Source organism: Amphibalanus amphitrite, unplaced genomic scaffold (genome assembly GCF_019059575.1).
Source record: "Amphibalanus amphitrite isolate SeventyFive unplaced genomic scaffold, NRLGWU_Aamphi_draft 000520F_arrow, whole genome shotgun sequence".
Classification (NCBI taxonomy): Eukaryota; Metazoa; Arthropoda; class Thecostraca; order Balanomorpha; family Balanidae; genus Amphibalanus; species Amphibalanus amphitrite.
Window position 1 is genome coordinate 182,408 of NW_024882014.1, and position 287,093 is coordinate 469,500.

The 287,093-nt window shown below is 50.9% G+C and overlaps 8 protein-coding genes across 32 annotated transcripts; 4 read left to right on the forward strand and 4 right to left on the reverse strand.

Moving 5' to 3' along the window:
• The first annotated feature begins 21,955 nt into the window (after positions 1 to 21,955).
• Positions 21,956 to 42,516, forward strand: LOC122393173 (tudor and KH domain-containing protein homolog). 3 transcript variants are annotated; one of them, XM_043388928.1, is made up of 11 exons: positions 21,956 to 22,000; positions 24,498 to 24,653; positions 25,088 to 25,262; positions 26,009 to 26,139; positions 28,334 to 28,439; positions 28,969 to 29,138; positions 35,306 to 35,419; positions 36,701 to 36,799; positions 37,497 to 37,735; positions 38,655 to 38,808; positions 40,718 to 42,516. In XM_043388928.1, the coding sequence occupies exons 2-11, from the start codon at positions 24,570 to 24,572 to the stop codon at positions 40,817 to 40,819; spliced, it is 1,374 nt and encodes a 457-aa protein (XP_043244863.1). In that variant the 5' UTR covers positions 21,956 to 22,000; positions 24,498 to 24,569; the 3' UTR covers positions 40,820 to 42,516. The 3 variants fall into 3 exon arrangements, with proteins under 3 accessions (XP_043244863.1, XP_043244864.1, XP_043244865.1); XM_043388929.1 differs by lacking the exon at positions 21,956 to 22,000 and adding an exon at positions 22,008 to 22,024; XM_043388930.1 differs by lacking the exon at positions 21,956 to 22,000 and adding an exon at positions 23,181 to 23,192.
• A 3,703-nt stretch (positions 42,517 to 46,219) lies between these two features.
• LOC122393174 (thimet oligopeptidase-like) lies at positions 46,220 to 64,382 on the reverse strand. Of its 3 annotated transcripts, none has more exons than XM_043388932.1 (7): positions 64,010 to 64,382; positions 60,802 to 60,959; positions 57,014 to 57,205; positions 55,517 to 55,648; positions 53,289 to 53,486; positions 50,925 to 51,694; positions 46,220 to 47,410 (listed from the first exon to the last, which is right to left on the reverse strand). In XM_043388932.1, exons 2-7 carry the CDS (start codon positions 60,937 to 60,939, stop codon positions 46,840 to 46,842), a joined length of 2,001 nt encoding a protein of 666 aa, XP_043244867.1. In that variant the 5' UTR covers positions 60,940 to 60,959; positions 64,010 to 64,382; the 3' UTR covers positions 46,220 to 46,839. The 3 variants fall into 3 exon arrangements, with proteins under 3 accessions (XP_043244867.1, XP_043244868.1, XP_043244869.1); XM_043388933.1 differs by lacking the exon at positions 64,010 to 64,382 and adding an exon at positions 63,531 to 63,645; XM_043388934.1 differs by lacking the exon at positions 64,010 to 64,382 and adding an exon at positions 63,428 to 63,627.
• Positions 64,383 to 69,184: 4,802 nt separating this feature from the next.
• On the reverse strand, positions 69,185 to 100,198 carry LOC122393176 (histone deacetylase complex subunit SAP18-like). 9 transcript variants are annotated; one of them, XM_043388943.1, is made up of 6 exons: positions 99,838 to 100,198; positions 98,344 to 98,576; positions 83,051 to 83,194; positions 81,876 to 81,982; positions 70,089 to 70,295; positions 69,185 to 69,768 (listed from the first exon to the last, which is right to left on the reverse strand). In XM_043388943.1, the coding sequence occupies exons 3-6, from the start codon at positions 83,123 to 83,125 to the stop codon at positions 69,678 to 69,680; spliced, it is 480 nt and encodes a 159-aa protein (XP_043244878.1). In that variant the 5' UTR covers positions 83,126 to 83,194; positions 98,344 to 98,576; positions 99,838 to 100,198; the 3' UTR covers positions 69,185 to 69,677. The 9 variants fall into 9 exon arrangements, with proteins under 9 accessions (XP_043244878.1, XP_043244877.1, XP_043244882.1 ...); XM_043388942.1 differs by having other exon boundaries at positions 98,344 to 100,198; XM_043388947.1 differs by lacking the exons at positions 98,344 to 98,576; positions 99,838 to 100,198 and adding an exon at positions 95,217 to 95,231.
• Positions 84,399 to 105,769, forward strand: LOC122393175 (valine--tRNA ligase-like). Of its 6 annotated transcripts, none has more exons than XM_043388935.1 (20): positions 84,399 to 84,517; positions 84,826 to 85,014; positions 85,657 to 85,827; positions 86,105 to 86,229; positions 86,569 to 86,733; positions 87,057 to 87,258; positions 88,604 to 88,794; positions 89,077 to 89,299; positions 89,961 to 90,106; positions 90,362 to 90,569; positions 90,829 to 91,005; positions 91,812 to 91,933; positions 92,119 to 92,227; positions 92,468 to 92,618; positions 93,776 to 93,921; positions 94,589 to 94,774; positions 101,079 to 101,237; positions 101,578 to 101,784; positions 104,841 to 105,125; positions 105,474 to 105,769. In XM_043388935.1, exons 2-20 carry the CDS (start codon positions 84,829 to 84,831, stop codon positions 105,687 to 105,689), a joined length of 3,375 nt encoding a protein of 1,124 aa, XP_043244870.1. In that variant the 5' UTR covers positions 84,399 to 84,517; positions 84,826 to 84,828; the 3' UTR covers positions 105,690 to 105,769. The 6 variants fall into 6 exon arrangements, with proteins under 6 accessions (XP_043244870.1, XP_043244873.1, XP_043244875.1 ...); XM_043388937.1 differs by lacking the exon at positions 84,399 to 84,517 and adding an exon at positions 84,550 to 84,629; XM_043388936.1 differs by lacking the exon at positions 84,399 to 84,517 and adding an exon at positions 84,621 to 84,642.
• A 233-nt stretch (positions 105,770 to 106,002) lies between these two features.
• Positions 106,003 to 160,406, reverse strand: LOC122393166 (roquin-1-like). 4 transcript variants are annotated; one of them, XM_043388909.1, is made up of 17 exons: positions 160,396 to 160,406; positions 159,775 to 160,022; positions 158,411 to 158,597; positions 154,172 to 154,417; positions 153,238 to 153,413; positions 122,718 to 122,924; positions 118,478 to 118,604; positions 117,610 to 117,844; positions 117,148 to 117,314; positions 113,670 to 113,889; positions 113,140 to 113,284; positions 112,439 to 112,770; positions 111,929 to 112,155; positions 110,626 to 110,870; positions 109,078 to 109,224; positions 108,402 to 108,719; positions 106,003 to 107,956 (listed from the first exon to the last, which is right to left on the reverse strand). In XM_043388909.1, the coding sequence occupies exons 2-17, from the start codon at positions 159,931 to 159,933 to the stop codon at positions 107,891 to 107,893; spliced, it is 3,204 nt and encodes a 1,067-aa protein (XP_043244844.1). In that variant the 5' UTR covers positions 159,934 to 160,022; positions 160,396 to 160,406; the 3' UTR covers positions 106,003 to 107,890. The 4 variants fall into 4 exon arrangements, with proteins under 4 accessions (XP_043244844.1, XP_043244843.1, XP_043244846.1 ...); XM_043388908.1 differs by having other exon boundaries at positions 109,078 to 109,233; XM_043388911.1 differs by lacking the exon at positions 108,402 to 108,719.
• Positions 160,407 to 164,054: 3,648 nt separating this feature from the next.
• Positions 164,055 to 173,325, forward strand: LOC122393167 (ras-related protein Rab-14). 3 transcript variants are annotated; one of them, XM_043388914.1, is made up of 6 exons: positions 164,055 to 164,564; positions 166,207 to 166,333; positions 166,703 to 166,829; positions 169,682 to 169,799; positions 171,971 to 172,089; positions 172,221 to 173,325. In XM_043388914.1, the coding sequence occupies exons 2-6, from the start codon at positions 166,228 to 166,230 to the stop codon at positions 172,402 to 172,404; spliced, it is 654 nt and encodes a 217-aa protein (XP_043244849.1). In that variant the 5' UTR covers positions 164,055 to 164,564; positions 166,207 to 166,227; the 3' UTR covers positions 172,405 to 173,325. The 3 variants fall into 3 exon arrangements, with proteins under 3 accessions (XP_043244849.1, XP_043244848.1, XP_043244850.1); XM_043388913.1 differs by having other exon boundaries at positions 164,073 to 164,148; XM_043388915.1 differs by having other exon boundaries at positions 164,081 to 164,340.
• Positions 173,326 to 173,660: 335 nt separating this feature from the next.
• LOC122393171 (zinc finger protein 2 homolog) lies at positions 173,661 to 181,875 on the forward strand. The gene is made up of 2 exons (XM_043388926.1): positions 173,661 to 173,787; positions 178,206 to 181,875. The coding sequence occupies exon 2, from the start codon at positions 178,223 to 178,225 to the stop codon at positions 180,332 to 180,334; it is 2,112 nt and encodes a 703-aa protein (XP_043244861.1). The 5' UTR covers positions 173,661 to 173,787; positions 178,206 to 178,222; the 3' UTR covers positions 180,335 to 181,875.
• Positions 181,876 to 187,495: 5,620 nt separating this feature from the next.
• LOC122393168 (small conductance calcium-activated potassium channel protein-like) lies at positions 187,496 to 283,867 on the reverse strand. Of its 3 annotated transcripts, none has more exons than XM_043388916.1 (11): positions 283,215 to 283,867; positions 265,160 to 265,168; positions 246,159 to 246,340; positions 245,237 to 245,366; positions 226,131 to 226,226; positions 218,640 to 219,067; positions 217,214 to 217,349; positions 202,578 to 202,688; positions 197,852 to 197,979; positions 196,138 to 196,207; positions 187,496 to 189,142 (listed from the first exon to the last, which is right to left on the reverse strand). In XM_043388916.1, the coding sequence occupies exons 1-11, from the start codon at positions 283,770 to 283,772 to the stop codon at positions 188,762 to 188,764; spliced, it is 2,229 nt and encodes a 742-aa protein (XP_043244851.1). In that variant the 5' UTR covers positions 283,773 to 283,867; the 3' UTR covers positions 187,496 to 188,761. The 3 variants fall into 3 exon arrangements, with proteins under 3 accessions (XP_043244851.1, XP_043244852.1, XP_043244853.1); XM_043388917.1 differs by lacking the exon at positions 217,214 to 217,349 and adding an exon at positions 217,413 to 217,548; XM_043388918.1 differs by lacking the exons at positions 265,160 to 265,168; positions 283,215 to 283,867 and adding exons at positions 247,940 to 248,002; positions 253,545 to 254,572.
• Positions 283,868 to 287,093: the final 3,226 nt, after the last annotated feature.

A 287,093-nucleotide genomic window follows, 5' to 3' on the forward strand; every position in this document is an offset into this window, starting at 1 on the left:
CTGAGAAAGTGATACTGTATCTTTTCTACTCTATCAAAGTGCGATTTTGCCGCACCACCCCATATGACACAACAATATTCTAATATCGCACGAACATTTCCATAGAAGGCGGTCAAAATTGACTTCCAGTTTACTATGCCAATTTTTGATTCAGACTGCATCGCCCTCATAAGAATGCCGTTCATTTTGTTTGCCCTAGACACAATAAAGTCAACATGATTACAAAACGTGAGTCGTCTGTCTAAAACCACCCCCAAGTCCCTAATTGTGTGCACGATTTCCAGGCGAGTGTCACCAATCATGTATTGACAAGTAAGGGGGTCACTTTTTAAGGTAATACAGAACTGCTTGCACTTGGAGGGATTCAATTTCAATTTCCAAGTTTTCGACCAATTATAAAGTCTCCTAATATCCCCTTGTAGCCGTGCAGTATCTGTCAAATCTGAAATCTCTGAGTACACCTTGATGTCATCCGCAAACATTAAGCATTTTGTTTGAACACACAATGGATAATCGTTAACGAAAAGAGCGAAAAGCAATGGCGAAATTACACTACCTTCCGGTGTACCAGAGAGAACGTCCTGCCACGAGGAGCACTTACCGTTCACAACGACTCTTTGTTTTCTATCCGACAGAAAGGATCTAAACCAGCTCAGAGCCAGCCCGTTGATACAATAGGATTTATTAAGCTTATGAATGAGAAGCTGGTGGTTAACGCTTTGGAATGCCGATTGAAAATCTGTGTATATCACGTCAGTTTGTCTGCCATTCGCAATAGAATCCCAGGCAGTGCTTAGCATACAAGCCAAATTCGTTTCGCAAGATCGCCCAGGTAAAAACCCGTGCTGGTTCTCAGAAAGAGCAGGTTTCACGTGAGCAAATAACTGGTCTCGAACGACTATTTCAAGCACTTTACCAAACAAAGGGGTCACTGATACCGCCCTATAATTTGTAGGGTTTCTCTTGTTTCCACTCTTAAAAACAGGAATAATATTAGCTTCCTTCCATCTAGCTGGGTAAAGGCCCTGTTTTAAAGAGAGCCTACAAATTATAGTGATAGGAACAACCAGTTGATTAGCACATTCTCTTATGATACGCGCACTTATATTATCCGGCCCGGAGGCCTTATGCACATTCAAGTTGTCCAAAATCAAACCGATGGAGGAAGAGGAAACTTCAAAGTCTGTCATTGCAGGCAAATCAAAATCGTGTGCCGGTGGTAAATGTTCCACATACGGATTCGAGAACTTATCTGCAAATGCTCTATTAAATAACTCGGCACGCTTAACATCATCCGATACTTCGCCAGTTTTGTCCTGCAGAGATGGAAGGCGACCTTTATAACTCTTAACGCATTTCAAAAATGACCAAAAGCGCTTTGGATTACTACTGAAATCCCCAGTTATTTTCTGGAGATATTCCAAATATTTCTCACATGCCTTCTTTTTAAAAATTCTACGGCAATCCCTGAACTCGTTTATGTTACCCTGGCTCCTAACTCTTTTCATTGCATGAAAAGCCCTCTCCTTTTTCAACAGTAGTTTGCGGACATCAGAATCAAACCATGGGGGGTATTGACGTTTCAGGGTTATTTTAATCCCCGTACCCTATAAAATCTTCATTTTTGGAGCTATCGGAAAATTTCGGCCACCACTGTGTTCGTCTCATCGAGAAGCAGTAGCACATTTGAAAAAATCCGAGGTCAAGGTCATAGGTCAAGGTCAAGGTCACTTTAAACGTTAATTTTAGTCCCCGTACCCTATAAAATCTTCATTTTTGGAGGTATCGAAAAATTTCGGCCATCACTGTGTTCGTCTCATCGAGAAGCAGTAGCACATTAAAAAACACCGAGGTCAAAAATCACGGGGACTAAAATTAACGTTTAAAGTGACCTTGACCTTGACCTATGACCTTGACCTCGGATTTTTTCGAATGTGCTACTGCTTCTCGATGAGACGAACACAGTGGTGGCCGAAATTTTCCGATAGCTCCAAAAATGAAGATTTTATAGGGTACGGCGAAATTTAAAGTGACCTTGACCTTGACCTATGACCTTGACCTCGGATTTTTTTGAACGTGCTACTGCTTCTCGATTAGACGAACACACTGGTGGTCGAATTTTTCAAATCGGACCATAAACAAAGATTCTACAGGGTACGCAGTATTTTGACCTCTCAAGGTCAAACGGTTTGACCTAGGGAAAAAAGGTCACCATTTTGGAACTCAGCGTGCCATAAGATATCTGTATGCCAATTTTGAGCGAAATCATTACTCGAATTTGAATCCGAATTTTAACCCTCGCCGGCACAGGCCATTTTGAGTCCTTCGACGGCACAAGGGGGGGTTGGTTGGTACGACCCCCCCCCCCTCGCGTTTGGCCCCTGATCGAGCTAGAGCTTCGCGGAAAAACGAGCGTGTTGCCCCTCACGAGAGGAAGCCGATGATACCCAATTTTAAGGTCCTAGGTCATTGGGTGACCTTCCAGGTCAGGTCAATGACCCGAAAATCGGGAAAATCGGGACCTGTTAGAAAGTCGTAAAGTGTGGCTGCTATGTGGTTTTCCGGGGTGCTGATCACGAATATCGTGTTAGTTTTGATCAGAGATGATGTCTTTAAGCATTTAGACCAGGTCGGGTCAGGTCAGGTCAGGTCAACCGGTAGGGGTTGTGACGGTATTCGTAATACGTGTCAACCGCCTCGGACAGCTTCGTAACATGTTACGAAGGCACCAAAACTACTTCGTAAATGTTCAAATGGTTGCTAAATTCGAATTCAGCTCCAAAAACCAGCCTAGAAACATGTAAAACTCGAAAAAGTGAACCGAGGTCACCCGAGGTCACCAAAGGTCAATGACCTGACCTGACCTTCAGATGACCTTGACACCCACCCTAATGCATGGGAGCAACATCAAATCACATGTTTGAACGTTTGAAACCACGAAAAGCTTGCAAACGCGCGGCTAATGCGAGCCGACATGCGCCGAACCGCGATTTCGGCCAAACATGGTCACAGAAAAGAGGTCACAGGTCAAAGGTCATTGGGGTCAGGGTCATGAAATTTTCAGGGTAGGTGTAAAATTAATCAATGCGAGGGTACGGAAAGTTTCGTCGCGATCAGCCGCTTTTTACGCGAGTTATTCGCGAAAAACCTTAGCGGGGGGTTGCATCAACCCCCCACCCCCCTGTGCCGGCGAGGGTTAACGTTTAAAGTGACCTTGACCTTGATCTATGACCTTGACCTCGGATTTTTTTAATGTGCTACTGCTTCTCGATGAGACGAACACAGTGGTGGCCGAAATTTTCCGATAGCTCCAAAAATGAAGATTTTATAGGGTACGGGGACTAAAATTAACGTTTAAAGTGACCTTGACCTTGACCTATGACCTTGACCTCGGATTTTTTCGAATGTGCTACTGTTTCTTGATGAGACGAACACAGTGGTGGCCGAAATTTTCCGATAGCTCCAAAAATGAAGATTTTATAGGGTACGGGGTCTAAAATTAACGTTTAAAGTGACCTTGACCTTGACCTAAGACCTTGACCTCGGATTTTTTTTTTTTTTTTAATGTGCTACTGCTTCTCGATGAGACGAACACAGTGGTGGCCGCAATTTTCCGATAGCTCCAAAAATGAAGATTTTATAGGGTACGGGGACTAAAATTAACGTTTAAAGTGACCTTGACCTTGACCTATGACCTTGACCTCGGATTTTTTGAATGTGCTATTGCTTCTCGATGAGACGAACACAGTGGTGGCCGAAATTTTCCGATAGCTCCAAAAATGAAGATTTTATAGGGTACGGGGACTAAAATTAACGTTTAAAGTGACCTTGACCTTGACCTATGACCTTGACCTCGGATTTTTTTGAATTTGCTACTGCTTCTCGATGAGACGAACACAGTGGTCACTGGTGGCCGAAATTTTCCGAGAGCTCCAAAAATGAAGATTTTATAGGGTACGGGGACTAAAACTAACGTTTAAAGTGACCTTGACCTTGACCTATGACCTTGACCTCGGATTTTTTGAATGTGCTACTGCTTCTCGATGAGACGAACACAGTGGTGGCCGAAATTTTCCGATAGCTCCAAAAATGAAGATTTTATAGGGTACGGGACTAAAATTAACGTTTAAAGTGACCTTGGACCTTGACCTATGACCTTGACCTCGGATTTTTTCGAATGTGCTATTGCTTCTCGATGAGACGAACAGAGTGGTGGCCGAAATTTTCCGATAGCTCCAAAAATGAAGATTTTATAGGGTACGGGGACTAAAATTAACGTTTAAAGTGACCTTGACCTTGACCTATGACCTTGACCTCGGATTTTTTTTTTGAATGTGCTACTGCTTCTCGGTGAGACGAACACAGTGGTTGCCGAAATTTTCCGATAGCTCCAAAAATGAAGATTTTATAGGGTACGGGGACTAAAATTAACGTTTAAAGTGAGCTTGACCTTGACCTATGACCTTGACCTCGGATTTTTTCGAATACTGCTTCTCGATGAGACGAACACAGTGGTGGCCGAAATTTTCCGATAGCTCCAAAAATGAAGATTTTATAGGGTACGGGGACTAAAATTAACGTTTAAAGTGACCTTGACCTTGACCTATGACCTTGACCTCGGATTTTTTCGAATATGCTACTGCTTCTCGATGAGACGAACACAGTGGTGGCCGAAATTTTCCGATAGCTCCAAACATGAAGATTTTATTACGGAGCGAGCGAAGCGAGCGTAGTCTTTCCTTAGATTAACGGAAATTTCTGAGTATGAGCGGCCGGCCGGCCGGCCGGCCGGCCGTGGTCACGCTTTTGCGAGGCTTATATCTCAGCAACCACTTGACCGATTTACATGCGGTAAATTTTGTAGGGTAGCTTCATTTCTTCTACCAAGTATTGCACTATTCCCGATGCATGTGGGTGACCCCTTATGCACGTGCCACGTGCAAAACCAAGAGGTGTCACTTTTGTAATTGTTGCAATATCTCGGTAACTACTGGGCCGATTGCGCTGAGAGTTGGCATGTAGGTAGGCACCCACTAGGCAATGCATATCCATGTGCCAGAGTTGGGGTGCTGCTGCACGTGCGCACGTGCAGGGGTCGTTTCCAGATCTCGAGAACGGCTGGACCGATTGCGCTCAAATTTGGTACACGGTTACGGAGCAGTTAGTAGGGTGCCGTGCACAAGTCAGTTGGGACCCATTTTGCACGTGCGCACGTGCAGGGTGCCGCTTCCAGATCTCGAGAACGGCTGGGCCGATTGTGCTCAAATTTGGCACATCGCTAGAGACCGGTTAGTAAGGTGCCGTGCACAAGTCAGTTGGAGGTACCCCCTCGCAATTTCGCACGTGCAAGGCCCACCCTCTCGCTCGCTCCGTTAGTCGCCACAAAAGGCGTTATACTGGTAGGGTACGGGGACCAAAATTAACGTTTAAAGTGACCTTGACCTTGACCTATGACCTTGACCTCGGATTGTTTTGATTGTGCTACTGCTTCTCGATGAGACGAACACAGTGACGGCCGAAATTTTCCGATAGCTCCAAAAATGAAGATTTTATAGGGTACGGGGCCTAAAATTAGCGTTTAAAGTGACCTTGACCCTGACCTATGACCTTGACCTCGGATTTTTTTTGAATGTGCTACTGCTTCTCGATGAGACGAACACAGTGGTGGCCGAAATTTTCCGATAGCTCCAAAAATGAAGATTTTATAGTGTACGGGGCTAAAATTAACGTTTAAAGTGACCTTGACCTTGACCTATAACCTTGACCTCAGATTTTTTTGAATGTGCTATTGCTTCTCGATGAGACGAACACACTGGTGGTCGAATTTTTCAAATCGGACCATAAACAAAGATTCTACAGGGTACGCAGTATTTTGACCTCTCAAGGTCAAACGGTTTGACCTAGGAAAAAAGGTCACCATTTTCGAACTCAGCGTGCCATGGGCTATCTGTATGCCAATTTTGAGCGAAATCATTACTCGAATTTGAATCCGAATACGAATACGACGCTAACTTTATGGACATCCTAATGTCTGAAAGTTGAAACTGACAAGCTCATTGAAGATGAGGTCCCAAAGTCAACTAAAAAAAAGACGGTGTCGGAAAGTAATGTTTTACTGCGTTTTACTGCGAATACCAACGAACATATCTTTAGACGGTCAAATGACTGAAACGTCTTCTAGACGTTTTAACAAACTGTTCAACGTCTACTGTTCAACTGTTCAATATAGTCTATATATAGTCATATATATATATATAGTCATATATATAGTCAACTGTCTATATAGTCTGTTCCATATCAAGCTTGCGCGCGGAGTTTCTTCGGCAGATAGCTCCTCCACTCAATAATTTGCGCATTTGAATGTAAGAGCTGTATTTGAGCTGTAGCCTGTATATACATACAGCAATTACGCACTGCTTTCAGCAGGACACTTCGGCCGCAAGCTTGAAGTGGAACAGAGTATAGCAACCTATCGTCTAGACTGAAATATGTCGCATTTTTTTTTTATATAAAATGTATTTTTCCCTTCAAGCGCCCGAAAGATATCGGCGGTACGGGATAAAATTATTAACCCTTGAACGCCTAGGGGGGGGGGGGGTTGTATCAACCCCCCCTGAGGTTTTTTCAAAGTGCACGCTAAACGGCTTGTCGTAGCGGGCTGAAATTTTCAATACCCTCTGGGGCAGCCTTTGCGCATCTTTTGCCGAAAAAAAAATTGATCGGGTCATGTCAGGTCACGGAGTTATGACGTCATAAGAGGTACAGCCTCCGGCCGACAGTTACCAAACGTGTGCGCCGAATCCCTAGGTTTTCTGCCGGTGATACCCACATTGTTTGATGGATCATGATGAAACTTCCCATGCATGTTGGGGCAAGCATTGGCTATCGTGTGGTGCAAGAAAATTGACCGGGTCAGGTCAGGTCACGGAGTTATGACGTCATAAGAGGTACAGCCTCCGGCCGGATTTTCACGAAGTGTGTACCGAGTCCCGAGGTTTTCTGCTGATGCTATCCACATTGCAGCGGATATCCACATATCTTTTCTGAGTCGTTACCTACAGTATTTATAGCGGAGCAGTGGTCAACAGCCGACGAATCGGGACAAACACCGGAGGGTGATGTGACACCATATCACTCATCAGCAATAGGCCTCTTACTTTTATTGGGTAAATACACCAAAAACACCATATATGATGCAGAATTGAGTGGGGAATACGTTGTTGAAGGTTTGAAGCTAATATCTCTCACCGTTTTGCCGCAATCGTTGCGCAAAATTGAAAAAGTTTGATTTTTTCGGAAAATTTGACCTTTGACCGGTCATAAGTAGGTCAAATGTTGACATAGGACCAAAAAATATACCACCAATCGCGAGATCTCGTTGAGAGCAATCCGTTGGTTTTTTCCGCTAAGCTCTACGACCTTCCGTTTCGAAACGCCAGGGGGGGTCGTAACAACCCCCCCCTGGTCGTTCGTGTTATGAGAAATGGCCTGGTCGTGCGAGGGTTAAACCGCTCGTACGTAGAAAAATATTTTAAACGCCCCACCATATGTGTTCTACCTACTCGCGGTTTAATATGTAGGCATGAATATTTATATATATTAAACCACGAGTAGGTAGAACAAATCTTTTAACCCGCGCCCCGTCGGAGTCTGCCGAACAACGCGCCCTGTTGGGGGGGGGGGCGTTTTGCCCTCCCCCCCCCCGCGCTAAGATCTCGAGAACCACGCAGCATAGCGGCAAGCAGCAAACGGTGTTGGATAGCCCCAACGGGGAACTACCTGGTGGCCAAATTTCATTGACCTCGGTCAAACCGATGACGTCACAGGTAGGTCAGGTCAAATGTCGAATTTTCACAGTTTACAGGTATTTCAAGAAATGCGTTGTAAAATCGAGTAAAATGCATTTCATTGAAAATCATCGATGGGGAGTTGTTCGTCAAACACATATTTTGCTATTTAAGGTCTATTTGGTTATCCCGGGATCAGCTCACAGAGGTCAGGTCACTGAGGGTCACATTCACAATATGAAAATATCATGTGATGCATGTTTTATGGTCCATTTTACATGCCAAAGGTGATCATTAGGGTTGTTCAAAAAACCGATTTTTGGAAAAGTATATGGGCTCATGGCTCATGTGGTGCGGTATTCTTTTCTGAGTCCAATGATACCCTTTTTTTTCGAAAAGTATTACTGCTAGGTGCTGCTCAAACGGCTTAAAGAGGACCATGTTACGCCCGCCGACCGGCCGGTGTCAATAAGGGCGAGAACTCGACGCCGCGCGCCGGCGACAGCGCCTTATCGGCACCGCGCGCCACGGCATCTGCCGGGCGGCCGGCTGGGCAGTGGGAAGTTACAAGCGCGTGGTCTTATTGCACACGATCGGGGTGAGCTATCCCATGTTTTTGGGGCGGAAAGTTTCAGTGCAGCATCGGTGCGGCTGCTGCGGTGGTCTGTGTCGATGGTACAGAAAATAACTCAAACAGAGCTCAGAAAAGACTGAACGATTCCGGATAGTTGCCACGAAACAATCCGTTTCAAGAATACAGCTGCCTTCTTAACGTAATGTATCACTTGTTAATTCTTCAAAAGGCAAGCTCTGAGCAATAACAGACTTCTTTGCATTGCTGTTGACAATTTAAGTTGCTTTTGGACGGTGGCTCGCAGCTCCAATATGCTGCCGCGTAACTCTATTCCAACGACGAAACGGCAACTTAGCGAGAATCGAAAATTTAACGAAGTAGGTAGGGGAAGGAGGGTGAATTGCGCCACCTTAAGGAAAAACGCTAATTGTAAGAAAACCGCTGGAGATATAAACATGCACTGGTAACCACTTCAAAGAGGAACTCATTAGCTACGATTTAAGAGCCTCCCGATCAATTAAGAATGTTTCGTTTGCTTCCGACAGCTGCTTTTCAGAAACATGCAAAAGGGCGCATTTACCAACAACTGCTGTAAATTGCGCCAGGGGGATGGCGCAATTAGAATCAAATTGCGCCCTATACTTAAACATGGCTAAGCGAATGAGACGGAATGCATACCTACACCCCGGCAGTGTAATGTCATTGCGGCTTACTTAAACATTTATAATGTTAATCAGGCTGGATAAATAATAAATGTAGATATAAATAGTGATGTTTTTTGCCCAGGTAGATAACTTTACATGTGTCCGTATGTTTGTAAAAGTGCAACGAAAACGTATTATGTAACCGACTAGATATATGTGAAAGTATGGTTAAATTTTCAATCGTTTCTCTCAAAATTATTAATTTGTATCGTTCCGACAACTTTTTGACATCAGTTTTTACTTTTTGATCATAGCTGTCACCTCTCACGCCCAAGTCCATGTTGAAAATGCCGTATTTTGTCAATTACACCACAAGTTGGCAGCCTAAATGGCAGCTGCATTACAAGTTTGACGAGAGAAATAATTTGCGGACTGACGACAGCGGGCTGCTCCCCTGCCTGGCATTAAACTCCTTTATTGCAATCAGTTAATGGTGCATTCATACTGTCGTGATACAATAGCTACACCATTATTCTATTTGCGCCCCCATGGCGCAATTGCCATGGGCGCAATTAGAATTGAGGTACTTTTTAATAAAAGCGTAGAAGTTATCATAAATATGCTAAAGGAAGTTTACTGTTTAAGTGAAATATAATGAAAAAATGGGCTTTCTTTCTAAATATCACTCTGAAAATCACACACGTATCACAGATTTTTATAGCCAACGGTTCAAAATACTGCAAAAAAGCTAAGAAAACGCCGTAATATCTTTGATGGCGTAACTTGAGCCCTGCTGATTGGCTTCGTCGGAGAGCTTGGGCCATAAAATGAACTATCAGGTGGTGAAAATATTGTTTTCGAACACAAAATTATAAACATGCCATTGAATTCGTGGGAATGTTGGTGGGCGCAATTGGTTAGGAGGGCGCAATACACCCACTTTCCCCTACAACAGGAGCTGGCAAGGCTCCTGCATTGGTCTATCCGTCATGAGTGACACACCGGGGTAATGTGTCACGTCAGGGCAGAGCTGTGTTCTATGCCGGGTCTGGATTCGGGTCTTGATCGGCATCGGTGGGCACGGCCGCCCTGGCCGGACTGCCGGCGTCGCTTATGCTCGAAGGATTGGATAAACGGCGCTTTATAGGTACTCCGGCTAATGTCTCTACTTATGTCTCACTTCGTCACACTGTCAGGGTGGCCACCCTGTCATTCCCGGACATGCTATGTTTTATTTCGGCCTGCTAATCTAAGTTAAACCTGGCGTCGATTCTGTTGCTTCAGCATTTGACATCAACGTATCTGCATAATGACATTGGTGACGCCCATGCTCGTCAAACCCACCCCCAAACTTGGACCGATGACTTCCGGGTCTTCATATTCTGTTCCTGTGCATTGCCAGCTCTTGCTGTACGTAAATCGTGAATTTTCGATTCTCGCACAGTTGCGCGTTTCGCCGTTAGATTTAAGATGCGTGGCAGCATATTGGGGGTGCGAGCCACCGTCCCAAAGTAACGTGAATTGTCAACAGCAATGCAAAGAAGTCTGTTATTGCTCAGAGTTTGCTTTTTAAAGAATTAACAAGTGATACGGTACGTTAAGAAGGCAAATGTATTCTTGAAATGGATTGTTTCGAGGCAACTAACCGGAATCATTCAGTCTTTTCTCAGCTATGTTTGACTTATTTTCTGTACCATCGACACAGACCACCGTGGCAGACGCACCGATGCTGCACTGAAACTTTCCGCCCCGAAAACATGGGATAGCTCACCCCGATTTTGTGCAATAAGACCACGCGCTTGTAACTTCCCACTGCCCAGCCGGCCGCCCGGCAGATGCCGTGGCGCGCGGTGCCGATAAGGCGCTGCCGCCCGTGCGCGGCGTCGAATTCTCGCCCTTATTGACACCGGCCGGTCGGCGGGCGTAACATGGTCCTCTTTAAGCCGTTTGAGGAGCCCCTAACAGTTAATACTTTTCAGAAAAACGGGCATCATTGGACTCAGAAAAGAATACCGCACCACATGAGCCATGAGCCCGTATACTTTTCCAAAATTCGGTTTTTTTGAACAACCCTAGTGATCATGTGGGTCAGGCAGCCCTTGGGGCCAGTTTAGATTATATTCTGCTGAAGGTCAGGTCAAGGTCAGGCTAAATTAAGTCAAATTTCAAAGTTGATATTTTTGCATGAAATGGGTATCGATTCGATGCAGCTCATCACGGGGAGTGCAATGGACAATGGTGGTCTCTGTTTGGCGCCACGTGGTCGACAATTGCTAAATATTGAGTTCAAAAATTTGACGTAATCAATTTTGAAGTTTTTCGCTATAACTTGGCCAAAAAAGAAGGTAGGTATCGATCTGAATTTGGTATGTAGATAGAATAGCGCAGGGACTGTCACATATATTTCGTTTTTTTTTCGAATTTCGAAAAAAAAACTTTTGGAATTTTTCTTGCGTTTTCCTTTAAAAAGAAAATAATTTGAGGGGGTCAAAATCCCAAACATTTGAGAATCTGAGATAGCAGTTTTGTAGCGCCGTCCTTTCTCTACAGAACCACATAAAGAATTTTGAAATTGCTTGTTAACTGTAGCTTTTGTGAGCGTTTCAAGATTTCATATATTTTGCTCATTTTTGCTCGAAAATGACCTCAGTTTGACCTCAATAACTCCTGACCTAAGGTGACCTAAGAATTGAAATGTTGTGTGCAGGTGTCAAATTCATGCCCGGGAAGGTATTGAAAATTTGGCGGCGTGTTTTCTTGCTATTCAGGAAAAACCACAGGGAGGCCTAATTGCCCCCCCCCCCCCCACACACACACACAACGGGGCGAAGGTTAAACGTCTAGCCGATAGGCGAGAATATAAAGGAATTTTTAGTTTTTACCTACGAGCGATTTAATAATTTTATCCCGTACCGCCGATATCTTTCGGGCGCAGAGCAAAGACAGATAAAGCTTAGAAAAACGATCAAGACAATGTAATGTCTGAAATTGACAAGTTCGTAGAAGATCAAGTCCTAAAAACAGCTAAAAAAGAAGCGGAAAGTGATGTTTCTTTGCGTTTCACCGCGCATACTGGTGAAAATAGCTTGAGACTTTCTAGCCGTTTTTACAACGGGCTATCCGGCGAGTACACCTAACGGGTTATCCGGCGAGTGCACCTAATTTGACCAAATCTGCACCTATATAATCTCTTTTACAGCAAATATCTTTATTTTATGAATTTATTTCAGTGTTTTAATCGATGATACTCTCTGATAATATGACAAAGCAGGCATATATAAGCAATTAGTGCAACCCTAGCAGATAGCAACTAAGAGACACGCTGAGCCTAATTTGACCAAATCTGCACCTAATCTGCACCAGATGTGCACCAAATGTGTACCTACCAGATGGCCGTCGTGAAAACGGCTATTGTCTATATAGACGTTTAACAGTTTGTTAATCGTCACTTTAGACGATTAAAGGAAATAGTTCACTTTTTAACATGGTTTTTGAACTGGAATAGCAGTTCCGTAGCTTGGGCTGAGACGAGCATAAATCAGGAGCTTTTACAGCCCAACGATCACCCTAGGCAAAGATATTCTATTTCTCGTCCCGAAAAAGGTGTCTTGCGTTGAGGATGTGTGCCTTGCATATATTTCCATCCAGTATGAAAAGAGCATGGGTCCCGAAAATTCTTCAGAAACTAGAGAAATTATCTACGAGAACTCTAGAGAAATTCTCGTACTGATCAATTAGGACATTCAGGGGAACATTATCAGATCGAGCAGATCGCCCAAATGCCGGTGGCTGCGATAATTTCTCTGTTTCTGAAGAATTTTCGGGACACATGCTCTTTTCATACTGGATCGCGTGTGCCTTACAGAAACTGAAAAGTTCTTCCTATATCAAAATATAGAAAATAATATTTTGTTATAAAAAGGTTTTATTTTGTTTGCTGATTATTTTGAACATAAAAAATCATAAATCCGTTGCAAAAAAAATAATTTCGTGAAAGTGAACTATTTCCTTTAAAGGGACCCTCCCACCTTAACATTAGATTTGAGCTGAGATAGCCAAAATGGGGTCCCTGGCTCACAATTACCGGTTTCGGCACTCACAACATCGAGAAATGCCTTAAATCGGAAATATTGAATTTCAAAATTGCAGCATTTTGATTCAGAGGGGCTAATGCTTACACTGAAAGAAAAGTACACCTTGGTAATTTGAATTTGATTATTATACACCACCATTACACCGAAATCAAGAATCTTTATACCCTTTTTCGACGTATATGGAGAATAAAATAATGCTCCAGTGCGAATGTAGGGGAAAGTGGGGTAAGACGGGCACCTTAACTTTGGAGCCATTTTTCGGCCGGTTAGAAACATCATAGAAACGGGAAACTGAGTGAAAACCTTTTACAGACATTTTACTTCCATTTGCCAGAAGATGAGACTTAGACCTGACTCAACAAATAAACTGCAGCTATTTTTGCAAAACCTTGCAAAAACCCATCTTACCCCACTCCATGGGGTAAGACGGTCACATGGGTAGGGCAAGACGGCCAGCTTCTTTCACCGACCAGCACAGCTCGCAGCAAATGCCCGAGATTAGCCGCATTGATACAGTCGCTCGTTGGTCTCAAGTGCTTCGGAAATGGCAGTATACGAGATTCGTGCAGAAGGCGTATACTCGTATATAGGCCCTAGTTCAGAAGCCATGTAGAGCCGTTTTTCACATTCATTATTCGAGAATAAACTGTGCCGAAGGAATATTGCTAACATGTCTGTGAGTATCGGAATCGAACATATTCTTATCAGAAATGCTTCTTTTTTCCTACAGCAACAAAAATATTTTTACCATTACAGACCCATCGGATTCATAGTTGCCCGTCTTACCCCAAACTCAATGTCAGAAGTTCAGCACGATTTTTCTCTGTGGACAATTTGATGCAGACAAAGCAAATCCGCGGTGAATGAACACTGGAGGCATATGAGTGTGCCACAAGTGATTGCCAGTTTTTAACTCTATAGTGCTGCACACAAAAGCTTGCACAATACATTATGAATGTTTTCAATGAAATGAGTGTTTTAAAGAAATCAAAATAAAAGATTATTGACCGAACACAAATTCACCAGACTTCAATGGCGGTGTGTAGTGGGAAAGGCTATTCTGGTCCTAATTTTTCTCGCTCGTAGCGCTATTGGTTTGGTCTGCAGAGGGGGTGCCCGTCTTACCTACCTTGACCGTCTTACCCCACTTTCCCCTACTCTGTCACGAGCGTATTCTTGGGGGTTAATTCAATCCAGTTTAACACTCATGGTGGAATTCTAATTTTTGAGATATTTACCCCTCTAATTGATGGATGGTAAAATTACTACTATAGTGTATTTTCTTCAAGTTGGATAAGAATACCCATCTGATAGCATAAATTTGCACTCTGATTTGTCAGCTGATAATTCAACCCTCATCATGGTGTAAATATGCATCCTTGGTAAAGTGTGTTTCTATGAGGATGGTGTTATTTTATGACAAGGATTTAAAATACCCTAAACATGATAGTTCTGCACCCATATGCTCATTATTTTACGATAGCGTCCACGTGCGGCTCGCGAGCCTTCCGTTTCCGCCATTTTCATTTTTGTGTCTGCTCCGGACCGGAGCCACGGAGACTTCTGGCGCTTGCAAGTTGAAGTGATCTTCTGGCGGTTGAAACAGTGAGATAGGTGCGAGTGTGCTGGTGCGTTCGGTGTGGTCATGACTGACTAGTGCTGGACCCATTTCCGAATAACTTTGAGGGTAAGTTGACTTGATAATGTTTCGATGTAGCAGTTGATGAAATTGATTTGCTGCTGTCTGTATGCACGTCACTCACTTAGCTGTTTGTGTCAATACGTGGCATTCTGATTAGTGATTCCAGAAGCTCAAATTGACCCTCTCAGTTTGTTCTCAAGGGCAAATTGAGAAATCAGTTAAGTACCTACTGAGGTTGTTAACTGTAACTTCATCAAATGTTCAATGTGTCGATTGATCAATATATGTTTAGGTATGTTTAGTAATTTCATTTCTCTACGTTTTACAAAAGTACTAGAATCTTGGCCTGAAAAAGTTGCTAATTTATTTTGTGTATTACTTTCAGGTTTAGGTGACCTGGCTCTCGTCGTGGGTCACGCCGGCGAGAATGGCATTAGGACAAAGTCACCTCAATGACGCGACAGGCGTGCTACACCGCACAACTCCTGCCTCCGGAGGGCGCCACACCCGTTGAAGGTGAGTTTTAAACTACCATTAATGATGACTGACGACAATTGTCCGTCTGTCCGTCTGTCCGTCTGTCCGTCTGTCCGTCTGTCCGTCCGTCCGTCCGTCCGTCCGTCCGTCCGTCCGTCCGTCCGTCCGTCCGTCCGTCCGTCCGTCCGTCCGTCCGTCCGTCCGTCCGCCCGTCCGTCCGTCTCGCCTGTCTCATCCATGGGCTCCGCCACCGGGGGGAGGGGGGAGGACGGGGGACGTGTCCCCCCCCCAATATTTTACATTTGTCTGTTTCGTCTGTCTCGTCTGTCGGTCGGTCGGTCCGTGACATACAATATCGTTCTGTACTTAAATGTTACAGTGCTTACTAGTTATATCTTTCAGTTTTCACGGACAGACATACAATATCGTTCTTTGCCTTATGATTACAGTGCTTAACCCGCGCACCGACGGGGGAGCCCCCCCCCCCTCAGGTTTTGTCAGATAGCATAAAAAAGGCGGCGCATAGCGCCGCCAGATTTGGCACGACTGTTGATACATCCATTTCGCACACCCTCTGGAAATCTTTAGCTCATATCTTAAAAAAGTCAGGCCACCAGGCCACGTTAAGTGACCTCACCTCGAAACACAATCTTCGAAGTTTGCTATCTCGTTGTTGAAAGCAGATCTTGAAACTCACAGAAATAATTTTGGTGATGAGCACCTACAACTCGTATATCTCAGAATTGCATATCGATGACCTACGAATAGGTCATTTTTTACCTGCCCATTATAAGTCAATGGAATAAATTTCAAGTCATTCTTATTTCCATCAGATTCCTTTTTATACGACTTTTTATCTCTTCTGTTCATGAGCTACGGAGTCGTTTGTTGAATGTTGTCGGTCTTTTTACGGTTACTATAATTTGACCTTCGATGACCTCTGATGACGTCATTTTGAACCCTAGCGAAAAATGACCGAAGTACTTTTTTCATAGACCTTCTTACGAGCTTTCGAATGTCGTTTGCCGCTTCTCGCGAAGTTACTTACCTAGTTCTTGAGATCTTTGGGGGGCGGTCATCCACCCTCTCGTCGCTTCTAAGTTGGCTCAGAACCCCTTCGGTGCGCGGGTTAATAGATTCATCTGTCAATTTTTAAGGATCGACATTCAAAATTGCTATTTTCTTAAAGATTACAGTGCTTAATATTTCTTTACATCCTTCAATTTACATGGATGGGCGGATGGACGGACGGATGGACGGCCTGACATACAAAGTCGTTCCTAACTTAAAGATTGCAGTGGTTAATAGTTCTTTTTATCTTTCAATCTTGGTAGATGACGACCTGGCGGCCACCTTGGTGATCGGTGGCGGCACGACGATTTCGGAGCTGCAGGATGGGCGCAACTCTGTGTCCGTTCACCCAGAAACCCAGTGCCTGGTCAGCGATGTGAAATATCGTCTCCCAAACAGTGAGATGAAGATGCTGGCTGCCTTCGCTGCGGCGCACGCTGTGCTATATTTGCCTTTTAGAGGGCCCAACATGATCCTTTTTGAGGTCATTTATGCACGGGTTATGAAGTTCGCGATTCCTCTCAGTGCGGCCGAGAATGCCATCCTTCGTATAATCCACTGTTGCCGATTCAGAGGCACCAATGCAGTGGTCGGGTGACCGAGCAGGGCCCTGTTTCACGGCACGGCACTACTGTGCGCTACTAGTATCGCGGTATTGAGTTTCCATAGAAACATCTACAAACTTGGACGCTCCAACATTGAGAGCGTTCGAGTATGTGGATGTTTCCAATAGGAACTCAGCACCGCGATACACGTAACGCACTGTAGTGTCGTGCTGTGAAACATCTTCAGTACCTATAGGCACTGAAGATGATGTGAGTTGAGAAGGCCTCAGTCAGTTTTTTTTTACGGAGTTTTTGTTGTCAGTGCTTTCCTAGTTCGTACACCTGTGCTTTGATTTCAGAGACCGTACGTTTGGTGTCGATTCTCGTTACACGAAGAAATGCTCAGTTGTTTTTAAAGTACATGATGAAACGTGACTTAGTGACCTGATGACCTGTGCTGTGAATAAAATGTGATTTGTGCAGCTTGTGATATCCTCAGGGAAGTCAGTGTTGGGAGGAACCAATATGTAGCAACCTGTGATCTGTCGTTTCAAGTTATTTTAAATAAACAACACGTTGGAGAGATGCACCATAGTTGACTTTATCGAAAGTGCTCAGAAGACGACAGTAGATACAATCACGCTGGGGGATAGTTATGGCTGGCGATGTATATTTACCCAGTCGTATTTTTACTCCCTCTGGAAAAGAGCATACAATTATTATCGTTTACTTTTGTTTTGTATGCGGATTAAAACGTGAGCTATTTTTACATCTTGACTTAAATTGTACACATTCAGCTTCGCAGCCCGCTGGTATTTCTACACCATGTCGCAAGGCGTAGAAATTGTTTTGGCTTAAATTGCACTGTGGCGTAAAATTATTATCGTAAATTACATGCTTAATTCTTCCTAACGCCCCTTTACACCCTTTACCTAGGGGTGTAAAATGAATTGATTTGGGGTGGAGATTTGTGTACCGTACTTTTATTCCGCAACGGGTGTAGTTCTAAGCTTAAGAGGATATATTACTTACTACCGGGTGGCAGAATTAATCTCCAATTGTCCATGCAAACATCTTTTACTCTGGCATAAAATGAAGTTAAAAGGGGTGGAGATTTGTGTACCGTAATAATATTCCAATTTCAGGTGTAGTTTTTCTTTCAGTGTAGGAATACCCCTCTGAATGTGTGACGTCAGCGCAAATATCTAACGATTTTTAAATGTTTGACTAAAACGTTTTGTAGCACGCGGTGGTATATGATATTTGCGCGCAACATCTGCCGCAAACGCCGCACTTCTAAAATAAAGTCGCTAGAAACAGCGGAGATCCCAAAAAAAGTAAACAAAAGTAAAAGTCAAATATCTTGAAAACCGGTGAATATTTTTCGGTGAAATTTGGTAGATATTTGTTTTCGCTCTTTCTGAACCGAGCGACAACACTTTCATGCCAATTCATAAACTTTTTTGAAGGTGGGAGGGTCCCTTTAACAAATCAGCTACACGACATCTGATAATTTTTTCTCTTTGCACGGTGACTATTCTCTTTGCACGTGAAGCAATTGTAAACAATGGCTATGGTGCGGGATGATAATTGTTAATGTCATTTTCCTCGAATGAATGACATTCGAGGAAAATGAACATGTTTAACCCGCGTCCCGCGAGGGTGGGGCAGAATCTGCCCCCCCCCCCGGTTTTCGCCAATAACTTCTAAACGCGTTACGCCAGCGACGTCAAACTTTCAGTACCTTATTATACATCAAATTGACACGTTCCCTGAAAATTTGAGCGAAATCAGTCGGAAAATTTTGACAAAATGGCGTTTAAGTGACGTCATGTCCGCCATTTTCGCCTCAAAAACGGCAAAATTTCAAACGCCGCTATTCGCTAACATCTTCATTTTTAAAGGAATCAGGACGTAACAAGAAAGGCTATACGTGATTCTACTTTGTCTATCAAATGGCTGTCTCGGTTTTTTGAAAATTTTGGATTTTGGCCCAATCTTTAACAGAAACTGACTTATTTTGGGAAAATGATTAAAAAATTCAAAATTTTTAGTTTATCGAAAAACCGGAATATATGTCAGAGAAGTGGTCTATGTGCACCTACATACCTACCAATTTTTAGAAGAATCGATTCAAAAATGTGGGAGTTATTCAAAATTTTATGACATCACGACACACAAAATTTTTGAAAAGTGATTTTTTGGGAAGTTCTAGACCTTCTCCGTTCTAGACCCAATTGAGCTAGAGGGTCGGGAAAGTCACCAATGACTAATGAGTGGACCCGGGAAGACCTGCCATATCAAATGATACGCGAGTGCGCCGTGACATCCTTCGACCAACTTGATGACATGAGGGGCTCTAACCTGACCTTGACCCGAGGCCAACACAAGTTGACCTTACCAGAACAAAAAGTATACCTACCATTCGACGCGCCTAAGCTAGGCGAACACGATGATGCAAAAATGGCGGCTTTGCGGCAATTTTCAAAGTTATTTACAAAAACCGAACCCGTGAGTTGGGTCAATTGACCTGAGCTCAGAGGTCACCGGCTGACCTGAGACCTTAAAATCGTGTACCAATCGCTGCGTCTCGTAACGGCGCACAAGCCTTTTTTCTGCGAGGCTCTTGCTCCATTAGGGGCGAAACGGCGAGGGGGTCGTATCCCCCCTCTCCCGGGGCGCGTGTAGAAAACCAATAGGCCCGCGGCGAGGGTTAAAGGTCGAAAGTGATGTATTCTAGAGTTCTAGAATACATCACCTTCGACCTTTATTCATTCGAGGAAAATAACAACTATTCTAACTATTGTTAAGTTTTTTTGTTTAATGCCGAAAAGCACAAATTATGCCGGTTTCGGGCGCTGCGGGATTTGTGCCAATTCACCCCCGATCCGCCAGTTCTGGCTCATCAAGTCCGTCACCACTGTCGTTCCATGGGTCCTAACTCCTAACTCCTAGCCTCAGGTCCCTTTTTGTGCCCAGGGGGGTCGCAAATGCGTAAACGTCAAACACGATATCATCCGCTAAACACTATGCATGCACGTAAACTAATATTGTGTGTATATATTGCCTTAATAATGCAAATACGAATAATTTTGCACTTCGTAAGGCATCCTAGTTTTTTGCTTGCACATTTTTTACTTTTAACCCTCGCATGTGTAGGGGGGGGGGGTCGGATGGACCCCCCACATGGTTTTTCGCGAATAACTCGCGTAAAAAGCGGCCGATCACGACGAAACTTTCAGTACCCTCGCATTGATCAATTTTACACCTACCCTGAAAATTTCATGACCCTGACCCAAATGACCTTTGACCTGTGACCTCTTTTCCGAGACCATGTTTGGCCGGAATCGCGATTCCGCGTATGTCGGCTCGCATTAGCCGCGCGTTTGCAGGCTTTTCGTGGTTTCAAACGTTCAAACATGTGATTTGATGTTGCTCCCATGCATTAGGGTGGGTGTCAAGGTCACCTGAAGGTCAGGTCAGGTCATTGACCTTTGGTGACCTCGGGTGACCTCGGTTCACTTTTTCGAGTTTTACATGTTTCTAGGCTAGTTTTTGGAGCTGAATTCGAATTTAGCAACCATTTGAACATTTACGAAGTAGTTTTGGTGCCTTCGTAACGTGTTGCGAAGCTGTCAGAGGCGGTTGACAGGTACTACGAACAACCGTCACAACCCCTACTGGTTGACCTGACCTGACCTGACCCGACCTGGTCTAAATGCTTAAAGACATCATCTGTGATCAAAACTAACACGATATTCGTGATCAGCACCCCGAAAAACTCCTTAGAAGCTACACTTTACGACTTTCTAATAGGTCCCGATTTTCCCGACTTTCGGGTCATTGACCTGACCTGGAAGGTCACCCAATGACCTAGGACCTTAAAATTGGGTATCGTCTGCTTCCTCTCGTCACGGGCAACACGCTCGTTTTTTTTCGCGAAGCTCTAGCTCGATCAGGGGCCAAACGGCAAGGGGGGGGGGGTCCAACCGACCCCGTCACCCCCCCCCCCCTACACATTAGAAGCTGGAAAACGCCGCACACATGCGAGAGTGCGGCGTTCTTCGGCTGCGTTAGCGTATCGTACTAAAGTCAACTTATGTCCAGTAGCGGCGGAACACCCTCAAGCAAGTGGGGTAGGGGGGGGGGGGGCACTGCCGACTTTTGGTCCCATTCTTTCCATGCAACGCCCATAGGGCTAATGTTAAAATGCCAAACTCAAAGGGGGGCACGGTGCCCCGGTGCCCTCCCCGTTCCGCCGCCTATGTCTTTTGCATACGTTTAACTTCCTACGATCTTCTGCCTTACGATCTTCTGCTTTAAGAGCTTTTGTCCGGTTACCGGAAATGACACAGTACAAACTGCAGTGAGTGCAGACTCTGCAGTCTGAACTCTGAACTCCCTATTATGCCGCCTTGAAGATGGCTCTACTTTCGCAGACCACAAGAAGCATCACCAGCGTCATCTATATCATTTAAGGTATCAACCTGTAATTTCAGATGGCGTACAAACACAGCTCTGTGTTATGCATGATTTGCCGACATTAGATTCTGTGTGTATATCTATGTTAGAATGCATCTCTTACCACTGAAACAAACCCAACGCAACCCAGTCTAACCTGACTTTATCTATACGAACACATGCCATGTGTGCCATGCGAACATTTGCGATGCCCATATACGGCCTTGCGAGTTGCGATGCGTACTTGTGTCTGCATCCTGTTGTGCATGACGAGTGATAAAAAACATGACGAAGAACCGAAGGCCTAAGATGAACTGGCCACAAAAAGTTTATTTGAAATACGAGTTCTGTTACATAGGAGAGGTCATAAGATATTCAATCATTCCTTGAATATAGAAATAACAGCTTTTGCAATCAATCAGTGATAGCATCAATTGTCAATTTGGTAGCAGATAGCTTCGGGCTTTATGAGTCAAATACGACGCACATGTCTCCAAGAGAATGAGTGCTGTTCGATTATTGTTTTTTTAGTAGCATGCTGCTAGACAGCTCGCATTTCTCGTCTTGTCATTGGTGAAATTTACGTCAGAGGCACTACTTACCAATGAGAGGCCGAGATACGCCAGCGAGTCCTAGCAAAAACTGGAGCATTCTGAACAAGATTCTGAAAATGGCTGCCGTGAAGCGTGAATCGCTCTATTAGAGGTTTGTATAGAGGTTTATTATTATGTATAACTTTTACTTGTTTTGAATTAAGTCTGATGCCTTTGATCTGAGAAGGAAATGTTCTACTTCAACTTTGACTTTTCGAGTTTCAGCATATGCATGGTGTTTTAAACTGAAACATACAGTTTTCAGCCTGAGCTCAGAGCTGAAAATAGCACCTTTCAGGTGCTTGATGAACTTGATGTCCAGAAAGCAGTCCTGGCAACAGTTACAATTGTTCAGCTCATTATGATAAGGTATACCGGATATGCCTAAATGTAATGCATTGAATTAGAAAGGGCTATTAATACACTGTAGGCGAGGCTGGAAAACATCCACGGTCCATGTGACTGTCGACATGTCCAGTGTAGCAGGTGGATTGCAGCAAGATTTCAGCGCAGCATCTGACATAACCAGACTTGGCGTGCTGAAATTTCGGGCACAATGAAATAATAAATTTTGCAGCATGCAGACAAAATAAAAACATTTGTTATGAGACGACAAGCTCTAACCTTAGCTAACTATGCTCACTACAGTCTACACTCTACATTTGAACTTGGAATCAAGTACCTACCTATCCCTGAGTTGACATTTGTGACAGCCCTCAGATGATTGGATCTAAGGTTTGGCATATATAGGCCTGAACTTTGGCAAAAAATGTGATAAAATTTCAGCACAAAATTGCTGGTGCTAAATTTTGGCACATTGAGAGCCCACAGTGAGTCTAGCATGGTGAATGAATTTTTCCAGTCTGGGCTGTTATGCAGCAGGTACCTGCTGATGCACACCACACCAATCAGACTGGAAATCCACACCAAACAAGATCTATTTGTCATCTCACTTACCTTAGGTACTTTACAGTGATCAGGATATGGGAATTGGGAATGCAGAAAGTGTGCCTTTTCCACAAAATATGGTATCTGAACAAATCCTTAAATAACATTTCTTTGTAGAGCAATTGTTCATCCACATTTTTTTTTTGTCCACAAAACTTTGTCTGCATATTTCTTCTCTACGAATTGCATGCCTTTATCTCACATTTTGTTGTAAGTTTTATTATCAGTTAGGAATTTCTTCATATCAATGTGAATCAATATTTTTTATCAGCTCATTTTTTTATTACACATATCGTCGCCTCTGCAAATTTTCGTCATCAAATCCCCATCGATATAAATCTAAGGTGTCGAGATTGGTAAGTAAGAGTAAGTTAATATTTAGTTCTGCTAGGTTGGGTTATGCTGGTTAGTTGAGGTCATGTTTTTCTGGTTAGGTATTGTAAGGTTAGGTTGTTTTTTATTTGTTCAGCCATTAGTGTTGCAACAGGGGGCAAGTGGGGCACCTTGCCCCTCCAATCTCTGACTGGGCACCCCTTGAGATGGATGCAGGTCTGATGAGATTTTGGGGTCAGCAAAATAAAATCGAGAATGGCAATGGATTCAGAATGATTTGGAATTGTCCCAGCCAGGGTCAGGGCGAGAGTCGCCAAAGTCTTCAAGACTTCAATTCCAGGCTCGGGCATGTCAATACTTTGAAGTTTGATTCGATCCATATCTTAGTTGGTTTTAGCTGAATTTTGCGTTCGTGTTTCGCCAGTCTAGTACGCTGGCACGAAATTTGAGTGTCAAGACCTACTACCTAGCTCGAAAATTTCAGGGTTGGGTGGGGTCCTTTTCAAACTCAGGCCAAATATCTGATAGATTCAAGTGCTGTTGAAGTGCCAAAGGGCTGTTGCGGGCCGCGTGTAGGCTCCTAAAAAAGCCCCACTGAACTCGTGAGAAGTCAGAAGAAATCCCCTGCTGGCTTCTGACTTCTGAGGGACCAAAACCGACCTCTGAGTTCTGAGTGTCAGCAGGCTTGCACTTCTGAAAATCCGGTCTCCCACTGCTGATTCTGAAGGCTCAAGCGCTTTAGTGACCTTACTTGGGCAGTCCCTCTGAGGGCCTCTGCCGACCGCCGGCCTCAACGGCTCCGTACTGGCCTCCGAGGGTCCCATCGGTGTCCAGGGGCCCATTGCAGTCTCTGAGGACCCATTTCGACAATGAGAATCATCCCTACGGCAAGTTTATGAAGGCCCAAGCGGATTGGACATGGATCTTCGAAAATTTTTGAAAGCTCCGACTTCGGCCAGAACTGCGGGCTGCCCGATCTCAACTTTGCAGCAATTTTCAGAAAAGTGCCTCCATTTTTTTCTGACTCACGTATCTCATTTGATCCATATCGATCTCCGAGGGTGCTCTGTCGGCGGTGCTGGTTGTGCATGTGTAATAAAGCTTGTAGTAACCTATGGCTATATCTAGACGCAGCCATTTCTTCTTCATTTTATTGAAATGGATATTGAATTGAAATGATCAGGGCAAGAAAGGCAAACACTACGTAGATGTAAAAACGTGACAATGACTGCTGTTATTCATTTCCCATTGCGTTACTTTCAATTATCAGTTGTGCATTGTACTTCATTGCATGCTGTTGACTGATTTTGCTATGTTTTCTGTTTCAGGTGACAGATTAAAGCAATTAAAAGAGAGACAATTTAAGAGACAATTAAAACAAAAAGCAAGGAACACAAGAAATGGGCGTCGACACGAAGAAAGTTGTCCTCGCTGTAGGTCTTGCAACTTTTACAGGAGTTGCACTCTACCTGCTTTATAAAAAAGTGAGTATGTGATGGGTGGTATTTAATTCACTCCCATTTGGTGGTGGCCCCTGTTTCATAATTAATTTACACTTAGCAGAACGATTCAACTCACAACCCATTGTTGAAATAGGTACCTATTCGATAGTGTTACATAGTATCACTTCGCTGAATAGAATCCGTGGTCACAAATTACTTGCATAGGTTTGTTGCCATTCAAGACCACAGTTCGCTGTGATTTCAAAAGTGTATTCACTCCGTATGTCATGTTGACGTCGCAATGATGTTACCCTGTTTGTACGACAGTCGTCGTGTTTGCGCGACAGTCGCAGTGACGTCGTCGTGTTTGTGCGACAGTCGTGGTGAGGTCGTTTGTGCGACAGTCGTGGTGAGGTCGCTGGAGGTGCGTGTCCTATCGTCACCCGTGATGAGGTCGCCGCGTCTGCGCGTTTCAGAATGACGAGGATGACGAGCTGGAGATGTACGCGGCCGACACGGCGACGTCGCGGCACACGCTGATCGAGATGGTCATCCCGAGGAACGCCGTCGGCTTCGTCATCGGACGCCAGGGCGCCAACGTCAAGGAGATCCAGGAGATCACCAACACGCGCATCAACTTCAAGGACCCCGGTACGGAGAAATGTCACTCGGAACCGCGTTATGGCGTTATGATGTACTCATTATTAAAATTGTGGTGATAATGGGCAGTGATCTTGCTGCTGTTGGGCGCTGACATACCGCCCAAAGGTGTATTCTAGACAGTAACAGGGAACACCTTGTAACGCGTAGAACGCATTGTAGGTTCACCAAACCACTGCACATTACTGCACTCCCATCACGCGAACTCGGTTACGCTATAGGAGCCCACTCAGAGCATTGACTGGAGTTCCATCACCATTGTTATGGAGTTTGTGTAACGTAATCGTTTTCTTTGCTCCTTGCCACGTAATTTGTGATGCTTGAAAAACATTCATAAAGCTCGTTAAAGCACAACACGTTTCACTACGCCGATTCCATGTTTTGAAAAAAAATTAATGTTCATCACCGTCGGGTGTGCGTCCCTGCTACCATCTCCTGCTGGCAATGGCGTAGTGCGCGCCGGTGCTGCCCCCTCCTGCTCACTTTGTGCCGTAGCTCGCGCCTCTGCCCCCTCCTGCTCACTGTGTGCCGTAGCACGCGCCTCTGCCCCCTCCTGCTGTGTGCCGTAGCACGCGCCTCTGCCCCCTCCTGCTGTGTGCCGTAGCACGCGCCTCTGCCCCCTCCTGCTCACTGTGTGCCGTAGCACGCGCCTCTGCCCCCTCCTGCTCACTGTGTGCCGTAGCACGCGCCTCTGCTGCCCCCTCCTGCTGACGGTCTAACTGGGAGTTTATGCACAGGCGGCCCGACCGACGACCGTGTCTGCGTGATCCGCGGGAAGGCGGAGAACGCCCAGGAGGCCGAGCGGCTGATCCAGAGAGCCATCGCCGAGCAGCCCAAACTGCTGACCATCAACATCAGCGTGCCGCAGGTGGGTCCCCAGGCTGCTGAGTGCTGACCAACATCAGCGTGCCGCAGGTGGCCGGTCCCCAGGCTGCTGACCCGCATCAGCCTGCCGCAGGTGGGTCCCCAGGCTGCTGACCATTATTAGCCTGCCGCAGGTGGGTCACCAGGCTGCTGACCATCAACATCAGCGTGCCGCAGGTGGGTCCCCAGGCTGCTAACCAACATCAGCGTGCCGCAGGTGGGTCCCCAGGCTGCTAACCAACATCAGCGTGCCGCAGGTGGGTCCCCAGGCTGCTAACCAACATCAGCGTGCCGCAGGTGGGTCCCCAGGCTGCTAACCAACATCAGCGTGCCGCAGGTGGGTCCCCAGGCTGCTAACCAACATCAGCGTGCCGCAGGTGGGTCCCCAGGCCGCTGACCAACTTCAGCGTGCCGCAGGTGGGTCCCCAGGCTGCTGACCGGCATCAGCGTGCCGCAGGTGGGTCCCCAGGCTGCTGACCAGCATCAGCGTGCCGCAGCAGGTGGGCGCAGCGGGTCGCAGGGCGCGTCCGTGGGGTGCAGGGACGGGGGTAATCAGCGACCTGCCCTGTACTACCAGGGTGAACCAGCTGCCAACCGGCTGTCCCATTAGGTTCCATGCAAACAGTGTTACTCCTGAGTGCAAAAATGACCAAGATAGACGTTTTTGCTGAGCTTTCTTTTGCATAATAATTTTGATTGAATGCGTGTAATCTGTTGATCGTCAATTTTGCAACCGTCGTGTCCTCACGCGCTTTTAAATGCGCGTCTAAAGATGCGTTCTTGCAAGTTGGAGTTTGCTTTGTTGATAAATGAGTCTTCATGGACATGTTACTGTCAAAGTCTACAACAAATCAACGAATTAAATCGACTGGCATGATTTTGTTTTGCTGGTGACATTTATGTCGCCTTCATCCTGATCATGATCTGTATTTTCTTTTGGGAGTAATGAATTTCGGAGTCAGTATAGCTGTCTCCTTGGGATATGTAGTGACCCCTGTCATCATCATCCCCATGTTATTAATGTTTTATTCTCCATTCGTCACATTGCATCCGTCGGTGGTTGTCCGTCCCGCCTTCGCCCTGCACCGTGCAATCCTCAGTCGGCTGTGGCTATCCTTTTCTGGCACATATTCTGGCTTTGGGGCTCTCTGTGATATCCGCCGGGCCGGCGCTGACGTCACGCCCCAGCTGACGTCGCGCGGCCAATGGCGGCGCGGCGCGATCTGCCCCGGCGAGCCGCCACAGTCGCCGCGTCTCTGCCCGGCCACCAGCTGCACATAACTCCCCGGCCCGGCTCAGCAGCGGCGCTCGGAGCCGGCCGGCCGGCCGCGGTATGAGCGTCTGCTGACGGCTGTCTCCTACTGGCGCGTTTGACGAAAGCTTCGTCGGCATACGCTGTCGCCGTGACGCGGCGGCCAATCGTACCGTGGCCTCTGATTGCCCCTGACCAATAGCTGAGAGCGCGGCACGGCTGGCGCCGCCGGCGGCTCCAATAATGTCTGTGCTGGCCGCGCGTGGCTGGGCCGCGATAGGCCCTGCGCCGTGCCGCCGAGGGAGGGTGAATAGGATGGACGGGGGGTGCTAAAATGGACATACACCGTTTGGAGTCCGCCGTCCGGTGTCGGCAGTCTGTGCCGGGTAGTCGGTTATCCAGTCTTCATGCGAGTTGCTTCCTCAAGAACGGCTTGTGAACTTACGAGTGTATAACTGTCTAACCTAATTCAGTCTTTAAGGTCATTGTTTGACATTAAAGTCAGTCTGTCGATGTGCCACCAATGCTGCTTGTAACGTTTCTAAGGCCGCGCTTTTAAGTTGAATGCGTGACGCTTACTTGTAAAATGCTGAGTCGCTGACCACACCTTTTAGCGATCATGGATCGGAGCACAAATAATAACGGCAAAGAACTCAACCGCGGAAAGGCCTTCAACACCTTGCTACAGCCAAGGTTACTTTACTCAACTTCACTAATGCAGAGGCTACAGCGGCGTCCGATGGATTTATTTGTATATCTTTTTAGCTCGCCTTTTTTATTTAGTCTGTCCATTTATTTTCATATGGAATCACGGCACCTACGTACGCATGTGAACGGATTACATATTACAGAGATCTACGGCAGCGCCGATGACATGAACTAGTCCAGGTTCATCACTCGTGTAATTATTCTGGTGACCCCACCCCTCCATCCCTGTCTATTTCAGCGCGCCTGCGGGCGGATCATCGGACGAAACGGCGACTCTATCCGCGAGATGTGCGCCGTCTCCGGGGCCAAGATCATCGTGGACCGCGAATTCCGCACACCCGCCGGTGGGTGACCTCAGTGTGACCGGTGACGAATAGCGGACGGGGGTGCCGGGAGAATCTGCTAGATCTTCTATATCAGTAGATATCCTACGACCATGCGTAAGTACCGACCATGTAGTCGGTACTTACGGTTGCCAAATTTGAAATCAACCGAGCACACCAAAGGTGCTAAAAAGCAAACAAAACAAAGAAGGAACAAACAAGCAGACAAACAATAACAGAAACAAAAATGAAACGGAACTTGTGGAAATGCCATCTAGCCTGTAATAAAATACATGAAAATCCGCATGAGAGAAATATGCTCGAATTTTGCTTACAGCTCATCGAAAGCTTGGTACACATTTTATTGCTTTTATCGTAAGCTGGCTTCTTGGCATTCTGAATAAAAATGCATTATGAATTATGATTGACAGAAAGTATATTCGCCATAGTAAGTGACTTGTTTGAAATATCGCCTGAACTACTCAATCCCCCTGGGCAGCACGGCGGACCCTGGACGTTCACCAGCCCCTCGTGTGCGTTTCTCCGGCAGACGGTATGCGGCTGATCACCATCAAAGGCACCGAGGACCAGCTGAGCACGGCCAAACAACTGATACAGACCAAGGTGGAGGAGGAGGAGGCCATGCAGCGGCGCATCGAGCTGTCGGCCGCCAACCGGGCGCCGCGCACCAAACACAAGCCCGACGCCGGCAAATCACAGGTGGGGGACACAAACCCTGCACCAAACACATACGGGCGCCGCGCACCAAACACAAGCCCGACGCCGGCAAATCACAGGTGGGAGACATACAAACCCCGCACTAAACACGAACCGGGCGCCGCGCACCAAACACAAGCCCGACGCCGGCAAATCACAGGTGGGAGAACCGGCTAAACACAGGTCATGGGTGGAACAGACACACAAACAGCAAACACGAACCGGGCGCCGCGCACCAAACACAAGCCCGACGCCGGCAAATCACAGGTGGGAGAACCGGCTAAACACAGGTCACAGGTGGAACAGACACACAAACAGCAAACACGAACCGGGCGCCGGCAAAACACGGTGGGATACAGGCATATACTCCAACAGACACAAACCCTAAAAAACGGACACCGCCATACCACAGTCCAGGTGAGCGCGGTACGTATGACGGCGGTGAGAGCGCCGGGCACCGGCCGCTGAGGGTCGTGCACAGCTGGGGCGGGGAGCCGCCCATTCATTTGTTCGGCTAGAGTTGCACCGGCTCTGTCCAAAGAGTTACCAACTAGGGTGACCCGCGTGCTCCGCAACGCGAAAAGGGATATTTTCGATCGGCCGGTGTTCGGTTGTTCTTGTGTCGGTTGGGTTATCTATCCATTTCGGTCGAGTGCTTTTTGACGGCTAAACGTTTTGGTTTGTGGAAAAAAATATCCACCGCATCGAGGTGCCCGTGTCTGCTAAGCATGCTTTCCACTTCAGAATCTGTCAAATGTGCTTTATAATTTAGGCGCGTAGTTTTATGACAAATTAAAGGCGTAGATAATTTTCACTAAAAATCGTTTTGCAGAGGTTTGAAACATTTATATTTTTAAGAATACTGTTGCTTGTCATGCAAACGTGATGATTGGATCTTGGAGAGAATTGAATGCTCTTTCCAATGATAGCATTTTCAATTGTCAAACGTATCAGGTTAAGCAGCAAAATCCGTGTAATTATTTAGTGGCACATTTTGGACAAATACCATTTAATTCAGCGATTTTTTCCACATTGTTTTTGATCAATTAGCTTTTCACAATTTTTCCATGAGAGACGGTACATTTTTATTGCTAATAGGCGCTGTTTCAACTCATTCCGTCTGACGATCACCTGAAATTAATATAAATTCCCAAATCCGTCCAAAACGTCCATTTTTCAAAAGAAAGTGTCCTCCCCGGTGCACGTGGCGCGTGCCAACCCCTGCACCGCACACCATTCGATAGCCCGTTCGATTCTCTACACGATGCTGTTTTCCCCGTACCGGTCGGGCCCACGGTTACCGAGATATTGCACCGGGACCGGACCCGTGTCGGGCAAATTTAGCCATTTTCGCCCGTTTTTGCAAGCCGATTTATACATGTAAAGTCTATGACGCGAATTTGCACTTTTCGGGCACGCGCCACGCGCTCGCTATCGACCCGATCGAGCTGAGACCCCTCAAAGGCACGTTGTCCAAACTTGTTCTATGAGTTGCGCAAACTTCAGCGCGGTAGGTGCAACGGTGTGACCTGTAACCCGCGCTACGTAGCACCATGTCGCGACCTCGGTTATAGACAGAAACTACGTCACCTCTATCAAATAGTAATATAGATGTTTCCGAGAGCGAATTGTCCCCTTCCCTTCTCTCCTTCCTCCCACTTTTCCTTCCTCTTCTAATTCCTTTAATACCCTTTCTCCTTCCCCTGTATCCAGGGGCGTCGTTTTGTATAGGCCTGGGAGTGCCCGAGCACTACCAATGTTCAGCTGAGCACTACCAATGTGTTGTTGAGCACTACCAACATTTTTCTTCACTTATTGAGAAAATTGCATTCAAACATGTCATACAAATAAAATGAATGAGGTTCTTATGTATAAAATCAGCATGATAGCAAGTAACTTCAATGGTAAGTGATAACTATTGATGAAAATCTATAGACTTACTCCACAAGTAGATTGAATTTGAATTGGTTGACCAATTCAATCTTCTTGTAGCGTATGTACCTAAGTCCATAAATTTCGATCAATACCTAGGTATCATTTTCACTTTCCACATCATGTCATTGCGTCAAGTAATTTCAAGTTATGTGGTACCTACCTACCTACCAAGTTTCACAATAGTCAGGGGCGTCGTTTTGTATAGGCCTGGTAGGGCCCGAGCCTTACCAATGTTTATTTGGGCCCTACCAATGTTCGCTGAGCCCTACCAATCTTTTGTCACTTATCAGTTGATAAAAAATCAAAATAAACAGATAAGCAAATATTAAATAAGCACATATGCAAGTACATAAATAAGGTTCTAGCCACAGTAGGTGTATGTAGCTGACAATGAGGTTTCACGTGTCTAGGACTCCGGTCCTTAATGGATTTTAAGAGGCTCGAAAACGCAATTGGTTATAGAGGTCCATAACTGCCTCTGAGTCCCGCATACCACGCGACCGCCCCTAATAGACCCCGATCCGTCTCCACACCAGCCGCTGGAGGCCCTACACCGACTTCGGAAGGTGCCGCGGTGCTCCAGAATAGGCCATAGGTATATTGATTTGAGTGGGTGATGCAGCCTGATTTCCCAGGGTTCAACGCCAGGTCATTACCGCATCAGACCCCGAAAACTGAAGCTCGTAACTACGAGGGGCGTTCAAAAAGTTTCGGGCCGAACAATGAAGGAGTTGGAATTTTGGCCTGCAAGGCGGTGTGTTAAATGATGTGTTATTGGGATGTCCACTTACGCAAATTAAGTAAGTGGCCATTAACCCGCGCCCTGCTGGGGGGGGGTGTTTGAACACCCCCCCTTGTGGTTTTTCGCGAATATCTCAAAAACGGCGGCGCGGAGCGCCGCCGTTTTTGCTACACCTTATCATACATCAATTCTACACATGTTGTGAAAATTTCAGACCAAGGTCATTCAAGGTCAGGTCACCAGGTCACTTGAAGTGACCTCACCTCATAAAAAGTTTCAATGTCTGTCATAGCTACACCGAGTGACCGATCGCTTTGAAACTTTCAACGATTGATAAGGGTAACAGTATCTATAAAATGTATATCTCGGAATTTTGATATCGGTGACCTAAGGTCAGGTCAATTTTGCGACCTCCCCATTATAAGTCAATGGGAGAAAATTGAAATGCTCCTCTTTTGGACGAAAGACATTATAAACACTCCCAAACACCGAATTACAAGTGGTTTAGACACACAGAACATGAAAATGGTGTCTGTGACCCTTGTTTATGCCCTGAGGTCATCTTAGGTCACGAATGGTATCTAACAGTTTTTCGCAAATAACTTTTGATAGAGGCATGCTAGAGCAATGAAAACGCCTTAGATGTGTTCAGCTCGACGATACGGATCGACTGATATGCAACATGACCCTTTCCGGTCAGGTCATGACCTTGACCTGAGGTCAAATTAATAAGTTGACCTTTCAAGGTCAAGTTATAGTTCATTCGATGCGTCTTGACGAGAGAAACACGATGCCGGTAAAAGTAAGCTCGTACAAGGCTTGGGTCAAAAGTTATTGCAGAAAAACTGTTTCCGAAAAAAATCGGCTATTTTTGCAGTTTTTGCCCCCTGCAGGCAAAACCGTTGACGTTAGGTCAAATCTGAGCGAATTACTCAGAAAGGGCGTTAATAGGGCTATCGAATGCGCTTTTCCGCGGCGCTGTAGCTCTATTGGTTCCCGAGTTATGCGTTGGCTTCTTGGAAATTTTCGACATTCGACCTGGAAATCGGCGAAATTTTGCCTTCAATGACCTCTGGTGACCTGACCTTTGACCTGAGCAAAAAATTGACCGAAGTGATTTCGTCATTATTTTTGACGCTCTTTCGAACGCCGCCTTCCGCGTATCGCTACGTGGCCCAGGAGCCGAGTTACTAGGGGGGTGTTCAAACACCCCCCCCCCCCCCAGCAGGGCGTGGAAATCCAGGACCCCCAGCCGGGCGCGGGTTTTAATTAAGTCTCTTCTGTGATTGATTCGGGCTTCTATTCGTAGCATAGTTCGCCATTTCGGATAGGATGGGCGACGCCCAGAAGAGAGCAGTGATTCGTTTCATAGTAGTTAGTGCAGAAAAGGCACCTTAACCCTCGCCATGGGCATTTTTCATAACACGGCCTGGCAGGGGGGAGGGGTCGATGCGACCCCCCTCCGCTCGTCAACTTTCCAAAACAGGGGCACACAATTGATGATGTGCGTCCATTCGATAAACATCGAGGAGAGGCTATAGGGAAGCTGACGTAAAGTGTGCACCTGATCCGCGACCACGCACCTGCGTACATGGGCGGGATGACGAACAGTGAAGCGATGAGCTTCGAGTTGTTGTCGCATCCACTTTTTTCTCTCCGAACCTTGCACACTCTGGTTAGTGGTTGCCACCTCTTCCCCAACATAAGAAAATTAGCAGCGGCAACCTCGCTAACAGCAGGGAGACGAAATCAGCCGTCTTGGACGTGCAGGATGGGTCCAAAACCCACTTGGTTATGGTGGCCTTGAGGGCTCTCGCGAAGCGCTGCGCGAAATGTGTTTGTCTTAACGGTGTTTATTTGAATAAATGAACTTTTTGGTCTAATGAGTCGATGCTGTATCTCTCTGCTCCTTCATGGTCGGGCCCGTAGCTTTCTGAACGCCCCTCGTACTGTCATCCTTTTATTTTGGCAAGCAGGTCTTTCTAACTATCGTTGTGTTTCCAGTCCTCGTTAGTTGTCGAACCCTTCAATTGGCGTGGGTCTTCAAAACCGTTCCTGGCCCCGCAGCCGTCTTTTTTAGTCGGCTTGGGCCCTCAAAGCTGTTCCTGTCCCCTTTCAGCACAGCCGTCCTTTTAAGTCGATGTGGGCCTCTTTCAGAATGGCGTGCATTCCTCCGACACTATTGCCTATATAACTGCACGTTTTGTGCATGGCGTCCGGTGTGGACCCAGATTTCCAAAGTTTTTTTTGTGTTTTTTTTTTTAGATTTCGGTTAGTCTTGTCAATGACCAGGGCGAAAAATAAGTGGCCGAAATCCGATGAGAAAGGCAGATTTGGGGGTACCCTACCTTGTAAGCCCCGTCATATATGGCCAGCCGCCGCCTTTGGGCACTACCAATCATTTTCGGAAAACGACACCCCTGCCTGTATCTGTCCCTTCTGTGTCTTCACTCACTCACTCACCCACTCACCCACTCAGTCACTCACTCACTCACTCACTCACTCACTCACCCACTCACTCACTCACTCACTCACTCACTCACTCACTAGTCACTCACTCACTCACTCAGTCATACACGGCTAGGTTTAGGCCGCTGTAGTTGGCGAATGCATAGTCTAGGGCGTCAGTCTGGTGTTTGTTCTAGAGAAGAGTTACTCGTTCTTTTTCCTGTATGGGAATGGAGACTTATCGAGGAGTAGCGACACCTACAGTCTACAAACTGCACAGTGTGGCGCGCCGTCATAGTTCCTGGCTCAAATGCATGGTGACGGACAAAACAAACATGAAACTACACATTAGGGTGTGTCGATAGTCGCAGATTCGCGTTAGACAAAGATATAAATTGGCGCGAGCATGCCAAAACACTAGCCCTGCAGTTGGTTTTGCGTAAAAATGCGATTTGACGAGGCTCGGGCAGGTCGAAGTTACAGCGAAAAAGTCGCAGTCGACGGTGCTGCCACCTACAATACACATTTTACCGGGTTTTGTTGTTGCAAAAAGGGTGTTAAAGCATTTTCCCACGACACTCAGTGCTTCATTTAATATCACCATAGGCTCAACCAAAGCTGCATGGTTACGCACTTCAGCGGTATTCACCCAATTCTCCTGTCCCATTTATGGACATATATGCCATAGACATCCCATCCCATCCCCATATTTAATGGATATCTCTTAGGTTCTTGTCCGTGCGTGCTATTTTTGTCTAACGATTATCTTAGTTCCTTTGCCCTACCATATAAAAGGCCAACCGGTACCTATACCACCAACGGAAAAGGCCACCCGGTACCTATACCACCACCGGCACCTACTGCCTGCAGAGTGGTGCGCTCTCAAAGAGCTGTTATCAAAATATCATTTTATCATCATTTTTTCATATTATTATCATCATATTATGACATCACATCATATTATTTGTCATCATGTCAAAATATCATTTGAGATACCCTCAAAACAGAGGGTCTGTTGACACGATGTGCCCACGTCTTTGGGCAGGGTGCCGGCGACCAGCCAGTGCCGACCCGCGAGAGTCTGGTGGCCACCGGCGCCGACGGCTATCTGGAGGTGTACGTCTCTGCCGTGGACACGCCCGGACACTTCTGGGTGCAGGTCAGTCTGCCCCCCCCCGTCCCGGGCGGCGGGGCGGCAGGACGCGTGGGGGTGGGGATGCTAGGGTGATGTGGCCTAGGGCGAAGGTATCACTGTGTTAGATGTCCTGGTGTATCACCAGAGCAAATGTGCGTGTTGAGATGAGCCGCCATGTCTCGAGCCCCAGTGTGTGGGATAGAGGGTACAGCCGGGTAAGCAGCGAGTGGTACAGTGCTGTAAATGTGTGCAGCAGGGTATGTAGTCTCTGTAGGTACTATGCTCTCCCGTCAGTGCCTGAGTTAGGGCTGCGTCGGTAGACGGTGCATACGCAGTCGCAATGCTCGCGAAATCTGTCACATCAGACTTATTACCTGCACTTCAAGCTGCCTGACTTCTCAACAGGAAGTGATTTGCCAGTGCGGAGCCCCGGGTCGGGTTGGACGTGATTTGGGCTCTTCACCGTCCTCTGTTGTGGAATAGAGGTCATTACGTCACCGGTTCAGTCGACCGTTTATAGTACGGGCTTCATTTAAGGCCCTTATGATCTAATATGATCACCTCACGTCATGTGCTTGTGTAATCACAGGGGATCATGCTTCATGCAACCTGCATATTTATGACGTGTCTTTTATTATGGCGCATCGCTGAGCTTCGGCATCGTATCGGGGATGTATGTCGTGGCCAATAGTTCTTCTTTGGGCAATGTTCCGTAATAAGTCTTGTCTTGCCCGCCTGTTTTCCCATGATTCTCGCTCATTGAGCTACTTTACTGGATTCATTGTGCATGTTTGCAGCATTACACTAGGTATCTACCTGTAAGTCAACGCGACTTTTTTCCTGTTCGCCTACTTTTTGATGATTTTCGCTCATTGAAATGCTTTATTGGATTCATTTTGCATGCTTACAGCCGGATTACACAAGGAAACCCATGTAAGGCTACGCTAGGCAAATTCTTTCGAATTGCAAACATATCCGCCATTACGATTCCACTAAGCCTTTGAAAGTAGTCACCACGCAAATGGGTGTGTTCCATCACGAAAATAGACGGCGAATCGGTGTCAGTCCATCGATAGTTGTTGTCTTGTTTGGCGAACACAAAACGTTAGCGTTGTGTCTTATATATCCCTTCGCGCTTCCGCAGGTCCAGTCTCGGAGAGCTATCCTGTTTGGCCGACGCACAGCTGTAGTGTACATATGTGTGCCTGATATCGCTGTGACTCGCAGGTCAAGCCTCCGCTAGCTGAGCTGTTCGGCCGACACCTAGCGGCAGTATATGTGCCTGACATCGCCGTACTTCCGCAGGTAAAGTCTCCGCGAGCCATCGAGCTGGACAAGCTGGTGGAGAGGATGACGGAGTTCTATTCGGAGGAGAGCAACCGCAACATGTACAAACTGAAAAAGGTGAGCTGGTGGAGCGGAATACCGTCATTGGGACACTGATGACGCAGAGGAGACACGAGACGTCGAAGCCAAACCATACCGCCTTGTGTTGCCAATTCAACATTATTGGAAACGCACTGCCATATCCCACACGTTGACACTCACTAGTCCCACACCACACTCATTAGGGCGCTATATCTCACAGCTGAGACTTTGGTTATGATTCAGCCTGCACCAGTGGAATTCAAGAATGAAGCTTCAGTGCCGTTAATCTGTCGCCAACATCGATGTCGCGTGACAGCCTGACAATCATGGTTTTACACGCACCGTCTCAGTATGTTACAACTGACCACTTCTACGTGACTGGTACACTAGTCCTGACAGCATTCCTCTACTCTGTCAGCATTATTTCTGTAACAGGGAAAAGTGATTATTGGGGGCATATATGCTTTATCATCGTAAGGCTCGAGGGTCGTCCCTGATTTGTGAGAGGTGTACGTACTTTAAACGTAGTGAGTGTACAACGCAACAACCATGCTAGGTAATCGATGCCGCCGTGTCTATTGAACTAGTGTCGTGTCCCAGAATGTGATGAACCCTGGTGATAGCGTGGCTCTGTAACCATTTTTATTGCGAAGAGGTCAGTTGCGCACGTTCTGCCCGACCGTTCCCCTGACGGCCGGTCGCCGACACTGAAGCTTCCCTCGCCGGCCGACAGGTGGCGGTGGGTGACGTGGTGGCGGCGCCGTTCCCGTACGACAGCTCGTGGTACCGCGCCGAGGTGGCCGAACTGGCCGAGAACGACTCGGACCCCGACCAGACGGCGCTCACCGTCTACTACGTCGACTTTGGCGACACGGATACGGTGCAGCGGCGCCAGGCGGCCGAGCTGCGCACCGACTTCCTCGGGCTCAGCCACCAGGCCGTCGAGTGCTTCCTCTGCGGCGTGAAACCCTCGTGAGTCACCCGGCTGCGGTCGGGGTCTGTGCGCCCGCCCGCCCGCCCGCCGCCGGCTCGTTAGTGGAGCGGGAATGGCACAGATGGGAATTTGTGGAGTTGTGGAAATTATGGTGTCGTCAGATTTAGGTTTGTGATGACCTTTCCTCCCTTGTTCCTCATATTTGTTTTCATAGTGTATGGCTGTGAAAGTACAGCTGACGTTTTGCCTTCGACGAAACGATTAATCCTGACCCGACACAATCGGTTCACCTGTCTCTTGTCCAGAGCCTAGCTCTACCCACCTCTTGCCCATCGGAAAGTCATGGTGAATGACCTGACTTTGTTCTCCCTTTGTTTTCTTTTTGTTTTGTTGGGTTAGGCCCTAGTTTCGGTCCAATGAGACCATTTCAGAGCTGGGAGGATGACAGGAATGAGGGGGAGGCATTGGTCTGGGCAGGCATCCTAGTGAGTCAACGGGGCTGAGCCCGTCCAGAGGACAGGCCACCCAGCCCCAAGGTACTCACTGCACCCGGCTACGGGGTGCGCTCCCTCGGGAGCAGCGGTGCCGCTCCAAGAGAGCAGCCGGCATGATATATAGTTGCCTGTCCAGCCCGGAATGGGGGTTGCGGCGTGGAGGAGAAGGATTTCAGCATCCTGAGGATAGAAACGACGGACGGGGATTGTGCTCCCTTTTCTTCAAGCGGCTAGCAATTGACCTGGCCTACACTGTTCCTCTTCCGTACGTTTGTTATTCGCATAATTTGACAGGGTCCATCCTACCCTTTGCGGTGGCTGTTTTATTTGACTTAACTTGCCCCCTCCCCCCCTCAGTGGCTACTGTTGACTGCTATTTGACCTAGCCTGCCCAGTGCCCGTCCTTCTGGCCCATGCAGTGAGTGTTGATGTCTGGATGACCTGTCCTCGCCCCCTCCCACAGCGGGTGCTCGTGGACGGACGCGGCCGGCGACTGTTTCGAGGAGCTGACGTACGCCGCCCAGTGGAAGTCGGTGATGGCCAAGGTGGTGCGCTACCAGCAGGCCGGCAGCAGGAAGGTGCCCGTCGTCGAGCTGGTCGACACCAACTCCGAACTGGTACGTACGTACCCGGCGCCTCCCAGACCCGTGGGGTAGTGGCCGCCGCCCAGGGCCCTGTCCTACTCAGACACCTACTCAGGTGTTCACGGTATTCGGTAACTCCCATAGTGATACCAGTTTATGGTAGCAATTGTACACATGCGACAATTAACTAATCTCTGATAGCGTCCAAATAGCATGGGTGATACTTGAGTGCATTAAGTTGCATTATATTTTGCGTTCGCTACTAGTTTGTGGAAACCAGTCTTAGCCGGTGCTGTGAAACTCTCTGTGTGTTATGTCGCGAGGTTGGGCGCCAGGGGCAGGTATGTGTCGGCGGTTGCCCTCTGGAGGGTCCGATGGATCCCTGCCGGCCGGTCGGTGGCCGCAGCCCAGCCGCTTCTATGGGTCCGTGGAGCCCGGTCCCGGCGGCTCAGCGGCTGTCAGGTGCCCGAGGCCGACAGGCGTGCCCGGGGAGCGGCCGGGGGTGTGGTCCGCCTCACGCACACAGAGGGACGGCGCGCCCCGGTATCAGCCCAGATCCCACCCGACCTGGTAACCCGTGCGAGGCGTTACGTAAGAATGCGCCGAGTGGTAGCGCGGATTTGAACCGAATTCCGAGCTGGAATGCCAGCTTTGCGTGCTTATCTCTGACAACGATCATCCATAGCGTGCTTCGCGTAATAGGCGTCAGTTTGAGCGATCGAAGACCATCCGTTTTCATATGCTCCGGTGTACAGTTAATTTGACGGCGTATGCCGCGAATTTTTCATGCATTTCAATTACCCACTCGTCAAAGCTGACTTCCCCGTGTTCCTTTTTCAATTACAGCGATGTTTGGTGATTTTGTTTGTTGCGCCTTTACGGAACTGCACCTAAAAACAAACCGTGACGTGATCTAAGCTGGCTAGGGAAGCTGATTACGCCACTGTGGGCGAGGCGAAATAGCTCGGGGTTTAGCCGCCAGTTTCTTTCAGCACGCCTTACTACTGTTTCCATGAAACGGCTTTGACTCGGGAGCCTGGGCACGGATGTGCTTCCTTCGAACGGGTTTATTTTATATATCCTTCTGGGGCATTAGGCGGCGTGTGTATTTGGTAACAGAGAGTGCCGGGTATTTATTTGGCGTCTGGCAGCGCGCTGAGCCAATGAGGCGGCTTTTCTCGCTCCTTATCCGGCTGAGTGGACGGCCGGCGGCCGCTCAGCGCTCAGTATTTGGCGCGGATTCTCCGTCTGGCGCCGTTTCAGCCGAGGGCCGGAGCTGGGCGCGGTGTACGGCGCCGCGCCCCCGCCGTGCCAGGGGGCGACACGCGCCCGATCGGACCGCCCGTCTTTGTATGGTCGGGGGGGGGGGGGCTTTCAGTGGAACTCGAACGCTAGTTTACAGGGTGCCGACCGTGGGTCGGTAGCTGCCAGCCGATACCAGAACATTATGCTCCGACTGGAGAGAATGCGTTATTGGTGCCGTGTCGTGTATTATCGTAAATATGTCGATATGTGATTATCTGGGACTGAAAGGCGCGGGCGAGAATCGACGCCGTCATCTGCAGTTATTGCAGTTAGCGATTTTTTCAACGCCTCTTGAATGCGTTATTCTTTTATGCGATTGGTTTGATCTGATCGAGGCTGTGGTAGATGGTTTTGATCTGTGTTCACAGGACTTGTAACTGAAGCCTTTTTGAACTATCAATAGGATTTCTGATCCCGCCTGTATCTTTCGAGAGCGTGTGCCGTGTATTTTACTTGCTACTTCACAGCCCACTTCGTTCAGTCACACGCCTTCTGTTCTTCCCTTTTCGGACAGTATCCCTCTGTGTGTGTGCGTGTGTGTGGTTTGGGCAGCAGGACCCCGGACGCCAGTTCTGATGGCCACAGCGGTACCGGGACCATGTACGCCAGTTCTAACCGCCGTCCGCTCCGTTTGCAGGACGTGGACGTGGCCAAGGAGCTGGTGAAGCGCGGCCACGCCGTCTGGGCAAAGAGCGGCGCCACGGGCAGCCGCGAGGCCAGTCCGGCCTGCTGCAGCTGAGGCACGCGCTCACCGCCCGGGAGACGGCGGCTAGTACCTGATAGTAGCGGCGACCGACCAGCGGCGGCCCCGGCGGCGGCGCGGTGCGGTCAGTGCGAGCGTCGGGTGTGGGGGGACTCCCGCGACGGCCCGTGTCGCTCGTGTGCAGGGTAGAGTGGGCCCGGGTGATGCGCCAGGCGGTGTCGGCGATGGGAACGCCCCGGTGCGGCGCCGTCCGGTCAGCAGGCTGTGTGATGAGGGTCGGTGTGTCCCGTCTGAGATTGGTAGCAGCTAGCGACGGGTGAACTGCTGCGGCCCGGCCCGGCTCGGGTGCCGGCAGTCGGCGTTGGGTGGGAGATGACGCCCGTCAGTCGTTAGTTGGTGTCCGTTGATGGATGGCCGGTGATCGGCCGTCAGACGGCGCCTGGCCCGGATGGATGACTGCTGCAGCAGAAGAGGGTACAGGGGCGGATAGGAGACCGAATCAGCTGCCCAGATTCAGAGCTGTTTGACGTTCGGAGCTGTCCTATGCGGCCAGTCAGACGGTACGGGCTGGCTGGTCCCGGCCAATGAAGAGTTCGGGAGACACTGTATGTATTCGCCGCCGACCTCTGGGAATGGAAGGTCTTCCGTGAGTGACGTGGGGACGGGGAGCGGACAGCTGCCGATGGCGCCTGGGACGACTTCCACTGGTGCCTGGGGACAGCCCCGGTGAGGTCAGGGCTGGTCTGACCGCTGACAGCAGCGCCCTCCGTAATGGACGCAGCAGGTGCCTGCGCCACAGGCCAGTGATGCGATGGGAAATCGCAGTCGGTGTGTGGTTTTCTCCCGTGGTAGGAAATGCAGCGATTTTCACTCCGGGTCGGATCATCATTGGAAGTCCCATGGGCAAACCGAGCGCTAAAAATAGCGTTCTTCCCGAGTACTGTTGTCATAATATTGCTGATAACCGATGCTAGTTGTTGCTCGTGATATTTTTGTTACCCAGCCTTCAACAAAAGTGTGCGCGTGATCGGAATGTTGTTTCACAGTGCTAAGTCTCGTTCAGGTAGTGTTTTCAGATGATGCTTTCTGAATTCTGAGGTAGTTGTCAGTGCGGTGCTGACAGGGTGTTCGTGCAGCTCGTTGTAGCGCTGTTTTATGAGAGGGAGAGGAGGGATCCGGGAGGGGTGTCCGTTTTCCGGCGAACTGCGGACACTGTTAGCTCGGTCTCGGCCTCTGCCGGCCGGTGGCGAGTCGCGGCCCCGGCGAGCTTTAGGGATGACGCGATGTGCGCTGACGTGATGACGCCGGAACTGGAGGAAGACGGACTGGCGGCGGAGCCCGCGCCGGGCGGACGGCGAGTGACCGCCTGACGGCCTTCCCGTCTGCGTGCTGCGGCCGACCGGCGGCGGCCGGCGGCGACCGCCGTGCCGGGAACTGACCACTCGAGACGAACGGCACGGCACGGCACGGCCGCCGGCGTCGGTTATAGCGAAACGGTGCCAACAGAGCGTAATGACTCGGTCCGAGGAGTCGACCGCGCCGCGCCCGGCCCGAATGTCATTCGTGCAATGCTGCAGTGAGCCTGCCCGGTGCGTATGCGGTCTTGGTCGTGGCGTGTTAATTGTGTGAATGGAGCTGTGAGAGGCTGATATTTTTTAAATCGTGATTCTGTGTGTATGCTGCTCAGCCGGAACTTCTGGTCCTTTTGAATATGATGTTCAATGATGAAAGTGGCTCGCTGTTTTCTGGAGTTGCTGGTGGTGGAGGGTTATTGTAGACAGAGCGAACTAGGTTTCCTCGTTGCACCACATCCCTGCCTTTCAGCAGCCCCCTCTGACGGCCGAAGCCCCACCAAGTACCGGCCCAGTGGAGCCTGCGCGGCCGCTCCGGGAACTGGAAGGAAAGCCGTCATTCACTTGACATGAAAATTCCGCACGGTCACTGCGGCCGCCGTTTGCCGGAACCGGCGGCGTGGCTTCACACAGCAATTCATCATCGTCAAATTGAACAAGTGGCCGTGCGCCCGGGTGGCCATTAGTTCTGGTTAGGCTCGGCGCGCGGTGCCGGCCTCGGCCGCCCTGGCCCCGCCTGCACCCTTTCGTCGAGCAAAATACTCGCACGGCAAGAGGCTGCCCGCCGCGTACACACAGTAACGAGAGAGCCACGGAATATCGCGCACACACTTCCGCTGACCTGACCGCGCCCCGTTCCTCGTTGGTGGTATTTTTATGTCACGATAAGCTAAAAGCACCGTGAATTGATGACATGATGCGTCGCCCCATCGACCACGGACGAGTACCTAATCGGACGGTTTTTCCACGGCGAGGCTGTTGCCGACCCCGTCCCACGCCCGTGCCAGTTGACTGGGTTCACGGACGGGTATTTCCTTCGATGTGGAGAATTGCGGTTCCTGTTACGACACAATATGTCCATGATTTTGATGCATGCTTCCTTTGGTTTCGTGCCCATGTGACGGGTGCAGTTGTGGCCCGTCGGTAAACGTTCTTGGGACAGGTCTGTGGGGCAAAGGTGCTGTGCGCGAGATATGCTCGCACGTCTAAGTTTTTAACGTCTCTTCTCGCTGACCGTAAGATCGCATCTGACCCGACCCGCGTCGTCATGAGTACGTCAGTGAAACGATATAATTTCGCCACTAACCTGTGGGTAATTCAGCTACCGTCAAGTTACCGCATCGTGACTTTCGTTGTGTGCATCTGTCTAACTCGCTTCAGTCACACCTTTGTCAGAGACTCTTTCATTTGACATGTCTGGGCGTCTGCAGCGCGCCGAACCATCCCACCGTCTCCAGAGGGCTCGCTCCGCGGCCTGGGCAAGCGCTCCCAGGCGTGGCGACCCCACTTTTTGGAAGGGACGGACATCAAACCTACGACCGTAGGGAAGCGGCCGAGCGGAGCGCGACTGGACACGGTCGCGTTTTGACGGCTTCACACGACCTTGTGGCGGCCATCGGGGGCGAAAAACCACCGATCTGCCATGACTGGCAGAACGGCGGCCACTTTTTCTGTGTTCGGGAGGTGTGGAACGAGGAAATCTGTGTTTGTGTGACAGCCGTGCGGCCGCGTCTCTGGTCGCCCGACATGAAGGTGTGAGTAATCTGTGTGTCCGTGTTGCGGTTCGCTCCACTGTGTTTGTGTTTGTGACCGCCTTGCTCTGCTGACACGTCTGGTCAGGGATGTTTGTCGGGGCTGGCCTGGAACTTTATTTTGGACTTGCCGCACCTCGTTAGCAGTTCCTGAAGACAGCCGGTTGCTTGTTGCCACGGACTTTGCTGTGATTAGATTGTGGATATGAGGCAGATAGCACCGGCCGGCTGGCTGGCTCCGTACGACCTCCAGATGATGAGATGGCCATCACCCCTTGATCACGACTTTTAGCGGTGCAGACAGACAGAACGTCTCGTCTGGCTTACGTCATGCTCGGCCGCTAGCCGTGATTCCCGGCTCACGGCGGCCTTCGACCGGCGTTTTTCCGCCGAGTCGCGCGGCCCTGTGCTGTTGTCAAGCCGGTTTGTTGGTGCACACGGAGTTGCTGTTAATTTTCTGCTGAATTGTCAATTGCACTGACTACGTGTAATCGGCCCCAGGAGTGATACCTTTTGTTATAACTTCACAATCATATTCCGTGGAATCCGGAACACGTTATCTTGTGTTCCGTAAATTTAAGCACGCTTCGCGAAAAGTGATGAACCATTTTGACAGTGATGTCAGGTTTTGCTCATAAGATATGCCTGTTGAACCCGGAAAGTGACCGACTTCCATGTTTGCTAACCAGCCTTGGAAAGCATGGTCCTTATCACTTGCATGCATTCCCCACTTTCAAATTAGGCTATTCATACTATCGTTGGCCGTCCACGGAAGAGTGAATGTTTTGCATGTTCTCGTATGCTGGTAGATTCATAGCTAAACGTATTTTCGCTGTTAATGTAATTCAGACAATTACTTCGAATTTCGAGCCTTTTACTTTCGAGTGTCTGTGGCGACGATTACGTATATACGATGCTGCCGAAAGGCACACTCGCACGTCCCGCCCCGCCCATTACGCCGGCACTGATTGCACGTGGCGGCCCCTGAGGCCCACGGGGCTCCGCCGGCCGAGCCGCGAGGCCGCCAGGTTTTTGTGGCGGTGACACACCCTGCACCAATATCAGACGTTGATCGGGGCCCGATCCGACGGCGGCATTACCTAACGTATACGAGCCGGCCTAACTAGCGCGAGTGTCAACCGTACCTGTCGATCAGACCTTACTTTGCGCGCAGTCCGTCAATGTCGGCTCGGTAGCAGCGTAAATATGCACAGTCCGAACAGCTGAGAGCTGACGTGGCGTCTACTGAAAGCCGATGTGTTTCTAATTGAACTGCGAGTCTCTACGTCCAGGCTGCTCACCAGAGTGAAAGTTAACACTTGCAAGTTGAAATGAACACACACTATCCTGGTATTGAATCTCTTTTCCATTTGTACCTGTTTTGCTAGCAGACACAAGATAATATGTTTTTGTACGCGCACTCGATTGCTAAAAAAGCCTTTCTAGCTACCATTTCTTCCCATCAAAACGGCAGGCAAGTCTTCGCCCTCCACCGTTCCGGAGCGTTTCACGATAACCGACTGTCGTCCCTTCCCTCGGCCGTTTCTCGGAGGGCGATCACACCAGTCACGCTCGAAGTGAGGTTTGTCACGCCCCGCGAGCCTTCCCAGAGTCGGCCCGGCATGTCGAACGCACCTCTGGCGGTACCGTCCGCTGCCAGTGGACTGACCTCCCCGACATACTCCGGTCGCGTGTCGCCGACCACGCTCTCCATGACCGGGCGGCGCACCTCACACGGAGTGGCCGCCCCCTCCGCCGCCCCGGACCGGCTCTCAGCCGAGAAGTTCGAACTGTGCCGCTCTTTGTTGCAGTCGCCGGCTCGGAGCGGCCGGGCGCTGCTCGCATGGCCTGCTTGCATGTGGCGGCGGCCGTCGGCAGGCTGCGCTACGACTACTTCTCTGGAAGGATATTTGTCCTTTCGGCGAAGTGGCGCTCGTTAGGCGGCTCTGGCCGGCGCGCCCGGCCGGACTTTACTCCCGTGTTGTGCCATCGATCACGGCCGCTATTTGGCGTCCCTGTAATCTCGTGGCGCGTCGGCGGCCGACGGGCCGGTCTACCGAGAAGCGACCGCGGCCGCCGCCGTTACGGCACCGGAGCGCTGAGAACGTCTGCTTCCAGCTACTGGCCGGGGAGCGGCGGCCGGCCGTCCAGCCGCGCAGACAGCCTTCCAGCGAGCCGTCCGTTGCCAGGTGGGAGTCGGCCGCCCAGCCGCCACCCAGCCGGCGCCGTACCGCGCCGTGTTATGGGCTAATTGTAGGCCTCCTCCCGGCGCCCGGCGCCGACCTCCGCCGCGCAGGAGGCGGCCTTCGCGGCCCTCAGCCAAACCCGTCTGCAACACTGCATGCGTCTCTGTATTTTCGGTGCTGCAGCATCACGCAGCCCCGCCCCGTGGTATTACAAGTGACGGCTCGGGGCGGCCATTCAGTTATCGAGCTCTGTGCGCTCAGCAGCCGCAACCAGCAACCATCGCACGCAAACAGGTAAAACACAACCAGAAATCGGCGCAGCGACAACCGACCAGCGGGGGAGCGCGCCCCGCCGAGCGGGGTGGAATGGCGCACCGTGCCGGCCGGCGCCGTCTCCCAGCCAGCACTCAGCTGCACCACACACAACACGGGCGGCCCGGGGAGCCCGGCCCGGCGACCTCCCTAACAAACACGGCCGCCGCCGTCCCAGGCATTCATTGAGGCGTTTGTGGGTCAGTGTGGATCGCGCGTTGGCCACAAAATTCGGCGGCTCTGGCGTCGGCTCCAGAGAGCCGCATCGGAGAGTTGGCGAGCACGGGGCTCTCAGGAACACGAGCACAACAGGGTGCGGCGCGCGCGCCGGGCGCGCGGCGGAACGAACTAATACTGCAAACTCTACACACTGTCTGGGGCGCGCCGCAGTCGCCCGGTGAGGTATTCAGACCTGGTTAGAGTCCAGCGGCGGCGGGCGCCGGTCGGCCGGCCGCCTATACCGACAGGCCCTTGCTCCTGAGGAACGCCTCCCGGCTCGGCTCGCGGCCCAGGAAGTTGCGCAGCATGTCGGCCGCGTCGATGGTGGAGCCCGGCTCGAGGATGCAGCGCCGGTAGTCGCGGCCCACCTCCGGCGACAGGATGCCCTCCTTCTTGAAGCGCGCCTCGAACATGTCGACGCTGTAGACCTCGCTCCAGAGGTAGCCGTAGTAATTAGCGTCGTAGCCGCCGGCCATGTGGCCGAACGAGGCGGCGAAGTTGGTGTCGGGCATGGTGTCGATGCCGGTCACGTCTTTGTACACCTGGCGGAAGATCTCGGCCGTGTCCGACTGCGGCTGAGAGAAGATGATCTGGTCGAACATGGAGAGCGCCACCTGGCGCAGGTTGAAGATGCCGCTGTTGGCCTGCCGGGAGCGCACCAGCGTCTCGAGCAGGTCGGCCGGCAGTGGCGAGCCGTCCTTGTAGTGGCCCGACATGAGTGCCAGCGGCTCGGGCTCCCACACCCAGTTCTCCAGCATCTGACTGGGCGCCTCCACAAAGTCGCCCTCCACACTGGTGCCGGCGAACCTGGCGGCACGACGGGGAGAGAGCGGTTAGCGCAGGTCAGGTCACCCGGCAGGCGACACCGGTCATGGCAGGTCACATGGCAGGACAGCGCCGTCAGGTCAGGCGAGAACACCAGTCACTTCTGGTCCCGTCAGGTGTCTCAGCACGGTCAGGTCACGACAGGTCACCCCGCAGGTGGCTGAGAGTGATAAGGTCAGATCAGCCACCCGTCAGGTGGGAAACAGCGGAGAGCGCCCAGGTCAGATCGTGTCGAGTGTTTCCGGTTAGTGTTCGAGCCATGTTTGTAGTTCATTGGTAAGCACAATGTCAGCCTTTTAAAAAAGCATGTCCCGTGCGGTAGAAGGCAAACGTGACGGACCCACATGGGTAAGTAAGTAGTTAACGGTGAGCCACGAGCCCGGTAAGGTCAGCGAAACACCAAGGTTTGAAACAACAACACGTGTAATCTCCAAATACGGTTCGCGTTACTATCAGGAAACAGAGCGGTCTTAATTAGCACGAACGAGGGCCTTCCCCAGATACCTTCAACAGCGCAGGAAAGGTCACGCTCAGAGCACAGCAGGAAAACGGCTTCGCGTGGTCCTGCCAGATGCCCATGATACCCAACAAACAGCAAAGTGAATTACGTTACGTGCCTAAAAACGTCCGACATGAATTAGGACGGTGCGATAAGGCGCGACACGGGCACAGGACAGCGGCACCTCTGGTCCGACTAACGTAGCAGCGCCAAATACGAGCGGTCCGTGCACGGATGTGGCGGAGGCACGCGGCCGCGGCCCGCTACACAGCGCGGCGGTCGGAGGCCGGCCCGCCCGCCGCCGCGAGCTGATAGGGTACCGCCGACACGCCCGCTGCATGCCGCCGGGACAGGACAGGACGGGGCGGCGGGAGCAACACGCCGATAGCGGGTGACGCCACCGGCACCGTCCCCGGCCGGAGCCGTCCCCAGACCTTCCAGCAAACCAGCAGCGATTAATGTGAACGAAACTCGGCGGACGAGCAGTGGCGTGCTCGAGAATCCTCATAGATTCAGAAATAAATAAACCGTCTTTGCTCAGGGTTCGGAACAAAGCCGCGCTTTTGGAACAATACCGAAACTAAACTTATCAATTCTTTTAGTACATTTTACTTTTAACGGAACAATTTTAACCCGCGCCCCACCGGAGTCTGCGTATAACGCGCCCTACTGGGGGGGGGGGGGGGGGGTAATTCATAGCCCCCCCCCCCTTCTAACTCCGAAACTACTGGGCCGATCGTCAAAATTCAAACGGCGTCTGATAGCCCCGGAAAAACTGTCCAGCGAAACCTAATTTCATTGACCTCGAGGTCACTGATGACGTCACAGGTCGGTCAAAGTAAAAATTATCGATGTTTGGCTTGTTCACATTTTAGGCTCTGGCCGTCGTCTTGCAAGTCAGATCAGGCTCATTTTTGGTTTACACACTCGTGAGCAGAGGCTTTAGATACCCTGAGGGTACCAAACTTGTACTTTGATTTTCAGGTCAGGGTCAGGTCATCACAGGTCACGGAAATCTTATATCATGCGTAGGTCACGTGACACATGTTTTATGGTCATTTAGGCCATAGATCTCGAATTCGATGTCGTTTATGTCATTCGAGGTCATTTTGAGTTGAATTTAGCTTAGGTCCGGCCACTCTCAGGTCAAAAAGGGTCAAATTTTTAAGTTGAAATTTTTTCAACAAAAAATGTGTCTATTGGATGCAGTTTGAGCTCAGGAACACGATAGTGCTATTTATATTGGTGTACAATGTCAAATACGTACTGAAAAATTGAATTGAAAATTTTTAATTGTGAAATTTTTGCTATAATGCGTATAACTTGGCCATTTCTGAAAATATCTGGCTAAAACCTGCTAGAGTTAGTCATACGCATGTATTCTATCACATATATTCCGGTTTTTCGAAAAGTCAACACTTTTGAAAAAAGATAAAAATATAAATTGTGAATTTTAATTTTCAAAATTCCCATAATTTTAAAAATCCAAGATAGCAGTTTGATAGCGCAGTCTATTCTGAGTCCTCTCATGCAAAGAAATTGGATCTAGCTTAAAAACTGAGCTCTTGGGAGCGATTGCCGTGGTTCAATGTTTTGCGTCGAAATCGGCCGAACATGACGTCACTCTGACGTCATTTCCGGCCGACCTATGGTAGCTACGAAGTTCATGTTTGACACAAGGAGTCAAATTGATGCAGCCGAAGATAATTAAAGTTTGGCGTCGATACGATAAGCGGCTTAGAAGTTATTGCAGAAAAGGCTATGAATAGCCCCCCCCCCCCCTCCCCCCCCCAAGAGGGACGAAACGGACCAACTTATTCGCGTGCCATCCGACCTTTGATTACTGGTAACAGCCGTATCAGTTTTCACATCTTTCTCAGTATTTTCAATGGCAGGCACGGCGTGTAAGTTGGCATGCCCTGCATTGGCCCCGCGCAGCCGACAGCGCTGTCGCGTCGACAGTTTCTGGAGAACGCCAGTAACCGCTCATCTAATGCGCACGCTGCCGTTCCAAGAAACATACGCAAAATGTGAGCTCGGTCAAAGATCCCGGCTATTTGGTCAACAGACTGTCAAAATGACCAGCACTTATCACTATACTATCAACATTTACCGAGCGTCATTCGCGGTATGTACCGCAGCGCATCAGCAAGAACAGCCTACAAAAAGATACAGGGACCAGTGGCACCTCGTCCTATCAAATAATCGGACTTACTAAACAATGAACATCAAATGACCGATGAAAGTAATCGAGACATCCTGGCATTGTTCTGCCATATAAGTCGGGTGCTGTTTTAACATTCTCTCTGATATCAAAATTAATTTTAAGATTCCCTTCACAAGCAGCCGATATTCTTTAAGAATTGAAACTTTGATATGCAAAGGAACAGGTTTTAATAGGACAGCATCGATAAAAACGCAGGCCGTGCACGCTACAAAGCCCTAAAGCTCCAGTGTCATTGTGATTAATGCAAATAAAAACGGTCCTTTGCACAATATCCGTCACCAACGCCGCGATAGGCGTGCTGTTCCGCAAGGCTGCCGCACATATTAATAATTGTAATTCATTGTGCCAAAGTCCCAATCGAACTCGCACACCCGTGTCGTCAAGGGCGTGTCGTGTCGTCTTCCGATAACCACCGTGCGGCCGAATATAAAATGGCGTCATATCGAAGCAGTCACGTTATGGGTGGGGCGAAGGTGGGGCCTGGTAATGGGTTCAGCGTGGGTACAGAAGCCGGCACGCTGGTCATTAGCAGCGACATAGAGAGAACGGGAGGGGTTCGGACTTCGGAGTCCAGGTGCCAGGGACATATTTTATATACCAGCATGGATACGGAAAAAACGCGTCAAACTGGCACTTCAGTGGAACCAACCATTTTCACCCGCCCCCACCATGCGGAAAACTGGATTGCTATAAGGCCTTAGCTCCCCAAATGGCATGCTCCAGCCGGGCCTGAGTGGCAGGGAGGGAGGCGGCGGCGCCGGCCCACTTACATTGTGTATCTGGCCCGCGAGCAGATGCAGTGCATGGCGTGGCCGAACTCGTGGAAGAAGGTCTCGACCTCCTCGTGGCTGAAGAGCGCCGGCTTGTCGGCCGTCGGTTTGGGGAAGTTGGCCAGCATGACGCAGACGGGCAGCTCGTAGTGGTCGCCGCGCTGCCGGCCCGTGCGCAGTGAGTCCACGCAGAAGTGGTCGTACTTGCCGTCGCGCGGGTAGAGGTCCAGGTAGAAGTAGCCGGTCAGCTGGCCGCTGTCGGCCTCCTGGACGCGGTAGAGCTTCACGTCTTCGTGCCAGACCTCGGCGCCGGGCTGCTCGCTGAAGCGCAGTCCCAGCAGCCTCTCGTAGATCTGAAACATGCCGCGCGTCACCCGGTCCACGGGGAAGTAGTCGCGCAGCGCCTCGTGGTTGACGGCGTACTTGCGCTCCTCGGCCATGGCGCTGTAATAGGAGACGTCCCAGACGTGGATCTGGCCGTCGAACGGTACACCGGCCGCCGCGCACTCCTCCTCCTTGTACTGCAGGAACAGGCGGCGCTCCTCTGCCCACAGAGGCTGCAGCTTCTCCTTGAGGTCGCTCAGGAACGCAGACACCGTCTCGGGCGTCTTGCTCATCTTGATCTCGGTCTTGTAGTGCGCGTTGGTCGGGTAGCCGAGCACGTTGGCCAGCTGGTGAAAGTACTGGACGAACTCCTCGATCAGTGGTGTGTTGGACTTCATGCATTTAGCGGCGCGCGCGTGTGTCAGCTTCCTGCGCGTCTCAGCCACCTGTCGGGAGGCAGAGAGGGGAGGGGTCAGAGGCAGGTCATAGGCCGGGAGAGAGAGAGTATTCAGAGACGGGTCAGAGAGCAGCAGACTGCACAGCCGTCCAGCAACGAGCGCAGTCATCCATAAACGCTTTCAGACCGTCCAGAGAAGACTTTTACTGCAGCCCATCATTTCACATCCCTGAATGGAAGCGCGGTGCATCTGCAACACTCCTGCCACACACGTCTGCCATTTGCTTAGGCCATGCCGGCGATAAATAATGGCCAAATTTTTACGTCTGTGCAGTAACTATTTACGGCGTATGGTTACAGGGAAGTTGGCGGGTCACAGCTGAGGCCTGAGCCTGTGACGGCTCGCAGACCGGTACCGGGGGTCACAGCGTTATCACCTTCTCCACCGGGCCGGCCTTTCAAGCCGGCGCCCGCCACATAAATATTGGCGACTCAGACACGGTAAAGCTCTCAGATTAGAGCAGCATCGTCGGCGGCGGCGAGCCGGCTCAATGGCACCGCGGCGCCGCCGGCCCGGCCGCCGCCCGCTATGGCGATCGTACATATTGAACGTGTCTCCGGTCATTGAGAAGCTCCGGCCGCCGGCGGCACCACCGGCCGAGTGACGTGGGCCGAGCGACATGCCTCGCTCCAAATCGGGCAATTCCCGGCCGCGAGTGACGCGCGCGCGCGCGCAGGGCGGATCCTCGCGACATGACCGCATGTCAGCGGCCCGCTGCAGCGACACGGCGACTTTCCGGGCGCCGGGCGCCGCGATCGGTCCGATTTGGACCACCAGCGGTCCGATCCGGTCCGGCCGTAATGCACTTATCGCCGCTCCGCCGGCCGCACGACCGGATTTCGTAGTTTTCCAGGAACGATGAGCCCCTTTAAAAGTTACGTCCCGAAAACAAGGACATTACATGACTTTCGAGGAAAACCTTAGAGTGGCCGAATAAAATTGCATCACAATAACGAGCTCTGGTCGATATCACGAACTGGTTAGCGCGCCGAGCTAGCCAGAAGCATGACGTGCAGAGGCGTTCACAAAACCGCACGACACAGTGCGCCGGTGATCTCATGGCCTGCCGGCGCCGGCCGGGCGCACAGTTTTCAGTCCGAACGCAGCCTGCCGGCCGGCGCCGTTCGGCGAATCACCTGGCTTTGTGGGCGCGCGGCGCGGAGGGGAACCACACCGGACGGAGGTACGGGGAGGCGGCGGTACCGGTTACTGGGGCGGCACCTGTGACCTGTGTCAGGGTAACCACCCGCCGGAGAGCCGCAGTCTGTTCAATGAATGTGACAACACCGACAGGAGGGGCTGCTGTGCTACAACAGCCACCGAGCATCCCAAATATGTCGGTAGAGTACCGCACGTGTTCCTGCCATCCTGTGAAATACCGAAACGCCTCCTATTGAACACATCGCCGAGCCTGAACTTGGGACTTTACGCTGCCACTCGGACCCGGGACCACGGAACTCCTTTGACCTCAGAGCCCCGTCATACACTGACAGACCACCCGATGCACACAAACACTTCTACACAGCTCCCACGCCCAGCACCCTCCCTCCCTTCTCCCTTCCCGTCCCCCATCGGCACTCACCGAGCACTTTTTCAGCACGATGAAGTGGGGCGCGAGCACGGTGACCTTGCGCCGGCCGTCGTCCGTCTTCTCGAGGCTCTGCAGGAAGGTGTCGGGCACGCCAGCCAGCTCGGCGTCCGTGAAAGGCACCCACGTGTCATCTTCGTTGCAGTTCTTCATGTACTCGATCGTCAGCTCGGAGATGCGCGTCCGCAGGTCCTGAAACCACGGCGGTGAGGTATTTAGGAAACAGCTGAAACGATGTTCGACATTAGGTGTCTACCTATTTCACTGTGAAAAAGTCAGCGATCTATTTATCCGTGCAGGCCCATCGCTATTTGATTGGGAATTATTTTAACCATATAATATTGCCTATCATTAGGTTGGTCACTCGTTGATGATATGATTTGATGTCGGCTCATCACTGAGGTTTGAGAATCCAGCATACTTTCCGCACGTGTGGCCTGTCTAACCGTAGCATATAAGTGCCATTTTGTGTACCGTTCTTAGCATTGCTCAACCGTTCGCTGGGGCTGACCGTGGGCTTCATGTCTGCCATAATTCGCATCATGCAGTAAGCAAAAATAGCACGTACGGGAACTGCGAGCAGCTTCCATGTTTGGCATTTCTTTCGAACGGCACATCGACCGGCACGTTTGTGGTGATTCAGTGATCACGCAATGAGGCATTTACTGCATAAACAGCGAGTTTACAGGAATGTTGGGATGCAGCACCGGTCACGCTGTGAACCGATCAAGGTAAATTGGGACACCAGTGAGCGGATGGATATGAATTCGATTCGATCCAACTGCGAGGGAGTGCGCGATATTCTTCTTGCATAAATAAAGGGCGTACCGCTCGTTAATTTACGCAGGATTAAAAATGCTGGAAACTCGAAATTCGATGACATGAATTTGTCAAACCATATGCGTTTCAGTATTCGTAATTTGAATCAGCAATTGATCAAATCAACTAGCCACAGCTGCGTGCAAGCATGGTCTCTGCTCAAAAGCGCTTTTCCGTAAAAGGCACGGCAGAAGTTTGCACGCGCAGCCTAGCGGTGATTTGGCAGCTGATATTCGATAAATGCTGCCATTTATCGAATGGCAGCATTTTTTTTTTTACTAAAATATGGACCTGGCCCGTACTGACGTTCGAACCAGGTCCATCAGCTCGATAGACATCTGACGTTCCGAGTTTGACAACTCGCCTGATTGACCCGTGGCTTCAAGATCAGAAATTTACCCATAAATCAGAGGTGAGGCGTGCATGCGCCCAGCACATGTGTGATCCCTATCTCAATAACGGGTGATAATACTCACCCACAAAGACGTGGCCAAGGACCGATAAAGCTGGCTATTCCCCAGAGTTACTGTATGGGTGTGCCGGCCCATAAACACGTGCAGAGCCGTATCATCTCATTAAGTGCAGTGTTCGCATACCACGGTACTACCAGCCCATTGGACCGGCGCTCGATCGCCCATCGCTTACAGCCCGAGGCCCCGCAGGTAAATCAAGTGGAGCTGAACAGCCCACAAACAATAAGCTAAATCACTATCTTCACGAGAGCATCTAAAACAGAAATTCGCAGGTACTCATAAACTAAACTTCTAGGTACCGGTAGTCACAATGCTGTTGGGTAAATTTTGCTCCCGGGAGCAAATAAGATACGTAACTTTGGCTCCCTCTGATCTCGCCATTCTAGCTAGCTCACCTTCGTGGGGCTCAACCAATCAAACGTAGTCTCGTGTCCAGTCCGTCTGTTAGTGCCACAGCCTGTCTGCCAGTGCCCAGATCGTCTACCATCACCATACCGTAAGGTGGGGCTATTTGAGACAGTGGGGCTATTTGAGACAGTATTTAAAATTGCTATAAAATAAAAACCACTTAAAATTTATGCTTAATTTTTTTTTTGCTCAGGCGATTTACTGCTCGATTCCACACCTCCCTGAGCAAAAATATCACCAAAATCAAACGATCTTCATTTTATAGCGATTTTAAATACTGTCTCAAATAGCCCCACTTTACGGTAGTCTGTCTGCCAGTGCCCACTGCCCAGTCCGTCTGCCCATACGGACCTACCTGCAGTTTGTCCCGGACCGTCTACATGACGTCCGTGCCCTGACTGTCCATCTGTCCGTACAGCGGACCGTCTGTGCGTACCGCGGACCCACCTGTAGTGTGTCGCGGGCAGTCTGTCTGCCGTGCTTAAGCTGTCGTTTGTCCATACTAAGGAGCTGTGTACCCACCTGCAGTTTGTCACGCGTCGCCCGGTCCAGGTGGAGGCCGTTCCGTTTGCCGCGCTGGATCCGCTTCTCGACGTAGCGTTTGGTTTGTGGGTGTAAGCTGCCGAGGTCCGTCTGATCCCTGTAGGCCACCAGCTGCGGCACACGTCACCGATCGGCGTCAAACCGCAGTCTCAGCGGGGAACGCACACGGGCGGACCGGCGCACATAAACCCCACCAGAGGCGGTCCATAAACGGCCCACCGAGCACCCCATAAACGCCCGGCCAGACGCCGCGGCCGCGCGCCCGTCTGCGCCCCGCCGCGCGACACCGGTCGGTGCGGACACCGGCCCGCGGCGGGAGGACAGCCCGTGCCGTGCCATACCGACCGTCACGCCCCGATCGCGATGGGAGACAGGAAGCCGCACCATATCGGACGACGCCCTATCCCACCCACGCGGGTGGGAGGACAGCGGGCCGTGCGACACCGGCCGTCCCGCCCCACCCTCGACGGGAAAACAGCGTGTCGTCTCAGCTGGCCAAGCCACGTCGGGCGCCGCCGCAACCGAGGAAGGCGCGTAACGTCGCTCACCAATTGCGTTAAGTAGCGGAAGTAGCGGATACGGAAACAGAGATGGTGATTGTTACGGGTTCTTGGGAGTTACAACTGAGTTATTGCGTGACGGTTGTAAAGCTATGTGGAGCGGGAATGGTAGATGAGTTATTATAGATGAGTGAGATGAGATGAGTTATGGAGTTATCTGGAGTGGCGGTGGTAGTTATTTAGGAGAAACTGCGGGAATTCTTTGGGTATGTAGTGTTGTCTGTGGCGGTGAGGTAGGACCGAGATCATCCGGGCTGGCGGGAAGGGGTTATCTAGGGCCGGGCCGGGTTGTTTGGGGGAGCAGAGGAAGTTATCTGGGCCCGCCGTGGCAGAGCGGCGCAGAAGTTCCCGTCACGTTCTAAATGAATGGCGGGTCGTGTGGCCCGCAGAGCCAGTCCAGGACTCCCGCTCGGTAAACAAGAAGCGTGTCGGGTGAGGAGCAGCGTCGCTCGTCTGGACAGCGCAACGATAAACTCTTCGACCATTACGGCCTACGTAATTTCACAGGAACGAGTTGACGGACCGCAACGATGATGCCATCAGCGTTTTACCGAGAACTGGAATTCATTTTTGTATCACAAGCCAGCATTATAATTAGCGGCGCCATTACGGTAGGTATCTGCTCACCATCGCGCGGCGGCCCACGGCGGCGCTCGCGGGGCCGATAGCGCCCATCGATACCGGATTCCGCCGCTCTGATTCACGGCCCGTCGGCGGCCGCCGGAGCCCGGGGCCGCTCGTAAACACCGCGCATCAACAGACACCCGGTCCGGTCCGGTCGGCGGCGGATATCCGCGGCTGGACCCTCCGGCGGCCGGCCCGGCCACAGCACCCTGCCCGGCCCGTCCGCCCCGATCACAGACAGCACCCAGCCCGGCCCGGCCACGGCACTCAGCCCCGCCCGGCCGCAGCCCACCTTGTCGAAGATGTCCTTGCGCATGGAGAGTTCGATGCTGAACTTTTCCAGCTGTTTCTCTGCCTCGCTGGCGGCATCCCGGACGGCCTTGTCGGTGGCGGCGGCGGCCGGCAGGCGCGCCTGGCAGCTGGTGAACGTGTCCAGCTCGGTCTCAATGTCGGCCAGCCGCCCGATCACCGACTCGTACGTCAGCTGGGGACACACCGCGGGGACATGGGGTCAGAGACACGGCCGGATATCGGGTCCGGCAGCCGGTCCTGGGTCAATATAAACGGTAGCCAACAGGGTCAGTCGGTCCGGTATAAACGGTACAGAGCAGGACCAGCAGCAGAGTCGATTACACGGGCGGAAAAGTAAGCTGCGAGGCGAGAAAAAGAGCCAGTTGAAGGGTTGTTAAAGGAAAAGGGCAACCTTTAACATGGGGATTGAAACTGAGATAGCCATCTTGTAGCCCGTGTCCGAAAACCTATCTGTCTATCTCCTTACGGGGCCGATTTCGGCCTCCATTCGTAGTTATCGGCAATTTTAAAAGAAAATACGCCAGGAATGCGTCCTTATCCCAGGAATGCGTTCTTATCCGACAATACAGCCACCCGCGGCGAGGCTTTGGTTTTTTACCAATCAGCTCCAACCAGCTCAGCTTTAACCAATCAGCTTATCTGACACAATCTGACGAGTCTGTCTTCTGAACGCTGATTGGCTTGAGTGTGACGTCATCGCTATGCCATCATACAGTAGGTGCCGTAGAGAGTATCAACATAGTACCAATATGTTAAATAGTTTTAAATACTTTTTCGCGAATTGTGCACTTATGGCACCAGTTTTAAAAAGAAAATGAAAAATAATAATGTCAAAATGAAAAACAACGATATCTTCATATTTCACGAAGGTGGCCCTTTTCCTTTAAAGGAGAAAAAAAGTCGAGAACATGACTACCCGAAAGTCATTTTCAGAGCATTTAGTAACACGAGGCAGAAAAAGGTCAGGGGCCAGTTTTACCACCAGAAAAATCGTCAGCTACGTAACTATTCTTATTTCTTAATGTCTCTCCCAAATTAAAGCATACACGAGAAAAAACAACCGTTGATGTGAAAGCATACCTATAAAGAAGGCTGGCTAGTCTTATTTTTCAAATCATCGGGGGGGGGGGGGGCGACTATAGGTACGGCTTTGGGGCGACTGAAGGGAAAAATGCGCAGTTGGTCATTTTTTTGCTCTTGGTAAAACTGGCCTCGAGTCAAGATAGAACCAGTGGAACCATCAAGCACCGTCGAATCGCCGCTGGCGAACGAGGGTTAGCGCAGCACTATGATAAAAACCCGGTCAAACCAGCGACACCCCATTCTGAGCCTCCAAATTAACTCCACTCATATCAAACCACGCACGAAAAAAGGATCGGGGCCGGCTCAGTGACAAAACGCGTCTCCGGGTGCCCGGTTGAAAAATAAACATAATAAAACGCTAACCGATCAAGTCGACGGCAGTCGAACGTTCCATAAATCACACATGACAGACGGTGGGCGCGGCACGCGGCACGAATTCATTGCATTGCATTATACAATACGTGAGAGGATTTTTATTTGACCAAACTCGCCAACCTGTCGATAGAAATAATGTTACCGTACTGCATTCATTGAAGCGATCACGGATCTAAATCTAAATAGAGCAGCGGCATTCTACCCGCGCCCAGCCGGCCACATCACGATTATAGTAACGGATAAATAAACAGCCGTTACGGAGGATCCACCTGCTGGTCGGCCGGCCGTGTAAGACACATCCGATGGTGAGGCTGGTCATTGATCGCTGTTCGGCGCCCCGAACTGACGGACACCGACTGAGGAGGGCGACCATATGGGCCGACCTGAACGGGGACCATATGGGCCGACCTGAACGGGGACCATATGGGGCAGATGCAGAGAACTAGTCTGGACTGCGGCAGGGGTCAACGGTGAGTGGTGACCTGACCTAACCCGACCTGACCACGGAGCGAGGGCTAAGGGCCTGGGCTTTCAGCCGACACCAGTGATGTGGCGTGATCTGATCACGGAGAGTCGCTGTGTTCGCCCGCGCTGCGGTCCGACCGCCGCTCCCAGCAGGAGCCAAACACCACATACCACGAGTCACGCCCGTTCCCAGCGCGGCGAGCGTCAGCGGCGACCACAGGCGCCGGCGGCCGGCCGCCGGTATTCGGGATGGGTCCATTGCGGCCCGTTCACGCTGATAGGCTGACCGCAGACCGCGCCGGACGGTTAGATCAACACAGTGTGGCCGCGGTGGAGCGCCCAGTCCACAGTGGACAGCGGGTACCACGTCCATAGTGGAGCACTTGAAGTCTACAGTGGAGTACCCTACGTCTACATACAGTGGAACACTTGAAGTCTTCAGTGGAGTACCTTACATCTACAGTGAAGTACCTTAAATCTACAGTGGAGTACCTTACGTCTCGTGGCGGAACCTCCTCAGCAGCACACCTTACGTCCACAGCTAAGGCCGACTGGGACGTAGGTACTTGCGGCTGAAAATTGTATCCTATTTCAAACCAGGTAGGCGACCACAGACTATGCAGACAATCTGGCTAAGGATAGTCCAGTCACAGATGCTGTGGATGGTCCAATGACGTATCATACATATTGCATAAATAAACAAAACAATAGCATTGTGCACCGAGCAGTGAGCGGGATGACTAATAATGAGACCCAACGCTCCCCGAACTTCCGCACGATATGTATCTACCATAATTAGTTTAACAAATAACTCAGTTGAAATTCGAAAGGGCTGAACTTCATTGTCGCAGGACCGTTATGTGAGAAGTCATAAACGTGCGTGCCACTGCCACAATTTAAAAGGAATTTAATTCAGCAGCGCTGTTTATGGAACCAGCCCTTCAATATCTCAACATCGAACAGGCGCTCACCAAAACAGCCGCGTTGCCTGTCAGCGGAGCGTTCCCGTTTGCGGGGCAATATCAGCGATGCACTGCATCCGCCGATGACCGCGATAGGCCAATCATTCATTCACTACCCTAGTCTTCAATCGGCTGCAAACCTTGAACCCTGGACAGCGAGTACTATGTGGGCAGCTATAAACAGCCGCTCGGCGCCCGCCGTACGTACCGCCGCCTTGATATGGTGCATACCAAGTGCGGTCGGTTATTGCAGGAAGCTGGCAGCGGCGGCGGCCGGCGGCGGCCGCGGGCCTAACGGCCGCCGCGCACGGTCGGACGGGACGGGACCGGGGGATAGCGGCCGGCGCCATTCACCCGCCCCGCACACCGGCCACGAGCCACCCGCGGAAACACCGAGATAGCAAACTCCAACACAATCTCGACAGGACGACCGGCCAATGAATTAAATCTCGATTATCAACGCATACACTTTGGTGACGTTAACCGATCAGTGATCAGAAAGGAGGGAATAAACAATTGCTCAGCAATTTTTTAACATTTGCCCACTGTAAATTTACTGAGGGTTCATATTTCTCATCTTCGCGGCCATGAAACAGTGTCCAGCATTCCTAGTCCACACATTACTATCTTCTTTTGCAATTACAACAACCTCAAACGAGCGTGATTGCTACTTGTTCCATGTAAGTTAACCGTAGTCTTCTCTTCGAGTCCTCTCTCCACTTTTCTGTCCTAGGTGGCACACACACTTCAGTGCCAGAAAAATACGTGTAGTTCTAATTTCATATCGATTTGAGTGATTTTAGCCATATCAACAAGCACAATACTCCACAGTCCACACACTGAAGATCGTTCGCCACACAGGAAACCCACACAGGAAACCCACCTGGTCGTCTGGAACGGAGGCCACCTCGTCCATCTGTTTGCGGACCTTTTTGATGATGGCTGCCGTGGGTTCACTGATCATCTCCACCGTGTACTTGCGGTAGTCCAGACAAAACTCGGGCAAATTGCTGCCGGCCATGGCTGAACCGAATCTGAGGACTGAGAGTGAACAGTTAGTCATACGGCCGGCGATCGGTGAAAGTAAATATAACGTGGTCGCTGGTCAGTGGTCAGTAAGTTTTGGTGTTGATTTAAGTGCTACTTAATATATCGTGTATCACAATAACTATCACTCGTTCTCTCATATAACTGATCGCGATTACCTCCGCCAAACATTCCTCGAATAAACACACAGGGTCCCTCACCACATATTTGCATAACTTTGTGACATCTTGGTGTCATTAAGATCCCGATTCCACCTTTCGGGAGATGCACTTGAACGGTATGGTGTTGCTGTAAGTGGAAATTTAATAGATTGGCAACAAAACTTCTTGGCCATCCTCCAATCCAACACTATTTGAGACCGCACACCTCTAGTCACATGCACGGTAACAACAAAACGTGTTTCTCCTGACAACGGTTGCACGACGCCGCTGCGCCGGCAGGACGCATGCTATTTTGGTCTACAATCTACCCGAGAACTGATACGACCAAGATAGTCCTTTCACAAAAGCGCATCCGGAAAAATTCCCAACGACAGCGATCTACCAGTACGCCGACCGCGCGGCCCGAACCCATGTTCCAGTGACAGGGCAGCGAACCACGTCACACATTCCTGATACAAGGTCAGACGCACACCGGCCGAGCACGCGACCAGCCGGATACGGCACCGGACCGCCCACAGAGAGAGAAAAAAACTGCCCCGCGCCGCCTGCGATCCTCAGCTGACACCTGTCCTGTTGACAGAGCCGTTATCGGGCCGCCGGGGCCGAGATCCATTCATTCATGAGTGACTGACAGCCAGCCGGCAGAGCACGCCCGGAGGCTTGGACCACGTGACAGCGGACCACCGATCGGTCCGGCGTTCGGGGACAGCGCGGCAGCTAACAGGACAGCCAGCCGCCACATCAGCGGAGCGAGTCGCCCGAAACTACAAACCCATGCAACACGTGTTGAGCACCTACTCAATGGTATCTTCACGTCTGGGTTTTCTCACTGGGCTCAGACCCCCAATCAGGGGGATGACGGGTCACGGGAGGGGGCGGGCACCTCGCCAGCAGCTGACTCGGGGCACCCGTCCGGTACACGGGCGCCGGCGGTCGATTCCGTCCGGTACACGGGCGCCGGCGGTCGATTCCGCCCGGTCCGTGAGTCACGTGATCGATCGATCGGACGGTCTGCCGCGGCCGTGTTTACGGCGGAGCACGTGCTGCCGCCGGTCATGGCGGCCGGCCCCGCCCAGCCGTAACGGTAAACGGACGGACGGCCACCGCCGCCACCTGGGCCGGCGGCTAACGGACGGCCAGAGTGGCCGGGACACACAGCAGCCACATGTCAACTGATAAGGTGCCTGATTTGACAGGCATTGGTAGTATTTGATGTTCCCATGCAGCTGGTGGGTTGGGCAGGTGCCATTCCCAAAATGGAACTATATACTGGTGTGACAAGCTGTTCAATTAAGTTCTAACACATAACATATTGCATGAGTGAAATAATGTAGGACAATGGCAGTCAGGTGACAGGTACAAGAGAGGACCCAATAACAGGCAAAAACAGCTTGTCAGAATTGTACTTGATCCATGTTAGCAAGAGAACATGCAAGTTTTGCGTCTGCTTTCATGTTGAAGCAAAGCTTAAAACATCAACAATCACTTTGTGCAGTATATCTATTTCCTGATAAAATGTTCTATTGATATCCCGAAGGAAAGCTTCAATACTTATAAAGGAAATAAAGAAATGTCACGGATTCAAAAGTTGCATGAAAAAATGAATTAAAAATAGTCACACAAATAAAGTGAAAGCTAAGAAACTTAAAAAAGCAATTGGAGCATACAAAGTCAAGGATATAAAAGTGTGCATCTAAAATACACTTAAATGAATGCTACATCCTATGCATTTATAGGACAGCATTGCTTGATACCAATCATCAATATAATGAAAGATATGCTCATTTTTCATGCTTCTCATCAGAATACAAGAGAACAGGCACCTATGAGATGACCTTAGAAGTTAGAAAAGCTACACATTGGCAGCTCAACTTGGTAAAAAAACAAAATAAAAACAGATGTGTTACAACTTCTGGTACACGCCACATTACAGAAGCCCAAGGGTTTTATTAAAGGTTAAACTGTAAATGGGATTAGCTGCATTTTTCATAGCCCCGAAAAGGGTAAAATGACATCCACGAGACCATTCAGGCAATTGAAACTAAAAAAAACTTGCATTTAGTACCTATTACTTTACTTCAAGTTCCTGAATATCACATATTGCAGCTTTTAGCAAATCTTAAAATAGAATCCACAATAGTCAATGACATAATGTACTTTTTAAAATGAAAATAAGCGGAGTTACGAGTTTATCACCAGTTTCTTTATACACAAAACTAAACCCGTGAGAACCGGCGGCTGCCGCCGGCATAGGTACCGAATCTGCATAATTCTGATCCGAAACATAATGATAATACATACATTTAAAGGCGAGAAAAGGAGGCCTAGCCAGCATTTGAAGGCATCGGCTGGTACCAAAGATAAGTGCCATCAGTAAAATAATCTGAATTGCTTTAGCCCTTACTGTTAGCTGCCTCAACACGCAATCAAACAATTCTGATTCAATTCGTTTGAATTCAACGAATTCAATTCGTTTCGCGGCTATACAAAAATGCGTGCAAAAGCGTAACGTCCACAAATGTCACCTACTATCCACAAATGCCGCGCAAGTGGCAGCATTTCTTTGATTCGGCAGCTCGTGGAGAGTAAAAAATACTGCGTTTACTTATCTTTACGCGGCCTTTCAACATAGAGCCCACAACAAGAAAAACTATTCCTTGATATAACAGAACTAAGGTTTTCGTTGAGTAGAATGCTATTTTTTAAGTATTTCGCACAGTATGAGTTGCAATAATATAGCTGCAGGAAAGGATATAGCGCAGTGCACATCAACATTCTTTGATAAATGTTGCGACAATGAAACGGGGATATATACCTTCATCATTATGTAACACAAGTTACTGCTGTAATACACGATTGTTAAAAACGCAACCAGACACTTACTGAGTTGAGGAAATCTGGCCCGAGACAACGCGCCGGCGCTGCGACCGTGACCACTCCGCCGGCAGCACGGCAGCTTCACCGACTGGCGACCGGACGGCTCTGTCAGGCCAACTACACCAGCTCGCAGCGCCAGGGGCGGTCCAAGCGCCGCGCCGTGCACCGCAGCGCTGCCGGCCGATTTCAGCGGCGCTACACACGGCCGGCGCCGCGCGGCCTTGAGCCCGCCGCGGACCGTGGCCTGCACACGCCACTGGCCAATTCTGATAAATAGCCTCGGGCGTGGCGGCGTTCGCGGAGCTGGGAGCGGGTGCGCGATCCAGGAACCGCGTGCACCGGCTGCGTACAGGTGCGCTGCGCCGCACGCGGACGCGTGGCCGCCGCGCGGCGGTGTCCGAGCCGCTGGCCGCCTTCACATGACCTTGTGTCTCTGAGACTGCAACCGGGCTCGTCGAGGAATGGTGATGGTATCCGGCCTAACGGAGCGGTAATGCATCCGTGATGAATCTATGGCAGATACCGCTCCGCATACTGATCGTGATCGCGTGCGTGCGGTGCGCACTGCGAGCAAAGGAGGCCGAATGGGATTTCGGTAACCGACCGTAGTGTCGCTCAGTCAGCCTCCGAGGTAGCAGGGCTAAACGCAAAGACCACAGCTCGAAGTGCAGGGAGAGTGCGCCGAGAAGAAAATGAGGTTCATGGATCGGATCGGGAGAGGCTCAGCGTGCCCGATTCATGACGATGTTTTGCGGCGGGAGGGGGATGTTTATTGTAGGCAGTTAGCATTGGTAGACCTTACCTCTGATTCAAGCTGAATCTTTTACAGTCAACCGCATTTTCAGGTCAGGTTAGAACAATGACCTATGACTTCATAAGTGAACCAGCCTATGGACGATCCTAAAATGTCACAACTTTGTAACGCCTTCACTGCCAGGGAATCTTTTGAAAGGAGATATACATGCGGAAGTAGCTCTCTCTCCGCATGTATATCTCCTATACATGCAGACTATACATGCAGAAGAAGCTCTCCAGAGTATTCGTAACTTGTTGATCTGATTTTTTTCTTCTATGAAAGCCATATGAGGTCATGTTGGTCACGTGTTCATGAGGTCACGTTTCCTCATCAATAAGTCAAAGGGAGAATAAATTGACCCAGTTTTAGAAGAGGGGGGGGGGGGGGGTCGATGTCGAGAAGGCCAATGGAGGAAATGGACCACCTCGTTTTTTTTTTCGCGAATAATCCGCGTAAAAGGCGCACGATGACAAAGAAACTTAACCCGCGCCCTAATAAACGATTTTGGCAAAAACGGTCGGAGGTTGTAGGACGTCATATCTCGGTGACCTGACATGACCCAATTTTTTTTTACCAAAAAGTTGCGCAAAGGATGTCTCAGAGGCAATGCAAAAATGTAAGCATGGTCCGACTAATAGTCCATCGCAAAAGGCCTCAAGGGGGGGGGGGGGTCGCATCGACCCTCCCTGCCGGGGCGAGGGTCAAGGTCACAGACATGACCTGACCGGAAAAGGTCGTGTTGTATAGTTGCTGATCTTCATCACGGAGCGGAACACACAAGTTATTATTTAAAAGCTTTTAGGAATTGTTTCGCGTGTTCGTGACCTGCGATGACCTCAGGGTTATAAACAGAGGTCACGGGTGCAATTTTTCAACTCAGTAGTTCATGTCTACACTCTACCTATAACCAGATTTTTGAAAGTGTTAAGCATGACTTTCGTCCAAAAGAAGCACAATTAATTTTTTCTATTGACTAATCCAATAAAAAAGTCGCAAAATTGACCTGACCTTAGGTCATCGATATATAAATTTTGAGAGATGGGTCTATTAGGAAGGCCTACTGTTGCACTTATCAAACGTAAACAGAGTTCTTTTTTTCTTGGGAGGGGGGAGGGGGCAAAATTATTCACCCACGTCCTACGTTTGAACATTCTCCAGGCGGTTTTTCGAAAATATTTTAAAGATCAGCTCAGCATATATGATAAAGGCATAATCTTTTCTGCATATTCAGTGAAAATATTAGTCTATCAAGGTCAGGCCACCAGGTCACGTCAAGTGGCCCTATCTCAGAAGTTCCAATGCCAGCCATAGAGCTATATGTACACCGACCGACCGGCGCGGCGATGACTTTGAAGCTCTCTACAATTGATAAGCGCAACAGTATCAGCATGTATACCACCTATAATCTATATCTTAGACTTTCGATATCGGTGACCTAAGGTCAAGTCAGTTTTGCGACCTCTCCATTTCAGCTAATAGGAGAAAATTGAACCGTGCTTCTTTACGAGGGTCGTTCTAAACACTCCCAAACATTTAGAGTAACAGGTTAACTAGAAATACTGAATCGAAAAATTGCTCCCGCGATCCCTCTTTATACCCCTGAGGTCAGCTCAGGCAACGAAAAGTCCTCAAAAGTTTTTCGACAGTACATTTTGATAGCGATATGCATGAGCGATGAAAACACCCGCAGATGTGTTCAGCTCCACGATGCACTGGACTGATATGCAACACGACCTTTTCCGGTTAGGTCAAGATCTTGACCTTATGATGAACTTTCAATTCGACCTTTTGAGGTCAAATAATAATTCATTCGACGCTTCTGAACGGGAGGAACAGGATTAGAGCATTGCTCAGAAAGAGCATTGAGGGAGTTGTCCAATGCACTTTTCCGTGGCGCTGTATACGTTACCGAGATACATGCGTCAGTTTGTCGAAATAGGCGAAACTTGAGCTTTGATGACCTCTGGTGACCTGACCTTTGACCTGAACTCAAAAGTACTGATGCAATTTCGTCATAATTTTGACGCTCTTTTGAACGCCGCTTACTGCGTGTCACTACGTGGCCCAGGAGCCGAGTTAGAAGGTAAGATCGAGGCCGGAGGGGTGTTTAAACATCACCCGCAGGGCGTGGATACTGGATACCCCTATAGCAGCCCCAGCGGGACGTGGGTTCGCAAAAAGAAAAAGAACCCTTGCCATTGAGCCTTTGATCTGACCCCATTGGTCACCATTGATGGCATTACTTTAAAATTGAGTGTGTGTGTGTGTGTGTGTGTGTGTGTGTGTGTGTGTGTGTGTGTGTGTGTGTGTGTGTGTGTGTGTATTGCGTCTCGTAACGGCTCAAACGCCGGATTAGTCCTCGAAGCTCCAGCGAAGTTAGGGGCAAGACGGCAAGAGGGGCGGTAAAGTAATCTTGAGGGGGACACACTAACCCCCTCGAGCTGCGGAATGCCGAAAAGCAATTGGTACGGTGAGGGTCAAGCCAAAAGATTAAGAGCATGACAAAAACAGCCATTTGGGCGGCCCCCTTATCTTGTGATGCACCCACGACCGTCGGAGAGCGGAACTCAAATAACATCGCTCTTAATCGGACAGCCTTTCCATGGTATGAGCCCGAGGTGTAGTCACTACACATTAGTGGCAGCTAAGTCACCCAAAATTTCCGGGTGCCTGCATTGTAGGTAATTCTATATTGCTGCCAGGCAAATGGAGAAGTAGCGTATCTATGCCTCTTGGTGACGTCATTGCTGACATAACGGCATCTGTCGATGAAATGAAACAGGCTGGAATAAAACGATGAAAAGTGATTTGCATTTTGCGGTATAAGGATGATAGTCAGGTATACGGTATGGCGGTTGTTCAGTTCGGCTGTTAGCTCGGCGCCACCCACTCGCCAAATTTATGGGGGAGTGGCTGCCAGCGGTACCGCGAAACCGAAACGGTCGATAGCCAGTGATAATGTCACCCCTTTCATCCGGGAACAAATACTTATTGTCGCATAAACTTGCACTTCTCGGCATTTTTAGTCATGCCATTGTTCGGCTGGAAGTTGATCTAGCGATGCTGCGAGGAGCACATCCGCTATGGCGCGCCCATCGTGCCCTCCGAGGGCGGCTGTCGGCGCGCGCCGCCCTCCAGTGACCCTCTGGCCGGCTCAGTTCCCGGGAAGGGGGCCGCCTTACACACTTATCATCGGTAATGGCCGACGCGCCCGGCCGCGGCGTCACGAGCGCGCTACGGTGAACACGGCTCACGTCAGCGGCCCGGCGACGCCACCTATACTTTGCCGACGGCCCGAATGGAGCCCAGCTCTGCGTAGTACGAGCTCTAATAACAGGGCACCGCCATCAGACGCATTCCGTTTACATCGGCTCCACAATAGCCACACAAATTCAAACTCCTACGACCCGAATCTCAAGCATCCCATCCATTATATGGTCTCCTATTGAACCAACGCCAACGCTTTGCATAAATGAAGTAATACATTATGCAATGGCCATATCTGTGTTGCAGGGCATTTCTCGCGGGGCGTTGACGACTCCATCTCGCTTGTGTATATTAAAGGTCACCGCGGGCGTAAACAAAGTCTGATCACCCCGTCCTGTGCCTATTTTAGGGGAGACACGTCAGCTCACAAAAAGAAGCGAATCACGTTTTTGTCATGAAATGAAGAAGTGACCATTCACGTGGATCGGATGCTTTCTTAGAACAAACAAAATATATCAGTGATGGGAGGTCTCCATGACGGACGACAGAGCCGGAACTTTAAAATGATGCCTATAACTTCTGTCGGTGTAAGTGGATGTCGGTTGATTATCCTCCGCTCCACAGCAGCGGCCAGCGGCCTGACCTGTGCCCGACCCCCAGTCGCCGTGCCGAGCACCGACCCCCGGGCGCCGCCGGCCACTCCCGCTGGCTGGGGTCAGGGTCACTCTCCGCCGCCAGAGGCCCGTTCCCGGTATGGGCCAGTGCGCCAGCCCTGTCCTGGGACAGCTGCGACAGGGTGACATCACTGTCCCCCGCCCCAGGCGTGGCGGCGCTGACGGCTTCCGAGGGCCACTGAGCCGTGATGTTACCGCGCGGCCCCTCAGGAGCACCTGGACACCTCTTCCCTCGCACGACCTAGATAGCCCCACTCTGCTGACCTGTCTGACCTGACTCGCCACGTGTGTGTTCCTGTGGTAGCGGTAAGACCCCACCTTCCACACAGCATATCGATCGAGCCGCCCGTCCTTAGCGGTAACACCATGAACTGCGTCATGATCAACTCTCACCGAGGTCGACACGTGCAGGGGCGGCGGCACGTGCCTCAGCCGACGAGTCAAAACAGGGGGCCGCGCGCACTGCACGTGGGATCCGTCTACTATCGAGTAAACACACCGCACTCGGCGTAGCCCGTATATTTGGGAGCGCTCCATGTCTGCAATGAGGCGATATCTCCGCCGGCACTTTGACCTCTGAGAACCAAACGCCGGACTTGTCCAGCCGTCATACACATCCAGTCCAACGGCGAGATACGATCGAACGTAAACACAAGTTTCTGAACTAAAACGGGGCACGGGTGTCGGCCAATTCCATACACACATGGATGATGATGATGCACATAGTTCACATGTACAAAGAGCGGGCATCTTGCTCCCTCAAGAGCGTCTTCCCCAACCCCACACACACTGTCGGCGGTAAAACGCCGGGCGTCCCTGACTGGACCGGGCGGTGCTCGCCCAGGGCAGTGTTGTGTACCGCACTCCTGTTGAGGCCGAGTCCGACGCGGCGTCACCTCCCTGGACCTGGTCCCCGACCGAGCGGTATTCTGCGCCGCTCACCGCGAGCCTCACAGCTGCTGAGTCGACCACCAGGGCGGCGTCACTCGCCACGGGTCTAGAAGGGGCGCATTCGCCGCATCATCGGGCCGCCGCCGCGCATATTGGGCGGGGTGATGGCGATGTCCATGTAGTCTCCGATCGTGAACCTGTACAGGTGAACAGAGCGCGTCAGGCGGCCAGATGAGCCGCAGAGAGGTCTCAGACGATCATCGACGGAGAAGGGGATACGCCAGGGGACATTCCTCAGGCACAAGGAACGTCCGATAGGCGCCGGGCGTCAACGACCTACCAGTCGGTAAGCGCAAATCCCGTCCGCAAACCCACCACGGAGCCAACAGACAATGAAGGAGTCGCATACTCTGGGTCGACGACTTCACGGAGAATGGAGATTTAACAACAGTGACTCATGCAGCTTTTTCTCAACCCATCCCCACCCTAACCGACCCCGTCCCTCCCAGCCACTCACCGGACCGACGCTAACGTCTTGGCGTCATCAGCGCCCTTCTGGCCGGAGCAGGTGGAGCCGATCTCGCGCATGCGGAATCCGACGCCGCCCATCCTGCCGCCCACCTCCGGGTACACCTGGGCGAAGTCGAAGAAGGTGCCCTTGCGGCGCGCCTCCGGGTTGACCTCTTTGACCAGCGAGGTGAGCTCCTTCAGCGTCGCGTCCATCCTGTGGTGGAGGGTGGGGGGAGAGGTGAGAAGAGAGAGAGAGAGAGAGAGAGAGAGAGAGACAGAGAGAGAGAGAGAGAGAGAGAGAGAGAGAGAGAGAGAGAGAGAGAGAGAGAGAGAGAGAGAGAGAGAGAGAGAGAGAGAGAGAGAGAGAGAGAGAGAGAGAGAGAGAGAGAGAGAGAGAGAGAGAGAGAGACAGAGAGACAGAGAAAGAGAGAGAGAGAAAGAGAGAGAGAGAAGGAGAGAGAGAGAGAGAGAGAGAGAGAGAGAGAGAGAGAGAGAGAGAGAGAGAGAGAGAGAGAGAGAGAGAGAGAGAGAGAGAGAGAGAGAGAGAGAGAGAGAGAGAGAGAGAGAGAGAGAGAGAGAGAGAGAGAGAGAGAGAGAGAGAGAGAGAGAGAGAGAGAGAGAGAGAGAGAGAGAGAGAGAGAGAGAGAGAGAGAGAGAGAGAGAGAGACGCAATAAAATGACAACCGATATAGATGCAAGACATAACAATTAACAGATCACAACACTGTTTTCTTGCCGCAACGGAATCTGTCATTTACCTCACATCTCGCCGGCCGAGGGGGTGCCGCCCCCATACGTTTTTTTTTGCGATAGCTCGAAACACGCCAGCGATAGAGAGCTGAAACTTGGCATACCTGACCTTTGATTCAAGCCGGATCTTGTAACACCAACCGCTTTTTCAGGTCAGGTCAAGTCACTGACCTATGGCGTCATAAGTGAACCTCTGCACAGTCTTCATATGCCGCAACTTCGTAACACCCTCAGTGCCAGAGCAGCTTTCACAGCGAGATGAAGCTTACAGGATCTAGTATCTTCCAGAGCTCTAACAACTTGTATATCTCAGATTTTTCCTGAAGGTTACATGTGGTCAGGTCGGTCACATGACCTCACCATTTTAAGTCAATGGGGAAAAAATGAAAACGGCTATTTTGGCGCCGGGAACGATCTCAGACTATCTCAAGCACACTGAATCGTGGTTTCATACACTTCTTGAAAGGTCCGATGCTTGACTTTTGCATCGTTAACCTTGCGTGACGTCATTTATTACGTCAATAGGGTCATAAGTTTTTCGTCAATAACTCCCGATCAAATTGAGCTAGTGAGTCGGGAAAGCAACCAATGGACTCGGGAAGCGAATGACGCCCACTCGAATGATATGCGCTATGAACCCATTCTACCAACTTCGTGACTTGGGGAGCTCTGACCTGACCTTGACCCAAGGCCAAAATCTGAACTTGACCTCATCCCAAACAAAAAGACGTGCCATTCGACGCGCCTGAACGAGGCGAACACGATGGTGTGGTGCCAGAATCGCAGCTCCGCGGCCATTTTTGCGACGTTATTTACCAAAAACCAAACCCGTGTCTTGAGTCACTTGACCTGACCTCAGAGGTCACCGGTTGACCTGAGACCTTAAAATCGAGTACCAGTCGCTGCGTTTCGTAACGGCGCACAAGCGCGTTTTTTTTTTTCGCGAGGCGCTAGCTCCATCCGGGGCAGAACGACGACGGGAAGGGTTGTATATTGTTTAACCCCCCCCCCTTGGCCGGCGAGTATGCAGTAAACCAATAGGTTCGGCGAGGTTTAAGAACCGAGCCTGGCAAGGGCCACTGACCTCAGCACCCTAATCTAACCACCGAGTCTGCCACTGAACCCAGCACACTAACCATTCAGCCCACCTTTGCTGAGCCAGGCTTGCCGCTTTGCGCCGAACCCCGGATTATCTGCGGCGCGGACACCAGCCTTGCTAGATCAGACTCTAAGACAAAAATATCCATGGCTTCAAAGTTCTATCACTTAGTACGGGCGCAGACACCGTCAAGCATGACACACTCAGATCAAAGAGTTTATTCCAGACTCGGTTAGGCCAGCACAGCGCCGTCTAGCCACGTATGCCATCCCGGCCAGCTGAAGGGCCGGACGGCCTACCCGCAGCCTGTGATAGTGCCTTGACCCGACACCGGGCGACGGGCCGACGGAGGCACCCGTCCGACCTCCCGGGAAGGCGGCCCGGCTAGCTCAGGGCTCCGCCGGACCCCGGGGTCTCCCCGACGCACCAGAGCAGAGGCCTGGCCGTCCGCAGTAGCCAGAACGACGCGGCGACTCATTACCGATTAGCATGACAGGGCTTAGTTTGTTATATTACTTATCAATTATTTTTTATTCAATACCCAGAAACATTATGACCGGTGACGTAACAGACCGTGTAGCACATTAACAGAGCATCCACCATACTCGTATATTAGCTCAGAATAGCTGAACAAGGGCTTAATCTCTAAAGTGCCCCATCATTTATTCTGTTTACGGCATTGGATAACATGTATGATGTAGACGGATACCAGTGGTGGCTAATGCGTATCCGTCTAAACAAAACGATTCCTGGGACCCTCAATATACGATGGACTAAAATGCGTAAAAACCTGTTATAGTCGTTTTCTGCAGCTCAACTTTAGTAAGTGCAACCAAAGCCTTTCTACGGCTTTCGTAAGATTGGGTCAGGGAGCGAAACTACTCGCAAATAAAAGTCGTCAACTGACGAATAAAAAAAGTGGCTAGGGCCGAGGTCTGTCTACAAGTGCAAGCGGCAAAACTAGCGCTCTTGGCACGAGTATATGGCAATGTGAACTTCCCATCAAGTGGTTATACTAATGCATAGGTTGGTAATTGTGAGTACTCTTCCACACTATATGTAAGTACGGCCCTCCAGGTAGTGTCCCAAAATTATATTTTTGCTTGGGTGTCAGAGGGGAAAATGTCTGACCAAAGAAAGGATGAGAGTGAAAAATCGTCGGTAAGGTAAGGCCCAAAAAGAGTGGGAAAATGAAGAAATTTGAAAAAAACATTTATCTATCTACAATTGTGACTGATGCAAAACAACCATTAACGCAACTGCTCTTTCTCGGTGGAATTGGGAGTGGGAAATTGGGCTTGAAAACTGGAGGTGAGAGTGGAAAATGATTTTCATTTGGATGTCGTTTCCCACCCAAATCGACAAATTGAGCAGGTAAAGTGGTTGGTTGCCAACATCACAAAAATCGATCTGCATTGATGAATACGTCTATTGGCTGTTGAAAACCACTGCCGAAATGTGTGCATGAACCCTCTTCTCATTTCTATTGAGTCATTTTACAGGAGTGTCTCTGACATTTAAAGTTATTACACCAAAAGCAAATAGGCTAACCAACCACTCTTTTGCTGGAGGGCCGTGCAAACATACGGACAGACACGGCGGTGGGTTCCTGCAGAACGCCGCAGCACGGTGTTTTGTTCGTATCAACCCAGAAAAAAAAACGAGAAAAACGAGCGTGATTTCTAGCGATCATTGACAATTGCTTAGGCTTAGTCCATTAGGCTGCCGAGGACAGAGTGGACGGAGACTAACGCTATCTGAATAGGCTGTTTCTTGGCAGTATTTGATTTCAGTGGCATGTGCTTGTGGAAATACAGATACATTCCGTAAATAGAACCTACCACAGCAGTCTTTACCAGGTCGTTACAGCACGAACTCAGTGAATATTCACATCCACCCAATACTCGACCGAAGTTCCTTGTGTTCCCATCTCTATTGTTCATCTATAAAAGTGTCGTGAAACACATGCATTATTCCATCACCCATTTGTACTGTATTGGCTTATTTAATTTCATTAGCCTTGTAGCCACGCCACTGCGATTATTGATGACAGCATGATTCTAGCGCACCTACCCACCAGTCTGGATTCCAATGGCGTCAGCAAATACTGGTATGGATAAAAGCACTTATGTCAAGCTGTGCTCCTAATTAACCTCAACCTTTATTACATAATTATGTACTGATAGGACTGAGCGCTTATGGTCAGCTCCACCGCAGTCACATACTGACTCGGCCTATCTAGACACTGTAACATTCGACCGGCCCAGTGTGGCCAGCGCGCTGGCTCAAGAACGGCGCTGGGTGTGCTTACTGTTTATCCCAAAATTGGATGCGATCGTTTATTTGCCCACAAACAACGCTCAGTTCAATTATTCTCAACAAATTGTCGCGAGTGAGCTCGGTGAAAGGTATACCGTCACATCAGATGACTATTCAACGAGAGAAGATCAAATTAGGATTAGTCTGGAGCTGAAGAGGATTAAGAGAAAAAGAAAAGCAATGACCTCTCCCACGAAAGCCGGTAACCGAAAAGTAGTTTTCTGATAATTGGGCCCAGCCTCGGCGGGGTTCTGCGAAAGGGTGCGGCCCAGGGCTGGCAACAATCGCCGCTGCCGCCGCCGCGGCGGGTCGGCGTCCGCCAATCCTCTCGCACAAGATTTACGGCGATCAGGGGCGTACAGCCGAACAGGTACCTACCCGGCAGGAATCAAACACGTGCCGAGCCTGTATACCATTCGCCCCATCAAAATACAATATCAGATTTTGGGAGAGTAAGTAGTTAGGGGATAAAACTCCGGAAAACCAATACAAGCTCCCCATGCCTCTTTTCGCCGCAGTCTGTGAAGACGAGACTATAGAACAGAGGGGGATCGGGCTGATTCCATGACGAAATGTCGAGATGCAAAACAGCGAATCGCAAAATAAAGAAGGCAAATTATCGAACGCATAATATCGAACGCAGAATATCGATAAGGGAAAATATTGATAAGAAGATATTGGCAAAGGTCATGATATTATTACTTCAGTCGCAAACTTCTTTATGTATAGAGAAGTCTGTGCTTCAGATTTTTTGTGGTTAATTTATCGGTCACTGGTTAGATCACCAAAAGCTATCGAATCTCACCTGTTTCGACAATTTTCGACATATCGACACATTTCAATAGCACATATAGGCGAGAGCTTTCATGAGGTCGGGCAATCTCTTGACATGACGTTGAAAGACCTGGGTCTGAATTTTTTTCCATGTGCAGAAAAGATAAATGATAAGGCATAACAATCACAGCCTGCGGTACTCGTCCCCGTCATAAAGTTGGTTCACCTTCTCGATATTCTGCGTTCGATAGTTAGAAGCTTGATATTTTTATTGCGGGATTTTGTCTACTTTCGATCTTTAGCGTTCAACATTACCTACGCCTTTTCCATATTCTGTGTTCGATATTTTATTTTTCAACATTTTGTCTTCCAATATGTTGTCTTTCCGATATTCTACGTTTGATATTTTGTCTGTGCAATGTTTTTTGTCTTCTCGATATTTCGCATTCGATACATATTTTGCCATTCAACATTTTGTCTTTCGATATCTTGCCACTTCGATATTGTGCGTTTCGATAATTTCCAATTTGATTCCGATATTTTGCTTTAGGTATTTTGCCACTTCGATATATTGCGCTCGATATTTTGTGCTTCGATATTGTGCGTTTCCATATTTGGTCCGGAAACAGTAGCGGCGGAACACCTTCAATTAAGGGGGGGGGGGGGGCACTGCCGACTTTTGGTCCCATTCTTTCCATGCAACGCCCATAGGGCTTATGTTAAAATGCCAAAATCAAAGGAGGGCACGGTGCCCCCAGTGCCCTCCCCGTTCCGCCTCCTATGTCCGGAACCCGATCGGGCAAACTCCTCCCGCTACCGTCCGTACTGGCACCTATAAGGCGGCAAAAACAAACAAACAAACAAACAACTAAGTCTGCGGTGTGTCCAAGAGCGTAATATTCGCTATAAGACACAGTGCAGCCTGAGAGGAGGATGCACTGTGCGACGGATTTCAAAGCGACACATTTCAAAATGACCTTGAGCCTGGATGACAGAACATACAAAATTAAACAGGATGATTTTGAAAGTTTATTGACAAATTTCTGGATCAAAAATTCTACAATTCAATGGCAATATATCAGTTAAAATAAGTAAGTGCCGAGAAAGTAAATCTCACTTAGCTATCATTTAATGCTGACACATCGGAACTTACGAAATCACTTTTAACATGACTGCAAAACTCGTCAATTCATTAAACATGGCAGTGTCTCTTTTTATTTTTCTTGAAACTACTGATACAATTGATAAGCCGCGGACAGACTTTAACCCGCGCCCTGCTGGGGGGGTGTTTGAACACCCCCCCTTGTGGTTTTTCGCGAATATCTCAAAAACGGCGGCGCGGAGCGCCGCCGTTTTTGGTACACCTTATCATACATCAATTCTACACATGTTGTGAAAATTTCAGACCAAGGTCATTCAAGGTCAGGTCACCAGGTCACTTGAAGTGACCTCACCTCATAAAAAGTTTCAATGTCTGTCATAGCTACACCGAGTGACCGATCGCTTTGAAACTTTCAGCGATTGCTAAGAGCAATAGCTCGTACAAAATGTATATCTCAGAATTTTGATATCGATGACCTAAGGTCAGGTCAATTTTGCGACCTCCCCATTATAAGTCAATGGGAGAAAATTGAAATGCGCCTCTTTTGGACGAAAGACATTATAAACACTCCCAAACACTGAATTACAAGTAATTTAGACACACTGAACATGAAAATGGTGTCCGTGACCCCTGTTTATGCCCTGAGGTCATCTTAGGTCACGAATGGTATCTAACAGTTTTTCGCAAATAACTTTTGATAGAGGCATGCTAGAGCGATGAAAACGCATTAGATGTGTTCAGCTCGACGATACGGATCGACTGATACGCAACATGACCCTTTCAGGTCAGGTCATGACCTTGACCTGAGGTCAAATTTTCAAGTTGACCTTTCAAGGTCAAGTTATAGTTCATTCGATGCGTCTTGACAAGAGGAACACGATGCCGGTAAAAGTAAGCTCGTGCAAGGCTTGGGTCAAAAGTTATTGCAGAAAAACTGTTTCCAAAAAAATCGGCTATTTTTGCAGTTTTTGCCCCCTGCAGGCAAAACCGTTGATGTTAGGTCAAATCTGAGAGAATTACTCAGAAAGGGCGTTAATAGGGCTATCGAATGCGCTTTTCCGCGGCGCTGTAGCTCTATTGGTTCCCGAGTTATGCGTTGGCATCTTGGAAATTGTCGACATTCGACCTGGAAATCGGCGAAATTTTGCCTTCAATGACCTCTGGTGACCTGACCTTTGACCTAACCAAAAAATTGACCGAAGTGATTTCGTCATTATTTTTGACGCTCTTTCGAACGCCGCCTTCCGCGTATCGCTACGTGGCCCAGGAGCCGAGTTAGAAGGGGGGGGGGTGTTCAGACACCCCCCCCAGCAGGGCGTGGAAATCCAGGACCCCCAGCCGGGCGCGGGTTAAATACTTATCAGGATGGACGATGACGATTGACGGACATAGTGATGTAGAGGAGCGGTGCCACAAGCCGACAGTGATTGTGGACTGTGGAGACGTACCGTACCATTTTAAGAACGTACTCGCTGAGTAATGCAGCGGAAGTGCGCCGACACCTACAATATTCGGTGGTTCTAGGAGGACGGCGGGACCCCACATCGAGCACCCGTGAGCCGTGACCATCGGTTTCATACGGTAACAGTTTGAGGAGCGACTTTATTACGAGGAATACTTTTCAACCGTAGCCTTCCTCCTCTCCCCATCTTAGCCCCTAGACGTTTTACCTGGAAAGAGGGGAGGAGGGCTGAAGGATGGTGTATACTGAGACAGCCCCAACTACAAACAGAGGCTGAAAAGGACGGTGGGAGCCTGGGAGGTGCCCTGTGAGTGTAAGCACATATGAAACGTCTATTCTTTCAGCAACTTCCGGCAGAGGTGATCGGACCAGGTCAGGCCACATATTTATAATGTCGTTCGAGGTGCAGCATAAAAGCGATTTCTTTACCAAATCTGACATTTTTATCGTGATATTGCGTGGTGCTTCGGAATATTAAAGTAACAACTAACAGACAGGTTAAATGGACTTCAGGCTTGAATATGAATTCATATATTTATCTTAACGCTTCAGTTGTTCATCCCAAGGTCACCACAGAAAAGCCTAGAACAGCACTGGGTGCCCCCGCATGTGGCTCATATGTCTTTCAAGCTTCAACCATTCACTTTCAGTGACCCAGGTAAATGCTATTGAGGCGGGCGAATTAACAATCGTCGGCTATTCGATAACTCAGCTCTTGCAAACACGGTAAACGAGACGCCTGTAGCAGACATAAGTTTGGCCCGCTCGCGAGTGAAACATATGGTGGAAGAGCACACTTTCATTAACAAGCTGGGAGTCCTGGATTTCCACGCCCTACGGGGGTTGACCCCCTTCTAACTCGGTTTCTGGGCCACGTAGCGATATGGGGAAGGCGGCGTTCGAAAGAGCGTAAGAAATAATGACGAAATTACCCTGGTCACTTTTTTGGTGTCAAAATTCAGGTCCCCAGAGGTCATTGAAGGCCAAATTTCACCAATTTTCTGGTCGAATGTCGACAATTTACAACAAATGCAACAAGCCAGCGCACAACACGGAAACTAATACACCTAGAGCACCCCAGAAAAGCGCATTTGATAGCCCTATTAACGCTCTTTCTGGACGTTTCTCTCAGATTTTACCCTAACGTCAACGGTTTTGCATACAGGGGGCAATAGCTGCCAAAATAGACTTTAGCGGAAATAGTTTTTTCTGCAATAACTTTTGACTCAAATCTTGCACGAGCCTACTTTTACCGGCATCGTGTTGCTCTCGTTAAGACGCATCGAATCAGGGCCTCCTCTAAGGAATTTTCATTGGGGGGGGGGGGGGGCAGAGGCTCAGAAGCTAAACCTAGGGTACCCTCAAATCCGGTTTTCTCATCGGATTTAGGCCACTTATTTTCCGTCACAGCCCTTATGTCATGATTTTTATTTTTATTTTGAAAAATAAATAAATAAAGAAATAGCAGACAACCTGACCCTATACCGGTGGATACAGACCGGCACGGGCAGGGTGACATTTGGGGATAAATATCCCCCGCAGCGTCCCAAATCGACGGAATTTTTCGGCTTTTCGAAAATGAAACACAATGCCTTTATTAAAAAAGTATTAAACGGCACAGCAGTGCGTAAGGAATCTAACCGACCGCAGAAAGTGTGAGGGCTTAGGTATCGATTTCCCAAATGCCAGAAACCAACAGCTACCTGCCTAAAAACAGCTCACCATCCTTAAAAGTTACTTGCCTGAAAATGACTCAAGAAACAGGCCACAGGTAAATGAAAATGAGGGTCAGGGAAGAGGGTAATTACATTTTCAGGAAATGTGTAGAATAGAAGTAATCACGAGGATACCTACTAAAAAAATTGCCACGCTGGGCCACTTTTTACGCGAGTTATCCGCGAAAGACCTAGGGGTGGGGTCTATCTTACCCCTCAATAAGTTAGAGGGCTTATCGCTGCTAGTCCCAAACACTGGATTTTTTTTTATCGTGCTATAAAGCTCAGCCGCACTCTTATTTGAATGTAGGAAAAATTATTCTTCAAGAATAAATCCGTCTCCCGAAAACAAAACCTCATACTTCTCCGTGTTGAACCGTGAGCGCTTGACTGATTGAGACTATAGAGGGCGACCTTTCGTGCCATTTCCTTCTCAAAGTGATGTTCCTTTCGGGCTTCAGTCGGCGTTCGATTATTAAAATCTGCAATGTCTGACCTCATTCCGCGGCTCATTCTAGGCGGATCTGTAAAAAAACCCTGTAGATAAGAAACGAACGATATCAGGAAACCAAAATTAGTAACGTGGTGATCGTGGAGATTCTGGATTGTTTGTTTGGTAAGCTTTAGTGAAATTTCCTCGTTTTTCGACGTGATTTGCTTAACTGCTTGCCCCCCCCCCCCCCCAGTGACGCGATTTCAGCTCCACTGGGACGGCCAGCGGCATCACTGGGGGGGGGGGGGGGGGGGCAGTTAACATGTTAGAGGAGGCCCTGCGTCCGGCTGAACACATCTAAGGCCTTTTCATCGCTCTAGCATGCCTCTATCAAAAGTAATTCGCGAATAGCTGTTAGATTTGTATTTGTATTTGTATATTTAAAATCGCCAACAGACAATAAGTCCACTTAAAAGGCGAAGTCAAAGAGATACCATTCGTGACCTGATATGACCTCAGAGGCATAAACAGGGGTCACGGCTGCCACTTTCATAATCAGTGTGTCATAGTTACCTGTCATAGTTACAGTGATTCAGTGTTTGAGAGTGGTTAGAATGACGTTTGTCCAAAAGAGACGCCTTTCAATTTTTTCCCCATCGACTTATAATGGGGATTGGGGAGATCGCAAAATTAACCTGACTTTAGGTCACCGATATCAATATTAAGAGATATAAATTTTGTAAATACTGTTGATCTATCGAGCACTGAAAGTTTTAAAGCGATCGGTTCCTCGGTGTAGTTATGGCAGACATTGAAACTTTTTATGAGGTGAGGTCACTTCAAGTGACCTGGTGACCTGACCTTGAGTGACCTTGGCCTGAAATTTCCACAACATATGCAGAAAAGATATATGATAAGGTGTGCCAAAAACGGCGGGGCTCCGCACCGCCGTATTTATAGATATTCACGAAAAACCACAAAGGGAGGGGTGTTCAAAGACCCAGAGCAAGGCGCTGGTATGGTCATTTTGTCATTTATTATAAGGCTTATCCACCATTCAGTGGCTATTACGGCCTAGTCAGTTACATTAATAAAGACAGCATACATTACACGACATAATGAAAAGTAAAGCTTACAAGTCAGTATAAAACCGCAGCGTCAGCCGGGACAAAAATGACGCTCCAGTGGCACCCGGGACGCCGTGCTCGTCACTTCCCGCGGCAGCGCGTTCCATGACACAGCGGCTCTATGAGGGAAGAGCCGCCGTGTCACCGCCATACGGAAACGAGGCGGCTGCAGCACAGCCGCTCCCGCGGCGGTGGCGCGCGTGACACGCTCGGAAGCAGCGCTACGCTGGACAAACATTGTCCTCAGCGACTCTGGGGCAGACGGCACGTGTAGAGCCCGGTACACATTTACCGCGTCGCGCCGCGCGACCACGCTCCTGATGGTGGGCCAACCGAGTGCGTGGAGGGTTGAGGTAATGTGGTCGTTCCGGCGAAGGCCAGATACGAGCCGAGCGGCAAAATGCATTTTCCACGCGTCGGGGAAAGTGTGGGGTTATGGTTAAAGCTATTAGTAAAGTAATTTTGGGTTAAAACGGCATAAGCAATGCTTCCAATCCCGCATAATCTAATGAAAAATGACATGTGCAAGTTTCGTTTTGATATTTCTATAGCAAAGCGTATCTAATGCCAAACAAGAATCTAAACAACATATCGAACCATATCCAATAATATTTCAAAGCATCGACTGCAGCCACCCGGCGGCCTAGGGATGTAAAGCTGCCTTCACGACGCGCTAAATGCAGCCGCCCCTCTACTGTCCGTCGGACGACGCAAGTATGGATACTTGTACTCGCAGTTTGGTGACCCATCGCTAGGTGGCAGTCAGAGATGAAATGTAGGGTTCGCTAGTTATGCACGCGGACCGACGGGCCGTGGGTAGATCGGCAGAGCTGTGCGCCGACCGACCGACTGGGCACGTGTACAGGGGCAGAGCTGTGTGCCGACCGACTGACCAGCCATCTGCGGATCGGCAGAGCCGTGGGTCGATTAGGTGACTCATGACTCACCATGAGTACCCAAATCGGCACCTGTTATGACTCCCCATGTGCAGATGTGCAGCTCTCGTGACTCACCATGTGTAGATTTGCAGCTCGTTGGCCGGCACCTGTCCGCGCGAGTACTCGGCCAGCGAGTGGTGCCGGCCGGTGTTACAAAACACCCGCAGAAGCAGCGGGCAGGTCTGAGAAAAGGTACAGTCAAATGATCAGCGGTCATCATAGCAAAATCGCAGTCATCCAGTAGCCTGCCCACCGTCCAGCAGCTTAGTTTGTCCACCAAACTCGTGGTATGTAGTTAACCCGCGCCCCACTGGGGGGGGGGGGGGGCTATTCATAGCCCTCCTCCCGTTTTTTCTGCAATAACTTCCAAACCACTTGCCGTATCGATGCCAAACTTTCAGTACCTTCGGCTGCATCAATTTAACACCTTGTGTCGAAATATGACCTTCAAAGCTACCATAGGTCGGCCGGAAATGACGTCAGGGTGACGTCATGTTCGGCTGATTTCGACGGAAAACATTGAACTACGGCAATCGCTCCCAACAGCTGAGTTTTGAAGCTAGATCCAATTTCTTTGCATGAGAGGACTCAGAAAAGATTGCGCTATTAAACTGCTATCTCGGATTTTCAAAATTTTGAAAATAATGTGCATTAAAATCAGGGGTGCGGAGCCGGAGCCGGAGCCGCCGGATCCGGCACATTTTTGCCCGGAGCCGGAGACGGAGCCGCCATGACATTTCATCCGGAGTCAGAGCCGGAGCCGGAGCCGATTTTATTTCTCCGAAGCCGGAGCCGGAGCCGAAGCTGTCTGAAATTTCCACGGCTCCGCATCCCTGATTAACATTGTACATGCTGACGCATTATTAGTGTACACAAAATTTATCCACTATAGTCAATGAGCAAAATAAAATTCACAATCCATCTGAACCAATGTGGAAAGTGGAAACTGGAAGTCAGTCACAAATTGGATTACGCTCTTAGCCCGACGAGAAGGGGGGGGGGGGAGGGAGGGGGAGTGAAGTCATGTTCGGTCGAAATCGACCGAACATGACGTCACTATGACGTTATTTCCAACCGATCTATGGTAGCTACGAGGTTCATATTTTGACACAAGGTGTCAAATTGAAACAGCCGAAGGTACTGAAAGTTTGGCGTCGACACGTCTGGCGGTTTAGAAGTAATTGCAGAAGAATGAGAGGGAGGGGCTATGAGTAGCCCTGGTATGTTAGGAATCACTACTCAGTACTCACCTTTTCTCTGTCAATGGGCTTCTCAGGCTCATGCTGTTTCTCCTCCACCTTCGATCCAAGTAGACTGGCCATCATCTTTGCAAGCTTTTTTGTTTACACTTGATGTAGAATATAAGTGTCTATCTCTATGTATATATCAACAACCTGCAACATAATTGTAATTCAAATTCTGGGAACATCAATGATAGTAAAATTATCAAACACATCCTTGCTGGATAGTTCAATTTAGGTACCTATATAATTTTTTTTTTGAAGCAGGTCTATGAAATTTAATTATTGATTGGAAATTGCTGGAATATGTATTCATGACAGTCCAAATCAAGGGTGAACAAAACCTGATTAGGTACTGCACACTGAATAACAAGACTGAGACTGTTGAGATCCTGTTCCATCCATATCAATTGGATAAAGCTTAACACAGCATGAGGCCAACATCATCACAACATCACAAACATATCCAGCTGGGGTTACTTTTTCATCTAACATCAGCAGTTGTTGACCATTAGCTTTGCTGGCTAATGAAAATATATCTGCTGATCTGAATAAAAATATCTGCCAACCTATGTGTCTCTCATATAAAAGACATCCTTTTGGGTTTGGCATGGCTGGTGGTACATTCAAATGACTTTTGGCTAATAGATATGACAGCTGGATACCTATATATTTTATGTTAGTAAAATTGGTCTCTGATCTGACAATATCCAATTTAAATCCCAGGAAATAAATGCATATTTCTAAATATATATTTATCCTGATGTGTTGAAGTCACCTCTGGCTCAGAGACTATGTGTCTTGCAAATGGAATGCAAATTAGAACTATGGCACTATTTTACATGCCCCGGCCTCAGCAACAGAAAAAAAGCCGAAAAATCCCAACAAAGTGGCCTTGTGGGACTCCTCGACGTATAACCTGGGATAAAGGCAAATATCCAGTCCCCAAAGCCATTTTGATACAATGAGTATCTATGAAAGGCAGCAATAAATTGTACTTATAGCAATATCAATAATTATATTAGTTCCCTTAGTTCAAAGACTAAGACTGAGACGGAATCAGGATGCATCCCTACACATGCTGATGCAGTCCTGGGATCTCATTGACATATTCCGGTATTGTTCATTATAATCATCCAATAAATGATAATTGAAAAATAAAATAATAAATTTTAATGATCAATTCCGTTAAATTTCATTGAAAAACAGAATAACCTCGAAAGTCGAAACTGACCGGTGCCCACAAACACAACACGACATAAGCACTACGGGTATGGCGCAACAGTTTCAATTAAAGGGCTGTTCAGGTGTTCTTAGATGACGAAACAATCGACGATTCTTACAGTTCTCGATGCTCATTGGTTTACTTTCTGCTCCACACGCTATTTAGAGCGTCGATGTTCTGTGGTGAATAGGTTTTTCAGCGTTGCGGTGAATTACTGAAAAGCTTCTAGTTATTACTCTTTTCGCCCCACGGTGAGCATGAGATGATGAAAATTGGGACACTCGGGAAGTAATTTGCTGTTTCGTTGCCATAGCAGGGATCTTGATCTAAGCATTTGTCCAATAGGATTGTTTTGGGGCCTCTGTGAGTTGTGACTGTCAGTTTTAGTTGGTAAAGCTGTTCTCAATTTCACCAGCTGTTCCCATTCTTTCGTCGCTTTCAGCCGTGTTTGTAATAAGATAAATGATGGTTTACCAGCTAAGTACTACCATATAGTAGAATAAAATGGTGCAATAGGAATCTCTCCTTGCTTACACATTTCCTGTTATTTTTCCATCAGACCATGTCAGACACCAAAGATTCAGCAGCTGCAGGTCCGGCTGGTCCCGAGGGGGATGCTCCTCCCAAAACGGCCAAACAGCTGGAGAAGGAAGCCAAGAAACAGGCTAAGCTTGACAAACTCAAGCAGAAACAGGATAAACTTGCAGAAAAGGCTTCTAAGCCCAAGGACAAGAAGGACAAACCTGAGGTGAGGGACAGGGTACTGAAATAGATACAGAATAATGGCCATACTCAGTGTGTAGATGCTGACCCTATTCCTTTTGTAGCCAATTGCTGTAGTTCAGCTTAGTGTTTATATCTGCTGGCCACTTTTGGAATAAAGCTGTCATTGCTTAGGGGTAGGTATCACTAAGTTTTCAGCATTACTAGCCATGTTTGCTTTAGTCCCCTGCATGTTTTGGATACTGGCTGGTAAATACTGCTGCATCCGAGGCTCAGTGGAAAAGGATATCATAGGATATGACTGATCATATGACAATAGGGTGTGCACTGTACAATATCATGAGTGAGGTGGCTAATGTTGTCATCAAACTTGGGTCAGTCAGGTAGCCCATTTAATAGCTTCTAGACCTCAGCTCTGCTGTGCAAAGGCAAAAACTACTATGTGAGGTCAGAGGGGCCTGGGGTAATGGCCTATGACCTGAAATAGTAGTTGTTGCCTTTGTACAGCAGAGCTGATGCTGGTTGTTCCATACAGGTAACATGAGGCCTTTTCTGCTGTCAGCAGGTGTCACAAATCCGCCTGCTGAACGACTTGTACCCTCACCTGCCATCACCCACAAGTGTCGCGCACCTTTGTGTTCAGTCACCCACCCCTGCCCCTCCTCAGAGCAAGCGCCCGGAGCGTCCGGCCGGCGTGACGACGTACGACGTCGAGACGCCGGCCGGCGAGCGCAAGGACACGACGTGCGCACTGCCGGACGCCTACAGCCCCCAGTACGTGGAGGCCGCCTGGTACGACTGGTGGGAGAAGCAGGGATTCTTCTCACCCGACTATGGCGTAAGTGGCCAACGCCGGCGGTTTCCCGAGTCCGTCCGGCAGAATCGCAGTAAGCCGCTTATTTTGCGTGGCATGACTGGGCTGATAGTCACCCAGTCATTCAATTTGGGAACTATCCTTACTATTTGATATCTTTGCTAATATTGAATGAACGACAGGCAGGCTGTAAGTTTGTCATTAGAAACCTTGCAAATGTCCATAACCTGGATGGATGTTTTGTCATCCTCTGCATACTGTTTGGTCTCGGATTTTGACGGATCGTTGCTGACATTTTCAGCGTAAGCCGGGCGAGGTGAACCCGAAGGGTCAGTTTGTGATGGTCATTCCGCCGCCGAACGTGACTGCCAACCTGCACCTGGGGCACGCGCTCACCAACTCTGTGGAAGACGCCATCACACGCTGGTGAGAGACAGTCATACGCATCGCTGTTATATCGGTATAGCACAATTACTGCAGTACGGTCTCGGACGGTAGTTCCGCCAATTTACTTCTTCGTCTTTGCTTTGCACAATATAAATTTTATCGTCAACTGGTATGGATTTTTATGAATTATTCACAGATTCGCTCGCGGCTGGTTTTTTGTTAATTCACCCGAAAACTTCAACAAATATAAAAGTGAATGGAGTAGGGTGTATGCTAACTCCATTCACTGGTCTATCCTCTCCCCTTACCATTGTACCGACCGACACCCCGATTATCACTGTCGCGTTTGTTTCACTAAAACGCCTTGTCCGTCACCAGGCACCGTATGAAGGGACGCAGCGCGCTGTGGGTGCCTGGCTGCGACCACGCCGGTATCGCCACTCAGGTGGTGGTCGAGAAGCGACTGATGCGCGAGCAGAAACTCACCCGACATGACCTGGGCCGCGACAAGTTTGTCGAGAAGGTCTGGGAGTGGAAGAACGAGTGAGTGAACTCGGGGCAGCTGGATGGGCTCCTTGGGGATTCATAATGTCAATGACGCTTCTGCTTTTTATTGTAACGTCCATGTACTGTTCGATTATATGCGCTGCTTTCTCTTGAAACCACGACTTATTTTATTATCAGGCTGTATTCGTCTCCCTGTTATCGTCTTCCTATGACAAAGGTTATCTTTAGAGAAGCTCTCATTGGCCTTTTCCACTCAAGAGTACAGCACGATTTCTGTAACATACACCTAATGAGCGCTATTCCCGACCAGTCACCCCCCCCCCCCACGCCGCTCACACCGTCTCCCCCTTCCTCGCCAGGAAGGGCCACCTGATTTACGAGCAGCTGCGCCGGCTGGGCTCGTCGCTGGACTGGTCGCGCGTCAGCTTCACCATGGACCCGATGCTGGCGCGCGCCGTCACCGAGTCGTTCGTGCTGCTGCACGATGAGGGCGTCATCTACCGCAGTCTGCGGCTCGTCAACTGGAGCTGCTCGCTGAAATCGGCCATCTCCGACATCGAGGTCGGTCGGCCCGCCTGCCGCGGGCGAGAGGGATCGTATGGTGGGGATAGAATGGCTAAGAGTGACCTGAAGCATTGCAGGGCTTACCGTTGTGATTTTCCACCGTGGCTAGCAGGGATGCGGAGCCGTGGAAATTTCAGACGGCTCCGGCTCCGGCTCCGGCTCCGGAGAAAAAAAATCGGCTCCGGCTCCGGCTCCGGCTCCGGGTGAAATGTTATGGCGGCTCCGGCTCCGGCTCCGGCTCCGAGTAAAATGGTCCGGCTCCGGCGGCTCCGGCTCCGGCGGCTCCGGCTCCGACTCAGTATGTACATCTCCTATGCAATCAATTAAATACGGGTGGAAGAAAAATTGGATTGGTACACGTAGCTTCTGTATTTGCATAACAACTAACATCTAAGGCTATTTTTCTCAACAGCACATGCAATCAGCGAACAGGGTATATAAGCACGTGGCGAAATGTTATGACTATACGGCCGCGTTACTCTTTGCCATGACCGGCTCACCGCGTCCCCGCGCAAACGCACCTCGGAGAGAACTGGCAGAACAAGACTAGAAAGCATTGGAAAGGACATTGGAAACGCAGTCGCCGCGAATCGGAGTTCACTGAACCATCGTAAGCTGACACCCGTCTCGGCTGCATTGGGGGGTGGGGGTGTGTGTGGGGGGGGGGGGGGGGTGGTCGGTGGGGTGGGGTGGGAAGAGACGGTGTTGGGAGTCGCAGTCCACTGCACTGGCTTCAAAACAATGGCCGTCACCTGATGACCGGTCCTCATGTTCTGGGGATGCAGTAGACGTGGGGGGGGGGGAGGAGCAGACAGGAAGTTGATTGCGTACTGTGGGATGCTGGGGATATTCGGCTTTTTTCATTCACTTGATGGCCCATGACGTATTTACCATATGTTTTACTGCCTTATACTGTCAAACCGAACTACATAGGTCAATTATTTTTTTTCCTCTTCAAATAATAAAAAGGAGCCGGAGTCGCCCCCTTTTTTGGCGGCTCCGGCTCCGGCTCCGGCTCCGGGCTATATTGTTTCACGGCTCCGGCTCCGGCTCCGGCTCCGGGCAAAATATGCCGGCTCCGGCGGCTCCGGCTCCGACTCCGGCTCCGGCTCCGCATCCCTGGTGGCTAGATCCCCCCGTAAGATGCTTTTTTTTTGTTTCATGGCAACTCAAAAACCTGTACTTTTTCCAAAATGCGTACGCACGATTTTCCTTGCACTGCATCGGTGTCAGTTTGGTCGGCTTCCGATGTTCCATTCTGGATTCTCAGTTCTCACCCACTGCCCGGCCACACCGCCGCCCTGTGCCGACCGTGGCTGACCGCCCCCCCCCCCCTCCTCAGGTGGAGAAGCGGGAGCTGCCGGGCCGCACCCTGCTCTCGGTGCCCGGATACAAGGAGAAGGTTGAGTTTGGCGTGCTGGTGTCGTTCGCCTACCGCGTGGAGGGCACTGACGAGGAGCTGGTGGTGGCCACCACTCGCGTGGAGACCATGCTCGGCGACACGGCCGTAGCCGTACACCCGGACGATAAGAGGTGAGACACCGCGGACAGAGGGAAGGAGGGGACTGGCGCCGGTGCCGGATGGGTGCATCGGTGGGAATGAGATATTGGTGAATCTGTCCTGTATTACGTCCGTGGCTTGTATGCTGAGGTCTCAAAGGAGTTGAGTGGTTTGGTGTCGCAACTCGCAACTGTATGTGTTTGCTTATAAAAGTAATTATTTTACGTTATGTTCGAAAGGATGTAGATCCAAGCTGCTGCTCCAGTTCGCTACCTTTCGCTCTCGGTATGCGCCATCACCCGCTGTCTCACCAGGTACGCACACCTGCACGGCAAGTTTGTGACGCACCCGTTCGTCGAGCGGCGCCTGCCCATCGTCTGCGACTCGTTCGTCGAGATGGAGTTCGGCACGGGGGCCGTGAAGATCACGCCGGCACACGACCCCAACGACTACGAGGTCGGCAAGCGGCACAACCTGCCCTTCCTCACCATGATGACCGACGAGGGGCGCATCACCGACGACTGCGGACAGTTCTCGGTTAGTACTGCGCGGGTATGGGGGCGGGAGGGAGGCTGCGCTAGCGAAAGCCTCCGATGAGTGAAAGGAACGCCCAGATAATGATGTGCAGAGAGATTGCCAACCTGAGCTGCGGGCAGGTAGGGTGTTTTTCTGTCGGGTTTTTGTTTCGGACAAGATGGCTGCCGCGGCGGGTCCGCTCACGATGAAAAACTGTACCGTGAGAGCGGTGGTAGCGGGCCGCACGGTGACGGCCCTAATTATGCGGTCGGCCCGTCACGGTCGGCACGCAGTGGTGCGAGCGACTGGGCCACACAGCTGGCGCGGCGCGCAGTGGTGCGGGCGACTCGGCCGTACAGCTGTACGTCTCTGGGACGTAGGTCAATGGGTTCGCCTGAATCGCACCTGGGATCGATTCAGTCACTTGAATCGATCCCGCCGCTGTCTTCTCACTTACCCACTCCCACTGACAATGCCATGTCCATTGCCCACATCGGTTTATTCTTGTCGTATATCGACATTTCTTTATAATGGTACGTAGTCATTATTTGCAAAATGTGTTACTAAATGCAGCACTTAGATCATAACGTACCCTGGAATTGCTGTGTTCGTTATTTAGGCGATGATTCTTAGCAAACGCCCTTAGATGAATTTACGAATTGACGTACTTGTTTCCGCGCAGGGCATGCCGCGTTTCGAGGCGCGCCGCGCCGTGCTGGCCGCCCTGAAGGAGAAGGGCCTATACAAGGAGACCAAAGACAACCCGATGGTGGTGCCCATCTGCACGCGCTCCAAGGACATCATCGAGCCGCTCATCAAGCCGCAGTGGTTAGTGCCCCTCTGCCACCGAAGGCACTCGGGCGGTCGTGGGATTTCAGCGAGTTGGATCGATTTGTACTGCTAATTGTTTGGTGATAGGGGATGGCCTGCTGGTTCAGCTCAAAACTTATTAATACTGATTTGTATTTGTGATGGAAAGTAATTAGTAGTATCCGTTGCAGATCCTCCGTCACCTCACTGCCGCCCTGTCCGCCCGCAGACCCGCCGTGCCTGTCTGTTGACCTTCCCTCCATCCGCCCTCAGGTACGTCCGCTGCGACGAGATGGCCGCCGACGCGATGGCCGTGGTCAAGTCAGGCGAGCTGCGCATCATCCCGGAGGCGCACGAGAAGACCTGGTTCCGGTGGATGACGGACATCCGCGACTGGTGCATCTCGCGCCAGCTGTGGTGGGGCCACCGCATCCCGGCCTACTTCGTCACCGTCAGCGACGACAGCGTGCCGCGCGGCGAGGTGCGTCCATAGGGGAGCGGCGACGGGAGGTTTGACAGAAGTAGCTGCTACTGGGTTACCAGCTAGACTGGATAGTGGATAGTTGACGACTGAGATGTTTCCCTCTAAAGATATGAATGTAAAAGCTGACCTGACGTAGCTGCTTCTCTCATGAGACGGACGCTATCTTTACTCCAGGAGACGGACGGCAACTACTGGGTGAGCGGCCGGACTAGACCTACTACCTGTACGTCTGATAACAAACCTATCGTTACTCCAGGAGACGGACGGCCACTACTGGGTGAGCGGCCGGACCGAGGAGGAGGCCCGGCAGAAGGCGGCCGCCCGGTTTAACGTCCCGGCCGAGAAGGTGGCGCTGCGCCAGGACCCGGACGTGCTCGACACCTGGTACAGCTCGGCGCTGTTCCCGTTCTCCGTGTTCGGCTGGCCCGACCAGGTGAGTCCAACTCAGCTGGAGAAGTCGAAATCACCAAGGAGAGTCGAACGGGTTATCCAGAATTGGAGGATCAAAAGCATGCGATAGCATGCTTTTGCATTGCAGTGAGTGAGTATGTGAGTTTGTCCAAGCTTTTTTGGACCTGGAGTCAAAATGGGTGGACCGATCGGGACGAAAGTGGGACCGTTTGATTCGTCTCCGGCGAGGTAAACTTTTGGTGCTGGCCTCGGTTCGCTCGGTGCTTCGTGGCACATGCTATTCCGCTTCAAAGTTTCGGTGACACGAAATTTTTTGTCAAGGCTACAGGTCAACCCGAGGTCACGGGCAAAGCCATACTGGCGGGACACATCGGTAACACCTTGAACCAGTTTCCAGGGGGGTCACCGTCTGCGAGGGGTGCAGGCTGCACGTGCTGGGGTCGGAAAACCGTTTTGACGTGAGGTCCTCTGGCTCAAAGAAATTTTAAGCTATCAACCTCAAAATCGGTACAATGGTAGTCCCAGGCAAGGCCTCCAAAATAATGCACATTTCATTGGGCTATGGATCCTCCAATTCTGGCCCAAGGCAACGCACGAGCGCTGCCGGCATCTAGTTTAAACTCATCCCGGGGCTCAGGTTAACAGGTGCCCGCCGCCGGCACGCCCCGGTCAAAATGATTCAAGGAGTACCAATTACCAAATCATGATGTGTATGCGATCATATTTGTCCAAATATCTCGGAACTCAATCGGTAAACCAATTTTTTTGCATTGTCTCCAAGTTTTTCTCTCCGGCCACACTAAGCTCAGATTTGTTCGACTCCGCCAGACGGAGGACCTGAAGCGGTTCTACCCGACCTCGCTGCTGGAGACGGGACACGACATCATCTTCTTCTGGGTCGCCAGGATGGTCTTCTTCGGCAGGAAGCTGCTTGGAAAACTGCCCTTCAAGTGAGTGAATAGATATACCGAATTGTGTCAGAAGCTTCATCGATATGCTGAAAGCCAGGCATGATTTTTTTTTTAAAGACTGCAAATAATTCCCATGAGCTTACTAGACAAGTTTTCAACATTACGTCAATTCTGTTACCCTCCCCGGTGATTCCCTCGTTAATTGATCTGTTACTACTCTTCAGGGAGGTGTACTTCCACGCGATGGTGTGTGACGCGCACGGCCGGAAGATGTCCAAATCGTTGGGTAACGTCATCGACCCGCTGGACGTCATCCGCGGCATCTCACTCGAGGTGAGCACTGAGCAGTGAGCACTGAACAGGGACGGCGAGCTCAGCTGCGGCAGCGCGGTGTGAAACAAAGGGAGGTAATCGCACACGGCGAGACTCTGGGGATAAACTGAGCGACTTGTGAGGTAAAGTGAAACTGTGCGAGCTACAGTGAGCTATTCTCGCACGGTGAAGAACCAGGAGACACGCTGTCGTACAGTGAGAAGCGCGGTTTCTGACGCCCGCTGCCCGTGCGTCCGCCAGGGTCTGCACAAGCTGCTGCAGGAGAACACCAACCTGGACCCTGCCGAGGTGAAGCGCGCCATGCAGGGTCAGAAGGAGGACTACCCCAAGGGCATTCCCGAGTGCGGCACCGACGCGCTCCGGTTCGCCCTCTGCGCCTACACCACACAGGGTACGTGTCATAACAGGCGGCGGGGGATGGTTACCGCTCCTGTTCGCCCTCTGCGCCTACACCACGCAGGGTACGTGTGATAATAGGCGGCGGGGGATGGTTACCGCTCCTGTTCGCCCTTTGCGCCTACACCACGCAGGGTACGTGTGATAACAGGTGGCGGGGGATGGTTACCGCTCCGGTTTGCCCTGTGCGCCTACACCACGCAGGGTACGTGTGATAACAGACAGTGTTTGTTTTGTTTTGTTGGGTTAGGCCCTTCCGGTCTGACGAGACCATTTCAAAGCCGGAAGGATGATAGGAATTAGGGGGAGACATTAGTCTGGGCAGGCACCCTAGTGAGTCACCGGGGCTGAGCCCGTCCAGAGGACAGGCCACCCAGCCGCAAGGTACTCACTGCACCCGGCTACGGGGTGCACTCCCTCGGGAGCAGCGGTGCCGCTCCAAGGGAGCAGCCCGCATGAGATAAAGGTGCCTGTCCAGCTCGGAGAGGGAGTTGCGGCGTGGAGGAGAAGGATTTCAGTATCCTGAGGATATAAGCACGGAACGGCGTAGACAGTGGGGGCCACATAGCTACTGACCCCGGTTTTTGTTTGTTTGTTTTGTTTTGTTGGGTTAGGCCCTTTCGGTCTGACAAGACCATTTCAGGGCCGGAAGGATGATAGGAATTAGGGGGAGACATTGGTCTGGGCAGGCACCCTAGAGAGTCGCCGGGGCTGAGCCCGTCCAAATGGACAGGCCGACCAGCCCCCCAAGCACTCTCTGCACCCGGCTACGGGGTGCGCTCCCTCGGGAGCAGCGGTGCCGCTCCAAGGGAGCAGCCCGCATGAGATAAAGTTGCCTGTCCAGCCCGGAGGGGTGTTGCGGCGTTGGGGAGAAGGATTTCAATATCCTGAGGATAGAAGCACGGAACGGTCCATTGACCCCGGCCGGAGAGATATGTGCTTAGTCATGGGTCTATCGTGTTTAATGTGTTTCATTTCTGTAGGTTCTGAAGGTTATTAGTCTATGATAAATTTTATGACCGTCTTGAAACTTGTCTTGCCTTTCTGCTGCACCTCACCGTTTCCCCGCACACCCGTCTGGTGTGGAACTGTCGTGCCGGAGTCGTATCGTGTGTGTGCTGCTGCGGCGCTGACAGTGCCATCTACCGGCAGGTCGGGACATCAACCTGGACGTGTTGCGTGTCCAGGGCTACCGCTTCTTCTGCAACAAGCTCTGGAACGCCACCAAGTTCGCCATGCTGTACCTGGGAGACGACTTCCGGCCTTCGGAGCAGCTGCCGGCAGCCGGCGGGGGAGAGGTGGGTGACCCGGTCCGTCGGGCTATCGGCTTTTGGGGCAGTTTGGCTGTGTTAAAACTTTTAAGGGTTTGCGGTGCTGTACCTGGAATGTACGATTGGCGGTGGTTAATTTGGTTGTTTTGGGATTTATGGTGGCCATATCCTTTTTGTATATGACTTGGTGAGAATTTGTGTGATTTGAATGCGCAAAGACGACATCGTTTGCCTTATTTGGTGCGCTTTAGGGTCGGGAGCTCAGTAAGTGCTCAGTAAGCTCAGTAAGCCAGTGACCCAGGTGCGGGCGTCCCGTGCCCGCAGTGGTATGTGGTTCAGGGCTGCGTTTAGGGTATGGGTGGGACACTGGCCGGGTGGTGAGCTCCCCGTGCTGGCTGTGGTCTCTGGCCGCAGGTTAGGGTAGCCGGGCACTAGCCGGGTGCTGAGTGACCCGGTCCCGCACTGGTCTGAGGTCTTGGGCTTAGCTGAGGGTTAGGGTACCAGCGGGATGCAGAGTGCTCCAGTCCCGCAGTGGTCCCAAGCCACGGGTTAGGGTGGGTAGGGTACCGTTTAGGATACAGCTGGCCGGGTACTGAGCGGCCCACAGTGGTCCCAGGCTGCGCGTTAGGGTAGGCCGTAGGGTACTGGGTACCGGTAGGGCACTGGCTGTTTGCTGAGCGGCCCGGTTCGGCAGTGGTCCGAGGCCGCGCTGGACGCCCACCTGACTGAGCACAGCTACGTGGGTGGCTGGCGGCCGACGGCGGCCGACGCGCGCCTCTGCCGCCGCCTGCGCGACGCGCCGCGGCCACCGGCGGCCGTGCGCCGCTGGCGGAACCACGTGGCCGCGCTGGCCGACGAGTGGCACACGTGGCCGGCCGAGGTGAGGGTGGGACACGTAGCGGGTCTCCTGTGATTTGTCCAGGGCCGCGCGGATGGCTGAACTAACACAGGCCGGTGGTTCAGTCGTCCGCAATCTGCTTTATCGACTAGTCAGTTACCTTATGTTGTGGTGCATGCCTCGATGTGTCTTGGGTTTTGTATTGGTCCTAATCGCAGCTTGGGGCTTAGCTGGCAGTGTGCTTGTTTAGGCTGCCGTTTTAAGCATGCTTCGTCGCTTCTGCATTTATTTATGAAGCGGGTCATGCGTGCGTCCCTGTCGAAGCGGTTCTCAATAATCATTGTGTGCCAAACGTCACGTTTTGTGTGGGTGTTTTGCTTGTAGCTTTACACCAGGAACATGGAACTGGTGCGCTTATCGATTGTGGGTTTGTTTTGTTTTAACACATTGTTGTGCCCTCGGGGTGGGGGAGGTTTGGACAAACCTGCGTCCGCCTCACTTGCGGTTTATTCCCCCACACACACAACAGAAAAACACATGGCACTATCTCGGCCAAGGTCAAGAACGGAAGAGCTCTAGAGGTGACTCGACACCTCTTCGTCCTTACGACCCAAAACAGTTGGCAATCATAAAGAGAGGGGGTGAACAGGTTATGCGAAATAAAGGATCGAAACTGAACAAAGCCATTTCGAACCAAACATATTACTAACTAAGTGTCGATCGTAATATAAAATCATAATCACCGCAACGACCAACACTATCAACAAAGGCGTAAAACTCAAACGATAATTGCGCGTCCGCGCCAATCGGCTGCGCGGTCAGCGCCACTAAATTAGTTCTCGCCACAACACCACCCCTCTCTTTAATGGGAAACACTCCCGCTTCTTAAGCCTCCCACTATCCGCGGAAACCATTACACTCACAGCTATCAAACGTAACTTACGATGATAGCCCAATCCTAAACGCTACTCGCCCGGAGTGAACCGATCTGGGCCTCTGCGACCCCGCCTGCTACGGCGGGGCCCTGGCTCACCCGCCGGGGCGGTACACTTTGGGGTTGGACAGCGGCTGTGAGCAGGACTTCTGAGTGCCGAGGAGCGGGTGCGCACTGGCGTGGGGCGGGGCTCAGGAACTGGATAAGCACCACCGCCGGGACCACCCCGCGGCGCGGCCGCGTCCTCACCTTCTGGCCGGCCGGGCACCAAGCGTCTAGCGTGGACACGCTCGCCGCTGGTGAGCCGGTAACTTACCGGGCCAGTCCTCCGGCTGATCTGCACGGCCCTCTGGCCCTCCACACGCCCACTCACCGGCTGTCGGACCCGAACCCAGTCGCCGACGCGCCAGCGCGGGGCGCCAGTCGACCCCCGGTCATATCTGGCTTTGTAGGCCGCCTGATACTTTTCGTGTCGCGCACGAAGCTCACCGCCGGTGTCCGGCGAGGAAACCTCACCTGGCACGACGTCCAGCAACGTCCGTGCCTCCCGCCCCCGCATCAGCCGGAACGGCGTCTCTCCCGTACCTGCGTGCGGGGTAGCCCGGTACTCAGTGAGGAACCGCCTCAAGTACTCCGAGCGCGGCTCCCGGGCCAGCCGGGCCGACTGGATGGCGTCTTTTACCGTCCGATTCAGACGCTCCACCATGCCGCAGGACTGCGGAGAGTATGGTGAGCTGAAAGTCTGCTTGACCCCCAGTCGGGTCAAAAAATTACGGAGTTGGGCAGACCGGAACGCTGGACCGTTGTCGGAGACCAGCTCCAACGGCAACCCCTCGCGGCTGAACACCGCCTCCAGGAAGCTGATTATAGACGCCGCCGTCGCGTCCCGACACAGCGCCACCTCTGGCCACCTGCTGAACATGTCGCACAAGACGATGCCGTACCGCTCGTGCTGGGGCCCCTGCATGGGCCCAATCACATCGATCATGAGGCGCTGCCACGGACCGTCCGGAAGAGGAATCGGCTGGAGAGGGGGCCGCTCCTGCCGCACGTGGCCGTCATGCTGCGTGCACACCTCACAGCTCCGCAGGAGGTCACGTACCTCCTTGTCCAGCCGCGGCCACCAGAACTGCGCGCGCAGGCGCTGCTTGGTCCTTGTCTCACCTTGGTGACCCTCGTGGGCGTTCCTCAGGACGCGCTCACGCAGCGCCGCCGGCACAACCAGTCGCTCGCCGCGGAAAAGCAGCGGTCCGAGCTGGGACAGTTCGTCTCTCACCTGGTAAAAACCAGTCGCCCGAGGATCGACATCCCTCTGGCGAGGCCACCGTCCGGCGAGGTACCCCCGGATCACGTCCAGACACTCGTCTGACGCCGAGGCGTCCCTCAGCTCCTCCTCCGTGACTGCTGCTGCTAACGACAGAGCCGCGATCTGGATAGAATCATCATCAGGCCACCAGGTCTCGGCGACCGGCAGACGGGACAGGCCGTCCGCCACTCCGTTCCGCTCCGACCTGACGTACTCGACGTCGAACGCAAACTCCAGCAGCCGGGCCTCCCACCTCGCGACTCGCCGGCCGACGCGGTTGGAGCCCTTGACACCGAAAATGGTGCAGAGAGCTTGGTGATCGGTTCGGAGGGTGAATCGCCGACCCCACAGGTAGTGGCGAAACTTCTCGACGGCCCATACACATGCCAGCGCCTCCTTCTCCACTACCGAGTAGTTGCGTTCGGCCGCCGAGAAAGACTTCGAGGCGTACGCAATGACCCTGGGCTGACCCGAGGCGTCCATTTGCGTCACGCACGCACCGCAGCCGACGTCACTGGCGTCAGTGGAGAGCACCGTTCGTAGCTCCGTGCTGAACATGCACAGTGCTGGTGCTTCGCTTATCGCGTCCTTGACGCGGCGGACCGCGCTGGACAGCGCCGCCGTCCACTCGAACTGGTCCGCCCGGAGCGCGGCCCTCAGCGGCTCTACTGCGTCCGAGAACCGCGGCAGAAACCGCGCATGGTACCCTACGGCACCGAGGAATGCGCGCAGGCTCTTTTCGTCCCGCGGCTCGGCCGCCTCCAATAACGGCCTGATCCGCTCCCGGTCGATGCGGACACCAGCTGACGAGACCAGATATCCCAGAAAGGAGAGCTCGCTCTGATTCGTCACGCTCTTGGGCCAGTTGACCCGCACCTTGTGGGCATCGAAACGCCGCAGCACTTCCCTCAGACGGGCGTCGTGCTCGGCCTGGGACGGCGCGTGGACCAGGATGTCGTCCAGGTATACCTCCACGCCTGGCACCCCCTCCAGCATGGACGCCATCACTCTCTGGAAGCACGGCCCGGCGCTCGCGAGGCCGAAGTTGACGCGCCGGAACCGGTAGAGTCCCTGATGACTTATAAAAGTCGTTAGGTCTCTGCTGTCAGGATGGAGCTCCAGCTGGTGATATGCATCCTTTAAGTCCAGCCTGGAAAAGACCTGAGACCCACTCAGGCGGTCAAGGACATCTTCGATCCTGGGGAGCGGGTAGCCATCCGTAATCACAGCTTTGTTGACCCGCCTCATGTCTACACACAGGCGGATGGACCTATCCCGCTTCCTTCCCACCACAAGAGGAGAGACCCAGGTAGATGCACTGACCTTCTCAATTATCCCTTGCTCCTCCAGCTCCTTGAGCCTGGCACTCACCTCGTCCAGCACTGCCAAGGGCAGCCTCCGCAGGGGCTGGCGCACTGGCGCCACCCCTGGGTCGATGGTCACCCGGTGTTGGTAGCCCAGGACGGCTGGCTGCTCTCCTGACGGAGAAGCAGGTCCAGTCGGAGAGGCAGGTTCGGACGGTGAGGCAGGTTGACCGGCGTGAGGGCTGGCAGGTTCGGCTGGCCCGACGGGCGAAGGGACTGGGCTGGCGTGACAGGACGGGTCTGTGGACACAGAGCATACACTGTCACCAATGATGCACACTTTGAACAGTTTCATCATGTCCAGGCCCATCAGAGCACGACCATGCGGCACAACATACACAGTTACATCATGACACTCCCCCCTGCATGACACATTTACACTTTTTACCCCTAACACATCTAACACACTCCCCCCATATGAGCACAGGCGCTCTGCTGCTGGCTCAAGGGCCCCAGGTGCCAGGTGTCTGGGGAGGAGGGACACTGGGGAGCCAGAGTCTACCGTGAACACGACCTCCCTCCCCTCCACCTGGGCTGTCAGAGTCATTGGTGATGCCCCGATTGCCAGCACTTGAACACTGGACACCACTCGCTTCTGGACACAGTGCTGGGCAAAGTGATTCACTTTCCCACATTTGGAGCACTTCACATTGACAGCAGGGCAACACTGGTCCCCTCGCCTGTGTCCAGCACGCCCGCACCCCCAGCACAGGCTACTGCTACTCCCTGCCGGCCTCTGCTGCTGAGGCTGTTGCTGATGAGTGGAGACCCGACCAGCAGCACGGGTCCTGGCCCCACCACGCTGAGGCCGCCGACGCTGCTGCTGCTGCTGCTGGACAGCCTGAACAGGGACTGGAGCAGCTGGTGTCTCCATCACCCGAGCCTCACGTTCAGCCGACTCAAGTGTGTCACTGATGGTGAGGGTGCGCTCCAAAGTCAGGTCAGAGCCCTCCATAAGAAGTCGCTGTCGCAACTTGGAAGAGTTAGTACGCTCGATGACCTGGTCCCTTATGAACTCGTCGGTTCTGTCACCATATTCACAGGAGCTGGCCAGCTGGCGCAGTATCGACACCCACTGCTGGACTGTTTCCTCAGTTTGCTGCACCCGGCTCCTGAAACGGTAACGCTCCACACACACGTTCTGGCGAGGAGCGAACTGGGCCTCCAGGCGCCGCCTGGTGAAGGCGTACTGGTCCTCGCCTTCCTGCTTGACAGCAGCTGGGAGGGACTCGAAAATTCGCTGCCCCTCCGCCCCCAGGCACGTGAGAAGGATGGCCTCCTTGCGCGCAGCTGAAAATGAGCCGCCGCCCACGGCCACCAGGAAGTTATCGAACATCCTTATCCACCGCGGCCAGGCCGTACCGGGCTCGGCGCCGGCCGCCGGCAAAAACGGCGCAGGGGCCACCGAAAAATCCATGGCCGACAGTTATCACGGCCGCGTAAAAACTTACGCCTCGTCGCCACTTGTTGTGCCCTCGGGGTGGGGGAGGTTTGGACAAACCTGCGTCCGCCTCACTTGCGGTTTATTCCCCCACACACACAACAGAAAAACACATGGCACTATCTCGGCCAAGGTCAAGAACGGAAGAGCTCTAGAGGTGACTCGACACCTCTTCGTCCTTACGACCCAAAACAGTTGGCAATCATAAAGAGAGGGGGTGAACAGGTTATGCGAAATAAAGGATCGAAACTGAACAAAGCCATTTCGAACCAAACATATTACTAACTAAGTGTCGATCGTAATATAAAATCATAATCACCGCAACGACCAACACTATCAACAAAGGCGTAAAACTCAAACGATAATTGCGCGTCCGCGCCAATCGGCTGCGCGGTCAGCGCCACTAAATTAGTTCTCGCCACAACACACATCACTTCACTGTGACAGCGAGGTATGCTTGCGTTTGTGATGGATTTTTTTTTTAGGAATTAGATCCGCGTCCACGCTCTATTTTTTGTTTTTAATCTAGTATAGTGACGCTTAAAATGTTCCATTCCACCCGGAAATAGCAGAACTCGTATCTGGTATGTCGTCCTCTTATAAAGATACCAGAGGTGACGTATTTTCATTTTCGTCGCTGCGCTATAACCTGCACTGAATTCCGTGAATTGACTTTTTTTCCAGTATTTCTTGTCGTTATACTGCTCGTTCTCTGAAATCACTTACGTCATGTCGGGCTCAGATTAAGTCATATCAACTCCTGTCATGGAATGGAATGCGGAACTTAAATGAATCTGTGGGAAAAATGCAAACAAGTTTGTTCTGAAGCTATCAGATGCCTGTCGTCGCATTGTTGTGTAACCATGACCGGTGTCGGCAGTGCTCTTTGTCGTCATTTTCTGGAATTATGGATCAACGCTGTTCGGTAGAATCTTGCTGGAGGTCAATCTTTCGATCGTGAGGATCGTCGTGCAACTATTCAGAGTTTTCTGCTGGATTTCATGCTGTGCTTCATTGCTTTGAGCCGAGCATGTCCGATTATGTCCATTGCCTACATTATTATCCGCTAATTTACCTTCCATGATGTGGTTTCTGTTTCTAGTAGCTCCTGCTTCACCTGGGGCCATATTACCGCAACACGGCTCTTCGCACAGGAATTGACACATGTGATGCTAGGTGTAACAGATTCTATCCTATTGCGGTGAAACTTTTGACACCCCCTGTACGTTGCCCTCCCGTGACCCGGGCCCAACTGGTGATCTCTAGTGACCTTCCCTGCCCGTGGGTGACTTCTCTGGCAGTCTGGTGGCGCTGAGGCGGACCCGATGGACCGGTGGATCCTGTCCCGCCTCTCGGCCGCCACCGAGGCCTGTGACGCCGGCTTCGTCAACTACGACTTCCCCTCGGCCACCACGGCCTGCTACAACTTCTGGCTCTACGACCTCTGCGACGTCTACCTGGTACGTACTACGTGCGGGGATGAACACCTGGTATGTGACGTGTACCTGGTGGATAGGGGACGGGCACTTGATCGACGGAATGTACAATTGGTACACTTGTGGTCTGTGGAATGTATACTTGGGACCTGCTGCGGGTCAAGTGGGATGTATATTGTGTATTGCGTGCATTCTATAACTTGCTCTCACCTACCGCGGATATACCTAATTACTCTACTGTCCCGATCCCCTCGCGTGACATCTCTCCCTCTCATTACTCTGGTAAGAGACTCATCAGCTGCTCTCCTGCTCCCCTCTGAAATGTCCCGGCCGCTTTTCTGACCCTCCCCCTCCCCGCCGACAGGAGGCCATCAAGCCGGTGTTTGCGGGCGATGACGCGGCGCGCAAGGAGTCGGCCCGCCAGGTGCTCTACACGTGTCTGGAGACGGGCCTGCGGCTCATCTCGCCGTTCATGCCGTTCATCTCGGAGGAGCTGTTCCAGCGTCTGCCGCGTCGCACGGCCGCCTGTCCGCCCAGCATCTGCGTCACCGCCTACCCGGAGCCCGCAGAGGTGGGGCAGAGTGGGACATAACGGGACAGGGGACTAAGATGGGACTAACCCAAAGGGAGTCCGGCGAGATGGGACGGGTTTTATGGTGTTAGATGGATCAAACGGCGTCAGATGTCAGCTAGACAGGTCACACAGGGTGTCCCATAAGTTCGTTCTCACATTATATTTGCATGTGAAACAGAGTACATTGCGTCTTGATATATTTGTGACCCCTCAATGTGCTCCCCATTTAATAGGCAAACACATGAACACATGCTGTGGCATGCCAACCGGCATGTTTGGCTGCATAGCAGGCTTAAAGTTAACCCAGAATACCTTGACATGCGCCGTGAGCTCCTCGAGGCTGGAACAGTGCTACGCTTCGACGAGCCTAATTTTCAGCATAACCAACAAATTTTTATGAAATTTTGATCCGATGAGGTGCCTGGCATGTGGTCTTGCCACAAACGCCTGTCACAGTCTCCTTGCACCGCTTTGCGTCAAGCTTTGCGTCAAGCTTTGCGTCAAGCTTTGTCAAGCTTTGCTTGACCTGTGCACTGATGCACTGTTTTGCCTGAAGATGGGCTTACGACCTCTTGGATGCCATTTTCTCCTCTATAAATGTGTTCATACTCGCGGTTCGAGTTCAGCTTGAGGGTTGAAACTCCTCCCGGATATTCTTGGGAAAGTATTATGCTTCCCAAAGCTGTTTCTGGGACACCAATCGCAACCTGGTCAGCGTCTGGACGCCTATAACCCCACAATACCGTGACCTTGGCCTTTCGCATAGGAACATAACGGGACGAAACGGAGGCCTCCTCCTTCGCCCTTATGGGGTTGTTTTCGGGTTTGGACGGGTGTTTCGTCTCGAACGTGGACTAGTTAGTCCAGATGACCTGGTTGATGTCCTCAGCCCTTTAGTTTTTTTTAAAGCCTCAGGCATAACGAAACTCATGTTTGGCCATTTTAAGACGTTTTTGACTGTTTTGAGCCCTCCGGTAAGCAAAGCTTAAGTCACCTTGAGTTATGTACCCCGAAAGAACACTCTTAGACAGCTGGTAATCCATCCTGAAAAGTCTGCTTACCAACTTTCTAACCCTTTGACCTTTTTGATGGCCACTTTGGCGCCACACAGTTTTGGCCACATGGCTCACTCCTGAGAGCTGACAAAAAAAAGAGGATTAACTTGCAATGATTGACTCCCGACAAATCATCGGCGTCACTTGCTGACTGTGCGTCCAGTTAGCGATGGACATTGTCTACAGACTGGTAGGCCTCAATCGCCCTTAACCCGCGCACCGACGGGGGGGGGGGCGGATATCCGCCCCCCCCTGAGGTTTTTCGCGAATAGCGGGAAAACCGCGGCGCGTAGCGCCGCGAAATTTGGTATGACTATAACCTCATCAATTTTACACATGGTGTGCAAGTTTGAACCTCCTACCTTTTAAGGTCAGGTCACCAGGTCACTTTGAATGACCCAACCTCAAGTCACTTTTTTGCAACTTTGTCACCGTGCCAGAGCTACAGTAGATGTCGGAGGCCTTTGAAAGTCGCAGGATATTATAAGGTCATTAGTAGCTACAATTTGTATATCTCGGAATTTTGATATCGGTGACCTAAGGTCAGGTCAATTTCGCGACCTCCCCATTATAAGTCAATGGGGGAAAAATCAACTCCCTGTTTTTACCACTAAAACGGGTCGGAATGGCCCCATATACCATACATGACTTCATATACGATCAACCTTCACTACCTTGAGGTCTATTTTGCTGTTGGGCAGCTGTGAGGTCATGTGACGTCATCAAAGGTCACCAAAGGTTTTTGGCCAATAACTCCGTACAGGAACAAGATACAGACGCGTGGATGGTCTCATTGTGTTCAGCTCGTCAAGACGCATCGAATGATATACATGATGACCTCGAGGTCACGTGACCTGAGGTCAACCTTTGACCTTGACCTTTCGAGGTCAACATATATGTCATTCGATGCGGATTGACGAGAGGATCACGATGATGCCCTTAGTTTGTTCCTATCTTGACTAATTCGAAAGTTATTCGAGAAAAACTCTCTCCATATCTAGCGCCGCCATTTTGACTTTTTCGACCCCTGTGACGTCATCTTTGACCTGACCTGAAAATGATCTTAGTAAAAATTGTAGATCTTGGCCGTGCGTATCCGATGCCGTTTACCGCTTGTCGCTATCTTGCTTCGTTCTCGAGATCTCAGGGGGGGGCGGTCATCCGCCCCCCCCCCGTCGGTGCGAAGTTGGCGCAGACCCCCGTCGGTGCGCGGGTTAATCGTCGCGAATGGTCACGTGCTGACTAAATACCGAGACGTACCCGTATTGGAGACCTCTATGTTGCGGCGTTAGCCGTCTGTGTAGGAAACGGGCTCTCTAGCAAAAACTATTTTGTCTACAGAAATTAGTTACTGTGGAGCATATTTCTACCAGCCATGGCAACCACGTAAACTCAGTAACGAACCAATTTCAGCTTGCCTTTAAGCAAGAGAGCCTAATAACGTAAAATTTAGGTGAGAACGAACTAATGGGACACCCTGTAGAGTCACGCAGTGTCGGACGGGTCAGACAGGGTCAGTAACTCTTGAGTGGCAGATGGCGGGCAGTGAAAGGTAGGCCTAATCCAGACGACTGCGAGGGCCAGGGCAGACTGGCCGGGCACTGGTAATTATCTTAGGACCTGTGTTGGACACGGCACCAGTTGGGAAATGCCTGCTCACTGCTGCCTCCAGATCGTGTTACGCCGTGCAGAACCACGACATCCTTTGGTCATCAGTGTAATCTCGTCATTGTATTCCCCGTTACCTGTATATATCGACATCGAATGCACCTGCTGTCATGATCCCCGTGGCCAGGCCACAATAATTTCACTACACTGACCTATATGGGTCAGTTACGGCCATGGACGGATAAGAGTCATAGCAATATCGCTTAACCGTTCACCGCGCCGTACTCACAAAGCGTCAGTGACCGAATTCTACCCCTGCCACAGACGATATCACCCACACTAGTCTGTCACGAGGTGTCTGACGTCCCTCCTGTTCTTATCCCCGCTCAGATGGCCGCCTACCGGGACGCCGGTCTGGAGTCGGACGTCGAGTTCGCGCAGAAGGTGGTACACGCGGTGCGCTCGATGCGCGCCCAGTACAACCTGCCCAACAAGACGCGCGCGCAGCTGGTGCTCCGCTGCGCTGACACCGAGACGGCGGAGCGGCTGCGGCGACTGCAGGCGGCCGTCACCACGCTCAGCTACTCGGCCTCTGTGCAGGTGGACGGAGAGCCGCCGGCCGGCTGCGCCATCGCCACCGTCTCCGACAAGTGCGAGGCGCACCTGCTGCTCAAGGTAAGGCTGGGGACGGGGGCTGGTGGGACTGGCGGTGGCTGGTAACGGGGGCTGGTGGGAGAGAGCTGGCACTGATAGTGGCTGGGAACTGACGGGACTAGAACTGGTGGACCCTCTCGGGCATGATTAGTTGGTATAGCCGAGTAAAATTAAGCTATACTAATTGAACCTGGCACTTCACTGACCGTAACGTTCCCCGCAGGGTTCGGTGGACTCGAGTCCCACCGACTGACCTGCCCACTCAGTCTGACCCGCATCCCTCCCCCCGAGTCTGGTGGACCCTGACTGACCCCCCCCCCCCACGGGGTCTGGTGGACCCCTCTGACTGACCCGTCCCCCTCCCGCCAGGGCCTGGTGGACCCGGAGAAGGAGCGGCTGCGACTGGAGAAGCGGCGCGCGCAGCTGGACGCCACACTGGAGAAGCTCTCCGCTCAGATGGCCATGTCTGACTACGAGTCCAAGGTGCCGCAGGACGTGCGCGCCGCCAACACGGAGAAACACGGCCAGCTGGCCACCGAGATCGAGAGCCTAGTGCGCGGCCTGCAGCACCTGCTGGCGCTCTAACACCGGTCCGGGCGGCGCCACGGGGCCACCGCCGCCCGGTGAATTACCCTCCCGGAGGGAATACACTGTCTGGCGGCGGACACGGACGAGTTTGGGGTGTGTGGAGGGAGAGACGGCGACGGGAGCGGGGTTAGCGGGACGGAAGAGATGAATAGCGAGACGTTAGGACGGCATCACGCTGGCTTAGCAGTCGCCGGTCGTCCACAAGTGTTTCCAGTAACCACAATCCGCCATGAGTCTTCCACTCAGCACACTATTCCTTCAGACGGCGGGCGCACATTTCAGCCTGTTCACCACACCCAGACGCCAATGCTAACAACGTCGCGGTTTATTGTCTTATGGTGAGTGAGTCATAGATACGCAGGCCACTCCACAACAAGCCAGATGAGAAGCACATGCAATGGTAACTATTGTACAATCAGTGGGAGTTAAGAGAATAATCACACGTATACAATCAACGAGCCCTCACACCAATGGACATTAAGTTCAGCCCCGGCGACACCTACCCAGGCAGAGGTCAAAACACCGACTGTCGGCTCTGTCAGCTCTGTCTCTGAGGGAGGTGAAGCAACAGTACCTACTGCTACTGCTGCGACCTCACCAACAGGCGGACGCGCTAATTTGTAAACAGTGGGCGCCCCTACGCGCCGAAACCCGCGACATACACTCAGTTCTCGGGTAAAACGGCGGGCGGCGCGCGCTCGGCGGCGCGGGAGGGCGACACTGCCGCCTCTGCACCGTCCGCCGGGCGCGGCGCCGGCCCGCCACAACACCATAAATAGCACCGCGTCGCGCGGCGGCCCGCGCCGCTCCACCGCGGCCTGGGCCCCGTATCACCCGTCCGGCGCGACGGCAGCCGCCGCGCCCACTATATGCCTAGCATACACGGTAGTAGCAAGCCCGGCCGCACAGGACACCCGCAGATGTTACACACTATGTCACCACGGAAACAGCGAGACGCGCCGGGGCCGGCCGGCCGCCGGGGGCGACCGCAGCACGCCCTGGCGGCGGGTCTGCGCACTGCCGACCGGCCGGCCCGCGCCGCCCATACACACCACATGGTGTCCGAACCAGTATTGTTGCAATACACAGCTAGCAGAAATGCAGCGCGCGGTGCCGCGAGGACACGCTCTCGGTCGCCGGCGGCGCGAACGGACGGACGGACGGTCCACAGCCGCCGAGGGCGAGTCGGACCGGCCCGCGCCGCGCCGCCGCCGGCGACCGGTACATTCACCGAATGCAGAATCACCCTGCGCAGAGGTTACATGGCCCGGCCAGCCCGCACGAGCAGCGCGCGGGCCAGCGCTATGTACAGCACCGTCCAACTACACAGTAGAAGTCACGCCCGCGCACGGACAGAAGCGAAAACAAAACGCGCACCTTCGCCCGATAACCGGGGTAGTCAGGGCCGCCAGAGGGCATATCTAAGTTCACAAATTCCAAGAGAATCGATGTGAATAATGTGCTTCGCGGCTGTCCCGCTGCATCTAAATCAAAACAACCACCGTCAACGGTACAACCTTCACCCAAGCTAAACAGGAAACCAGTCTAATCCTATCGGTGCGAATCCCCAAAGACAACAAACCGTACTGGAACAATCTGGAGCCGCGGACCGAGAGGTAATCCCCGCCGGGCTCCGTCAACTGTCATTTATCGCCGGCTCTGAATCTGGGCCGAGTCTGGGAGTTCAGACGCACCAGTCGGGACTCAGTTGGATCAGTGGCAATCATCAGCTGAGTCGACCGGCGGCCGTCTGAGCCGCTGAACTGAGCACAGTGGAACTCAGAACTCTGACACCGGGGCTCAGTCCGAGCGACGGCGACCCGAGCCAAATCAATCAGCCGCTGCTTCGGCTGGGACCATGCGGGCAATCGCCCGTAGCAGTTAGCGTTTCCCAGTCTTCTGATCATGACGTCTCACCCTGGCTCAGGGTGCCTCCCGCTGTTCCAAATCGTCTCCCGCTGTCCCAGAACGCCTCCAGGTGGCTCAGAACGGCTCCTTTCCGCTTCCAATAGTCAGCGTCGCCCGCCCGCTGCCTCAGTCGTCTCCCGCCGGCTCCTGGGACCTCCCACTGACTCCTGCCGCTACTCTCTGTCCCAGAGGGCCTCCAGTTGGCTCCTGGCGTCTCCCTCCGGCCAAGGTGCCTCTCCGTGTCCCTCCGCTCCGTCGGACGTCCCTCCTGCGCCCGCTCCGGCCCGGCTCTATCCGCTGGTGTAGAACTCACCACCGTTGAAGCCCCAGCCGGACGTGCTCGGGTACGAATCGTCCTGGAACCGGGAGCGGCCGGTCAGACCGAGCGGCCGGGGTGGGCCGACCAAGGTGCGGTCGCCGGGTCCGTTCCCACTGCTCGGCCAACTGGGGTTGGCTGTTCCAAGCGGTTTAGTGGTAACGGACGGTCACGAGTTTAGGTTTATAAATGGTAGATATGATTGCAGTTAAGTTTTACGACATATATCTGACGGGTTCACGAATCTTCTGAGATAATAAAGCACATGATCATAACCACAAATTTACAGTAATGGTGATAGACAAATTAGAAACAGAGCACGTATTGTTCTCTGCTGTTCGAGCTGATAAAACTACATCCTCACATTGAACGTAACATACCGTGCATCACGGATCTGTTGAGTAAATAACGAGAAGCTGACCCTGGACAAGTGACCCGCCCTGACCTCACGTACACCCCGCCTGCCGAGCAGCACCCCGCCTCACCTGGCCGGAGCCCCAGCCGGCGCGGCTGTCAGCCAGCCCGCCGCCCGGCGCCGGCCGCTGCGGCGCCGCGCCGAACTTGGACATGGGCAGCGACGATCCGTCGGCGGCGTACATGTGCGCGGCTCCGAGCGGCGAGTCGGCTGCCGGGTAGAGGCGCGCCGCCGAGCCGGCGCCCGCGCCCGCGCCCACCGGCGGCGGCGTGAAGCGGGCGCCGCTGAACGGGTCAGCCGAGTAGCCAGCGAACGGCACGGCCGCCGTCGAACAGAGCGGCCCGTGGCCCAGCGACACCGACGACGTCGTGTGCGAGCTGCGCACGTTCTGCCAGCGCACACAGCGGCGGCCGGTGAGCGGCAGATCCGGGCCAAAAATGGACGCACACTCAGGTACGTCAACCCTTGACGGGTGGACGGTAACAATACGATGCCCGACAAAAAAGCGATGCGTTGTTTCAATTTCCACGTATTTGGAGGTGCTGCTTCTCAGCAAAGCCACACGACCATGTGGCAAGAGATCGGAAGAAAAAGGGAGTCTGCGCGGGTTTACTCGGCCACGGGCGCTGTCGCAGAGAGCAAGCGAATGCCAAGCACGCTGAGCGGGACTGCTAAGCTCTGCTCCGGGACGGGAAGGGCAGACGGACCAGACACACAGTGCGGCGCACCGCCCGCCGAGTACTCACCAGCCTGTTCTCCTTCTGTTTCTCCTCGATGCCGTGCTCGATGAACCACAGTTCCCGGATGAGGTCCTTCTCCAAGTGCGAGGACGGGCTGACCGGCTCCTCCTGGGTCGTCCTCTCGGGCTCCTCGTGACGCGCCGGCGACAGCACCTGCGATAGCTGAATCAGAAGGCGGAGGGGAGGGGCGGGAGGGGGCGGACCGGCGTCACACGCAGGGCAACATGGAACGTAGGCCGTGCGAAGAGCACAGTAATCATTCGGCCCCAACTCGAACACCGGCCGCAAATTTAGACATCACACTAAAAAAGGACTTAGTGGACAGCTTCTGTTACCTGGAATCAGGCTGTTTCTTTATCAAACTATAAGGACCCGATTTTTTCAATTTGTTATTGGTTCGCTCTCGAATCGTTACAATCTGACTGCTTAAGTGGTAAAACAAGACTGCTAAATGAGCTATCATCAATCATGTTTTGCATGCTTCCGTTGCCTTTGTTTGTTAAAGGGACCCTCCCACCTTCAAAAAAGTTAATGAATTGGCATGAAAGTGATGTCGCTCGGTTCAGAAAGAGCAAAAACGAATATCTACCAAATTTCATCGAAAAATATTCACCGGTTTTCAAGATATTAGACTTTTACTTTTGTTTACTTTTTGGGATGTCCGCTGTTCATAGCGACTTTATTTGAAAGTGCGGCATTTGTTGCGCGCAAGGCAGCATATACCACCGCGTGCTACAAAACGTTTTAGTCAAACATTTAAAAATAGTTAGATATCTGCGCTGACGTCACACATTCAGAGGGGTATTCCTATGCATTAGCCCCTCTGAATCAAAATGCTGCAATTTTGAAATTCAATATTTCCGATTTAAGGCATTTCTCGATGTTGTGAGTGCCGAAACCGGTAATTGTGAGCCAGGGACCCCATTTTGGCTATCTCAACTCAAATCTAATGTTAAGGTGGGAGGGTCCCTTTAAAAGACAACTAAACAATGACATTTTCCCTAGAAAAAATAGATACACCGGTAATTTTGAACGCAATTTGTCTACAAGATGTTGACTACAGCGGAAACTAACTGATCATTTTTTTATAAGCACTATAGCCGGTTTTCCAATGCCTTCAACTAGGCTTTGACGGAAGTACCAAAACGTTATGATGGCTAGCTTCAAAGCTTAAACCAGTATTTCCGTTCAGACCGTGGGACGCTCTATAGAGATGATCGCGATAGGAGTCCGGACGCCGGCGCCGCCGCCGGTCTGTGGTCAGCACAGCCGCTGAATGTGATCCACATCAGTTCCCGAATATCACGTCATCTCTAGCCGTCAGCACGTCCGGGCCGGTGGCCGACCGTCGGAGCAGCTTCCCCGTGAATCATACTGTCGAATATTCCGGCAGCTCGCCTCAGCGGCAGTCTCTGCCCCCGGGCCCTCCCCCGACCACCACGCGTCTCCCACCGTCCCATCCCATCAGCTCACCTGCCGCCCCGTCACAACACCACTACCACGGTCCATCCCATCACCTCCCCCCTGCCGCCCCGTCCGCCGGCCGGCACGCACCTTCACGCCGTCCTGGAACTTCCTCTCGAGCGAGTCGAGCTCGTTCTGGAAGCGGATGCTCTCGGCGGCTAGCAGGCTGCCCTCGGTGTTGCGGGCGATGGGCAGCGGGTCGCTGGGCCGGTCGCCGCTCGGCTTGAGGTGCACCATCTGCAGCCCGGGCGGGTCCAGCACGCCGTGGCCGATCGTGTTGTAGTGCATGCCGCACGGGTCCGTCTGCACTAGCTGGTACTGCAGGCCGCCGCTCGCTGCCGGAGGGGGTGTACAGAGACAGAGGTCACACACTGGAGGTTTACTGTATGCCTGGCCTATTCAAATACATTAGCCAGAGGGGTGTGGTAATAACTGGTGTAAGCAAATTGACCACGGTCAAAAATGCATTACCAGAATGCACTTAAGCGAACATTTTGGGATGGTCTCGTTCCTAAGTCGGCTAAGAGCTTCGGTCCAGAAAATAAATTTATCGTTGGCATACAGTAAAATACATACCAAACTCGGCCGGTGATAAATTTTCAAGACCTCAGTCCTTACTGATTTTTGAACTCGGCCTTCGGCCTCGTTCAAAAATCCAGTAAGGACCTCGGTCTTGAAAATTTATTTACACCGGCCTCGTTCAGTATTATATAATACCACACCGGCTGGTACTGCAGGCCGCCGCTCGCTGCCGGAGGGGGTGTACAGAGACAGAGGTCACACACTGGAGGTATACCACACCGGCTGGTACTGCAGGCCGCCGCTCGCTGTCGGCGAGGGGTGTACAGAGACAGAGGGTTAGACACACTGGAGGTATAACACACCAGCTGGTACTGCAGGCCGCCGCTCGCTGCCGGAGGGGGTGTACAGAGACAGAGGTCACACACTGGAGGTGTAACACACCAGCTGGTACTGCAGGCCGCCGCTCGCTGCCGGAGGGGGTGTACAGAGACAGGTCATACACTGGAGGTATAACACACCAGCTGGTACTGCAGGCCGCCGCTCGCTGCCGGAGGGGGTGTACAGAGACAGAGGTCACACACTGGAGGTATACCACACCGGCTGGTACTGCAGGCCGCCGCTCGCTGTCAGCGAGGGGGTGTGCCGAGACAGAGAGGTCACACGCAGAGACTCGCGGGTGAGGTGACTGGGCCGCACTTTGTATATATGCTTCCTCACCACGAACCAGCGTCTCAGATGTGACTTCACCCAACCAACTAGAGCCAAATCTACCAACATTGAGCTTGCATAACACTCTTACCACACTCCTCCCAAACACAAACGCATCCTACCCCGCCAGTCCCCGTCCGCCACCCGTCTCCCATTCACTCACCGTTGTAGAGGAACGGGTCGCAGATCTGCATGAAGCTGGGCGGCAGCACGTGTCCCGGCATGGGCCGCGGCTGCTGCAGTACCGCCTCGGTGGGCACCGTGTCGCCGGAGAGGGCAGACACCTGAACTGGCCGGCTGGGCGTGGTGCCAGCCCGCTCCGTCCGCGAGATCGGGCCGAACGCAAACTCCTCGGCCGTCGACGAGAACGGGATGTACTCGTCCTCGTTACTGGGGGTCCGGCAGGTGGGAAGGGGAGCTGTTAGCGGAATGTACTGGCCCAGGGTCCGGTAGATGGGGGTGGAGGGGCTGTTGACAAAATGTACTGGGGGAGGGTGTTCCAGGAAAATGGGGGGGGGGGAGCGGTAACGGAATCTTCTTGCCCTCGTCAGAAATGTTAAAAAAAAAAACGGACGGCATTCATTACGATGACGAAGCCGGTTACCAGTTAACTATCTCATCACGCACCACTACCGCAGCCCACTGTGGCGGCCACACCGCCCTGCCTGCTCACCTGGCCACTCGCACATTGCTGTAGACCGGTCCCGAGTTGGTGGCGCGCGACTTGGTGCTTTGGTACTCGGCCAGCGACGACTTGAGCGCGTGGAAGAAGCTGTCACTGGACGTCCAGATGGAGTAGTGTTTGGTGGGCTGCGTGCCGCCGGCCTGGTCAGTGGCCGCCTGCGGCACGGCGCTAGCCTCGTACGGCTGGGGCGCCGCCGCCGTGGTGGTGGTGGTGGTGGCCGTGCCCTCCACGCCGTCCGCCGAGGTCACGATGTGCTCCAGCTGGTGCAGGATCTCCTGCTTCCTCTGGCGCAGCGCCGTCAGAGATTTGGACGCGATCGACTGCAGGGGACGGAGGGAGCGATGAGCGCATATTGTATACGGACTCACATGCGACCGCCACCGCCACTAAGTCCGTCACAATGTCCAACAACATTGTACAACGCCCAAAAAGTGAGCAGTGCCGACACGAGCATCATGTAGTAAGAACTCACACCATCAACATTCGGCAAGGAGTCCCAGCATTTAATAACAACCCTAACAAAGGTCTGCCACTAATCGTACACCCAGCAGCGGCGGGCACCGACCCCTCGCAACTGCCGCTAACCGGCGAGTTGAAACTCGCTCCCCCCCCCTGCACTGACCGGCCACCCCTCCCTCGCCCGCCCTGCCATTGCTCGGCGAGTTGAACCTCTCTCCCCTGTCACTGACCGGCGAGTTGACGTTGACGGGCACGGCGACGCTCCGTCCGCCGGACGTCGCACTCGAGCTGATTACGCCGGTCGAGCCGAGCCCGGACGAACTCAGAGAGGTGATAGCCTGGCCGGGCCGCGGCGGCGACTGTACCGGCGGTACGCTGAGGTCAGGGAGGGGAGGGTCAGGTCAGAGGTGGTAACTTGGCCGGGCCGCGGCGGCCACTGTACCGGCGGCACGCTGGGGTCAGGAAGGGAGAGGGGAAGTCAGCCGAGACCAAGACACGAAGAACATAAAATGACACACTGAAGAACATAAAACTACACAGGAAAATGAGCAAAAAAAAAAAATTATCACAACTAAAGCCCGAAACGAGCAACTCAACATTATCGTACATGCCATAACCGTACATAACACTGCACTCAGCTAGCAGTTAACAGTGCTGAGCCCTCGAGTGGATGAACCGCTCGGTATATTTTGAGCGTGTTGAGAGCGCCTCCTCCGTTCTACCATCCCACCCTGCCCCGGGAGCGGCGCGCGGCACTGACCCGTAGACGGCCGGCGGCGGCCGAGGCGGCGGCGGCGGCGGGCCCGGCTGGACGGCGGCCCGGTGACCGACGGCCGGCGCGCCCACCAGCTGTACCCCGGGCGGACCGGGGCCGGGACTGCACACCGGAGTGAAGTACTCGAGCTGGTAGGGCAGGCGCGCCACGGCGTGCACCACGGGCACGGGAACGGCGGCCGGCGGCGGTACCAGACCCACCACGCCTGGGGGAGCGGGCGCACACAGCGGGAGGTCACATATCGGGTGGTCAATGGTCAGACACAGCATGGGATTAGCACGTAGTGCCTTTGTTTGTGAAGCTATTCACGTTCCATCATGCATGCCAGTGTCCTGATTTTCGTGAAGTTGGGTGGAAACCCACACCTTAACAGATTCTCTTTGTGACGTCCCGGAAAGCCAAACGACGTCCCTGACATTTTTTTACGGATCGGGATAAAAGTCGGCAGGTATATCGAACACCAAAAGCAAACTAACAAAAAGAAATATCACCTCTGTAGCCTAAAAACACGGCTATGCAAAATGACAACAAATATATCCTAAGTCCTCACAAACCCACTTACACTCAACTCCCCTTTCCTACACCGCTGGCCAACTGCCGCAACAGTAAACAACGCGGTTTTATGTTCGTTTTCTGTGCGTCAGATATGGATAGGTTTTTCTTTTACCATATGAAGGTAATAGCTGCCATATGAAGGAGAAAAGATGTCGGAATAGAGGGATCTGAGGACATCGTTTTCCACTTTTCAGTTTTAGTAACTGTGGAGTGTATAGATAAAAATTTATCATGCGAATATATTACTTCGACATTTATCTATAAGCACGCAACATACCTTTTGTATCAAACTACTGTAACATATTTAATTATTTTTTCCCCTCAGAAGGTCACAGTAACGGGGTAGCGCTGCCCCTGGAACATGTCCTTCAAAAGTAGTTAATTTTGCATATGTTGATAGTGGTTGGGGAAAAAGTTTAGTGTTTACTTGTTTGAATTAAAATAAAGTTACCGAATTTCAACAGTATTAATTCAAGTATGTCGTCCTTGGCTTAAAAAATACACGCAATGTTGGGGACGTCGATTGACCTTGTCATTCCCATTTAATCGACGTCGGTACAAAACTGAAAAGTGCACAATGATTTCACATTTTTTCCAGCCAAGAAAAATTCAGCGTCCACCTTGGGGTTTTCTTAATTGAATTTCATAACAGGAAGCTATGGAAATTAATTTTCCGAACTGTTTTCCACCTCTTTGTTTGGACGTCTGTTTTTTTACGTCAGTCCTCTTGCTCGATATAATGTCCTTCTTATGACGTCAATATTTAGTGATAGCTTGGGTTGATTTTTGTTGTAGCATATTTGTTGTTGACTGTTGTGTACGATCATGGACAAGAACTAGACATCTTCAAAGTGTTGTTTTGGTGTTTGTGGTGAATGATTTAATTTTGTATTGTACTAGGGGAAAACTGGCATTACTTTGTGTCTACATATAAATGATCATTTGAGATGCCTTGAGGTGCTATTAGTCAACATTGCCAGTGAAAATCGCTAATTTTAAGAGATTTAGGTAAGGGATTTTCAGTGGCTTAGGCTCCGCACCGATATCGACGTCCTTTTGAAATAGTGACGTCCTTGCGGCTTCAATCACACTCTCCGAAAAATCAATTTCAGGACACTGATGCATGCTATGTAGGCTAATTGTCGGTAGTTCCAAAATGATAGATCGATGAAGGTAACGGGGCAAACAAACTCGATAGAAAAGACCAGGAGATGGAGATAACATACCAGCAATGCATCTAAGTGGGCTTGTACCGTTAACGATTTGCACCATGCAGCTCCGCCTCATTCGCACTGATATCAAGATGCATTACGTGCATTGAGCTATAACTAGTGTCCGCATAGCTAAACGACAGGCACATCAATATGAGCTACACATTCTACGTGATAATAACTACGTAACGTTTCGGAACTGATTGCAGAATACCTCCGGGAAACCCAGTGATATAACAGGTACCAAGTAAATAATAGCCATCATCAGACCTTGGCATCTGCATTCTGCAGTTTCCGGGACCTAGGGGAGAGTGGGGTAATTTGGCCGCTTTTTTTTAGAAAACGATATAACTTAAAATTGACGACACATTTCTGCATTTTCTCAACGCTGGCAGGTGTCGTATTCATTTTACTTTACTGGACAGTGAACTTGAAATGATAGAGTAATTACTTATATTGAAATTGTGACGCATTACAAAGGTCTGCAAGGCGGCCAAATTGCCCCACTAGCAGGGTTATTTGGCCGGGGGTGTGGGGCAATTTGGCCGGTGTTAGTTTGCGGTCGGGATTTTCTGTTATATTGCGAGTCAGCTTCAGATTCAGCAATGATGTGTGTCCTATGACGCATTTGCCGCATTTTGGAGGTTGACTCAGGGGTCACAGGGGTCAAAATAGCCAAATTAGCGGCTCTAGATGCGAAGACAGTTTTTTACGAATAACTTTTGAAGTAATCAAGCTAGGCCAAAACTTCGAGTACCATCGTAATTCTCTCGTCAGTCCGCATCGAAAGATATATGTGTTGACCTTGAGAAGTCAAGGTCAAAGGTTGACCTCAGGTCACGTTGCATATGGTCGCTTGACCTCAAGGTCACGTGATTTCAAGGTCATCATGCATATCATTCGATGCGCCTTGGCGAGCTGAACAGAATGAGACCATTTGTGCGGCTGTACCAGTTTTATGTAAGGATTTACTAGCAAAAAACGTTTGGTAACCTTTGATGACGTCACATGCTCTTACAGTTGACCAATCGGAAGTAAGGCATCAAAGTAGTCAAAGTTGGTCATGAATCATGTCATTTATGGTACAATTGACCATGAAAACTCGGCCGTCCCAGCATATAGACCATGAGCGCACCGGCCAAATTGCCCCGCTAGTCCCGGCCAAATTACCCCATATTGTCATTCTGAAAATTTTTGTCTATAAAGTCATCACGGCTATACGGAATTAGATAAAATTGCTCTTGGAACCGCTGAACACCCCCAAGAATGGCGCTATAATGTCTGAATTCGTTTTTAGCCCAAATCCTACATGTTATACAACTTTGTAAACAGAAGTAAAAGTTACCATTTTCTAATGAAATTAACGTTTTATTAATTTTGAATAAAACTACGAGGGGCAAAGTTTCGACATTTGTCCTCCAGTTATTTCTACCCATGACAAATGAATAGAGACTAGAGCTATTTCACTCACTTTTATTAGACAGCGTACAGGTGGGGGCGGCCAATTTACACCACCGGCCAAATTACCCCACTCTCCCCTACTCTGCTCGTGTCACCACCCCGTAATTAGCTCAATCAGCCCTCCCAGCGACACAGGCCTGAGACCCCAGCACTGTCTCTGTACCAGGCCGGTCACTGCCGTGGTGCCGTCCCACGGTCCCCCGGTACCACCCCTCTTTCCCCCCCTCCCCACTCACGCTGCGGGGGCACGGCCTGGAAGCCGGCGGCCGGCGGCAGCGGGAACGTCACCCGAGGCGTCATCGGCGGCCCGGCCAGCGAGGCGGCCGCCGGCGCCGGCACCGGGGAGTCGGCCGCGCCCGGCGGCCGCTCCGCCTTCTTTGGCCGCCGGCTCTTGGCGCGGTAACTGCCGGAGCGAGGGTGGGGACGTAAGACACGGGTCAAACTGATACAGGTCGGTCGCCGGCTCTTGGCGCGGTAACTGCCGGAGCGAGGGTGGGGACGCCAGATACAGGTCAGAGTGGGGAGGAGGGACAGGGAAGGAGCGACCACCAGCATTAGAAATCACATTGTTTTACGTCTAACTGCATGTCAGCATGAAACACCTAACCTTTTCTATTGAACGAGCACCTTCCCTCCATCCCGACCCCAGTCGCACAGCCCCACACCTTCTCCCTCACCCGCCCAGTCCTTTTGCTCACCGCTCCAGCTCCTCCTCCGAGTGGGCGAACGTGCAGGCGGGGCCGCGCGGGCACGTGCCACGCTGCTTCAGGTCGCGGCACAGGCTCGTCTTGTACTTTGCGTTGTGGGCGTGCGTGGTGTCCACGTGGACGCGCCGGCCGCCGTGGTGGTGCACGAAGCTGATGAGCACGCGCACCACCTCGGCGGCCGCCTCCAGAGCCGTCACCACCTGCTCCCAGTCGGCCTCCATCGAGTCTGGGGGGGGGGGGGGAGAGCGTCACCAGGGCGGTCACCAGGGGGGGGGGGGCGTCACCACCTGCTCCTAGTCTGCGTCTCCATATAGTATTAGCATCAGGGAAGGAGCAAAACATGAACATTGTTTATTGTTATTCACACTGTGCATTGTCATTAAGCGTTGCCTTGAATATGAATATGGTGGCAATCCTACTCATCTACTGCAGGCTTGTTTGTTTGCTGAGCTTTTAGAGCGTGTCGTCAACGGGGTCATCAACCGCCCGTAACTGCTTCTCAGCTACTTCCAAGGTCGATTTTTCAACGTGAGGAAAAAATCTTACGATACTGCATGCTGCTTAGCGGCACAATCAAACTATATCGGCCAGGAAAAGGTAACCCCGCCACGCATTTTACGCGATTTCGTCAAACGCGATACGCTGCGCTTTTTCAGGGCATAACTCTCGAGTGTCAGCGGATGTAACCAACCGTGACATCACTGGCGTGAGCTAGTGTAACCATCAGTGAGACATACCTGGCGTTGCAATATGATGACTACAGGTTTTTGGTGTTAAGGAGTATACCTTATTAGGAGGGAGTCCAGGCACGCCGGACACATACCTGGCCTTAGGGAGTCCAGCGACCCACTGAACCTACCTGGCGCTGGGTCGACGGCGGCCAGAGTCTGCAGCCTCATCCTGGTCTGGGAGAGCCCGGCCGGGTCGCCCGTCTTCTGCAGCGAGATCACCAGCTCCTGGATCGACTGGTTGAAGCTGGACGGAGACTGGAACGGAGCGCAGTCACGGGTCACGTCACACGCCGTGACGCAATGACGACGTGACGTTATCACTGCGCTGGGTGAAAGGTCGCCGCACCCAACTGTGACGTGACAGTCAACAAACTGCACTGTTTCAGCACGTAGCCAGGGGGATGACCAGCCTGTATGACGAGCGGGTGGCCGCTGTCGCTGTCCTAAGTATCTATTGTGTCTACATGACTCGGTGGCATGGCTTATCGCCATGCCAACAACGCCACGGCAAATAAGCTACAAGCGTAGACCGGCTGAAAATACGTCAGCCATATGACACTGAGCCCCAACTTCCTTGGTCATTGTAATGTCTTCAGCTGACAACACAAAAAGGACAAATTGAAATATAATGCTTCATCGACATCTAAGTTCGTAAATCCATTTCCTAGCAATGTATTTGCGCTTTAAAAGAGCGAAGTGGCGCCCGTGATTGAGCAGTGAGCATGGCGCTTCGACGAATTCACTCTTTATTCAGCTAATGGTCCCAGTACATGTACGCCACTGATACTGCACATCCAGTTAGGAGGCACCTGTTTTGACGACCAGCTGTCAATCGGAGCCCCTATCAGTTCTCAATGAATGGCCAGCAGTACGGCACTGGGTGCCGCCGTGGTGCCTACATTCCATGCTCTCAGCAGATGGGGGTGGGGGAGAGATGACCTTGTCCGGGGGACAGGCAGCAGACACCAGACGGACCCCTCTGCTGCCGCCTGTCGGTCGGACCGATCTCGGACCATATGTCAGTCAGTCCGGTCCTGTTCCCAGGCCGGTGCAGTCGTATACTGCGACCGGCATCGGAGCTCTGCCGCCCCTGGCCCGCCCTCATGCAGTATTCAGTCGACAGAGCCCCAACAGCCTGCGCCCTGTTGAGCGTCCGACGGCCCGGCTAGATCGCCGCCAGATCGCCGACCGTCGGACAACGGCCGGCCGATGACACTGACCCTGAGCACAGCACGCGACAATGATCCGGACAACAGGCGGCGTCAGCGGTCAGTAGAGGCGTTAGTTGCAGCACATCCTCACCGCTAACGTATGCTGCAATACGTAATGAACACATGCTCGCTAAAAAATCGCCGGCTATATTTTTACCGGTCCAAACGGAGGCGCGGCGACTCGTGACAATTTATTCAAATGCAATGCAGCGGAGTCGCGCCCAAGTCTGTTAAAAAGTAAAAAGCTACCGGTTTGTACAGTGGGTCTATTTAAGATCTCCAGAGCCACCACGTGGCGCTACGGTCGGGGTAGGGCGAGTCCAAATCCCGAGGGAAGTGAGGTCACCGGTCATTGTGGGGGAAGGAGGGAGGGGGAGTGACGCGGTATCACGGCGCATGGGGCGTGCGTAGCGCCGGGAGTGGGCCGCCCAGGGCCGCCCGCCACTGCGCCGAGGCAGAGGGGAGGGGATGATGGCTGCGGGTGCGTTCACTCCGGTATGGTGGTATCCTGTTCATGTGGAACCAGCAAGAATGCGACTGAAGGGAATCATTATCTCAAACAAACGGACAAGCGAGAGGCAGCGTCAGTTCCAGCCAAAATCTTGAACAATGATAGTCGAAATATAGGACGGATTAATAGCATGCAACTATTCAGTCGATAGTTGTTTGAGTTGGGTATTTTTTCATTTGGCACGTTCAGTTTTGGTGGGTTTTATCGGGTCGAAAAGAATCCGAAAAGAAAGAGTTGAAATGGCTCCAGAAAAATGACCAAAAAATATTTTCTTTAAAAATGAAACTTAGCTAAACATTTATAAGCGATAATTTTGACTTTTTTGAGAGGATATTGGGGAAATATGTTGGTGAAAGATATCATCGTGCTTGTCTGTGTTGCAGCAGAAGGAAAGGTTTTGGTTCGTGTCCAGATAAAACCAGACCCGGGAGTGGGGCTCGAACTCACGACATCGCGTTCAGCTCACAGGTTACCCAACATAACGCTACGAGCACCTATCGCCCCGCGCAGCTTGCTCAGTGCTACGGCTAAAGTTCGGCCAAAGTGTCTGACGTCTGTCAATGTCACGAGGCGAAACCCCTAGGTAAATGTCCGTCCCAGTAGCTCGGTCGTTAGGGCGTTTGACTCCGTGTGGTGAGAGCGCACGTCCCGGTTGCAAAAGTCCGGGTTCGAAACGCGACGTGTGCTTGACTTTTTTGAGCTCCTGACGGGTATGGTTGTGGTTGGTGGCAGGCCGCTGCCAGGCGAAGTCAGTGAGGGGACCGGCCGTGCGCGGCTACGTGCGCACGTTAAAATTTGGACTAATTCTGCCATAGACCGGGAATTGCTTGATCGGAGGGTAGAGGTCAGGGTCAACGCAACAAGCTCAGCTTAGCGGGGACTCTTTCCTTGTGATTCCTTTCATTCAAAAGGTTCGGGCCAAATCTTTATTAAAAAAAGGGGAGCCGAACCATGTTGGGTCGGGTTGAACCCGGTTGGACCTGTGTCTTACACGCAATCATGGTCAGAGAAAACAGAGGCCAATTTCGGGTCAAATATTTTTATTAACCGATCTTATTGTTTTTTAGCTTACACGTATAATATCTTTAAGCTTTTTTCAAATCGAGACTTCATACACAAAAATGTGGCATTCGTCCGCTTTTTCTCATCTTCTCTCAGCGACTTGATTTGACCTTAAATCGTACCAGCAAAAAAAAAAATCACCTGCGTAATAATTATTTGCCCAAGGGCGCTCTACGCGAGAAACGCCAGCCGGTCAAAAAACTGGCGAACGATACGATATTTCTAGTGCTTGAATTATATTCAATGAAAATTTCAGCAGACATAAATAATCTTAATCCTTAACTACCGGGCGCTCGGAGCATTCGCTAGCATTCCATTGCCAGCTGCATTAACAACATGATATTTGCATTACTTTTGGTTCATCATAGTTACAGTAGATGAGCCGGCCACAGCAAACCCATGCCTCATTATCCTTTCCTTCCAAGCAGCCAAGCTAACCGGCCGCCCGGCCCACAACCGCGATATGGAACAACACTGGAGTGCGCCATTTGCCAGCGGCAGTGCCCACGCGTCGGGGCTGTTTGACAGGTCACCCGCACCGTGACCTCGCCAACCGCCCCCCCCCCCCCCCCGCCCACCTCCCCATCGGGCCCAGCTCGGTACTGACCTCCCCTTGAATTTGCCATGGACTCGACTGAGGCTCAACGCCATCTAGTAACGTCTGGAGATCCTTACTAGATCCACTGTACAATGAGGTGCATCGTGGAATCCGGATGAAAAGTCTTCGAGCGCCAAATATGAGCAATGTTCAGTCGGACTCAAGGTTAACACGATTGAGCTCAGCACACTGGGCGAGTTACCGCTGTCATGGAACCACGATAAATGCGCCCCTGGGCGCCGCTGCCGCTGTCGCCAACCGCCGTATCAGATCAGGGCGGACTCCCCGCCACGCGCTCAGCGGAATGTCACCGTGCCGATTAGTAAAAGGAGTGTATGACGAGCGCGCGTCACCGTACCGTTGGGCGATTAGGGTGTCGTTACCGTGCACGAAGTCAATTCAAATCGATTGTCGCATACGTTCAATATCGAGTAACCTACCAAAAAGTGATGGAAAAGTACGCGAAGAAGGTGTAGCAGAAACAGACCAATTAAAGCCTCAAGGCTCTTTAATAGAAAATTACTGACAATTTGGGCATCCGACATTTGAACTCGTAAAAGAAAATCGGCGCAATATCGAGACACGTTATCCAATAAAATATCCGACAATGTTACCGTGATAAGGCTGCTTCACAAGCGAGTGAACATTACGACTACCATAGACCACTTTATATCCCGATACATAGTGGTCTATGCGCCTACCAAAACCTTTCTAGATTGATAATATGAAGATCAAAGGCCGTCCGCCTGCAGTTTGTCCATGGCGTCCCCACTGACCTGCAGTTTGTCCATGACGTCACCACTGACCTGCAGTTTGTCCATGACGTCACCACTGACCTGCAGTTTATCCATGACGTCCCCACTGACCTGCAATTTGTCCATGAAGTCACCACTGACCTGCAGTTTGTCCATTATGTCACCGCTGACCTGCAGTTTGTCCATGACGTCCCCACTGACCTGCAGTTTGTCCATGACGTCACCACTGACCTGCAGTTTGTCCATGATGCTCTGCATGTGCGACTTGTGCGCCACGTCGCCGTACAGCAGGCTGGACCACTGATCGGGCGCTATGCGCAGGCCGGCCTCCAGCGCGATCTGCACGATCTGCGTGTCGTGCTCGCGGCGCAGCGACTCGTACGTGCGGAACTCCTCCTTCAGCTGCATCAGAGACGAGTCGCCCTCGCGCTTCGTCACCTGACGGCACAGAACAGAGGGGAGGTGAGGTAACCGTGCAGTCACCTGAGACTGCAGGTCAGGTGAGGTGAGGCACCCGTGGAGTCACCTGAAGCTGGAGAAGTGAGGTGAGGGCAGTATAAACTACGGAGTTACATCAGGTTACAGAACGGGTGAGGCGAGGGTGTGGTACTTTATGAGTTACCTGCCTAATTGTGCCTATCGGTATCTAATAAACGTCCTTGACAGAACGGGAGGAGATGGCGGCATGATTCTTGATGAGTGCATAAAGGCGGGTCAGCTAAACCAGAAACGCTGGACAAAAAAGGATTCGTGATCCATAATCGTGGCGATCGGCTGTCAACCGAGCGATGGTTGAGACGGGACGGTCCAAATCATACGCCCCCAACGCGAGGAAGGTCGTCACAGGTCCCATTGGTGCCGGCGGCATTGCTGAGCAGACGTACGACTATCAAACGATGTCACCGCCCGGCACCATGCATAATGGAACGTGGAGCCGCGTATAACTAGCTGGATCTATACTCAGTGCGCCGCACACGCATGATCCATCCATATCCCTGCGCATGTCAGATGGGCGATACCGAACTGGAAGCTGCGCTGACCGACCCTTCGACGGCAACTGATGCTAATGCCGCGCGGCCGAGCGTAACTCTCGGTTGACAGCAGTCGCCTTGAGACCCGCTTCCCTCTGAGAGAGACGGTGTGTCCTCGGCTTCCCTCACTCACTGGGAATGTTATATGAACATCAGATGCCACACAGTCTGATATCCAGATCCGGTAATATTGCCAAAATATCGCCGACACCTTCAAACATCGTCGCGGTACCCAAACGCCCCCTCACCAGCACTGAGGAACGACCCGGACCATTACCGTCATCCTACGCGTCACACCAGCACAGACGTCAGTTCTATGATGTCACATCACGCCTCGGACCATCAAAAGGGGCGACGTCATTATACAGGCTAGACCAGTACAGATGTGAGTCCAATGATGTCACATCACGCCTTCTCCGAGATCACGTCCGCATGGAAACGCGGTCAGCTCAGAGCGGGATATCATTCGAAACGATGTGAAAATTTCCGTGGAATCATCCGACATGACTGAAACTCTCACAGGAAGAGCAGGCGATTTGAAGGACAGTCGTGAGGCATTACATGTAATACTCGCGCTAAAGTCGCAACGCTGGCGGTACGTAGAAGGAAGCCAAACGAGCTAAGCAGGAAGAAAGCAGGGGATACGTCATAATGCGCAAGCAAGCGGGTTAGCGTGAACTGCTAACGGCTAACTATTTGCTACTCCATCAAAAATATTCGCCCTTACACACACACGAAAGGTATATGAGGTCTCCAGAGCCATAATTATTGTTCACACGATGTACCACAAAGCGCACTTGTGTGTGTACGCGTGGTAACATTTAGAACACCTAACTACCGTGTCGTGACGGCACTTGTCGACTCATTGGCTATTCATGTGTTACTATTTATAGATGCCCGTGGTCACGGCCCCCATTTAAATAAACACGCGAGAAGCGCGAGCAATTATTACCCTTAGGGCGCCATAAAAATGTTCCAACAGTCAGGAGTCTGCTATTTATGAGAACCGTTGCGTAGTCGAGCCTACCAGCTCAGAAGGCAAGCAATCGGACTTGAATAGCCCAACCGGTTTCGTGCGTATATGCATATTACGGCTCCATTGAGACTGTTGAAACAGCTAAACCCTCCAAAGCCGAGTTAAAAAAGTCGGCTTACATCCGAGGCGATAAAGGACAGCAGATGCAGTTATCATCGTTAGTGACATTGTAAATCGCGTTACTAAAACAATGGCAAACAGGCGTGCGTTAGCATGAAGGAGATTTTATACAAGTTTGAATATAAATTTTTATGCAAAACAATTTTTTCTGAACCTTCTAAAAATCAGGCCTCTTGAATAGCAAAAGAGGGACTTTGCATTGCATGCATGCCTGTATTTTGCATTTCGCCGCCGACCTAGCCACAGACTGACGGTGCGGGGGCGGAGCAGGAGCCCTGTTCTCCCCCGCTGGCAGTTCCAGGAGGGGGAGCGGTCGGGAAACCTCGCCTCGCCGGCGTCACGACCTCTCCGAGTCTGCACACGAAACGAACGGCGCACGATGCTCGGCGAGCCCAGCCGACCGCCGCTCTCGGAACTGTGAGAGCCGACGGCGCGTCACTGAACGTCGGGATCGACCCAGCGCACTTTCTTCATCCGCTGCACACGGACATCAGCCCGGTGCGCCAGACAGCCTTCGGTCTGCCCCTCCAGACCCCCATCATTTCCCCCCGACCGGGCCGAGCATTGCCCGCTGCTGGTATGTGGTAGCGGCTGATTGAGCGTCCCCGCTTCATCGGAATCCTCCTCCGCCCGGCGGCGGTCGACCTTCACGGCCGGACCGTAAAACGGTGACCTCACTGCCGTACCCGGGGGTCAGAGTACCGGTTCGGTGGGTGGCCGACGGACTGCGGACGGTGCGGGGGGTTGCCACTCTCCACACGGCACTCGCTGGCACGCAGCGGGCCCCGGCACCCAGTCTGCTCTGCAGAGCTCCTGCACCGCCCGCGGTCACGGTGTCCCTGTTAGCTGGGAGGACGGGCCCCGGCACCCTGTCTACCCTGCACACCCCGCCGGCCCCGGCTCTCCAGTCCCAGTGTCCTGCTAGCCTGGCAGAAGGATCTCGGCACCCAGTCTACTCTGCAAAGCCCCTGCACAGCCTGCCGGTCCCGTCCGTCTAGCCAGGTGTCCTGTTAGATGGGAGGACGGGCCGGTTCTGCGACACCTGAGCGAGCGTCATTTCAGCGAACGACATTTGAGCGAAGCCTTTTCAGCGATTAGCAATTTAAGCGATTGACTTTTTCAGCGATTGTCAAGTCGGCGAATTCAATCACAGCGATTATCAACTTAAGCGAGGACCAGAATCAGCGAAACCAGATTATGGAGGTCAATGGGGGACCAATTGAGCGAACACAGTTACAGCGAAACCGAACGCGACGGAAATCAATCATTTCTACTTTTCGGGAATTCTTGCCCTTGGAATACCCGCTTGGTATGTGTTATGCTTCAAGCTGCGCGCGGCAAATTAAAAATTTTCTTTTAAGCTTGGAAACCACAAAAATATCTGGCCTCATTCTGCAACTTTGATCTGGAAATGTGGAACGTGAGAGATAGGACGATGGAAGGAATTCCAAGGACCAATAATAAACTCGAGGGATGGCACAGGGGGATCCAGTCTATGTTTCAGGGACCTCACCCAAATATCTGGAAATTCGTACGTTGCTTGGGGCAAGAACAAATTTTACAACACGGGGAACTGATCCAAATTCAAGCGGGGAATTTCGCGAAAAACAGCACAAGCAATATGAATCTCTGAACAAACGTTTGGTCATCATTATTGGCAAACAGCAGGGGGGGGGGGGGGATCGAACCGCTGGAATTTTTAGAAATGTGGCATTAAATTTGGAGCTTAATGTCTGAACTTTGAACGTGACATCCACCATCCAGTTCCGGATAACCATGAAAAGTTCCGGAAACACTCGTTGTACGAACGCTCGCAAAAGAAAAAAAGAAAAAATATACCGTTACGGGGCGACGAAGTGTTTCGCTGAAATGACAGTCGCTCAAACTGTAGTCGACGAAAAAGATGTCGCTGAAACATAGCTTTCGCTAAAATTGATAATCGCTATATTTGATAATCGATCAATTTGATATTCGCTAAGTTGCCAGTCGCTGAAAATGGTTCGCTCAAATGACGTTCGCTCAAATGACACTCGCTAAAGTCGCTCGCACCGGGACGGGCCCCCGGCTCCCTGCCTGCCCTGCAGAGCCCCTGCACCGGTCGCCGGTTCTGTCGTCTCATCCGCCGTGTCCAGCCCCGTGGAAGGGTCCCGGCACCCTGCCTGCTCTGCAGAGCTCCAGTCCTGTCGGTCCATCCAACGTGTCCTCCCAGCTCGGCGGGGCCTGTAACGCCGCCCCGCCGGCGCTAGTCACACGGTACCGCCGGCAATACACCGGTGGTCTGACCACAGCGACAGACCCTCCGACCAGAGACGAACGGAGTGTGATGTGGGTCAGCAGGTCGGCTGACCACCCCTCCCTCACCCGGTCACCGGACAGGAAACTCAGCCGGTAGGGCGGGGCTGCCCACGGCGCCTTCTCCCTGTCCCGCCCATGACAGGGGAGAGAGGAGAGCTGATGGATGCTCTTGCTCAGCGCGCCGCGCCCTGATGCTCCTCCGCTGTATGCTGCTGACGAAATCAAAGACAAATGCTGCTACGTCAACGACCCAACAGATCACCATGAATACATCCTATTTGGTTTGATAGTTTGAACAGCAGGCGGCAGTGTGTGGCTTTACTCATCACTCTCGCCCCACATCCCAGTTTCGAACCTAGTCGACTCAAGAGTCACGGTTGTTGGCAGCAGGACGCACCGGACAAACGGGTCATGCTACTAAGCCGGCACCGATGTCAGCTGCAGAACACAAAATCCACAAAAACTGGCCACCCGACCGCAGGATGTTTGGTATTCATGTGATGAGAAAACGCAACGAGGGATTCTTCTTGGACTCTTCTCACGAAGCGAAAGCAGAAAAATAGGACGACTGCCATTGAAGGCTCCTACAACTAACACAGTTGTGACACTATTCCTCATGTCCTTCATCCAGTAAAGTTTCCATACGGCGGCGTGTACAGGGACCGACCTTGCGCGTCGCCACCAGGCCCGCCAGTCCGCCTCCGCTGGTGACTTCCGCGCGGACGTCGCAGCTCGCCGTGACCGTCCGCCGCGCTCAGTAATCCGCCAGGACCGGCCGTACTTACTACTTAGCCAGACCGAGCGGCAATCCGCCCAGAGCCCGCCGAGGACTTCCGTGTGTGGTCGGCCGGCGGTGAGCGCCCCTCACACGACCCAGACGGAGGAGGCGTCGGCGGCAGCTCAGACACGGTTGTTGATGCGGGGAGAACTGGGTCAAGTGCAAGCTGAGTAAAGTATCACTACGAAACTGAAATCTGCGATTAGAATACATTTGCAGCAGGCGCGCAGTATTAGGTATTCTGTCCTGGAGCGGCCGTATGTCAGCCTATCAGCGGCTGTACGTTGACCTACAGCGGCTGTATGCTGGTCTGCTCTTCAGCGACTGGCCTGAACAGCGCGGTAGTGCAGGAAGCACCGAACCATGGATACTTTATCTCGGCACCTGTGAGCCCGCCTCGCCCCCGAGCTGCTATATTCTGCCGCCCATGAGTCGACAATCTCCCAGTGACATTGGGCCGGAGTTTGGCTGCTGAGCCGCCCATATTCCAGACTTGTTCATACGGTTCAAAGTCGGCTCCGGCTTACCGGCTGGCTGGAAGGACAAAAAGGTGTGCTTCGGGATGATATGATAACGCTAAGGAAGGAACTGAATGACTTGTAACCATAAGAGCCTGCAAAGCAAAGGCTCACGAAGCTGGGTGGAGCTGGGTGGATCAGCCACAATTCACTGGATGGAAACGCGCTGGTCCAGATAAGGTTTGCGGTTTGCTAAAGAAACGCGCAAAACAACTGCAAACATCTGATCACTCTTCACTAGCCAGTCCCAACAGCATTCTCACTTCTCACTCTCAATGCCGTCAGTCACCAGTCATCAGACAAGCCCGCATCAATGAATGTTGCAGCATAACATTGGTGACCTTGACGATAATACCTGGAGTCACATGTTCAGGATCAGTTGCCATAAAATGGTCCCTAAGGGGAGTTTATAGTTGCGCGTTCCGTTAGCCAAGCAGAAGAGCGACATTTATTCCTGCAAACTGCAGCTCGTCGTGACCGAAACAAGCTCCGCAGCGCCGACTGGCAATCAGGTAAAGCGGCTGATGAGGCTGATATGTTCGCTCTCGGGCGTATCTGCACAATCCGGTAAAACGGGAATGTCAAGGATTCGCAATGTTGCAGCGCCGCAGGATCGGCGCATCCAGACGCTGCAGACTTATCACCGATCGCAGGTGCCGCCGTATCCTTTGTTTACGAGCAGTCCGTTGCCCGCACCACGCCCCGATTGTGGCGTGTCCGTCGTCCGTCCGTCCGCGCTGACTTGCACATTCCCGGGGGCCGGGCCGGTTTCGGTTCGGGGGCTGTCAGGGTGCGGTGGGCGCGAAATTCGGGACCTGTACTGATTGAGGGGCCACGTTCTGTAATCAGCCGGGGACGGATAAACAGAGCACATCTCTATCCCCCATCCCTAGCGGCCGAAATAAGTAGCAGTTCTCCGCGGTTAGGACAGGGGTCAGTGACAGACAGTTTCCAAATTAGCTCTGAGTCTGTCCGTTCACATGGCGCAACATCACCGAATCTACCGAGGTCACGTCCCAGTTCCCCACACTGGAAGCTCCTGTGGTTTCGCGATGAGTAAAAGTGGTGTCTCTGTCAGGTCTTGCCCCCGGTATGCCATCGAATGTCCCAGAACAGAAGCAGGCCTGAGAATTGCAGAAGGTGGGACTTTGCAGCAAAACCAGCCCGACAAGTCGTGCCAGCGGCTCTCAGAAGCGGCTCGTGATGACACCGTAGGTCGTCACGTTGTAAGACACTGTCAGGGAATGAGAGGTGGGAACAGAACCAGTCAAAATCCACTGTGCAAGCTCAGTATATAAAATTTCACCGAACATTGCGCTACCTACAAATCTTCGCGAATCATCACAGGCTCAAGAGGTCTTGCCGTCTTTGGGGTAGCCTGATTTTCTTTTAGCAAGGCCAAACAGAAACAACATAAAAGCGGTGTAGGCATTACGAAATGAACTAAAGAACATGGATGCTCTCGTTCCAATTTTCAGCGTTGCAAAACGAGTGAAGCGCTGAAGCTTGATCAGAGCCAATCTCTCCCACAAAAAGCAGCGCTCCAACATCCTCCCGACTTTTCTCACAGACTGAGATCGGAAGCCGACAGCTCACACATGCACCTCTGTCCCGACACCTCAGTCCTTGACACACTACTCTTCATCGGTTTTCCCGTGTCCTTAATAAGGGCTCAGAGAGACGCGGCGCATGCTAAGGACAGCATGGACTGCCCGTCCGGAAGCGCAGTCATCCCCTGTCCGCCTTTGTGCCGCCACAAACAGCACACAGCCGGACACTATCATCCTGCGCGCCTCTGAAAAAGACGGCCGCGTCCCGCACGCCAATGTGCCGGGCGCGGCGCCGACTTCCGGACGGTAGGGGAGCCAAACAGCCGAGAGAGGAGTGCGCCAGTCAGCGGGGCGACAAGAACTGCACCGTGCCCGCCCGGCACTTCCCTGTCCTTGGTCACAGCCCGCCGACAGCTCTCTGTCATAGCGGCGCGGTATTTCCGTCCTGTCCACCTGAGATGGACCGGGGCTGCAGAGTCGATAGCTGCGCGCCGGCCGCCCGCTCCCTCACCGCGGTCATACGCGCCGGCACGTCGGTAGTCGCCGCAGCGACGGAAGCTGCTCCAAGGTCCCCGGCGCAGAGAGTCCGGGGCGACAGGGGACGGCGCGGCCGCTCTGCAGTGTCCTCCCGCATGCAAATGTCGGCGGCGGCCTGTCAGCCACTCCGCCACCGCTGCCGAGTGTGTGCGGTGACGGGCCGCTGCCGGTGAGAGGACCCCAAGTAGCCGCCGTGACCGTCCTCTCACCAGTGTCCGTGTGTACCCAGCGGTGGGGCCGGACACCGCCGTGTTGACGTTCCGGCAGTTTCATTAGAGCCGTGTCGCGCCCACAGCGCCGCTCCCGCCCACTCCGGGGGACCGCTAACCCCAGTCGCGCACCTCCGGAAACGCGCCGGGACGGCACTCCCCGGAGATGACGCCGGAGGAGCTCCGGGCGGCTCCGGGCGGCGGCGCCGACCCTCGGCGGTACAGGTGTGTCCCATGACCCCGCGGCAGTAACAGGTGCGCTCACAGACCGGCTCCAGGTGACCCGAGGTGTTCGAGACGTCCGATACGGCTCCACTCCCTGCCACCGGCCGGATGGACGCGTGGGTGGCGCCGGGGGCCTCACACCGGCTCATCCCCGCCGCCGATGGCTGTCCGATACCATTCCCCGAGCCGCGAGAATGGCGCACCCACGCCGAGAACAGCGCACCTACGCACGTCATAACCTCTGCGTGTGCAGCCGGAAGCCGTATCTCACAGTCCGATCGGAGTATGACAGGCGGTGTCGGAGGTGTCATTAATGTCAAGGCGAGTGGGAGCAGGCGGCGCTGTGGGAGCAGGCCGTTCGCGAGGCGTCCCTGCAGACCCGCCGGAGAGCTGCAGAGTCGGCGGCACAGTGCGGGGGACGGGGTACGGCGCCGTGTCACCCGGTGCACCGGGTCAAACGGAGCTCCGACGGCGCCGCCCCTCGTGCACTGGGTCAGCCGGCCGCGGCCCCGCCGCGCTCCCCAGTGCAGCGTGGTGGGCTGAGCTGGCCGGCCGCCGCCGCCCCCGGCCGCCGCCGGGCCCGCTGCAGCAGCTCGGCAGAGACCCAGCCACGGCTGACAGTCTCCCACAGCTGACTGCCAGGCATGGCTGCAGCAGCTCGGCAGAGATCTCGCCGAGACAGTCTTCCACAGCTGCGGCAGCTGCCGCTCGGTCGGCTCTCCCAGCTGTGAGAGAACAGCTCGCCACTGATATCGAAAGGTGAACATGTCGATATCTAATGCCGAGATGGACTCTCACAGCACGACTGGCGGCTCCCACAACCAGAGTGAGCTTGCATGAGAATACATTTAATATGTCTGCGATGATAAGCGATAGGCGGGTCCGAGCGACTGCTTTTTTGGGCTGCCGTGCTGCTGACTCCACGACTGATGGTGTATTCACACAGCTAGCACGTGTACCGTCGGACCAGAGCGGTCGCTGCTACATCACCCACCAGACTGAGCACGTAGCTGGTGTATGAGGCAGCGCCGTACATGTCCGAACGACATCGTAAGGTCGACATATTGTGTCCGGGGCGACAAATGACTACACCAATCGGCACACCTCAGGACACTCCGAGGATGGCATTGCAGGCTGGGCACACCCTGTGACATGGCTTCAGCCATACAGGATTTAGATCAAGTGCCAAATCATTTGGAACTTATATAGCCCTCCCAACACTCGATAAAATGACCATTTCACCTTGCACTGGCAATAAAAATAATCGGGTGCTCAAAAGTCAGCAGCAATAAGTCAACAAATCATCGGCAGCGTTGTTAAAACGGCATAGTAAGAGGTATATACACAGTGCATCACGCCAGATTGTGGTAATCGGGAACGGAAATATCTAATTTAGAGAATAAATATTCAATGCAACTGGTGAATGATCGTTACAATAGGTTGCGTGCTCAAAACAATGCACATTTTATTTAACAAAACCGTACGCCAGACTCGTTAGTCTCAGTCCATCTCGAATTTCTGACTGCAATCTATCGGCACATTATCTCGCAAAAAACGTAAAGCAAATAGGACGTGTTAATCGCCGATGACAACTGTGCCTATAGGCAAAAGAAGGTTTTCAAATTTGGTGTAGAATAAAACTGCAAACACGTTGTTATCACGATAAGATGCAAGATATCATTTGAAACTAAATGTTTGGCCACTGCAAGTAGCATCAGTGTAAAGCTCTCCACATTAAAGACACATACAAAGACACACCCCTGCAGCCTCACCGAGACCGTTCTTTTCGTGTTGTCCGCTGGCATTATGTACTTTGGCCCCTGCAGCTGCCAAAGGCCGTGAGTCATCAACTCAGTAGCTGTCATTGACAGCGTCGGGACACTCGAGCCGCACTACTGTCCCCGACGCTGATCAAGTTACAGCACCTAAACAACTGACCTAACTGACGGACTTGATGCTCCCGAGTCCCAGCCCTCACAGAGACTGACCTGAAAAGCGAACTTGGTTATGTATCAGTCACGAGTAACCATCAATCACTTGTTCCACCATCCCTCGGACATGCCTGTTTCCGTTGACACGTAAGTGTCGAGCGAATATGATCCAAGCAGAGCGCCATCCCGATCCGCCGCTAAGCGGGACCATCTGTGATCACCGATTCCCCGTAGACATCAATATCTCACAGCCTACCTGCCAGTCACCTCACAGCCCGTAACTAGAACACCAAGGCCAGCTATCTCATGAACCATGCAAATCGACACCGCCAACGGTCCGAGGAACGGGCCGATCGGTGCGAAGGTATGAGCCAGAAATGGCTGCTCTGTGCCGGCTGCCTCACCCACAGCGGGTCACCCACATCGAATCGAAACCATTGGCTGTGATTCGGTCCCAGTGCTTTGTTGAGCCACCACTGTCCAATGACCATTCATATCCGGTCAGTGATCCAGTTCGACGACTAGGAGTGACCCATGATTTCACAAGCAGTCAGAAAAAAATAGGCCGATGTCAAACATGTAGAACTTGAATCTCACAGAACCAGACCCCACAACGCATCACTCATACCTGAAGTTCAGTGCCAAAGCGTATCACCAACACCTGTAGTTCAATCCCCACCGTGGCGCAGGTATCACTCACACCGCCACTGGACCGTCACAGGATGGTCACCCGCAGAGCCGGATATTCATAGGCGCTGTGTAAACCAGGATCCGCCTACCGGCCCACTGGGGCCCACATCCGGCACAGACGTTACGAAATGTCAGCCCGCTGTACCAACAGCTCCGCGTGACCGAAATAACACGGCTCAATGGAGCTTACTCTTAGTCATAGACTGTTTCTAGCCATACCTTTCATAACGTAAACAAAGCAACTGCTCTGTTTTCGTTTTTGCTCTTGTAGACAGTTCATGAGCCAGGACACACTACACAGTGTGAATACGGATTCACGGGGGTCCTTATGAACACCCGGGGACATGACTGCGGTGCGCCGCTCTGGTCAGTTGGTCGGTAGGTACGGTGCAGTACATAGGCATATACATACGAGTCACTGCGGTGCGCCGCTCAGGACGGTCGGTAGGTCAGTCCTCAGTCGTCAGTCGGTACGGCGTGGTACACGGCACGGGTCACTGCATTGAGCCGCTCAGGACGGTCGGTGGCGCAGTATACATACAGTCCGGGTCTGCGACGCTCAGCGGTCGGTACGGCGCGGTATTCACTGAGGCCACTGCAGTGCGCTGCACAGGTCGGTCGGTAAGTACGATACTGGTCAGGCCGGACGGTACGTCGCAGTTAACAGTACTGTAACGCAGTGATTCGTACTTACGAGTCACTGCGGCCAGTCGGGACGGTCCGCCGCAAGATACAGACCGGTGACTGCATTACAGCGTGTGGGTCTAGCAACGAGTTGCTGAGCGCACCGGGAGACGGCAGCCAGACACAAGAAGCTAACACCACTGTATTCCCCGCTCTTCCTGAGGAGCGACCTTGTTATCTCGAGTACTGGGGCAGCCTATAGATAGAATGAACTGCATCTAAGGCACGTTTGTGTCCTTGCGTCAAATGAAAAACGCCATGCTTAGTGTTGTGACAATGCCACAGTTGGGGCATTCCACGATAGATCGTACCAGGCCCGTCACCCTCATCTCTCAGATTTTAATGAAAATCGGTCCTAGGGGTAATCATAGGCCCCAAAGACGCCTGGCAAAATATAAGACTTCTCAGATCAAAACTTTTTGAGTTATATTGCATTACATTTTTTTAACTTCGGTTTGTAACGGTGAGTTTGATGGCCTATAACTCAATAACGGGTTATGCAACCAACAAACGAGAAACAACACTAAGCTTGCGATGAACCAAAAAATGATATTACTTTTTAAAAATTCTAAAGAAAATTTTTGATTGTTGAACAAAAACCTTATTTTTTTTATTTGCCTCTAATGACTTTTGGGACCAAAATTTTTCACATTTTTATTTTTTCAAAATAAACTTCATGTCATTGCAAATCGACATGCAAAAAATTAGAAAGGTGTTCTTTCTATAAGTTCCTCATTTTCCCGCAAACAAAATGGGTTTCGGAGGGGTTGATACGACCCCAGCACGCCGTTTTGCTTCTAATAGAGGTAGAGCCTCGCGGAAAAAACGAACGTGTGTGCCGTTACAAGTCGCAGCGATTGGTACCCAATTTTAAGGTCTCAGGTTAACCGGTAGCGTCTGAGGTCAGGTCAAGTGACTGAAGTTACGGGTTCGGTTTTTAGTAAATAACTTCGCAAAAAAATGGCCGCAGAGCCGCGATTTTGGCATCATTGTGTTCGCCTAGCTCAGGTGCGTCGAATGGTATACTTTTTGTTAGGGTGAGGTCAACTTAAGTAGTTGACCTCGGGTCAAGGTCAGGTCAGAGCCCCTCAGGTCACGAAGCTGGGCAAAGGGTATCATATGGCATATCATTCGATTCGGAAGGTCTTCCCGAGTCCATTGGTGGCTTCCCCGACTCTCTAGCTCAATTTGATCGGGAGTTATTGACGAAAAACTCTTACGACCCTAGTGACGTCATAAATGACGTCACGCAAGGTTAACAATGCAAAAGTGAAGCATTGGACTTTGCAAGGAGTGCATGAAATCACGATACCATGTACGTGAGATAGTTTTAGATCATTATCGGCGCCAAAATAACAAATTTTATATTTCCCCATTGACTTATAACAGTGATGTCACGTGACTCATGTGACCTTCAAAAATTCCCAGATATATAAGTTGTGAGACCTCTGGAGGACACCATGTATGCGTCCTGTAACTTTTATCTCGGACAGCTATGGTCATTGGCGTCCAAAACAATGTCAGAACCAAACAGCCTTTTTCACTCTCGCGCTTATAGGAAAGAGGGTTGGATGAACCCTCTTTTCATTTTTTTTCATTTCCATTTTTCATTTTCAGATGACTAAGACTTCAATTTAAATTTCAGTAACCCGTGATGTCACTAGGCAGCTTTACCACGCCATTTGTAAGCTCCCCTCCCAAAATCACTATTCGAAACCGTTATTGTGACGTAAAATAAATACATTTATAGAAAGAACACCTTCCTAATTTTTGGCACACTTCTTTACAATGAGCTAAATATTTTTTTAAAGAAATAAAAATTCAAAAAAAATTGGTCCCAAAGTCCAAAAAATACAAATGAAAGAAAACTCGAAATGTCATATATAAAAAAAAAGCGTATTTTTCGAAATTTCAAAAAAAAACATATTAATCTCTGTTTCATTGCAAGTTCAATGCTATCTAACATTTGGCATTTGAATAATCCGTCTTAGACTTACAGCACGCCAAACTTAGCGCTGCAAAGCAAGATCCAAAAAATGTTATACGCCATAACTCAAAAAATACTTATCTGATAAGCCTGAAATTGTTACAGGTAGATTCAGAGCCCCTGATTACCCCTGAGACCAATTTTCGTCAAATTCCGAGAGATGAGGGTGACAAATTGGAAAAAAGTGGTACGATCTATCGTGGAATGCCCCAGTTATCTTTTTCCGGGGCTACACTAATTTATCGAGAGAATCGATAAAGAAAGCACAGCCAATGTGCGGTTACGACGCGAAAACATAATTCACAGCAGAGATGCCAGTGAGAAGCGGGGCAGGATGCGTGGATCATATCGGCGGTTTGCGGGAGTCGCGAAGGCGGAAACACGGACACCTCAGATGGTCGACAGACCGCCGGGAGAAAGTGGAACTCATGTGCTGATCTGCCGGTGAAACGCGCCTCGGCCCGGCCGACCGCAACTACACACACACTACACAGGTCAGCCGTCTGAATCTCATTCCGGCCACAGTACACACTACACGGGTCAGCCGCCAGAGCCTCATTCTCTTACACAGGTCAGCCGCATGAGTCTCCGCCACGCCGGCAGCAATAAACGGGCCAGTCTTCTCCGACCGCAATACACGGGTCAGCCGTCTCCCGTTCCGGAATACAGTGTCGATGAGTGAAATCTTTCCTCGTCAACAGTAAACAAACCTTCCCCCGAACACCTTTCACTGGACAGTCTACAGGGTGTCCCATAAGTTCGTTCTCACATTATGTTTGCATGTGAAACAGAGTACATTGCGTTTTGGTATATTTATGACCCCTCAATGTGCTCCCCATTTAATAGGCAAACACATGAATGCATGCTGCGGCATGCCAACCGGCATGTTTGGCTGCATAGCAGGCTTAAAGTTAACCCAGACTGACTTGACATGCGCCGTGAGCTCCTCGAGGGTGGAACAGCGCTACGCTTCGACGAGCCTCAACTTCAGCATAACCAACAAATTTTTATGAAATTTTGATCCGATGAGGTGCCTGGCATGTGATCTTGCCACAAACGCCTGTCACAGTCTCCTTGCACCGCTTTTAAGCTTTGCTTGACCTGTGCACTGATGCACTGTCTTGCCTGAAGATGGGCCTACGACCTCCCGGATGCCATTTTCTCCTCTATAAATGTGTTCATACTCGCGGTTCGAGTTCAGCTTGAGGGCTGAAATTCCTCCTAGATGTTCTTGGAAAAGCATTCTGCTTCCCAAAACTGTTTCTGGGTTGCCACTTGTAACTTGATCAAATCCAGAACGCCTATAACCCCACAACACAGTGACCCTGGCCTTTTGCATAGGAACATAACGGGACGAAATGAAGGCCTCCTCCTTCGCCCTTATGGGGTTGTTTTCGGGTTTGGATGGGTGTTTCATCTCGAACGTGGACTAGTTAGTCCAGATGACCTGGTTGATGTCATCAACCCTCTAGTTTTGTTTAGCCTCAGGCATAACGAAACTCATGTTTGGCCATTTTAAGACGTTTTTGACTGTTTTGTACCCTCCGGTAAGCAAAGCTTAAGTCACCTTGAGTTATGTACCCCGAAAGAACACTATTAGACAGCTGGTAATCCATCCTGAAAAGTCTGTTTACCAACTTTCTAACCCTTTGACCTTTTTAATGGCGACTTTGGCGCCACACAGTTTTGGCCACTTGGCTCATTCCTGAGGGCTGGCTAGAAAGAGGATAAACTTGCAGTGATTGACTCCCAACAAATCATCGGCGTCACTTGCTGACTGTGCGTCCAGTTAGCGATGGATATTGGCTACAGACTGGTAGGCCTCAATCACCCTCAATCGTCGCGAATGGTCACGTGCTGACTAAATACTGAGACGTACCCGTATCGGAGACCTCTATGTTGCGGCGTTAGCCGTCTCTGTAGGAAGCGGGCTCTCTAGCAAAAACTATTTTGTCTACAGAAATTAGCTACTGTGGAGCATATTTCTACCAGCCATGGCAACCATGTAAGCTCAGTTACGAACCAATTTCAGCGTGCCTTTAAGCAAGAAAGCCTAAAAACGTAAAATTTAGGTGAGAACGAACTTATGGGACACCCTGTACTTCAGAATCAGTCACCCATCTCTGTACGGCTACCCCAACACTCTGAGGCCAGGTCATCCGCATTTCCTTTCTTTACTGGACACCTAATTTGTCACAAAATCCGTCCGTTCCTCTCCGAAATGCCACTTTTCTTCTCCGAACTGTCTCCCTTTCAGCGACCGGCAAAACGCCCCACCCATCTCTCTACCCTCCCATGACCCCAGCGACACGGCCCATGAGCTTTCCGTCTCAGCGGCGTGGCCCGCTTACATAACGGAGCTGCCGGCGGGCGCTCTGTACTGACGAGGGCTGCTGGCCGGGCTGGGAGGGCGGACGGCGGGCGGCGGACGGGCTGCGGCGGGCGCCGACCGACCACTACTCGGCGCGGCGCGCTCCACACCGCTCAGACGCCGGCCGGCGAGCGACCAGGGAGCACACGCCGACACCGCTCCGCCGCTACCAGCGCACACGTGCGATACGGTGACTCTACGGAGAGAGGTGTGAGGAGCACAGGGAGGCGAGTACTGCAACCGCTGAGTGGACATCAGCTGCCGAAGAATAGGCGGAGAACGGCCCGGTACCAACAGCAACTTCGGAAACAAAAGACAACTGTGTCAGTGTCAGACTTACAAACCTCATCATACGACTACGTCGCAGAGGTGAGCCAGTTTCAAGTGCCAACAGTCAGTCATCAGCCCTCCGACCCAGACGTCCGTCCGCCCGTCCGTCTCAGCCGCCGGGTGAGGCCGGGCGCGCCTGGCCATGGCGCCGGAGCGGAGCGCCGCGCTGCTGCTGCTGGTGGTGGCGGTCTGGGCGCTGCTGGTGGCCACGGCCGCCGCCGTGCGCTGCGAGATCGACGAGCACTGCGGCCTGGGCGGCGTGTGCGACACCCAGAGGCGCTGCTGCGCCGTGCGCGGCTGCGCGTTCGGCTGTCCGCAGGGTCAGGCGTGCCGCGAGGGACACACGGCGTGCGGCAAGTTCACGCGCCTGATCGACACGTGCGCCTGTCCGCGGAAACTGGGCTGCGTGTGGCAGCCGGAGCGCAGTGAGACCCGCGACTGGCAGCCGGAACGCAGCGAACCGCGCGACTGGCTCGATCTGTTCTACGACGTGCAGTGAGCGACACCAGCGGCAAACGCTGCTGCGGTCAGACAGGGACGGCGGGGGTCAGGCGCCGGCGGGCGGGCCACCGCAGTGAATGAGAACTGGCCGTGTGATAGTGTCTGCCACAGTGCCGCACAGGCGCCCTGCCTACAGCCGGACACTGGTTCGACTGGCCCGACCTCACTGCTCCGCCGGCCCGCTTCGTTGTTTTGTGTATATTCGTGTACATTATGATGCTGTGCTTCTACATGTGTCTCATAAGGGCAGAACAAATATCGTACTATGACTGTGATTGCAATGAGTTAAACATAGCGCCAAAAGACATAGTTGACTCCGAGCGCGGGAGACATGATGTCCATCACATCCCGGAGGCGTCTTTTATTGTTGGATGTTACTTTTTAAAGAAACGTATAGACGAGCATCATTGAAAGCCCGGCGAGAAACACCGCACGCAATGTCATCACGATTTTTGTGACGCCAGCCCCTCGCCAAACAGGTGATATCGCACCTTCATCGACATTATCATCGAGTGAGTGAGTGTAAATGTGAATAGCGCATTGAACACTTGAAAGTCACCATGCACAATACATGCATAAATTCATACCATTACTATGCAGCTTTTCACATAGCGGACTGTCGGTTGCAAATATCGTGTATGGCCTCATGTGTACTGCATTTTCTGCATTTGAATGTTACTGGATGCTAGAAAACACGTCTTCGGGAAGTACCGAAGCGCCTGCGAGCTGACAAAGTGCAAAGTTGACACATTCACCCCCGTGTCGTTGGCGCTGTGATAATGATATGGCCAATCGGTACGTTCAGGACAGTCACGGTCACAGACTCGGCCCACGGCGGGTCGGCAGAGCCGGCGGCCGCCTGGAACGGCCAGACTGCGAGGCGCCTCTGATCTACCGACACAGAGAGAGGCGGCGCGTGTTGCATGGGGCGTGACCCGGTGACCTGGGGGCGCCCTCAGACACAGCGGTCGACAGAAAAGAACGGACGCCGGGAGAGAGAGAGAGAGAGAGAGAGAGAGAGAGAGAGAGAGAGAGAGAGAGAGAGAGAGAGAGAGAGAGAGAGAGAGAGAGAGAGAGAGAGTCGCGACCTCAGATTGGCACAGGGAGGCAGGGAGAGGGGAGGGAGAGGAAGAGGAAGAGGGAAAGAGGAAGGGTAAGAGACGGAGAGAGGGGCAGCTGCCCCGCCAGACACAGCTGAAGGAACCCCCAACCGAAGCCGGCGGTACGTCGGACCGGTCAGAGGGGATGTAGTGAAGGATCGAGACGCCCTCTTATGTAACAGCGGAAACTACCGATGCATTCGTGCATGAGTTGTGTTGCGCCAGTTCTGGGAAATATGTCTGCGGCTGCCCAGACAATCCACTGAGCACAGTTTACTACGAAATGGTGTCTCTATCAGTCATCAGCTATGCCTTTGACGTGTAAGGGCTCGCGAAAAAGCTGCAGCTCAAGCCCCTATGGTGACGAAGCCGGACAGCTCTGGAGAAACACCGAGTCCGAGCTGTTTGAGCGCCGCGCAGCTCGGCTGTACCCAGTCAGAGCGTGGAGCTGTGCAGCTCGACTGAAGCCAGTCAGTGCAGCCCGCGGCTCCGGCGGCTCCGGGGCGGGGCTGCGCAGTTGGTGTCGCCGCCGGCGGAGGAGGAGCGACCACGCCCTGTCCGTCCGACTCGTCCGATACGGACGGTAGGAGGGCGGACGGTGAGCTCTGCCGACCGGCCGGTCCGAGCAGCCGGCGACGGACCGGACCGGAGACCAAACCGAGCTGGTTCGGACCGGAGACAAAACCGACCGGATCCGGGACCAGCGCAGACACCGGGCTACCTGTCCCATCACAGTTGGGATCCGGCGCATACACGGCGCTACCTGTCCCACCAGAGTCAGCGCCGGCGACAAAACAGAGCTGGTCCGGGCCCAGGCGCCGAGACACCGCGCTACCTGTCCAGTCGCAGACGGGTCACGGCGCAGACACCGCGCTCCGTTTCCACTTTTATGTTAGGCAGGACGCCGAGTTGGCTCAAATTCTCAACACTAAGAATGTGCCTCCGGGTCCGTGTCATTGGGTTGAATAGCCGATAACATCAACTAAGGAGCGTCCAAGAAGCTTAGCCCCCCGGAGTACAAATGGCATTTCTCTGACCATCCCACGTCACTCAGCCGGCCCGTAGAACAATTCCGAGTTAGCGGGGCCGGGCGTAACTCCCCGGCGGCCGGGGGTGGACCGTATTCCGGCCGTAATGCAGCCGTCCTGAGCCGCGCCGGACTGTCCTGTCTAACGGAGAGACGGGTCCGTTAGAGCGGCACCGGCCCGGCGGAACTGAGCCGATTACCGCGGTACTGGCCACAACGGCGGTACCTTCCGCACTCTGGACTGAGTGGACACCGCCGACCGGTGCCGCCAGCGGGCTATCAGAGAGGTGCGACTCATCTCCATGATGAGGATCAGGCTCTAACGACGCATTCATGTATCATAAATGTCGCCCCCACACTTCCGACCACGCTGGTCTGTCTGTGAGCTGGTGCCACATTACGTTCACACTGAGACTGACAAACACCATGTTTCGGGAGCTGGAATCGGTAAGATCATATGCTCGTCGATCCGGTAGGAATAAATTGACCGTTCAGACATCGCACAAATGATGAAGGTAATCAGTCGCTTCCGTTCGTTGTGAGTGCGATGTTTCGAGCATTCATCAATGCTCAAAACAGCACAATGTTACCAATCACCAGTTGTTCCTGCCCCATGACACACCGGCCACGGCATTTGTCTCCGACACTGCGCACATCCGGGGCAAGCTGGGTGGGATGGGGTCAGTCTCTCTTTGGTCCAGTGCAGCCAGTGCCGGACGGTGGGCACAGTATGTGAGGCGATAATTTACCAATATCATCTCCAGAACATGTCGTATGGTATGGCATGACGCGGCCGGGGTAGCTCAGGGTATGGTCACTGGTCAGATGCAGCTGTAATTAGCCTAAACGGCAGCATAATAGTTAGATGAGCGAGCGACAAATATTCATTTAGAAAGCTAGATCATTATGTGATTGTGCAAGTAGGCATTAAATTCAGGACCATAATAACCTCTTCAATTCGAGTCGTTCTGAAACAGCTAAAAATAGATCAAGCGTACCGTCAAATGTGTCCCGTAATGACTCGGTAAGAGACGTTCATCCTTACTCAGCGGTTACCACTATGGCCCGGTGAGGTACCCGGATCCCAGGAGGCCCTCAACACCGCCCTGCCAGTTCACCCTCTCAGTCTAACAGCGCCATACACTCTAATGCATCCGGAGTTCAATGCCTGGGCCGCGATTTCATCATCTACTCGCAAGAGGCTTTAAGTTAAAGATACGCATGTGCCCAAGCAAACTGGTAAATGACGAAAAGGGCGATTGAAATCGACTGGTGTGATTAAGACGGGGATTAAGCGAAGTAATATTGCAAATATTATGGTATTATGCGTATGATATTCATCAAAGCCAAAGTTAATGAAGAACAGCCAACGATCCAGCACCAAAATGGATTGTACATTTTTGAGTGACAATTCGCTACAGATACGGGCATTTCTGGAGTCGGTAGTAAACTCAAATTAACACACGAATACCCAACAGAACAGCGCACGTGTGCTAGCGGCGGCTGCACCAAACACAGCTTATATAACTCGCGGGGAAGCGTGTCCGCCAGTGCTCAGCAACGCCTGCGGGTGTTCGGCGCCGTCGGCCCGCCGCGCCGCTCTGTCGGAGGTGGTATAGGTGTTTAGGAGGGTAACCGGACAAAAAGTCAAAAGGAATAAAGTCAAAAGACAAATAGTCAAAAGACAAAAAGTCAAATGCAAAAAGTCAAACGGGATAAAAGTCAAAAAGATAAAAGTCAAAACGGATAAAAGTCAAAAGACAAAAAGTCAAAAGCAAAGTCAAAATGTGCAAAAGTCAAAAACGCAAAAAGTCAAATGACAAAAAGTCAAAAATGCAAAAAATCAAAAATGAAAAAGTCAAAAGGATAAAAGTCAAAACGGAAAAAAGTCAAAAGACAAAAAGTCAAAAGCAAAAAGTCAAAACGTGTAAAAGTCAAAAGACAAAAAGTCAAAAATGCAAAAAGTCAAAAGGATAAAAGTCAAAACGGAAAAAAGTCAAAAGACAAAAAGTCAAAACGAGTAAAAGTCAAAAGACAAAAAAGTCAAAACGGAATAAAGTCAAAAGACAAAAAGTCAAAAGCAAAAAGTCAAAACGGGTAAAAGTCAAAAAAATGAAAAAAGTGTAAAATAGAAAAGTCGAAGTCAAAGTCTGAAATAAAAAGTCAAAAGGATAAAAGTCGAAGCATCGATCTTTTCATCTTTTGAAAAATATTATACAGCGCAACGTACCCTACCCAGTACCCACTGAAGTTGTAAGGAACATGTGAGTACGCGAGGGATTCTGACAGGTACCGGGGTCCGCAGCAGCGGGGCAGGGACGCTGGCTGCGGTGGTGGGGCCCACGCTCACATAATACGCGTTGAGCGCTTCCGGCGTGCACGCTGGCGCAGCAGCAGTGGCACTCTTCCCCGCCCCGATCACCGGCCGCAGCACTGTCCACATCTTCGCCGGTCCTGCCTCACGCAGCTGGTCAGCATAGTATGCCGCGTGGTCACGTCTGATGGCCGCTCGACACTGCCGGTTCACCACCGTATACTCAGCGCGCGGGCCGAGCAGTGCGCGCCGCCGCGCCAGCAGCGCTCGCGTGGCGTCCGTGGTGCGCGGAGCACCGGGCGGCGGCAGCCCCTCCCCCATGGGAGAGGGTGAAAAGCAGTGCCTCCTCTAAGCAGTTTTGACTGGGGGGCCCGATCACGGGCAATGACTAAGGTAACCCCTACCAAAAACGTCTAAGACTAAAAAATGACTAAGGTACCCCTCAGTGACCAGTTTGGAGGATGACTGCGGGGGCTGCAGCTCCCGCAGTTAACATGTTAGAGGAGGTATGGGTGTCGTTTTGTATAGGCATGGTAGGGCCCGAGCCCTACCAATAATTTTGGAAATTTAACATTATGCATATGGCGTTGCGTGGAAAGAATCGCTTTGAATTGGCAAAAATTTACATTAGAGCCCTACCAATAATTTTCGGAAAGTGTCGCCCCTGAGAGGAGGCCCTGGTGAAAAGCCAAAACCTCAAAATAAAAAAAAAAAAATACCATGTGATTAACGCTTAAATGACGTCAATGGACTTAAAGTAAAAAATACAAAAGACGAGATAATTTCAAAATTTTGAGTTGCAATTTTTGTCCCCTCAACTTTCAACCTACCCCATCAACTTTTCAAACGTTCCCGGGTCACCACTGCCAAGATTACTTTACTACTCACCACTGCCCCATCGTGCAATTCCAGTGCTGTGGCAAAGTTTTATCAGAAAGTTTAAACGTGCCCGATAGACTGGACGCGGTCCCCTCCGTCCACTCACGCTCTCTGGTCTCTGTACGGTCATCGCTGACTGGTCCAGCATCCAACGCGCTGGGTTTATAGAAATTTGGTTAAAAGAAATGAACATATTTTAATGAACGAATCCATTAAGCAATAAAATGAAAATGATTCACAGGTTATATACATACATGTGGGAGCACTGGCGCTGGAACTTTCTCAATGTTGGAGGGGCTCGAGGCAGTTTGAACTCATTTCTTTCCATGCAACGCCATAGGGTTAAATACGAGCGAGCGAGCGCAGCGAGCGAGCGAGTTCTTTCGTGTTTAAGGCAAAAATCTGAGTATGCGCGACCCGGCCCGACACGACCCGACCCGACACGACCCCATCACGCTCTTCAAACCCTTATAACTCAAGAACCGCATGCCGCATCGACAAGCGGTCTTCTTTGCTGAATACCACTTGGATGTAAAAGTTGTATGGCATGGACACCATGTTGTCTGAGTGTCGATCTTGGCACGTGGCGCGTGCTAAACTTGGGGTACTTTGCACACACCCGAAAACTATTATCCTCAATAACCGCACAAACGGCTGGACCGAATGGGCTGAGACTTGGGACACAGCTGGGCACCCAACAACCAATTCATGTCAGTGTGTCAGTATAGGGGTGTTCCAGCACGTGCGACTTTTATCTTATTTGACTTTTCCCATTTGATTTTTATCATATTGACTTTTTTGCCGTTTTCTCACTTTTTGTCTTTTGACTTTTCGCGTTTTTTGACTTTTTGCCATTTGTCTTTTTGCTTTTGACTTTTTGCGTTTTTGACTTTTCGCCATTTTGACTTTTTGCCATTTGACTTTTTTGCTTTTGACTTTTTTCGTTTTTGACTTTTCGCCATTTTGACTTTTTGCCATTTGACTTTTTGCTTTTGACTTTTTGCGTTTTTGACTTTTTGCCATTTTGACTTTTCGCCATTTGACTTTTTGCTTTTGACTTTTTGCGTTTTTGACTTTTCGCCATTTTGACCTTTTGCCATTTGGGGCGTTCCACGACAAATCGACAAGTGCCCTGCACCCTCATATTTTATTTTTTGCTTAAAATTTGTCTAATGGGTTGTGATGGGCGGGGAAGCCAGCTGTGACAAGGATTTTTTTCTTCGAACAACGGTTTCCGAGATAAAGCCTCGGGCAATTCCTGGAGGTCGCGCTGCAGCCCTATGTTTGGCGGCCTATAACTAAAAAACTATTGGTTTTCTACGATAAAAACTTTATATGGTTCAACTCACAATCAGCCAACAAACATTTTGGCTATCTCGGATTTTCAATTTTTGAAAATTTTGATCACGTGACCTTTTGACCCATTTTTCGAAGAGTGACCTTGATATTTTCCCCACTGAAAGTTGCAATTTTGTCTGATGACGATTAAAGCCTTATCAATTGTCATTCATATGCGAAAATAAAAAAGTGGATATCGCCCTGCGTTGACCTCAGGTCAGGTCATTTTTATGACCTGTCCATTATTACGAGCGGGAGCGACAGCGATATCTCGAGAATAAAGCAAGATAGCGACAAGCGGTAAACGGTGCAGGGTACACACGGATAAGGTCTTTAATTTTTACCGAGGTCATTTTCAGGTCAGGTCAAAGATGACGTCACAGGAGCAAAAAGGAAGTCAAAATTGCGGCACTACATATATATGAAGTTTTTCTCGAATAACTTTCAAGGTATCCCAGCTAGGAACAAACTAATATCACCATCGTGATCCTCTCGTCGATCCGCATCGAAGCATATGCATGTTGACCTCGAAAGTTGGAAAGGTCAAAAGTTGACCTTAGGTCACGTGACCTAAGGTCAACTTTTGACCTTTCGACCTTTCGAGGTCAACATACATATCTTTCGATGCGGATCGACGAGAGGATCACGATGGTGTTATTAGCTTGTTCCTAGCTGGGATACCTTGAAAGTTATTCGAGAAAAACTTCATATATATGTGGTGCCGCAGTTTTGACTTTCTTTTTGCTCCTGTGACGTCATCTTTGACCTGACCTGAAAATGACCTCAGCAAAAATTATAGATCTTATCCGTGTGTACCCTGCACCGTTTACCGCTTGTCGCTATCTTGCTTTATTTTCGAGATCTCGCTGTCGCTCCCGCTCGTCACGTGACCTAAGGTCAACTTTTGACCTTTCGACCTTTCGAGGTCAACATACATATGTTTCGATGCGGATCGACGAGAGGATCACGATGGTGCTATTGGTTTGTTCCTAGCTGGGATACCTTGAAAGTTATTCGAGAAAAACTTCATATATATGTAGTGCCGCAATTTTGACTTCCTTTTTGCTCCTGTGACGTCATCTTTGAGCTGACCTGAAAATGACCTTAGTAAAAATTATAGACCTTAGCCGTTTGTACCCTGCAACGTTTACCGCTTGTCGCTATCTTGCTTTATTCTCGAGATCTCGCTGTCGCTCCCGCTCGTAATAATGGACAGGTCATAAAAATGACCTTACCTGAGGTCAACGCAGGGCGATATCCACTTTTTTATTTTCGCATATGAATGAAAATTGATAAGGCTTTAATCGTCATCAGACAAAATTGCAACTTTCAGTGGGGAAAATATCAAGGTCACTCTTCGAAAAATAGGTCAAAAGTTCACGTGATCAAAATTTTCAAAAATTGAAAATCCGAGATAGCCAAAATGTTTGTTGGCTGATTGTGAGTTGAATCATATAAAGTTTTTATCGTAGAAAACCAATAGTTTCCGAGTTATAGGCCGCCAAACATAGGGCTGCAGCGCGACCTCCAGGAATTGCCCGAGGCTATATCTCGGAAACCGTTGTTCGGAGAAAAAAATCCTTGCCACAGCTGGCTTCCCCGCCCATCACAACCCCTTACACCAGTTTTCAACGAAAAATAAAATATGAGGGTGCAAATTTAATTTTTTATTTGTCGATTTGTCGTGGAACGCCCCATTTGACTTTTTGCATTTTTGACTTTTGGACGTTTTGACTTTTTGCCATTTGACTTTTTGTCTTTTGACTTTTATCCGTTTTGACTTTTATCCATTTGACTTTTTTCCATTTGACTTTTATCCATTTTGACTTTTTGCATTTGACTTTTTGTCTTTTGACTTTTGTCTTTTGACTTTTTGTCCTGGAATCGTTTAGGAGCCCAGCCAGTAGCTCGGCCGGGGTGGGCCCGCCAGGCCTGTGGTCGGAGCTGGAGGTGTCCGGGGCCGCAGCTCGGCCGGGGTGGGGCCCACCAGGCCGCTGACACGGTCGGTCACCCGGGTCGCGGAGGCCGCCCGGACCACCGCCCGTCCAAGGACGGACAAGGACGCCTCGAGTGACGCAGCGGAGGCGCGGCGCCGTGCCGACCCGGGCCCGGTTCGTGTTCGCCGAGCACGCGGTCTCGGCTCGGCTGGATGCTAAGCATCCCGCCTCACGAGCGTGGCGACCGCAGCCCGACCGAGCAACGTCACAGTTCGAGGGCGATGGGGCGGGAAAGGAGGGACACGGATGGCGTGGCGGCTCACGAAAGAAACGTGAACAATCGACAATGGCAACTGCTTAGTAAGGGTGATCTCCCATGAATATTTCGGCGACACGAGCCAAGCGCCCGGATAGGATCGCGAGCCAGACGAACAAAGAGCCGGACACACTACTGGACAAAAGTCGCCAGCGCGCTCCGTCACGGAAACATCAGCCGCCATCGTGCCGGTCGCCGGTGCCGCCATCAGCACCATCTCTCCGGCTGCTGGGGTCACAGGGGACAGCCCGGCGCCCGGCACCACCATAAGCTGCCACACGAGCTGGCCGCACCGCGCAGAGCGCCGGCCGCGGTTAGGGTCCGTCGCCACCCCCTCCGTCACAGCCAGAGCTGCCCGGCGTGTGCCGCCCGCCCGCTGACCGTCACTGTTTGTCGGCGCGCTCCGCACCAGTTCACCCATTTCCACACCCCACCGGGGCGCGGGACCCCAGCTCCCCTCCCCCGCGATCATCAGGCCCGCTCTCTCTGATACAAACACAGCCGAGCCCGGCGGCCCTTCCGGCCAGCCGGCGCGCTCTCCAAAGCCGTTCGTTCCGCTCCGGCCGGCCTTTCTCTCTCTCGGCCAGGTGCTGCGTGTCACTCACAGAGCGAGCCTGTGAATGGTCCGCGGCCAAAAATAACTCATTACTCCCGGTGTCTAACGATGCCACGGGCCTGGGAATGGTGCGTCTGAGCGGCTGTGGCTGCGGCGGCGGACAGCGGTTCCGGCTGTCAGGACCAGGACACGGCGGATCCGGATCGGATCCGGACTGCCCGGTGACCCGGAGAGCGGTGCTGACCTGTCGCCCGGATCCGGTGTCAAATCGAGGTCACCGGGCGAGTAATTAGCGCTCGGCCGCAGCGCGCGGCAAAACCAACGGCAGAAGTGCGTGATTCTCCCAGGCAGTATCACACTCTAACCGCAGCTAAATCGGCAGCCGTTTGGCACACCGCTCATGGCGCGGTAAGTGGCGGCTCCGAGACGGTGTTAATGGCTATTCGTTATCAACGTCCTCAGGGCTGCGGAGTCCGAGTCGGAGTCGGAGTCGGTCGGAGTCGACAGTTGTGACCGGAGTCGGAGTCGGAGTCGGAGTCGATTTTAGAAACCCGAGCCGGAGTCGGAGTCGGAGTCACCGAAAATCTGTCGACTCCGCAGCCCTGCTAGGTCTGCGGAGTCGGAGTCGGGAGTTGGAGTCGGTCGGAGTCGACAATTCTGCCCGGAGTCGGAGTCTGAGTCGGATCTGGTTTTTGAAAGCCGGAGTCGGAGTCGGAGTCGGAGTCGCCGAAAATCCATCGACTCCGCAGCCCTGCTCAGCCTGGACCGGATGAGCGCTCCCCCAGTCCCAGAGATGGGTGAGCCCGGCGGCCCGAGCCGGTCTGTCGGAGCTGGCCGGTTTCCCTTTCTGCACGTAAACACACAGGTGGTGGCGGCCGGGCATGGACCAGCGGCGATGTGCAATCACAACACTGTCTTCCATACAGAGGTCAGTGAAACCGCCTGCTGAACACGTTAGTCCTGTCTGAAATTGGCTCTAATCTGGTACAAATACTAGTCCCCAGGCGCGGATATCTGAACCTGTCCAAAGTGCTTGTCTTTGGTGGCCACACCAGGCCAACAGATAGAAATACAGGTGAGCCAACAAGTTATGGATGCACTGATGCAGAAAACTAAAAATCGAAGTTGCTACACGGTAAAAAGGGCCATAGGACAAGTGAAAGCAGCCGCGCCAAGAAGCGTTCTTCTCACAACAGAATGTTCTCACCGGGATGCTGCATCTCAGTGACGCAACGTTTTGAAATCCTCCATTTTAAAATTTGCCGCTGATGTTGGCAGATAAACTGCAGCACCACCGCAACGTGAAATGAGCACGGCGGGAAAACTAGCAGAACGTTTCAATCGGCGCTACCCCGTCCCAGGCCAGTGATCTATGTATGTGCAAACAAAGCCTGCCAAACGGTTCAGGTGAACGAGTGCTGGCAAGGTCATCACTGAAGCGGCGCACGGTTCGCCATCGTGTAACGCGGTTCGCCAACCCCACCCGGGGCGCGTGATATTTCACGGGACCGTGGCCCGATCAGGTCACAAAACCGTGCTCTGGTGACAACATTGGACCAAGATATGATGATGTCACAGGACCGTGACCAGATGACGTCACAGGGTCGTGCCCCTGGTGACGTCACATGACCTGGCGCGGGCGCGTGTCGCCGTTCCGTGCTCGGTCGGCCGGCCGCGGCGGCGCCAGTTACGCAGGCGGCGTCACAGCATTGCACAGCGTCGGGCGCCCGGTGCGGCCACGGAGCGACGACCCGACCCGACCCGACCCGACTGACCGACCCGGTCAGGCTGGGACGTTACGCCAGCCAGCGTGGATAGACGGGGTTAGCCACCTGTGTCAGAGGGCGGACCGACGCGCCGTTCGGGGAAAACAGCGTCTCGGTCGCCGTCGTCGTTCAGGTTAATTCTGGCACCGCCCAAGGACCGCCGGATGTGCTCTTGGAACTGTATGTGTTCGGCCGATCGTAGTTTGATGGAGGGTGATACTCGTACACCCAGCCGACCCGCCGTCGACTGAGCAGAGCCGGGGCGCGGCTGTCGGCGACCTTCTGACCTCGATACGGCCCGGCCGCCGCCGCGGGCCCCACTTTACGGCCCGACGCGCCAACCGAAACAGCACTGCTTCGCTGCATAGCGCCGCTTATATTTCGCAAACGGCTTCCAGTATCTGGAGGTTGGGTTCAAGAGCGAGCAGCAACCAGTTTCGAAATGGCGAGTCACATCTGGATGACGGGCCCCTGCAGCTGTGTTTGATTGTTAATTGATAGGGGCAAAACTGGCCGCTGCGGTGACGCTGGTGACAAGTGCTGAGTGATATTGATGAGTTCCGATTGTTTCAACCACAAACTTCTCTTTATACATATATAGAAGTATGTGCTTCAACGTTAGAAATACGAACTGGCTGTCGGACAGTCATGTATAGGAGCTTGTAATCTGATATCAAAATGGTACGGCACCATACCTTGTCAATTTCAGCAGGACCATATATACTACAATATAGAGTAAACACTGGTGGTGAAGCCCAGCTCCCATAGGCCATTGTGACACCCAAGAAATGGAGAAAAATGCAATGGCGAATATCGTAGACGGTTTATGAGTTACCAATGATACCTAGCCTAATGATACTTCGTAGCCTAATGATACTTCGTTCAAATGCCACGAACGTCAACAATGCTGGTTTCGTAAGAAAATAATTCGTTTTTCTTTCTGAAAACATCGCCTCACAAGGATATAACACACATGTCACTAATCAAGTTCCACGGATGGGTGAGCACAATTCACATGTTGGCGAGGACGGGCGCAGTGATAAATATTGCCGACATAACCATCAGGGGAAGGTATGAGGAAAATTATCACTATGCAGCTCCTTGTTTGTAGGTTTGCGTGCGACTCCAAAGGCCTCATAAGGGACGATATTTTTCAATGAAGTCGTAACTACACGTAAAATCACATTGTAAGCATTGCTGGTCTCTTGTAAACATCAGGAGCCGAAGTTTCACATTGTAGGTAGTATGAACAACGACACATTGGTAATCTGTGTTAAGCATGAGCTCAACAACCCGCAAGGGTCCCGCCTGCATCGTAACCTTCCCCAAACAATGTCACTATTCGCCCTGTGAAAGGAGTAGTCACCCTGCTGTTTAGTTCACCCGTTACACCCGTGTCCTTTCCCTTTGCTACCCGGGTACGAAGCACCCGTGCTACACTGAAAACCGGAGATGCTTGGTTCGCCTGACGATCCTGCTGATCGCACACCAGCCACATGAATGATGTAGCCGAAGGAAACAGCCTAACGGTAAAGCAACTGAGACTCTCCAGCAACCCGACTGAACTCGGTAGCCCGAGGACTGAATTTCCAAACTTCGACAGCAGGACGGCAGGCTCGTGTTAACACTGCCACAAACAGAAATTTGGTGGAAATATGACCAATGGCCAACTGCTTAATCACACTTCGATAAACAATCTCAAGGTGATCAAATACGTGTTTGCAGGCTTGTGTCTGCATGCCACCAAACTTCCAGCCAGTAAGTAGTGAATGATATCACTTAAACGCATCAATTCCACCCGGTTCGCTGAGTGAAGGACGGTGCCTACAACACAACCACGGCAACCAGCAGAACATGAACTGCACTGACTTTCCACAGCACTATCCCTGGTCACGGCAGACGATTTCTCGTGCCCACACCCCGCCTCTCCGAACATGCACGCCGGCGGAGTGAAAACGTTCCGATAAGGAAAGCATGACTTTCTCGGCTGGCGGACACGATAAATGAGCGGCAGCTGGCGTCAGGAGGGGACAGTGAGGGGAGCCAGAGCGCGGAGGCTAAACGACGATGAACGTTCGTAATGGCAGGGGGTACTGCATTGGTAAATTTGTTTACTAGGGACGGCTGAGTTGTCAGTTGGTTCTAATAAACATGCTCCCTTCGATTGCCCTATTTTTTCGACCAAATGAAGTCCAACGATTTCGAGTGCACGTATTCACGAGGGAAAAACCGACGATCAGGGGTTATTGCGCAGATCCAGGCATTTAAAACACTGCCAGATTTCGGAAATTTCGGAAAAAAAATCCAGGCAGACGGCAGAATTCCCTGACGGAGGTTGAGGTTCCCAAACAGCAGGGAACGTCCAGCTGCGCCCACAAAACTGCCTCTGGCATGTAATACGACCGCCCCCGCCAGCCGTCTGTCGTCCCCAAGGCCAGGAACAGCCAGAGCAAAACACCAGATTCAGAACGGTGCCATGCCACGACCTCAATAATATGTATCTATATCCAGGTACCTGCCTCGACAGATCTTACCACGTTCCCTGCGCGTCACACATCCAATCGCATGCAGGCCACTTTCCTCAGTCCCTCAGGCGCCCACCACCCCATCCCCTCTCTCTGCCCCCACCCCGACCACCCCACCCCGTCCCCCTCCCGCCCACCCCGACCTCTCCATCCCCTTCCCTCTCCCGCCCACCCCGACTGCCACTCGGCCGGGGACGCACCTTGAAGCAGGAGGCGCGGTAGAGTAGCTGTACCACGTGACCGATGCTCGTCTTGGACGCCTGCGGGAAGTGCGGCTCCAGGCGCTGGACGACGAACATGACGAGGACCTTCCGGGAGAGGGCGTACCCCTCCTCCAGGGCCAGCAGCACCAGGCGCAGCACCTCCTCCTGCATGGCTGCAGGGGCGGGGGGGGGGTCGTCAGGGAGGGAGGGGGAGGCATCGGGAGGGGAACGGCGAGGTATTGGGCGGGGGAAGGGTGGTTCTAAACGGAAAATGGAAACTTCCAGGAAGCTCTAGTAAGCACTTCAGCGCAAAACAGATAAGACACGAAACACTCGAAACGATGACGGCTACTCAACTGCATTCATGCTATCCAAATTCCTGGGTTCAAATAGCTATGATTCGAGTTTGGTGTGATTTCACAATACACGCAGTGTTGAGAAAGGGCATCATTCGTGTGATCAGAAACTGTCTCACCGCGTCGATTTCGGGTTACAAACAGGAAACTTGCACAGTCATTGCTCAACTCCGATGCAGAAGGCTGATCAATACGATAGGTGAGCACACTCTATCATACTCGTTATTTCCAGTTCGAAGAACACTATCAGCAAAAGAAGTCCGGGAAGAACTCATTTCCACTCTCAACAACAACAGCTAGTAAACACTATAAGGAAATGTTGCAAGTGACCGGCGAGCACATCGAATATGGCCTTTTCTGGTTGTGTTACAAAAACAAAATGTAAAGGAGCATGTAGTTTCCATTATAACTTCTCGCCAACACATAGTCGTCAACGACGCTGAAGTACACTACCGTGAGATCCACCACCACCCCCTGTCGCTGCCACCGACCCCCCCCCCCCATCCCGCGGCCACCCCTCCCCTTCCCTGCCGCTGCCGCCCATCTTCCTTTCTGTCTGTCCGCCCACTGCTCACCGGGCCCGAGAAACTGGCAGCCGCGCGCGCGCACAGCCGCCCACAGGTTGGCCGACAGCTGTGCCGGGTTCTGGTGATGCAGGATCAGCTCCGTGACGGTGCGTTCGCCCAGCGAGCGGCACGCGCGTAGCGCCCGGCTGCGGCCCTCCGGCTCCAGCAGCTGACACGTAACGATCGTCACCAGCTTCCGCTGCATCGAGCGCGAGAGAACGCTGGGCCCGCCGGCGCCGCCGCCCGACCCGCCACCTGGCGGAGAGACGGGGAAGCTGTGAGTAGTAGGTGGCGGAGAGATATGTGGAATGAATGAACGAACGAGTAAATATGACGCGGCGATGAGGTAATCCAATGCGGTTCACAATGCTGAGTGGGAAGCCACACTCGCGTGGAACTATGGTTTCTCACGTCAGTTGACATGGTAGTGGTGTCAATGACAGCGAGTAGCGCCAATATTTCTGAAAATACTTAACATTGGTTTTCTTCTACAATAGTCACAGTCCGGCCATCACAAACAATTATTGAACAAAGAAAAAAATTGTGCGACTGCTTCATATGCAGCCGTTGGTTTGTGGACACTTCAACAATGCGTGGTTGGTACCGATGTCGCCTACTGGTGTCATTAATCTATCTCTGTATATTGTATATGACCCCTATTTACCAAAATTACGCGGCTCACCATCTGACAGCATTCCGCTGAAGTTCACCGGCGGGTCACTCGCATTACATAACGATTTAGACAGAGAAGCTAGCCTCACATGTTACGGTTAAACCGACCGGCAGAGAGCCGAGCGCTGTCAGAGCGGCCAGAACACACACGACACCAGCCATCGGTACCGAGCCGGCTGCGGAGGGCGTGCGTCGAGTGCCGTCACCCAGCCCTGACTCACAGAGACGGCGTGTGGTTTCTGCCCCCACCCGTTCTCCATAGACCATAAAATGTTCAATTATGGTCCTAATGGACGGCAGAGATGTGTGTGTACGCCGTAAGGGCTATACTGTATACCGTAACTCTACTGATCTAAGGAAAACCTTACAGTTACGTAAATCTGAGCAATATCCATACAAAGGAAAACGGAAAGATGATCAAACTTGAACAGATACGGAACGGGAAGAATGACTCAGCCTTTGTAAAGCTGTTGTTTCAGGCTTCAGCCCATCTCGACTAACGTGTCACGAGGGGCATACCAGTGTATTGCATACCAGTGTATTTTGACATTTCGAGCTGGATACTGTTACCATCCGGAAGTGCGTGATACACTCGCACAATTTGGAAATATTTTCAATAACCAAGTGCGGCTCGGGATTATTTTGACAACTACCTACATTACGCAGTCGCGTCAGCATGATCACGTTTTCCCTGTCAACAGGACAAAACTGGTTTTGCGACCGCTCGTGATCAACAAGTAGCATTTCCGATATCGTATGGGTGACGCGAAGATTACGTGGCATGCTGTGCAATGTAATAAAGTTACACATCACCTACATGGCAAGGACCACTGCTAAGGACTCAAGACTGATATCTCTGACTGTTGTCCACTAATGGCTGGCTCACCAGGCCAGCAACATACGGTGGAATATATTCCTGCCCGGGGCCGGGATGATTCAATAAATGTCACCGAGGTTTTTTTTTAGCGAAAACTCCGAGGGCCGTGAGGCCCGGGGTGGTTTCGCTAAAAACGCGAGGTGACATTTATTGAATTCCCGGTCTTAGGGCTGGAAGGTGTTTCCCATACCTGTCCAAAGTCCGAACAGTCACAGCTATATGATGTGACGACAGCAGCCGTGTGGTTCAACGTGTTTAACCACACCCCTTGAACCACACGGCTTGTGGTATTAAAGCATTGCATTAAACTGAAAAGTGTGGTACAGTGCACGTGCCGGTTAAATGCCTGGATGTCTCGATTTAATCATGCAATGTAGCAGGTATGGGAAAGGAGTAACTGAACCGTTGGCAGACCTTCATCGCCACGGCGTATCGATCGTACCGCATCTCCCGCGGCGCATGCACCGCGCTCTCCAACGACTGCCCAACAGCTCGGCAACTCTAGTCCAGGGGATGTCTTTGGCCGCTTTGGGAGATTGCGATGATGTTGGGTTTTCAAAAAAAAAAAAACAGCATTACTTCCATGAGGAGTACAAAATTTGTACTGAAAAGATTATCTCCCAGGCAGTCAATTCATGATTGATATGTGCTATGTGCTGGTTATCAATCAGCCAATCTCATCATGGGCGTTAGCAGCTGGGGAGGGGAATGCAAGTATGTATGTATGTATGTATGTATTTACGTCATGGGGCACATCCACATAGTTCAGTGGCTATTCCGCACCCTGCAGTCGCAAAGATAAAAAACGGTCATTTAGGTCAACATGCACACATGCACACGCACTAACCCACACACGCCTGCTCTTTAAAGTACGCCTAGCCGACGCCGCCCCGCTGCTTCATAAGCAGGTGTTGCCTGAGTTCTTTCTTAAAGCCTCCAGTAAAGTTTCGCAACTCACGTGGCAAAGCATTATAGGTGGTAACGATCGAGTGCTTAAAACGACGCCTGCCTGACTCCGATCGACTCGCCGGCATGACTAAATGGTCGGCGTTCCGTGTGGTACGATGGTGAACATCACCACGAGTGACTAGGTCGCTGGCGATCGACTCGGGCTCCGATGTCACTAACATGCGCTTCAGTAGGATAAGACCGCGGTATAGATACAGGTGCTCTGCAGTAAGCCAGTCAAGACGGTCCAAAACGTCGCTGATGTGATCGTACCTCCTTCGACCGGATAAGACACGGGCGGCAAAGTTCAACACCTTCTGAATGCGCCTCATCTGGGTCTTGTTACACACGCCGTATACGACCAAGCAGTATAAAATGCGCGAAATGACAAGTCCCTGAATGAGCGTCAACAGGGTTGACTGAGGCAGACTGTGCCTGCTGTGGCTCAATCCGCACAGGATGCCAGTGCATTTTTGCACAACGCTGTCTACATGCGGGGTAAAAGTCATATGCTGGTCGAAAGTGACACCCAGGTTTAGGACGGCGGCGGAAGCGGCGACCTCGGCATCCATTAACTTGATGTTGACTGTGGGGAGACGTTGAATGTTTTGTCGCGAGCCAAGAATGATGAACTGGGTCTTTTGTGCGTTAATTTTGATGCCGTTTTTGCCGAACCATCGAGAAAGGAGGGCCAGGTTGTGCTCCATGTGCTGCACCAGGGAGCCGATGTCGCCGATCCCACCGCTGACTGCCACCTGGGTGTCGTCAGCGTATTGCACGACGTGAGCGCCCTCCGTGTACAAAGGTAAATCGTTGGCATAAATCGAAAATAAAAGCGGTCCGAGCGCTGAGCCCTGATACGTGCCGATCGGGTTAGGAAGCGCCTCTGAAGTCACAATCCGCCCTGAGGCGGCATCCTGAAGCTGCACCCGCTGGTAGTGACCGTCAAGATAGCTGCTAAACCAGCGGGTGTCGACGCCATATAGTTGAAGTTTGTGCAGCAGTGGGTCATGTGGAATCACATCAAAACATTTGGAACAGTCGAGAAGACATAAAAGCGTGATTTGACTGCGGTCCATAGCCGTAAACACGTGATCAGTGACGGATAAAAGCGCCGTGTCGGTCGAGTGGTTATATCTAAAACCGTGCTGAGATGACGAGAAGAGGTGATGAGCGGCGAAGTAGTAAAAGAGCTGCTCGTAGACAACGCGTTCGACGATTTTCGCTATGGTGGGTAAAATAGAAATGGGCCGATAGTTCGCGACCTCGGTAGACTTGGACGATTTCTGAATTGGATGAACAAGCGCCACCTTCCATGAGTCCGGGACACGATGCGACACAAGACTGCTGTTTACAATGCGAGTGATGACATGACAGATTGAAGGCAGACAGATCTTAATGAAGCGGATACACAGTCCATCGGCGCCACACGCGGCAGAGTTACTCATTCGGGAAAGCACACGACACAGGTCATCTGGTGAGATGGGCGCCACCTGGCAAGGGTGTCATTCATACTAAACCAAGCCACCTTGAATAACTGACAACCATAGAGATCGACACATAACTTCCTACCCTGGACTGAAACAACATGTAACTTTAGCAACAAGCCTGCCAGCACAAGGTTCGATATTTGTATCGAACATTAGAGGGACGTTCGCTGTTTGCATCACCTAACTATCCCTCCAGTATTCCTCAGACCACCCCACCCACACACTGCCACCGGCCACCCGCCCCGGTGTCGGCGCACCCACCTGGCGGCAGCGGTTTCAGGAAGAGCGCCAGCTCCTCAATGCAGCGAATGGCGCTCAGGTAGGCCTGCTGCTCGTGCGGCGCCAGGCTGGAGGGCGGCGCCTGGGGCCGGGCCACCTCCCCAGCGGTGACCAGCTGCAGCAGCGCCCAGTTGAGCGGCAGCTGCTCCAGGTCCAGACCGATCACAGACTGTGGGACGGCCGGGGTCAGGGTCAGAGTTCAGAAGTCAAACCGATCACCGACTGTGGCACGGGCGGGGGCAGAGGTTAGTACGGACAGGGTCAGAGTTCAGAGGTCAGACCGATCACAGACTGTGGCACAGCAGGGGCGGGGTCAGGTCAGCCAATCCCCGACTGGAGCACAGACAAGAGAGTCAGAGGTCAGTACGGACAGAGTCAGAGGTCAGTGGGCCCGATCACCGACTGGGGCACGGGCGAGAGGGTCTTATTACGTCAGTCAAATCACCGACTGCTGTACAGGCAAGGTCAGGGGTCAGTCCCATCCCCGACTGTGGCAAGGGCAAGGTCAGAGAGACAGGTCAGAGGAGACTTTGTCGCGGCCATCGTCAACAACATCAGTGATATTATGAAGGGGACACATAATATATATTGTTATGTTCTGATCTATACACATGATACAGACAGGATCAAACAGTTCGGGTGGCGGGTGGTGCATGTGGTTTTCATACCCATACCGGAGCTGGGCAAAACTGCTTATATTGGCGTGCTTGGATGTTTTAAGTTGCTTTTTCAGCCCGTCTCATTGCTTTCATCTACACCAAACACGTAATTTTGATTGCACCAGATTGGCATCCCTGATGCTCATGCATGCATGTGGTCATCACAAGCTAGAAATGAGCAGTTCTTCAAATGAACTCAATGACCCTCAACTTCAAATTTCAATCTATGATAAGTTTCTATGAATGTGTCAAATCCACCCTTATCTCTCTAGGTCAAGTTTGGCTTGATGTCAATTTGCAGAATATTACCTAATTTTTGTTAGCATGTCCAATGTGCTTGAAAATGATTTAAAACAAGCATTTAGATGTTTTGTCCTCTGTCTCTAACTTGGGTGTAGGTACAATTCTGCTTGAGGGTAACACAGTTTTGTGTAAATCCAAGTTGCATATGACTGTTTGCTTAGTTGATACCCACATGTAGGAATTCACTCAACTTGTACATAAATCATCCAGATGTTTATTAGAGGGAAAACTGTCACTAAGCAAGGCTGTAATCACTCGATGTCCATCACATAGCAGCATGTCAATCCTAAGGCAACTGATAAAAAGATTAGACCAGCAATGTGGGATTATCTGACTGGCATGATATCCATACACCGACATGAAGACCAGCTTTAGGAACCATACCTGATCGAAAGGGCAGCGTTTTCTGTGCAGCTGCTGCAGACATGTCTTACAGATGGTGTGGCCGCAGCTTAGGCTGACGGGGCCCCTGTCCCTGTTGAACTCAAACAGACAAATGGGACAGGTAAGGAACTCCGTCCACTGTGGTCCCTGAATTGGCATGCTGGCTGCTGTTGAGCTCTCAGCCCTATGTTGAGATAAATCAGGTCTTGCCCACTGATTTATTCATTGTTGTTCAGGAGCTCCACAACCTGTAACATGTGCAGCATTATCAACACAACAAGAAAACACCAATTTGAAAACTGCTAGGTTGGCTAGATCATACTGGACACTGTCACCTCCGAAATGAAAATCCTCTTTTCACAAATCAACAGGTGATTAATGAACATAAGTTGGAGTAAGCAGCAAGGCATCTTTACGATTGACGTCTGCCTAACGTGACAAATCAATTTCACAAAATAATACTAATATAAAACTCAATGAATCATCTATAGAAGTGTCAAAAACAATATCTTAATATATTGATATGTATCTATTTACAGGATAAATCAATTAAACAATTCACACATCCCCCCTACTAATACACACACTCAAGGTATATGAATTAATTTATGAAACACTCACACACTTCTCAGCGAAATGTGTACCTACTTGGGCCTTGCCAAGGCCATATAACCAGGTATGGTCATCAGGCTTTTTTTTTACCGTCCCCCTACCGGGCCCGAATGACGTCACTGGGATGGTAACTCGCCGGCCGCCGTCCGTAGCCATTATGGAGGACGGACGTTTAAATACGTTTTCAGCGGATTTTAGTGCAGTTTTGATGTCCGATGCAAGGCAGAACGGTGTGATGTTTCCTCAGTGAAGCAAATCAGGACCAGCTGTTACTCGAACCAAAGATTTGGCGACATTATTGGGATCGGACCGAGCCAACGTGCGCCCCGCCGGTGATCCGGCCAGCACATCGGCGGCTCTCTCGTAGATGAAAATCGCCTTAGTTTTGCGCCAGGCTTCGGAGTCAATGGATTTCTGGTGACTCTGACTCCAACCGCGACTTCCAAAAACCAACTCCGACTCCGACTCCGGGCTGGGTAATCAACTCCGACCGACTCTAACTCCGACTCCGCAGCCCTGCCAGATCTGCGGAGCGGCCAGGGCTGCGGAGTCGGAGTCGGAGTCGGTCGGAGTCGACAGTTGTGACCGGAGTCGGAGTCGGAGTCGACTTTAGAAACCCGAGCCGGAGTCGGAGTCGGAGTCACCGAAAATATGTCGACTCCGCAGCCCTGCTAGGTCTGCGGAGTCGGAGTCGGGAGTTGGAGTCGGTCGGAGTCGACAATTCTGCCCGGAGTCGGAGCCGGAGCTGGTATTTTAAAGCCGGAGTCGGAGTCGGAGTCGGAGTCGCCGAAAATCCATCGACTCCGCAGCCCTGGCGGAGCCGATGGATTTTCGGTGACCCCGACTCCGACTCGGTTTCCAAAATCGACTCCGAGTCCGGTCAGAACTGTCGACCCTGACTCCGACTCCGCAGCCCTGGTTTTGCGTCTATTTCGCCCCATAATTAAGAGAGGTGTGAACTGCACAAACCGAAATTGTACCGTAACACAAGTATATGTACACATTCCAAACTTCTGACTGGAACGAACCAAATGCGTACACAATATACCGGTTTATGTCATACCATAAATCGTAGTTAAAAAACCATCTTGGACAGATTGGTAGAGGACAAATAAGGCACAAGCCTAATCTCTTGCGACTTGAGTAGGTACAATAAAATGCTCCGAACTGTCGGAAAGTTGTACAAGATGTCGCCTCTCCAAACACAATGTGCCGATTGACTCCGCGACAGCCAGGAACCGGGCAACATAACACGTGAAACAGAGCGGTGGCACCTCAGCACAGGCTCCCCAAGCTCGTCAAGGCGGCGAGAAAGGTCCGGCAAGTCGGTAACAGGTTCACCACGGCAGCGACAGGTCAGGCAGGTCGGCAGCAGATTCACCAGGGCGGTGGAAGGTGCGACAGGTCGGCAGCAGGTTTACCAGGGCGGCGACAGATCCGGCAGGGCGACGGCAGTTTCACCAGGGCGGAAGCGTAGACGCGGCGGCAGGTCCGCCGGGGTGGCAGCAGGTCCAGGGCGGCCGCAGGCTCACCAGGGCGGCGACAGGTTCGGCAGGGCGACGGCAGTTTCACCAGGGCGGCAGCGTAGACACGGCGGCAAGTCCCAGGGCGGCTCAGGCTCACCAGGGCGGCGACAGGTCCGGCAGGTCGTCGGCAGGTCGGCCTCAGCAGCAGGCAGTCAGCACTAGCAGATTCTCGGGGCAGCCCTGGCTGAGGTGGGATGTCATCAGAAACTGCACGTCTGGGTGCCGGTGTCGGATGTCGTACAGACCACGCAGCGAGGCTTTACTGCGCAGCACGCCCTGCTGGCAGCGCAGGAGTGTCGGCAGCCCAGCGGGTGCTTTCGGGTCGCCTTCCTCAACTTCCTTTCGGAAACTGGCGCTCGCCACTCAGGGAGTCGGGCGACGTCTCCAAAGCTGGGAGACAGATGCTGAAGTCGATATGATGTGATTTTATGCCCTCAGCTCGGTTGCCAGTCATTGTGTTGTTATGTGCAGGTAGCCACTCCTCGCCGTCCTGCACGCCAGAGGACCAGCCCCGGACCTGCAAAACACATTACCAAGTTTATTAACACAATGCAACATGAAAAAATTCACTAAGCGATGGCAAGCAAAAATAATCAATGCCCAAAGGTGCCTTTTCTTCGATTGCCTTTTCTATGTGCTGATATGAAGCCTCAAAACATGTACCATTTTATATTATGTATTGATTGCAGGCCTGACTCAGAATTCAGTTGAAACAAGCAAATAACACAATTTTTCATTATTATTTTGAATTTGGGTCTGGCATTACTGTTCCATGCACAGGTGCGTCTGCGTATAAAATCATATGAAGCAAATGCATTAGGTAAATAGTCTCAACAAATAGAAATTAGTAGTAGCACAGGTGGTATAAATACTAAATAGAAACCAATATATAGACATTAGACAAGGATGAGCTTGTTTAGTTAGCAAATGTCAATGACATAACATTTACATAAACAAGAATGGGATTTTCAGTAGGTAATAAGCATGTCAGAAATCCTTTTAAATTCAATTTTGAAAGTTTAGATACAGATTATAAAATCTGGCAACAACTAATATTGAAAAGAAGTAACAATGAGCTTCAACTTTGCACAAACGATGTGCCAAAATTTTGGTGAGAAATCACTTGCGCTGAATTTTGAGACCCGAAAGCCCCTGGGCCCTGACGCATCTGACAGTGAGTGAATTTTTTTTTCCAGTCTGGGAGGTAAGCATAGATTGATTTGTTATTTGATACTATTTAATTTGACAAATAAGTTGTTATTTTCACAAAGCATTAAGATTTATAGAAGCTAACCACTTCCGATCCGAAACAATTTACAACTATTCCATCTCCAATCTCCTTCTCATTATGTTTTAAACAATGCTAAGGTATTTTACAACTTAATATGAGATTATCATGCTCCCTTTGAAAGCCAAAAATGACAAAAAAAGGTTAAACCGGGTTGAACTGAAACGTGGCTGATCTGCCTATGATACTCATGCTTATACAGTTGAATTAATTGAATACCTGAGCTAAACTGCTGAAGCTGGTCATTCTTCATGATCTCTGAGACGACAAGTGTGTGAATGCCACTTATGTATATGCTTTTCCGATCTTCAAACACATAAAAAGTGATATTATTATCAAATAAACAATATTCAAACTCCGTATAACAATACACGCAACGGCTGGAAAACACTGCGCCGGTGCGCCAGAATTGACAGCATCGCCTGAATCTCAGCGACCAATCAGCTTTCGACCATCCCAGTGACGTCACATTGGCAGCATTTGGTAGCAATTTTCCTCCTATGGCCCGGTAAAGGGACGGACCCCCCCTGGGCCTTGCCTACTTGATATAAAACCACTCACTTCAAGGTCAACGCTATTCTTGTAATGCTGGAAAAGAAATCGCTATGATGACATAATAAGTAAAATCAACGCAAATCACTGTAAATCAGTTTTTGCTATACAATGGGGTGAGACAGGATATTTTGTGAATTTAAAATCTTGTAAAAAACATAAAACTTTCAATTCGAAAGACAGCCATAAGGCTAAAAGGGAAAATAAAGAAATAAAACAGTTTGCTTTGCTTGTTTTGATGACGTAATTTATTAGTGATATTTTGAGAAGACCATCGTTGGTTTCTAAAGTGCTTGGTCTCAAAAGGGTGGTCCCATAATGACGACATTCACGACGCATATTTTGCTTTGCTTTCGCAAAAAATATCTCATTCGATATTTTCGCTTTTTTCAAAATGTACTATACTATTTGTCTATCATCATCATCAAATATGTGTTTTGAATCTTTGTTCTGGTACTATCGGCCATCGAAAAATGTGAATAACGTCAAAAATCATTTTTTGTACAAGATTTTGTCAACAACAGCTGACGAAAGCTAGAGAGATGCAAAGGGAAGGAGTCGTCACTGCACAGGGACGAAAAGCAATCCGTAATTCGCAATCCCCCCATTTCGCGGATCACATACATTGCAATCTCAATCCGCTCAATCCACTCAATCCTCTGATTGTGTTTTGGGGAGTGTCGTACTGGTGGGGTTACTAGCAAGTTAGCTTCTAGCATTATTAGCCTAGCACATCCGTGTATGCCAGATAATAGCTTGTATTTCGGCACCGCCTCGAATTGCGTGTTTCACGTCTTCATTGATTCTGACAGGTAATTACTATGAAAGCATGTGACCATTCCCTTCCTAAGGGCTGTCTCATATGTGATAAGCATGATGCTGACTTCAGCAGTTCCAAACTGTTACTACTTCATACATGGATTCTTACCTGTCATTGGTCAAGTGCATTATGGTCATGGCTCATGCCATGTTCCGCGCCCTTCCAAGCTCCACCAATGGGCAACAATAGTTCACAACAATTTTGGATGTGGTGTGTCCTGAATGCTGATATGAAGATCACTCAATAGCCCTTATATGTCTATTTCAAACAGCACACCTGAAGTACTAGCACCCATACACACCAGCACACACCTATGGCGAGTAGGTATACCTGGACCCAATCTTACCAAATGCCATGAATTTCTTGTTCACTGCATTTGGTAACATTTAGAACTATTCCACACTCTTTTATTAATTCATTCAGGCCACATTCATAATCATTCACACTATCAAAATTACTGGGCAAGATTAGCTGAATGTGAATAAAAAAGATATCTTTGATATCAGAGCTGTAAAATCCGGCCAGTGCTGCCAAATCCTATTTACGGCATTGGTAAGATTGGGCCCTTGATCCAGTGACCAATGTTGCAATTTTTTTATTTGGGTGACAAATGACATCCAAATGAAAATCATTTGACACTTTCACACCCACCTGTACCAACTTTCAATAGCCCATTTTCCTTTCCCAATTTTACCAAGAAAAAAACAGTTGCATGGCATGGATGGTTGTTTTTAGTTTTACTTCCTACAATCATTATACCAATTATCAGCCTTGCATTATCTTTTGTTATGGATCCTTTCCCACTTTTTGGTCTTATCTAACTGCCCAATTTCCACTCTCATCCCAATCCCCTTTTCAGTGAGAAAGTTTCCTCTGACAAGCAAGCCAGAATACAATTTTGGGACACTGTTCACTGTTGGTAACACCTTGGGAAGATGAATGAGAACATAGAGTCCTAGTCTTCAGCTTTACCTAAGCAGTTTTGGTTTAGACCTGTCACCAGTGCTACAAAAAGTGGAACTTGTTGATGGCAAACAACCTTTATTTTGGAAGTGTTGTCAGAAAACAGTACCTAATTATTCTCATAAGTAATAGCCAATGATATTTTATTTTGCATGACTTTGTGTTGGTAGCTGGTTTTCATTTTCAATTTATTGTATGGTGGAAGCATCCACAGGATCAAAGCATTTCAATGTTTGAAAAAAAAACCTATACTGCTGCCATAGCTTGGCATCCATTATCTACATATATCAATATTGTAAAAATTACAGTCCCAGGGGGCCAGACCACCTAAGCTCAGGTTGGGGTAATCAAGCCATGTAAAATGGCCTCACTCTAGGAATTTATAAATGCTTGCTGTAGCCACTAGCCACACAGTTGTTTTCACTGGCTGCTTGGTATCCACAATTCAATCCTGTGACTCCCAGTTTCATCCTTTGGAGCTGAATTTCATATACCATACTAATTGACTGCCCATACACAAAGGGCTGTCCATCTTTAAAATTAGTAATTTGCAGTATAAAAGCACTTGTCAGGCATTTTTTTCAACATTGGTTGAATGCAGCCATTTCAGAAATATTGCACTTCTTCTCTCAGCTTATTGTTTCTGATGCTGACATGCTCTCTGATTTCAGTTTTGTAAAATCAACTCCACCATGGCGGCGGGCCCATACAACTACTCCTACATCTTTAAATATATCATCATAGGCGACATGGGCGTGGGGAAATCCTGTCTGCTTCATCAATTCACGGAAAAGAAATGTAAGTCACTTGGTGGCTCTGTGATGGAATGCCTGCTACTTGTGCTGCAAGTGAATATTTCAGTTTGTGCTCAGCAAGTGTTTCAATTGTAACTCGAATAGGCATTTAGTATGTATACAGCGTGCTAAAACATTGTAATTATCATAAAAACGAGAAGTTGATCAGTGACATCATTCGTGTATCTATTACACAACATGGCATTGAGACTCAACCAACAAACATGCAGGCATGTGTATCTGCGCGCACAAAGGTCATCTCCGCCCTCCCCCATGGAGTACGCCCGCTCTCTGACTCTGCCCGTCCGCCCGCTCTCTGACTGCCCGTCCGCCCGCTCTCTGACTCTGCCTGTCCGCCCGTCGCTCTGACCAGTTATGGCCGACTGTCCGCACACCATCGGCGTGGAGTTCGGTACCCGAATCATCGAGGTCAGTGGACAGAAGATTAAACTGCAAATCTGGGACACGGCCGGGCAGGAGCGCTTCCGGGCCGTCACAAGGTCGGTGGCGGGTTATATGGTGGGGTCACAAGGTCAGTGGTGGTGGTGGTGGTGGGGGGGGGGGATATAGTTGGGTCACAACTCACAAGGTCAGTGGGGGATGACTAGTTGGGGTCACAAGGTCAGTGGCGGGGGTCACATAGTGGGGTCATAAGGTGTCATGGGGCCTGGGGGAGGGTTGATGGAGTGGGTCACAACTCACAAGGTCAGTGATGAGTGATGTATCGTCACAAGGTCAGTGGCGGGTTATATAGTGGGGTCACAAGGCCAGTGGCGGGTTACATGGTGGGGTCATAAGGTCATTGGGGGTCGTGATATCGACGCGGTTTTCCAAACCCAGCAGGTGACTTCTCTCTCGTGAATTTCCGATGGGTTGGATAGAAACATTAAAAAAGGCACAGTCACTCGATTTTTTTTTTCAAGTTTGTTAGATCAAGTAATACCAGAATAACCTTACGAGCACAGTGCACACACATTTGATCAGGATCGGTTGATTGGGCACTTTTTTAAAGGGATCTTTCGTTCTTCCCGGAAATTTACCGGAGAACAGATATGGGCTACGGAAAAATGCGTCGATATATGTAGTGGTATCAGTGACAGTGCTGGAAATGAGGCCGCTTTCTGGTCCCGGCGTTTTATTCTCCGGGTGAGTTAGCCCCGTCTAGCGCTTAGCCTTTCGGGACCCTCTCAGAGCCGCGGTTGTTTTCGCCGCTCGGCCCATTCGAGATGCAAAGTTGATAGTCGCACGAAGTTTATTTGGGGCCTCTGAATATACGACTTCGAAATTAATCGATTCTACAAAACATTTTTCTTTCATCTATATGCATACATTTAACAGTAACTCCAGACTAGACTGGTTTGGCTGGCCCTAAAAAGCTTCGTGTGACTATTAACTTAGCATCTCGACTGGGGCGAGCGGCGAAAACAACCGCGACCCTGAGTGGGTCCCGAAAGGCTAAACGCTGGACGGGATTAACCCGCGAGGAGAATAAAACGCCGGGACCAGAAAGCGGCCTCATTTCCAGCACTGATCAGTGAGGGTGGGATATTGGGGCCACAAGCTCAGTTTCGGGCTATATCGTGGGATTACAGCTAACAAGGTCAGTGACATGTAGTGGAGGTCACTAGATCATTGCTAGTTTATATAGTGGGATCACAAGCTCATTGGTGGGTCACACGAGGCCACGTCGTTGGTACATCTACAAAGACCGTCGTCGTCTGCCCGATGCCGTTGGGGTAGCGAGGCTAATGTCCGATCAGGAGCTCAAAAGTATCACTTTCATGCAGTAGCAGGCTGCAGGGACAGTGGCGCGCCCTGCGCCGCACGGTCCTCGTTGAATTGTAAACATAGCATTATCGTTATCATATCTTTGCGATAAAGGCAGATGATCTTACTTACTCGTCGACTGAGGTATCTATTGACAAAACATTGACTGATTTTCCCAGTCTTTTTGTTGTTGGCAAAACACAGATAAGCTGAGTTTACGTATCATCTCCATGAATGTGTCCGTAATGAACATTGAATTTGACTTTCCCACCCATTTACGCCTGTTATCAGTATTTGTTTGTTTTATGTAAAGTCGTTCAAAATACTAACCCGTTTCGGATTCAGTCACAGTCTACCACAATGTTTGAATGAATCGGTGTGACTTACACCGCAGTCTGACTGAGCGGCAGAATTCGTCTTTGGTTCTGTGGGTAGATAACTGATCGTTCGCCATGGGTTCATTACCGCACTCCGTTCGGCTCTGATAATCCTACCCTGTTTATCTTCCGACGACTACCCGTCGTACTTTTATTGGTACTCGATGGTCATTGGTCATTCCTGAGTGTGGGTCGTATTTCACATTGTAAACGTCCTCCCCTCCCCGGTCCCCTGTGGTGGGGCGGGGAGCCGGGCGGGCGGGACAGGGGAGGGGGGGGGGGGCAGGATTGACAGCTGGTAACGAGTGTGTGTCCTGAGTCAATTGTGAAGCCGGAGAAGGGGGGGGGGACTCTGGGCTGGGGAGGGGAGGGAGGGGGGGGGGGGGCTCGCCTTGCTCTCCGTCGACCAATACACACGGACAAGTCGGTCTGAGTTTATGGCCGTGATATGTGACATTGACTGGTTTTGCGGAGCGGGGCATGTCTAAATAAACTGGAATATACTAGAATTAGCTGGAATTTCCTGAATCATGGAATAGTAATTTGATAATTTGATATCTTCCCGGAATGTGAGAATCACAGGATATGTTTGATTATTTTCGGGAAAACTGCTCCTGGTCGATATTTATTATCATCTTGTGACGTGTATTCTTAAGTCTGACGTAAAAACATTTTGCTGTATGTTTGAAAAAGGGAACTACAGCGATATGCTGTTTTCTTACCAGACCCTAATGCCAGCGTACCCGAAAGAGAATCAGCCTGTGAATCCCTGTTTGTTTCCTGTGTCCACTGACAGTGAAGCCCTACTGGTGACGGTGCACGGCACAGCGTCACTGTAAGCAAGGGGCTCCCCCGCGGACTGACGCGGCACTCGATGCCAAAGATGCAACGCAAACTTGTTCTCGAATGCATGACTTTATGTTAATGATCGACACAGGGTCACTGTTCGCACAAATCCAGACTGTTACATCATGGGAAAATGTCCCCGTCCCTAGTCTTACCAAAAGACGCTACTCACCAATTGTTGTCCCTTCACGTTCGCCGATGTGTGGTATGAAGAAGTTCGGCACGTTCAGATAAGGTCACTGCGTGATGATTCAACCTCTAGTCGGTACATGTGAGACGACTCCCCCGGTCATCCACGACTCACCCGGTCATCCGCTCACACTGCTCACTGTCTGTGACCCTGTCGTATCTGTGTCGTACAGGTCGTACTACCGGGGGGCGGCCGGCGCTCTGATGGTGTACGACATCACCCGTCGTTCGACGTACAACCACCTGAGCAGCTGGCTGACGGACGCGCGCAACCTCACCAACCCGAATACGGTAACGACAACCTTACCAACTGCTCAACCCCAATCCGGTAACGACAACCTCACCAACCCGAATACGGTAACGACAACCTCACCAACCCCAATACGGTAACGACAACCTCACCAACCCGAATACGGTAACGACAACCTCACCAACCCCAATACGGTAACGACAACCTCGCCAACCCGAATACGGTAACGACAACCTCACCAACCCCAATACGGTAACGACAACCTCACCAACCCCAATCCGGTAACGACAACCTCACCAACCCGAATACGGTACCGACAACCTCACCAACCCCAATACGGTAACGACAACCTCGCCAACCCGAACACGGCTGACGGCAACTACAAACAACATAACATTAATGACGACCTCACCAACCCGAATACGGTAACAACATGGCAGCGGTAACGAAACACAACCTCACCAACCCGAATACGGTAACAACGTCACCAACCCGAATACGGTAACTGCAACATTACATAGTAACGACAACCTCATCAACTTTAACGCGATAACGACAACCACACCAACTCCAACCAGGTGACGACAACCTCGCATAGTACTATGTGAGGTTGTCGTTACCTGGTTGAAGACGACAACCTCACCAACCCCAACGTCATTATTAGTGGATTTGCGAGGTTCTACCAGTTTTACGGCAACAACGCAGACAACCTGAAATCTCAGTTCTAGAGGAGAGGGCCTCGCAAGCTCAGTGGTTTGATTGCCAGCGGACATTGGCAAATCGGGTCCGTTACGGACTCTGAAGCCATGCAGGCTCCGCTGTAATGCGGGCGTCCGGACCGGAGCTGTCCCAACAGCTGGCCGCCGGTGCCGTCGGTAGTGCTGGTGGCGCGGCGCCCGTGTGCTGAGAGGTGTGGGACCGAAATTATATGCCCCTGAAACGAACTGGACTCAACGTGGCACCGATTTAAGTGCTTTGCGACAGATTTGCATCAATTTCACGCTGCAGCATGACAAATCACCCGTTTAAATTTATGTGAAATTTACATTGGAATCAGTTAAACTTCTTGAAAAATCACAATTGAAACATCGGTAACCATGTCATTGCAGTATCTGTCCTTCACAACATGTGCCTCTTTGTGTTTCGATGACTCACGCTTAACTATGAGGCGGACATATTAAGTCGTAGCATCACACTCGTTATCTTATCGATACGCGGCTCGTCAGAGCACCCCTGAGCAGCACCGCGCATAAACGCCGATGGCGTCGCTGCTTTCGCTCCACTGTCCATTGTAAACAGTGGTCATTTTCGTTTGTCATTGCCGGGTACCCGCCAGACTCCTCTCGTGTTCACTCTGAGCGCAGTGGTGCCGTGTCTGGCGGTGCCTCTCCGGCCGGTCGGCGGTTGGTCAGCTCATCTCCCGTCATTGTAGGCCCCAGTAGCCGGCCGGGGCGGCGGTTGGCCAGTCCATCTTACGTCGTTGTAGGCCTCAGTGTCCGGCCGGGCGCGGGGATGACGCGCCACTTTGTACAGACGCTCGCAGGCCAAGGTCGCCACACCTGGCACCGGCATACCGTCGGCAGCAAACGGCCACCGGCGCTTGGGGCGGGCTGGGGGGACACCTACAAATGCGTGTGGGGCTCCCTTTTAGCGGTGTGTTGGCGAAATTGGGGATAGTAACTGCTATTTCATCTTTCGGAAAAGGGAAATATCTCTAAAAAATATCTGAACTGTGTTTGGTTTGATGGTTTTATGACCGCTGTTTCTGCTTGCTTCGTTCTTTGAACGGGTTCCGTCTTCCGTTCTCGTCCTTTTATGATAACCAAATTCCGTCTAATCTCAGAAATGACGGAGCGTCGCTCCGTTCTTTTCTTTATAAGAATGGCCACAGACCAGTTTTCGCTGCACTCAGGGCTTCCAAGGGGCACCCGGCGCTCATTGTGTGGCCGTTTATTTATTTTAATGTGTTTTTCCCACTATGATGATTATTTCCCACTTATTCTTGATTAGATGCATTGATATCCTACTCTGAACTTATCTGTTATCGCTGGTTTGCTTACCATGTTTTTGCTCGTTTGTTTACATAGAGAATGATAGGATCTCATTATCCGTGTTTACCATTGAAACCAATGCTTAAAAGCTCATTTCATTCGAGATTATATCCCTGATGGGGAACAAGTGTGACCTGGAGGCCCTGTGCTCTGTTTCCCAGGTGATATTTCTGATAGGGAACAAGTGTGACCTGGAGGCCCAGCGGGACGTCACGTTCGAAGAGGCCCAGCAGTTCGCTGACGAGAATGGACTCATGTTTGTCGAAGCTAGCGCCAAAACGTGAGTAACGATATGCCAGTAGGGCTGATTAATGGCTTGATGGGTGTTTTGGTCGTCGTTGTATTGATATGTATTAAGTACGGCATGCACGTTACTCGCCAAGTGACCGTTCGTCTGCCGTCCCCCGTCAGCGGTAACAATGTGGAGGAGGCGTTTCTGGAGACGGCCAAGAAGATCTACCAGAACATCCAGGACGGCAGTCTGGACCTGAACGCGGCCGAGTCGGGCGTGCAGCACAAGCCGAGCCAGCAGGGCGGCCGCGCCACCACGCTCACCGCCCAGGCTTCCACAGCCAAGGAGAACTGCTCGTGCTAGCCGCGCCGCACTGCTCGGTCAGGCACGGCCGGCCCCTGCGGACCGGCGGGGCACACACACATACACACACACACCCCGGAGTGCTTTAGTGTGGGGGTGGGGTGTGCCGGGGTCACCGGCCGGCGCCCTATGGGCTCGGCGGCCTCCCAGCGGGCCGTGAACGGGCTCCCAGCGGGTCCCGGGTAACTGCTGACCTTTCAGGCAGCGTCGGTCCGACAGGATGATATGAGAGGTGCCAGCGTCGGGCGAACTTTGTCATATGTGATATACACGCATAGACACACACAGGACTCACACAGCGTAGCGCGCTTACCCACGCGCCCGGCGGTCGGCCGCGCCTCCTGCGGGGCGGACCGGCCCGGCGGCAGAGCCCGCACGGACCGACGAGCGATGCGCACCCTCGACCCGATGTTGTGATTTAATCGCATGTATCTGTAACAGCGAACGGTAAATGACATAGCCGCGGACGTGCATAAACGCGCATATATTTTTATGTTATTCCAATAGATTATAACGCTTCCTTGGTTAGTGTCAGTGGCGTGAGCGTCAGTGTGGCGGTGTAGGTCGTTTGTTGGCGTGCTAGCGGCCGCTTGATTGGCTCCCGATGTGACCGCCCCCTCGGTGTGCGATGTGGACCTGTGCTTCTCGGCGGCGCCGTCAGATGTCTCTGCCAGTGGCGCGGACTGGCAAATCCCGGTGTTTGACTGTCGTCCGACCCCCTCCCTCTCTCCTCTAGTCGGCCGTCTGGTCGGCCACATTCCTCGCCGCCCGTCTCGCCCGAAATCGGCGCCCGTCGGGCGTCTCGTGCCCCGGGCGAGGCTCAGTTGTTACTTCGTCTGACGGGTCCGCCGGCTGACCTCTCGGCCCCGGGCCGGGACGTTGTTTTAATGGGTCATGTGGTAAATAAATCAGTTCACAGTCGCGCTGACAGTTTGGTTTTGGTGGCGAAGGTCCGTTGCCAATCAGCGTGCTGGACGGAAGGGCAGATGACAGGACGGGGGCCGGGGCGATCGGCATTTGCTAAGTCACGGCTGCTTCACTAATTAGCTGATTTGTTTATCTATTGACAAATCAGATGTCCTAGCCTAAATGTGAAAACTGAGGTTGAACACATTGCGGAGGGGCGGGCGAACTGAGTGTGAGCAAACCGAGCAGCGTACGTACGATCGGAGGTCGACTGCAGCGACATCTATCGCGGCTTGCAACGACATCTGGAGCTAACGTTTTTCATTATTCATGCCACCACCTTGGCCACCACTATCATTGCATATCAATATCATCCTCAGATCCCGCGGTTCTCTTCTTATTGATCGAGACGGTTCTACAGTCTCGTTTAGGGCCTTGGTCTCGGTCGAGAACCTGTGTTCACTGAACCATCGACTGGTAAGTGTTTGCGTCGGTCCGGTGCGAACCATTCTTGCAATCCGTTCAGTCGGTTCAGTGTCACTGATATCAATATTTTTGGAATGGAAAGGCTTGGGTTTCTTGGGATGTACTGGTACTGTGAGCAAAATTATCATTTTTTGTTTTGAGCAAGGCGTTCGGCGACGACAGGTATCGCAATGCAGTTTATTTTCGTTTATTTGAATTGGAACCTGTACGTTGTGTCAAATATGGTGCAAATATGGTGTCAAATAATGTGTCAAATGTGGTGTCAAATTGAAATATCAAGGACAAGTTTAAAGATGGAAGGTTTGGATCAGGATGTTGTGCTTGTATTATTGTGTTGTTGATTGCATGAAAGCATGATTTGATGCAAACATTTTTGTTTTTCCTTGAAAAATGGTTGAATAATTATTCAGTTACTCATTTTACCACATTTTACAACTTCCTGTTACATCCTATTTTGATTTGAGCCCCTCGGCAGATTTAAAGATGAATGGTAAGGTTTTTGTCTTTTCATTTAATCATTATCCTGCTAATTATTTGTGATGATTGTCTAACATCATCATGATAGCTTGGCTTCACTTTTTTACCTCTAGAGAAATAATAAAGGGCCCTATGCATTTATCATTTGGTTCCTTCTTCACATGTCTTCAAATAAGATATTTCCATTTACACTATTTCCACTTGCTTGTCATGGTATGCAGCCTGCAAGTCTTCTGTATAAGGTTGGTGCAACACATGCTACAAATCCCTACCCCACATTCCCTAACAGCCCTGCCCTCTACAGGTCCATTTTGCACCACCACCAAGGCCGTATAAGAGACCACCACCAAGGGCACCAGCTCGACATTTGGTTCACATGAGCATTTGACCCCAGTATGCCTGTCCCACTGACATCATTTGGGGAGCCATTGCTAGATACCTATCTGATGATATTTTCAGTAAGGTTTCTTTACTCCAGGGTTGTAAGAAGAACCTGTGTAAAAACAAACTTGAACTGCTATAACTTATAAGGTCTGTCAAGTGTCAAAATACATTTGATATTGGTCATATTGGAGCCTGGTTTTCAAATTGTCACAGTTTTTCCTTACCTGGGATATTGCTGTTTTTTTAAAAGTAATTTGCTGGGACTAACTTTTTTTTTTGGGGGGGGGGGGTCAAATTATAAACCAATGCTTATAATTTGTTTCAATTTGGTAACACTTCCATAACATTGATGCTCATCTTTGCTCTGTAGTTATGTGAGGGAGCTTCAGTGTGCTACTGTCTGCTGATCATAGATATTGTGTTCCCTACTTGTACAGATGCATTAAAGGGACACTCCCACCTTAACATTAGTTTTGAGTTGAGATAGCCAAATTGGTGGCCATGGCCTGCAAATACCTGTTTGGGCACTCACAACATCGACAAATGCTTTAATTCGAAGATATGGAATTTCAAACTTGCAGTTTTCGGATTCTAAGGGGCTAGTGCATTGGTATGCCCCCTTAGAATTTGTGACGTCATCGGAGATCTAACGATTTTTAAATCTTTGACTAAAACGTTTGGTAGCACGCGGTGGCCGCGGTGGTACCCGTGGTACCTATATGCATATAGGTACCCGTGGTACCTATATGCTGGTTACCCTGCATAGGTACCCGTGGTACCTATGCAGGGTAACTGAACACGCTAGCAACATTCTGGACATAATTATAACTAACGTTCCTCAACTAGTTAACAACCTTCACACATGTTTGGGCATTAGTGACCATTTAGCTGTGATATTCCAAACCCAGGATGTAGCACGACAACCAAAAGTAAAACGAAAGATAAAACAATATAATAGAGCCAATTTTGAAGATATAAATCAGCGTCTTTATCAATATTTCATACAATTTCGTGAAGAAGCACTTTCACGGACCGTTGATGAAAACTGGATTATGTTCAAAGAGGCGATAAGTAATGTAGAAAGTAGCATACCTACCCGTGCCTTTACCATTAACGGAGATCCTCCGTGGTACAGTCTTAGACTTAAACGTCTCGAAGACAAACAGAGACGGTTTCATCGAGAAGCAAAATTTTACAAATCTGCTGTTTCTCTGCAAAGGTATAGAGAAATTCGGGCGGTTGTAAAACAGGCATACAAAGAAGCAGAGTCCAATTACAAAAGTAGGCTTGGGTCGCTCTTGAAAGAAGACAATAGACATTTTTGGAAGTATGTTAAAGCAAAAAGGACTAAAAAAACGGGCATTACCTCTATTGTATCCGAGAGTGGGAACATTGTCCACAACCCGGAGGATATAGCAAATATTCTTAACAATCAATACAAAGGGATATTTTGTGAGGAAGATGATACAGATACAACATCATTGAGCGATTGCACTCGCACGTCGGAGGTTATGCCGCCGGTTCTTATTAGTTATCATGGCATCGTAGGCCTCTTACAAAATATTAAGGTCCACAAAGCGTGTGGCCCTGATGGCATTAGCGGGGCTATTCTAAAACATTGCGCAGAAGTGGTCGCAATGTACCTCAAAATGATTTTCGAACAGTCTCTTGATATGAAAGACATTCCTCACGATTGGCGTCAAGCCACAGTGCACCCAGCTTTCAAAGGGGGCAGTACCAAAGAACCTGTAAATTATCGTCCAATTTCGCTCACATGTATATGTTGTAAAATGATGGAGCGTATTTTAGTTTCCCATATTGTGATGCACCTAGATGATTTTGACCTATTCTCTGATAGTCAGCATGGATTCAGAAGACATCTTTCTTGTGAGTCACAACTGTTACTGCTTTATCAGGATATTATGTCATCCATTGACAAGAAAAAGAGTGTTGATTTGGCATTCATTGACTTCAGTAAGGCGTTTGATAGGGTTCCACATAAACATCTCTTAACTAAACTAAAAATGTATAATTTAGATGATAACGTTCTTGGCTGGATTGAAGCCTTCTTATATAATAGAACGCAGAGAGTTCTGGTTAATAATTGTTATTCTGATGTGATTAGAGTTACGTCCGGTGTCCCACAAGGGAGTGTATTGGGTCCAATATTATTTCTTTTATATATTAACGATCTTCCGGATATGATTAATTGTCAGATAAAATTATATGCAGATGATGTTGTTCTTTACACAGACATCTTAAGCAATGAAGAATGTAGTTTTTCGTTACAGGCAAATATAAATAGATTATCTCAATGGTGTTCCAAATGGAAAATGTCTATTAATGTTGGAAAGTGTGCTATCATGAGAATGACAAAGCAAAAACTTGCTGCAATGCCTAGATACTATTTGAATGGAATAGAAGTTCAGGTTGTCAATGAGTTCAAATATTTAGGCGTGCATATTTCGAATAAATGTACCTGGCAAAATCATGTACAACATGTCACTGGTAAAGCGAATCAGATGCTACGATTTATTAAGCGAAATTTCAAGGATTGCCCACAGGCTGTAAAGGAAATCATGTATTTGTCCCTTGTTAGGCCACATCTAGACTATGCCAGCTCTGTTTGGGACCCATGGGGAGAGGGCATGAAGCATGAGCTGGAAATGGTTCAAAGGCGTGCTGCTAGATTTATACTTAATGACTACGACCGACATAGCAGTGTTACTGACATGCTGGCCACAATAGGATGGGTATCCCTAGAAAGCCGACGTAGAGAGGCGAGATTATGCTTACTGTACAAATTACACCATGGCAACATGAAAGTAGATGTTAGTAGAATTATATGTGAACCTAGCTATATATCACGGAGTGATCACCCTAAAAAGATAGAGAGACTTCCGTCGAGATTACTTCAGTACCATAACTCGTTTTTCCCAAAAACCATAAGAGAGTGGAACCAACTTTTGCCCAGCATGATGGAAGCCGAATCTGTGGAAGATTTTCGGAAAAACGTTCAAACACATGTAAATTCGGCGTAAACGTGATTGTAATTGAAATTGCTCATGAGTAATGCAGAATGAATCAATCTAAAATCAGTAGTAATGTGAGTAGGTATGTACTTGTGTGTATGTACTTGTGTGTATGTGCGATACTGATGTGTGCATGATGTGTGAACCAGATTTAACATCACCAGGGCCAACCGGCATTCGTGATTGTTGTAATACATGATACATGATACATGCTGCTTTGCGCGCAACAAATGCCGCACTTTCAAATAAAGTCGCTAGGAACAGCGGAGATCCCAAAAAGTAAACAAAAGTAAAAGTCTAATATCTTGAAAACCGGTGAATATTTTTCGATGAAATTTGGTAGATATTCGTTTTCGCTCTTTCTGAACCGAGCGACATCACTTTCGTGCCAATTCATTAACTTTTTTGAAGGTGGGAGGGTCCCTTTAAAGGATGTTAGGGTCCAAGTGAAGATCCAGTAGTTACTTACCTGACAGTCAGTGGATTAGATGGTGTTTCACTCCCCATGTTTCTCAGCTGGTCAGGTGAGCACGATGCCGCGGCGTCGGCGCCAGCGGCCAGATGATCCAGATGATCCAGATGCTGTCCAGCGGCCGGAGGATGGACTGGATCCTGTCCTGAGGTCGGCGGAGAATGTTGACCGTGCCGTGAGCCCAGCGGAGGATCTGGACGTCGTTCCGAAGCTGGAGGTGAAGGAGGAGCCTCTGAGCGACCCGGACGACCCCGATGACCTGCGGCTGGTGCTGGCCGCCGTCGGCTCGGTCACGCCGGCCGGGGTCGACTCCCCCTGCCTGTTCATCAAGACCGAGACGGCGCCCGACCTCGGCTGCGGCCCGCTGCTGCCGACCTCGGAGGACGTGCCGCTGTTGGACGCCGATGATGCGCGACCGTCTCACTCCGGTACCGCCGGACCGGAGGGTGCGACTGGCGGCAGACGGCGCGGCAGACCGCCCGGGGTCCGCAGTGGCTCGGTGGTTGACGGGCCCTCCGTGGCCGGCGGCAAGCGGCGCGGCAGGCCCCGTACGGTTCGCAGTGATACGGCGGACGACAGACTCCCAGCTGCCGGCGGCGGCCCGGTGGGTGGTAGACGGCGGGGCAGGCCGCCCGCCGTCCGCAGTAATCCGGCGGGTGACGGGCCTCTCTCGGCCAGCGGCGGCCCGGTGGGTGTTAGACGGCGGGGCAGACCGCCCGGGGTCCGCAGTGGTCCGGCGGGTGACGGGCCCTCCGCGGCCGGCGGTAAGCGGCGCGGCAGGCCCCGTAAGGTCTGCAGTGGCGCGGTGGGTGACGGACCTGCGGCGCCCGACGACGGCCCGTCGCAGTGGCGCTGCGCCCGCTGCCGGGTGACGCTGCCCTCGGCTGACGCGTTCGAGGAGCACATGTCCGACCACGAGAGCGGTGCCGGCCGCCGCTGTCCCGTCTGCCGCAAGGTGCTGTACGGAGAGCTCTGCTACTTTCGGACGCACATCAGCCTGCACTCGGGCGTGAAGGACTACGAGTGTCGGCTGTGCGGCAAGTCCTTCGCAACCAGCAAGTACCTGGCGCGCCATGTCTACCAGGCTCACAGCAAGGCGCGTCCTCACAAGTGTCCGGTGTGCGCCAAGGGGTTCAAGTTCGCTGCGAACATGCGGCTGCACCACATGACCCACACGGGCGAGAAGCCGCAGCAGTGCCGTTTCTGCGACAAGGCGTTCCGTTCGCAGTTCTCGCTGCAGGCTCACGAGCGTATTCACACGGGCGACCGGCCGTACAAGTGCGACGTGGAGGGCTGCCAGTTCGCGGCGCGCGAAGGCTCCAGTCTGCGCACGCACGTCAAGAATAAGCACAGCAAGGAGAAGGGCCACGAATGTCCGCACTGCGACCGGACGTTCACGAAACCGGGCGTCATGCGTGTGCACGTGCGTCGAGTGCACGTCGGTGAGCGGCCGATCAAGTGTGACTTGTGCAACCAGACCTTCTTCGACCAGATGGCCATGCTGAGACACAAACTGGTGCACTCGGCCCAGCGTCCATTCAAGTGTTCCATCTGCCCGGATAAGGCTTTCAAAGCAAAATATTACCTCGCGACCCATATGCTCACTCACACCACAAAACCCACCTTTAAGTGCGACAAGTGCAACAAGCTCTTCAAGTTCTCTCACTACCTGACCAAGCACATGCATACCCACAATGAAGAGAAGACCTTCAAGTGCGAGTGTGGCAAGCGTTTCAAGTCCCATCGCTGCCTTCAACGTCACATGGTGCGCCAGCACGTGGTCGGCAAGCGCTTCTCGTGCTCGGAGTGCGGTAAGCGTTTCGTTTCTGAGCGCTCGGCGGCCTACCACGTGCAGCGGTTCCACACGCGCCTCCCGTCCGTCTGGTGTCTGGAGTGCGACACCGAGTTTCGGCGGGCGGCCAAGTTCATACAGCACTACGAGAAGTGTCACCGGGACAGCGGTCCGTTCCAGTGTCCCGAGTCCGACTGCGGCCAGGTGTACAAGAGCGTGCGCTGGTTCGCGCGACACCGGACCCAGAGGCACATGACGTACACCACGGACGGCCACCCTGCCGGGCGCGGACGCCAGCCCGGGGTGCTCGAGGATGTGAAGGTAGGGCGGATAGAGTGCGAGGTGAAGATCGAACAGGAAGTCGAGGAGGAGGGGCTGTGAAGACGCTTCTGGGGGTGTGACACTTGTGAGCGTGCGAAGGGAAACGAGAGTGCTGGGTGTAGGACTGTGAATTGTGATGATGGGGACGAGGATATCGAGAGAGCAGTGATGAAATCGCCACAATAGTGTGGTCTCAGTGATGAAATCGCCACAATAGTCTGGTCTGCTTCTAGTCAGTGGCCGATGAGCGTCCTTCATATTGCCGAACCGGATAGGGCCAGAACTGAGAAAACTGATTAGATCGGTCCAAAAGTGATACAGTAAGGGACAGGGTGCCAAGCTGCCGAGGCAAGCAGTGGTCTGAAAGACGCTAAATGGAACTGGAAGGAGCAACTGAAGACAGTTGACTATTTATCAGAGTGATATTCGTGCAGAAGTCCATGTCTCTGTGCTGAATGTAAATGTCTGTCTACCTGACAGATAGGCTCTAGCTCCACTGCAGCTTTTGTTGTTGTGCTACAACATTCATTACTGTCCTGAGCACCAAAGTTTTGGTGTAATCACTGTCGTAGGCTGACAGGCTTTCAGTTGCTACCCTGAGTTAAGTTTGTTCACCATGTGACTGCTCAGGTTCTGACACCGCTGCCTATCGCCAGCCTGTGTGGACGGCTACTGGTCTGTGCCAAAGTGGCGCCGACTCGGCTCTTGGGTGCCGTGAGCCCTGGCCGGCCGCCACCCTCTACTTACGTGTTATGTGTAGCCAGATAGTGGGTGTAGGTAGGAACACTACATAGGTACATGCATAGATGTGACGCCGTAAAAAAGACGGGCTGACATAGATTATATGACTTTTGGCGCACATTTTATGGTGTGGGCGCAAGAGCGCTAATGAGTTTTGACGTGTGAAGTAATTTTTGTGTTACAAATTTGTGAGAGCGCTAGTTAGTTATCAATTTCTGTTTGAAGTATTGGCATGCATATTCGCCTGCTTTGTGATATTGGGTTATTAGTCGTGTGAGCTTAGCTGCCAATTTTGTTGCCATATTGCATTTTTTTTGACGTTATGAGTTATTCCTGGCTGTGATTTGTAATGAGTTGCATCAATTCTCAAAACAGGGTACATATTAATGAGCTTTCACAATGTCTCGGGCAACAGAGCATTGGTTGATTCATGATTTGTCGTGATTGATGGGTGTTTGTTGTTTATTTGATGCCTTTTTGGGAAGTTCAGTATAATTTAGAAGTTAAATCGTAATTTAATATGTTTTTCACCGGATATATATATACAGCTCATCGTTTTCTGTTGTCGTCCGGGACCGCTCATCTTCCCGTTACGCATTTGTCCCGGTGATGTATTGCGATTTGCGAATGGAGGAATCCACTGCTGCCGCTTGACTGCCCGAGCATGGCCACTTGGCTCCCTTTTCGTGAATTTAATTAACGCTCACATTAGTCAAGAATCAGGCAAATAACTGTTATGGCATTTGTGTGAGAAGCACCTCAGTTCAATGCTAAGACTCATCGCTTCATTTGTCTCGCTGTTCGTTAGCTGGTGGAATAAACGGTACATACCTTATACTTAGGTATGGCACTCGCTCATATTTGGTCTGTCTTTTTGAATGTCTTATGCAGTTACAAACCTTTACTTCCTCGCCGAATGCTGTGCTGCAGGAACGTAGGACATAAACTGTACGAACGTAGGATCGCTCGTCGCATTGAAAAAAGTGCGTTGATATTCGTAATTCGTAATTCGTAATTCGTTTATTAGGGCTGATCCACAGGTGGCTATTACGGCCCAGTCAATACAAGCAATATGAGAGTACCTAAGTCCTTGATAGGATGGAGTATGTCCATGGGCCACAAACGGCACATGACATCGTGTCACGCATTTGACTGACTCCTCTGTCGGCTGCCGAACCTTAGGAGACCGTACGCCGGCCACGCCGCGGCTTGCTTGACCCACGCCCTGGCAGGGAGATGTTATTGCACCCCTCTAACTCGGTTTCGGACTCCTGAGCCACGCAGCGACAGCGACAGTTGATCAATTTTACAATCCTTGATGTTTTATGAACGGACTACCGTCAAGGCGAGGGTTCATTGAATCGCTCTTGGGTTGTCGTTGTTACAAGGTTGTGTTTTCCTAAAGTAGACTTTTTCCTTCACGGACGTTTGAAAATGTCCACCAAATAGGCACTCCGGGCACCCGAGGAATCGACCATGGGATAGGTCATATAGAGAACATGAATCATAGATTCATGTTATCTATGGATAGGTACATTCAGGGTCACCAGTCACCTTCCATTTTGGCGATCATAGACATCCTTCGAACCCATTTCATGTCGCTGGACACTAGCCTACGAGTTTGGCCATGATGCGGGGACTGTTGGCCTCGGTCTAGGTAACAATTCACTTTGACCTGGCCATAGTCTGAGGACCGTCCTGGGACAGCTGACTGGTCCCGGACCAGGGACAGCTGACTGGTCCCGGACCAGGGACAGCTGACTGGTCCCGGACCAGGGACAGCTGACTGGTCCGGGACCAGAGACAGCTGACTGGTCCCGGACCGCCGCTCACCGCGCGGAAACGATCGGCGTCTGGCGGATGGTTTCTGCCGGTTGATGGTTGGGCCGGTGCGGACTGTGTTGCCGTCAGGTGAATGTTTTCTCTCGGTTGGGAGGCGGCGGGGGGGGGGAGGGGTGCGGCCTGATCCGTCCTCTTCAACTGGGAGGAGTGTTGGGTCAGCAGGTTGTGTCGACTGTCGATAATACCTACTGGGTAATGACTCATGAGGAAGGCGCTGCTGGTGGGATTTGCTAAAGAACCACAAATGTGAGGTGATGTGCAAGAGTAAAGACAGGTACTTTACGCTGACATCGAATGCCACTGGAATGCGACTTCCGACTTGGAAAGTCATGCTAGAAAGAACGATGACCAAATGCTGACCAAATGCACTACTCAGTGACGCTGACCAAATGCACAGAGCTCGTCTTCTTGCCGCCAGTCAGGATCATACCGCCGCCTGGCTGCAAGCGATACCGGTCCCCAGCCTCGGCCTTCACCTAGACCCAGAGACTGTCAGAATTGCGGTCGCTCTTCGTCTGGGAGTCCCAATTTGTGAGCCGCACACATGCCGTCTTTGCGGTCGCCAAGTTGGACGCCTGGGACATCACGCCCTTTCCTGTCAGAAGAGCGCCGGTCGATTCCCTCGACATGCCCACATAAACGACCTAATAAAACGCAGCCTCTCCGTCTCTGGCGTCCCATCCGTGCTGGAACCGGTGGGCCTCGACAGAGGGGACGGCAAGCGCCCGGACGGCCTAACAACTTTCCCATTCGCAAGTGGAAAATGTCTTGCATGGGACGCCACGTGCACGGACACTTTCTCCGAGACTGCTATGGTCGCTTGTGCCATCAACCCTGGTTCAGCAGCTAGCGCAGCGGGAAAACGCAAAATCCAGCGGTATTCATCCATTTCTGAGCAATACCTTTTCGTACCAGTGGCAGTTGAGACGTCTGGAGTTGTCGGCCCAACTGCTTGTCGATTTTTCAAGGAGCTCGGCAGACGTATATCACAGTCAACCGGTGACCGACGGGAAACAGCTTGGTTATGGCAACGGTTGTCAATGGCCATCATACGTGGAAACGCGGCAGCAATCATAGGATCGACAACCCATTTCCCCATGAGTTCCGACACCGTTCAACATCAGGTACAATCATGGACCCCAGGACTACGGCAAACTCAAAAACGACAGACCCAAAATGGCACATGTTACAATCATGCCACCCCAGACCACATCCACTTGCCAACACATCAAGCCAACAATGCCATCACTGATATCACACAACCATCCTCAGCGCCTAGCATGAATTCTGACACAACACCATCACCCATCACTGCCGATAGCCACACTAATAGTCGCTCTCCACCATCTCCAGCAGTTGATAACCCCAGCATATCCGCTCGTTTAGCACGCTACCGTGAACTGTTCCAACAAATAAAATCAGAATTCAGGGCGCAAGGACTCGAGGTCGAGACTAGCCGCGACTATATGGACGATCCAGAGCTGGCTTACTACTTTACACGCGGGGCAAACTAATGTTCCTGCGTGCCAGCTGTGTTAAGCTGTCAATGTCTCTGCTTTTTTGTAAAGTGTCTGTAATTTAACCATGTTTGAAGTGTACGATGAATATATATATTTCGAAAAAAAGAAAGAAAGAACGATTTGTTTGCCAATCTGGACGGTTCGCATAAGCATAGCAGCATTTGTTAAAGGAAATAGTTCACTTTTAACATGGGGTTTGGAACTGGAATAGCAGTTTTGTTGCTTGCGCTGAGACTAGCACAAATCAGAAGCTTTTACGGCCCAACGATCACCCTAGACGAAGATATTCCATTTTTCGTTCCGAAAAGAGTGCCTTGCAGAGGAATGCGTGCCTTGCTGAGGAATGCAGTCACGTCATCGTCAGCCAATCAGAATGCTGCTTACAGCCGATGGGTTTGTCCTACGCAATATGATTGGTCAACGCGTAATAAGCTTCCGCGTCAAACATTATTTTATATAGAATATAGTTCTTCTTATACTAAAATATAGCAAATAATCCTTTTTACAAAAACGTTTTGTTTTATTTTCTGATCATTTTTAGCATAAAAAACATGAATCCATAGCAAAATACTAATTTCAGGAAAGTGAACTATTTCCTTTAAGGCTACCGTCATACCCATCTATTATCAGCCGCCCGACTAATGTGTGATGGTAACCGACCGTATTTTATGCCTATCTACGCTGTAGTTTTGGTGCCCGACGCTCTCGTTACGTTCGATTTCACGGCGCTACTCCAACCTGTTGGGGTCTGGGAACTTGACAGATGTGCCGGCGTACCTGGAAGGTCGCGGCCATGGGGAAGGCTCCAAGGGGATCGATTGCGAATGCTTACACTGAATGCAGCAGCCACACATTGGAACCAAGCGCAATAGTGACAGACGGTTACATTTTAACTGTGGGCATAATTGCGTAGCCCGCGCCGCTACGTCATGTATGTCGGTGGGCGACCTTTTTGTCCCACTCTCCCCGAGCCTTTGTAATGCAGCCAAATAAGAAATATTGTCCAGGGTCTCAACTTCGAGAACCCTATAATCGTGATGAAAAAAAAAATAAGGCAAGCATTTCCTGAGACCTGAAAGCCACCCAGGTTCTTATAATACTCTTTAAAATGTATATGTGGGTACTTTCCATTGCCAGACAGGACATTTACCTTTACGCTGCCCACTGTGATTTTACGCATAGCCACGGGCAAGGAGGGAAAGCATCAGTTGTGGTCTGAAGACAACATGCGAGATGCGCTGACGGCTGTTGAAAGAGGCAAAATTCAGCAAAGCTTCTCACTTTTACGGCATCCCAAGACAAACGCTTGCTTGTTATCATCGAAAGATAATTCATGAAGTACGGAGTTCGGAGCAAAAACGTCTTTCTAGGACGTGTTTACTTCTGAGTTAAGTCTTGGTTGCATCGACATCCGAAATTATTTGCGATTTCGGGTCAAACATGCTGCTTGCACTTTACCACTTAACCACTTCCGGCATGATTTGATATGATAAATGATCTGGTGAGGCTAATGATTTCATGTTACGTGTTACAGCTCCATTTTCTATGCCGTAAGCCGTATATAAATTCTGAGCGCTGCAAGCTTTTTTGCCTGACAAGACAACCTAAAGACAAACAGTCCTTAGACCTAAGTCCCCAGCCCCTACTCCGTACAGCTCACTTTAACATGTTATCCATGCAAATTATTAAGATTAAAACCAATAAACGGCAATGCCTTTCACTTCGTATACTGATTCGACCAGACTCAGAGAGGACAGGGGCTCCGCCACCGGGAAGGGGAGGTGGTCTCGGGGCTCCGGGCCACCCAATAGTTTCACTTCCGTAATGCAGTCTTACATATAAGAATGTGCATTTTTTGGGTCGGAACCCCCGATCCTGAAACCGTGGCGGAGCGCCTGAGTGGGGACGAGGCGCAATGCTCCTAGCGCCTGCGTTTGTGGCCTGCGCTGGTAGACTGCGCCGCAGGACCTGCGTGCCGTGCGGTGCAGTATACCGCCCAGGCAGCCGGTTCGTTCGTAGACTGCCGCGCGACAGTGTGTTCAGCGCGGTCGGCGGTATAGCTGGTTCGTCGGTCCCAGTGGCCGGTTCGTCCGTCCTAGAGCGGAGGCAGTTCCGCCACCCTGTCGGATTCTCACAGATATTGCTTTCGTTTTTAGTTCAACTTTTTTAACTGTCAAAAGAATTACGCTACACATCTTACGTGAGGGTTTTGATTAATCTGAATGAGTTTGCAATTTGCATCATATGTGTACCTACCTACTACCTATTTAGGTATTGTGTGTGCTTGGTGGGCATGAAGATTATGGTTGTGACATGTGAATTTCAATTTACTACCATGGCCTTCATAAAACGCCGATTGTGTTGTTCCGGCAGTGTGCCGATTCCTTTAATTCTGTTGACGGTAAAGAGAAATTTCCCTCTAAAATTTCGGTCAACAATGGCTTTGCTATCAGTGATTTAGGAACATATTTATCGTTTATGCAGCTAGATCAAAAGCTATCGTTCAATGTGTGATCTATGTTGCTGAGCTCGTAACAAACCCCAAATTTGCATGCAGGTAAGACACCTACCTACCTCAGACAGACCTACCTCACGCAGGCTGCCAAGATCTCAAATACCCAAAGACGATCTGATCTGAGCCCTTTCATTTCTGCGCCCGTTTCTGCGAGTGGCCGCCTCCCTGGCGCTGGGCCAGGGCCAGCCAATCTGGCACGGTGCGCCGCTTTGGCCGCGGCCGCGCCACCAATGGCGCCCGGAAACGACCGACCGTATCGCGGCCGGTCGGCTGCCGACCGCCCGTTCTTTTCTGCTCAGTCCGGCGGTGTGAACGACTGTTTTCGGCGGCGCCGGGCCGCGGCGCGCGCCCCTGAAAGCGGCCAGTCATGCAGATCCGGTCACAGTTGGTGCGGCCGCTGGCGTCGCCGCGCGCCCGAGTGGCGGTGCGCTCCGGTCAGTTGGCGTCCGGCCCGCTCCACTCGGCTCCGCCCTCCGATCTGATTTGCTGCCGTCACGGGCTAGACAGAGTGTGAAAGTGTGATCGTCAGACACTTTCCCTCCCCAATCGTCGAGGGAACAGTGAAATTACACACGGTCACGCACGCCTGCATAAACAGCACAATCTGGTGTAATAATGTATTTCCTGTGACTGGTGGGAGGAGCAGATATCTCGAAGAAACAAGGAGGCTCTTTGGGCGATGCCAGCTGATTAGCGACAAAAGCGAGGCCGGGCTGATTTCTTACTGAAATGTTTGGGTGGAAAGGAAGATGGTATTGAGCTTGTGACTGCTTTGTGATTTAATACAAAATGAGGTCCTTCAAGTTATTATGGTAAGACTGGCTGTCATTTTTAAATGTCCCGAATCTATTCTCAGTAACATCCGAGAAGCTCAGGTGAAGTGTGGTGCCATTATGGTGTAACGTTCGCGAGAGATGAGATTCGGCGATAACAGCAAGAGCTGTGACCGTGCCTCGCAAAACTCCGGATAGAGGGCCCACGATAGGGCCGTGAAGGAGGCGTTTGATTTCGAGCGGAAATCGGCGGCGTGAGGCGTCGTCCCTAGTATCGGCGAGGTGCTCGACGGTCGCGTCGGGTGCAGAGGGAGAGGCAGCAGCAGTATAGAGGAGCGGAGCGACAGAGGACAGGCCACAGCGGCTACACCAGAGCGGCAGCGGACAGCGGACAGCGGACAGAGCGGCAGCGGACGACGGGCGAACGCCGGCGGACCAGCAGCGCGCCACGAGACCCGCCCGGCCGCAACGGAACCAGGCGTGACATTGAGAGACTCACTTACAACTAAACCGGAACACGAAACAGTACGACAACATATAGAGGGAGCTGCTGCAGGTCGGAGAAGCCGACCGGCCGGCCGTGCCGCCGGCCGGCTGCCCCCTATGTACAGCCCGGACGGCCGGGCGCACACCGGACGCGTCGATCACACCATATGGCCCTCACTCGCCCACTGTCGGCACACATCTCACTCATAACAGCACCAACAACAGAGCCGCTAGACACTGCGGACAGCTCTGAAAACGGCCGCAGCGCAGCGCCCCGCCAGACGCCAAGCCCGCGCAAAAAACGGGACATGGTAAGGCCGTCCGGCGCTAAAGGTGTAAAACAAACTAGACGCTACTTGTCTCACGCTAAAATGAAGCGGCGCGCGTGCGCAGGCGGCTACTGCTCTACGACGCATCACAACCTCACCGGTCAGGCAGCGGCGCGCCCCGCCTAGGAATGAAATGGTAACGGGGCGGTCCGTTGGCTGCTGCAACGCAGCGGGCGGCGCGCTCCGTCCGGCGCCCGCTAGATCACAGAAGTATCCCTCTCATCTCACGAGCTCATTCCTCTGGGCAAGGCACTTGGCGGCGGCGCGGCGCGCGGCGCCGGTCACGCCTCGGCCCCGCCGCCCCGCTGGCTGGGGGGCAGCGTCCGGCGCGGCGGCGGCGGCGCCGTCGGCGGCGTGTTGACCGTGTTGGCGCGCGACACCGGAGGCGCCGCCGGCAGCGAGGTGACATTGGTGGAGCGCGTGATGGGCGGGTGGCGCGGCGGAGAGCGCTGCAGCGCCATCTCCGGGTGCAGCGTGTGCGGCTGGCGGCGCTGCTCCAGCTGCTCCTGGTGCGCCGCCAGACAGCGCGTCAGCACGTCCGGCAGCTGCTCCAGCTGCTCCTGCATGGCGGCCAGCCGCTCCTCCAGGCCCGAGACGCGCTCGTCGGCCAGTTCCTGCCGCGTGTTCATGTCGACCACCAGCTCGTACACCGAATTCTGCACCTGTGGACCACAAGAACAAACACTGTGTCAGCGGTAACGATCGTGACTCATTTAACGAGACGAGTCGCCGTAAAGCAGGAATTGGATTTCCTACAAGCAAGACAATCATTTAGCCTCACCAAACAAATATTAAGCCGAGTGCGTCATTCGGCTTATTGTAATTCTGGGAAACATTTGCGCCACATAATCGCATGTGAGATAGATGCGCGGCAATTATTTGTCGCCATGGCTCAATATCCATGGCGGTAATGATGTGCGCCTGGGCGGGCCACGTGTCGGCTGCGCCCGAGCGCCTCCCACGGGCCCCGGTGGCGGCGACTCGGCGGCCGACGGCGGCAGTCACCCGATATAGCCCGAATCAATGCCCGCTGCCAGCGATCGCCGGTTTCTTTAATCAAGCCAAATGTTGGCAGAGCCGGCGTCACGCGCCCGGCCGCTCTCTCGCTCTGTCACACGCGTCGATTCGCAGCCGCCTGCATATATGGAGCCGGAGCCGGAGCCGGAAAAGGCAGCCGGCAGGATGCGCGCCTCCTTTCACGCTCGGTCGGCCCTGGCAACACGCGAAGCGCCGTATAATTCAGTTAGGCTGGATACCGTCTCCCATTATGTAGCCGGGCCCCGTTCCAGAAACGATGTTGATGAAGCTGAGAATGGCTATTTGGTTCAGCGCTTAGTCTGAAAAGCAAAAACGCTGCTCCGAAGTACCGTAATAAAGACAAAGCGCCGCCGACTCCAGTAATGTTTTGACTTTTATGACGTGCTTACAAAATAAAGTAAATGTTTCAAGGTATCAGACGAGCGTTGCACTTTGCTTACATATATCCGATGATTTAAGTTTGGCTTATTACATATTAGCTATGCACTTTTGATAACAAAAGCAAAAGGCCTTTTTCTAATTTCTATTCATTATAATTTTCTCATTCGACTCGCTCCCCTTAGCATTATCATTTACTGGATCGAAAAAGGCAGGAACAAAGTTTTAAACTGAATTCCATAAAGTATTATGCATACTTGTTCAGCTCAAGTTAAGCAAATGCTGTGTATCGTATCAGTTGAGTTCGCTTCACTGGCTTCGCTAGCTTCATTTCCATCCAGCCCGGTTTATCTTATGGTAGCCGACTTTATCTTCGACCTCATTTTACCTTCCACCCAGCGATCCGAAGTCACATCGGCTCTGGCGCTGTCGCGAACGGGGGTCTGCCCGACTCCTCCTCCCCGCTCGGCCGGCTCTTTGTTCACGCCACGTCTGTGACCCCGTCTTTCAGCGGGGCTCCGATGTCGACTGCTCGGCGGGGTCCCTGGGCCGGGAGGTCCCGCGGCGGCCCCGGCTCGGATCGCCGCGCGGCCCCCAGTGCGTGGGCGCTGGCCGGCGCGCATCAATAGCAGCGCGGTGACTAACGACGCGCGCCTCCCGCAGTGCGGTACCGGCGGTGTGATTAGAGCGCCATTGGGTGGCCCGATGGAGAGCTGCGCTGAAGAGACGTATTAGCGGCCGGCCCGGAGAGGACAATGCGCCCGGAGCAGGCTGGGGACGGCGCACCGACGATGGCAGGAGTGGGCCGGCCAGATCCGCCGCACAAAGACAGGCAATTGAAGAGATGAGTCCGCGCTCTCTGCCGGCTTACCGTGTCCCTGCGGCATTGAGCGGTGCCGAGTCGTTGCCCACGGCTGCAGGGTTGGGGATTAAAGCGAGCCGGCGCGGTGGTGTGGCGGCGTGCCTCCGACCGCCCTGGCTCGCTCCCGCGGCCGTCCGATCCGCGGTACTCGTCCGCCGGCTGTGGGTGTCGGTGTGACTGTCCCGGAGCTCCGTGTAATGAACACCAGACAGCGCGCCTGTGCGCCGCATCCGGCCGCAGATCGCCCCCACTGCGGGCGCCTCGAACCGCTCTGCAGAGCCCCAATTAGGCTAATTGACGCACAGCGTGTGCTCTGGCGTGCATCGGATAATAGTGCGCATATTTCCGGCTCAATTATTCGTCTGCAGAGGCGTGCAGTCACGTGGTCAATTTGAGAACAACCAGCCTGTTGAGTAACGAGCAGTGGCAACATTCTGAGAGCCGAATACATCAGCCTATGGGGTTAGCTACTTGTGGAGACACATGAGGGCACAACCCATCCGACTGACCGCCGACTCTTGTAAAATGGCAAAATTCTGAAATGGACATGTTGTATTTTAGAGTGCCTATCATGTCAATAAGGAAGTCAAATGCGCTGCTGTTCTGTGCCTCGAGACGAGCTAACTAATAAATTGATATATGCTGAAACTCTACCAAGCAAGACACTAACAGACTTTATCGCATACAGGGAGCAGCTAACATGCCGACATCTGGAAACAAGCATTACACCACTTTGCCATTAAAGGGAGACACCAATGAATTATGATGAAAACATTCATCTTGTATGTCCAGGAACCAACTAGTTATGAACTATGAAGGTAATGGAACCCTTCCAATTGTGATCGTATTTTCTTACACAAGCTGTCAACGCGGCTACACAATAAAAAATGTCACAAAGGCAGCTCTATATCCAGCTTGCAACAGCTGATCCCCTAATTTGCCCGAAACTCCCTGTCATCGCCAAATACGGCCACCAAGCTATGCGGTACAGCATACACATCAGGCGCTAACCACCAGTGCCATCTAGCGTCGGGACTGTAAGCTGCGCTGACCAGCACCGCGTCGCTGGCTGCACGGCGCACTTTGAGGACAGCTCGGCCATCCCAGTGCGCGCAGACGAGGGAGAGCAGTCAGGGGAGATGTGCTGGTCCCACGGAGAGGGGCTGGTCACAATCAATAGCGATAACGGACTCTGACAGCGCGGCCAGCATTCAAGCCAATGCAAACTCGGCGACTGGCGGCGGATCGATCCCGAGTCGTCTCCGGCGGACCGGGCGGACCAGCAGGGACCAGCGGACCCTGATCGGTGGACCGAGCGGACTGCCGGACCAGCAGAGACCATCAGTGGACCGCGCGGACCACTGGACCAGCAGAGACCATCAGTAGACCGGCGGACCGGCGGACACCGGACAGGCAGAGATCTTCAGTGAAGTGCGAGGACGTTTGGCGGACGACGGACTTCGAACGGAGGACTTCTACCCTTCACGATTAAAACGGCCTTCGAACGGAGGGCTTTTCTTCAATACGATTAAAACGACTTTAACCCGCGCACCGACGGGAGGGGGGCGGATATCCGCCCTCCCCCCTGAGGTTTTTCGCGAATAGCGGGAAAACCGCGGCGCTACGCGCCGCGAAATTTGGTATGCCTATAACCTCATCAATTTTACACATGGTGTGCAAGTTTGAACCTCCTACCTTTTAAGGTCAGGTCAACAGGTCACTTTGAATGACCCAACCTCAAGTCACTTTTTTGCAACTTTGTCACCGTGCCAGAGCTACAGTAGATGTTTGAGGCCTTTGAAAGTCGCAGGATATTATTAGGTCATTAGTAGCTACAATTTGTATATCTCGGAATTTTGATATCGGTGACCTAAGGTCAGGTCAATTTCGCGACCTCCCCATTATAAGTCAATGGGGGAAAAATCAACTCCCTGTTTTTACCACTAAAACGGGTCGGAATGGCCCCATATACCATACATGACTTCATATACGATCAACCTTCACTACCTTGAGGTCTGTTTTGCTGTTGGGCAGTTGTGAGGTCATGTGACGTCATCAAAGGTCACCAAAGGTTTTTGGCCAATAACTCCGTACAGGAACAAGATACAGACGCGTGGATGGTCTCATTGTGTTCAGCTTGTCAAGACGCATCGAATGATATACATGATGACCTCGAGGTCACGTGACCTGAGGTCAACCTTTGACCTTGACCTTTCGAGGTCAACATATATATCATTCGATGCGGATTGACGAGAGTATCACGATGATGCTCTTAGTTTGTTCCTATCTTGACTAATTCAAAAGTTATTCGAGAAAAACTCTCTCCATATCTAGCGCCGCCATTTTGACTTTTTCGACCCCTGTGACGTCATCTTTGACCTGACCTGAAAATGACCTTAGTAAAAATTGTAGATCTTGGCCGTGCGTATCCGATGCCGTTTACCGCTTGTCGCTATCTTGCTTCGTTCTCGAGATCTCAGGGGGGGGGGCGGTCATCCGCCCCCCCCTCCGTCGGTGCGAAGTTGGCGCAGACCCCCGTCGGTGCGCGGGTTAACCCTAGAACGCCTAGGGGGGGGGGGGGGTTGTATCAACCCCCCCCCCCTGAGGTTTTTTCGAAGTGCACGCTAAACGGCTTGTCGTAGCGGGCTGAAATTTTCAATACCCTCTGGGGCAACCTTTGCGCATCTTTTGCCGAAAAAAAATTGATCGGGTCATGTCAGGTCACGGAGTTATGACGTCATAAGAGGTACAGCCTCCGGCCGGATTTTCACAAACTGAGTGCCAACGCCCGAGGTTTCCTGCCGGTGGTACGGACATCGGTTGATGGATCGTGATGAAACTTCCCATGCATGTTGGGGCAAGTATTGGCTATCATATGGTATAAGAAATTTGACCGGGTCAGGTCAGGTCACGGAGCTATGACGTCACAAGAGGAACAGCGTCCGGTACTATTTTTGAAAAGCGCCCGAACCACTATTTTGCTAATTCTTGTCACCTCAATGGGAATATGCAGCAATATTAGCTTCTATAGGGAGCAAATGGACGTCCCAAATCCAAAAATACAATCAGATTTCAAAAATTTAAATTTTGATTTTTCGAATTTCTGCCGCCGACTGTGACCTTGCCGACTTCCGGCGCTCCCAACGCGCCATTTTTAGAGCTAGGGAAACGAAATACATACCAAACGATAGAGAATTGATCAAGGAACACGATAGTGAAGGTTTCAAGTCGATATCTCCCACCGTTTTGCCGCAATCGCCGCCGAAAGTTGAAAAAAGTCTATTTTTCCGAAAATTTGACCTTTGACCGGTCAAAAGTAGGTCAAATGTTGACCTAGGACCAAAAAATATACCACCAATCGCAAGATCTCGTTGAGAGCAATCCGTTGGTTTTTTCCGCTAAGCTCTACGACCTTCCGTTTTGAAACGCCAGGGGGGGGGGGGTCGTAACCCCCCCCCCCTGGTCGTTCGTGTTATGAGAAATGGCCTGGTCGTGCGAGGGTTAAGTGGAAGTGATGAGAGACATCTATAAACGGTATCAAAGCAGCATACTATAGCCTGTCAATCTACGATTTTGAAGAATCAGAATGCTTTTTGCATCCCCATTACAAGGGAGAAAGGGAAGCTGTGAGCTAGGGGTAACTGACAATGGCGGCACAGGGGCAAGCACCGTTCAAAAGTCGTACTAATGAGAAGTTTTAAAAAATGCGTTACGAATTACGCTGTACGACTAAATTCGTTGGTTGACAAGTTCTGCAGAGACTGCATTATCCATCACGATCGTTTGCAGCTTTAACGCTGGTCTTACACTTGTCACACAAAACTAACAACTGTGGCAAGTGACTAACTGCATCTGATTACGACTCTGATTGCGGCAACTTATCACATTAACTCAGCAGACCGGGACGGCTGCAGTTGCGGTAAACACATTGGCTCCGGAATCCAGTCACACAGCTAGCAAAACTTGCGATCTTAAATGACTGAAACTCATTCCAAAGTGGCGTCAGTGTCATTCGTGGTGTCATCGTACGTAGCGTTACAGCGTAAACAAGCTTGTCATTCTCTGGTCCTGTCTTTAAGGTTGTCATCTCCAAGCTGAGAAAATATATCGTTCTTCATTGGCATTGCAGTACTGCAATGTCATGGAAAATGCATTTTACAACGATCTTGGTAGTAACTTCGGTGTCATTTCCAAGCATATTTTTTTTTTAGCAATAATGCTGAAGTGTATGAGATTCAGAAACATAACCAGAGGCCTCTTGCACCAAAATCCTCTTGCACCAATGCTTGGATTATTTTGCATCGTATATCCAGTCCAAGTTTCAAATGTACCAATTTGTGTGCAAAATTTAGCAAGCACATGTAGGACTATGTATTGGGCTATTGCAAACAAATTTACCACCGTTAGATTAGCTTATTCTGAAACCGGTTTTTCGATTTTACCTAGCTAGGTAGTTTGGTGCAAGAGGCCTCTGCTCCCTACTTGGCAGGCTAATTAATCTATGTAGTCGAGTTACTTTCACGCTTGACAGCTCAACTATGCAGCAGTTTGATCCTGTCGATATGATTTCAATAGCAGCGTTCCATATAATGGAATTCGCGCTGCATCTGTCTTCATCAGGCTTGGCGAGGGCGGCTGTCGAGAACTGATTCTAACTAAGCTAGTCGGCCCGCTGTAATCTTATTGACGACCAATCGAATAACAAGGGCCCTTCTAAGCTGCTTTCAGAGCTGGTTCACTGCTAACTCTGCCTCGTCAGACCCACTCAGCCATTCATCTACGGTTCCTCGCCCCCAATAGAGTGAAGAAGGAAATTGTGCTGCGTTCATATTTGTCAGTTTTCTTTGCACGCTGGCAAAAAATTAATACGAAAATAAGCGTAAACCAGAATCTATTTTGTGCGTTCATCTTACTTCTAAGATCATTTTGAAACAATTTTATTCGATTCCCCAAAATGACGTTCAATCAAATTAAAAATTATCACTTTAATTGCTTCTGTTAAAGTTATTCGAGACAAAGCGTGACAAAAACGTACCTCAATTTCGTTTACAGATGCAGCCGCCTAAAACCGTCTACGAAGTCGACCTTATTTTGTTTTTTCAATGATCCATGAACAAAAGCTGTCGATTAGAATGAATGGTCTAATGAGTTGGCTTGGCAATTCCTTGACTTTGTTTTGCCAAGGAAATAAAGAACCATCCTTATTACGTTTATCACTTATTTTCAGATACCACCCGATTTTATTTTTATGCTTAGAGAAAACGCATTGTTTTCAACTCATCAAAGTTAAAGTACCCATCACCCAGATCACTTGATGACAGCACTTTTTACGTATGTTGTCTCAGCCTTGTACACAGCTCCAGCACACAGGTAACCTACCTTTGCCATGTCTGTGATCGTACTCGCATTGTCCATAAGTTTGCGCTGATCCATTTTCACTTTTCGTAATCTGAAAACAGCAAATCGAAACAATGCATCATAAAACATCACAGAAGCGTAACTTAGCAAAGCTTGAACGGTCAGATTACAAAGTAAGTTACAGACTACAGAATCTGACGTTTTTTTCAGCCTGGACTAAATGCAACAGCCAATTAAGTCATGTGATTGTTAAACAATGGCTTATAGCTAGCGCAATGCTAATTAGAAATAGGATAATCAATAGATGCAGCATCATTCATTTCTCCAAAGTATGCTATTTCTAACTTAAGGGTATGATTTCTAACGGTATCGAGCATTTAATGCTAATTCAAATATCAAAAGATAGGTATTCTTGCAACTTAACCCGCGCCCTGCTGGGGGGGTGTTTGAACACCCCCCCCCCTTGTGGTTTTTCGCGAATATCTCAAAAACGGCGGCGCGGAGCGCCGCCGTTTTTGGTACACCTTATCATACATCAATTCTACACATGTTGTGAAAATTTCAGACCAAGGTCATTCAAGGTCAGGTCACCAGGTCACTTGAAGTGACCTCACCTCATAAAAACTTTCAATGTCTGTCATAGCTACACCGAGTGACCGATCGCTTTGAAACTTTCAGCGATTGCTAAGAGCAATAGCCTGTACAAAATGTATATCTCAGAATTTTGATATCGATGACCTAAGGTCAGGTCAATTTTGCGACCTCCCCATTATAAGTCAATGGGAGAAAAATGAAATGCGCCTCTTTTGGATGAAAGACATTATAAACACTCCCAAACACCGAATTACAAGTGGTTTAGACACACTGAACTTGAAAATGGTGTCCGTGACCCTTGTTTATGCCCTGAGGTCATCTTAGGTCACGAATGGTATCTAACAGTTTTTCGCAAATAACTTTTGATAGAGGCATGCTAGAGCGATGAAAACGCCTTAGATGTGTTCAGCTCGACGATACGGATCGACTGATATGCAACATGACCCTTTCCGGTCAGGTCATGACCTTGACCTGAGGTCAAATTTTCAAGTTGACCTTTCAAGGTCAAGTTATAGTTCATTCGATGCGTCTTGACGAGAGGAACACGATGCCGGTAAAAGTAAGCTCGTACAAGGTTTGGGTCAAAAGTTATTGCAGAAAAACTGTTTTCGAAAAAATCGGCTATTTTTGCAGTTTTTGCCCCCTGCAGGCAAAACCGTTGACGTTAGGTCAAATCTGAGAGAATTGCTCAGAAAGGGCGTTAATAGGGTTATCGAATGCGCTTTTCCGCGGCGCTGTAGGTCTATTGGTTCCCGAGTTATGCGTTGGCTTCTTGGAAATTTTTGACATTCGACCTGGAAATCGGCGAAATTTTGCCTTCATTGACCTCTGGTGACCTGACCTTTGACCTGACCAAAAAATTGACCGAAGTGATTTCGTCATTATTTTTTACGCTCTTTCGAACGCCGCCTTCCGCGTATCGCTACGTGGCCCAGGAGCCGAGTTACAAGGGGGGGTGTTCAAACACCCCCCCCCCCCCAGCAGGGCGTGGAAATCCAGGACCCCCAGCAGGGCGCGGGTTAATTGACATTCTTTCTTTGTTCGATGCGCGTTTTCTTAAAGACGCTTGTATGGCTGCACAGCAGGTACAAGGAAGCCAAGGAATGCACAGCTGGGACTGCTACGTTCCCCTGAAACTCACGAGTATATGGCGAGAAGAAACTTGCGCTGGTGCGTTCTCACTCTTCCCGGGTTGACCCGTTTCACCAGTTTGGTGTACTTGTAGATGAGCCACGTCTCTCTGAGCACGTTGGCTGCTGAGTTTTTCAACTGGAACGAACGACAGAGTTAGTCAGCGGTCTCCGACAGTCTCCAAACGGCAGCCATTCCCAGTCGCAGCACCGCCATTATTGTGTGCGGCGAAATGATGAACAGTGCTACATTGACGCAGAAGAATAAAGGTACTGAATGAACTTTAACGAAGGGCCTTGTCGGCCGCCTTTAACAATGCACTGCACACTCTACAGAGTCGCATGAAGTCCTACACAATGGCGGAGCGGCGGCCACAGCCGGCATTGGTGGCACGGCGCGGCGGCCCGGCGCTGCCGTCAATTAACCCGCGCGGGGCTGGGGGGGGGGTAAATTTTACCCCCCCTCGCGAATTTTTGCGATATCTCAAAAACGGCGGCGCGCAGCGCCGCCAAACTTTCAGTACCTTTTCTTACATCAATTTGACACGTTCCCTGAAAATTTGAGCGAAATCCGTCGGAAATTTTTTGAGAAATTGACGTTTTAGTGACGTCATGTTCGCCATTTTCGCCTCAAAAACGGCAAAAGTTCAAACGCCGCTAACATCTTCATTTTTAAAGGAATCAAGACGTAACAAAAAAGGTTATGCGTAATTTTACTTTGTCTATCAAATGGCTATCTCGGTTTTATGAAAATTTTGGATTTTGGCCTAAATTTTTTCAAAAAACTGAATTTTTTGGGAAAATCATTATAAAATCCAAAATTTGGAGTCTATCGAAAAAACCGGAATATATGTCAGAGAAGTGGTCTATGTGCACCTACATACCAAATTTTAGAAGAATCGGTTCAAAAATGTGGGAGTTATTCAAAATTTTATGACGTCACGACACACAAATTTTTTGAAAAATGACTTTTTTGGAAGTTCTAGACCTCGTACGGAAACAAAAATAGCACCATTCGATTCGCCGTGAAAAACTGCATCAGATAGACACCTTTTTAGGCCTTAAAAACCAACTTCAAAATTTGACCTCACTTGACCTGACCTTGACCTGACCTCGACCTGAAATTCATCCAGAGGTGGTCCATATCACTTATTGAGTGTGCCTATTGAATTCTATGAGTAAAATGACCCATAAAACATGTGTCGCACATGCCCTTTTCTATATTTTGTTTTTTGGTGACCTGACCTGACCTGACCTGACCTTGACCTTGACCTCTGAATGATATTGTATGCAACGAATATTGTCTTGGTAGCCTAAGAACACGTTTTGGGCGATCAGTCTCAGTCCATGACTCCATTCTTCGGCAACTACGGTGCAAGGCCGATACTGTAGAAACTTGCAATTTGTACCCTTGACCTGACCTTGACCTTGACCTCAAACTTTAAATTAAGTACATGTTTTTAGTAGTTCGTGATAAGAGCTTTCGATTGGCGTTTGAATTTTCCAAATCGGACCATTAGTTCGGGAGATAACAGGGGGGGTAAAATTTACCCCCCCCCCCCCAGCCCCGCGCGTTCGGCTGGAGACCCCAGCCCCGCGCGGGTTAACACACCGGGCCACAACGGCCTGCCGGAATGCTCTGTAAGCCTAATGAAGCTCTATCCGAATTGATGGCCGCGCCTAATGCTCATTCCGTGTCACCGTCCACCTAGCACGGCGCCACCGGTGGCGAAGGGAACGGGTAGCAGGAGCCGGCGGCACAAAAACAGGGGCAAAAATGGAGGCACCGTCCGCGGCAGAAGCCTTCCGTCACCATTCGCAACGTCTCAGCGAAAGCCGGTCCGACAGGGCTTCGATCAGACTAGAGCTACATCGCCTTTCCAAAACAACCCTATGACCTTTCTTTTGATACCGAAAACCCTGGGAGATTCCCGATTGCGAGCTGAAACAGTGTCCTCCGTCGGAGTCAAACTTCACGAAAAACACGCTCACCTCAGAGAAAAAGCCTCAAACAGGCAAAAAGCGAAGGCCGTGCGGCGACGGGCGGCACCGGCCGAAACTCCACGGATTGCTGACTATAACAGGGGAGGAGCGATCTCCAACGCTTTCCGACCTGGCTCAGTGTTTGAAAGGTTGGAATTGTTATATAACAGTTCATTAATAAGAACTCGACATTTCGCCGCAGCAGCGGGCAATGTGTCGTCCTCCATATACTAAGATAGCTATCTCATTTCATAATTATCTGAACCGCCATGAGGCCAGAAACCGAGCTGCCTTCAGACTTAATAGCTGGCAACAGTATGCCTCACATATCTCATGCTTATCAAACTCAATTTCTCTAGCGAAACTCCCTCACTGGACACACTGAGTTATCTGATATACGTCTGACACAACGCTCCCAGCAAATTACTTCAGTGTATTAGAAACATGTAACTTCTCGCACACACGCAGCTAATTATTCTTGTGTGCCCTTTTATCAGATACACTCATACTTATTGCCTCAGCGTCGATACGCTTCCAGTGCGTTTCGGCAGTGTTGGACCATCCTCTGCGTCCCTCTGAGGAGACGCGTCCCTCTGAGGAGACCCTCTGTGCACCTGAGGAGTCCCTCTGAGTAGTCCCTCTTCTACGTCCCTCTGAGGAGTACCTCCGCGTCCCTCTGAGTAGTCCCTCTACGTCCCTCTGAGGAGTACCTCCGCGTCCCTCCGCGTCCCTCTGAGGAGCTGGCTCGGTGCTATCAGCCGCCCGCAGCTCCCTGGCCGTCCTATCGATCCGCCCCTGTCCGGGCGCACGTGTACCGTCCACGCACTGGGCACAAAGGCCGGGCCGGGAGATCTCCCACGGCCAGCCGCTCTGCCGCGGTGTTAGAGCAGCTCACCGACCAATTCCGCTGACTGACGGCGCCATCGGGATACACAAACAGCCGCCGACTCAATATTGACAGAGCGGCCCGAACTAAACGAAGCCCGGTACTGCCCGCCGCCCCGCTCGGACCGCCGCGCCGGCCGCGACCGGCGCCTGTTGACTGGCCCCATCTCGTGCGCTGCCGCGGCCAATTAGCGTAATTGGCCCTATGAACGAGCGGGCGCGTCACGCGGCGGTCGAGTCGGCCGGTCACGGAGGCGGCCCGACAGCGCCCGTTTGCTTTGACTACCGGCGCGGCTCATTAGGGGCACGTCGTTTGTTCGTCCCGAGCCGGAGGCCGAGGCGGCGCCGTCTATTGGCGCTGCGTGGCAGGTCCTAACTGGTGATGCAAATTTCGCTCAAGGTGAGATCCAGCCAGATGCTCGGCAGAGCTTATGAGTGTCGTGTTCTAGGGCTCAACAGGCCCAGAGGGGCCCAGCAACGACAACTGGACGCTTTATTTGGCAGGCATAGGCGGCATCAAATTGTAATTAACGCAGTTAACTGGTGTGGAAATGCACCAGGCTGGTAGCAGCTGTTGGTACAATCTATCCTTAAATTTCCCGAGTAAGCAGAAACTCACATATGTAACTGTAAGCAAGAAACATGCTATTGACTTTCCACTCCTTATTGGAGCAGCAATAAAAAGCGACCTTTGCTCAACAGCCATACAAAATGCGACGGGGCTTATTGGTAAGCGTAGGAAGTCGTAAAACATTTTAACGCCAACGTCTAACGATTTTCAATTATGTTCCTAGCCCCAGGAGACCCATTACAGCGGTACAAGTTTTGCGAAACAAACGTTTCATTTGGCGGTGGGCCATTCATTTGTGGGGGCCGGCGGCGCGCGGCGGTCGCGGATTGATTGCGGCCGGCCGCTGCGGTCAATCGGTGTGCTCGCTACTAAGCGCCGCAGAGCGGGCCGGCCGTTCTCGCCAATTGCTATAGCCTCTCCGGCCGTGGGCGGAATGCCAATGGCCGGCGCGCGGCGCTGCTGAGGTTTTTTTTTTCTGCGGACTGCGGCCGTCAGTACCTATTGGTGTCGCCGACTGTGACAGCTCAGCAGGTCAGCGCGGCGAGATGGAGCGGCACGGACGGTGTGGTCACGTGATGAGTCAGGAGACCACCCTGACCGTGGCCAAGGATAGACGGTGAGGTCACGTGACCCCTCCCAGTACGCCTGACGTCGCCTCATGACGATACCATCAGATTGGCCGACAACTGAGTGCAACTTGTTTTACGCAACACATGACGTGTTTTGTACGCATAAGCGCCGCACGTTCTCTAAAGCTTTCGACACGTGGTTTGCACGAAATCGGCAGGTATTTTGCAGGTAATCGACACGTGTTTTGAGCGTAATCGGAACGTGGTTTGCACGTAATCATCGGGATGGTTTGCACGCAATCGGCACATTGCTTACACATAATCGACACATGGTTTACGCGTTAGCTGGTAAGTGTTTTAGATGTTACCGGCGAAGTTCGACGTTTCTACGTTTCGACTTCGACCTACGCACTGATAGAGCTATTCGAAACTTGGCCATATTCTTCCTATAAAGCAAAAAATCCAGGAATCTTCCCGATGTTCGCCTCCAGTGGAAAAGACAAAGCGAAATATGACGCTGCATTTCATTGAAGACGACACATTGATCTCGCAAGCCTTCCGATAACGGGGCGTAACCTTTCTCTTATCAAAGAGTGCAGCGCGGTAACTCACATTCAATACGAGGCCATAATGATAAAATATCACTGCACTACATTCCGACGCGCTACTATACGTTCAAAATTTACCAAACGGGCAGTGCTAGATTCTAACAGAACTTTACGGACTCACCCTTTTTGTGAGCTGCGTGTCCATCATGAAGTTATGGACGTGTTTCTCTGCGCGCGTGAGCTCCAGCTTTCTGGAGACGACGGCCACTAGGAGAGCGGTACAACCGGCGCCCTGAAAACGCACCCGAGCATGGTCACAGACCGGATCCGCTGACACATGGACCCCAGGACACGGTTAGCACAACACGAATCAGGGCAACGACACAATTCAATGGAAGGCACACATTATCAACACAATTGAATAGAACAGCAATGCGGATCCGAAGGTTATGACTTTAATTGTGAAAAACCGCCCGTATCAACACAATTGAATATGAAGCACCCGAGTTCATGATGACTTATCAATCAGAGAACGTTTGGTGACAACGAGTAATGTTTTTCAAAACAATCACGGTTCACGCAGTTTCCGACCAACAACGTTGGCGATTATGCGAGAGCACGACAATGGCACAGGCAAACCAGCAGGTGACCGTAAATGCGTTTTGCATTTTATGCATATCCGTGATAAAATACATGTGGTTGATAAAAACATTCAGCCACGGTAATCCAGCAAAATTGGTGGGCGCTTCAGTGAATATGTAGGTGATGGTTGGAAAACGTGCATAAAAATCATGTTCAATGCATGAATGGTTTGCGGTCACTCACATCATTTCACAAGTTTTTGCATATAGCAGTGGAGAAAGATCTGTCATAGGAAGCATCTTTATCATCATATAAAGCATCCTATAAAGCATAGGAAGCATCTTTATTTATATCGTCCGTAGATTTAATTCAAAAAATTTACAGAGACAGTCCCATAAAAGCTTATCCCCCAAACTGGGGCGAATTACCCTGCATTCGACCGATGAGTACCGTTGTTTCGCCTTTGATCTTGAGGCCCACACTGAGACACAGACTGCGTGCTCATTTCGTGTGGCTTTCATGCGGGGCGGCATGCTCGGCGTTGATGAAGAGCTGAATTTTGGATGGGGTGGGTGGCCGCCCTATGGTGATTGGATTACGGCAACGGCCCGGTTCTGGGGCCGAACACGCGGTCGTGGCGAGGTGCACCGCGCTACAGCTCAATCCTCTAATGCCTGCCCCAATTACTGGGATGGAATCGAGCGTCTTGATTGATCCATCCACCTATGTCATGCTTATAGACCAGGTTACAGGAATACTAATGCACGGATCAACTCAGCGCTGTTTCACCCGCTTACTGGTTAATCAAAGCCAAATAAGTATAAGTGAGAATGCCTAGCCTAGAAGTGCGATTTTTTTTTAGCTTGAGGCACGAGTGTTTGTATAGTCATTTGGTCAACTCATCAACCAGGTATGGACAAAAACTTTTTTAAGGCGATATCTTCCTATAAGTCAATGGGAAGATATCTTTTTTATAGTCAATATCTAACACACCTCCAGAAGGACAGGACTTTCAATATTAGCATCAAACTACTCTGATAAACCGTTGCTATGAATGTTTTCTTATATATGGCCTTGCTTTTTTATTCTTCAACAAACTCTTTGATGGCAAACTGTTATTACTTGAGCGCCAACCGATAGCTATAGAAAATGGACAATCACATTTCAGTATTCAGGCCATGAAAATTCCCAAATGGGACATTTAGAAATTCTAGATGTAGGTACTTTCTAGCAGCATTATCAGAAGCTGGCGCGCAGATAAGTTGCCCGCCACGGGTCGGCAGCATCTGATACAAACGGCTGGCTCCAGCTGCCAGTCCGCCGCCAGGGACAGTTGGGCCACACCGGCAGCGCCAAATTGGAAAGTTCCGAGCCGCGGACTTTTGAGACAGTCCCGGACTGAGGGGGGGGGGGGGGGGCGCATCTGTGCCGGACCGCCGCCCGGCCGTGTGGGCGGATCTCCGGGCGGATCTATGGGCAGCTCTCCGGGCGGACGGTGACGCATTCCGGATCTGTCCGGGTCGCGCCGCTCCGGCTGTCGGCGGTCAGAGGCGGGTCCGGCGCGGTGTCACTGTCCGCCGAGACGGGACGAGATGGATGGAACTGTCCGCACCGTCCGTCTCCGGCGGCACCGGGACCGGAATGACACCGCAGGGCAACGGAACAGTCCGGCCTAACGTCACTGCAGACCACCGGGCAGCACAGCCTGACGTCACTGGACCACCGGCAGCACCGCCTGACGTCACTGAACCACGGGGAGCCCTGTCTGACGTCAACGGATCATAGGCGCGCCGGCCGGACCGGAGCTCCATAGCACGGCGTCAGTCGGCACTTATTGGGCCGTTTCAGTCAAAATCATTGCGCCAAAGTGCCTTTATTCGAGACGTCAAGGGCCATTCTCGAGACAATGAGAAGTGTTTCCCTGAAATTGTTAAACTCAGCGCACAACCTGCCGTTTGTCAGCGTCTGAAAAATATGGTACAACTATCCAACGTGTGGCTAAAGTTTTGTCAAACGAAAAGGAGTTTCATTTGTTCTGTGAGAAATTGGAGTCCATTTGGCGAAATCAGTCGTACTGCCGGGTTCACAGACCGGGTTCGAGTCGCTCTGGCGTTCAATACGCGGTGTGCCGGAGGACGATCTGAGAGTTACAGAAGGCGTAACTGTGTGGAACCATTGCCTGCTATGTGGCAATACTGCAGGCATCTGCAGGATCATAATATAACAGCAACAAACTGCCTTTTTTCGTACAGTATCATACAAAAGCCAGACGATCTAAATCACATCACGAAACCAAAATGGCACTTGTCTGTGGCTGTGCTTTGTAAGATCAAAACTTGATGATACAATATTTGCTTCGGATCGTTTTACTGGGCCCAGTGGTATCAGAACATTGATAACAATTTAGTGTCTGATGGGGATATAACGCTATTGCTGGGAGGCTGATCAGTATATTTACACTTGACAGCGAATGCTTCCGCAATAAAATTGGTTTGGTCTATCCTGTAGGTACCCACATAATATGGCGTCAAAAAAAAAACAGGTAGGTACATTTTTATGTAAATCTCGAGCACGGGTGGAACTTTGTGTGGAGCTGGGAGGGCACGGGCGCAGCAAATCTGCCCCCGCCCTAGCGCTGACCTTGACCTCCGCGGTCTGTTGCGGCTCTAAAGCCAAGCCGGCGTCGAATTTGGAGAGCTCGGGCCCTCCCAGCTCGGCACGAAGTTCCACCTATGATCTCGATGCAGCATTATGCTATAACTGTGCGAAATATCATTGACTTTGACGAAACAGTAACTGTCTATTCAGATAGACTGATAGCGCATAAATACATGCCTAGATGAAAGCATAATGTAATGCATGAACTTATACTTCTAATGCACTGGCCACTGCTTATCAGAATGAATATTTGACTGGTCCAGAAATGACTGATAGGATAAAGGGTAATTGGACAACTGATCTACATCATTTGCCTGCAGTCAAATGGACCTCGCCAAGGGCGTGAAGACTGTGCCTATAACGAGAGCCGTCCATCAGGCCGCGAAGATCCATCCTCAGACAATTCATCATCCGCACATGATAAAAAGACGAGCCATTGCGTCCGGGGCGCAATCCGCGGTAACACGCATAAATAATTAAATATCTACCCGTTATGCCATGACTTGGATGTCACATTCACAAATATGTACATACACGAATGCCCTGTGGATTTCGCCGGCATTTTCCTAAAATCTCATTAATACCGGGAACGGCCGGTTACAAACTCATGAAAAATGCACGATACGGTGGCTGTATCCGTCCGGCCGGCGAGCAGAAGGAAGGCGGCTGCCGGTGCGGCGCGCGCCGGCCGGCCGGTGTGATTAGGGACCTTTAGCGCGGCGCGGCGCGGTCGCCGTTCGCGGAACCGTTCGCTCCGGAACCGCCGCCGTCTCGGTAACAATCCGTCGCCGAACTGGTGGCGGTGTTCCAGCGCGGCCGCTTCCGCCGCCGGTTCCGCCTGTAGGTCAGACACCCCGCGCCCCGCAGAGAATTACGGCCATACTTGCGCGCCATTAAATAACGCGAGCGTGTCTGCTCCGCATGCCAGAGTGCACTAAATGGTATGTTCAGCCTTCCAGAGGCTCAACATGATACACTCAGATATATTGGACAAGAAAATGAAAAACTAACAAATTCGAGGAAAGCTTCTTTACGATAAATGAAAACAGAGCTAACAGCACTCGAATAGGATGTTATCCGGAATATTTCCTTGAACATTTGATAATGTTGTCACTTGTCAGGTCACTAAAAGAAATAAGTAGTTCAATCGGCCAAAACCCGGACCATCTTCAGTCAAACACCGCACCTTATTTGGTTTCCACGGCGCGGTGTCGAATAGTGCACGGTCTCGAAGTCATGCAGCCGGACGTCGACAGCGTTCTCACCCCACGAGGAAGTGCCTTGTCGGAAGCGCTCATAGCTCTCGCTGTCATTTCATTCACAGAGCCGGGACTGGCTGAATTCCGGTTCGGAGAATCTCTCCGTCCGCCCGTCCCGGGCCGCGCGAGGCTCCGCCCCCCCCCCCCCCGTCCGATGCCCCTGCATGGCTAATGCCGCTGTCTTTGACCTTTTGAGTGAGTTTGGCCAGTTGACGCAGCTCGCAGCTCTGGGTGCCAAGCTTCAAATCGGCCGGACAGAGTCCACCAGTAAGAAGGCGGTATGCTATGCTGAATGCTGATGCTTTATTACAGTACAACAGCAGCCATCGAACACCTCAAAACATGTTGAAATCTTCACTTTCGTACTTAAGTTTTAGACTAAAGAAAAGTGTCCAGAAGAAAAAGTATGCAGTGCTCTAGCGAGGAACATCTTGATATACCTATGTAGTTTGGTTTTCAAATGACCTTTTCCTCGATAATTAATTGAAAATGTAATAAAAAGCAAATATCATATTGTTTGGCAAATTTTCGAATAACGGTTCATTCTCAAGCCACATGAAACAATTGACAACGATGTTTTATAATTGTCCGTCTTTTATTGCATTTTCAATTAATTATCGAGGAAAAGGTCATTTGAAAACCAAACTACATATATAAAAAAAGTGTCCAGGCTTGAGTGAGGAATTAATACTCAAAATCTAAATAGAAAAGAAAAACATCCCTGGGCCACGGCTCCGTTTCTCGCCAGTCATGACTGAGCTCCTGCGATTCAGCTCCTATATTTCAATAGCACCGTTTCAACCCCTGCTTCTTTCTCTTTCTGTCTCTTTCCATGAATATTTCTTTAATGTCGCTGCCTTGGCCTTGCTCCCAAATAGCCCTGGCTCCGTCTCAGCCGTCTTCGCGCCGCTTAACCCGCGACCCGCTGGGCTATTCAGCCATACGCGCCCTGCTGGGGGGGGGGGGGGCAGATTCTGCCCCCCTAACTTCCGAACCGATGGTCGTAGAAAGACGGGGAAAACGGCAATCGAAAGCTCTCAACAAGGCGGGTCTTAAGAGCCCAATTTTTTTGCTTAAGTAGGTCAGAGGTCAGGTCAAGGTCAGGTCAAGGGTACAAGATGCAAGTTTCTACAGTATCGGCCTTGCACCGTAGTTGCCGAAGAATGGACTGAGACTGATTGCCCAAAACGTGTTCTTAGACTACCAAGACAATATTCGTTGCATACAATGTCATTCAAAGGTCAAGGTCAAGGTCAGGTCAGGTCATGTCAGGTCACCAAAAACAAAATATAGAAAAGGGCATGTGCGACGCATGTTTATGGGTCATTTTACTCATAGAATTCAATAGGCACACTCAATAAGTGATATGGACCACCTCTGGATGAATTTCAGGTCGAGGTCAGGTCAAGGTCAGGTCAAGTGAGGTCAAATTTCGAAGTTGGTTTTTAAGGCCTAAAAAGGTGTCTATCTGATGCAGTTTTTCACGGCGAATCGAATGGTGCTATTTGTGTTTCCGTACGAGATCTAGAACTTCCAAAAAAAAATCATTTTTCAAAAATTTTGTTTGTCGTGACGTCATAAAATTTTGAATAACTTCCACATTTTCGAGCCGATTCTTCTAAAAATTGGTATGTAGGTGCACATAGACCACTTCTTTAACATATATTCCGCTTTTTCGATACACTCAAAATTTTGGACTTTATAAATATTTTCCCAAAAAGTCAGTTTTTGAAGAAAAAAAATTGGCCAAAATCCAAAATTTTCAAAAAACCGAGATAGCCATTTGATAGACAAAGTAGAATCACGTATAACCTTTTTTGTTACGTCTTGATTCCTTTAAGAATGAAGATGTTAGCGGCGTTTGAAATTTTGCCATTTTTGAGGCGAAAATGGCGAACATGACGTCACTAAAACGTCAATTTCTCAAAAAAAAAAATTCCGACGGATTTCGCTCATATTTTTAGGGAACGTGTCAAATTGATGTATGATAAGGTACTGAAAGTTTGACGTCGCTGGCGTAACGCGTTTAGAAGTTATTGGCGAAAAACGGGAGGGGGGCAGATTCTGCCCCCCCCCCGGGGCGCGGGTTTAAGTCTCCGTCTCAGCCGTCCCTGCACGCTTGAGTCTCCACCTCAGTGCCTCCTTTTCTCCCGCTGTCTGCTGTCTCTGTGCCACTTTGCCGCTGTCTCTGTGCCACGTTCCCGCTGTCTGCGCCGCTTTAGTCTCCGTCTCTGCTGTCTCCGGGCGGCCGCGCCACCGCCGCATCATTCGTCAGGCTTGGTCCAACGACGGCGGAGGCTCTATGGGAGGCCGGCTCAGTCTCGGTCAGCTCCCGGGGAGCCTGTCTCAGTCTCGATCGCCTCCCGGGGAGACTGACCCGGCCTCGGTCACCTCCCGTGGAGCCTGTCTCAGTCTCGATCGCCTCCCGTGGAGCCTGTCTCAGTGTCTCGGTCAGCTCCCGGGGAGTCTGGCTCAGTCTCGGCCAGCTCCTGGGGAGTCTGACCCGGCCTCGGTCACCTCCCGCAGAGGCCGGCTGGCCAGCAGCGGTCCGGCCCTGGTCCGGTGATTAATCGGTGCCGGCGACGGTCGGCGCCCAACGATGGCGCATCATGAGCAATGGCGGCGCGCACCGACACCCCATCCGTGATGAGCGTCCAGCGGCGCCCAGCGGGGAGCGGGCAGCGGGGCTCAGGTGTCGGCGGGGCAGAGCCGGAGGGCCAGCCGGAGGACCACGCTGGACACACTGCTGGCACAGCGACACTGGACAGTGGACGCCCAGAGCTGTGCGGTGTCGGGTGCTGAACAGCTAAGCAGCACTGACCACGGTGGATAAGAAGCTTTTCCCGCGTGGGAGGCCGAGTAGCGAAATGGGGGACTCCTTTTTGCTGTGGAGGAAAGACAGGCAAAAGGCGACATTTTTGCTGTGCACTTTGCGCTTCCTCACACGGTATTCGCCGTAGGCGCTGGTCATGTCGTCACAATGGAAATGGAAAGAGGAGCTGCAAACGGGGAATTAGTGCCCCATTCACGCCGAATTTCGCCACTGCAGCGTCTCGTATTGATCGGAGCAGCCTGACTTCACCGCGCGCTGATGCATTATTGCTGACCTAATTTGCCTGTGCGTTGACGCGCACCGAAACGGCCCCAGTTTTGGCATTAGCATTTCCTATTCAGCGCGGACGCCATTTGCGGCTCCAGAGAGCGAGTGTTTGGCGGCGGCCGCGCCTTCGCCGACACCTCGCTGCAGTCGTCACCGCCGCCACCCTCGGACCGACTTGACCTTTCGCTAATGACCAGCGAATGGTTCAGGAATGAACTCATCAAAATTATGATGATCGGTGCTGGGGAGGAGCAGCAATGAATAGAAACGCGACGGAACATTCGATGGTGATCGCCGTACATCGCTTTGCAGTAGGTACTCCGATGCTTTTCATTTCTAGTCTTGTGAGGGCTTCTGTTATACACAAATCGATCTGTTTCTATTATCCAGAGTAGGCATGTAACAGCAGAATAATTTATGCATGAGAATTGAGAAAGCACACACTGAACCTTCTCCGAAGATCACCTGGTAAAGATGATGGGACTGAGAACTGAGATTAATCTGGCAACTCTGACATATGTTAGACCTATGACGTCATAGGGCTCAGCCTGTCATGCCGCGTCGACGGGCGAAATTGCAAACTGTCTGTATAGTTAGATGCATTCGAGGTGACGGTAGTTATAAATTGTTGATGCAATAGCACCCTTTCTTTTTTCAATGGCATAAACACATAGGCAGGCGCTATAAAGAAAGATGATACATTAAGGCGACATAGGTAAAACAAAAAGTCAAATTATTGGATTGATTTTCTACGGCGATGCCGATGTGTGCCATTTTATTTGAAATATAGATATGATGAATTGCTTTCATAGATACAAACATGTCCTAGCTGCTAACTTGAATCAAAACGTAAATTTCAAGTGACTGAAAAATCACATTGAAGTCATGTTCCAATATCACCCGGGCGTATCTCACACCGTTCCCGACGGGGCCTCCCGGCAACGGACGCTGATTGGCTGGAGCCACGCGTGACGTCACGGTGCCAGGCGGTCGTCGAACTGGCCGGCAAACAGATCGCCAATGGCTCGTGTTTTACATTGGTCCCGATTGCCATCGATCGTTGAATTGCAATGGGTACCGACAGCCGCACGTTCTGCCGTCTGTATCTGCTGAAACAGGACTAGAGATGACAGCCCTCACAGCCATACCATACGACTCACACTACCAATGGATATAAACATAGAACCGATGAAGTGCATATATGAAGTATGGCTGAAATGTTTCCTTGAAATAAAACAACAGCATGGTCGGATATTTACAATGACCTTCAACCAACACATCGTCTTTTTTCTTGAACTATAAGAACTTTCCACACGTGGGTCAATCAATCACGAGACTCACCAGTTATACCTATAGGTCAACATAGAAATATTAAAGCGACTCATTTCGCGGCAAAAAGGGAAAGAATATTTCAAATTTTCTGCGTTTCCTACATAAGCGATCCGATGTTTATATAACTTTGCGTATGCATGAAATTCATTGGACGATAACAGGCTCATTTCTTCTCCGCGGCCAGCAGAGCCTAATTAGATTTCAGGACCCCACCGCCGACGGATTAAACCGTTTAATACGTACGTGCCAAGAAAGGCCGACTATCTGCGTTTGGTGGTTATTTTAGGCTGCGTCCGTAAGTTACGGTGCATATAACATTTCGTACATCAGCTTAATTAATTTCCTCGCTCTCCAAAAAGCAGTGCTACGTAATTAGAATATTTGAGCTATATGTAGCCAAAACGAACGATGCAAATGGTGCGCAAGGATTAAGAAACAACAGTTTTTAAGGGTTATTAAGAAGACATATTATCTCTTATATAAGATAACTCGACGCTCATTGTAGCAGTATGCGTTGATTAAAATATTTGAGGCCTAGGCATCGTCATCACTAAAAGCCAGCTTAAAGACTTAAAATAATTAGGTATATGAAAATGTGTTGAAACTTGAAGGGTTTTTTGAATACCTGCAAAAACAAACCTTATCTTCTGTAGCTGGCTATAATTAGTTGCTATGAACTGTGCCAGAAGGTTTCAACTGCCTTTTTTAAGGCAAGTTTTTTTTTTGTGTTGTTTGGGTTTTATTTTTACCAGTTACGCCTGTGCATTGCAAAACATTTTTTTGGCATTCTTTTTAACCTCAAAGGACTAAGATTTCATGAAATGACTCTTGAGCTGAATGTTGTGTACCTATTTGTGGACGCCATGCGAATGTATGATGATGATTATGATCTTTTTCTCATGTCATGAGAAAAGTCGAAACAGGCTTTCCCTTCACTACCATAGTATTGCCAGAATGACGCATGGTTTTGTATGGATGGAGTAAAATCACAGATATAATAGTAAAAGAGGAAATACGCAGGTGGATCGAAAAAATTGCTACTTTCATCTTAGGGTGCGTTCGGAGAGGCAGATTCCCGGGGAATATTCCACGCCGGCATGAAATTTCCGCCGAATGCCGTTCGGAGAGCGATTCCCGGGGAAAGTTCCGCGGAACGGACGCGGAAAGCGCGGAATCTAAAAAGCATCTCACGCGTCGTTCCCGTCAATATGGCGGCGCCCATCAGTATGCTCGAGTGAGTATATTATTGAATATAAATGGATATTTCTTGCGTTTGTTTCCACCCTGATCAGTTTTATTGCAAATCCAACAATTGATAATGCTTACTCAGTTGTGTGATTGTCCTCTGAAGCAATGAAAACGATAATTTGAAGTGTTGTGTTGTGTGTGTTTGGGGTGGGGGTGGGGGGGGGGCACAGTATAGATGGGACTTTTTGAAAATAATTGTGATTTTTCTTAGTTGTTCTTTCTTCAAGAGCTTCATTCTTATTACATCTTGCCATAGATGTTTCCAAATAACCAAATAACCCAATAACCCAAACAAAATCCCACGAACTCAACTTGGCGCAGTTGCGGCGATCCTTGAAATTGGCGGTATGGAATGTCCCTCTCCGAACGCAACACGGGGAATTTTCACGATGACGGGGAATATTCCGCGCTCTCCGAACGCACCCTTACAGTTGATTTTTTTTCTTGAAGCAACGCTGCATAAACTTAACTCTTTTTCTTATGTTATACAGTTAATTATGCTTGAATTAATTATTACGATACGAATTATGCTTGATTCAGCTTCAAAAGTTGTTGGAACTAACATGAAGCTTAGACAATAAACATGAAGCCAAACCAACTTTGCAAAAGAATTACTTAAAACGCACTTTCCATAACTCGTCTTATATCAAAAGAGTGCCCTTGCTCTTTTCGAACTAACCACCGCAGTCATTCAGGCTGAGTTTTGAGCAGCTTTCGCGCTGCACCCGGTGCCACAGAACTCACTCCTTCAGAGAGAGCTGAGTGAGCTGAGCTGACAGAGGACCACAGCAATGCGCTCAGCAGCCAGCGTTCAGCGTCAGCGCTCGGTCTCGGCGTCAGCGCTGTCGGGGCCCGGAGTCGGCCCTGCCAGTCGGCCGCCGCTGACCGGCTTTCCGGGACCGGCGGCGACAGCCCCGACGACGGCCGTCACCCGGACGGTAAACTGCAGCCGCGCGCCTATTCACCGAAATCGCGCCAACGGCCCAACTTGGCGCTGTAAAACAATGGGCCGACACAGTCCCGGGCGACAAAACCCAGACTGGCAGCGCCATTTTCTTCTCTCTGCATCTCAAGGAGGCGCGCGCGGCGCTGGATAAGTGGCCAGTGATTTTATTCGCCGGAGCCGGGCGGGCGCGCCGGGCGGCCGGCGCAGCTGATGGATCCCGTGAGTGCCAGAGCGGCGGCGGCGGCACGCGCCTCTCTGAGCCGCTGCAGAAATAACGCGGCCAGGGGACGTGACGCGCCCGGCCGCCGAATATACGAGAGCTCGCCGTGAATGGGTGAACAGCTTCGGCCACAAAGGCCGCGATCGGAGTCCACTGCTCAGTCGCCGGCGGCCCGGTCCATATAGATGGCCCCGATGAGCCGGCGACGGTCGATTTCGTCGCCAGTCACTTGGACAATTTGACTGGCATTGCTCAAACGATCGGAACACTCTTTATCGGCGTCAGTTCGGCCTTTGCCCCGCGGACGAGGGCAATCGATCGCCGTGCTCCGGTTGCCGTCAGCGGAGGCCAGTTTTTGCGGTCAGAGAAGCCTTCGGCAAACGTCCGCTGGCCGCTGCGCTGTCCACCGCTCCTCAACACGGCGTCCGCGCCCGCTGCAGTCCGACCGCTGTCCGGCAGCTGTCCGGCAGCTGTCCGGGGCTCCTCAACACGGCGTCAGCGGGCTGCTGCAGTCTGGCCGCTGTCCGGCGCTGTCCGACCGCTGTCCAGCGCTGTCCGGCCTCTGTCCGGCCGCTGACCGGCCGCTGTCCGGCCTCTGTCCGGCGCTGTCCGGCGCTGTCCGACCGCTGTACGACCGCTGTCCGGCCGCTGTCCGGGGCTCCTCAACACGGTTCGGCCTCGCCGGACTGTCTGTCCACTGCACTGGCCGGACATTGGACTAGGCGGCTGAGCGGTCGGTGTGAACCGTACTAAAGCACCAAATATAGGGTGTTCACTAAAAATTGACACAAACTTTGAATGACTGCACATCAAAAGTGAAGCAAGCTATTACGATGCAACTTAGCATGGAGATAAAAGGGACATTTTTGTATCATACCGAGCATAAAATTTCATGGGTGTAATGAAAACAGTTGCGTTGGAGGTCGTTTTAAATAAGGACCACCGAAAGCCAATTGGCACGCTTTCCCAAAATAGTACGTCAATGGGAGAGTCTGGCACGTACAAATACCTAATGAAAGCTTAAAATGTCGAAATTAGTTACATACCGTATGGTGGGACGAAATTTCTAGTGGGCGTGAGAGTCAGGAAATCTGAAGTGGTGCAAATGTGAAGATACTGACCAAAGGAAAGGTCGGGGCCCCGAAAATGCACGTGGAGGGGCTTTTTGGCACCTCACGATGCAATGCTGCCGATCAGTAAGGTATTAACTGTGCCTAAGCGAAGAACATATATCACACCTGAGGCTAGGATGAGTTACAACCGGCGTAAATGATTTCTCGAAGCGACTGGGAACAACATAAGGCAAGAGAAGTAAATAAACAATGGTCAAGCAAGGGCCACAAATTGCAGAAAAACCGATCTATTTAAGGAAGAAAAATCATGTTTTTGTCAAAGGGCGACAATTAACTAGACAATGGAGTGTTCTGTAGTGATGTTATCAATGATACAAGAGCTAACGTCCATTTAGCATCCAAGCTAACGCTGGATGCCGTGGTACGTGTGTTATTTCAGAGCATATCATCAGTTCGACTTTATTCTTCCAGGCCGGTCCTTTACAATATGATACTTTCTGAGTCAAGTGTATTATTTAGCACTAGAGGTTCATGCAGAACAACATAGGTAACCAGAAGGTGATCTTCTGGTCCGACCTCGCGCCAGCACACTAATCAAGGGGCGCCTTGGGGGCTTCGGCCGATGTAAAATTGCATGATTGAAACAAGGCCCGATAAGCCATTTGCCACGACTGAAATTAACAAATGAGTATCTAATGTGATTTGCCGAAGGCTATTACGTATATTGGTGTCTTTAAATTTGATACAAAATCAACTGGCTGCTCATTACCGCCACGAATTGGCCAAATTCACGGTCCACTGGTGCCAGACCTTGTGAAAACACTTACAAGAAAATGTCCGAAAAATGACCTACGGGAATCAGGCAAATCTGTTGACGCTCTACGGTTTGCAGCAGATGCAATGTGCATTACAACAATGCCTCGTTTGTTTAAATCGGTACATTTTTACCGAAGATACAGCCTGCTAAACTTTGTCTCAATTTTTAGTGAACACCCTGTACAGTACGTACTCGTATGTGGCCTTTTCGATGTAGACCTGAATATTTCAGACCTAGCCATTTAGCCAACTTGAAAATGTCCATAAATGTTTTTCCGGCAGTTTTTGTGACACTGTCGTCGGTCGATAGGTGCGTTTGCAATGCACTCTCCTTATTTAGGTACTATCTGTCGATGCCTGTACCATTTATTACTTGAATACCTGCCTCTGACACGTCAAGCGACAATCCCTGGGTTCAGCTTAACAACGCTTGTTTGTCAGCACGTATGGTCAGCACTTACACATTTCTGAACCGGTTGGTAATAACAATTAGCATAAATATAAACTTTGCTGCCTTATCTTTACCTAATGTTGTGCAAAATAATATGTTGATTCACCATTGTTTTCTTTTAACTTTGAACGCTCACTAATGAATTTGTATGTATATTTGTACATACTGATTGTCTCTTTTAATTACAAGCTCATTTATACCTGTTTTTAGCTTCTAAGCCAAACTTTGCAAATGATTGGCGCCAGTCTGCTACCACTTTTCCTCCATCCAGGGATTTACATGCCTAACGCACGGCCGTCGTCGCCAGCCTGTTGATTTTACTTTGAAGGCCTATTTAGCTTATTCAGGACATACCGGACAGCCCGAAACGGGCAAAATCGTCTGCCAAATTACACGTCAACCGCTGTCATCAGAACCACCGAGGCAGAATTTTAAACGAGCCACTTTGAGTGGGATTAGATTGCCGCACCACAAACTTCAAAATAGAAAAAGGGCGGAAGAGATGAAACGAATGGGTTAGAGGCGCTGGCAAAAAGCTCAGAACAGAAAAGCTTGCTACCAGTTAAGCGGACGGATGAGCTGCTGCAGGCTTGCCGGAGATCCAAACAGGCCACAGAAATGGGAAGATAGAGAGAGGGAGAGAGAAGAGAGAGAGAGAGAGAGAGAGAGAGAGAGAGAGAGAGAGAGAGAGAGAGAGAGAGAGAGAGAGAGAGAGAGAGAGAGAGAGAGAGAGAGAGTCGTGTAGCGTCAGACGGCGCCTGACCAGCCATTTGCGTGAATCGATCCGAAGCTTGTCAATCCAAAGAAGAAGTGAATAATTGAATAGTGTATGATATAATATATGGGGGCCGTGCACTCTGTTTGGGAATTCCACGGTGGTCTTTGTCAATACGCACTGTCTCATGACACCGATAGGTCTGGATTACGGGTAGGTTGGGATTATAAAACCGAGTCACGGGCCGTTCAGACCCGAGTCACGGACTGTCAGACTCGAGTCACAGACAGCCCGGCCGGGCAGTGACGCTGGGAGTCACGGACAGCGGCCATCCTTTCAGTGACGCTGGGGGACGCGCGGTGCTGCAAGCTGCGGTGCGCACACGCCGACCCGGCCGGCACGGCCGTCTCCACTCACCATGATACCAGTCGTGACCGCTATGCCGCGTCCACAGTAGGTATTAGGCACAATATCCCCGTATCCAACCGAGAGAAAAGTAATGGCGATCAGCCACATGGCATTCAGGAGATTGGCGTGATCATCGTCGTGGTATCTGTCGAACACAGGCGGAGCCACTTACACATCGGGTCAGCCGACAGTCCGCGCACCAACTTACCATCATTCCACAGACCACGGAAATGCTCCGGCCACAGTAGGTGTTGGGTACTATGTCTCCATAGCCCACACACAAAATAGTAACCGCTATCAGCCACATCGAGTTGAGTAGGTTGACGTGGTCATGGTCATGGTACCTGGAGACAAATACGCCCAAGTCAGGGAAGTCAAACGACAGCTACGCTACCGACTGTCAGCATTACGCTTGAAATGTCCAGCTGCACTACACCAACATGCGCCAGCTAGCAGATTTTGTACATCTAGACGGAAAGTGTGGAGGGCAGGAAAGAGAACGGTTTAAGCCGTGGCGAGACGGCTGTCGTGACAACGTTTAGATAGAGAGAAAGAAAGAAAAAGAGGCGCGGGCGGAAGCAAGCTAAAGGGTATGTCAGCGCGTGCAATAAGTGAGACGCCATAAAGGATGCGGGCGCGCGGGCTGGCTCAAAATTCGCCATCATCGGGAGTCATGAAGCCGAGAGATCGCGAGGTGGCGGGGTCTGTCGGGTTTTGGCCGGTGACCGGGCGGCGAATTGGGCGTATTGGTTCCGTGTGCCATGACCATGGCTGGAGCTGAGCGGCCCGGGGCCGGAGCATTTCTCGGTGAGGGGCGCTTACTGTGCCGCGGCTCGGGCCGGCGCCGGTTTAGGGGGCGGCGGCCGGCGGACCGGCGGAGCGGCGGCTGGCACTCGGGACGGTGTCCAGAGGTGCCGCTGCCCGGCCGACTGCAGGGCTCCAACAGATTGTACAACTGAGAGAGTGTGTAAGCGCCCCTCACTCACCATGACTCGGCCAATGATGGGATTTGATCCATCCCCAACACGGCAATGAGACACATAGTTCTGCACCAAGCAAAAATTATAGCCACTATTCTAACCATCGCTCAAGCAGACTCTAGACATTTTCTAACAAAGGACACACCGAGATCGAACTGAATTTGGCCATCAGAAATAAACACATTCACATCATAACCGACCCATTGTCTCAGGCACGGCCGAACAAATGACTTCTAAGCACAATACAGAGAAATCCCAAATTGATATTCCCCGACTGATTCTGAACCCTCTATTGCAGCCCAGCAGTCCCACGAGTTAGATTTCCAGTCCCATTTTCCCTCACCGCACTCCCCGATTCCCGTTCTCCCTCCCTGACCTCTGCCCCCTCCCGCTCCCGGTACGAGGCCCTCGCCACCAGCAGCAGACCGCCCGGCCGGGCCCGGCGGCCCTCTTACCGTTCGCACTGGCGCAGCGTCCAGCTGGCGATGATCCACAGCGACACCATGAACACAAGCAGAACCGTGCCCGGGCATATCGTCATCAGAGTTTTCAGCACAAAGCGCGTGTTGAAGTTGATCCGGTTCAGCGCGCCGATGCTGCGCGATGACGCGTCCGTGAACAGCTTGGAGTGCAGCAGCATCACGCGGCAGATGAGGTACAGCCTCAGGAACATGGGCAGCGAGAGCGTCACGTCGACGGGCACCTTGCGGCTGAGCGTGCGGCCGCTGTTGCCGTTGTTGGACAGCTTGGTGGTCCAAATGAAGTAGTACTCGCCCGGGATCGGGTGGATGGCGCATATGAGCAGCTCGATGAAGATCTGAACGTTGCGCTGCCACGTCATGGCGATTCGCCAGTCGTCGGCGCAGTTGTCGATCATGAACAGCTGCGGAGACAAGGAGGGCACGGTGTCAGGCGCCGGGTGAGTGTCCCGACGGGTTCAGCGGTTCTGGACACGGGGTGGGGTGCAGGGCGCAGGTGATGACGACGGCTGACTGTGGCGCACGTCACTGGGGAGCAGGGATTGTACAAGGTACGCTATGGACTGGTCTATTGGAAGCCGATGACACAAAAAGTCATAAAATAAATCACATTTTCACATGGTTGAATGCTGCAACACATTGGAGGTCTGTGATAGGAATTCGAAGGAGGCATCGCTTCGGATAAAAACACAATGCATCAACTACTTTCCCAAAGTTATAACAAAGAAATTGAACAATGGACACGAACTATTAGTTGGCTTTTGTGCAGAAGTTTCACCAGTGCCAAGAATGCCTCGCATCGCGGAACTCTAACTAGCGCTTGCATCAGCGTTCATTCAAACTTCAACGTAGTTTGGTATCTTGTGTTTCTGAGGCCTTGCTTCGATGCATGCGAAACTTCATAAATTCAGTTTTACACACACCAAAATGCACAATTCGCATGCTGTAAACATAACACCAGAGAAGTGATTTCAGTCCAAACTCCAAGCACGGTTGTTGAAGATTTGTTGAAAGGCATAACCACCAGGCATAACCACTGTCAGAGGGCCGGCAATCCCCAGCCTGCCCGGGCAAAACAGACACATGTGAAATTCAACAAAGGGTGTTATTCGGCTCGATCAAAGTGCTGGGAAAAAGTCAGAAAAATCAGCGGTCTTTGTGGAGTGGGCCTGTGGGCTCACTGGTAATGCTGACGTGCTGAGCCTGGATCACTATTAACGGATTCCTCGGTTGCGGGGATTTATCGAAAAAACTAGACTCGAGTGACGAGTTAATTACTGTGAATTCATCAGTCATTGGCCATACTCCACGACCGTTTATTTTATGGGCGGCTTCAATGTCCACTAAAACAGCTCTCATCATCTGATTGCTTGTGGCTACCAGTCACGTCAGTTCGATACCAACTCCTCGTTGCGTCACGTTTCAACCGAGTTATTTCCAACTGGACCGGGTAAGACACACACAACTGTCAAGACAAGGAATTGGTGACGGCGGCGACGGCCGGGGAGGCTGAGGAGTCGGCGTCGACGGCCTGCTCCAACACTCGTCGTCGTCGAATTTCGGCGCCCCGGTCCCGCGAGGGAGGTCGTCGATAGCGACAGACTGCCTCCACATCGAGCAATGTCATCAGAAGCCGCCGTCGCCGCCGACAGCGGCCGTGGCGTCGACCCTGGCTCCCAGCGCGGCGGCGGTGGCGGCGGAGGAAGGGCTGGGAGAGAGAGAGAGAGAGAGGAAGGATGGAAGGCTGGGAGGGGAGGATGGGAGGCTGGGAGGGGAGGAAGGGAGAGGGGAGAGGGATGGTGGCGGTGACAGCGTCACCGGATCACGGGAGGTGCACTCGGAGCAGGGAAAGAGAGAGGGAGAGAGAGAGAGAGAGAGAGAGAGAGAGAGAGAGAGAGAGAGAGAGGAGAGAGATAGAGAGAGAAAGAGAGAGAGAGAGAGAGAGAGAGAGAGAGAGAGAGGGAGGGAGGGAGAGAAACGTCAGACCGCGCCACGCCGGTCCGCTGAGGAGAAAGGCTCTCCGAGTTGTTTGTGTCGACGATCACCGGTAGGAATCGCCACAGACAACGGCCCAGTCGGAGTCGTTTTTGCACAGCTGCGCACGGGGAAGGGGCCAGAATGAGAAATGGACGGAGGAGAGAGACGGAAAGAGAGACATACATGTATTGGTAGATAAGAAAGAAAGAGAAGGAGAGCCAGAGATAGAAAAAAGAGAATGAGAGATATAGGGAGAGAGAGAGAGAGAGAGAGAGAGAGAGAGAGAGAGAGAGAGAGAGAGAGAGAGAGAGAGAGAGAGAGAGAGAGTGAGTGAGAGAGAGAGATGGAGAGAGGGAGAGAGACTAGAGAGACATATAGAGGAAGAGTACATCCGGTCCAGCCACAGAGCGAGGCAGTGGTCAATGGTGACGCTGACGGGTAAGGGAGCCGTCCAGCGAGAGAGAAACCGACACTTCCGTCACATTAGGCCGAGAGAAAAGAGCGAGTGGCTTCCGTCACATTAGACCGTAGACGGCACAAAAAGGCACCCCGACAGACCTGTATACAGAACGGAGTCCATGGAAGATAAATCGGAGCTCAACGGGGCATAAGTCGTGACAAAGAATGACAGCATTTGCGAACACATGACAACATAGCAAAACAATTTTTCGTGAGCCTTCCGTTGCCAACAAAAGACGTTTCCAGATTGGAAAGGAATTGGTGACTAAATAACATTTTGTTTCCTCCTGAGTCCCGTGCTGTGGATTCAGAAGTGGTCCGTTCGCCTCTGGGCTGCGTGGGTAGAGTAGGCGGGCCGACCTTGACGGCCACGCTCCACCATTCTTCCAAGGTTCGGCCCGAGCGGCGCGCTTCAATAATGCAGCGCACCGGTTCACTTGGATTGATCGACTGAAAGTCACATAAACAACCGAGATCGGCGCAGGTCGATGGTGGCCGGCCCGGCTCCCGCCGCAGACAGGCGGGCTACCTCCGCAGACAGGCGGGCTCCCGCCGCAGACAGCCAGGCTGCCGTGCTCCCGCCGCAGACAGGCAGGCTGGCGCACCCGGCTCCCGCCGCAGACAGCCAGGCTATCGCCGCAGACAGGCGGGCTGGCGCACCCGGCTCCCGCCACAGACGGGCAGGCTGGCGTACCCGGCTCCCGCCACAGACAGGCAGGCTCCCGCCGCAGACAGACGGGCTGGCGCACCCGGCTCCCGCCGCAGACAGAGACAGGCTGGCGCACCCGGCTCCCGCCGCAGACAGGCGGGCTCCCGCCACAGACAGACGGGCTGGCGCACCCGGTCCCGCCGCAGACAGAGACAGGCTGGCGCACCCGGCTCCTGCCGCAGACAGGCAGGCTGGCGTTCCGATCCTGCCGCAGACAGGCGGGCTGGCGCACCCGGCTCCCGCCGCAGACAGCCAGGCTGCCGTGCTCCCGCCACAGACAGGCAGGCTGGCGCACCCGGCTCCTACTGCAGACAGACAGGCTGGCGCACCCGGCTCCTACTGCAGACAGACAGGCTGGCGCACCTGGCTCCCGCGGCAGACAGACAGGCTGGCGCACCCGGCTCCCGCCGCAGACAGGCTCCCGCCGCAGACAGGCGGGCTGGCGCACCTGGCTCCTGCCACAGACAGACAGCCAGGCTGGCGCACCCGGCTCCCGCCGCAGACAGCCAGGCTGCCGTGCTCCCGCCACAGACGGGCAGGCTGGCGTACCCGGCTCCTGCTGCAGACAGCCAGGCTGGCGCACCCGGCTCCCACCGCAGACTCCCGCTGCAGACAGGTTGCGTGTCCCGGCCTCAGCCGACAGCCAGACTGCCGTGTCCTAGTTATAGCACACAGCAGGGTTGCCGAGTCGATGGATTTTCTGCGACTTCGACTCCGACTCCGACTCCGAATCCGACTTCAAAAAACCAACTCCGACTTCGACTCCGACTCTGGGCAGAACTGTCGACTCCGACCAACTCCGGCTCCGACTCCGACTCCAACTCCGACTGCGCAGCCTTGGCAGACAGGCAGGCTGATGTATCCCGGCCGCAGCAGACAGGCAGACTGCCGCGTCCCTCCACCCTCCCGGCTCGCTCCGTTCTCGACCCTGGGTCGAAGGGTCGACTCTGAGCCGACCCCGCCGTCCCATCTGACCCAGGCGACCCGGTGACCTGGTGACCCGGTGACCCGTACCCGATGTGGTTCTGATCACATCCATTGCCGTGAGAAGCCGATAGCGCTGGGAAATGACTGCGGGCCGTCCATACGCCGTCGGCGGCACCGCGGCGCCGACTGTCTGCCGCTCGTATTGAACAGTCGTACCCAGGGCAAACGGCGTCACTGGCGACACACCGCCCACCGATTATAAACGAGCGCACACACATACACACACCGTCGGCCCGTCGGTCGGCCTCGCCATCCACCTCATCAACGTGCGCGCACACGTACGCAGTATTATTGTTGGGCCGAGTGGCGCCGAACCAGGCTGTGCGCGACAGCTGCACAAAACAATGAATACAGGAACGGCGCTAACCGGGCCTGCGGCCTACTCACGCACGCGTAATGCGTTGATAGTGACCTGGGGGAGTCCTTATCGGAGCGATAAGCTGCTGCCCAGAGGCGGCGTTCATCCCATAACAACATTGCGCAATGGATATGCGCTGTTATTCTAGCATCTGCGTCCAGCATACGTCATCGCCCACTGACAACCGAATGGCAAAAACGACCGACGATGGATAAGCTAATTAATGACGAGAATGACCGATAGATTGACCAATCGCGTGACACTTTAGGTGATTCACCACCGATACGTGTCAACGGGACACGCCAACGGAACGACTCACAAGCGTGTCACCAGGACATTTCACCGACGCACAGTGTCACAAAACACGCTCCGATTCCCAGGCCCGGGAGCGTATCATCCAGGTTCGCCTCGCCCAAAACATTAGCACGGATGGTGGCCGGTGGTCCACCCCGCCGCCCGTTCAGTGGCTCCAACTCGCCGCTCTTGGGAGTCCAGCACTGACCGGGAATCGGCCACCGCTCAGCGCCGTGACGTCAGCCGCGGCCGGTGACGCCACGGCCGCTGGTCCTGTTCCCGGGCACGGCCGGCGGCCCCCGGGGACAACTCCCTTTCTTTCGGGCGCTCTAATCTCGCACATGACAACAGAGGCCATCCGGTGCTCTGGCGGCTGCATATTCAGCGCGGCGCGCCCGGTCCGGCCGGCCCGCCGCCGAGGTCACGGAGGTCGTCCGGCGCCTGTCGCCCGGGGTCGATTCAGCCGCCGCGCGCCCACCGCGCCGACCAATATTTGGCTGCGATGGTCGCCGGTGATCCCGAGCCACGTGCTATGAGGTCGTGTCGGAGCGATTATGACGCGCACCAGCGCCGTTCTCGGGACTCATTGAAGGATGTTTGAGCTGCCCGGCCCGTGTCAGGGCCCAGAAATCGATGTAGAAATGTCACCGGGCCGAGCCGCGGGAGCCATGTAAACGGCCGGCCGCGGCGCTGTGCTGGGACAGCCGCCGAGACACCCATATGGATGGACGAAAAGATGGAGTCAGCAGCTGTGTGCGGGTGTGGGCGGCTGTCAAGATGGCGTGCGCAGAAAGTCAGTGACGGCAGTTGAAACTAGCGCACGAAATGGCCGCTCCTGGCAGTCCAATCGATGGGAGTATGGGCAGGACCGGATCCATCCACTGGGCAACCTGTTCGCTGAATAGCTCAATCCGACCAGTTGAACTGCCCATTCTGCTCTCCCTTCCAACAAATCACATTTAACTGCCGGACAGGTGGAATTTGAACTGGTTTGAGCGATTTACTGGTTAAATGCTGCTTGCAGCCAATGTAGACTAGCTACTCATCACAGATGCTCATTGGCATCAGCACTGTGTCATCTGCCCACGCCACATAGTCGGCTGGACCATGGCACTGTGTAGTTTTACAGTTAATTGCCTCGCATCAAAACCCGTCTTACACAGGCCGCTCTTATCCAATATCCAGTCATTGCGTCTAGTTATTGTGAATATATTCATTTCGCTAAGATTCTTGACTTTGCTGATTGTCAATCAATTATTTACCCATTGTCGTCCGCATCGTTGTTGCTTGAGAGGTAACACCCTGACTTGGAATAGAGCATTTGCCGTCGCGGGCTGTGTTGTGCTGTGCTATGCTGTGGTGTGGTGTGCTGTGTTGTGCTGTGTTGTGCTGTGTTTTGCTGTACTGCGCTGCTGTGTATAGGCCGCTGTGTTGTGTTGTGCTCTATTGTACTGTGCTGTGCTGTGCTGTGCTGTGCTGTGCGGCAGGTGTGCCGCCCTGCCCGTCCGCCGGGAGCGTCGACCGCTTTGCTGAGCTGTGCTGTGCTGTATATACTGTGCTGTGCTATGTTGTGCCGTGCTGTGTTGCGCTGTGCTGTGCTGTGCTATGCTGTGCTGTGCTGTACTGTGCTGTTGGGCCGTTGTGCTGTGCTGTGCCGTGCAGCAGGTGGGCCGCGCTGCCCGTCCGCCGGGAGCGCCGCCGCTGTGTCAGCCCGCTGCCTCGTATTGATCGGCCTCCAATGAGCTCACAGGTAGCTCACGGCCGGCGGCCGGCGGCCAACCCGCTCTCACGCTGGATATACGGCCGGGCCATACACGTAATGTACAATACACGACCGTGCGATGCACGTAATGTACAATACACGACCGTGCGATGCACGTAATGCACAATGCACGGTCGTACGACAAAGGGAGCGTATTTACGATACATGGAATAAGTGACTGTGAAAACGCGAAACGTACGACAATGAATTAAAGGGTTATGAAAACATTTGGTGCATGAGACACACACACAATAAATGCCTAAAACAATTAAAAATCAAAACCTGAGATGCTGGAATGAACGATGCGCGGAAACTTCGAAGGTGGATACATTGAATTAGAACGTACAAAGCTTGTTCTATAAGTGTACGGCTGAAATATATGGTGATCTGGTTGTGGTAAGCGAGCAGTCTCGATGCGTTGAGTCTGGAGTGGTGAGCAAGAAATGCACGAACAATTTACTTATACATACATACAAGACGAGCTGAGAAGACTATGGGAGCCGGCCTTGCGCTCAAACAATAGACACGTTTTCGGTCCAAGCACTAATACCATCACCTTCTGTCACGATTGCACAGCTCAGGCACCACGAAACCAGCGCCAGCACCAATTCCCAGCGCCCGCACCACTAGCACCTACCTGGACCTCCAGAGCGTGGTACGCGCAGAGAGCCCCGGCACTAGCCTAGCACGACCAGCACCACCACCACACGGCCCAGCATCACCACGCAGCCCCAGCACCACCACGCAGCCCCAGCACCACCACGCAGCCCCAGCACCAGCAGCAGCACCACACAGCCCCAGTGCCACCTACCTGCACCTCCAGAGCGTGGTAGGCGCAGATGAGCCCCAGCACTAACCCAGCACCACCAACACCAGCACCACCAACACCAGCACCAAAGCAGCCCCAACACCAGCACCTACCTGCACCTCCAGAGCGTGGTAGGCGCAGATGAGCCCCAGCACCACGAACGTCGACACTGAAATCAGCGTCTTGATTGCCATGGAGCAAAATGAGGCCTGAAAGAGAATTAACTGGTAAAGAACCGTGTCAACATATTCAGAAGCATACAGCTGCAGAATATTTTCCCGTTAACGGGGTTTGTCGGTTATCAGACACTAGGCATTGTTAACTGTAGGTAGCTTTCCAAAGAATGAATTTTATTCGTAGAATGCAATACAATTTCCAGGAAAAACAATGCAAATTTGACAATCAATCACTCATGCTCGGCGCTTGTATCCGGTGCATTGGTATGAATGGGATATATCTGCCGAAAAAAAAAAACATTTTTCTATCGAATGAAAGCCATCAATTCCAGCAGCATCTGTTGTCGAATGATAAAATGAAATAAATATAAAAATAGTTTGGCATGGGAAGGTGAAGAGTGTGATTTGTGAATGGTCCGTGGCGCTCAAATGCAATGGGAGGCCCGGCATAACGATGTTCTTGGGACCCGCCGCCGGTGGAATACGCTGCAGTGGTGACCATCCATCTGGTGTGACCTAGTTTGCGTGGATTGGATGTCTCAGACGTGGCCCACTGTCCCGTTCCGATAGCTCTCCTCTCAATGAATCACCGAATGGGGCCACGGACACGGCCATTGATCGCTTTTCCTTGTGGCACACTAATGTCCAAACAAAAAGAATGTTCCTCATACGTTGCAGAATCGCTCAAGTGATATTCGTCCTTACAGTAAGCATGGGAACTAAAAGCAGCTCATGAGGAGCACATAAGTCAGTTCATGGTAGGTACTGTCGATTTATAGCACTAAGAAAAAAAGCGATATCACGATTTTACATTCTTTTTATTACTTTCAATAAAATAGCATAGATTATATCAGCATAATTAACAAATGTAAGTGACTTTCGCTTTTGATCAGCTTGTGATCATCCCTGGAATAGGATATTCCTCATCTCTGGATGGCCCTAATAGAGGGCAGAGTCAGCAGATAGAAGTCGGCTTTGAGACTCGAGATGGCGGCTAACTGGAACCATCGCTCACCTCTGGTGGCCTGTGCTAGCCCGCAAAAGTGCTCCTGCCACGATAGATAGCCGTGATTGTTGACGGAAATTTGCTGGCGTGCCGGCCTGGATGGGGCGGCCGTGATCCCAGTGTTATCTGCGGTCGGCGGCCGTAAATCTCCAGCCGGCCGAGACGGCTCGTCATTGTGCACTGCAGTCGCCCCGAATGGCGCTGGCCTAGAAACCCGAAAACAGCCGCCGGGCGGCGTCTCGGGCCGACCAGAGCGGAGGGAGCAGAGCGCGGCGGCTGACCGGGAGAAAACAGGGCGGGTCGGGAGGCGCCGGGAGCTGCTGGCGCCGACCCAGCCACTGCAGAATGCCACACATATATCACATAAACCGCTTTCAATGTTCTCGTCTTTTATTCGCCTGCATAAGCCATCATAGCTGAGGAGATGGCGAGATTCTGTGCCCAATCCATCCGCACGCACACACCGAGCGGCGGCAGTTCTGCAGAATGTGCAGTTCGCCAGCATCGTTTGTCTCAACTGACGCCGCTGCAAAACATAGACAAAGCCCAGAAAAATGACCGTCCATTCCTTCTGCGAAGGGCGCCGGAAGATTGAATTGGCGCGCGATGTTTTTACTAGATCAGAGGTGCTTTAAAAACTGGTGAAAACGAACAAACTCCCCAAAATCTGCTCAGGCATGCATTTCCGTGGAAAATGTTGAATTAATTCAGCCCAGCTCCGGCTCAATGTGCAGCTTAAAGGATAGCGTTAAAAAAGTCGTGCTGTCGACGGTGGTCCTGGAGATGTTGCCTGCCGCAACGGAAACATTAGCGTTAAGGTTGCTAAGTGAGTCCGGGCTAAGCTAGCCACGCCGTTCGGTGTTTTGGCATTGGCTGGCCTCGACCCCTGACCCCTTCCTGGGCTCTTCTGAAAGACGCCCTAGAAAGAACAGGGGGAGACAAAAAAAAATCGCTGCGCGCACTCCGTCGCTCGGCGTCCTAACGGAAAAGGTCGCTTGGGCAGCGTTGCCTCGAGTCCAACATAAGTCGTATGTCGGACTTACCCACTTACATGCAGTTGTGGTAGCCGTTGTGGTTCCAGTGCCTGCGCCCACGCTGTGAGTTGCTAAAATACATTCATGGTAGAAATCAACGCTGTTACAATATATCACCCACGTTTTAAATCCATATATCTGCGCCTGTCGTGTGTGCGCGACATCTGGTGGCACTATGCGACCTGTAGTTCTCCCCGGCGCACCAAGGTGGCACTGCCTGCCCGTGATGAGGCACGACCTGGCGCTGGCGGAGGTAGGAGGTAACTAGGGATGGCGCAACTTCCCGCCAATATAATTTGCACGGTTCCATCGTGAAATGACCATTCTCAGATTCATGTCGAAGTGCCCTGGCCGGCAATATTGCGTATGCGAGACAATACAAAATTCACCAATTTTTAACTGGTCATAATAGAGTTAAGGAAACATTCGCTGTTCCGTATGATAGCGAATCTAGTTTTTTCCAATCTTCGTTGTTGGTTTGTTTCCAGTATCTCCAACCATGGCTTAAGTGCTATGTAAAGCAGAAGGCTATCCACTGTCTTTTCGACTGGCAAGTGTTCCGTCATTTTGAAACCAGCCAGCTGCTGACGTGTCGCGCTATTTTCGGCTCCCAATCGGTCTGGATGAGACCCTGATCTGTGTATATTCAGCCCCAGAACTATGTGTCAAAGTCGCGGCGAATGGCCTCGCTTTGTGAGATGCGGCCCATGGCCGGCGTCCAGTCAGCCATGTTACCAGTGTTCTCTGGCCAGATGGTTATCAAGTACAGGCCAGGAAACAAAGCACTCTGTCTGATTGGAGAGGCAGAGAAACAAGCTAACGATTCTTGTTGTAGGAATGTTTCACATTCTTTCAGAAATTATTGGAGAAGGTCGAGATACGATGGACTTGAATGCGCCCGAAGCAATTGGCGTTTAATGGCCAGAGGGATAGATGGCTAGAGCATAGACCACTACCTGCCACACATATGTTGTGGTCTATGGATAGCTTCGTCGGCATTTGAGATGGTGAAGCACTGGCACTGGTGTCTTTTGTCCTTTTTCTACTACCATATAATAACATTTCTACTATTGTAAATAAATATGCCTTCAGTGATACATTTTTTCAGAGTTACGAATAACAATATATACAAATATACACAAGAGTTACAAACCAAAAAACGTCATCTAAATGTACCTATAGTACTTGTGTTGATATGAATGAGATTCGCCACAAAGATTTTCAAAAAATTAAATATTTCAGCCATACGTAAATCTTCAGCGATGCCGTCATCTATGCATAGATCATAAAACAAATCAAGCTCAAGACATTCAGATTGCATAGCTGATCGAACAAATACATAAATTTGCTGATATTCCAGAACCAACAGAATCGCCGCCTGGCAGACCACTGAACAGGCAACATTCTTCAATGTCTCCGCCAACTCCGTCCCTATCGCAATCTATGGCCTTGCCAGTATATCCTGTCATACGTCACGCTGCGCCCGTCCCCCGCGCCGATCGCCCTGCCGCTCTGGCCGCGCCGCGGCGCCCGCTCCCGCCCGCTGCCAAGTGACTCTTTTGTCTGCCGTCCGCGGCTGCCTCGCGAAAGGAGAGGCAGAGAGCCAGCATCCGGACCCACTTCCTTTGCCACATTGTCCCTCGTGAACCATTTTGGATTGCCAAATCTGGCTTCTTAGGTTGGGATGTAAAGTGCCGCGAAGGAGAATGGTTTGCCTGTATAGACGTGGTTACTAAGGCATAAATGTGTTGAGTCCGCATACTTAGTTTTCAATAAAACGGCCAGATATCCTCCAAAGATATCCGAAAATTATGAATGTATTGACACTCAACACTGGTTTTTAATTTGCTTTTAATGTACTTTTACCAGCCCAAAGTGTTTCACATATCGAGAGCTGAGCTTCCTATTTGCCAATCAATGTTAGTACATATATGCGATTACCTCATAAAAATGCTGAGGTGTAGCAAGTGATTTCCCAATGTTGTCCATGACCTGCTGCCTTTGTCCAACCAAATATCGATTTGAACATTGTACAGAATCGAAATTTCGAAGTTCCAAGTTCTGATTGGCACCAATACACCGCTCCCACGCCTGCTGAACGCAATAGCGACTGGCAGGTAGGCTGTGCCGCGGCGCAGGAGCGCTGTGCGGCACAGACTACCTTCCAGGTCTGGAAGCATGGAGCGGTGCGGTGCGAAGAGGACGTTCGTCGCCGACAGGAAAAATTGCGAAGTTGGTCAGCCTTCCTCAGACTTTCAACTTTCGAACTGTTAACTCCATTATTAGTATTAGCTGCATCATACGTTTTCATTCCATCGAGGCCTGGCTGTAATTTGCAAATATCGGGAAAATAATTGGATTACCATAGCTAACTAGAATATCGGTTCCAATCAGCACTGACCACTGGCGAACAGAGCGTAAACCTTTGAGCAAGAGGCGGTGGGCCCTTGATGTCATCCGCAACAATCCCTGGATGTCTGCTCAGCAGGGCATCAGGGACCCCAGTAACCCCCCAGTGTGGATATGTAAATAGAATTGAAAAAAAACTACACATATTTATTCTTTTCCAGAAATGGAAAGTGTATTTTGGGGAACGGATTTCGAAAACATAAGCAGCAACTTTCAGAGAATAAGCCCTGGTTCTTGTGACGACCTGGCCCGCTAGAAATTGGGGATCTAGTCTCATCGCGTGTCGAACTCTTAATTAGTTGCTAGCGCTGGCTCCAGAAACATAATAATCAAGTTGCTGATTGATGACCTTTCTCTCTAGTTTACTTTGATTGAGTAAATCATGTAAGAAAACCTCAACTTTATTAGAAAAGATAAGCTAAATTTAAGCTTTTGGGTTCATACTCCAACGATAGTGACACACTTTTTTTAATGAATTTATATTTTCCACCTTTTATTTACTCCTTTTTTCTATTTACAGGAACTATGTGAACAATGAAATAAACCTAACATAGGTAGCTGTACCTTTAAGCTTAGGACTTTCCCCATTTCACAGGATGAATCTCTCTATAGCTTTCAACAAACTGCGCAAATCGTTTATTTGTAATTACTCATATAAAAACATCGGTTCACAATCAGCTCGTGTTCATGCACAATGACATCAACATGTGACCTAGACTCGGGGCGGCCGCCGCGTGCCGCCCGGTCTCCCCTCCCCTCCCCTCCCCATGGACCGGCAGTCGGTTCGGGGCACACCTGTCTGGTCACAGCAGGCTGACGGTCACAGACGACGAGCGCGGTAAACACACGAGCCTCCGTCGCGTGCTGCCGACCCCCCCCCCTCCCCACCCGGCCCCGACCCGTATCGTGATGTGCATCGGGGGGGGGGGGGGGGGGGCACAGCGGAAGGAGAGGGCGGACGAGGCGGGGCGGGGGCGGGCCGCCATTACCGAATTGCTCAGTCAGCTTGGGCCAGGAACTCTGCTGACAGCGGCGTGCTCGGCCCGCACTCAGCGGCACGACACACGAGCGTTTTTTAACCCTCGCCGGACCTATTGGTTTTCTACATACGCGCCGGCCGAGGGGGGGGCGGGTACGACCCCCCCCCTCGCCGTTTCGCCCCTGGTGGAGCTAGCGCGTCGCGGAAAAAACGAGCGTGTGCGCCGTTACGAGACGCAGAGATTGGTACCCGATTTTAAGGTCCTAGGTCAACCGGTGACCTCTGAGGTCAGGTCAAGTGCCCCAAGGTACGGTTCAGTTTTTGGTGAATAACTTCGCAAAAAACGGCCGCAGAGCGCCGATTTTGGCAGCATCGTGTTCGTCTCGCTCAGGCGCGTCGAATGATATACTTTTTGTCCGGGTCAGGTCAACTTGGGGTGTTGACCTCAGGTCAAGGTCAGGTCAGCACCCCCAGGTCACGAAGTTGGTCGAAAGAGGTCATGTCGCATATCGTTCGATTCGGCAGGTCTTCCTGAGTCCATTGGTGGCTTTCCCGACTCGCTAGCTCAATTTGATCAAGAGTTATTGACGAAAAACTAATATGACCTTGATGACGTCATAAATGACGTCACGCAAGGTCAACATTGCAAAAGTGACGCATCTAACCTTGCAAGGAGTGCATCAAATCACGATTCTGTGTGCTTGAGATAGTTGGAGATCGTTCCCGGCGCCAGAATAGCAGTTTGAATTTTTCCCCATTGACTTATAATGGTGAGGTCACGAAAATGACCTGACCTCATATGACCTTTAGGAAAAATCCGAGATATACAAGTTGTGGGACTCATAATGGATACTAGATCCTGCAAGTTTCATTTCCCTGTGACATCTCCTCTGGCAGTGAGGGCGTTGCGAAGTTGAGACATCTGAAGACCGTGCAGAGGTTCACTTATGACGTCATAGGTCAGTGACCTGACCTGACCCAAAAATGCGGTTGGTGTCAAAAGATCCGGCTTGGATCAAAGGTCAGGTATGCCAAGTTTCAGCTCTCTATCGCCAGCGTGTTCGGAGCTATCGCGAAAAAACCCTATGGGGGGGGGGCGGCACCCGCCCCCCCCCTCGGCCGGCGAGGGTTAATGTTTTTTGTGTGTGTCAGCCGTTTTTAGGTGATATTTTGTTTTTTATTTTCTTTTGAGTCACGCACTCAAAATCGATACCATTAGCGTTATTACAGCTATTCAGGCGAAAGTGATCTACAGTCCCTGTAAAAAACTGCAACGATGAGTAAAATCTCTAAGGCTGCTGTTATGCGCTGATAAGTGCGCCCATCCAGGCTTGCTGTGGCGGTGTAGCCACTCTCACAGTCCATTACCCCGCATTCCGGGACGGCTGGGCGGTGTGCGGGGGCCGGTCAGTCTGCAGAGGACGGCCCGCGCGGCGGGTGAGGACGGTGACCTGTCGGTCCGGGGAGAGCCGCGGACGGCGCGGTGTCCCGGCGGGCCGCTAAGGCCGGCGCCGCCCGACCGCCGCCGCCGCCCCGTCTCTCGGGTGCGGCGCCGGCGACCGTCATATCCTAGGGCGGCTCAGCACCGAGGCCGGCCGTACCCACGGTCAATAGTCGCCGGCGCCGCTCCGGCGCTCTGCCCGGCCGCTCCGGCGCTCTGCCCGCACTGGCACCGTGCAACCCGCACCCGACTCTGTACCCGACACTGCGCCGCCGCCGCCGACCGCCCGGCCGCCGCCGCCGCTGTGGCTCCGTTACAGGAGCGCCGCCACCGCCGCTCCTACTGGAAACTTATACCGGTCCGATGTGAGGGCGTTGTTTTCGCCGGGCTAATTAGGCTGCCAATTCCAATTTAATTCGGACGCTTCACCCGGATTTCCGCGGCAGCTGAGCACAAAATAGCCGAAGCGAACGAGCGTGGTAGCGAGCGACAATGCTTTGGCGCTCCCCCCCCCCCCAAAATCATTTCGGAAATATCTATTAAAATAACGGTGCCTAGCACGACTGATCCTCTCACCTATGATACACTTTCGCCCATGTAATGACAATTTTAGTCCCGGGTCAGGTTATCATGTCAAGCCAAATGACCTCACCTCTTAAAACGGTAAATATTCACCCCAGCTCCACCTACTGATCAATTGGCTTCAACCTTTCAGCGATTGATAAGTGTAACATGATGCATGCCACGTAAACCTTGATTTTTTTTTATCCGCTAATAAAGGTAGAGTTTGCAACCTCTTCATTATTAGTGACTTGGAGAAAATGACTGCGAGTGCGCATCTTTCGCATTAAAGTCTGAACAAAATTTTAAGCACAATAAATAGGTTTTCGCTGAGCACCTAAATGAACACTGACCCCACACATAGCTCTTAGATCTTATTAGGTCATGAAAAAGTCACCAAAAGTTTCCTTTTAATTGACTTTTTCTAAGAGACGAGGTGGATCAATGCAAACACATTTATTGCGTTCAGATAACAATATAAATAGACTTACAAGTTACATCCATATCAAACGATGGTACCGCCCAGTTACTTCGTCACCTTAGATCAAAAATTTTCAATGGACCTGAAAGTATGCTATGAGTCCTGTGCCGAAGTTTGTTTCAGAAGAAAAAGTTATTGAGCGAAAATTTATATTCTGATGTCTGGTCTCATCGCTGGACAAACTACTGTTATTGTGTGAAATCTGGGGGCACTTCAGCAAAGACCTACACAATAGCCGCCGAATATTTTCCATGGCTGTATTGGTTCATGAGGTACGAGCTAATCTGTCTAAGAATGTCAAAGTCAGAAGAAAGTGCAGCTTTGGTGACCTTTGGTGACATGCATGTCACCAGCAGTGACATGCATACATGGCCTTTGACCATGCATGGCCTTTGACATGACCTAAAGTATGCCTTAGCCCTTAGGTACCCTGGCGGCAGTCGTTTTTATGACCTTCTGAACACCGCGTACCTTATTGTTAATACGCTGAGGTATTTCAAAGATAGACTGTGTCATTCTGAAAGTCAACTACACCTTGGATAAAAATGAGTCTTAGTCTTTTCCTTGATGCATCACCTTCGAAAGGACAGCACTCCAGCATATTCTAGGCATGACGACCTCGCTCATGTCTGTAAGTCAGTAATTGCGCAAGTCGTCTCCATGGTAACGGAGTAATTATCGACAAACGGTAATTGAGTAGGACCGGGTGACCAGGCAGCGGGCACGTTCATCGTGAGCTATGGCTTCTAATTAACACGCGCAGTGGAAGGGGGGGGGGGCGGATTTCGCCCACCCCTCCTATTTTTCGCCAATAACTCGCGCCACAAACAAAATATTAATGTGAAGTTTCGGCTACCTGCCCAAAATTGAATTGCAGATCTTCTCGTGCAAGAAATAAGAAAATCGGTTCACAACTTTTCTAGTAAGAGCGATGTAAAGTCAAACATCCTGCCGCCGCGGCGGCGCGGCGGCCGGCGCTAGCCGTAGCGCCGCCTGAATTGTAGACTGTGCCGGGGCGGGACGGTTCCGTCTTTACATCGCGCTCCTTACCGCTGATTATATTAGATTCGCGTCAAATTTGGTGAGAAGACTGAGAAATGTACAGGGAATCATATGGTCAAAGAATATTGAAAATCGGCCGGTAACAACTTGAGTTATGAGTGTGTAAACACAAAATTGTGATTGCCGCGTTTCCCGCGTCGGCCGATGCCGCTTCAGCCGGCGACATCTTACCCTTAGCAGGCTTCTAACTGCCATATTTATTGTTTGATTAACTAGAAATTCACCTTACATACTCACAAATGTTGGGTCTTTCGTATAGTGAAAGAAAAAGAAAATCGGCCGGTAACTTTTTGAGTTATCGGCGTGTAAACGCAAAAAAGTCGCTCATATGGCAGATTTGACCACATTTGACCTCATTTGACCTTGAAGATATTGACCTAGGGTCATGAAATTCACACACAACAGAGTTCCCCATGGCCCCCACCTACCCTCCAAATTTCGTCTTTCTAGCTCCAGTGGGAGCTGAGATCTTAGGGGGGGGGGCGACATCCGCCCCCCCCCCTTCCACTGGGCGTAGTACTGGCAACCCTTCCACTGCGCGTGTTAACCCTCGCCCGCACATGGGGGGGGGGGTTGCCACCCCCCCCCCCAGGCAGTCTTTCTGCTCTGCACTCAACATTTTTAGAGCTAGAAGGCTGATTTTTCGTATAGCTGCTCGTCTATCCTTTCGTGATGTTCACTGAAAATTTCAAGTTTCTGTGATTTTTGGTTTCGGAGATATGACCTTGTTTTTTAGGTCATGTCATGACCCAAATGGCCAATTCTCAACATCTTGCGTTTGCCATGGGCCTTGTGAGCTTTTGACACCCTGATTTCGGCCTTTTTTGCCAGTCTTACCTCCCACCTATCATGGAACATGTTGTTCGACGATGTACAGGGGTCAAGGTCAGGGTCAAGGTCAACCTAGGTCATCTAAGATAATTGCGTTTTAGGCAAGCTGAATTTACTTTTTGTGAAGTTTTTTGACTGCATTTTTGGTAAAAGCTTCTCAGATCATGATTTCATGTGATATGGACCCAAAAACAATCGGTGCACACATCAGTATACACACAGACACACACAGACATACAAACACATATAATTGACCTTGACCTAACTTGACCTGAAATGACCTCAGCAGCAAAATTCTGGTCGGATGGTGTGACAAAGAGGTTCTAGCTGGCTCGGCACCAGAAAACAGCATCGTCATCGGTATTTGATAAGCAGCGCACTTGATATCCAACGGTGACCCAAAACAGCAACATTTTTTAGTTTGACCTGACCTGGAAGGTCAATGACTGACCTGAGAAGGTAAAACTGGGTATCATTGGATTCGTCTCTTCCCAAAGAATCTTTTTGGTCTTTACTGCTAAGCTCTATCTCCAACAGGAGCGAAATGGCGCGGGGGGGGGGGGGGTGGCAACCACCCCCCCCCCCCCATGTGCGTTCTAGGATGGGAAAATGGCATGTGCGGGCGAGGGTTAACAATGTGCTGGTGCATGGAAGCAGGCTACTCTCAAAAATTTATTGCATTGCAACAACTTCTTTAGATGGAAGGGCATGGCAGGGGCGGATCCAGAAAATCTCCAAGGGAGGGGCCATTAGAAACCAGGAGGCCCCCCCATAATCCCACCTGTTGGAGGCCCCATCTTCCCACTTGTTGGGCCCCCCCCCCAAAAAAAAAACTGCGTCTATTGAGCTTATCTAGCTGTTCAGGCAACATCTCAACATCTGTGCAGGCTTGGAGGCCCTCTGTGCAGGTTAGGAGGCCCTGTAAAAGTGGTCATCTCTGTGAGTATAAGAGACCTCCAAGTTATGAAAAGCTTTACCAATCTTCTAACAAAGAAGTCTTCTCAGCTAGTCTTCTAAGAAATAACTAAGTGGGTAGGTTAAAAAAAAAACTCATCGGATTTCGGCCACTTTATTTTCAGGAGGCCCCCTTTTCAGCTTTTTAACTTTTTAACTTTTTATTTTATTTTTGAAAAAAATCGGCCAAGGGGGGGGGGGGCATGGCCCCCATGGCCCCCCCTTGTATCCGCGCCTGGGGCATGGATAGATATGAACGAATCCTCAATTACGTGCTCGTACCAATGTCCTGTTCACTCGCTAATAAAGAACAAAATACTGCTTTTATGGCCCAGACGTTACTCATGTTATTGGTGGTAGTTTGTAAACAAATCAGTAAATGCTTTGATCTATTACGTATTATGATGGTAGAAAATGACCTTATGCTCATGATACAATGAAATGATATTAAAATAAGTCCAAAAAGTATTATGATATATTTCGACTTGCGTCGTCTTCAGAATGTACATTTTCAGAATTGTCGACGAGCAAATTCAAATCCTTTCAAAATAGCGTGCAACATTTTTGTGAGATCTCTGGCTAACAAATTACAGTCAGGTCATACCTATAATAAATTTTAACAGCGTACAATACAATGAATACAATATCACTGAATAATAATTGGATAAATATTGTCAATGCTACACAATACCTAAAAGTAACACAGGCATATGTTATTTGTGCAGCACGCCAAACTCGCGAAAATGCATAACCTATGCAGAGTGATTGACAGGATAAGATGCATTCATACACTTAATTACACATGTTTCAGGTGCGTACAACTAATACATACACACAGCAGAGTAAACATGACACCAGTGTAGAGCTCGCTGAGGTGGTGTACGAGTGGGGGGAAGGGGGGGAGGGACGCTGTCAACTGCGTCTACCCTAAATCAAATTAGTACAAATGGCGATGAAAGACGCACCTAACAAGTACAAGTACTTCAGGTGAGACAAATAAAAAGAATGGATAAGCCAATAGAGACATGCTGACAAAAAAGAGGACGAAAGGCCAAGCATAGAACATTGCCTATGTGGGAGTGTAGGGAGGGGGATGGAGAAGGGGCCAGGATGAGGTTTGTGTGTTTAGGCATGGTTTTTGGTTTCTTATTTCGTACACCACCTCAGCGAGCTCTACACTGGTGTCATGTTTACTCTGCTGTGTGTATGTATTAGTTGTACGCACCTGAAACATGTGTAATTAAGTGTATGAATGCATCTTATCCTGTCAATCACTCTGCATAGGTTATGCATTTTCGCGAGTTTGGCGTGCTGCACAAATAACATATGCCTGTGTTACTTTTAGGTATTGTGTAGCATTGACAATATTTATCCAATTATTATTCAGTGATATTGTATTCATTGTATTGTACGCTGTTAAAATTTATTATAGGTATGACCTGACTGTAATTTGTTAGCCAGAGATCTCACAAAAATGTTGCACGCTATTTTGAAAGGATTTGAATTTGCTCGTCGACAATTCTGAAAATGTACATTCTGAAGACGACGCAAGTCGAAATATATCATAATACTTTTTGGACTTATTTTAATATCATTTCATTGTATCATGAGCATAAGGTCATTTTCTACCATCATAATATTCATAATTATGCTCAAACTAGCCATAGCTCACCTCCAACAAATGATCTATTACGTTTATAACTAACACCACAACTTATGAAAGTCGTCGTCTTTTGTCCAATTCAAATCACCCCGTAAAACGTCGCATTGCCAAAGTCTGTTTGTATGTCACCATGTAAGCATGGACGTCGGACGCGCCGGAGGCCGTGCTCGTTACGTCATCGTTAACTGAAGGAGGTAGAATTGAATGTATGTAGGGCAAGTCGTCAGCGGGCATATAATTCTAGGGCTAACTTTTGTCTGCTCATTCCAGCAAAGGAACACTCATAGTCAGGCCACTCAAAACTTTTAAAACATGTTAAAATATTCACGCTTTTAAGTTTTAAATATGGCATGATAAGAATGGGTGATGGAAAACTTTTTATTGTTTAACACTTCCACGCTCCAACTTTCTCTTTGAGCTGACTTTCATTCTTCATTAAAGCTATAATGGCGTCTGAAACTTTTTCGATGGTCCAATATTTCCTGGGAGAAGAGCCATTTCCTCGACCTAATCTGTTCTTGATAGCCTCTCAAGGCGCATGGCGTGAGTGCATTATTGTCAATCTGTCGGTGATAAAACTCTTCAACGAGCTTTTAGCTATTGTTCCGGGCAAGATGTTGGGGTAATGTTTTAAATACTATTGAGTGATTCACACATAATTTTGTCATTTGCCTGTTTCCTTTTCAAATCAGCTCTGCTCCTCAAGATCACTGACCGGAGTCAATGTTGTTTCCAGGGCGTCTGGGATTCGTGGATGAGACTGTCCGGCCCAGTTTTATGGCGCTGGTTCCGGTAACTACCCGGGGCCCGACAGTAAAAGTGTTCACCCCGATATTTCAGCTCTGTCACCGGACGACTGACCCTGGGCGCGATCTGCAGTTTTTCACTCGATATGTCATTGTTTCAGCCTTGTAGCTGCCAGTTTCCACTGCTCCTTCAATAGAATGAGCATGTATTTTGACGGTGTCACTGTGTCAGCTCTAGACAAATATGACCTCAGTAAACCATGAAGTCATTGTACTTGTAGCTCAAAACAAATCATAAACTCAGCAAAAAGAAATGAAATTGTTGATGACGAAAAATGTAGAACCAGGGCCCAATCTTATAAAATGCCGTACTATTATTTACTACTATTTACGGCATATGGCAACATTCGCAGTGATATTACAGTGTAGTGCTGACAAAGATTTATCTGAGTCAACGAAATGATTCTTTAGACCGTCAAATTACGATGGACTGAAATGCGTGAAAACCATTTTGCATTTGATAGTCGTTTTCTGCAGCTGAACTTCAGCCAGTGCTGCCATATCCATTCCACGGCGTTTATAAGATTAAGCCCTGAAGGACTTCATGCTGAACATACCTAAAGCTGCTCTACAATTTGTTATGAAAATCTCTTGCGATTACTTGTTTTAAGCTGATAAAATCTGCCCACTCATGAAAAAACGCAAAAAAGTATGATTCAACTGGTAAATATCAAAAAGCGATTCGTGTAATCAGCTTCCAACATGAATACATATATCTTGTTCCCAAGTTGCGGTAGACGTACCGATTCCATTTTGCTAGGAAAACTTTTCAATGTTGAATAGTCGCATAAGAATGAATGCCTAGCAGCTGGAGCACACCGCTCATATGAAATGTTCAGCAATACCATATACAACCAAGCCTTGATGGCGACAGGGACCGCCTTAACCCAGCTCATTCCCTAAATTAGCTGATTGCATCATCTACCGCTGCCAAATTTAGCCCATCGGCTGCCAGACAGCCGTCGACGGGGCCAATGAGTGCCGGCGGGGGACACCGTTCTGATGTCACGTTGGCGCGGCGGCGCGTGCGGCGCGCTGACCCAATCTTTTCTGTGTGGCCGGCCGGCGGCGGCGGCGCCCATTTGGCCCGATTGCCCACCAGAATGGAGCGGCCCGGACCGGGTCTGAATGAGGTGGGGCGGGGGGGGGGGGGGTCGGCACACCGGCCAGCGGGGGGCGACTTCGTGAGGTCCACCGGCGGCACAGTTCGCCGGATATGCCGCTCGAAGATCGTCATTGATCGCCCTAAGTACTAAGCAGCAGCCAAGACAGTCCCTCCAGCTCCTGCGTAATTTACTGCTATAAAATGTGATTTAAACATCTGCTCTCAATGTCAGTTACAGTACAATAAAATGAATGAAGTGAAGAGCAGTTCCCTTGGAATATATGGAAATGGGAATGGTCTTCAATGGACATTCTTAGTAACTTGAAAGAGCTGACAGAAGAGTGAGCTGGCTAAGCCAGTGGTGATCGAATAAATAGTATTCTTGAGCGTCGATATCTGCTCCAGGAAAGTAAAAAGGTGAGCATGTAGACCGAACTGATACTTTCATACTACTACAGTTGCAATGCATACACCATACATATCCTTTGTGAAAGTGTTGCTACTCATCAAACCCAGAGGATGTCCAATGCCCATTTGATCCAATGCCTATGTCCAATACCGATATGGAAGATTCAATCACAGTCCTAGTTGGAATAAGTTAGGTGGCTCTCCAAGTCAGCGGCTTATCTTCGGTCACTGGCGGATCCAGACTTGCGTTTTGGGGGGGGGGGGGGGCCAACTCGTGCAAGGAGCCAAACCTAGGGTACCCCCAAATCCTGTTTTCTCATCGGATTTAGGCCACTTATTTTTCGTCACAGCCCTGAAACGATAATTTTTTTAAACTAAAAAAAAATAGAGAGAGAGAAATGGTAGCCCACTCAACCCGTGCCTTAATATTACTTTGAAAACATTTCAAATTGCTTTTGTCGACCACCGCTCCGGGTCGGTGCTTGGCGCAGCCTTCGCGGGCTGGGAGGTGTCTTTTGAACCTCTCTGCCGTTCGGCCCCTGATCAAGCTAGAGCTCGCGGAAAAAAACGAGTGTGTTGCCTGTGAGTCACGAGAGGAAGCCGATGATACCCGATTTTAAGGTCCTTAGTCATTGGTTGACCTTCCAGGGCGGTGTTTCACGGTCGCGCTGCCAGCCGCTGCCAGCGCATTCCGCGAGCTAAGGTCAACCTTCGGTAGTGTTGTAGGTATAGGCTAGTTGATGTCTCCATGGAAACCAAAAGTGCCAACAGCGCTGGCAGCGTGCCGTGAAACACCGCACAGGTCAGGTCACAGACCCAAAAGACGGGAAAATCAGGGCCTGTCAGAACCTCCTAAAGTAAGGCTGTAATAGATTTTTTTGTGCTGATCACGAATTTCATGTTAGTTTGGATCATAGATGATGTCTTCATGCCTTTAGGCCATGTCGGGGCAGGCCAGGTCAGGTCAACCAGGTCAACCAGTACTTATGGGCGTCCGTGTAGCAGGTGTCCGACTACCACTGGCAGCTACGTAACATGATACGAAGGCATCAAAACTACTTCGTAAATGTTCAAATGGTTGCTAAATGCTAAATTCAAAATCAGCTAAACGAAACTATCCTAGAAACATGTTAAACTCGGAAAAGTGCACCGAGGTCATCAAAGGTCAATGACCTGACTTGACCCTAAGGTGACATTGACACCTACCACAATGGTTGGGACCAACATCATTTCACATGTTTGAGCGTTTTAAACCACGAAAAGACTGTAAACGAGCGGATAATGTGAGCCGACATACGCGGAATCACGATTCCGGCCAAACATCGCCTCAAACATGGCCAAACATATGGTGCGTTCGGAGAGGCACATTCCATGCGCGCGGAACATTCCCGGAGATTGGCCGTTCAGAGAGATACGCCTCCGAACGCGGCACGGGGAATATTCCAGGGGACGGTGAATATTCCATGCTCTCCGAACGCACGGATAGTCTCGAGAAATAGGCCACAGGTCAAAGGTCACTTGGGTCAGGGTCATGAAATTTTCAGACTTTGTCAACATGAGGGTGCTAACCCTCGCCGGCACAGGCCATTTTGAGTCCTTCGACGGCACAAGGGGGGGGGGGGTTAGTACGACCCCCCTCGCGTTTGGCCCCTGATTGAGCTAGAGCTTCGCGGAAAAAACGAGCGTGTTGCCCGTCACGAGAGGAAGCCGATGATACCCAATTTTAAGGTCCTAGGTCATCGGGTGACCTTCCAGGTCAGGTCAATGACCCGAAAACCGGGAAAATCGGGACCTGTTAGAAAGTCGTAAAGTATGGCTGCTATGTGGTTTTCCGGGGTGCTGATCACGAATATCGTGTTAGTTTCGATCAGAGATGATGTCTTCAAGCATTTAGACCAGGTCAGGTCAGGTCAGGTCAGGTCAACCGGTAGGGGTTGTGACGGGTATTCGTAATACGTGTCAACCGCCTCGGACAGCTTCGTAACATGTTACGAAGGCACCAAAACTACTTCGTAAATGTTCAAATGGTTGCTAAATTCTAATTCAGCTCCAAAAACTAGCCTAGAAACATGTAAAACACGAAAAAGTGAACCGAGGTCACCCGAGGTCACCAAAGGTCAATGACCTGACCTGACCTTCAGGTGACCTTGACACCCACCCTAATGCATGGGAGCAACATCAAATCACATGTTTGAACGTTTGGAACCACGAAAAGCTTGCAAACGCGCGGCTAATGCGAGCCGACATGCGCCGAACCGCGATTTCGGCCAAACATGGTCACAGAAAAGAGGTCACCGGTCAAAGGTCATTGGGGTCAGGGTCATGAAATTTTCAGGGTAGGTGTAAAATTGATCAATGCGAGGGTACTGAAAGTTTCGTGGCGATCGGCCGCTTTTTACGCGAGTTATTCGCGAAAAACCTTAGGGGGGGGTTGCATCAACCCCCCCCCCCCCCCTGTGCCGGCGAGGGCTAAAGTTTCGTCGCGATCGGATTCATGATAACTTACACGATAACTTCACGCGTCGATCGAGAGGTAAAGTATGCAATAAGAACTTCTTGGGTGAAGACGAGACCAACACTCAAGCTCACATATTTTTAATGATACGGTAGTTTCTACCTACTACGCTACTTTCTCACATTCATATTTCTTAAGTGTTTTTGGGGGCCAAAATACATGTTGCCCCCTTTCAGGCTTGGGGGCATGACCCCGTGGCCCCCCTGGATCCGCTAGGCCGAAACTAACTAGGCCGTTTTCAAACGGTCTGATATTTCAGGTCATGGTTTGCAAACGGCCGGTGTTTTCAGGCTGTTTCATATGCCCTGACTGGGCCAGGCCGTTTGCAAACGGACAATTTTCATACGGCCTGTAACATATATTCATATTTCACCATCTGTCGCAGCATCAAATGTTGATGTGGTGCACTCAAAAGCCGGAATTGGTCCTTGGATGCCGTAAGGACCCTTTTAAGAAATAAGTGACCCGACTGACCCCTTAGAGATTGGCCTGAGCTCTGACCGAAATAAGTCTTTTACCGTTTCACGGGAAGGGACAAAAAGGTCCCTGATATGCTTCTTGTACAATTACCAAACAAAACAAGCTTTTCAACGCCAACTCAGTGAGTGTTCCTAAAAAAATTATTGCGCATATTCCGTGAATGAAAAATTGCCGGGTCATGTCAGGTCAGGCTGCCAGAGCAAGTTTGTTAACTTGACAGTTCAATCGATATGTATGCAATAAGACCTTCTCGGGTGACGACGAGACATGACGACACTTTATGAAGGAAGCTAGTAAACCCGGTAGTTTCTCCATAGGCACGGGAACCGGGGCAGTGGGGACAGCTTGCCCACCCCCCCCCAACTATGGGGCCGTGGGGGCGGTGCCCCCACAACTTTCAGACGGAATACCCCATTTTTTGCAAATGTTTTCTTTTTTTGTTGAAAAAAGCCAAGGGATGAAAAATAAGTGGCCCAAAACCGGTGAGAAAACTAGATTCGGGGGGACCCTAGGTTGATCTCTGTTATGGTGTGCCCCCCCCCCCCCCCAGTCTGAAAGTAGTTCCCGCACCCCTGAGTTTCTCTACGCTATTGAATCACGCCGGTGATTCTAACTTTTAGGTATCTACTACGCAACCTTCTCACATTAATTTTTCTTCAAGCGTTTTGGGAGGGGGGCCAAAAGATATGTTGGCCCCCCTTTCAGGCTTTTGGGGGGCCATGGCCCCGGTGGCCCCCTCCCTGAATCCACCAGTGGGGGGCGGTGCCACCACAACTTTCAGACGGAATACCGCCCTTTTTGCAAATGTTTTCTTTTTTGTTGAAAAAGCCAAGAGATGAAAAATAAGTGGCCTAAAACCGGTGAGAAACTAGATTTGGGGGGACCCTAGGTTGATCTCTATTATGGTGTGCCCCCCCCCCCAGTCTGAAAGTAGTTCCCGCACCCCTGACTTTCTCTACGCTATTGAATCACGCTGCTGATTCTAGTAGGTATCTACTACGCAACCATCTCACATTAATTTTTCTTCAAGCGTTTTGGGGGGGGCCAAAAGATATGTTGGCCCCCCCTTTCAGGCTTTTGGGGGGGGGCCATGGCCCCGGTGGCCCCCCCCCCCCCCCTGGATCCGCCAGTGTCTTCGGTAGATTAGCGCGCGGATGTTGAGCATCCCATTTTCGTGTAGATATCTGTACCGATTTGGCGATTCACCTCTGTGTAGACTTATCTATATCTGGTGTCACACTTTTAAATAGATATCTGCATTGGTAGCAGCTCGCCTTTGTGTAGATATCTGATGAGTGAGAAGCTCACCTTTGTGTAGATATCTGCACTGCTGAGCTCGTTTTCCAGCACCATCATGCCGATGCCGAACATCCCCATCACTAGTGCGTAGTCACTGATCCTCTTCCTCTTCTCGAATAACGCCTTTCTTCGGCCCAACCTGCACGACGAGAACAAGGCGTCGGTCTAGGAAAAAGTGTATTTAGAAACACGTGGGATTAAATGCACATTATTGCACACTGCATGTGTATGTGTTGTGCGAGCATAGTTTAACTGACTATATGCATATTTGAATCATCATCAGCTCCCTTCATCACAGAATAAGGAACGCTTGATACAGATAGTCATCACAACACAAACAGGCAGGCTGCGTTTGCTCAAAGCGCTTTATCTTGATGGAACTATTCTGCTTACAAAAGAAGAGGACAGAGTTATCTTTTCCAGTAAGAAAGAAAAACATTGGTTGAAATGGGAGACGGAAGAATAAGAAACTGAATTCAGACCCAGAGAAGCAGACGAACCAGCTGATAAACCGACAGACCGGACCAACAGACCGACAGACCGACCGACCGACAGACAGACAGACCAACAGACCGACAGACAGACAGATAGACAGGCAGACAGGCAGACCGACAGACAGACCGACAGACCGACAGACCGACAGACCGACAGACCGACAGACCGACAGACCGACAGACCGACAGACAGACAGACAGACAGACAGACAGACAGACAGACAGACAGACAGACAGACAGACAGACCGACAGACCGACAGACCGACAGACCGACAGACCGACAGACAGACAGACAGACAGACAGAAAGGCAGACCGCCAGGTAATCATACCGACAGAGCCAGCGGGAGACGAACACACAGACCGACAGACCGACAGATCGACAGACAGACAGACAGACAGACCTCCCCCCCCCACACACACACCCGCCCAACTAACCTGTAGCCGACGGACGGCTTTTGCGTTTTGGGCAGTTTGCGCTCGTCCGTGTAGCGCGGGTACTCTGTGTGGACGCCGACCAGCGCGATGCCGGGGTCCTCGCCCTCCTTGAGGCCGGCAGTGGCGCCGGCGGAACACCTCATGGCACCGGGGATGGACAGCGTCGACACCGGTTTTCGCAGCTGGGGAGCGCAGGGGGAGCGTCAGACGGCCGCAGACGGACGAAACAGAGGGCCGAAAACGGTGGGCGGTGTGGGCAGAAAGTGTGGGTGAATTCGCCATAAGAAATTCGAAAAGAAAAACAACAAATATCAAGACTTTTCTTGCGAAATTACGCTTGAACCCAAAAGGAAAAGAAGAATTCCCCTAAATCCAAGCTCCAGCAGTGGAAGCCAGAGCAGCATTTTATCTTTTTGGGTCATTAATTTATCTAAAAGTATTCTAATTACACGCTTTGTAAGACCATGAATCAGAGGAAAATCCCTTGTCATCCCATACTAGCATTAGCAGCTGTGCGAGAAAATATCGTGCAGTGTTGGGCGTTTAGTAGAGGTTGCGTGGGCGCGCGTGGGCCTATAAATGGCGCTGCCCCTTTACATCCTAGTTAAAATGCGTTTTACGCCAAATTATTAATCCTACGCTTAATAAAAAGAAACAAATGGCGCTTAATAATGCAAAATTATTTTCCCGCTACCTATCCATAATTGACCAAAAATATCATATAGATTGAATTATTGAGCAAATATACATATCAAAGACACGTGTAATTAAGAAACCTACACTGCACTGGAGAAGTATGTCGCTGCAGGTACAGATAACCTAAATACTCGTACATGTCTATTGGGTAACTGAGCAGTCCTGTGTTTCAGTTAGAGCAGCCGTCCTCTTTAGACAGCCATTGCGATCTCAGCATGCACAAAGCGCGGGTTCACACTATGTCCCGTGGAGTGGCCGCTGTCCATTTTCAGCACAGTTCACACCGATGCAGTGCTCTGATAGTGAATGGTGTAACCGTTAGCCACCAATGTGATGTGAATGTGGACTACTTTGAGAGGGTGGTTGTGTCAGTGCCTCGTCACACATCGTTGCTGCCCTGTTGGCTCGGCGGGGTAACGTCCAGCGCTATTTCATATTCAGGATTTCATACGCCTTTTGCAGCGTAATGCAGCGGCCTAATTGTTTGATGTTGTTCTGGCAAGACTTTGGCGTTGTTATGGCGGTTGTTTGGCACTAAGCATATCTGAGAATCCTTCACAACGACCAGAGATTCGGCTGGGCTGATGTTGATGAATTGTCTGCAGAGGACAGATAACGGGAATACACATCTATCATAAACCATTTCCGCATGGCTTTGAACTTTAATGGATAGAGTCCAACTTTAGGAGTCCATCCTTTTATATGGCTACAATGAAAGTGAAGCTTAGCATGCAGTGTAAATTGTTCATGACTTGGAAGAGAAAAAAGCATAGGGACCTATGTTTGCAATATGCCCGACGCCAATATATCAATTCAATTCGATAATCTGTAGTATGTTCCGAATGTGCGCATATTGATGCAACTTGCAAGAGTATAGGCGGTAAGCAATATGTGTGCAAATCGACCCTGAGTCAGTCTGTTTCGTGGAGTGCCGACTGGAGTGTCGCTGGTCTGTGGTGACCTGCTGCTGAAAGTCGTGCGGTGGGGGGCGAGGTCCCTGCCTCTGAGGGACGGGGAGGGGGGCAGGGTGAGGGACATGCTGTGGGTACAGAGGTGCCGTGTCCCCGCCCGCAGCACGCGCAAACCTGGTCCAAGGCACGCTCCTCTCTCGGCGGACGAACAGACAACGACATTAAGCGTCTCGGAGGCTAAAAGCAAGGACGGGCACACCTCAGAAGACGAGCTCTCAGCCAGTCGGCGGACAAAAGCTCCGCGGGGCGCACATGTCAGTACCAAAGAGCGAGTCACCACACAGCGCGGAGCGTCAGCCAGCTGAGAATAGAAGCACACGTGACCACGCGCGGCACACAGCCCCACAAAGCGCCGGCCCGCGCGCACAGACAGATAGAGCGGCTGCAGGCAGTCAGTCGGGCAGACAGGGGCTGGGGGACTGGGTAAGGGAACGGGCGGCAGACACTGGAGAAATGCTGTATTACAAGACATACTTTATACATGTAATTTTATACAAGGTAAGAGAATGGCTGCTTAAAGCCCCACTTCGCAACTACATATTTACAAAAAAAGACCCCATCATTTGATCAAAAAAGACCATATGGAGTTAATGACCCGGATAAGGAGAACCGGATTTTTAGAACTTATCCATACCTTCAAAACTCATGGAAACGCCTTAAATTCTTCAAATTTTGAGTACCCCAGTGCGAAATTCGCCCCGACGGGTTGTCGGTCGTACCCCAACCACATTTCACACCACTATGAACGATAAATGCACACACTAAAAATAGGCTCATCCAATCAAGTTTCGATAAACCCGTTCATCATCATCATCTGCGGTTTTGAACACGCCTGTTAGGTGGCTTTTGCTCATACTTGTGGTGCGGCGGTGGTGCGTCGGGCCGCGCGCTCTGACTTCGGCCAAGAAAAATGCGTCAGCTGATCATTGTCATTTCTGCCACTTTCGTGTGGTGAGATGGGTTCATTTTCATATCGGCTGTTTCATATCAATTATTTTACATAAAATCATATTTCAAACCATAAATTAATGTTCGACAGCCAAATTAAAAAAAAAACAATACCAATACAGGCTTACAGTTTAAGTTCGACATTGTCTTTTGTCTACGATTAGACAGCTGATAACTCATTCCCGTACGTCGTAACTCTATAATGACCTTTGCTTATTGTCACATGTGCGCCGCATTCGCGATTGCTGCCGACGCCTGTTTGCAGGTCAGCCCACTACAGTTGTTATACATATCGAAAAACCGATAAACTTTTAGGCGAAAAAAGCACTATTCCAAGCCCATTTTGGATTTTTGCGATATTAGTTAAAAACAGAAGCTTCTTATCCTGGGAAAAATAAAATGGGAAACCATTGGAAGGTGGCACACTCCCTTTAAAGAGTTTAAGGACGAAATGCCCTTATGCACCCATTAAAACCGAATTCAGCTGTTTCAAATAGCGCCCCAGATATGAATAAAACAATATAAATTTTTGCGTTACGTGACTTTCGTGTCTCACAATGCCTAGGTACGAAATACTCCTAGCTCAAAACAAGAGGCGAAACTATTACAGCTGGATTTCTGTGACAAAGTTTGTAAACAGTGAGCTCGCCTAAGAGCCGTTTCTGACTAATTCCAGCTGCGGGCCAGGGAAACTTGTTTGAAGCGTAGCTGCAAACTCGTCTCTCTACTCAGACCGTTCTGCTCATTTGAAGCATTGTGAGTGCAGCATCTCTCAACTGAAAACATATTTTTAATCAAAATGAATTGCTGAGCGCGAGCTGAGATGGCCTAAGCGAGGAGCGCCTCTCGTAAACAAGCCAGGTGCAGCGGGTCGGAAATTAGTCAGAGGAGCAGCGACCGTCAACGAGCCAGGTGGTTCCTGTTACACAGAATGGCTGATTTATAGCCGATATCCTCCAGAGCGTGGCTTGCTGGGCGCACGCCTACTGCGTGGAGCCTAGTTACAATCCTTGTTTACATTTTCATTTGGGGGGGGGGGGAGAGGGCAAATAGCAGAGGGAATATTGCCTCATCGAAGAGGCTTCAGCTGGTTTGAAAATGTGTCAAACATCTTTTTTCATTGTTCCCTCTACAAGTTTTCTTGGCATAATGTATCTTCCATCTGTCTAATTGATCCCTCGATTTTTATCTCTGTGGAATAGGTCATACATTATCTTATCTAATCATATCTTTTTCGTGATTCATCTGCCCCTCAGTAAATACGAGTATGTACCCACTGCTGCCCTGCACGGCCATTTACTTCTGATCGCTGCTTTTAGTTTTTACATGATAAAAGTTACCGGCTCCTCTGCCAAGGCTAGTCGCTATTTGGATTCGAGAGGACCTGTTTGTCGCTGCTATAGTCAGGCTAGGCCACAAGGCCACTGCGGCAGATGCAGACCAGCGCACCATTACGTGATTTGCACGCAGCGGCGGCCGCAAACGGCCGCAAAAAGAACACACCAGTGAGAGGGGGGCGGGAGAGGGGCGCCCCACCGGGCTCAGCGCGCTTACCGCCGCGTGACCCGAGTTACCGAGCAGAGTGGAGTGGATATCCTGCGGCTGAGGTGACGGGGAAGGAGATAGGGAGTTGACGTACTCGGTACTCACACAGCGGAGCTACATCAGATGCGTGGTAGAGCTCGGGAAGAGTGGAAAACAAGAACAAAGAAGTGCGGAGGGAGTTCCTCCCAGTGAACTGTTTACCGACTTTGAAACTTCAAGGAGAATACTGAAGCACCTGGCATATTGGTACCCAGAAGAAAAACGCCGCATTGCGGCTGCTGTTAGGTATTCAAATTGCGAACGAATATGAACATCCCGTGAGACATTGTCAATGCGATTCAGCATCTCGATGATATTTCTGCCCTTTCAGTACAGACCAACACCGACAGACGGTGGGCTGGCCGGACGAGCCGGGTGTTTTCTCGGCCTGTACCTGCCTTTCATCATGGAACGCGTCGGCTTTCATCAGTCGAAACAGCGCCGGCGCCGGTTATCGGGCGTTATCGGGCCTCCGAGCCGGACCGTGATCTATGGGGTCGCATCGTCACAACAACGGGCGGGCCGCCGCGCTCGGCATCTCGGCCAGATACTCGTACAGTGGGCCGCACCGGCAGGCAGTCTGCGTCTGGACGGCACTAGACGCAACTGCATGCAGTCTTCCGGAGCGGGTCCATACCTGCAGCCCTCGATTCTGAGCGATCCGCGTAATTACCGAGTGGCGGCTGTGGCTGTCCCTCGGTGCGCCAGAGCCAGACGACCAGGAGTACAGGACCTCTTGTCGAAGAAACAAAGGACTGCTAGTCCCGGCCTGATCAGGCCCATATCAACTTTCAACCCACCCAGCCTGATCCAAGCTAGCCCGGTTTGGACCCCAGCACCGACTCTGACCCGCGCTGCCCCCAGTGCCGACTCTGACCCGAACACGGGCCGGCGAACTGACCCCCAGAGCAGAGCGGCCATGGAATGCGGGCCTGGCCCTCAGTGTCGACTCTGTCACTGACCATGGCCCAGCCCCCAGTGTCGACTCTAACGGCCAGCCCCCAGTGCAGCGCGACCGAGGAATGCCAGTCCGGGAGCCCCCATAGCCGACTCTGCCGCTGACCCGGCCCGAACCGACGCCCGGTGCAGCGCGACCGAGGAATGCCGACCCGGCGCGTTGCTAACAACCCAGCCGGCTGATCGATGCGGCCGCCAAACGCAATCGGAGGTCGGCCAGCGTGTATACCATCGACACACTGGACGGCGAACATCGACACACTGCACTGGACGGCGACATATCAGCACACTGCACTGGACGGCGACCCATCAACACACTGGACGGGGACCCATCGACACACTGGAAGGCCTACCATCGGTGAACCGACCCACCGACTTCGATCGGCCCGTCCGACAGGCAGCAACGCCGATAAAAAAACGACTCATTCATGGCTGGCCAGGGAGCCGGGGAGCGCGGAGCATGGAGGGGAAGGGTGAGGAGGGTCAGCCCCGCAATCACCAGCCAGCAGGACCAGCCTGGCCCCATCACTAGTCATTCACCAAGTCAGGGCTGCCAGTGGCCCTATTCGCCGGTCACCAGCCCCAGCACAGCACAGCTCCCTTCGCCGGTCACCCGGCAGCAGGGCCGGCCGGGCTCCATTAGCCCGCGGCCGAGCCGTAGTAGCGGAAACATCTGCTGCCGACAAAGGCAGTGGACGGGGCCACTAATGACTCCGAGTGGGTGGGGACAGTGGAGAGACGCCACGTCACCGTATACTGGGGACTTCCATTCCATTACAGCGAATCACAGACAGTCGTATCGCAGAAAATAATGGCATTTCAAGTAGTTGAACAGGGGTGAATCACTTTTCATGGTGATTTTGACTACCAGGCCTAGCGCCGAGACTGGTTAGTAACACACTCATTGTTGCCGTCCGTTCGGCTCTCCCCGCGCTGGGAGGAGCGCTCGACCACCGCCGCGCGCCCGCGGCGCCCTGAACGGAGCGTCGGGTTCAGGTGGCGCTGGCCACGGTCAGATTGGCCGCTAAGCCGTCACCGGTCGGCCAGATTGGCGCCCAGCGCCGGCCCGCAGAGCGCGGCGCCGCCAGCACGGCCAAGTTCGCACCGGCGCGCGGCAACTGCCCGACAACTGTCGAAACTTGGCGGCGCCGCTACATGGCTCCAGGGACAGAGAAAACAACGTCCAGAGCCATCTGATCTGAACTCTGCTTTCATTCCAGGTACCCTATCTTATTTCGTCCATCTAGACTATAAGTTATGGGTAATAGTGTATGCAGTTCAAGGTATACGCTTAGGATATATTAATTTTCCCAAGCAATCTTTATGGTATAGGAAATAGTATGCAGTGCTCTAGCGAGGAACATCTTGATATATGTAATTAGAATTTCAAATTACCTTTTCCTCGATAATTAATTGGAAATGCAATAAAAAGCAAATATTATATTGTTTGGCAAATTTTCGAAGAACAGTTCATTCTCAAGCCATATGAAACCTGCTTGTCAATTGTTTCATGTGGCTTGAGAATCAACTGTTGTTCGAAAATTTGCCAAACAATATAATATTTGCTTTTATTGCATTTCCAATTAATTATCGAGGAAAAGTTCATTTGGAATTCTAATTACATATTTATGGTATAGGTATTGAACACAGCTTTGAGTAGCAAACATTTTTGCTAAGGCCGGGATTACAGCAATGAGCACTGAGCAGCACTGCTTAATAACTAATTAGATTAAGCAATGTATTCGTCCCGAAACATGTGCTTGTTCCAGAAATCATTTGCAGTTTATCCCAAATCATCACTCAGCTTCTGGTAAATTTAGCAATTCACGAGGGCATTGCTTTTAAACGATTGAGGATAGAGACGTTGCGAATGATTAGACGAACCATGCTGTTATCCATCAGCGATTGCAGTTTGTTTTATGTGGCGAGTAATGTTTATTGATGCCGCCCGGGAGACATGGTGAACTTTTCCGGTGCCAACAGACACAGCGCAGGCGACCTGAGAATAGAATGCAGGAAATCGTAGATCATAGGAGCAGGATGAACCGCTCTTTGAAGCATGAGTTCAATAAATTTGGGAGATACATTAAGGTCATCAACAAAATGTTCGATCAGCAAAAAACATGCTTACATATTTGTTTTAGAATATGCCTGCACCTACAGGGATGCATAACCTGATTTTTTTTTTTAACCTTCATCCAGTGTAGCCTTTGGGTGCTGATCTACTCACAAAGACTGTATTCTGGTAGGAGGTTTCGAGCCGCGCCCAGTAGTCGAGACTGTGCGTTCGCCGGTCCTTGTCCCCGTTCGCCGCTCTTTTCATCCTAGCCGGTGGCCACGCCAAAGCTCTCTGGGCGGCGCTCAGCTGACTGGGTGTCAAAGGTCACCGTCCGGCCGGCGGCCGTCCCCGGCCGCCCGCGGGTCACAGGGGTCAGCAGGTCACCGACCCGCGCTCACAGTCACCAAAGACGCAGAGGGCACCGCCCACTCCGCCGGCAGCCGGACGGCCGTGATCGCGCTCCCAAATCGCTCCGACACGGCCCGACAGTCCCGCCGGCTGTCTGACGTCGCGTCACTGCCGGAGCGGAGCTCGGCGTGAACTGGCCTTTATCGGCGGCGCGCGGCAGGCTTCCAACTCGGCCGCGGCCGCTGGCACACTGCGGCCGGCGGGCGGCGGGCGGCCGGCTCGACCCGTCACACCCGTGAATAGTTAACGGGCGCGTCGGCCGGCCGACAGCCACAGGATCGCCCGATCGGCGTACTGCGCCGCGTAATTGGCATTCCTCCGGGCACCAGCGGCCGGCGACAGAGCGTCCTGCAGCCACTGACAATACACTGACTGGCCCCGGCCAATGGCAACGAACTGACAGTGGACTGGCCGACTCCAGTGCAGCGTCCGAACGTGTTTCTGACTCCACTGAGCTCAGACGACCCGTCAAATTCTCTCGGACTGAACGCCTAGTATTTCCGTGTCCAGATGCAGAATTCTTTTCAGGCTGTCACAGGCACTAGCCGCTGGCCTCTCAGCGGACGAGGCGATCTGTGAAAGACTTTCAGAGCTGCCCTGGCTTCCTCCGTTCTCTACATTCTCTTCAGGCTCCAGCCTTTAAGTGCTTGCCAAAGCCGCCTGCCGTCTGATCGTCCTGAGCTGTCGGTGAGAGTCAGAGGGCGGAGGGCGGAGGGCGGAGGGCAGCGGTCGTGCGGTGACCGACGCTGAGTTATCGACCACAGGCGGACGGGCGGCCGATCGCGCCACCGCCCCGGGCGGCCGGTGGCCGTCACTCGGCGAAAAACGGCCCGGCCGTTCGCGCGCCGCTGCCGATACACGCCGCCGGCGCTAATGGCAATAGTCCAATCGGCCGGCCGCTAAGGCAATTCTCCTGTAACGTCTGTCCCAATCAGGCGTATTTGCTGGCGGCGGGTGGTGACTGGCGGTGTGGTGGCCTGCCCAGACCGCCGGACGGGGGCCCAGCTCTCGCGATAACGCGGTTAGCGCGGCTAACCCTGCGCGGCGTCAGCTGCCCAGCCGCCGCTCGGTCCGCGGACTAACAGCTACTCGGCACGTCAATAGCGGGGCGGGCAACAGGTGGAGAGCTGTCGGGCACACACGGCGGTCACCAGTCCTCCGGGCGGCGCGCGACACGGACCGACGGACGACGGACGACGGACGACGGGCCGCGCAGACGGCTGAGGGCGACACGCACCGGGCGCTGGCCAGCGCGCCACTGCGGCCGGGCACCTGGCCACCGGCGCTGTCCACCTCGGCGGTCGGCCGGGGTCGATTGGTGCGGCGTGGGCCAGTGCGCCCGTCCGACCATCGCCGCCGCCGCCGACCTCCGGGCGGCCGCCATCGGAGCGGACCTCATTACGGGTCGGAATAGACAGCGGCCGCCGCATGTGACCGCCACCGTGAAAGCCGGCACTCGCTAATTGCCTGCTCGCGGCGGCCGGCGCCGCGGCCGCGCGCCCCAACGGCCGCTTGACGAGGCCATTGCTGAGGACCGGGCGACGGGCGACGGCGACGGCGACCGTATTGGCGTCGTTGGCGACGCCAGGCGTGCCGGAAGTGTCGCTGGGCTGTGCGCCTCCCAGCGGCAGCGGCCGTGTGGCGATGTGAATTACCGCGACAGCGCGAGCGGCGCCGGCTCGGCGTCACTGACGGCGAACGGCGACCGAGTGCTCTCACCGACGGACTAGTTCTCCAGTGATTGAGGCGGACTGAAAATGGAGCCTTTGCCGCCCGGCGCCAGCGTAGTAGGTAGTTCTTTCTAGCACATCGGCCGATATGTGCAGCGGCCGGCTCAGGACGATGCTGTGCGCGCCGTGTCGAAACCAATTTCAGGACGAGATGTATGTATTGGTTACTGCCAACAATACCCGCTAGACCGGCGGCCGAAATGGTTTGGACTTGTGTAAATCAGGAGATCGTCTCGCAGGCAAATGACAACGGAAGGACGCTCGGGGATTTCGATGTTTTCGAAATGAAGCACTCGCAGTTGGCTGGCGTAAAATTTCTCCCTGAGCCTTATTTATTCGCACGGTTGTTTGCATTTGCATATTTTATCGGCGCTATCGCCATCGACCCTGGCGCCGCGTCAGCACTCAGCAGTCAGCAATGGGCAGTCAGCAGTCCGAGCAACCGGCAGTCAACGGTATGGGCTTGGTGGGCGTTCAGTGTCACCGCTTCATGGATCTGTTCGGAGCCCAGTGTCGCCGTTTTACGGATCTGTTCGGTACTCTGCAGTGTCGCCGGGCCATGGGTTTGGTCGGCGCCCGCTGTGCCGCCGTTCCGTGTCAGTGGCCAGTTTCTCTGTGCGCTCGCGGTGCCATTGTGACCGGACACGCAGTCGGTCAGCCGTCAGTCCCCGGCCGACGCCACAGATAGATGACCCGCTGTGCGTGACATGCAGGCCCGTGACAATGACACGTGACACTGACCCGTGACAATGGCCTGTGTTAGTAGGAAGGCAAAGAACCATTTGGGCACAGGGAAATTTCTTTTTTAGTTGAGATAACATAATGGCAAGTGTCAGAACTCAGAGGACAATAATTTTCTATCGAACCTTGTCGCATGAGCTGTCCATAATACCGCTCCAGCTGCAAAAAAATTTGGAAACTACAATATAGCTTCCAGCGGCACTTGGCAGCACCCAAAGACCCGTTGTCCGCCGGTCGGACCTGGCTGTTCATAACTCCAGCCACACTTCGTCAACTAACGCTGAATTGATGATAATTAGCACCAGCAGTATAATTCACGCCATAATAACGCGACTGCAGCTTACCACATGCCCGCTCTGTAAATTCAGTCCGACGGCACACTCATCAGTGGAACGTGCTGCGGTAATGGCTCGGGTGCCGGCTGCCGCGCCCAGCCAACGGCGTGTCCCGCTGTACCGACGGTGCTCCGTCGGCATCGACACACGTCAAACGGGAGCCGTCGGCCTGCCCTCGGTGCCGCTGCCGTCCGCTATAGGTGAGTAATGACGCCACCAGAGGAGTTGGTGGAGAGGGGGCGGAGACCGGAGGCACGGGAATGGTGCGGGCCGAGCGTGGGGCGTGAGAACGGCCAGAAATCCATCCAGCACATCATATGTAGGGATGGGGTTGGAGCAGGACGGCGAACATGATGCAAGAATCTGATCAGATGCACAATGCACACATGTTTTGATACATGGGTTCCGCTTGCGTCTTCGCTGATGCAATAACTGACACATTGGCATTTTAATGATTTTGGCACTGAACGTGCCACCACCGATATGCTGTGTTGCTGAACTGTTCACGGTACTGTCTCTGGCTTCTTCTCTGCACCGCAGTTCTACTGGTGCAATTTCAGGGATTTTCGCGTTTGTAACAGATAGGCTGACTAAGCACGGCTGACCTTTGACTGAAGGTCAGCCTACACAAAGTGAGCTCTGTCCATTTAACCGGTGCCCCTCCTACGGCACCATGGGCGCGGGGGCCTAACGAAGCCAAAGTGCACGCCGAGAGCCATCGGTCGCGCGGTGTGGGCAGCTCCGACACCTGTACGGGGCGTGGCGCGGTGCGTTGGCAGCCGGCTGAATGTCAGGGCCGGCGGCGGCCGAGGTCGGACGCTGCCAGTGGGCAGACGGCCCGCCGCCAGCGACAGTGCTCTGCTGGCCGCGGCAGCCCTCGGGCTCTCACTGGCGCCCTGTGTCCCCGGCACCGGGCCCGCCGGCTGCCGTCTCTGGCAGGCGTCCCTGCCATGACTGCCACACCGGCGAGACGTGCCACCTGGCCGTCGCCGGTGACAGCGCCGGGAGAGGTGTCGCCGCCGCCCGGTGACGCCCGGCGACCGGGCGCGATCGAGTGGGCGCCGCGCGGGCGCCGCTCCAACGCGGGCTGGGGACGAACGGCTGGGGACGACTCAGCTGGGGACGATCGGACATTCTCCAGATACGACAGTAGAGTTCCCAGCGAGAATATGCAGTGCCGGCTGTCAGATTGCTCAGAACCGAGTGGCTTCCGTCTACAGATTGCCGGGAGACAGCGCGAGACGGACATCATCGCCGGGTGCTCTCCGGCCGAGGGTCATTGGCTGCAGAGGAGAGCAGGGTGAAAATGAATCTATGTAACTCCGGCTAGATGGTGTGTATACTCTCATGTGTATTGGTTCGTATTGAGAACATCAAGCGCAGCAGACGAGGCAGTTACCAGAGATTGCCAGCCGATAAACTCGACATTACCGTCGCTCTAGTTATTGCACGGAGAAATAGAAATAACGGGGGACGCTGGCGAGCGACTGCGGCCGTCAGCCACGCCGGCCGATTCCGAGCCGGCTATCCAACTGCCGAGCGAGCGGACGGGCCATTCAGTCCGACTGCCGGCCAAACGACTCAGCCGTGCTGCTCCGGTATCGGCAATCACGCGAGATATGAGCCATGAGCGCGATCAACTGGTGGCCGCCCGGCAGCCGATGTGCCACTTCATATCCATGACCGATGACGGCGGCCAGCATTTGTCTGTCAGTGTCGACCCAGCAGCGCCGCGACGGCGGCACACGCGGCCGGCGCCCGACGGATATCGACGGGGGCGGCTCGACGGCAGCCCGCGCTCCCGAGCAGCTCCAGGAAACTCACCAATTAAAACGCCAACAAACTGCGGCCCAAGTTTGACGAGACTGCAGCCGAGGCGGAAAATGTTTGTTTGAAGTCGGCGCGGCGGCTCGGATGGAGTGCGGTTTGGACCGTCGGACACGCCGGCTCGACCGACGGCGACGACCGGCCGGCCGCGTGTGATCGTCACAGACCGACCCTCCATCAGTCATCCACGGGCCGTCGCTCCGGAGGTCGGCCGAGCCGCGACCCCACGGAATTAATCACTGTCCGTCCCCACCTGTCTGCCTGGCCGACCCCTCCCAGCCTCCGCGCGCATCACACGCCAAACGGGTGTCCTGGTGCTGGCCGCCCAGCCGATCTGGCTAAATACCGCTGTAAATCAGCCAGAGCTGGCGGTCTGATCGGCTCAGAGCGTCCGACGGCCACTGTTTGCTCTCGAAGCAGGCCGCGACTGGCGGCTCTCTCCTCCGGCCGGCCAAACACTGCTCCGGGGCGTTTGTTGACCAGGAGAAGACGGTTTCCAGCTGTGAGAAATGGGCCGCCGGGGCTGTCCGTCTTCATCAGAGAATTACAGACGAGATGAGGCGGCGCCGGCAGGCGGATCAGACGGCCGTGATGTCGTTCCGCTCCATTCGGCCGCGCCGGACGCTGACGTGTGGACTGCGTCACGCGCGCTGAATGAATTCGGCTTCCGAGAGGCGCGGGGCTTCTCGGAGCAGCCCCACAAGCAGAGCTAATGAACACCTGGCCGAGCCGTCCCCGCGACGGCGCTTTGTTCCCCTGCCCATGGTTCATTCGGTACTCTGCAGATTACATCAAAACCTCATCCGTCCCCCGAGCTTGGCAAAACTCCGTACATATTTCCCTGAGGACACACCGCTCCACTGTGGGGAAAATACCCTTCAGGCGCCAGTGAAAAGAATTCTAGGCGAGATAAGCATCGACCGTCTACATTTCATTCGGCTGGTATTGACTCCGTGTCGACAGGTTGTTACTCAAACAAGGAGAAAGGTAAAAGGCACCTTATTGCGAAAAAAGTTAAACGGAATATAAACGAGAGACTCATAAAATGTTAGGTAAATTATGTGATTGTGTCTTTATGGAATTTCACATATGACTTTCTTGAAAAATAATCATGATTCGAACAAGCCAAATATATAAAGTTAACTTTATAAAACCCACTGGGTCCATGATCTCCATGGCCAATGTGAATAGGTACTTACCTACAACAACGCGTCATTCACCGCCTTTTACTTTCTTCGATATTTCCGTTTTCACCAGTGAATTACAAAGAGGCTAAAGCGACCTCCTGTCACCTGATCAGAAAGTATCGGACTTAAGGCGGCTAATTTAGGATACTGCCTCACGTTACTGCCTCGGTATTTATATCCAGGTGCTGTTTTGAACTAAATTTCACTAGCAAGTCACCTAGTTAGGAGTGTGGAAGCGCATTCCCTGTGACGCCGGTAAAACTTGGTTGACGTATTTTAGCGCCAAGTTCCATTTTAAGGCATAGTCACAAATTTGATTTATCTCTGCTCAAAACTTTCATCACAGTGATTCGTCAGAATGATCAAATAAGCGCAAATTCGAGGACAGAAACCATGCTAAGCAGGGTTCGTCGCACATATCCAGCCTCTATAACCTCTGTAAAAGTGGAGTAACGGACGGGAACGGCACGGAAAATAACAGAAAGGACACAGTTCGAGTGACTACCACATAGCAGCTGCAAAAGAGATCATCTTTTGCATGTTCGAAAAATTACAGTCATTCTTACTTGGGAGAATCTGGAATCAAGCACTAAGCGTCTAGAACTACTGAGCTTGCAGAAACCTCTATATGTAAGTACAGCTCCAGCGGTTCTGACGTCCAACAGCCTGGTAGCTCAGACTTCAGCAGCCCGACAGATCCGGAAGCTCCCGCAAAGGCTTCGGCTGCTTTTACTGCCCATCCGCTCCAATAGATGTGGCAGTCACTGCGTCAACAGGACCATCGGCAGCAGCGAGCAGGCTGTCTCTGACACCGCAGCGTCGGCGAGAGCATTGATCCCGGCGCTTTGTTTCACGTCAGGCACCGTCAGTTGACCTTTTCGGTGACCCGGCTCTGTGAGCCGAGCCGACTCGGGCGGGGCCCGCTCTGAGCTGCGTGTGCTCTGTTTGAGCGTGCGCTGCGCGCGTGTGGTGTCCCAGTGTCGCTGCGGTGATCAACCGCAAAGTGGAGTAACCGGCCGGAACGGCGCAGGTTATGGACAGAAAGGACACAGTTCGAGTGACTACCACATAGCAGTGAGGTCAACAGAATTTAATGTTTAGAGGTCGGATCACAGCTGCATGCGCACTGCCTTCATAAGATCCTCTGGGTATGTGTTATATATCATCTTGAAAATACTTTTCATTTGAATCAGCGGTAAAGGAGGCAAACGGATTTATCACATATGACCGCTGATGTCAAATGAATTCCCATTTGTAAAAGAAAATAAGGTGTCAATGATGAAAAATGATTTCATAGCTCTACTTCGTAAAGCTTGCACAGCTTATCCCAATTTCAGACGCGAATGCGGTTAACACCATGACTCCCGATGAGCGCATAGCTCATGTTTTTAAAGCACACATCTATACTTGTAACTGAATTCGTATTTTTCAACTGAACGACATTTACGTAAAAAGCGCCCCTCCCGGTTGCGAGGCAGCTCACAAACCTAATAAACGAAGTGCATTCGACAGGGCCACGAGGAAAATGCAAACAGCGAAATTGTCCTATTTGGAGGCTCTCTCAGTTGGGACGGCGCAATCTCGAGAAGTGGGAACGAAGTGTTTTACTCGAAATGCACCAGTTCGGAACTGACGCGGAAAGCTGGGCCGCGCGGAAATAACACCGTACTCCGAACAAACATGCAGCATGGAAAGCAAGCCATTTCAATCTGGTGTGGAGTACGACACGGAATTTGTAATACCCCCAGGCCTCTTTGGAGTCATCTTGTTATATGAGATTCGAAAGGTCAGGCTCTCAAACGCCACCACTGGCCAAGGAGAGGCTGTGTGAACTGTGCCGAAGGAGCGATGGGGCAGACGCTGTGGGGTGCTCGGACGCTGTTACCGGACGTTGTTGGATGATTGGACGTTGTTTGGTATTCGGGACGTTGTAGCCGGCCGTTGCCACCGGACGTTGTCACCGCCCGTTGTAGGGTGCCCAGAACATGAGGTGCAGCAGCTCATTTCGCTCTGATAAAGTTCAAGGCACTTCGGCGGCTACAGCGGTGACCATTTCTGGACAGCGCCGGAACTTTTCAATGGCCTACGCTCAGAGCACGGCAGCCAGTTCCGTCTCTCTCTGTCCGGGAGGAGGGCTCCCATGAACTGGTGAATGGCGCCGGAGCAGTTGACAACTCCCGGATCGCCACGATCTCCGTGAAATAGAGCACAGAGTGTCTGTCGCTGCATTGTTATTACTTTCAGTGCTGAGTGAGCGCAGAGACATTCGCGGAAGGTGGTCCAATAATGATAAATCAACTCGGTAATGGAGTGCTCCTGTACTCGCTACCTGATGGAGCCATCCACCTCCACCGGGGACTGGGTAAATAATATTGTTTGGTAAGGCTTTAGATCGGGGTCAATTATCAACTGACACGAAACATAAGTAGAAACAACTGCCGCAATGTTCATCACAAATACTATGTGCAATGTGCATGCTCATGAATGCACACATACTTCATCCGTGGTAAAAACTCGATAAGTTCTCCCAGTTGATTCACTTTCTTTGTCTACAATAGAAAAATGAGTAGCCAGTGATGACAATTTTTAACTTCAGATTTTAAATAGTAGCGCACTGGCGGCTATTCTGTGCTATACTAAGACAAGCTGCCGCTGCAGATATGGCTTTACGGGCTCCGGAACTGGGCCCATTATAAGGAGTCCATCGCGCCATTCTGGCCAGATATCCATTTTATCTTGGGCGTTTATGGAGCGCCGCGCCCATTCTCGCCTCGGGTGTCGCCCGGGCAGCGCCCATGCCGGTGGTGGTGCCGGGGGAGCCGGGGGCCGCCCGCCGCCGTGCAGTCTCCCCCGCCGTGCAGTCTCCCCTGCCGTGCAGTCTCCCCTTCCGAGCAGTCTCCCTTGCCGTGCAGTCTCCCCTGCCGTCCAGTGTCCCCTGCCGTGCAGTCTCCCCGCCGGGCAGTCCCGCTGACCAGTAACCAGTCGTGCAGTTTATTCAGTCCTGCAGTCCCGCTGACCAGTCGTGCAGTTTATTCAGTCCTGCAGCGGTGCAGTTGGTCCCAGTCGCAAAACCTTGCCAGGCGAGCCCAGGCCAGTTTCGCGGTGCTTTACAAGCGGAAGCTAAGGCAGACCGAGCATGGCCGACTGATGAGAGTTGGTTGTGCTGGGGACAAAAAGTCCCTCTGTTTGGGAGGAAGATAGCGTCTCATCTAATGAACCATTTGCAATTATTTATCTTCTTAGGTTATGTCTTTGGCAATGCATAATATATACCCACAAATACTTGCTCTTTTTATTATATGGATCGTGACAATGGGATGCCGGCAACCCCACAAATGTCTATTGTATGAACTGTTAGCATCAATAAAAAGCGCGGCTGGCACAAAAGTCTTTGACTGTTGGAACTGCACGTACGCAGAACTTTAGACAGGCTCGATCCATTCAGGTCATATTCTACGCCATTTCATGAGAATTAATTTTGGTTACTGTGTAAGCTTATAATGGAAATGCTAAGTCAATGTGTCACTAAACTTTGTTATAGCTTTTGCCTAGTGTGGTCCAGCGCACAAGCCTTCATTTGCTTGTTAGTAAGTTTAACACGCTGGTTAATAATGGGTTTAGTTAGCTTCAGTTATTTACAGAAATATGCATCTGAACTAGCAGTTAGCACACATTCATTGAAACAATTTCAATTTTCATGCTCGAAAGAACTATTTCATCTTAGGCCGCTCAACCAAGAGCAATCCAACTGGCCACGAGCAAGCATCTGGTCAGGATCGGATTCAGCCCTGGCCCAAATGTCTGGCAATGGGTCACACTTGATGCGAGCTTTTGGGGACTGGATCTCCCTCTTAGCCTGTTTGCGTATGGCGGACGTTGAGTCGAAGGGGCTGGATCTCTCTATTCTAGATCCCCGACAGTAGAACCCGCTCTATTCCAGATTCCTGACGCTGGCACCCACTCTATTCCAGATCCTTGACGCTGGAACCCGCTCTATTCCAGATCCCTGACGCTTGTATCCGCTCTATTCCAGATCCCCGGCACTGAGCCCCGATGTAACCCGGATTCAAAAACTGGATACCGCGCTGTAATAAATCTCTAAGACTGAGACCTACTCTATAAAGATCCCAGTGACCAGGTCTCTCTATATCCCAGATCCCAGAGAGATCCCTCTCAGTGCCAGATCTCTGGCGCTCGCTGGGAGCACGCCAAACGCTGGCCGGCCCGCTGCCGAGGGGGCCGGGGCGGCGTCCCCTCCCCTTCCCCGGGCACTCACCACATCGCCGGCTGCCCGTTTCCACATGGCCACTAGGCTGCCCAGCTGACTGCATGGCGGCGCATTCTTCGGCACTCAACCCATGGCAGCGCGGACGCGGCGGGGGCGGCGGCGGCGGCGGCGGTGCGACTGCCGGCGGCGGCGGCCACTCTGCCGACCGCCGCCGCCGACGCGCTCCAATCTGTCATCGATCGGGTCTCGGCGACTGCGCACGTCTCGACCACTTCCAAATCATCGCCCGGTGCCGACCTGGCGCCGCCGGCGCGCCGGCTCTGACACCGGAACGGCGGACATTCGTCAGCCCGCCGCACGCACGGGGACACCGCGGCGGGCGGAGCGGGTCCCCGCGGCCGGCGGAGCGGGTCCCCGCGGCCGGCGGAGCGGGTCCCCGAGCCGGCAGCGACGAACATGGCGCCCCGAGGGTGGGTGCCCGCACGAGCCACAGGGGTAGGTGGCCACACGCGCCGCTCACTGCAGGAGATGGCGGAACGCACACCCTCGACTAAAGTCGAGCAGATCGAGCACCTCGTATTGAGCTGAGAGCCGGAGCGAATGACCATCAACGTGTGACGTATGTGATAAGCTTCAAACCAGGCTGATCGGTACTCAGCTCAGAAAGTATCACATGTCTGATGGCACTTGTTCAAATGTGTGCCAAATGAATACCATGTATGATTATTTTTGCCTCCATAGACAACAGTTTAAGTAAGACACATATGTAATTTCTTTTTCAGAATGCTATCATGACATAGGAAAGCATTTAAACCAACGGCACAACCCAACTTTAAGCAAAAACAAGCAGGCAGTAATATAGGAATGCAGCAAGAAGTTTTTCTACCTTTCTTTCTTCCTTCCTCCGTTAACGAAATTTTTATACGCTATCGTTCATGTTTTGTTCATCTTTTAAGCACTACTTACAGCCATGCCCATCATTTATCAAAAGTATTAATTGAATGAAGGTTAAAGTCGTTCTCAATTAGGTATATCATTGTGTCAATCATGAACAAACCACCTTCTCACATGCAGATCCAATGTAGTAAAACGTTAAAGCAGCCAGCGCAAAGGAAAAGACAGGAAGGAGGGTCAACTGCTCACAGGTCATACGCAGTTTATATCTGAGCACTGAGAGGCAGCCAGAGGCCCAGAGCAGCCTTGCCACCGGCACAGACACACACGGGCACCCGCTCGCGCCCGCACACACGCACATCAGCACCCACAAACGAGTAGAACAAATGGCTCAGCCGCGCAGGCAAGACTGAACGGCGGCGAACAGAGTACTCACCATGGCCGGCTGCGAAAGAAAGGACCCTGATTAGGAGCCACAAATCGAACGGGTGTGGGCAGACGACAGGTGGTGAGCATTAGACACACACCACAGACATGTCGATGGGCGGCTGACCAATTATTCAAGAAGGAAAGTACACACGAATGACACACAGACAGCCCAGAAATGTCAGCCCAGAAATATCATGACAACAGAAGGACACAAAGCCTGCACCAGAAGTTCGGAAGCCATCAGGGGTATACATCAGGGTAAATTATTATCCCTTTAGGCATCCTTCATTTGTTTCCGAACAAAAATGTAATGAGGAGCTGAGAAAAAGTCGATCGATGATCGAAGCTTGAACCCTTGCAATAATCGAAATCCATGTTTTTTACAAAAAAAAACGAACAAGAGCATTGAACTCGATGACACTGAAACCTCAGTAATCCTTATTTCACATTTAACTTAAGTACTTCCTTGCATATCAAATAGGCGTTTGTTTGAGCTTGCTTAAAGTGCTTAACTTTTTATGACATCGCTTTTGATTTTTTTAAAGACATTGCTCTTGATAAGTTGCAAAAATCCCATAACCGCGCAAAGCCATAATTTATGTGGGGGTAGACATCCAATATTGGCAAATCCTAGATGCTGGTTTCGGGGGTGGTGGCGCCGGCGTCATATGGTGAGGCTGCCAGCGTTATTTATTGAAGAGGGACGGGGCGATAAATCGCCGACAGAGTGGCTGGGGCGCTATCACAGCCCGTCACTCGGCCGCCCGCGGACACGCTGTCACTGGCTGTCCCACGGATACCAGACGGCGGGGGACGACCGACTGCAGTCGGCTGTATGGGGTGAATACCCCGTCCCTGACAGTCTGCTAGGTGGATATAATGAGTTCATTGCCACATACCGGGTATAGTGTCAAGTGTCAACAACCTTTGACACATCCATTCAAAAGTTTTTGGGGGGGAAGAGTCTAAGGAAATCGTTTATGCGCTTGCGTTATGCTGGAGCTCACAGGGCACAGGCCCGATACGGCGCTGAACGCATGGCCTGCTCCGCAATACATTCTGAATGCCTGGCTGGGTAGACTGTTCCGCAGCACACTCTTGTGTTGCGGCACGGCCTACCGTTTCAGTGAAAACTGAAATCGAAGGCACCGAGAGCCTGAACTCGCACTATGGGTTACGGGTTACGCTTAACATGCCTTAAAAATGATTTCTGGTGTTGAGATTGCTGATCTTTGAGTATCAACCCTGGCGATTTCATTCCGAGAACCAAAAACATTTTCTTACCTCTTATCAGCACGGTATTTTAGCCGGATCAGTGATGGCTAAGCTAGCAATTAGCATGGGTCACCATGGTTAAAATGTCACCATGGTTAGTCGATTCAAGTGGATGAAAGAGTTCCGATGTGTAGGACGTATAGGTAAAATACATTCGTAAGGAATACCATTCACAGTAAACACTCATGAAAAGGCATAAACGTTTTCTGTTACATCTGAATAGTAAATTTCTTTCAAATATACCTACCTACCAAATTGAAAAAAGCGACATGAAAGTTGAGTTTTGGCTGTATTGGACAGTAGATTATGAAGAACTACCGGCGGTACGCCCGCAACCATTGTTTCCTCTAGAATGAGGTGGCTAGCTTTTCCCACCCTACGTGATGCCGAGCTAGCCAAAACCACATTTCTGATATTATAGCCTGTTTGGTCCGGGTAGAGCCTGTGACGTCTTGACACCGGCTGGTGGATTATGCCAGTTTGCGATCGTTATATCGGATAGGATAATGATATTCAGCAGGCAAACGGCCAGCGGGCAATACATGTTCAATTTCTGGGAAGAATATTTGTTTGAACATCATTTTCATTCAAATTTCAAACCTATTCGCAACACAAGTAACTATGCTTTCTTCATCATCTCATTAGACTTCCAAAGCATTTTGAATGATCTTGTTTGGCTAGAGCCTAGAGGTTTCGAAAGGATAGACCAAGGATAGACCATAGACCGATAGGATAGACTCTGGATGTCTATAGCAAATACTAATAATCAATTTGAAGCTTTTCGAATTTTGATGCATATGCTGTAAATGTGGATATATGTAAATGTGGATTCATTTTTCCCATTCCAGTCTCCAAGAATCATAGCAATTATTACGTCTTGTTTATGACTGAGTTTCTCTTCAAAAACACTAAAGTTTGGTCTAATCTAGCAAGTTAGGCAGTGCTTTGTTGCCATTAATCACGCTGATTTCCATACAACTTTCAAGGGACTCTGCCATCTTAAGAACACTGGCATCACAGATAGATTAACGTCAACTCGCCATCAGACTGATGCTATACTAAGCAAGTAGCGACGTAGTTGGAAAGGCAGTGGCGCAGCCAGGGGGGTGAAAGGGGTGAGATCTCACCCCCTTCTCTTATCCTAGCCCGCGCGGGGCTGGGGTCTCCAGCCGAACGCGCGGGGCTGGGGGGGGGGGGGTAAATTTTACCCCCCCTGTTATCTCCCGAACTAATGGTCCGATTTGGAAAATTCAAACGCCAATCGAAAGGTCTCATCACGAACTACTAAAAACATGTACTTAATTTAAAGTTTGAGGTCAAGGTCAAGGTCAGGTCAAGGGTACAAATTGCAAGTTTCTACAGTATCGGCCTTGCACCGTAGTTGCCGAAGAATGGAGTCATGGACTGAGACTGATCGCCCAAAACGTGTTCTTAGGCTACCAAGACAATATTCGTTGCATACAATATCATTCAGAGGTCAAGGTCAAGGTCAGGTCAGGTCAGGTCAGGTCACCAAAAAACAAAATATAGAAAAGGGCATGTGCGACACATGTTTTATGGGTCATTTTACTCATAGAATTCAATAGGCACACTCAATAAGTGATATGGACCACCTCTGGATGAATTTCAGGTCGAGGTCAGGTCAAGGTCAGGTCAAGTGAGGTCAAATTTTGAAGTTGGTTGTTAAGGCCTAAAAAGGTGTCTATCTGATGCAGTTTTTCACGGCGAATCGAATGGTGCAATTTTTGTTTCCGTACGAGGTCTAGAACTTCCAAAAAAGTCATTTTTCAAAAAATTTGTGTGTCGTGACGTCATAAAATTTTAAATAACTCCCACATTTTTGTACCGATTCTTCTAAAAATTGGTATGTAGGTGCACATAGACCACTTCTCTGACATATATTCCGGTTTTTTCGATAGACTCAAAATTTTGGATTTTATAATGATTTTCCCAAAAAAATCAGTTTTTTGAAAAAATTTAGGCCAAAATCCAAAAGTTTCAAAAAACCGAGATGGCCATTTGATAGACAAAGTAAAATTACGTATAACCTTTTTTGTTACGTCTTGATTCCTTTAAAAATGAAGATGTTAGCGGCGTTTGAACTTTTGCCGTTTTTGAGGCGAAAATGGCGAACATGACGTCACTAAAACGTCAATTTCTCAAAAAATTTCCGACGGATTTCGCTCAAATTTTCAGGGAACGTGTCAAATTGATGTAAGAAAAGGTACTGAAAGTTTGGCAGCGCTGCGCGCCGCCGTTTTTGAGATATCGCAAAAATTCGCGAGGGGGGGGGTAAAATTTACCCCCCCCCCGCCCCGCGCGGGCTAGGGGCCCACCGTCGATTCGAACTGTAACGTTATGCAGCCTGACAATTTTTTTTTATCATAATGTCAAGGTCCGTCATAGGACTGAAAAACAATTTTCAGGCCTGATAGCCCCCCCCCCCTTAGGATTTATAGTCCCATTACGTGATTTAAGAGGGTACATCCAAGGCCCGATTGAGCTAATCCAAGGCCTACATAGTGCATAGGAGGGCCCGTTCCATGGCATGAGAGGGCCATTTCAGGCCTGAGAGGGCCCATTTCAGGTCTGTGAGGGCCCATTTCAGGCCTGAAGGGGCCATGTAAAGCTTGAGAGGACCCATTTCAGGCCCTAGAGGGCCTGTTTGAGGCCTGAAAGGGGCCCATTTCAGGCCTGAGAGGGGCCATTTCAGGCCTGAGGGGGCCATTTCAAGCTTGAGATGGCCCATTTCATGCCCTAGAGGGCCCGTTTGAGGCCAGAGAGGGCCCGTTTGAGGCCTGAGAGGGGCCCATTTCAGGCATAAGAGGCACCATTTCAAACCTGAGAGGGCCAAGTAACGGTATGAGGGGGCCCTTTTTCGACCTAATAGGGACCATTTCCGGGCTGAGAGGGCCCATTTCAGGTCTGAGAGGGCCAATGTCAGGCCTAAGAGGGCCCTATTTAAGCCCTAGAGGACCTATTTGAGGCCTGAGAGGGTCCACTTCAGGCCTGAGAGGGACCCATTTCAGGTCTGAGAGGGCCCAGTTCAGATCTGAGAAGGCTCAAGTCAGGAATGAAAGGATCATCCTATGTGTGGGAGGGTCCGTACTCCGTGCATGGTCTTGGTCTGAGAGGGCCTATCTCAATCCTGATTGAGCCGATATCATGCCTGATATAGGTCAACTCACCACATGTATATTGATGGCCCAGGTCATGTCTAATGGGCCCGTCTCAAGAGCCAGAGATTTTATGCTTGAGGAAGCCTACCCCAGGCCTGAGGGGGCCCATAGAGGTTTTTGAGGCTCATGGAGGCGTCCGAAGGCTCCTCTTCTCTTCAGGCCTGTGCCTGCCTCACTACCCGGCCCCACCCCGACGTCTAGGGGTTAAACGCCTAGGTATTCATCAGGACCCCACACCGGTCCATGATGGCTCCAAACTGACACCTGAGGCTCCTGCACCGACTTTTGAGGGGCCCACCGGCCTCTGATCTCAAAAGACCGTAGGCCGTAGGTCTCAAAAGACCATGTCGATTGTCGATATCGTTAGACCCCCAAGTCTTGGAAGGCCTGTACCCTATGCAGACTCTTGAGGGCTTTACGTGGGCTTGTAAATGCCCCAAACTGGCCGTAGCCCCTAGCCCAGCTCGGGGAGCATTCATTCTGGCCAGGGTTCATAATGTCCAGGGTACGATATGCCCAGTGTCGAAATGGCCAGTGCCTTGAATGGGCCAGAGTTCATAATGTCCAGGGGTTGCATGGTCCAAATGCGGCCAACTGGCTGCAGATAGGGTATATTCAAAGAGGCCAGGGTTCATAATGTCCAGGGCACGATGTGTCCAGTGTTCGAAATGGTCAGGGTTCATAATGTCCAGGGCACGATGTGTCCAGTGTTCGAAATGGCCAGGGTTCATAATGTCCAGGGCACGATGTGTCCAGTGTTCAAAATGGGCAGTGCCTTGAATGGGCCAGAGTTCATAATGTCCAGGGATTACATAGTCACTGAGAGTGAAGTCATTATGTAAAAAACACGGAGCCAGCTCAATGCGAAGCAGTGCAGTGCCGAAGGCAATGCCTTAGGAGAGATTACAGGCAATAGTAAATCAAATATTTTTAGGTTAAGTGGTTATGTATCTAGCTTCAGGCCGAAGGCCTGAAGCCTGATGCATAACCACTTAACCTAAAAATATTTGATTTACTATTGCTTGCAATCTATTCATGCGAGAAACTATTTCCTTATCCCTGGTAGGCAAACATCATTACCTTAGGTTAGGTTAGGTTAGGTTAGGTTAGGTTAGGTTAGGTTAGGTTAGGTTAGGTTAGGTTAGGTTAGGTTAGGTTTGGTTGGGTTGGGTTGACTATGTAATCCCTGGACATTATGAACTCTGGCCCATTCAAGGCACTAGCCATTTTAAACACTGGACACATCGTGCCCTGGACATTATGAACACTGGCCATTTCGAACACTGGACACATCGTGCCCTGGACATTATGAACCCTGGCCATTTCGAACACTGGACACATCGTGCCCTGGACATTATGAACCCTGGCCTCTTTGAATTTACCCTATCTGCAGCCAGTTGGCCACATTTGGACCATGTAATCCCTGGACAATGTGAACACTGGCCAATTCAGGGCACTGGCCATTTCGAGCACTGGACACATTGTGCCCTGGACATCATGAACCCTGGCCTAAATAATACGCACCCGCCCAGCTCGACCGCGCCCCGCAGAACAGGGCCCCAGGCTTTCCAGTTTTACGCCCCTGAGGGGTGTTTGAATATTCCCTTCTAACTAGAGGTGGAAATGACTAACGTTTTCCAAAATCTTGACTAATGACTGACTAATGACTAATGACAATTTTGGTTGACTGACTTTTGACTGACTAATCTTTGGTCTCAAAAGGCTTGATTGACTAACGCCATTTTTCTTTATTTTGACTAATATTTGACTAAATTTCGGAATTTGTTAGCACTGCGTAAATAATTCCGATCGACACCGGAAAAACACAAATCGATCCCAAATTTTCTCCCTAATCATTTTATGGCCAACGCGATGCGAAGCCACCGCAAGATATCTTGTCGGCCGCTACGACGCCTGGTTAGGGAGATAACAGGCGGGGAGGAGGGGGGGGGGGAATTTATCCCTCAGCCGGGCGCATTCGGCCGGCGACCCCCAGTGGGGCGCGGGTTAGCCCTCGCCCGGCCCTGGCAGGGCATTTTTCGTAACGCGGCCTGGCTGGGGGGGGGGGGGGGGGTCGATGCGATCCTTCTGGCGTTTCGAAACTAAGCGTCGTGGCGTTTCGCAACAAAGACCAGTCGATTGGTCTCAACGAGTACTCGCGATTGGTGGTATATTTTTACCATGGGTCAATATTTGACCCAGTTATGACAGGTCATTGGTCAAAGGAAAAATTTCGTGGAAAAACTATAATTTTCCAAATTACTTAGCCAATATTGGCGAATTTATGAAAGATAGCGTCATGAAACTTTCACGACCGCGTTTCGCAACGAATTAGCAACAAAATGAGGAATAGTTGACTGCATTTCAGTCATTACTGGCGTGACGTATTCCCCGGGAACATGGGAGGCCACGCCCGCCGCCGGCGAGGACGTTTGCGAATATCGAGAGCTTTCCAACTGATCGAGTCAACATTGGTGCGTCTATGAAAGATAGAGACTTGCAACTTCGAAGAGCGTATTCCTCAGAAGAGCGTATTCCTCAGCTGCAAAATTACATATTGTTGACTTTTTATGACTTTTTATGGTGATAAAAAAGGCTTTCAATGACGTCACGTGCCACGGTACCTGGCCCAAAAAGCCGCAAGGCTATGCTCGCTGACCGGCAGCAGCAGCGGCCGCCCGTCAACCGGAGACCTGGGGAAGTGGGGAGTTCACTGCCACTTGTAGGAACAGTTTTGAAGGCGTTTAGGTGGAAATTGAACCGCAGATTCGGATTCAGGACCTCAAGAAACCCCACTACGGACACTAAACACATCTCATATCACGGAGGTCAGCGTGTGAACATGCGAGATCATCTTGGTTGACCTTAGAAAGGTCAATATACAATGTAAAGATCATGTCCAGTCAAATTCTGACATAAACCACACGGAACAGCTTCGTTCTTGTCGATGAGATCACGTCCAGTTACGGTATGTACGATTTTGTCAAAAACGGTGGGAGGTTGTACTTATTATGACGTCATAGCTCGGTGAACTGACATGACCCAATTTTTTTTTTTGTCTAGCAAAAGTTGTGCAAAGGATACCCCAGAGGCTATTGAAAATTTCAGCACGATCCGACTAATAGTTCAGCGCGCATCGCAAAAACAACTCAGGGGGGGGGGGGTCGCATCGACCCCTCCCCTGTCAGGGCGATGGTTAAGTCACCTCACGAATCACGACAAATTAGTCGACTAATATGCAACAAAATCATTGACTAATGACTGACTAATGACTAACAAACATTTTGGTTGACTGACTTTTGACTGACTAAAAAAGTGCTTGACTAACGTTAGTCGACTAATTTTTGACTAATGACTAATATTCATTTCCACCTCTACTTCTAACCTGACTCCAGGGTCACGTAGCGACAAGCGCGGTGGTAGGCGGCTTTCTCAGTCAGCTGGTTGCCGCCGGCGCGGTCGGTCGTGCTACGCTCCGCTCCAGCCCGCACCGCCCGCGTGGCGAGTGAGTGCGTGTCCGACCATAACGAGTGACCGCGCGCGAAACTGGTGACTTTTTTGGGGCTCACACTAGCTTTATGAACGTGTGAGTCCTCCAGTGAACGCGGAGCCTGCGACGGCAGCGTCGTTTTTTCTTGCACGAGTGCTACCGTACGCCCGTGATGAGTGACCGCGCGGAGGCCAGGCCGAGGCAGGCCTCGTCTCGGGATGGTGGTGCCAGAGACACATCCGCACTAGTGCACAGTGACACTACTAGCGAGCGACAATCGGTGAGCGAGCTAGTAAGGAACTACAGTGACCCGCCCGAAGGACAGAAAAGAGACAGATCCGAGTCCGGCGATCCTGCACCAGCCGGCAAGCGTGGCGCAAGGGAGTTGGGCGGTGAGCCCACGCCCAGTCCGTCGGCTCTCGGCGGCCGCGGCTTCAGAGAGCGGCTGGAAGACGCGATCGACGGCCTGGAGAGTCGGCTCGTCGCCTCCTTCTCACGTGAGCTCCACGAGTTCCGCGAGTCGCTAACAGCCGAAATCGACAAGCTCAACGAGCGTGTCAGAGACCTGGAGCGGCACGTCAAGGTGCGAGACGGGGTCATCGATCAGCTAACCGACGATCTCCGCCAGTCCAGAGCTGACATCACGGCCCTTCAAACCAGAGTTGAAGATGCAGAAATAAACTCCCGCCTGCCATGCCTCATCTTCTCCGGTACAGCCATGGCGCCCCGCCGCTCGGCCCGCCTGGGCGCGCCCTTGATCAACCAGACATCGCCGGGGGCAGCTGACGCCGCCGCTGCGACCGTGCCGCCCGGCTCCGGTCGAGGACGCGCGCCCGGGACGTCACAGTCAGCTGACCGCCAGGTCACGGCCGGCCCGGGCCAGTCGGCGGCGGACGGCGGGCGGGCCCGGTCGGGCGCGCGGGTCGGTGACCGAGAGGAGCGGGAGGATGTGAACACACTCGTCGTGGACACCCTCAACCAGTGTATGCCCGGTCTCAACCTGTCGTCAGCGGACATAGATCGGGCTCATCGGCTGCCAGGCGCGAACCACCGGATCATCGTCCGCTTCGTGCGCTCTGGAGAAGGCAGCCTACGAGACAGGATCATGACCCGGCGCATGGAGTTGAAGGGCAAAGACCTCTACGTCAACGAGTCACTGACGAAGATGAGAGGACTGATCTTCAGATCTCTACTGGCCGCCAAACGCGAGAAGAAGGTTTACACAGTCTACTCACGGGGCGGCCAAGTATTCTTCAAGCAAGAGCAGTACGGCACCGGAAAGCGAGTAGACTCTTTGGAGCAGGTGCGCCGGCTCGGCTACACAGTACTCGAGCGCTGAGTACCGGCTCGCCTGTACGGCGAACTGCGCGACCGCCTGCACTCCGGGCCGTGTTCGGCGACGTCTGCTAACTTACCGGTGCCAACTTCATCAATCAGGTGATGTCGTTCGAACGGGTTCATCAGTCCAACGTCTAATAATAATCGTTGTTTACCGGAATTGTGTACCTAAGACATAAGTTAAAGTTAATGTTCAATTTCAAGCAATTGTATCAACTTGCAACAGTGCAGTTAATCTTTGTCTGTAGTACTTGTAGGTCGACTTCTTGATAGTCGTTTCACTGATTACCTTGCTAACTTTTTGTCGCGGGCTCCGCGTCTGTTTACTTAGTTGTTTTTCACTCTTTATGTTTTCCTTGTCATACCCCTTATTGCATTACTTAATACTGTTGTCATCCATACTATCATTGTCACTGTTTATTGCGCCAACACTGGTTTTCGTTTCCCCCAAGAGACTCTCTGTTCGTCCGTCTGTTTTGATTTTCCGCAGATTAGGCATCATGTCCCGGAGCAGTGCGGCGTCGGCGGGGGGATCGGCGGCGGCGCTCGGCTCGGCCCGTCCTCGGTGGGTGGCTGGGGCGGCGGCGGCGAGACTGGGAGCGCGAGCGGTCTTCTATAGAACCCGAGGACAACAGCCGACTGCCCTCCTTGCGACCGGCGACGCTCGTACCTGTTTCCTCTTCTCACAAGCTGGAGCCCTGGTGAGCGTTAACACTTCCAATTACACAGATACAAACGCTACACTTGCGCAATCCAGCACCATGCCACAAATCCGCAAACGTGCCGACACCGTCAAGTACCCAACGCCAAATGCATGCAATGAAATGAAGACACGTGAGCACATTTTTCAATATTTGCAAGAATATGGGTTCCATTAAAATCATATCAATTAATGTCAGAGGCCTAGGATCTCAACACAAGCGAAGAGACGTAATGCATTATATAAAAAATCTAAACAGTAACATAATCCTTCTTCAAGACACTCACTTGACGCAGGATAAAATACCATCGTTTAATAATCTTTGGGAAGGAAAGGCATACCACTCTTGCCATACAAGTAACAGTAGAGGTGTGTCTATACTCATCAATAAAAATAGCCAACACGAAATAATAAACAAATACGTAGACAATAAAGGCAATTATCTCATACTTGAATGTAAAATAAATTCTGTCAACTACTTGGTAAGCAGTATATATGGCCCGAATCGAGATGAGCCGCAGTTCTACGAACAATTAGGTCAAATAATAGAAAATGCAAACTATGATAATATCATCCTCGGTGGGGACTTTAATTTCGTGGCAAATGCAGAAGATGATAGTTATGGATATATTCGTGAGAATAATGTTAATGCGAGGAAGAAATTCATGTCAATATGCAATGAAAATAACTTAATTGATATATGGCGACATAAAAACCCAACGCAACAACAGTACACGTGGTTCACATCCAATTTAAACAAGGGAGCAAGATTGGATATGTTCTTCGTTAGCAACCACCTGGTCGCCAGCTGCTCCGATTTGCAAATACTCCCTGGATATAAAACGGATCATAATATCATTTCAATGCGGGTACAAACCAATGAACAACAAAGAGGACCTGGCCTGTGGAAATTTAATGAATCTTTATTACATGATGAAAAATACATACAAATCGTAAATGAATGCATCCAGAGAACGATTGAGGAGTACGCTGTACCTCTGTACACTAAAGAATTTCTTTCAAATGCAGAAAACTTCAACAAAATAGAATTCAAAATAGGTGATGACCTATTTTATGAAACACTTCTGATGCTCATCAGAGGAGAAACTGTTAAATACTCAAAAATTAAAGCAAGAGAATTCAAGCTAAAAGAAAAAGAATTAATTACGAAGGTAGCTCAAGCAAGCTCAGCTTTTACAATCAACAGATCGGAAGAAAATAGCTCACAGCTTAAGAGTTGTAAGGAGGAGCTAGAGAAGTTTAGGGAGCCTATTGTTCACGGTTTAATTGTAAGATCCAGAATAAGATGGCACGAAGAAGGCGAAAGGTCATCTAAATATTTCCTCGGTTTAGAGAAAAACGCAATGAGGAAAAGCCCAGCAGAGCTTATCTCTGACAATCATAAAATTACAGAAGCGTCAGAAATCCTTAAGGCCTTCACCAACGACTTAACCCATAAATTTAACAAAATAAACAGTGCTCCCAAAGAAGTAGTTGAAAAACTCGCACTTGAGAACATCAATGAAAAAATAAACACACATGAACGAGCACTCCTTGAGAACACGATCTCTTATCAAGAATTAACACAGGCAATGCAAAAAATGAACAAAGGAAAATCCCCAGGCTCAAATGGGTATACGGCATGTTTCTTTAGAAAATTTTGGCAGAAATTGGGGCCCTTCCTTTACAGAGCATTTATATATTGTACCAAACTTGGCAAAACCCTTCTTTCTCATCGAGAGGGGATCATAACAATGATCCCCAAGGCCGGAAAACAACTCAACACTTTAAAAGGTTGGCGCCCAATAACGTTGTTGAATGTTGATTTCAAAATAATTTCGTCAGCTATCTCGGCACGAATACAAAAAGTAATAGGAAAGCTAGTAGACCCATGTCAAACAGCCTACATCAAAGGACGATACATAGGTGAAAATACACGCTTAATATATGACGTGATAAATCTCCTTTCAAACAGAAAAGAATCAGGGTTAGTTATGTCTGCTGACTTTGAAGCTGCATTTGATTCGCTCTCGTGGGAGATGATACTGGAAGTGTTAAAACAGTACAACTTTGGACCAAATTTCATAGAAATCATTAAACTTCTATATTTAAACAACGATAACTTCTCCCGAATAATAGTAAACGGGCATTTGGGGGATAAAATATACCTGAATTGCGGAATCCGACAAGGAGACCCGACTTCAGGCTACCTTTTCAACCTCGCAGTGAACCTGCTTACGCAACAAATCAAGAAATCAAGAAAAGTAACCGCGCATCAAAATTTCAGACAGTGCGGAAGTAAGAATTTCTCAATATGCCGACGATACCATCTTATTCCTAAAGAATGAAACAGAATGCGTTAAAGGAGCTATACAAGAATTGCAAAGATTCTCAGAAGCATTAGGACTTAACTTAAACATTGACAAAACATGTTGTCTGCGGATTGGCTGCGCAAGGCAGTTCAACAACGTTGGTTGCAGCCAAATCAAGTTTGTTGACCAATTGAAAATATTAGGAATAACGTTCAATGAGAATAACAAAAACATTACTCAGGTCAATTTCGAACCGAAAATCACTCAGATTCAAACAGAAATTCAACATTGGCGTAGAAGAAACATTACAACGTTAGGGCGAATAACAGTCGTCAAGTCCCTGTTGATGTCAAAATTAGTTCATCTATTTATGGCCCTACCTGACCCCTCTAGAAAAGAATTTAAAAGTCTTGAGAGAATCTTATTCGAATTTGTTTGGGGTGGTAAACGAGATCCAATAAAACGCGCGAAACTTATACAAAACTTTACCGCAGGTGGTCTTCGCATGATAGATGTCCAATCCTTCTGCGCCAGCATGAAGCTGACATGGCTCAAAAGAATAATGGCATCAAACGCATCATGGTCACGTATAGTCGAAATTGAACTACCACCAATTGAAAACGTGCTTCAATTTGGCAGTAAACAACTAGAGAAATTGATGAAGAAGGTTGAAAACAAGTTTTGGAGCGACGTACTAAAAAGTTTTGCAAACTTTAGCAGAGTATACGTACCTGATGAGGCTAACGTACTTTTCGAAAGCATATGGTTTTCAGATTACACGAAATTCCAATGTTCAATAATACGTAGCTGGTACAAAAAAGGAATTCGGCTCATAAATGATTTGTTTAACGAAAATACAGGGACCTTACATACCAAAGAGAGCCTCGAAAATGCTTACGACGTGAAGATGACATTTTTATGTTATTCGAGCTTAATCAGGAGCTTACCTGATTACATAAAAAACCAACAAATAGATAAAACACTTGGGCCGATAATGCCACATAGAATGTGCGTGGTGTTAAACAATGAAAAATTTTCACGTCAAGCGTACGAAGCAAATGTAAAACATAAGCAGTTAGAAATACGGAATGCTAATGAACGCCAAAAAGCAAAGTGGATCAGAGATATTGGGGGTTTTGAGGAAAATAGCCTTGCAATCTTAAAAAAGGCCACAAAGTCAGCAAAACTGATAATGTTTCAATATAAACTCATAAATCGCATATATGCGATTTATGAGTTTATATTGAAACATTATCAGTTTCAATTCGTTGCTACTATAGTAGCAACGAATACCTACCTTAAGACTATACACATAAAAGACGAAGATACTTGCACGTTCTGTAAAGTAGAACCGGAAACACTGGTTCATATGTTCTGGCATTGTAATAAAGTAAAGTCCTTTATAGCAGATATCAAACGCAGAATTTTAGATCCGTACGAAATACGCCTCCCTATAAACAGCAAAACTTGGTTCTTCCTAATCGATGCAAATCCACAACAGACACATATATTGGCTTTAGCAAAAATGGTCATATATGAAGCAAGGTTACGAAATATCACACCAGAGGTGACACACCTAATAAACAAACTGAAAATTGTTGTAGAAATAGAACAACAAGCAGCTAATCGCATAAACAAACAAATAGAATTCGAGAAAAAGTGGGGAAGACTAAAAAGTATCGTCGTACAAAACGATGCACATTAACTGCCGTATATTTTTTTTACACAAATCTTTGTACGTCAATCCATAACACAGTTGCACACTTGCAGCACTCTTGCCTGCAAATGCATGCATTTGCATGCATTTGTGGGCATGTAAATTGTATCTTCATGCAATTTGCATCTCATGTGAGATCAGTTTGCATCATTGCATGATGTAGGCTGATCTGCATGAGGAATAGAAATACGTAAAAACACTTAAAAATACATACATAAAATGCATACAATAAATACATAGTATACAGTATACATAAATATACACATCATATTTATAAAACAAACATGCCACAAACACCCGGATGATCCCCAAGGTCACGAGCTCGCCGGTCGCGGGAAGGGACTAGCGGCTGTTTTGTCTTGCATGTGACGTGTGAAAGGAGCAAAACAAAGTAGAAAATAGTAGAGATTCCAGTCACGCCGCCGCCGCCTCGATCGCCCCGGTGACCGGGCTGGCCGAGTCGCCGCCGGCGCGTCTTCCGCCGGCGTCGCTCGCTGCATCGCCGGTGTCATTGATGGTTGATAGTCATTGATAGCTGTTAAAAGTTGATATAAAAACTGTTCTGTATTGATAAATGTAAACCTCTGGGCTTTGTTAAATAATTTGTATTTTTTGCAGTGTTGTTATCCTTATCTTGTGTTGAACGTTTCACCCGGACCTTGCCTCGCTGTTTTGCTCACTCTGACTTGTTTGGTTGCCTGTTCGCTGTTGGAGCAGTGCCGCAAAGACCGGTCCCGCGGTGGTGCCATGTGTGCCTTGACCTGTGTAGTGCAACTTTTAAATTAAAAAAAAGAAACCCCACTACGGACACTAAACACATCTCATATCACGGAGGTCAGCGTGTGAACATGCGAGATCATCTTGGTTGACCTTAGAAAGGTCAATATACAATGTAAAGATCATGTCCAGTCAAATTCTGACATAAACCACACGGAACAGCTTCGTTCTTGTCGATGAGATCACGTCCAGTTACGGTATGTACGATTTTGTCAAAAACGGTGGGAGGTTGTACTTATTATGACGTCATAGCTCGGTGAACTGACATGACCCAATTTTTTTTTGTCTAGCAAAAGTTGTGCAAAGGATACCCCAGAGGCTATTGAAAATTTCAGCACGATCCGACTAATAGTTCAGCGCGCATCGCAAAAACAACTCAGGGGGGGGGGGGTCGCATCGACCCCTCCCCTGTCAGGGCGATGGTTAAGTCACCTCACGAATCACGACAAATTAGTCGACTAATATGCAACAAAATCATTGACTAATGACTGACTAATGACTAACAAACATTTTGGTTGACTGACTTTTGACTGACTAAAAAAGTGCTTGACTAACGTTAGTCGACTAATTTTTGACTAATGACTAATATTCATTTCCACCTCTACTTCTAACCTGACTCCAGGGTCACGTAGCGACAAGCGCGGTGGTAGGCGGCTTTCTAAAGAGCGTTGAAAATCATGAGAAATTACTTCAGTCATGTTGCAGTTCAGACCAAAGCCCACGTCGTCATGTTCATCGAAGGAAAAGTTTCGCCTTTTTCGACACTCGAGGACATATAAAGCTATAGCGCGCTGAAAGTGGGTTTGATAGCTCTCTAACGCGCGCAATCAGCCATGGGGGGGGGGCGTATCGGCCAAACCCGATCATCTAACAAAAATTTAAGAAGGCTAGAAAGACGAGAAAAAGCAACGGATAGCTGTAGGATGCTTCAGAATCGTAGAGGTCATTTTTCGATTAGGTCATCGCTGAGGTCGTTGAAGATAAAGTAATGATAAAAATGATAAACACAAAGAAAAGATTACGAAGAAAAAATTATTGTTTTTTATATCTTTCACAAATGACCGTATAACTCGTGAACCAAAGAGCAACTCATCTGCTTCGCGATGAGTTACAACATACAGCTTCGCGAACAACTCATTCGATAGGCCTTTCAAAACGCTTTCGCTTTTATTATTTGACCTCAATGGCTCTTGTCAACGGTTTCGCAACAGAGCAGAGGGCAAATCCATCTAAATAGTCACATTTTACCACAAAAATTTTGCTAAGAATTTTGCAACAACTTTGGTGAGAAAAACTGAGACATTTACATTTTACTTTGTCATCGTTTTCTCGTCAACATGCATCGAATGAGCTACCTATAATTTCACATAAAAAGTTCAACTTCAAAACGTGACCGCAGATCAAGGTCATGAATTGCGCTGTCCATCAAATATGGGCAGAAATGGTCGTGTTTCTGTAAATATGCTGTTGTTTTTGACGTGCCTCTTCAGATCACGAGCTATTTGTCCTTTTCCCCGATTTGGCTGGTAATGTTAAGGACAAAGATCTGACCTGACCGGGCTGACCACAGATCAGACTCAGAGTGTTAACAAAGTTTAAAATCAGAAACTCATATTCAATGATTATTCAAATGGTTTTGCGAGTTTCCAAAAATTCGGCAAAACAGCGACCGCTTTCGTTGTTGTTAAGGGGCCACCATTTGGTTGAGGGGGCCCACTTTGCTGGGGGGGGGGGGCCCATCGCGAACGTCTCTCACCCCCGTCTCCATGGAGTTCTGGCTGCGCCACTGTGGAAAGGCGTTGGCTTTGGTTGCTTCTGAATGTTATAATGACTATAGCCAGCGATGGTGCAGATAGCCCTTCCTGACTTCCAATTGCTGCATCTACGCTCGTCATCTGCTCCAACAGAGCCAGCCAGCAGGAGTGCAATGTCATATTACCGGCTGCAGAATGCAGCGGAAGCTAGCGAGCAGTGATCACCCAATCGAAAAAAAAAACGCTCCAAACAAAACCACAGAGCCGTAATTTTGTTTTGTTTTGTTTTGTTGGGTTAGGCCCTTTCGGTCGACAAGACCATTGCAGAGCCGGAAGGATGATAGGAATTAGGGGGAGACATTGGTCTGGGCAGGCACCCTAGTGAGTCGCCGGGGCTGAGCCCGTCCAGAGGACAGGCCACCCAGCCCCAAGGCACTCACTACACCCGGCTACGGGGTGCGCTCCCTCAGGAGCAGCGGTGCCGCTCCAAGGGAGCAGCCCGCATGAGATAAAGTTGCCTGCCCAGCCCGGAAGGGGGTTGTGGCGTGGAGGAGAAGGATTTCAGTGTCCTGAGGATAGAAGCACGGACAGGTGGAGCCGTAATAAAAAACATTAGCTATGTAATCGGTGCTGATAGTGAATGAGGAGAATAACAATAATTGATAAAGATGGTAGCAAGATTTTTTCCAGCACTAGCCCGAACATTGATGGTGCTGCCACCTGCTTCGAAGTCAGTGGTACGTTTAGTTTCAACTACGGCCAGCAGAGTACCTGAATATGTTCCGATCATGGCTTTACCAAAGAAATTCAAGGTTCGCATCAAAAAATTCTCCAGAATGCTAAATTCAATGTTTGCAAATGTCAAACATGCTTCAAAAGAAGAAAGAATAGACGCAACTACTTTGACCGATAAAAGAACTTCGAATAGCTAAAGGTCAAATCCCCAGCCAAAATAGTACCATACAATGGTTTAAACAGTTTCCTCCCTCTCACCAGGACCAACCCATTCACATTCTTCTGTCCAGCACGGTTCAAACATTTTATGCAATAATGCAGGACGTGCAACTACCGGGACCTAACTATTGGCCAAAGTGGCAAAATCTTGTTACGGAACAGGATGTCTTGTAGAACATACGAACTACCGTCAACTCTCAACTCAATAACGCGAGTTCCCCGGCGGATGAAGCAGCGGTCGATGGCACCGTTCTTGTCAGGCTGCCTTCTGATATAGCGACCATCGATGTTGTATTGTTTTCTAGTGCATAAACTATTTTCCATCAGGGGTCCCGGGTCAGAATGTAAATAGCAGAGCCCAAATACAATACACGCACGTTACACGATGCATTTTTTTTTCGAGAGTAGCGGTTACTCCCCCCCCCCCCCAGCTAGTGCGCAGTCGTCCCCTGCCCCTCCCAAGTCAGCGCAAAGCCGTCATCTGTCCCCTCCCCTAACTAGCTCCCAGTCACCTCTCCTTCCCCCGGGCAGTGCCCAGCCATCCCCAGTCCCACAGCGCCACTCACGTGTCGGAACTGGCGGATGGCGCCGTTGATTCTCAGCGAGTCGGCGGCGATCTCGGCGAACTCACTGCCACGGCCCGAGTCGTGGCAGTGCAGCTGGCGCAGGCTGGCCGCTGAGCGGGGGTGGTGGCACGAGGTGCACGTCTCCGGCTGAGAGTGCTGGCGCACGATCTTGTCGCGGCTGGTGGAGGGCGCGCCGAGCGCGGCCGGGCCGCCGCCGCGCGCGCCCACCACCGAGCACACCGAGTCGCGCGAGCCCACCCGGTGGATGTTGATGCACGAGCAGCGGCGGCGCGCCAGCGTCTGCGGACACAGGTAGGTGCGCCGGCAGTGCAGCTCGATGTCGGGGAAGCTGCGCGCGGCGCCCTCCTGGCCGCCGGACGGCTCTCCGGAGAGCGGCGGCAGCGTCAGCAGCGGCACGGCTCGCACGTCATCGGCCGGCTCTGTGGTGATGACGGGCCGCTGCCGCGGCGGTGGCGGCGTGTCCTCGGGCGGCAGCAGGTTCTCGGTGGAGCCCTGCCGGCCGCAGGGCGACAGCGGGGACATGGCCGACCGCTCCATGCTCCCGGCGGACGGTGGCTGTTCACGGTTTGATTCTTTGCTCAGGGCGGTGAGGCGGCGACCTCAGCGCGCCGCGGCGCCGCAGGTGACCACGTCTGAAACAGAGGGCGCCCAGGTCAGCGCGATGGTAGCGACACCGTCACCCCTGGCGGCCACATTCCGAGCTGCAGCTCACAGCTCCGCCCGGGTGGTGGCGCGTTGATCACTGATCAGTCCAATACCACTCCAATTGGCTGGGGACGAAAGGCATCGCCATTCGACACGATTTGCAGCCGGTTCGCTGGGCGGGATGGATGAGTATGAGTCCCGTCTCCACGTCGGAGCTATAAATACATCTGTCTGGAGGTCAGAACGTCAGATTGCTCAACACCCAACAGATGGGTCGTGATTTTCCATTGCCTAGACGTTTGTCGCTCCACATCGCGCTTATCATTCTAGCCCGACTCACACTAAATGGATTACACGAGCCAAAAAGTAGTTCATTAGAGCGCTAGTTAGCCGTAAAACAGGGCCGTATCGTGACTATGTTGCCAAGGGCGTCGCCTGACGCGTCGCCATCATTTGTCGGCACTAGGGCCATTGACCGCTTATTAGCCTGTTGCCGAGCGCATTGAGCGCCACTGGACGCTTCCAGAGAGGCCCTCAATCGACTGCACTCTGTAATGCAGCTCGCTCTCTGAAGCACAGGGCGGCGGCGGCCGGCCGGGCGTCCCAGCGGCGCCGTGTCGATACCGGGACGGCCAGCGGCCGCTGGAGGAGACGGACCGACCGCCGCTCCCATAAACAATGTCGGCCGTGCACCGGATTAAACGCGGGCCCTAACCAATAACCATAACGGCTGTTCAGACTGCAGTTAATGGCCCCAGATAAGGTCACAGCTGGTTGACGGAGGAGCGGAGCCGATGCTCGAGGCGAGCCGACAAGGAAAATCCGACCGGATTATCAGCGATAAAGGATCGAGCCGGGCATGGAGCCAAAGATTTATTATGAGAGGGTGCAAAGCTCTGTAGATATAAGCATTTGCTAGTCACTTATTTTTACTTGTAAGAATACATAGTTTGATTTAGAGTGAACTCTCGCTTTTTTCGTTGTTTGTTTTTGTTGTGACCAGGACCAGGACGTCACCAGGACAATCGTCTCGGCTGTAACGCTGCAGAAGATCGAGAAACACCCCTGAAGAAACATATCATCTTCCTCCCTAGCGCATATTCAAAAACTGAATAGGGTAGCGTAGTAAGTGTTTGTTATAGCATTGTGTTCTTGTTATCGATGTTTTTTCCAGCAGCGCTGCGACAGCTACTAGCTTGTGGCAAAAAAGGGAAATCATTTAAGGCGGTATCAATACTTGGTCTGGATTGCTCTCTGCCTGTGTGATAGTGCCAGTAAGGTTCAAGCAATTACCAGAGAAATAATTGGAGAGCACGGATGGGTGTGATGGCGGAATTCGGTAGGAATCTGGGCTCTGACTTCCATGAACATTCTGACATTAATTGGCGAATGCCGAGGAAAATTGCGCCGCGGAACCCAATATTATCGGCACTGGGCGTAGAAATACGTTCGTGGGCGATTCCAATAGTTGTATGCATGGAATGTTTCCGGTTCAGCGAACCTTACATTACATACGGTGCAAAAGGGTATTTGAATAATGTTTGGCATGGAGCATAAAGTGTTGGCAGGCGACCGATCGTTGCATTTAAATACAGCCCACAGAGTCCCGGCCACAGGAACCAGTAACGGATGGGACTGGACAGGGACCTGCATTACCCTATCACAAGAATAAACAGGGCGACAGCTCTGCCGTCGTGTGGAGCCGACCTTTCTCTGATTCACGGCTACTAATTCCACTCCAGCCCGCCGGCACACAATAGCGGACCATTTACCGTGCAAACATGGCCGGACGTGTGTTGTGACGGGTCAAATACCGTGGCCGGGCTTCAAACGTTCGGCGGAGTGGTTATAACAGGGTAGGGGCCTGTCACACAAGGTCCTTAGCAGTGGTTATAACAGGGAGTGGATCTGTCACAGAGGGGCCTTAGCAGCGTTTATAGCTCGGAGTGTGTCTGTTAAATGGGCCTTAGCAGTGGCTAGTGGCTACACCCGTCTCACAGGTGCCTTAGCAGCGGACTGGTGTTTGATTCATCTGTGATTGAATCGATTGGATTGAATCAAACAAAATTTGTTGAATCAAAAAGGTTTGATTAACCGTCAGGATTGTTTGATTCACAAGTCATGATTGAATCAAACGCATTGGGAATCAGGGTTGATTGAATCAAAAATATTAATGATTCATGAACTTAAAAAAAAATGAAGTGAACGAACATAGTTCATTATCAACAATCACTACTGCCATTACATGACCACAAAAAGAACACAACAAATACAATACTATCCCTGATATTTTGTATATTTTATTTTTAATTGAATCAAAAAAGAATCATTCAAAAAAAAATTGGCTGAATCAAACGTGAAACATTCCTTTTATTGTTTTTTGATTCTCTGAATCAAAAGGAATCGATTCACCAAATTTTTTGAAGGAATCAAACGGTGATTGAATCAAACAAAAATCAAATGAATCAATGATTGAATCGATCCGAAAAAGGTGAACCAAAAACCAGTCTGCTTAGCAGGGGTAGCACTGAAGGATCTATTTTTGAGAGGGTCTCGGTTTCTCGGGGGCCTGACAGCACCCGTCAAAGTAAAGGTGACGGTTAAACGTGAGTTTGATAATAGAAGTGAGGTGAAATGAGATGAAGTGAGGTGAAGTGAGGTAAAGTGAAGGTAGGGTGAGGTGAGGTAATGTAAGGTGAGGTAAGGTGATGTAAGGTGAGGCTATTACTCATAGTCACACATCAAGTCGCACTTTTGCACACTGTCAGCCGCCTCTCGGCTCTCGGCAGCCCTCCAGATCCTCAGATGTCACGACTGGCTGGTTTATATCGTCCGCGCGCCACAGGTAACCACCGTACCGTGCCCAGTGTCCCGTGACAGCCACATCCGGGGAACTCGGCCTTAGTGCGAGCTCCACCAAAACCTGGATCAGGCCGGGAAGACCGCCAACATCCTTTCCTCGTTAGATGATAACTCATCGGTCTTTTTTGTCCTCAGCAAGTACCCATCCCTCCCTTGATCAGTGACCCTGTTTCAGGCGGGTGCGGCTATTCCTCAGTGTAGGAGGCTGCCGAAAGGGTCCTGTTGGGGCAATCTTTGGTGGTCTGTCTCGAGACGGGCTGAGCCCACCCGGCGCGGCGGGACGCCCGCTGCTGATCGCTACATTCCGCCAATCTTCCCCTCCGCTCCTACCTCCCACTCCAAGGGGCCGAA

Excerpts from the sequence above, each read along its gene's own strand:
- LOC122393173 (XM_043388928.1), top strand. The coding sequence starts at position 24,570 with ATGGGCGTCGACACGAAGAAAGTTGTCCTCGCTGTAGGTCTTGCAACT. Across the intron at positions 24,654-25,087 it reads TCTACCTGCTTTATAAAAAA|AATGACGAGGATGACGAGCT; the intron begins GTGAGTATGTGA and ends TGCGCGTTTCAG. Across the intron at positions 35,420-36,700 it reads CCGGACACTTCTGGGTGCAG|GTAAAGTCTCCGCGAGCCAT; the intron begins GTCAGTCTGCCC and ends GTACTTCCGCAG.
- LOC122393174 (XM_043388934.1), bottom strand. The coding sequence starts at position 63,497 with ATGGCACTTATCTTTGGTACCAGCCGATGCCTTCAAATGCTGGCTAGG. Across the intron at positions 53,487-55,516 it reads CGACGCGTGACAAACTGCAG|GACCTGCGGACGCGCATCTC; the intron begins GTGGGTACACAG and ends CCGTGGTTTCAG. Across the intron at positions 47,411-50,924 it reads TCGCGGGCCAGATACACAAT|GTTCGCCGGCACCAGTGTGG; the intron begins GTAAGTGGGCCG and ends TCGTGCCGCCAG.
- LOC122393176 (XM_043388943.1), bottom strand. The coding sequence starts at position 83,125 with ATGATGGCCAGTCTACTTGGATCGAAGGTGGAGGAGAAACAGCATGAG. Across the intron at positions 81,983-83,050 it reads AGCCCATTGACAGAGAAAAG|ACCTGCCCGCTGCTTCTGCG; the intron begins GTGAGTACTGAG and ends ACCTTTTCTCAG. Across the intron at positions 70,296-81,875 it reads GAGCTGCAAATCTACACATG|GATGGACGCGACGCTGAAGG; the intron begins GTGAGTCACGAG and ends CCTCCACCACAG.
- LOC122393175 (XM_043388935.1), top strand. The coding sequence starts at position 84,829 with ATGTCAGACACCAAAGATTCAGCAGCTGCAGGTCCGGCTGGTCCCGAG. Across the intron at positions 88,795-89,076 it reads GTACACCCGGACGATAAGAG|GTACGCACACCTGCACGGCA; the intron begins GTGAGACACCGC and ends CTGTCTCACCAG. Across the intron at positions 91,934-92,118 it reads CTTGGAAAACTGCCCTTCAA|GGAGGTGTACTTCCACGCGA; the intron begins GTGAGTGAATAG and ends ACTACTCTTCAG.
- LOC122393166 (XM_043388908.1), bottom strand. The coding sequence starts at position 159,933 with ATGCCAATTCAGGGACCACAGTGGACGGAGTTCCTTACCTGTCCCATT. Across the intron at positions 117,845-118,477 it reads CGCCGTCGACCCAGCGCCAG|ACTCGATGGAGGCCGACTGG; the intron begins GTAGGTTCAGTG and ends CCCCCCCCCCAG. Across the intron at positions 109,234-110,625 it reads AGTTCCAGGACGGCGTGAAG|CTATCGCAGGTGCTGTCGCC; the intron begins GTGCGTGCCGGC and ends CTTCTGATTCAG.
- LOC122393167 (XM_043388914.1), top strand. The coding sequence starts at position 166,228 with ATGGCGGCGGGCCCATACAACTACTCCTACATCTTTAAATATATCATC. Across the intron at positions 166,334-166,702 it reads TCAATTCACGGAAAAGAAAT|TTATGGCCGACTGTCCGCAC; the intron begins GTAAGTCACTTG and ends CGCTCTGACCAG. Across the intron at positions 169,800-171,970 it reads ACCTCACCAACCCGAATACG|GTGATATTTCTGATAGGGAA; the intron begins GTAACGACAACC and ends TCTGTTTCCCAG.
- LOC122393171 (XM_043388926.1), top strand. The coding sequence starts at position 178,223 with ATGCCGCGGCGTCGGCGCCAGCGGCCAGATGATCCAGATGATCCAGAT.
- LOC122393168 (XM_043388916.1), bottom strand. The coding sequence starts at position 283,772 with ATGGAGCGGTCGGCCATGTCCCCGCTGTCGCCCTGCGGCCGGCAGGGC. Across the intron at positions 197,980-202,577 it reads ACACGCAGCTCACAAAAAGG|TTGAAAAACTCAGCAGCCAA; the intron begins GTGAGTCCGTAA and ends CGTTCGTTCCAG. Across the intron at positions 196,208-197,851 it reads TTTCTTCTCGCCATATACTC|ATTACGAAAAGTGAAAATGG; the intron begins GTGAGTTTCAGG and ends TGCTGTTTTCAG.